This window comes from Oryctolagus cuniculus, chromosome 4, assembly GCF_964237555.1.
Source record: "Oryctolagus cuniculus chromosome 4, mOryCun1.1, whole genome shotgun sequence".
In the NCBI taxonomy this organism is placed as follows: domain Eukaryota; kingdom Metazoa; phylum Chordata; class Mammalia; order Lagomorpha; family Leporidae; genus Oryctolagus; species Oryctolagus cuniculus.
In genome coordinates, this window is record NC_091435.1 from 64,305,851 (window position 1) to 64,550,475 (window position 244,625).

The window sequence follows — 244,625 nt, forward strand, 5'->3', positions numbered from 1 at the left end:
AATGATTCAGCAATTTATAATGTTATTCTCAGTACATCATATCATTAACAAAATGTCCAATTTTCTATCATTAAAAAGAAACAGAAAGTAAACAACTGACAATCACAGTAATAGCTGATTCAGGCAAGAATCACCAATGGATGCAAAAAATAATCACCAATGGATGCAAAAAATAGTGTATAAAAGGTGGAAGACAAATAGCATATTTCCGGCATATGCCTAAAAGTTTTTACTATTTCCAAAGAGAAGAATAATGTCACACTGAAGAATTTATTTTGTATTACTACATGCAAATAAATACACTGATGTGTTGAGAGTCAGAGTTTTTCCATATAATTATTTAAAGCAAAACTTGTAATATTATTTCAGGGATTAGTTATCCATACAGATGCAACATACATATGAATTAGAAAGATAAAGGGATAAATGGATCTATATTGTTGCAAGGTTTCTACTTTTTTTTTAAAGATTTATTTATGTGAAAGTCAGAATTACACAGAGAGAGGAGAGGCAGAGAGAGAGAGAGAGAGAGAGAGAGTCTTTCATCCACTGGTTCACTCTCCAATTAGCCACAACGGCTGGAGCTGCACTGATCCGGAGCCAGGAGCCAGAAGCCAGGAGCAGTTCCTCCAGGTCTGCCACGTGGGTGCAGGTGCCCAAGGACTTGGGCCATCTTCTACTGCTTTCCCAGGCCAAAGCAGAGAGCTGGGTTGGAAGTGGAGCAGCCAGGTCTTGAACTGGTGCCCATATGGGATGCTGGCGCTTCAGGCCAGGGCGTTAACCCGCTGTGCCATAGCGACGGCCCCAGGTTTCTACATTTTTTAAGGTTTCTGCATCTTATGTTAAGTTGTACAGTAATAACTCTAAGAGGCTTGTGAAAGTATTTAAGTTGTAAAATGAGATTAAAAAAAAAAAAGACCTAACTATATGTTATAAAAAGTCATGCGTATTATATATAGACACACAGGTTAAAAGTAAATTGACAGAAAAAGATATACCAGGCCAATAAAAAATATAAAAAGAATGAAGCGGCTATAATACCATCAAATAGAATCTTCAGACAAAAATGATCAAACATAAAGAGAATATTTGACCATGAAGCTTTCAATGTTTTGTTAATAAAGTTTTATTCAAACTCATAAATATTTATGAATTATCTATGGCTGCTTTTATGCTACAGTTGCAAGGCTGAGTAATTGCAAGAGAGACTGTATGACTCAAAAAGCCTAAAATAACAATCCTAATTAACTAACAAATCTTTATGACATAAAAGTAAATGGGTCTAAGGTTCGCCGATGTGGTGTGGTGGGTTAAAGCCCTGGCCTGAAGTGCCAGCATCCCATATGGGAGGCAGTTCGAGTCCCGGCTGCTCCTCTTCCAATCCAAATCTGCTATGGCCTGGGAAAGCAGTAGAAGATGGCCCAAGTCCTTGGGCCCCTGCACCCAGGTGGGAGACCTGGAAGAAGCTCCTGGCTCCTAGCTTCGGATGGAAGACCTCTCTCTTTGTCTCTACCTCTCTCTGTAACTCTTTCAAATAATAAAATAAATCTTAAAAAAGTAAATGGGTCTAAAAGGACAAAATTTAAAATTTTACTCTATGTTACAGCATTGTTTCATTAAGTACTTTCTTTTGTAATCATGCTAAATTAATAGAAAGTTTAGTATAAATCTCAATCAGATAAATCTTAATTCTTTGTTCATGGCTAGTTTAAATAGCAAAAAGGAAATGTGTTAATGTATACCTTAGAGACAAACTCTTCCTAGCTAAATTTTAAGAGGATTTCGGCTTTCCTAATATAATGATTTACTTTCTATGTTTTATTTTTTTTTTCGTCCATTAGATACTGGGCATATATACATACAGATTACTTGTAAAACCCTGATGACGGAGGTAGCTTAAATTTGATTAAAGTGATTTTTTTTAAAAAAATATTTATTTATTGAAAGGCAAAGTTACAGAGAGACAGAAGGAGAGACACAGAGAGAAATCTTCCACCTGATGGTTCACTTCCAAAATGGTCACAATGACTAGGCTGGGCAAAGCTGAAGCCAGGAGCTTCCTCCAAGTCTCCCACGTGGGTATAGGGGCTCAAGGACTTGGGCCATCCTTTGCTGCCCTACCAGGAACATTAACAGGAAACTGGACCGGAAGTGGTGCAGCCAAGACTTGAATTAGTGTCTATATAGGATGCTGGCACTGAAGTTCATGGCTTTAACCCACTGCACCACAACAATGGCCCCAAAATGATTTTTTTTAAGAAGAATATTTACACACACAAGTTTTCTTAATCTAAGGTATGAAGAAGCAAAAAGAAAAAACTGTCCAGCACACTAAAGATATTAAGAAAACCACAAGGAACAATATGATAAGTAATACAAGGGATAAAAAGTGATGAAGGATTATTACTATTCTTTTTCAAAGTTAATGCATTGTTTTTCTCTTCAGAGAGAGAAAAAACAGGTTAAAATTGTGGTCATTATATAAAAAGCTACTACAAATATATATGGGATATCAAAGTCTCTGTTTATCCAGGGAGAGAAGCTCCAGAACTTCAGTACATTCCTGAAATTGAAAGTACTACCAAATTCTACATATGGCTATGGATTTTTTCTCTATCTATACATACCTATGAAGAGTTTAATTTATAAATTAGGTATAGTAACAGCTTAATTATATTTAGTAATGAAAAAGAACAATTGTGAAATATGTTGTTGTACAAGTTGTATAAAAGTAGTGTATTTCTCAAAATCTTAATGTACTACACTCACCATTCTTCTTGTGATAGTGTAAGATGATACTGAAGCACTTTAGGGCATCTCTGGCACATCCAAATTGCCAGCATCACTAGTTGTGCTTTGGGGTCATTATAATAAGGGATATTCGAACACAAGCAATGCCATACCACACCAGCTAATCTAACAACCAAGATGACTACAAAGTGATTAACAGGCAGATAATATCTACAGCACAAATAAGCTGGACAAAGTAGTGATTCATGTCACATGATAAATCAAGACAATGATACTTCATTACACTACTCAGAAATGTGTACAACTTAAAATTCATAAATTACTTATTTCAGAAACTTTCCACTAAATACTTTGACTGCAGTTAACCATGGGTATCTGAAACCATGAAAAGTGATACTATGGATAAAGTAAAACTATTGTTACTTATTTATATAGGTCTTAAAGAACAGGCAAATTGAGCTGGTTATATAAATGCATACTTCCAACAATGGATTAGATTTGCATTGTCCAGCAGCATGAACATTAATTATAATGTAAATTAAATAAAATGTAAAACTATATTCTTCAGTTACATGGCTCACATTTCAAATGCTCAACAGTCACATGTGCCTAATGGCAAGGGTATTTTTTTTCTCATTAAATTAACTTTTTTTGCTTCTACTCTACAAGGTCAGGCTAGGACAGATCATCTCATGGCTATGGTATTACCAGCACAGATACAGAACTCAGTCATCATCACAAAAACTAAAGATATAAATATTCTACAAACTATTGGTTACTTGAGAAAATAATATAATTAACACAATATCTAGCTTCCAGTTTTAGATATTATTTCTGATTACTAATCATTGCACCCTTTTAAATGAAGAACATTTACCATATATATTTTACTTCATTTTAAATGGAACAATAAAAATAATTTTAAACTGATGCCTCACTTCATGCTACTTTAGAGAAAAACTTCTCTAGTAGCATCATACTTTTTACTACTGCTAACTGCATTTTCAACTTATTATTTCAGACTTAAACTAAAAAAGTTTGTTTTAAAATATAAATAGTTATGTATCACAAAATGACATTTCAGTTAAAAACAGACTGCATATATGATAGTGGCACCATAGTCCTCTGGTCACCTAGAAAGTTGTGGCCACCTTAGCCTATGTTAGTATCTCTATGATGTTTGAACAAGGTTTTTTTTTTTTTTTTTTACAGAGAGGGAGACACACACACAATCTTTCATCCATTGGTTCACTCCCCTGATGGCCACCAACAGCCAGGGCTGGGCCAGGCCAAAACCAGGAGCCAGGAGCTTCCTGCATGTCTCCAACTTGGATGGCAGGGGCCCAAACACTTGAGCCATCTTCAGCTGCCCTTCCCAGGCCATTAGCAGGAGCTGGATCAGAAGCAGAGCAGCCAGGACTCAAATGGCACACCCAAATGGGATGCTGCCTTCACAGGCGGCAGCTTAATTCACTATGCTACAACACCAGCCCCTTTCATTTTTGTTTGTTCATTTTGATGATATTGTTTAGTAACACATTTCTCAGATACACTTCTCCTGTTGTTAAGCCACCCATGACAGCTATACAAATGAGAATAAATTCACAAGCAAAAGAAAAATAGAAACTAAGGGAAGAGTTCTAGAAAAATAATAATTGAGGTTAAGGATATTCTAACATAAGAAACAAAGTGTTAAGCAATAAAAGCCAGAAACACAAAATAAACCTTTCAAAAAGAAAATCTCTATTCAAAAGACCAAATAAAAACATGCATCAGATCAATTTTTTACTAAATTAATAATTAGATAATCATATCCTATTGCTTTGGAGTCACAAATTATCTTCCTTACCCACCCCTCTCCAACAGATAAATACAACAAAAATTCAAGGGATTACACATTCCAAAATGCAGTAATTTCTATATACTAAGATTCACAGTTTCTGGACTTATTTTTCCACCACTTAAACTGTGGATCATTGCTATCATGTGGGAGTGTTTGTTCAACTCCTCTTGCTGAAGTTTCACCAAAGATTCTTTCTCTTCTAAGCGACCTTCTAATTGGGCCTTCTGAACCTCTAGGGATGATGCCTAAGGAATTGGGGAGAGAGTAGAAAGAAAAATTGAGAGGAAAAATAACTCCGCATGTTTTCTTTTCAAAGACATTTTTAAGGTGTTTTAGCTTTTTATCTGTAAGAATCATTTCAAGCCATCACACATGTATATTCAGTTAATTAAATAAAATGGTAAGTATCAGACAATTAAACAGATTAATGTAAATTGGTCAGACACTTTCAACTTGTGTTTTTGGGTTTGGCTAGCAACTAAAATTTTGCAGAAACCACATACAACTACACAGAGTTAATAAGATAACTATATTAAAGCAGAATTTAAAAAGTTGTAAACATAGCATGGCATTACATTTCATGTCTCTTCTGTTATTCATACTCTGAAGTAATTCAGTCTTTTCAGAAAAAAATATTTTGTCAACTTACTTTCATTTGAATTGAAAGGCAGAGAGACAGCAAGGAAGAGAGAGAGACAGAGACCTTCCACTGGCTGGTTCATTCCATAAATGCCCACACAGGTGGGGTGAAAGCAGTTGAGCCATAACCTGCTGTCTCTTAGGGTACAAATTAGGAGGAAGCTAGAACTGCGAGTTGGAAAACCCAGACACTTTGATGAGGGATGCTGGTGTTCTGGGTGGTATCTTAACTGTGTATCAAGTTCCTGGCTTCAGTTTTTTAATCCTGGTCTGCCTTCATTCTCCTTATTATAACTGGTACGGAAAAAACCATTCATAGCTATCATTCAGACTATGCAAATATAACAAATGAGAACAGTGGATTTAGATTCAGAATATTGGTCCCCTGATTAGCTACCTGACCTTAGAAAATAATCTCAGATTCTGTTTCTTCATTTGTAAATTAAGATGTTAACATTTACATGAGAGTAATACAAAAAAAGCCTAAGGAAAATGGAATTAAACGATGTTTATTTTCATTACATAATGCTTATATCAGTGAAGAAAATTTGAAATCCATGTTTTTTCAGTATGCATTTTCATAATACACATTTTACATGAAATTTCAAAATACCCCTTATATTAATATTTTTTAAAGATGAATTTAAAAAGATTCAGAGTCCTTGGCAAATTATAAAGCCATGAACAAACATGAATCATTGCTATTACTATTATTCCCTAAAGAGAGATGAGGATGTACACCTACATATAACACCTACATTTGACAGCAAGAACTAGAAACTAAGGGGCTGGCATTGTGGCACAGCAGGATAATGCCACTGACTACAATGCCAACATCCTATATCAGAGTGCTGGTTTAAGTCCCAACGGCTCTGCTTCCGATCCAGGTCCATGGTAACCCAAATGGAAAAGCACTAAAAGATGGCCCAATTACTTGGGGTCCTGACACTCAAGTGGGAGATGTGGATAGAATTCCTGGCTACTAGCTTTAGCCTGGCCCAGCTCCAGCCATTGCTACCACTTAGGGGAGTGAACCAACTGATGGAAGATCTCTTTCTTTCTTTGCCCCTTGCTCTCTCTGTCATTCTGCCTTTCAAATTTTATGAAATAAATCATTAAAAAAAGAAAAAAAAAAAAAAACCTGAGTAATCTTTCTTATCTTTTTCACATAATTGAAAGCAGTAAACACTGACACCTAGTATATTTAAGGATTTTAGGAAATAGATGTTTTCACATTGTGATAAAGACTTATAATATCTTCTAAAAAATTGCTAAAGAACATTAATTTACCCAAATGCACTCTTTTCATACAATAAGACTCATTTTACTGAAAGTGAAAACTAAACAGATTCTTACCTTAATGCTCAATTCTTTTCTTATTTGTTCCGTTCTGCTTAATTCTTTTCTAAGGATATCAATGGCTTCTTCCTTATCCTCTCTTTCCTTTTGTAAGACTTTAATCTTTTCTTCTTGTAGTTTTGTTTTTTGAAGTAAATCTTAAAACAAACCAAACAGTCAGTTGTATGCTCAGAGGTCTCATACCGACTTTACCCTGAGAAGACTTCACAGCTATTTTAACAGCAAAAGAAAGCTAGGAAAATTAATAAGGAATCTCTTGTTGGAAATAAAAGCTTTATAATATTTTCTGGGTAAAAAATACCACACAACTCTTCCACTATATCAGAATCTTTCAGATAACACCCTATCTCTATGCCTTTCCTCTGCTCTCAATATAATATAAATTAAAAAGAAAGAGAACCCTCAGAGCTTAATGACTGAAAGGAAAAGGGAGAGTGACAACTGTGAAAAATCATATAGGGAGGTAACTGTACTTTACAGTGAGTAAGAACAAAATCTTTCAGTGGAAGATTTTAGATATTCCATTAAGAAGTCAGCAACTAAAAGTTACCTGGCACTGCCACCTGCTGTTCCGATCCTTAATTTTGCTTTTTATTTTAAAAGGAGAATCATTTCTCATATACCTTTGTGTTTCTAAAAATGTGCTGCGTTTTTCATTCGAACAATGTCACTAAACTGCTTTTCTGAACTATGACATCAAAAAAAGGGAAGTTTTTCAGGAAGTGATTTCAATTTTTAAAAATGGGAGAAATAGAAAATAATTAAAAAGTAAAAAATAGACAACTCATGCTTTTTCTCCAATATAAAGTATGTTAAAAATAGACAATAGATGAGGGTACTTCAAAAAGCTCACAGAAAAACAGAATTAAAACTTTATTTTGATGGAAAATAATCTTGAAATTTTGTTTTTTCATAATACACATTTCCCATGAACTTTTCAAAGACCTTGTATATTACATACGAAGCCACTTACTTGATAGTTTATACTCTCGGTCTACTAACTGGTTCTGTACTTCTTTTCTTTGTTCTTCTTTCTCTATTAGTTGCGTGATAGTCCTGAAGTTATTAAAAAAGAAAAAGAAAATATCAATGAACCACATCATTTGTGATTCTCATCCAAAAAATAAAGAGAAAAGTTATAAGAACACTAAATCCCTCTGAAGTCCAACAAACATATACTTTATATAAAAATGTTAATTGTTATCAAGAAAAACAATGCACTATATAGAAACAGAACAAATGTTTTTGAAAAATCTCATAAGTAGAATATAGAACTAGATTTTACTTTTCATTTTGTTGCTTGAGTGACTCATTCAATTTTTTCACAGTATCGATTTGCTTATTCAGAGAATCACATGTGATCTGTAAATCTTTATTTTTCTTCTCAACAGTTTCATTTCTGGAAAGACAAGGAGATGAGTTGGCATTTTCATGGAGGGAACATAAGAGAAAAGAAACTCAGTGTTTACTTTGTTATTAATTATTATCAAACTATAAAAACTGCATGTAAATTTAAGAAGAATGTTAGGAACCAGCAGGATATAAACTGTGAACTCTAAAACACAATAAAGTTGTTCTAGCTGACTAAGGAAGTTAAATTTATTATAAAATAGAATTCTGTGGGACATTAACCTCATATTTATGGATATGGAGCTTCATTTTATAGAGGATACTGTATTACACAATTTGGTATATATACATAGTTTAAGGATCTAAACTTCTCTGCCTGTTTAAAGCTCTTTTTTTAAAATTTTTTTTTATTTTTTATTTTTTAATTGTTTGACAGGCAGAGTGGACAGTGAGAGAGAGAGAGACAGAGAGAAAGGTCTTCCTTTTGCCTTTGGTTCACCCTCCAGTGGCTGCTGTGGCCGGTGCGCTGTGACCGGCGCACTGCACTGATCCGATGGCAGGAGCCAGGTACTTATCCTGGTCTCCCATGGGGTGCAGGGCCCAAGCACTTGGGCCATTCTCCACTGTACTCCCTGGCCACAGCAGAGAGCTGGCCTGGAAGAGGGGCAACCGGGACAGAATCCGGTGCCCCGACCAGGACTAGAACCCGGTGTGCTGACGCCGCAAGGCGGAGGATTAGCCTAGTGAGCTGAGGCGCCGGCCGTGTTTAAAGCTCTTAATCTCATAATTCTACTTATTTAATTTGCATTGTAAATACAGAAAGAATTTTTCAAAGATTTATTTATTTATTTATTTGAAAGGGTGAATTACAGAGGGGGGAAGAAACAAAAAGAAAGAGAGAACGCTCTCCCATCCACTGACACTCTCTCTAAATGGTCGCAATGGTCTAGGCTGGGCCAGGCTGAGGCCATAAGCCAGGAGATTCAACCAGGTTTCCCATATTGGTGCAGGGGCCCAAGCACTTTGGTCGTTTTCCATTGCCTTCACAAGAGAATCAGCAGGGAGCTAGATCAGAAGTGAACAGCTGGGACTTGAAGTGGTACCCTTTTGGGATGCTGAAGTCACAGGCAGTGGCTTCTCAACTATGCCACAATGCTATTCTCAGAAAGCATAGTTTTCTAAATTGATACTTTAATACTCAACTATCTTAATGATAAAATGTCATTTTTACTTCAGTAGGTACAATAATATGAAAAAGGAATTGGCCATGTATGACCAGCAAAAATTTTTTATTTATCCACAAAGAGTTTCTACAAATGTGAGTTTGAATACCTTTAGATAGTTCAGACCTCTCCCCAGGTGGCTAATTTATTGTTACCCACCTGGAAATTCATGGAGTTCTACTTGTTGGTCTCTAAATCACTAACTAGAACACAAGCAATTCCTAGAAACCTTGTTTCTCTTGGCCCACTGCCTATATTTTCTTAAGTCCTCTCTTCACCCCCTAAGTTCTTAACCCAACACTAATGGTGCCTATTATCAAGTAATACCAGATTTGGATTTTGAAAAAGTAGTTGTTAGAGAAAAATGCCCTGTTCAGAAAGTAACATCACAAATTTTCAAAATGCTACTAATTTCCTATTAGAATTGATAAAGTTAAAAATTTCTGCACTGTATGTTAATAGCAAGGAATTGGGGCCAGCGCCGTGGCTCACTTGGTTAATCCTCCACCTGTGGTGCCAGCATCCCATATGGGCGCCGGGTTCTAGTCCCTGTTGCTCCTCTTCCAGTCCAGGTCTCTGCTGTGGCCCGGGACGGCAGTGGAGGATGGCCCAAGTGCTTGGGCCCCTGCACCGGCATGGGAGACCAGGAAGAAGCACCTGGCTCCTGGCTTCGGGCTGGCCTAGGGCTGGCCGTGGTGGCCATTTGGGGAGTGAACCAACAGAAGGAAGACCTTTCTCTCTATCTCTCTCTCTCACTGTCTATAAATCTACCTGTCAAAATAAAAAAGGAAAAAAAAAGCAAAGAATAACCTTAAAATATAAATTAAAATAATACACAAGGTCCCCAGAGTGTTTTTGTTTTATTTTTAACTAGACTATATAAAAATGTATAATTATGGGTCAGTGTTGCGGCGCAGTGGTTTAAGCCTCCACCTGTGGCGCCAGCATTCCACATGGGTGCTGGATGGTGTCCCCAGATGCTCCTCTTCCAATCCAGCTCTCTGTTATGGCCTGAGAAAGCAGAAGATGGTTTAAGTGCTTGGGCCCCTGCCACCCACATGGGAGTGCGAGACCCAGAAGAAGCTCCTGGCCCCTGGCTTTGGATGGGCCCAGCTCTGGCTGTTGTGGTCATTTGGGGAGTAAAACAGCACATGGAAGACCTTTCTCTCTGTCTCTCCCTCTCTGGCTGTTAACGCCACCTCTCAAAGAAATAAATAACATCTTAAAAAAAAAAAAAAAAGGTAATATATAATTATTCCCAGTATTCCTTGTAATTCAGAGGTTTTTAAAACTGGCATCAAAGATAAAGAGTTTAATAAAAGGGGGAAAAATCAAACTTTGTTAGTAGGTATATAAATTGGTATAAACTTTTTCGATGGAAATACCTATCAAAATTTTAAATGCACATACTCTTTAACATAACTCACTTAAAATAACTTATTCCACACAGTCACATATGTAAGAGCTATATTCAACGAAATTGAGAGATGAGTTAAAACACATACATGAATTTTTGTGCTATTAGGCCGAATGATATAAAATTGCTAACAATCAACTACTTTTGATCTGTAGGAATGACTAATTCAGATGGTTCAAGGCAACACTAATCGTGACACTAAGTTCATTTAACAAAATTACTTATGGTGTACCAAACTATGTACACCCACCAGTGTTCTGGAACAAAGCAATTTTCAGTGATCAAATCAGAAAAATTTGGAGCCAATGTTGTAGTGTAGTGGGTTAAGCCAGCACCTGTGGCATGAGCATCCCATACAAGTGCCAGTTCGTGTACTGGATGAAGCACTTCTGATCCACCTCTTTGCTAATGTACCTGGAGAAACAGCATAAGATGGCCCAAATGCTTGGGTCCCTGCCACCCATATGGGGGATCTAGAGGAAGTTCCTGGTTTCTGGCTTTGGCCTGGCACAACCCTGGCCATTGTGGCCATTTGGGGAGTGAACCACTGGATGAAACATCTCTTTCTCTGTGTTTCTCCCTCTGTGAAGTCTGCCTTTCAAATAAATAAGTCAACTCTTAAACACTTGTCCTTGACAAAGGCTGTATCTTACATGACTGTTGACTACGATAAAATAAAGAAGTAAAGCCAAATGGAAAGAGAGATCTGCATCCTGTCACAATTTTGGTAATGAGTTTGGGTAAGCAATACTTCATTTCACTATGACTTAAGTTTCTCACTAATTACTTACCATTACCTTATACTATTATCAGAATACATAAAATGCTTACAAAAGCATTTCAGGGTCAAGGAGAAGAAATGCTGTGTGTTCATTCTAGATTTTAAGCTTAGTTTACCTCTGAAGCAATTCCATGTAGGATTTTGTCAATATTTCGTGTTCTTCAGCCACAGATTCTAGCTTCCTGTTGTGTTGAAAGAGATGCTCAATATCACTCTGGGCTCTCTCTGATTCAACCTGCTGTGATTTCAGCAACACATTAAGCTCTTCATTTTTCTTCTCAACTTCTCTCAACATACCAGCCAGTGTACGTGCCTTAAGAGGAAACACAACATGAGATTTTCTAACATTATTTAATAATATACTCAAGTTTCTACAACTTAAAAAATTCACCAAAAATCTAATAGACAGTATTCATTGGATTATGTAAAATTATATTAGCCATAGTAAGTATATATGACATATATGCACTTATTACGTAACCACTTCTAATAATTTAATATAGTTTGAGAACTCTTTATCCAAATGCGTAAGACTAGAAGTATTTTTGATTTTTGGAATATCTGTATATAGATGAGATATCTTGGAGATGAGATATGACTCAAAACATGAAATTCATTTATGCTTTATATATACTGTATACACAGAACCTGAAGATTATTTAATACATTATCAATTTTGTGTGAAAGTTTCATGATGTATAATGTTTTTACTTGAGACATGTGTTGGTGCTAATTTGGAGTATTTTAGATTTTCCAATTATGAATGATTAACTTGTCATTGTTCTAAAATACAGATGCTTATTCAAACATTTAATACAATCAGGGAACAAAACCTATATTTAACAAGTGATTTGAAAAATTAAAGGAACAGAATACACAGTTATTCTTAAGTGTTAAAATTTAACTGAAATGTGATCCCTGTTAAACATAAGAGTAGGAATAAGAGAGGGAAGAGATGTACAATTTGGGACATGCTCAAGCTGACTTGCCCCAAATGGTAGAGTTAGAAACATACCAGGGGACTCCAATTTAATCCCATCAAGGTGGCATGTACCAATGCCATCTCACTAGTCCAAGTGATCAATTTCAGTTCACAATTGATCATAATGAAAGGACTAAGAGTCAAAGGAAGCACATAAACAAGTCTAGTACCTGCTAATACTAACTGATAGAATAAATAAAGGGGAGAATGATCCAACATGGGAAGCGAGATACTCAGCAGACTCATAGAATGGTGGATGTCCTAACCAGCACTCTGGCCTCAGAATCAGCCCTAAAGGCATTCCGATCTGGCTGAAAAGCCCATGAGAGTATTTCAGGCATGGAAAGCCAAGACACTCTGGCAAAACAAACAAACAAACAAACAAAACCCTAAATGAAAGATCTCTGTGAGTGAGATCCCAGTGGAAAGAACAGGTCTTCAAAGAAGGAGGTACCTTTCTCTGAAGGGAGGAAGAGAACCTCCACTTTGAATATGACCTTGTCTAAACAAGATAAGAGTTGGTGAACTCAAAAGGCTTCCATAGCCTTGGAAACTCATGACTGGTGCATAGGGAGATTGCTGATGCCATAGACAGGAGTGTCAATTGGTAAAGTCAACAACAGGAGTCACTGTGTACTTACTCCTCATGTGGGATCTCTGTCCTTAATGTGCTGTACATTGAGACTTAATACTATAATGAGTACTCAAACAGTATATTTCGCTTTGTGTTTGTATGGGGGTGCAAACTGTTGAAATCTTTACTTAATGTATACTAAACTGATCTTCTGTAAAAAAAAAAAAAAAAAAGAAGAAATTATCAATTCCCAACTTGACTCTCACTGGGATTAAACATGACAATAGGTCTGATCTGATTTCATCATCATTTAAAAAATCATCTATTATTTTTCACTTTATGTTTGTGTGGGAGCAAACTGTTGAAATCTTTACTTAATGTATGCTAAACTGATCTTCTGTATATAAAGAGAATCGAAAATGAATCCTCATGTGAATGGAAGGGGAGAGGGAGTGGGAAGGGGGAGGGATGCGGGTGGGAGAGATGATATGGGGGGGAAGCCACTGTAGTCCATAAGCCGTACTTTGGAAATTTATATTCATTAAATAAAAGTTAAAAAAATTTAAAAAAAAATTAAAGGAACAGAAAAGTAACTGAAATGAGAAGTGGACTCTTTCCATTCCTTTAGTCTTAAAAATACTACTTATTTTAAAATGCCAGATGATAACATAAGCCCTTCTTTATTTTTATGACATAGATCATAAAGAAGTAATACTCAATTATTCAGTGTTACTTTTATGAGAAAATTTTCCAGTAACATACAAATAATATTAAATTCTCTAACAAAATGGGAGAAATGAGCAATTGATACAATATAAGACTATGCTATGAGAAAAGACAAGAAAAAATGATTTTAATTCCACTAATTTTCCTTCATGAACTTGATGACACATTCAACACACCACACAAGACAAACGAAACTATGTTAACATAAAAATAGCATAAAGAAACCTGGTTATATTCCTTTATATTTTGTAGAATACCTTTATTCCAAAAAGACTTAAAAGATATTTTGCCATTGATCATATCTTAATTCAAAAGTTGGACAACTTTTTTATGATTAATTGGCAACGAAAACAAGTTGTATAAATTCCATTTGTATTTGCTGGGAATTCATATTACTGCACTATATTCTCACCCATGAAGTGCACATTAGGTGTATGTGTGTGTGTGTGTGTGTGTGTATATATATATATATATGCCAAACATAGCTAGTACCATGTGCCAAGTATGTGCTAGGGTTTGTAGGTATCACAGGTGGAATGGAAGGTACTATGATTTTCACATGGTATAAGAAATGTTATAAAGGTGGAAATATCGAGGAAGGATTGCCAAACACAAGCAGGAAGAAGACTGTATTAGGTTTCTGGCAACTGGCGGTATTTAAAATCTGTAGTATTATGCAGAGTTAGGCAAACAAAGAGAGGGAAAGGTACCAAGATAGGAAAATACAAGGGCCTGGGAAGCCTCAGAAAATGCCAAATAATTTAAAGTGGTTGACAACAAAACATGTGCAGAAATGTCAGATATGGATTGAGGAACAGTTGGAATCCTAGTATTCCAAACTAAGGAATTTTAATGATATTCTGGAAACTGATGGCAGCGCCTATGAATAATACACATCACTGGATGGGCAGTATAATATTACTGCACCAGAGATCACTGCAGGTGAGAGAGGGAAGAACTAAATACAAAAGGCAGGTGACTCTGGCTGTAGCGTAGAGGGTAGTAAAGAAGAGGGCACCAGACTAAATGCAGGAAGACTAATTATAGGTTCTGCTATGAATCTCATGAAAAAGAAAACGGATGTTCCATAGCAAAGAGTGGCAGAAACAGAGACAAGGCAGAGCACAGTAATATTTAGAAGGTACAATCAACTAAACTTGGCAAATAATCATAGGAGATAAACTGTGTGATTTTCAGGTTTTTCATTCGGAAATTGTTTTTAAAGAGATTTATTTATTTATTTGAAAGTCGGAATTACAGAGAGAAAGAGAGAGGGAGAGAGGGAGAGAGTGACCTTCAATCTACTGGTTCACTCCCCAAAATAGCTGCAATGGTTAAAGCTGGGCCAGGATGAAGCCAGAAGCCAGGGGCTTCATCCGAGTCTCCCATGTAGGTGAAGGGGCCCAAGTGCTTGGGCCATTTCCTGTTGACTTCCCAGGCACATTAGCAGGGAGCTGGATCAGAAATGGAGGAGCCGAGACTTAAACCAGTGCCCATATGGGATGCCGGCACCGCAGATGGCAGTTTAATCTATTGAGTCACAGTACTGGCCCTAGGAAAATTTTTAAGACAGTACAATGATACACAAAAATAAGTTTCTAAAACAAGAACAGCGATTATTTCATTACCAAAGAGGCTGAGTTTGAAGTATCTGGTTTTTTTTTTTTATTTAAATAGAGCTAAACAGGAGGTGTTTAGGGTTCAGGAAAAAGATCTAAGCTCAACATATAAAATTGGGAACATGCAAATTTTGCCATGGTTGAAACCACGGAACATAGAAATAAATGAAAAGAGTTTGGAATATAACCCTGGGAACCCCCAGGTAGACTATAAATGATACAGGAAAAGCGTATTAAGAGGGAAAAAAAAAGAGATAATGATGTAATCAAAATTAAAACAGAATTACAAGATTTTGTACATTTTAATTCATTAATTAATTTGTCTTCTAATCAGTTGGTCTTTATATTTATATTGTACACACCTCTGTCTCAGCTTGAGTTCTTTGACAACGGTACTGAGCAATTAATCTATCAGCTTGTGCAAGGGCTAGAGCTTTTGCTTCCAAAAGATCTTGTAGCCTGCTTTCTTTGGACTATAAGAAAAAACACACACCATTAATTTTCCTTGCTTTATGAAAGCATCTATGATAGGTTGTCATTAAAATACACTTGTACTCACAGCTAATGTGGACAGTTTCATTTCATATACATCCATTATGTCAGATATTCTCACATCATTGATTTGATCCTTTACCTAGGTTTTAATAAAGTGAAAAATCAGAATACTTAAACACTTTACAAAATGATAAAATAAATATTGTGAAATCAAATCACTTAAAGTTTATAAGGAAATTAAAATAAAAAATGCTTTATCATTTGGGCCAAAAATATTTCATTAATCTGGCTACTGCAGAAGCATATCTGACTAAGATTTGGTAAGCTTACAATACTTTAAAAATAGTTCTTAAGCTGGGTGGGAAGAGGAATAGGGATTGAATAACTGTTAAAATGTTAGAATTCTGTGACTGTTGTTTCTTCATTTCTTTCTAAACTCTCTAGAATATTGTTATCTTTTTATTAAAAGGTTTCAACGATCAAGCTAGCATCTAAAGTTGTTAACATACTATAATCAGAGCTGACATTCAGTTGGTACATAACAGTCCCAATCTAGTTATAATTGCTATTTTCACTCACCACCACTCCAGACTGAAGTTTTTCTATTAATTCTTCAATGTTCAGACCAGGAACACTTTCTTTTAAAACGGGAGGAGTTACACACTTTACTGATGTTGGAAGGTTGTGATTGAATGACTGCGAAGGCATTCTTCTGGGTACATGTTCTGTTTCTTGTTGTCTATAAGCATTATTTGCTGCTATACTTTCTCCAAGTCTGAGTGGCAATCAAAAAGAAAAAGAAATAATTACATAAAAATGGAGCCAAGAAGAGAGTTGATGTAGAATAAGGAAATCTTTTAGAATGGATCTTTTTGGGCAAATAGAAGTTTTTAAATATTCTTAAAAATAACCTTTTGGGGAACCATGATGAAATGTGTTTTGGTGAAATATCCTAAATCTTCCAGAGGACCCTCTTTTTCTACTCTTTTTTTTTTTTTTTAAGAAATATTTATTTATTTACTTGAAAGGCAGAATTAGAGAGGGAGATACAGAGAAAGATCTTCCATCTGCTGATTCACTGGTGCTGGGCCAGTGAAGCCAGGAGCCTGGAACTCTGTTGGTCTCCCCATGTGGACGCTGCGGCCCAAGCACTTGGGTCATCTTCCACTGCTTTCACAAGTGCATTAGCCAGGAGTTGAATTGGAGACTATCTGGGGAGGTTGGCATCACAGGCAGTGGCTTAACATGTTGTACCATAATTATAGCACCTCAACTTTCTATTCTTTACAACTCCACCATTTGTTTGGAAACACTGCAGAACTGAATTGTGAGTGTGGATTATTTGCATTAACTATAAAATAATAGATATTGGTCAGAGCAATTTTCAAAAAAAATTTTGTTTGCTTGTTATTAAAATAAGTCAGTAACATTGCTTATCTTCAAGGAGTGTAGCTAGTTCAGCATTTGATTTTGGAACAATATGATTATATTACCTATTCAGTAATAAATTTTGAGAAAACAGATAAAAACAAGTACTACTTTCTATATTTAAAAGAATAAATCAAAGGTTGTTTATTATTTGTTACAGTTAATATTACTGGGCTGAATCTATTCAGATTGGATGCTATCAAATTGATTAAAACAGAAATCCCAGTTTTACATCTTTTACAATAAACAGACTTAAAATGTTAAAAAAGTAGATAGGCAAAGAGATATCAGTGTGGTTTTTTTTGGATGATGGTAATGATTTTTTTTTATTCAAGAAATAAGGAAGATTTTGCCTTACTACCTAATTTTAGTAGGGTGATGAGAGATGTAATAGGAAAAGGCACAACTTATATGCAAAGCAAAGGGTGCAGCAGGTGAGCTAAGTGTGATGATGTTGCAGTGGGCAAACACAGTAAGGCTTTAAGCAGGAGTGGGCAAAGTCAGGCCCTGTTATGCAGCCCACAAAATCATTTGGTCTGTCCCTATCAGGGCAACCTTAGGTGGGATTGGAATTCAGTTAATCTATATAACTGGGTAATTTTTTATTTACTTGACCAACCACTCAAGCCACCATCACTGTCTCTTGGAGTCTGTATTAGCAGTAAAGTGATGTCAGGAACCAAAGTCAGGTATCAAACCCAGGAACTCTTGCCTTGGGTCATGGGCATGCTAACCAGTATCTTAACTGCTAAGCTAAACATCCACAGGAGAGCATGGTGACATTACCTGGTGTTTAGCTATGTCTGTCTTCTTCCACTTTCCCTTTCACATTTAGTGCATTCTTACCAAACTGATTTACATTATGACCCTTTAAAAACTAGACTATCTTGTTGTTGCCTCAGTTCCTTTATAAAAACTGTTATGCCTTGTCCTGCAAAACACTTCCTATGAGATCTGCACAGGTCTGAATTCTTACCATTAAGACCAAGTTCTAATTCACCTCTTCAAACAGACCTTCACCAAAGCCCTAGTATAACACTAATATTAACCACCCCTCATCCACACAGTAATATATACAGTAGGAAACTTATTTTTCTTATCTCCCAACTAGAGTGCAAAGGTCATGACAGGAGACACTCTGCCTAATACACTGCAATATCTAATGCCAAGACAGTATGGCATACAGTCATAATAAGCCTTCATCACAGTTTATTAAGTGTCTAAGTAAAAGATAAATAAAAGGGGCCAGCGCTGTGGCATAGCAGGTAAAGCTGCTGCCTGCAGTGCTGGCATCCCATATGTGGGCCAGTTCGAGTCCCGAGTCCCAGCTGCTCCACTTCCAATCCAGCTCTCTGCTATGGCCTGGGAAAGTAGAAGATGGCCCAAGTCCTTGGGCCCCTGCACCCTCATGGAAGACCTGGAGGAAGCTTCTGGTTCCAGGCTTTGGATAAGTGCAGCTCCAACCATTGCTGCCAACTGGAGAATAAACCAGTGGAAGGAAGACCTCTTTCTCTCTGCCTTTCCTTCTCTGTAACTCTTTCAAATAAAGAAATAAGTCATCAAAATAAATAAATAAATAAATAAAACAAACAAGCATTCCACAAAAAAATCTAACTCACCCAACCATCCATCATAAATTCATTCATCTTATTAAATTTCCTAGATGTGAAATAGAAGCATAAAAAAAATTATAAGTGGACACCTAATAGGGTGCCTGAAGAAAAAATTTATCCATAACAAAAGTAAGACACGGAGGGTCAAATTCAAAATGGTAGGAAAACCTCCTGAACATAGGCAGAGAATGAGGAACAGTTACATTCAGTAAGGCTACAGCTTTCCCCTCTGAGGCTTTTGGGTTTTGTCTCATGTTAGATTAAAATAACTGAAGCAAACCACCATAAAACACAGCAGCTTCATTCACAGACTACTACTTCCCTGTAACTTGAGAAGGTTTCTATTTGTCTACTAAAAAGTATTATAAAGTAAAGTCAATTTTGAATATGTGGTCTCTATGTATTATATTCTCTATTTCTTCATTGATTTAGGACCATCTAAATTATTAATTCTGAACCATTAGATTGTTAAATCAGTTAATAGCATAAAGCAAAGGTTAGTAAACTTTCTTCCAGGACAAGATGATACATATAAGGATACTTAATTCTGCTGCTCTGTAAGCAATTTCAAAAGATAAGATTATTTTGGCAACAAATGTTGAAATCCATGCAGTTTTTTTCAGAATATGTATTTTCCATGACATTTTAAGACTCATGTGTAGAGATTTCAAAAAGTTTCTGCATCAAAATAAACTTATTTTTAAATTCCATTTTCCCTGCAAATTTTGAAGTACCTTTGTATTTTAGAATTGAGGATCTACATGGTCCCTGTTATAACATTATCCATTCAAGCTATTACAGCATAGAAGTTGCCATAGAAAGTACAAATGATGGAAAAACTAGAGGTGTGGCTTTGTTTCAATAAAACTATTTACAGAATAGGTGCCTATTCACTAGACTATTTGTTAACCCTTGAAATGTAGGAAATGTCTTAATTATTTACCAATTGCTTTAAATTATTCAAACTATTTTTACAAATTAATTTATGTAAACCACTTAGTTCTAAAACCTCATTAAAGCATAGCCTTACTTGGTATTTTGTCAACCATTGGCTTACCGTTAGTATTGGAAACTTATGGCCCAAATCTGGTCAATGACATTAATGCTTAGACTTTCAGTGAAACAACTGTGGAGGAAATGATTTTTCAGTGGAGTAACTAAACTGGTAACACGTAAGCTTAGAGTGTCCAGAGGCCGGCACCGCGGCTCACTAGGCTAATCCTCCGCCTTGTGGTGCTGGCACACCGGGTTCTAGTCCCGGTCGGGGCGCCGGATTCTGTCCCGGTTGCCCCCCTTTCAGGCCTGCTCTCTGCTGTGGCCAGGGAGTGCAGTGGAGGATGGCCCAGGTGCTTGGGCCCTGCACCCCATGGGAGACCAGGATAAGTACCTGGCTCCTGCCATCGGATCAGTGCAGTGCGCCGGCCACAGCGTGCTGGCCGCGGTGGCCATTGAAGGGTGAACCAACGGCAAAGGAAGACCTTTCTCTCTGTCTCTCTCTCTCACTGTGCACTCTGCCTGTGAAAAAAAAAAAAAAAAAAAAAAAAAAGAGTGTCCAGAGTCTGCAGCTGGCACTGCGGCATAGTAGGTTAAACTTCTGCCTGTGGTCCTGGCACCCCTTATGGGATCTGGTTTGAGTCCTGGCTGCTCTTCTTACAATCCAGCTCCCTGCTGATGGCCTGGGACAACAGAGGAAGATGGCTGAACTGCTTGTAACCCTGCACCCACGTGGAAGACCCGGATGAAGCACCTGGCTCCAGAATGGTTCAGCTCTGGCCACTGCAGCCATTTGGGGAGTGAACCAGCAGATGGAAGTCCTCTCTCTGTGTCTCACCCTTTCCCTGTCTGTAACTCTGCCTCTCAAATTTAAAAAAAAAAAAAGGTGTCCAGAACATGCTACATTAAAAATAGATGCAAAGAGACCAAGGAGGATAGTACCTATTTAACATACTTAACCACCTGGATCCAACTTTTCTCTGAATGAGTATACATCTGGTCTTTTCAGTTATAGAAATTAAAAAAAACAATTTTTAATCATTTAAAAAAGAACTGATTAACAATAAAAATCTTCGATTTAATTAGCTACTCTATCTCAGGATTACTAAAGAAACACGGCAGGGTATTCCAACAGCATGAGAGATACACTGCAAACAATTACAACTCACACTAAAGCAGGAAAATCTGGCAGTGGAGCAGCTTCCAACAATATTCTCAAGCCAGACTGTACTTGTTCTCTATTATCAGACGTTAAAGCAAAAGCCAAAGGAGTGATCAAACGTGAATCCTAAACAAATCAGAATTCAGAAAATAAGAAGCAGAAAGAATAAACAACATTGGATCTTTTGGAGCAAGGTGAGTAACCAGAACTATATCATAAAATAATTTTAGGCTAAATTTAAATTGTTTCTACGTGGTGTTTCAATGTATTGATGATATATTTTACCTTGTTACAGATATTTACACTGTCATGGATCAATGTGAGCAGCCTAAAAAAATCTTGAAAAGGTTTTGAATGCTTTCAATTGTCTATGAAAATGATGCCATAAATGTCTTGATTAATTTAGGATATCTATAATTGATGTATTCTATTGTACTTTTTCTGGTTATCATTTAAAAGAACAACTAAAAATGACTAATCATTTTCAAATTAATAAATGTCCTAAAATAAAAAGGAAAATTCAAATAAATTCAAACCAGATCTAATGATTGTAACAACACACTTGGCCGGCACCGCGGTCACTTGTCTAATCCTCTGCCTGCGGCGCCGGCACCCCGGATTCTAGTCCTGGTTGGGGTACCGGATTCTGTCCTGGTTGCTCCTCTTACAGTCCAGCTCTCTGCTGTGGCTCAGGAGTGCAGTGGAGGATGGCCCAAGTGCTTGGGCTCTGCACCCACATCGGAGACCAGGAGGAAGCACCTGGCTTCTGGCGCAGCGCACCAGCTGCAGTGCGCCGGTCATAGTGGCCATTTGGGGGGTGAACCAACGGAAAGGAAGACCTTTCTCTCTGTCTCTCTCTCTCACTGTCTAACTCTGCCTGTCAAAAAATAAAACAAAACAAAACAAAACAAAACACACTTAAGTACCTGAACTGTAGGTCCTTCATGTCAATATTTTACATTAGAACTGTAAGCCTTATCTACTATGAAAAAATCTCCTCAGAATTGACACAAATCAACTTGATTCAAATTTTTAAAAACATATTAGTGAAGACAAAAATTAAAATATAAATTCTTTTAAAATTAAAATGTTGAGTGCCTTGTAGATACTCAAGTATAATTCAATGGTACTGAACTATAAAATCAGGCCTTCACTTTCAATGAAAATGGTTCACAACCCCACTTATGGAGGGGAATTCAGTTTGTAGTCAAGGAAAATGAAGTTCAGACAGGTGAAATGACTTGTTCGTCTTCACTGACCAACAACTGAAAGAGTCAATATTTGGATTCAGTTTCTTAAACATGATTCTCTCACTGCCTACATGTGGCCTACATGTGGCCTAAGGTTTCAGTTTGGGTGTCTACCCTACGGATACATTCGCTAGAGCCAGCTATGTTATGTTACTGTAATAACTTAATTCACATATTGTTGTTAAATATAAGCCAGGTGTTGTAGATATCAGGGTAGACATTGTAAAGCAAAATGTTCAAGAGGCCATTGTTTTGGATTAGCCATCTGCACTGGGCCCCAGCAAGCCTGATCAAAGCAGAATGCAATCACTTGGGTTAAGTGTCACATAATCAAACTGAACTTTAAAATTAAGAAATGAAAACAAAAGATGTGATTTCAGTCAACCTGAGTCCCTGCAGTAAGGAAGTACCCTCTGTTTTAACCCTTTAAGCAAAGTAACTAAAACAGCCTATTATTTTTATTTCATTTCTGCTTTCTTTAGTCCTTTTCTGTCTATAAAGTCAACCTCCTCTGCTCAGCTCATTGGTACATATGTACATTACCTGATTCTAAAATAACAAATAAAAGAAAATTACATCTTTAAATTATATTAGTTATAATTTTTGTATTTTGACATCTAGAACTCTTATTCAGGTACTACAAATATTACAATAGAGAAGCCTTAGAATCAAAAGTAATTATGTTCAATTCCTGAGAAACTATATAAAATAACCATCCATTAAGACTACTATAATACTAAAGACAATCAACAACCTTAAACTTTATCATCATGGCCAATTCTAAGAGAAACGTCCTCTCAAGGTTAAAAATATTAAAACAGAAATATGTATCAGAAAGCACTTATGTATAAATAAACTTCAGTGTTTAAAGAATTTAAACTCACCTGAAGGATTTTATAAAAGCTTACTTCCATACCAGGAACCAACTGTTTAAGTTTGTTCATCAAATCAAGAGTTTTCAAAATTACATCAGCAGCAAGTTTACTTAAAAAAAAAAAAATCAGATTTAAATTAGGTAGCTTAAAAATTTCTTAGGGTTTTTGTCCATTTTTTTAAAGAGAATAAAAAACAACAACCTTTGTTTGTTAAAACTCAATAACACCTAAGTATTATTTCACTGCGAAGTAAAAATATCATAGAGATCAATATACTCATAATTTAAGACACAAAGAGAACTGGTACCAACAGTCTAATTCTCAGTAATTTTCCCCCTACTCTTAAATATCAACATTCTTCAACTTTCTGCTTCACTTTAGTGGTCTTGAAACATGACGCATTCAATTCTTAGCTTTGTCATTGAAAGATACAGGGTAACTTTAGGCAATGTGGAATACCAAAAACATAGGGAAGGATTACAAGGCCATGTTCTCTACTTGTAACTATAAAGGAATATACAGAAGAGATATTCCTTGTTCTCGAGCAGCAGAATAGTGGACATAATCACTGGCTAGCACTCAGTAGGTTTTCAATTAAGATTTATTTGATGGACTTTGTTAATAAGAGAGGCATAAAAGAATTACTTGTTACTTCCAGCAACAAATCTACCTTTACTATAATCACTAGCATGTTAAGAAAGAAAAATGGGCTTTATTATTAAGAAATCTTCTGCAGTGGGCTGATTTCTTTGTAATAAAACTATACCCATGGGGGCCATTGCTGTGGCACAGCAGGTTAAAGACCTGGCCTGAAGCACCAGCATCTCATATGGTCGCTGGTTCTAGCCCCGGCTGCTCCTCTTCTGACCCAGCTCTCTGCTATGGCCTGGGATAGCAGTAGAAGATGGCCTGACTCCTTACGCCCTTGCACCCACGTGGGAGATCCAGAAGAAGCTCCTGGCTTCAGATTGGCACAGCTCCGGCCGTTGTGGACATTTGGGGAGTGAACCAGCGGGTGAAAGACCTTTCTCTCTGTCTCTACCTCCCTCTGTAACTCTTTCAAATAAATAAAATAAATCTTTAAAAAAATATATATATATATGTTTTGCCATTCTTTTCATTTAAAAATGTAAACTTAAAAGAACAAAAAAATTTAATTAAAGCAGCTCTAGAAGAGGTATGTTCAGGACTCTTAGATAATCACAATAAATTAAAACATGGAGTAGGCATTCAGCTTGGAACACTCCACATCAGAGAGACTCGTTCCAGGGCTAGCTCCTTCACTTCTATAACAGTTTCCTGCTAAGGCACACCCTCAGAGGCAGCAGATGATGGCACAAATACTTAGGATACTACTGCCCATGTGGGAAACCCTAGTTGAATTCTTGGCTTCAGGCTTCGACATTTAAGAAGTGAATCAGCAGGTAGGATTTTTCTTTCAAAAATAGAAGACAAAATAAACCTAAACATTGAAAAATCACAACTATTAATACTTTATTTCAGAAGCAATCTATGAAAAATTAAATTACAATTTTTCATTTTTAAAATATTTGTCAGTTCTTTGCTATACCTTGAGTTAAGAGAACATATCCATGCATAATCTCTCCAAGATGAAAATCACATTTTTTAATTTTTACTGCCTTTGACCATTATGTCTTTTTGATTTCGTATACTCACCATAATTCAGAATCTGCAACCTTTGTTCCAAACCCCAAATCGATCTTGCCATATGTAAACTGTTGTTCTATCAAAGTGGTACACTTGATGGTAGTCAGAATTTTTGCAATATGCATTTTCAGAGTATCATCTCCACAAAGAGGTTAGGTTTTGTTAAGATACACAAACAAAAAATTTTCCAAATACTTTGTATAATAATTTGTAACATTCAAGATAACTTCATAAAAATTGGCTCATCACTGCAATCCAGTATTATTACTTTTATACTAGCTCAATGGTACATTAGAAAACCAGAGGTCAAAACATGTAAATGACTGGTAAGTGCCAAGAGTTGGACTGCCCTAAACATTCCTCATTCTAATGTAAAACAAAAAATGAATGTTTTTCCATTGAATGCTCATTTTTTCTGTTAACAGGTATGACAACAGTTCAATAACTGCCAAATTAAGGAATGTTATTTTCTCATATTTTATAAACCATAAATTAATTTATCTATTATTCAATGAGACAAGACCTCACTAAATTAATTACAACTATCTTTAAGGTCAAGCAAAGTAAATCACAGTCTCAATAGCAGTGATTCTCAACTTTGGCTGCATGTTAGAATCACCTAGGTAGTATACAAATGCATACATTTATGAAGGCTTTCATTTTTAAATGGCATGCACCACAAAAAAAATCCGACAAAAATATCAATAATTCTATCAGTACTTCTTTATCTAATATACACTTTCCCAAAGAACAACACAAATAATTATCCATGGACAGCAATTGGCATCAAAAGTGAAAGAAGGCACCAGATTTATAGCCTAACGGGTAAAGCTGCCACCTGCAATACTAGTATCCCATATTGGCACCTGTTTGTGTTCCAGCTGCTCTACTTCCAATCCAGCTCCCTGCTAATGGTCTGGGAATAGCAACAGAAGATATTCCAAGTGCTTTGGCCCTGACACTCATGTGGGAGACCTAGAAGCTCCTGGCTTCTGACTTCCACATTTTGTGGCCATCCAGGAGTAAATCAGAAAATGCAGGCTCTCTCTGCATCTCCCTTTCTCCCTAACTCTAAATAAATAAATAAATCTTTAAAACAAACAAACAAAAAGGGTAACAAGGAGTAAGGACCAATCATTTTAGAACATACCTCCAGATCTCAAACTGTGATAAAACCATTCAACCCAGGTTTAAAACATATTTCTTAAAATGTGCTTCAACTTAAAGTTTTACACAGAAAAACAAGAAAAATAAAGGCAATTTTGAAAAAGTTAAGATTTTTTTCTCTATAGTTTAAATTGTAGTTCAACAATTCTGAATACATGAGCATGAAAAGTAAAAAGAATTATAAATAAGGACAAAATGCAGTAAGCATGATCATGGGAAAAAAGTTTTTATAGTCTTCACGTTTATGATTGTAAAGGATATTTAATAAAACTTCAATGGCCTTGACCATCCTTTCACATTTTTTTCTTATTAAGGCCTCATCTAGATTTTGTTCTGTGAACTGAAGCTGATCAAGAATTGTTGGCAGCAGAAGGGTCACAAAATGGTCAGCCAAGGAACAGTTAGCAGAGTCTATGACATCCTGGAGAATCAACCATCATGCACAATTAAAAACAAGATGAAAGACAAAATGTAGAAATTATCATCATTAAGTTTAACACGCTCTTTAAATTTCTTATATTCACTTCAGTACTCTATTGGTTCAAGTCTCTTACTACAAATTATTTAAAATTCATCTTTTTAACCAGTTTTGAGAGATATGATGGTTTTTCTCAAAAGTAAGGTTTTACAAACAAGACATTTCTAATGGATAATGTGATTTAAAAAGTATTCTAAACTCAAAAGTATTTACTTTAAAAAAATCTTAAATCTTCAACATGTAAGAACATTAAATGATATTTGTTTTAATAGTCCCCAACCACAAATAATTTCCATTAAGAATCACATAAACTGATGTAAAATAAGATCATTAACAGTCAAGACCAAGATAAAATAATTTGTGCATAACAACTTTTAATGCATATATAAAGATACTTAGAAGGTAAGTTTATTTTGGTGCATAAAGACACAAGCTTACTAATCTGACAGAAAGGATGCAATGGGCTAACTTGAACAACACTATTGCTTAGGTTATACATGCAAAGACATAATATGCAATTTCCTTGAACTTGTTCAAGTATCCTCATACTTAATCATTACGCATATATTTGTGCATAGGATCTAATAATGAGGGGAAATACTTGGAAGGACACTGGGGTAGGCTGAATAAATATGAAGACAGGGAGAACAGCAGAGAATGGTAAACTGCCCTGGTAGAATTTATGAGAAAGTAAAAACTTTGGTCTGTATTCTAAGTGCCTAGCCACACTGGCTGGTAGTTGCAACTCCATTCAATTTTTGAATATAATATAAATATATTAATGTACTCAACAGCTAATAAAGGGAGTAGACAGAAACTATTGAGATGGAGAGACAATATGTGACTATTGCAAGTATACAATAACAAATCATAAGAATCTTGCCAATACCTCTACTTATATAGAAATGAGTTTTATAAGCTCTTTGGTGAAATAAGTAAAATATTAATAGATGTGACTGTCAGAAAATTCAGTAAGTGAGAAGGAATCTAGTTTGACTATTATTAATAAATGAGAAGTTTTAACAAAATGCATCAATACTTGGAAGTTTACTATGAATCTTTTTGAAACCAAATTAATGGAGAGTCATGAAAGCAAAAATTTGTTAACCAATCTATTACCTCAAATATTTCCTTGAACAATTCCAATGCTAAAACAGAACAGGTTTCTGATCCATCCAAAGGCTGGCTTAACCAACGAAGTAAAGCCACGTTAGGTTCTAAACATTTAGACCGGCTTCCCAGAATGGAGTTGCCAGATGGTGACTGTTCAAACATCATCTGAGTGAGCACATGGCGAAGCTGAGTCACTGAACAGAAGGCAAGAAGTAATTCTAAAACCTGTGCAATATAAAGTCTTCATTAAATGTCAACTTAAACTTCCATATACAAAGCAAGCATATGATGAAGCTGAAAATGCCATATTTTAAAAAATATACTCTAAGACAAAAATTAAAAGTAGCTTCCAAGTTTTCTTCCAGTTTTATTTTTTCAAATGTGTTGACTACTTTCCAGAAGGTTACAGAGAAATTTGTTAATGGTGCTTTCCTATGATAGGCATGAATGTGAGACTCACAGAGGTAAGGGTAAGTTCAACTAATGGATATTCCTTCTATAGTTCTTAATTAACAATACAAACATGTTTTCTTATTTAAAGTAACAAAAAAGAAATTAATATAATAAAATAAAAATTAAGAATACTTGCTATAACTCTAAGATTCGACAACCGCTATAAAGCATACTGTAGAATAAGATAAAGAAGTGGCTCCCCAAAGTCTACAGGAATAGGCAACCTGTTTTCTGCCAAGAGCCCCCTGGATTTTTATAATACACTTCAAGGGTCACACAAAATTATCAACTTAAAAAATTAGCCTGTTATACAGATTAACTGAATTTCAAGTCCCACCTAAGGTTGCCTTGGTAGGGCCAGACCAAATGATTTTAGCAGGGCCTGACTTTCCCCACTCCTCCTCAAAACCTTACTATGTTTGTACACTGCAACATCATCACATTTAGCTCACCCTTTACATTTGTATCTACAGTTTCTTTTATTTTTTAAAAGATTTATTATTTTATTTATTTGAAAGACAGTTACAGAAAGAGAGGAAGAAACACAAAAAGAGAGAGAGAGAGAGAGGTCTTCCATCCACTGGTTCACTCCCCAAATGGCCACAATGGCCAGAACTGAACTGATCGGAAGCCAGAACCAGGAGCTTCCTGTAGGTCTCCCACATGAGCGCAGGGGACCAAGGACTTGCGCCATCCTCTGCTGCTTTCCCAGGTACATTAGCAGATAGCTGGATAGGAAGTAGAGCAGCTAGGACTTGAACTGGTGCTCACAGGGGATGTGGGTGCTGGAGGCAGGGGCTTTAACCCACTGCACCATAGCACTGACCCTTACAGCTTGTCTTATACTGATATTTCTGCATTTGGTGTTGAGGTAGGGGTAAAGATTCATTTTTTCAAACATGGATATTCAACTGACCCAGTGTCACTGAAATGATATTTTTAAGACTCCGTTGTTATCAATCAGGAGACTATATACAATTTGCTTTGGAAGGTTTTTATTATTGTAAATTATACTAACTCTATACTTTATACTATATGATATTTGGTAGTGTAAGTGATCTAACTGTTCTTTTTCAGGATAGCCATGGACACTGGCATATCATAAATTCTGTGATCAGCTTTTCAATTTCTACATACCAACATTGATAAAAAAAAAACACTAAAACCTGCTGAGTTTTGATTGACTTCATTGGAAACTTTTTCAACCAATAAAGTCAGTATATTTGTACTTATTTACATCTTGAATTTCTCTCAATGTTTTCAGGGTGGAAGCCTTGCATATGTTCTGACAGCCATGTCCTCTAAGATTTTGATATTTTAAAATATCAGTATATAGTATCAATTAATTTTTTTCATTTTCTGTATTACCAGGATATGTTTATACATATCTATCCTTATAAACAATTTGCTAAATAAATTCATTTGGTTTTAATTATTTCTATAGATTTATCTAATTATCACAATAATGTAATGGGAATACTGGGTTTTATTTCTTCATTTCTAATTCCCATACTTGTCATTCATTTCTTTTGCCTCATTGGGCTGGTTAGGACCACCAAAACTATGCTGAACACAACTAGTGGGAAAAGACACTCTTTTCTTATTCCTAATTTAGAAGAAAACTTCCAATAATTTGATAGTAAGAATGCTGATGAGAACAAGCATTGACCCAGCAGGTAAGACTGCCCCATATCCTACATCTGAGTTCCTGGGTTCAATTCTCAGTTCTGGCTCCTGACTCCAGCTTCCTGCCAATACAGACCCTAGAAGGCAGCAGAAATGACACAAGTAATTGGGTATCTTCAATTTATTTGGGAGACCTGTACTGTGTCCTGAACTCCTGGCTTTGCCTAGGCCAGCCTCAGCCATTGTGGGCATTTGTGGAGTGAACAAGAGGATGGGACCTCTCCTCCTATTTTTACCTCTCAAAGAAAAAAATTAGAAAAAGAAAGATGATGCAGATTTTTGGTAGTTACTCTATCAGAGAACAGAAGTTTCTGCTTACTCCTAGTTTGCCAATCTTTACCATGAATTGGTACAAAATTTATCAACTGCTTACTTTGCCTTTAATGTGATGACAATCTGATTTTTCTGCTCTTTTATACTAATGTGAGAAATTAATTCTCAAACGGTAAACAACCCTTGCATTCTTAGGATAAACCTCATCTGGCAATGAAACATGACTGTTTTTATACATCATTGGGTTTGATTTCATAATATCTGGGCTTAATTTTTACAATTATGTTCATATAAGATATTGACTTTATTTTTGTTTAAAGATTTATTTTAATTATTTGAAAGACAGAGTTACAGAGAGAGGCAGAGACAGAGAGAGAGGTCTTCCATCCGCTGGTGCACCCCCCAGATGCCCACAATGGCCGGAACTGTGCTGATCCGAAGCTGGGAGCCAGGAGCTTCCTCCAGGTCTCCCACATGGGTGCAGGGGCTCAAGGACTTGGGCCATCCTCCACTGCTTTCCCAGGCCATAGCAGAGAGCTGGTTTGGAAGAGGAGCAGCCAGGACTAGGACGAGCGCCCATATGGGATGCCAGTGCTTCAGGCCAGGTTGTTAACCTGCTGCGACACAGCGCTGGCCCCTTGATATTACTTTTCATTTCTTATAGTGTACTTGACAGGTTTTGTTTCTGAGGTTACACTAGCCTTATAATCAGACATGCTTGTACAATATTGTATATGAAAAAAAAATTCAACTATTTTATTTCCCAAACCAACACTGTTTTGGCTTTCACTGCTTCCCCACTTCTATATATCATAATGAAGTATTTTTATGACTAACTTATCCATTGTCTTTTGGGTTTTCTGACACTTCTGGAATGCTTCTACTCCCTTGCCCTATCTGAACGCCTAAATTTCCTGCTACGTCAGTATCTTATTAGATTATTAGATTTTTCCCCCCTTCTTGTATGCCTTTTTATTCCAAAAAGCTTTATTGACACTTATATTACAAATTCCTAGTCATGCAGTCAAGATTTATTTAGATTTTATATAGATATTAGCTTTTGGTTGCATGGAAAAAGGCATTTTGGACATTCTGGGGTTCAAACAAATAGTATATATTATCAGAGTACTTCTAGTGAAATAAGTGAGTCCCAAAAGGACAAAAACTGTATGTTTTCTTGATCTGTGGTAACTAATAGAGCACCTAAAAGGCAATTTACAGAAGTGAAACTGACACTTGGAGATGTCATGACTTTGAACAGTCTCTGTCTCAACTGTGAAGGAACAGTTTTTTTCTTTTTTCATATTATTTGTTGAACTCTTAGTATAGGGTTTAATCTTACATGTATAAAGTGAATTGAAAACAGATCTTAGTGAAAAATAAGAATAGTAGTAAGAGAGAGAGAAGATAGAAGGGTGGGAATGCAGGAGGGAGGGCGGGTAGACCCGACTCCCAGGGTCTGTGTGGTGACTCCACGCCTCCTGCCCCCACCACACTCCTCCTCTCAGAAAGAATCCACTGCAACATTGTTGAGAAATCAACTGGGTAGGAAGAATCACTAAGTTCCTAAAGTTGTATTTATGAAATACACGAAGTTTGTACACCTTAAATTAAAGGTTTCTGGGGTGGAAAGTATTATCAAAGTAGTTCATCTGAAAAAAATACTGCAGAGGGACAATGGCAAGCAATAAACAAACAGAAAACACTGTTGTGCAACAAACATGGTACTATTTGAACTCCTCTATCATCTTCTGGATTAACTTTACAAATGATTAGCTCAAACCCATTCTAATGGTCATCTATAAAATCCTATAGGAGAGGGGCTGGTCTTGTGGCATAACGAGTAAAGCTGCTGCCTTTGATGCCTGCATCTCATTTGGGTGCCAGTTGGTGTACTGGCTGCTCTCCACTTCCAGTCCAGTTCCCCGTTAATGGCCTGGGAAAAGTAGCATAAGCTAGCCCAGGTGTCTGGGCCCCTGCCACCTATGCTGGAAACCTGGATGAAGCTCCTGGTTTCCTCCTGGTGCAGCCCTGGCCAATGCAGTCACCTGGGGAGTGAATCAGCAAATGGAAGTTCTCTGTAACTGTTTCAAATAAATAAATAAATCTTTAAAACAAGCAATCAACAAAACCTGTAAGACAAAATCTGTCCTGGAATACAAACCCTACTTCACACCAGACACAAGAATCCATTTTAACTGGTTATAGATCTATAAACCAAAGTTAGAATACTATGAAACTTTTAGATGAAACATTAAGTGTCCAATTTGTTGACTTTTGAGTAGGCCAAGAGTTCTTAAATGGAATTTAAAAAGCATTAATCATACTATTGGATTGATAACTAAGCTACATTAAAATTAAGACATCATTAAGTGAGTGAAAAAGCAACTTACAAGAAGAAAATATATATAGATTCCAAAATGGACTATGTATATGTGAGTGGTATATATAAATGAGCAAGGTGAATGACAAATTAAAAAATGACCAAGAAATGAATAAGTCCATAAACAAAGAATATATGAAAATGACTAATGAATATGTGCAAAGACATTACATTTTACTGATTATTAATGAAATACAAATCTAAAACATAATATAATACTACTCTGCAACTATCACAAGGCTAAAATAAAAAAGAATAACAAAATCTTCATACACTGGTATAACCAACTCCTTTGAAAAACTGTTTTACAGTGTCTTCTGAACATATGTAAACTCTGTGACAGGGCAATTTCAGTTCTAGGTAAAGAGCCAAGATAGGCCTCTCCATAAGCCCACAAAAAGACACATCAAACATGGTAATACAGGATTCTCCATAGTAGCCAAAATCCATCCAAAAAAGGACTAACTATATGAAACGCAACTTAAGCTTGCAACATACCATTGACCAAAAGTATCTAGACACAAAATATATATGATTTATTTACATAAATCCAAAACCAGAAAAAAAAGTGTCATTAGCAGTCAGTATGGTTGTTACCCTTGGTAAAGGTAAGGGGATAGGTAAGGGTAGGGACTGACTAAAAGGGAACATGTGGAAGGTTCTACATCAGTCATGTTCTACTTCCTGATTTGGACACTGGTTGCATGACTGTATAAGTTTGTAAAAATTCAGAGAGCTATGCACATAGATTTTTCTGTACATAATAATTTTTACAGTTTAAAACAAAATGTCATGCTTTTACCTACCTTTGAAGAAGAGTCAGGATCCTTCCCATTAAGAAGACTTAATACTTGATTAAGACATGAAGAAAAGTGTTCATACCTAGGTTTAAAAGTATATGAAAAACACTCATGTAATGCTTAGATAATAACTTAAAAAAACTGATACAGCAAAAAGAATTTATCTACAAGGTGAACACAAAATTTAAGAGTATTTTCTTTCATCTATTTTCCTATTTGGGCTTCTAATACAGAATACAGTCTTGATAAAGTTTAAATAGGTGGTCCTCAATCCAACCAAAGTTGAAAAGACATTTAACACACCTAACCTATTGAACACCAGTTTAAAAGTACAGTATACTATACAGTATCAGCTGTTTACCCATGATTTCGTGGCTGACCAGCAGCTGTGGTGGTTGAGAGTTATTATACCACCTATCTCTGGCCTAGGTAAAAATTAAAACTCAAAATTCAAAGTATAGTTGCTATTGAACACATATGGTTTTTGCACCAATGGAAAGTGAAAAACTATAACTTAAACCATTGTAAGTTGGGGACCATCAGTACTTAAAACTTGGAACCTATATCTTACCGCTATGATACATATGGATTGGTCCTTTCATTTGAAACAGATTGACTCATCTGGTATTAAAATATCAGAGAAATTTTAGGACCTCAATAGCTTTAAAAAAAAGATTGTGTTCAAATAAATATGCTAATAAATCATATGACCATTTATTTACATATAGCCTCTAAAATGGCCACACATGAAATTTGGCTTTATAGATTTAGAAGGGGCAGTAACCATTTTATACAACTCTAAGAGGTCCCACACCAGAGCAGTACCACTCATATTCTATTTGAGTACATTCTAGATTAGGGAAAATTATAACCTGTTGGGAAGCTCATGGTCTAAAAATGGAGGCAGGAAAAAGTAAGTAATATAAGGCGAAATAAAATATAATGCTATGATGGATGATGGATGCTTTAGAACAGAGGATGTGTATCAAGTCTAGACAAGGCATGACAGCCCTAATCAGGTGAGACTTCCAGGACTTGAGTTTTAAAAAGAATAAACAGGACATAAGGCATATAAATGAGAAAGCATTCCAGATTTCCAGAGGAAATACTATTGAAAAAACCGCAGTTCATATATGAAATGGCATCTCTAGCAAGTTGGAGTTTCTGTTTATTGGTTGAAGCGATTTGACAAAATAGGTTAAGAAAAGATCAGGAGGTCTCTGATAAAAATTTCGATAATCATTTTGAATGCAAACAGAGATCATATTTTTTAAAAAAGATTTACTTTTTTGAAAGAGAGAAAGAGATCTTCCATCTGCTGGTTCACTCCCCAAGTGGCCTCAATGGTCCCCTGGGAGGGGGCCTCCTGCAAGAGGCTGGATCCAGGAGCCAGGAGCCTGGAACTCCACTCTGGTCACCCACATGGATCACTGGGGCATTTTCCACTTCCTTTACAGATGAATTGGCAGGGATCTGGAACTGGCAGTCATATGGGATGCCAGCATTGTAGGCAGCGCTTAACTCGGTGTGCCATAAAGCAGGCCCCTGATACTATGGATTGTAAGAAGTGCATACAGTTGAAGGAAAAGTTGAAATTGGGCATACTTATAAATAAAAGGAAACGATCACTTAAGTGGAAAGTAATCAATAGGGGAAACTGAAGATAGGACAAAATGAGACTTAATGCACAGAACAGTAAGGTATGTTTATGAGTGAAACATGATAAAACTAAGAACTGGTAATAACATAGGTAAGTTTTTCTTTAGGCAGATTGGAAGAATCCAACTAGATGGGATTCCTTCATTTTTCTATATGTGAAACAAAGAAAAAGTTTATCATCTGTGTGATTAATGGCAAGAGGAAATAATAAAAGGCTGTAAGAGGCACTGTAGGAAATGGGAAAGAAAGGTGACTAAGAATAAAATAAAAGGTTTAATCCAGATAAAATTGTGTGGTTTTCTCAAGCTTTGACCAGGAACCTGTGCATTAGACTTTAGAACAAAATCAGGATTGGTAGTTTGCTAAATAGCACAGCAGAAAAAAAGAGGATTTGCTAGAAGTGATTCTGGGGTTTTAGGTTAGATAAAGAAAATAGATAATGAAACTAAGAGTTACACAATAAGTGATTAACTAGTCTTTTACTGATGCTAAATCAATTATCTTTCCATCTCCTTATTCTGTTTACTATGAAACAGTTAAAAATAAACACTATCTGGCAGCAAGAATGGATATGCAGAAGTGCTCCCTTTTCCATAGTTTTGCTTTCAATGGTTTCAGTTACCTTTGCTCAACTCTTGGCCAAAAATATTAAAAAGAAAATTCTAGAGACAAGCAGTTCATTCCTTTTAAATTGCACACTATTCTGAGTAACATAATGAAATCTTGTGCCATGCTACATCCTACTCTGTTCACTTGGGATATGAATCAAAGTACATATGCTGCCCACCCATAAATTCTTATTTAGCCACTTTGGTTACCACACTTTAACAGTATTCTGGCACTTGTGTTCAACACTTAGTTCACAAAATAGTTGCCCTATGCCCAACAGTGAGGGTGGCAACTAAGATATGCTAAAGAGAAGCGATAAAAATCTTCTTTTTTAAGTGGATAGGTGAAAGTTCACTACCTATAAAGGAAGGAAAAAAAAATCACATTCTGAGATTGCTAAGATATAGTAAGAACAAAACTACATGCGAAATTGTGAAGAAAAATTTGTGCCAGTTTTGCATTCACATCTTAAATTGCAAAAGGGGGTCGGCAATGTAGCATAGTGGGTAAAGATGCCACTTGCAATGCCAGCATCCCATTTGGGCACTAGTTCATGTTTCAGATGCTCCATTTCTGATTTTAGCTCCTGCTAGTGGCCTGGAAAAAGCAGGGGAAGATGGCCCAAACTCTCTGCTGCCTAAGTGGTAGACCTGGTTGAAACCCTTGGCTCCTAGCTTCCGCCTGGCTCAGCCCTGGCTGTTGCAGGCCCTGAGGAGTGAACCATTTCTTTCCCCTTCTTTTTCTGTAACTCTTTCAAATAAATAAATCATTGAAAAAAACATATTACAAAAGAAACGGCCATAGTGCATGACAAGCAATTAGTTAAACTGAAACAGTTATTGCATTTGTGGATGAGAGACATAAATTAAAGAAGTGCTCCAACTAAGAGCAACCTGTTAAAACAAAAAGCACTGAGCCTACAGGACAATTTCAAGGGATCACCTGAAATGAGTGATACAGACCTGCTTACTCCATGTATAGGGTTTGTATTACCTTGATGCAGGTATCCACTGGGGATCTTGGGACTTATCTCCAAAATATGAAGGAGGTTTTCGTACCTTAAGAGACTCTTTGTACCTCATGAGACTCTTAAAACATGATGAGGAGGCAAGTGAAGCAAGGGCACTTTGGAAGAAAAAGCTGTCTTATTTACTTCCATTTAAGAGAAGAAAAAGTGAAATGCTAATATGAGTGCTTCCTGGTTGGAAAAAATATTCTTATATGAATAATAATCAATTATGTCCTAGTACAAAAGTTTTTTTTTTTTTTTTAATTTACTTACTTTCTAGATGTCTGCATTCTGTGTTTCTTAAAGATTAAGGACTATGACATAATATCTTGACACTAATAAGACCTCATTTTCCTCCAGTGACTGACCATAGTAAGGGCTATATAAATGTTTTCTTAGACAGTAATCTAATTTTTGAAGTATTTCAACAATTTCCTAATTAAGGATCACAAAGGAGTTTAGGCAAGAGGAAAATCTAATTTACTTGGAAACCAGTTACCACTTGATTTCAAAATACAAATGATCAAATTACACTGACATAGAAAGGACATAAACACAGGATCTGATTTTACAACATAAAAGGAGCAGATACAAAAAAAAACCATCTCTTTTTTTATACAAAATATAAGACAAAGACACACTGACATGATGTTCCTGAAATAAAAATTCTTTAAAAACTTCATAGAAAATTAATAATGTAAAAAAATTATGCATGGGGGACCAGTGCTGTGGCGTAGCGGGTAAAACCACCGCCTGCAGTGTCGGCATCCCATATGGGTGCCCGTTCAAGTCCAGGCTGTTCCACTTCTGATCCAGCTCTCTGCTATCCCTTGGGAAAGCAGTGGAAGATGGCTCAAGTCTTTGAGCCCCTGCACTCACGTGAGAGACCAGGGAGAAGCTCCTGGCTTCACATTCGCACAGCTCCGGCCGTTGCAGCCACTTGAGGAGTGAACCAGAGGATGGAAGACCTCTCTCTCTCTGCCTCTCCTCTCTCTGTGCAACTCTGACTTTCAAATAAATCTTTAAAATAATTATGCATGCATTTTAAAACAATTTTGGGGCCGGCGCCCTGGCTCACTTGGTTAATCCTCTGCCCTCTGCCTACGACGCCGGCATCCCACATGGGCGTCGAGTTCTAGTCCTGGTTGTTCCTCTTCCAGTCCAGCTCACTGCTGTGGTCCATGAGGGCAGTGGAGTATGGCCCAAGTATGGCCGGAGCTGTGCACTTGCATGAGAGACGAGGAAAAAGCACCTGGCTCCTGGCTTCAGATCGGCGCAGTGCTAGCCATGGCAGCCATTTGGGGAGTGAATCAATGGAAGGAAGACCTTTCTCTCTGTCTCTCTCTCACTGTCTAAAACTCTACCTCTACCTGTCAACTAAATAAAAAAAATTAAAAAACAGTTTTGTGCAAAAATAAATATCTTTTAAATCTGTGTTCCTACCAACTTTCTTTAGTACTCCAATGTTCTGTCAAAGATTTGAAAACTTTTTTTAAAACGGATTAGTCAACATGCCTACATTTTCAAAAATGACATAATCCTACTGATCCAGACAAAAACTGAAATAACCACATGTACCCTTGTTTTACCTTTTACATTTCAGTTCAGGAAAGCAAAAAGAATGGATGTAAAGTAAATCAAAACATTTCAACTTAGTCTTAAATTTGGCCTACAATGAATGGAATCAGTAAAATCCAAAGTTACTATTACCTAAAATGCCATTGTATATGTCACAAACACATCACAGTTTAAAAAAAAAAAAAAAGGCTTAAAATTTACTCAAGTCAAGTCCTACCTGGTAAGATAATCAGCAATTTTGGGATTCTTAAGGAGATCCATCAGTAGGTCAACTGAATACTTTCTAGTCAGGGTACCATCACCGTTTATGAGAATATTAAATATTAGTTGAAAAGTCTGATGAATGTTTCGAGCATGGAATAGCTTCAAAATGAAATAGGAAAAGAATGTTATCCCAAAATTTTAAGTTGATCACACCAACAAATGCAAAAACCCTTAAAGACTTTTAAAATTTTAGAGACCATATACTTCAAAATTAACTCTATAAGTAGAAAAAAACATCATATTTACCTTTTCACCCACCTCTTCATTTAAAGTCAAACTGGACAATATTGAAAGTGCAAACACAACCACAGTTAAACTACTATGGGCCAAGAAGGATATAAGAGTTCGATAAAGTGATTTCACATTACTCTGAGAAATTAAAAAAAAAAAAATTAGAATGAAAAATTTTAAGTTTTATATTTCAGTTTACAAACTATATCTGGTACACAGTGGCTAAACTTATAATAATAAACATTATGACTTATTTCAGTAAGAAATGATTGACCCTGTTTTTCTAAAAAAATATATTTAAATAGCTGGGGCTAGGTCACAGTGAAGCTAGGAGCCAAGTACTCTATCCTGGTCTCCTATGTGGGTAGTAAGGGCCCAGGTACATAGCCATCATCTGTTTTCCCAGGTGCATTAGAAGGAAGTTGGATGAGAAGTGGCTTAAACCACCATGCCACAACTCCTGCCCATACACTACTTTTTATTAACTTAAATAGCTTTCAGCAGTACTTCTCTGTGTTCTACCTCTATATCCCCCTTGATCTATTAGAATTGACATCCTGATTCATGGCCAAGCAATTATTATTTTAAGCAGACAACACAAAGCAGAAATCCATCTCTCACTTATTTGTGCAACTTCACTAATTTTTTCCTGAAAATGCTCTTTGTTTATAATAATCTCTGAATTTACATTTATCTAGAATCTACATTTCTCCAACATTTATCTTTTAAAATTGACAATCACCAGCCAGCTCCACTCCCAAATCCAGCTTTCTGCTAACATAGACTCAGGGAGGCTGCAATGTTAGCTCAAGTGATTGGATCTATCACCTGCATAGGAGAACTGGATTGAGTTCAAACTTGCTCGTTTAGGGCCCTGGCTGTGGCAGGCATTTGAGGAGTCAGTAGATGTGAGTTTCCTTTCTCTTTCTACTTCTCACTCAAATAAAATGAAAACACTGGCCTTGTGGCTCAGTAGGTTAAGCTCAATACTATCATTCCACTTGAGCACCAGTTTGAGTCTTGTCTGCTCCACTTCCAATCCAGCTAACTACTAATTTGCTTGGGAAAGCAGTGGAAGATGGCCCAATTGCTTGGGCCCCAATCAACCATGTGGGAGACCAGGATGGAGTTCTATGCTCCTGGGTTTGGCCTGCCCAGATCTGGAAGAGCTGTCTCTTGCTCTCTCTGTAAGTGTCTTCCAAGTAATAATCTTAAAGAAAGAAATGATGAGGGACACTCATAATCACGTGAAAACCAAGAAAACAGTCAACAAATTAATAAAATTTCTTTTGCGTTACATTTTGGGGGTAGTAGTTAATGGTCACATTTGCTAATTACCATTCAGATTTAAGAGATTATTTGAGGGGTTAGCTGGGTTCTCTTGTATCATTAACACTAATAGATACAGGTACAATTTTGGTGAAGAGCAGTTTCTAACTGTGGAATTATTAATATTTACTCTTCATTTGTTTGCTAAATATGAACAGTTCTTTTCAATTTGGAAACTGAAAATATGTCTTTGTGTGCATAAATGTGTGCTATCATACTGATAGCTCTCTCTTCCTTCTCTACAAAACTTTCTGAAACACTCATAGCTCAAAATCAACACCACCTTTAAAGACCAGATCAGGTGCCAGCACTGTGGTACAGTGGGTTAAGCCACTGCTTGCAGAGTGCTGGCTCGAGTCCTGTCTGTTCCACTTGAGATCCAGCTCCCTGTTAATACGCCTGGGAAAACAGCAAAAGATGGCCCTGGTGCAGAGTGCTCAAATGATCAGCCATGAGGGAGGCCAGGAATTCTTGTCTCCTGGCTACAGCCTGGCCTATCCCTGGATGTTGCAGAAATTTGGTAGAAAACAAGCAAATGGAAGATCTATCTATGTCTTTTCCTTTCTCCCTGTTACTCTACCTGCAAAACAATCAATCTAAAATCAAAAAAAAACCAAAACCAGGTCAGAAAAATCTAGCACTTGGACAAACGAAATATTATTTAACACCAAACAAGTAATTCTGAATATTGTACAGAATGGGAGTTTTTCATAAAGTATCTTAAAGCAAACATGAAATTTCTTGTTGTAATATCTGAAAGTAGATTAAGTTCACTTAGGGGCCTTGACTTATCACAATGACTGGCAATTGACACCAGCACTTACTCAGGACCTTGCTGTGGAGGTACCACTGATTTTGTGGAAACACAATACTGAGGCATACGGGACTCCCAGTGTTATGTTTCCTTTCTATTGCCATGAAATAACTTAGCAATTCTTGTGTTACTCAATGTGACAAATATTGGGACACCATGGAGAGGGAAAATGTTTACAAATCAAGATTTGTATTAACCCTTAACTTAATCTTCAATACAACATATGTAAAAGCCACAATGCTTCAAAAAAGTGATATGTCAATCTGATTTTTCACTAGCTTGATGGATCACTTGAACAATATTTAAGAATTCTTATTAATTTTTTGAAAGAAATGGAGGGGTAGCATTTTCTTTAAGCATATAATCCACTACAAAACAAGAAATACTTAAAAAAACAACAAAAAAATTTCTTACCAAAGTCTTTATATGTGTTTGAACAGAAAGATTGTGCCGACAAAGATTTGCCAATAATCCTAGACAAGGCATTGTTAATTCATCTTCAGAAGACTGACTGTTATTTTATGTTTTAAAGAAAAATAATAAAAGCAAAGTATTAAATTCATTCTAAGTTAGTCAAAATGATACAGCAACGTACACATGTAAATTTTTACATGCAAAAAAAAAAAAACTAATGTGAAGACAGTTAACCTCAGAATAGTCCTATTCACTTTATGGTTTGAAACTAAATTACTCTATTGAACCACATCACAAAAATATGGAATTGTCAGTGGCCTAGTGCTATTTCATCTGTACTATTATCCTATCAAGATCTCACATAAAAGCAAAATGTTTATTTTCAACATATTTTTCCCAAACTTAACTCCTTTCATAAATTTTTTTGAAAATCAAAGCTGCTTTACATCTGATTTTGAAGTCATCTAAGAGGAATAAATAAGAATCACAGTCTCATTCAGTTAAAGTTAGAAAAGTATTCTTCAAGAAAAAGTGTGGGGTTGCAGTTGCGGCATAGGGTGTAGAGCTGCCATTTGCAAAGATGGCATCCCATATGTGTGCTGGTTCTAGTCCCAGCTGCTCCAATTCCAATTCAGCTCTCTGCTAACGTGCCTGGGAAAGCATCAGAAAACCACCTAAGTGCTTGGAACCCTGTACTTATGTGTGAGACTTGAACGAAGCTCCTGGCTCCTGGTTCTGCTCCAGCCATCATGGCCATCTGGGGAGTGAACCAGAAGATGGAACACCTCTAGCTCTAGCTCTCTGTCTCTCCCTCTTTCTCTGTAGCTCTCCTTTTCAAATAAATAAATACATCTTAAAAAATAAAAAAAGGTCAGCTATATGGTTTTAGTACAAAAATAACAGATTATGCAGTTAAATGTTTGGTTGTATACTCACATATGATCTATCAGGTACATAATTAATTCATCTATATTGGCACCAGAATGGAACATTTTGATGTTATATGTCAACCTCTGCAGAAGTTGAATACACTGAGAATAGGAAAACAATTATGAATATAAACATATAAAAACACACTGCCTTTTCACGAGAATGCACTGCCTTGCAAATTCTGAGTTCGATATCATTTTAGAGGCAGAGGATAGAGCAAAAGCTTTTTTGTTTTCCTTTAATGCAAACAATAATAGGACTACTAATAATCTTAGGGTCCACCTCCTGACTTATACATTCCTATAAATTTTATCTCAAATACAGTATCATCACCAATTATGTTCACTTGTCTTCAACTTGAATGTAGGTTGAAAGACATACCCATCATCAATCCCAAAATAACTTTTTACATTTTACCATGTAAAATTGCATGTCAGTTTAACTGGTGATGTACTCCTGTCTTTATAATTAATACCTCTTTAGATTAAATTAAATATAATCGAAATGAGAGCTTTGAATCTATACTAAATAAGACTTTCTCTATAGCTTTAATTTTTGTATGCTTCCACAACAGAATCACACTTGATGCTAATTCAAATTATTTTAATATGAATAGCTTACATCCTAAAATAGACATTTGTGTTTATAATGCAAAACATTTTTGCTTCTCTAGAAACATTTCAATAGCAGTGCATGTGTGTGCAACCAGCTCTTACTGGCAAGAACTGTGTCTAATCATGTGGTATTATTCCAGCAAATACATTCTAAGCAGTTTATAATAAATACCATCAATTTTTACCTGAGAATAAGAGAACACGTATTAAGAGAGAGCGTATTATAGGGGAACATATACCTGTAAAAACACAGAATCATTATGGCAAGTGCTACTCCGACAAACCACTCCTGCCAGCACATTATTCAGATTGTATGTATTTTGAAGACAGTCTCTGGTTTCATTGTCCACAGCTGTAGGTTAGAATAGTAAAAGATGTATCATTTTTTCATTTTAAAGATCTATTTATTCATTTATTTGAAAGTCAGAGTTACACAGAGAGAGAAGGAGAGCCAAAGAGAGAGAGAGGTCTTCTATCCACTGGTTCACTCCCCAATTGGCCGCAACGGCCAGAGATGCACCAATCTGAAGTCATGAGCCAGGAGATTCTTCTGGGTCTCCCATGTGGGTGCAGGAGCCCAAGGACTTGGGCCATCTTCTACTGCTTTCCCAGGCCATAGCAGAGAGCTGGATCAGAAGTGGGGCAGCCTGGACTGAACTGGTTCCCTTATTGGATGCCAGCCAGTACTGCAGGCGGCAGTCCATCCGCTACGCCACAGTGCTGGCCTCACAAGTATCATTTTTTGATAAGGTCTTCATGAAAAAAATAATCTATCATTAAAAAAATATGATATAACAATTTTATTCCCCAATACCATCTAACTTGGAGATTCATTTCAACACATGGAGTAAATATTAAAAAACTTCCTTTGTGTAGTTGTAGAAATTTGTTAATTAAAAGACTATCACTTGGGGCTGGCATTGTGGCATAGCAGGTAAAGCTGCTGCCTGCAATGCCAACATCCCTTATGGGCATCAGTTCAAGTCCTGGCTGTACTACTTCTGATCTAGCTCCCTGCTAATGTGTCTGAGAAAACAGAGGAAGATAGCTCAAGTGATTGGGCCCCTGCATGCTCCTGGCTCCTGATTCCGCCTGGCATAGCCCCAGCCGTTGCAGACAATTGTGAACAGGCAATGGAAAATCTCTGTCTCTCCCTCTCCCTATCTCCCTATCTCTTTCTGACTCTGACTTCCAAATTAAAAAAAAAAAAAATCTTCAAAAAAAATGACTATCACTTCAGTTTTTCAATAAACGTAAAATATTTTTAAAAAAGTATAGTAACTAAAAAACTATAGTTTAAATGTACAGAAATTATCACTTAAATTTTTTAAAAATATTTAAATGTTTAAAGTGACAGACACTCTCATTCAAATCATAAGTGCATGTTAGAAGTGGCAGTGCCTTTTCAGAAAGCAATTTAGTCATAGCTATCAAATTAAAAATGACCTTGAAAGTATAGGATTTCATCCAACAGAAATATACTCACATTAGAGCAAATCACATAGAAAGATTCATTGTACTATTGATTCTAACAGCAAAAACTTTAAAAAGTACACATGTTCATCATTAGGGGAATGGCTGAATAAATTGTAGTATCCTTTAATTATGGTACTTAGATGGCCATTAAAAAGAATACTAACATGGTGTTGGCATTGTGACACAGTGGGTTAAGCTACAGCCTCCAACAGGGGCACCGGTTTAAGTCTCAGCTGTTCCACTTCAGATCCAGTTCCCTAATAATGGCCTGGGAAAAGCAGCAGAAATGGCCCAAGTACTTGGGCCTCTACCTCCCATGTGGGAGACCTGGAAGAAGCTCTTGGCTCCTGCATTTGACCTGGCCCAGCCTGGGCTATTGTAGCCATATGGGGAGTGAACCAGTGATACAAGAACTGTCTCTCCCTCTCTCTAACTCTTTCAAATAAATAAATCTTTTAAAAATACTAACATGGAAATTAACACCTGGTGCTCTGCAACATCATTTGTGTTAAGAAACAACCAACTAAAAATCTAAAATGATTTGTTATAACACAGAAAGAGATCAGGGAAGAAACATATCAAATCATTAAAGATTTTATTCTCAAAGGTAGAACTGATGAGGGTTATTTTACTCTATATCTATACTGACTGATTCGATAGCCACTAAGCCAGATAAGGCTATTTAAGTTTAGAGCAATTAAAATGCATTCTAGGGGCCCAGCAGGTTAAGCTACCTGTAGTGCAAGCATCCCATATGGGTGAGTTTGAGTCTTGGCTGCTTCACTTCTGATCCAGCTCCCTGCTAATGAGTTAGCACCTGGGAAAGAGGCAGAGGATGGCCCAAGTGCTTGGGCCCTTGAACTCATGTGGGAGACCCAGAAGAAGCTCCTGGCTCCTGATTTTTGGTTGGCCTAGCTCTGGCTTTTGTGGCCATTTGGGGGAATGAACCTCTCTGGCTCTCTCTCTCTCTCTTTCTCTCTATAACTCTGTTTTTCAAATAACAAATCTTTAAAAAAAGTACTCTGTTAACAAAGAAAGTTCTACCAAACAATGCTACTCTTTATTAACAATGTTGTTATCACTAGTTTTTTTTTATATTGAGCATATATTGATTTTATAACCACACACAGAACAATCCTCCTACCCTCAAGTCAGGGGAAAGTGGACTATTAAATGAATATTTAAAAACTAAAAATATAGAGAAAAATAAAGAATACAACATTAGTATTTTAACTCTTAAATTCAATGTTTCCTTGATTGGGACCTATTACTGACTTTGAATGATATACTTAACACTGGAATTAAGTATATGTGCAAATATTTTGTTGGCATTTTTTAATGCACAAATAGGACAGCTCTTTCCGAAGTTCATTCTTTTCTGTAGACCACTGAAATTTTGATTTGCTTCAGAATCCTTGGTTCAATAATTAAGAAATATTACATTTAACATGCCCTTCTTTTAAGAGTTTCAAAGTATAAATTCTGAGAAGTTCTCCAATAAAACTTTTGAATGAAAATCATTACTAAATAACTAAATAACTAATAACTAAATCTGTACTTTAAAAAATATTGAATTTATATATCTTCTAAAAAAAAAGTACTAAATGCATTACCTAGTTGAGATAGCAAACTGATAATACTTAAGATCAGTGAAGCACTTATGTTTGGGTCTTCAAGGAGTTCTACAAGGCAACTTAGGCATTCACTTGGTAATATCTGATTTGATGTAAACAGTCGTGTGAGCTTCTGTCCGGAAATTACCTATAAAACAGTAATCCAAATGTGTTAGTTAAAAGTTGGTGCTATTGTGATTTGGATGTTGAATGTCCCCAGAGGTCCAAATGTTTATGGCTTGGTCACTAGGGTGGTTCTACCATGAGATGCAAAGGATGAGGGACAGTGAGATGTCCTTAACTCACAGGGGGCGTGCCCTCAGAAGGCAGTTCTCATTACAGTTGTACATTTAAGGCTTGTGTATGGTCCCACCCACTCTCTCTCTCTGTTGTGGTTTGAGATGTGACAGTTCACTCTTACATGAGTTCTCACCATATTTTGTCATCTGCTGCCCTCAGTAAATAACACTAATACTATAGGTGGCACTTTTCATCTGCTCCACTACAAATAAAAACTAAATTCTTCTAAAGTGTTAATACCACCTTCTTCCCAATTCAGAAAATTCACACATTGTTATCTCTGCCTAGAAGAGACCTACTTGTTCCCTAACTCGCTGAAGTAGTCATTTAGATCTTAATTCAAATTCATTGCTTCCAGAAGTTTTTCCTAAGCCTCAGCTCTTAGATCATCTAGGTTAAGTTTGCCTATTACATTATTGATTATAGTAGTATTTCTGAGTTAGCAAACTTCGACTATTTAGCAATATTTACCCTCCAGACTACATTAAACAAATGACAAAGTCATAAATCTGCACTCAAGCATATATGAATGAATTCCAAGTACATTCATTCCACTTACTTTGAGGGAAGAGAATGGAAAATGAAATCCAGAGTGGAACTATGAGATTGTTTCAGTTCCTTCCCAAATGTAACAAACGAGCTCAGAAATTAAGAGATTACAAGGAATAAAGAAATTTTTTTTCAAGTAGACAGAAAAGCAATAAGAAATTTAATTTTTAGTTATTCCATTTTTTTACTGTTTTCTTATAACCTATAAACTACATGCAGAGAAGGGTAGAGAAAAGAAAGGTTAAGGGAAGAGAAGCAGAAGATGGGAAGAAAGAACAGGAGAAAAGGAACGAAAGAGATGAGAAGGGAGGGGAGGGGAGAAGAGTAGCAGAGTTGAGATTCAAAAGCTAAAATGAGTTATCAGAAAGCATAATTTTCAAAATGCTCTACGAATGTATTCATTATTAAGTTTTTTTTCCATAAGCATGGAAAAACCCATTATTTACTTTGGAATTAGAGTAAATCTGCTCTAAAGACTGAATCTAAAAGATCAGTCCTAAGCTGGTTACCTTAGTATTCCTCTAACCTTTCCCTTCTGTATCCTTTTTTTTTTTTTTTAAAGATTTTATCAATTTTTTGGCAGGTAGAGTTACAGACAGTGAGAGAGAGACAGACAGATAGGTCTTCCTTCTGTTGATTCATTCCCCAAATGGTCACAATGGCTGGAGCTGCGCCGGTCCGAAGCCAGGAGCCAGGAGCCTCCTCCTGGTCTCCCACGCGGGTTCAGGGGCCCAAGCACTTGGGCCATCCTCCACTGGTATTCCAGGCCACAGGAGAGAACTGGACTGGAAGAGGAGCAACCGGGACTGGAACCAGTGCCCATATGGGATGCCAGCGCCGCAGGTGGAGGATTAACCCAGTGTGCCACAACGCTAGCCCCTGGTATCCTTCTTTCATTCCCTCATCCACATGCCAGTTTTCCTTCTAAAGTCTTGCTGAAAAAAAGTTTCCCATTCTGTTTTTTAAAGGAATACATGTCAACACTATTGTTAAATGAAAGCCTATAAGACAGGAAAAATAAATCCAAGTATGAAATATCTGGTAACAGATATTTTGAGCAATATTCTTTTTCCTATTTATAAATCTGGCCCTCCAGAAGATTCAGACATTTTCTACATGAAACATGCTTCTCCCCAGGATCGGACCTATGGCTCAGTAACATCCGAGCCAGCATTATGGTGTAACGGGTTAGCCACCACCTGCGATGCTGGCATCCTATATGGGTGCTGGCTGCTCCACTTCCAATACCGATCCCTGTTAATGTGCCTGGGAAAGCAGTAGAAGATGCCCCAGGTACTTGGGTCTTTGCCACCCACATGGGAGACAGAAGCTGCTGGCTCAGCCCTGGCTGTGGCGGCAATTTGAGGAGTGAACCAGCAGACCTCATGTCAGACCTGTTTTTTTTTTTTTTTTTTTAATATTTATTTATTTGAAAAGCAGAGTTAAAGAGAGTGAGAGACAGAGATAAAAGATCTTTTGGTAAAGAAAATAGATTATGATTACTAGTAAGGAATATACAGCCTCTGTGGGAAACAGAAAAGCAGTTTCTCAAAATTTAAAAATAGAACTACCATATTATCCAGCAATCCCACTACTGGACATACATCAAAGGAAAATGAAATCACTCTGTAGAACATTAACTTGCATTTCCATGTTTATGGAGCACTATTCACAGTAGTCAGGAAATGTCTTCCCATTGATGAATGAAAAAAAAATAAAGTGGTACATAAACACAACAGGACAACAGGATACTATTGCTCAGCCATTAAAAAAAGAATTGCTATCATTCCTAACAACAACTGGAACTGGAAGTCATTATGTTGAGTGAAATAAGGCAAACACAGAAAAGTATCGCATGATCTCACATAATTGGAGCCTAAATAAAGGTGATCTTATGTAAAAAATACAATGGTGGTTAACAGTGCCTGGGGAAAGACTAATTAATAGGCCACAAGGTACAGGTAGACAGCAGTAAGTAGTTCTGGAGTCCTACTTTCCAGAAGGGTGACTATAGATAATATACTGTACATGTCTCTATTAAAAAACTACAGATAGGATTTTGAATGTTTTCACTCTAAAGAAGTGCTAAATGTTTGAGGATATTATTATTTACTCTGCTTGAACACTGAACAATGAACACATGTACCAAAGTATTACATGGTACCCCATAGATATGTACAATTGTTATACGCCTGCTATAAAAAGTTTACATAACTTAAAGACACAGCTGAGGGTCATTTTAAAGTCCGAGTTCTTTTAACAAATTATCAAATCGTTAACTCCTTGCCACATCTGCCCCGAAAACAGCTGTATACACTGTGCGAGCTTGGCTGCAGTGTGAAAACGAAAACCGGGGAGCAAAGGAATATTAGACAAGCTCTGAGCTTTCTCCTTTTCCTAACCGAAACACAGCCAGCATCTCCAACGTTTTGCCCCATCTTTAACCTTCAGAAAGCTCACATTCCTCTCGTTTAAGCGAGCTGCACGCCAACAGTCGCCTTTAGCAGTACTAAGCGATACCTAGAAAGTACCGAGGGTCTTCTTTCCCAGGCTGGGGGCCCACTCCCAGAACACACGGTGAACTAAGGATTAGTAACCAGGGACGCCCCATTTCCCCCCCACCCCAAGGCGTCTCACCTCCAAGTGCCGCAAGAGCTGGGTAGCGTTCGCCTCTGACTTAACGGCTTTATACTGACCGATGGTCAGGAGCAAGGACTTCAAGCAGGCGGTAGAATCCATGGAGACAGGCCTTGGTCCTTGCAGCCTTGCAGAAGATCCACCACTACCCTGACAGCTCCCGGCTCCGGCGTTCGCCGCGCTTTATTTGATTTTCGGCACCGCCCACCCACCCTGTTCCCGGAAGCTTCCGGTTCCGGTCAGGCTCCGGAAGTGCCCAGCCACTCGCGGTTGATGGGCGTGGTGCGTGTGGCTAGAGGTGCTCTATGAATCTGTGAAGGGGCTTGGGAACCTCTCCCTCCTATCCCCTACTTGTCCAAGAGTCCGCGAGGTTTCAATGTGAGATCCCGTGAAGGCGAAAAATCTCGCGAGAAATGTGACTGTGGATCGATCTGTGGAGGGGCGGTTAAGCGCAAGGGGGTGTGCATCTGCGCCCGGAATGTCGTGAGCGATCTCGGTCTTGCTAATGGATGGCCGGTTTTTGCTTTTTGCGTCATCCTCTACCAGAGAAATGATCGCTGTCCTCTATCTAGACACGGTGAGGAACTCGGGAGGAGAAGAGTTTCGGTGACTTGGGTTTTGAGGCGGGCTGCAGAGGCCTCTGTGTCTCAGGCGTCCGTCCCTTCTGCCCAGGTGTGGTGGTTTCCTCGTACGTTCTTTGCGGCTGTGAGGCAAGTTAATCGCGCCCTCACGACGGTAATCTGGCTCTGGAGAAAGCCACCCCCGGGGGGGATTCCTGGGCCAGGTGATACTCCGAAGGTGTTCGCACTAGCGTCACTTTTGTAAGTTGAGGTGTTTTTCTGTTTGGCTTGATTGTTTGTTTATAAATGTCAGTGGCTACGAAATTGGCATTCTTTGCGGTTTTTATCAGCCATATTACGATGCATGTGTATCTGAATGAAAAGTCCGTATCTGGTTCTGCAGTTAAAGGGCTAATGACGAATAAAGCTTTAAAAACCGGGTTGTAGAAAATTGTGAGAATAGGCTACATGTCCCTTTAATTAAGTCGTTAATTAGAAATCGTGTTTTGTCAATTCAGAGGACTTTTTTTTGCTTGACAATTTTTTTTATGTATTGGTTTCTGATTCGAGAGATCATATAAATAGTTCTGTTTCTCACTGTGTGTGTGTATTATCTAGCCTGACTCATAATTGTACAATAAGCTTATACAGTCAGTATGGCACTGGAAAGAACAAAAAATTTACAGCTCGTGAAATCTGGGCAGGAATTCCTACAACTACTGACTTACCAGCTTACAAGAACTCTCTAGGCCTCAGGTTCTTAATTCTTAAAACTGATTGCAGAGATGTTTATCTTTCCAAGTTTTGTGAAGATTAGTATACATAGATACATAACATAGATCCTGGGACATCAGAGCTGATGAAAAGTAATCTTATTTTCAAGCTTTATGTAACCAGCTAATTTTATATGAAAGAAAACTTCATACCAAAGGCTTGATGTTCTTTCTCGCTTAAACCTTTCTTAAAGTTTATATCTTTCTAAGTTATCAGAGCAGCCAGTTCACTTGCATAGTTGGAGGAGGCTGAAGGTGCTTTGTCATTGGTGGTGGGGTATCCAAGTACATAAAAAAAGTGTCCTCCATTCTCTGGTTGATGGTCATCTCTACAGATGCCATGTTTCAAAATTCTCCTTTCATAATTATGGTCCAACAGTGGTAATGGCAATATAACATTTTTGAGTTGCTGAAAATATTCCACTTGGGAAGAATGTACTTAGGGGCAGCATATGCCATTCTTGTGGTTCCTAGCTACATTTATAAACAATATGATTTTAGCAGTGCTACCTTTAAATACCTGAATCTGCTGACAAATTTAGTATCTGGATGCATTTTCAACTAACTCCTAAACTTTCATATTCATTGCAAGTGCATTCCTAACATTGAAAACAAATGATTAATCCTGTAAGTTTGCTGGGTAAGTCCAGAAGTAACTGAATGGATTCTCAAAAAAACCTTAAAATCCTGCTTTTACTAAGATGCTGATTTTGCTTTAGGGATCATGTATTGGCAGGTTTATAACAAGGGGGCAATCAGTATACATTGTCAGATTTCTTGCTTCCTGGTTTAAGCTGCCAGATAGTACAAACAATATTTACATAGTGGCAAAGTGCTAAGATGCACATTGTTTTTGTTTTTTTTTGGGGGGGGCAGAGGGCAGGGCAGGAAATATCTTCAGCTTCTGATAACTTTTGCAAAGATTTTACAGTCATCATTCATCAGCCCTAGAGTTTACCCTAGGAACCAATATATTCTTTGGGACCCAATAATGTTTTGGCCTTTTATGTCTAGATATGCTGATTTTATGACCTTACCAGGAAGTTATACAAATTCAAAAAAACAAAGAACTGAATATGCCTCATTTTCAAATTCTGTCTTGAAATCCTAACTCTCGGTATAATGGTATCAGGATACGGACCTTGGAAAGTAAATCAGTTTATAAAGGTGATCCTCATGAGGGGGAAAATACAAAGGACCCTAGAAAGCTCTCAGCCTCCTCTGCCACATGCTGATAAGAAGTGAACATCCCAGAAGAGATCCTGCTGACTCTGCTGGCACCTTAATGTCAGATTTCCAGCCTCCAGAACTGTGAGAAAGATATTTCTGTTGTTTATACTTTGTTACAGCAGCCCCAGTAACTAAGATAACCCCTTATACCACTTCAAAATGATTGTCTATCAGAAATAATCCGATGAACCATAGTTACAATTTTGGTTCTAGGGAACTCCATCACAAAGTCTCTTGACATATTCCCAGAGGCATTTTGTTCATTTTTTTAAGTCTTGAAATGATCATAGCATCTAATATCTCCACTTACAGGAAGCTTTGGGATTCTTATGGTAAAACAAAAGAAGTGTTTACTAGTAGTGTCAAAGTTTGCTTGATAACATGTAGAAACTTCTAGTTCAATGTTGATGTTTAATTCTATGCTGATGTAAATTTAGCTTTTAAAAACAGCTATCGAGATGTTACCAAGTTTTATTTTCAAGGTTGTTATTGCAGCATTGTTTGCAGTAGCAAAAAAAAATTAAGAGGCAAATCTGGGCATAATAAAATTTATACAATGGCATATCCTATAGTTTAAATACTACGGTAAATATATATATGTGCTGATGTGAAAAGCTTAGTGCCATTTGTTTCATGTGTGATGTATGTGAGAAATAGCTTTTGTCCCATTTCTTATTATTTATTTGAGAGGTAGAGTTACAGATAGTGAGAAGGAGAGACAGAGAGAAAGGGCTTCCATCCGTTGGTTCATTCCCCAAATGGCCGCAATGGCTGGAGCTACACCGATCTGAAGCCAGGAGCCAGGTGCGTCTTCCCTGTCTCCCATGTAGGTGCAGGGGCCCATGGACGTGGGCCATTCTCTACTGCTTTCCCAGGTCACAGCCGAGAGCCGGATAAGAAATGGAGCAGCTGGGACTGGAACCGGCGCCATATGGGATGCTGGCACCCCAGACAGAGGATTAACCTACTGCGCCATGGCACCAGCCTCATCCCATTTCTTAAGTTTAGTTGTTACTCCTTTTCATACAGTTGCATTTCTTCATCATGTATAGAAATAGGGGATAATGAATGAATTTGTTCAAAACCTAAAGGTTAAATGATGCTGAGGAGGAGGAAGATGGTTTTGATAGGAACATTTATGTAATGTTTACTATGTGCAGGATACTATTCTATGCTGTGTTTTAAGCATTCTGTCTTCACAACAACCTTATAAATTAGATATCTCATTATCTCCAGTATTCAGATAAAGAAACAGACACAGAGAATGTTAATTTCACTTAAGGTCATAGAACTAGTGTGTATCACAGCAGGCCCATATACCTTTGCAGAGTGATTCCAGAGTTTTTATGCTGTTACCAACAGTACCATGCAGTCTTTCAACTTACTTTTGACAGTAATGTACAATTTAATACTTTATCCCTTTTAGTATTTTTTTGTTCTAGTTAATACTATTTATTGAACTCTGTAATTAACACACATTTATTCTTAGGTGTTGAATTTAACTGAAAAGTGATCCCTGTTAAATATAAGAGTGGAAATAAGAGAGGGAGGAGATGTACAATTTGGGACATGCTCAATCGGACTTGCCCCAAATGGTGGAGTTAGAAACATGCCAGGGGATTCCAATACAATCCCATCAAGGTGGCATGTACCAATGCCATCTCACTAGTCCAAGTGATCAATTTCAGTTCACAATTGATCACACTGATAGGTCTAAGAGTCAAAGGGATCACACAAACAAGACTAGTGTCTGCTAATACTAACTGATAGAATCAAAAAGGGAGAGAACGATGCAACATGGGAAGTGGGATACACAGCAGACTCATAGAATGGCAGATGTCCCAAACAGCACTTTTTAGGAGAGTTTTTTGAAATAGTTAAATAGGGAGCTATATGAATAAGTATATATACACTAATGGTACTCTAGTCAGCATTTTCAACATCCATTGATATTTGAAACTGTTTAATAATTCTTTATATCCCGTGTCTTCTATTTTATAGAGAAATAAAATTATAACATCTTGGGAGAAAGTGGCTACATGGTATTTTTAGACTGAAAGGAAACAAATTAGTGCTATCTAAATTGTGGTGGGCAGGCATTTTGCACAGCATTTGTGTGCCTGGGTTCAAGTCCCAGTGCCACTCCCAATTCCAGCTTTCTGCTGTTGTACACCCTGAGAGGCAGCCTGTGATGTTTCAAGTAGTTGGATCCCTCACATGAGAGATCTGGATTGAGTCCTTGGCTCCTGTCTTTGGACTGGTTCAGTCCTGGCTGGTGTAGGCATTTGAGGAATGAATTAGCAGAAGGGAGATCTGTTTCTCTCTCAAATTAATAATTATAATAAAATTTAAAGATTGTATTAAGCAGGAACTCATATACTTCTATAGGAAATAAATTAGTGCAAACCTTCTGGGAAACCATTTTGCAATATGCACCAAGTTGCTTAAATTATTTGTCTTTTCACCTGGGAATTCTGCTTCTGAGAATTTATTATAAGGAAATAATCATAAATATAGAAAAAGCCTTAGGAACACTAGAGTTTGTCATGGGAGTAATTATTTATAATGGAGAAGAAATGAAAATGTCTAATTATGTTGTAGCAGATTTCATGTACAGAGACATCAAGACCTCTTAGCAGGAAGTAGTCTTTTATTTATGCTGGCATAAGGCCTAAGCAGAATTTCTTACGCAGAAGCCTGACCCCTGAACAGAGGGGTATTTTCTTATATGTGGTTTTGGCCTTTTTGTTTCCCTCCTATGCTTACATGCTCACAAGCATACATTTGATTGGATGTTCTGATGTTACATAGTGGCCACTATAATTGATACAATACTGCACATGGGTACAGTTACTGATGCTGATTCTTTCACACACATACTGAGCTGCATACTCTCTGGCAAGGTTTAACACCATTGCTCTGTACTAGCAAGCAAAACCTGAAATGGTTACATATAAGCAGATTATAACTACAGTTGAAGCATTCACAGGCAAGCAGATAATGACCACATTTCATTTCCAGAGTAAGTTTCTTTTATCTGTCTGACCATGGAGCAGCCTCTACCACAACTTTAATCATGTTAGTTAGAAACAATTTTAATTAGAAGACAAAGGCCTCTACCATAATATGGAAGTAGTAAGGAGCCCTCACCCAGTTTTGTAGCAATTAACATTGCTTTACTACAAGGGTAAAATAACATGAAAGATGCTTTAACATACAGTGATGGAAAAAGTGGGATAGACTATTTCCTATTCAGTAAAATTAAAAATTGGTGAAATATACTTTTGTTTAGAGAAAAGTAGATTAGGTTATAGGCAGCGATTAGTTTTGGGTGGTAAAACTATGATATGTGCTTGCTTTATAGAAGTCTCAGCTTTTTTTAATGAACATGTACAATTTATATAGTTCAGAGAAACAGTTTAACTCTCCTGCCTTCTCATTAAAAATATTATTTTTCTTTCAGCTTTAAACAGCAGTGGTAAAAATCAATTTGCAAACACTGGATAAGACTTTTGTAAAGGAACATTGTCCAGCATGGATTCTGTACCAGAAGAATTTTTTGTGAGGTAAGGGATACGCGGCCAAATCCAACTGCATTTGTTATAACCCAAAGATAGGGCATTTGTCTTTTCCACATAACCTTGGGAAGCTACTGTTAATGAGATACTTCGAGACAATTTAGCAACTTTGATTAGTAGAGGATGTAGATGATGGGAACTCTAATTTTATAAAAGTTTTGTAGGGATCACATCCTGGCTAAAGAGCAAAGAATTGAAAATATGTCATACCTTGCTGTTCTTGGGCATTCTCATTTGTCACTTAAAAAGCCGTTACACAGAGTTATTATGTGAGAGACACTGTTTTTAATAAATTTTAACTCATATAAGCTTCAGAACAACTATGAAGTGAGTGCTCTTATTCTTGTTTTAAAAAGAACACCTTACTGAGTGGTTCATTTCGGCCCAGGCCAAAAGGGAGTCTGTTCCCTACAACCAAGGAAACTTCAATCTCTTCGTCTCTTCCATATAATACTAAAAATCAGGTCAATATTGGATATTTCTTTCCATTCTTATTATGACTCATGGCAAACAATGTGACATTTATTTTACAAGAATTTACTGACTCCTTGGTTATTAGGAAATAAAAACTAAGACAAAATATTCACACTCAGAACTTTATAAGGTGGTAAGGAGATGTATAAAATAATTACATCTTTAGACAAAATTAATAAATATTATATTAGATATACTGGGTTAAGGAGTAAACAATCATGAAATGGAGTGAGAGTTTACATTTGAGAAAACTTTGTATACTTTTCAAACCTTGAAAGCCTTTAACATACTATTATAGTATTTTTCATTCATTGATTACACATGGTGATTTATTTTGTTCTTTTTGAATGCAGCTTAGAAGTGAAGGAAAAGACAGCTAATAGGTTTATCTTTACCATGACACTTGAAGAGCAGTGAGAATCATATTGTGTAATGTTTGTATGTGTAAATCATCTTTTGTTGAAACTTTTACTGGAAGTTTGAAAATGCACTACATTATTGATCCATTCCAGTTTTCCCCAACAAAATCAGTTAGCATATGATAGTTGATTGTCAAAGAAATACATAAGTAAATTTTGATAATATCTGTATAGTTCTAAGTAAATTAATCAATATAAAATATCTTACCTCTTTATCATTGATATTGCAAGAATGAAGATCATGTAAATCATATATGATTCTAAATTATGATTCTTATGTTATGGCTTTATATGAAAGCAAAAAAAATTTTATAAATAATTTTTAAAATTCAGAATGTAACAGAATGTGAAATTTTCATATCGTAAGCCAATGTTGAAAGCAAAAAGTGTCATTATTCATAATTTCTATATATAATATTCTCCCTCAATTAAAAAATATGTTGGTAAACTAAACTATAAGTCTAGGAACCCAAAATGCAAAATAAAATGATCCATCTATCATAGATATTTTCCTAACCTTTATTATTTTCATATACCATGCACACACACACAAATAAAACATCAACCTTTTCAGAGACCTTTTTTCTTTACTTTGAAACAGTGCTTCTCTAAAAGAATAATTTTTCTCATTGTTTTGATTTATTAGTCTAAGATGCAAAGTATTTTTACATCAGTTTGCTATTTTTCTCTACCACCCCCCAGAAAAGGCATGGTGTGGTTTATTTTTTTTTATCATGAGTTCCTAAAGAGAGATGGCACCTACCATCATCATCAAGCTTTAAAACATATTGGTTAAACTTTAAAACTTTCAGGCAAAATTCAATTATTTGTTTATTTACTATTAGAATTTAGTTGTGTTCTTTGTGAGAAGATACACTGCATATACCTTTCTTTTTTCATTTTAAAATAGGGAACCTGCTGTGGAGGAACAGAGAAAGGAGGAACTTGAGAATAAAGTAGATAAGTCAACTGGTCAATTGGTAAGAGAAAATTTACTTTTTGTTAAATTTTAGTTAATCAATAATGAATAATTATGTAAGAGAATGTAATGCCAAATCTACTTGGTTTAATAATCTGTTAAAAATTTTTTTTTTTTAAAGATTGATTTATTTACTTGAAAGAGTTACACTCAGAAGGAGAGGCAGAGAGAGAGAGAAATGTCTTCTATCCGTTGGTTCACTTCTCAGTTGGCTGCAACGGCTGGTCCTGTGCCAATCCGAAGCCAGGAGCGGGAGCTTCTTCTGGGTCTCCCATGCAGGTGCAGGGTCCAAGGACTTGGGTCATCTTACACTGCTTTCCCAGGCCATAGCAGAGAGCTGGATCAGAATTGCAGCAGCTGGGACTTGAACTGGCTCCCATAGGGGATGCGAGTGCTGCAGGCAGGGGCTTTATCCCATAGAGAGAGAGAGAGGGAGAGATAGAGAGATATCTTCCATCTGCTGGTTCGCTCCACAAATGACCTCAATGGCTGGTGCTGGGCCAGGCTGAAGCCAGGAGGTTCTTCCGGGTCTCTCATGTGGATGACAGGGGCCCAAGCACATGGGCCATCTTTTCCTGTCTTCCCAGGCACACCACAGGGAGCTGAATTTGAAGTGGAGCCGGCATCACAGGCAGTGACTCAATCTATCATGCCAGAACACCAGCCCTGGCAATTCATTTTTAGGTTAATACCATATATCCTAGTATTTGGTCAAAGAAAGACAAAATATAGTTGTTTTATGTTTTTGTCAGTGCAATTTTTACCTTCCATGTAGTTTTATGTCATGCTGATGTCCATTATTAGTAATGTTTGCAAAGATTATCCTTAATTTGGGAGGAAAATATATAAATATAAAATAATGATAGTATTAACTTGCATGAGATCATCACTTACAAAAATGTAACTGAGGGCCGGCGCTGCGGCTCAATAGGCTAATCCTCCGCCTTGTGGTGCCGGCACACCAGGTTCTAGTCCTGGTCGGGGCGCCGGATTCTGTCCCGGTTGCCCCTCTTCCAGGCCAGCTCTCTGCTATGACCCGGGAGTGCAGTGGAGGTTGGCCCTGCACCCCATGGGAGACCAGGAGAAGCACCAGAGGGTTGTTCAGTTTAGCAAAGACAACAAAAAAAGGGATCAGTACTAGAAAAGACATTTCTAGATACAAAAATAGGGAATATAAAAAACAAGGAATGTGTGCATGCTGACCTGAATTTGATTTAGATGATAAATCAATTTTGTAAAAATGGATATAGTATTAAATATTTTGACAATATTTCCTGTTAAAAATTTTTATTCATGCTGTAATCTTACATGTGTATAAATTTGTTAATTATTATCAGATGATTCTGCCATGCCTTTTGACTGCAGAATTGGCCATTGGCTTGAAATATTTGTAGTGCTGAAAGTTGTTTTATTTTATGAGATTTTTTTAGTTACTTTATTAAAAATTTTTAAAATTTTATTTAAGGTACATACATATCATGTATTTCATGTATACATACATTGTATTTCGTAACATAGTAATACTTACCACCCTGCTCTCCTTCCTGCCCACACTCCCACCTTTTCTCCTCCTTCCTCTCTTGTTCCCTCTCTTCGTTTTTTACAATGAATAGCTTCATTTTACTTTATTTTTTCAAATCCTACACAAAAGTGACAAGAATAGTAAACACCTGTATACCCTGTACAGAGATATAGCAAACATATAACATTTTCTTCCATTTTTGATATAGTTTCATATATAAAGTACTATAAAATATAAGATGTATTTGTTATATATGGATGAGAATAGAAGAATATTAATTTCAAACTCAAACTCTAAAGGGGAAAGTGAACATAGATTGTCCTATAATGCTTCTAGTCACTTTTCTGTCACAGTCTACCTCATGCTTGGCATTTTAGTGGCTTAATTTCTATATGGATTCTGCAGTAGAAAGCTGTTACTTTTGATTTTTACAGGTCAAACAGCATAATTATAGCTTTAACAGGATATAGGAATTCAAACACTAAGGTCTAAAGGAAGGCTGTCATCCGTGTGTTCCCAGCCATCTACCCATTTCTATTGCCCACCTCTTCTTCACACTGATATTAATAGACAATCCAGCAAGAATTAAGTGTGTAATTGTCAACTAACCTTTAGTGATGCCTTTAGTAAGTCTATATAAATCAATTCTTGAAGTCTCAAGATTCTTACTTGTTGATTGACCCTTACTGAATTGAGTGACTGTTTTTGTTTACAATTTAAATTATTGCAACTCTGTTCATGTCAAATTTCTGTGTATTTAGTATTTTAAGCATTAGATGCATCTGTAAAAACACTCTTAAATAGCTTTAATATTATTATATATGGAGTAATCTCTGTAATGTAAGTTCCAGGAGAGCAGAGTGTCTTATTCTTACATGGATTTGTATGGTTCTGTCACAGTAATCTGCATATAAGAGGTACATTGTTCTTTTTTTCGTAAATGAGAATATGTATAATTGTGTGAATTTTTTATGAATAATGTCTTCTAGGACAAACAGGAAAAAGACATACCTTCTGAACTTGTCCATGTTAACCTACTAGTAGAAGTGAAGAAGCTATTAAATGCAATTAATAGTCTACCAAAAGGTGTAGTTCCTCATGTTAAGAAATTCTTGCAAGACGATTTTTCCTTCCAAACGATGCAGGTACATCTTAATGTTTTTTTCTGTGTCTTTGCCTTTTTTTTTAAACCCTGTAATTAATACAATGTAGTTATGGTCTCAAAATCTGCATCTTACTAAATAATGGTAGGGATGTGGGATTACATCTTGTAAGTTATTTTTTTTTTCTTTTTAAAGATTTATTTATTCATTTGAAAGGCAGAGTTACAGAGAAAGAGAGAGAGATATCGGTCTTTCATCTGCTGGCTCACTCCCCAAATGACCAAAACAGACAGGCCTATGCCAGGCTAAAGTCAGAACCAGGTGCTTTCTATAGGTGTCCCATGTAGATTCAGGGGCCCAAGCAGTTGGGTCAACATCTGCTGCTTTCCCAAGCTCATTAACAGGGACTTGGATCAGAAGTGGAGCAACCAGGACACAAACCTGCACCCATTTGGGATGCCAGCACTCCAGGCAGTGGGTTAACTTGCTCCTCCACAATGCCAGTCCTGCATCTTTTAAGATATTGACTGTAAGATATAATGTTTGTTCTAATACGAATAACCCATAATATACCACTCTGTAATGGGTGATTGCTTTGGATTTCTTTTGTTTTATATTTTGATTTACAAATATCTTTTTTTATAAAGCTTTATTTACTTAGTTATTTGAAAGGCAGAGTATCAGAGAGAGATCAGTTTTCCATCCTCTGGTTTACTCTCCAAATGGCTGCAACAGCTAAATTTCAGCTAGGCCAAGGCTAGGAGCTGGGAACTCCATCCTGGTCTCCCACATGGGATGTAGGGCACCAACTTCTTAGGCCGTCTTCTATGGCCTTTCCAGGTGTACTAGCATAAAGTTAGAACTGGCATTCTGATATGGGATGCTGACATCACAGGTGGCTTCTTAACCTGCTGCGCCAAAATGTCAGACCCTGCTTTTGTTTTCTAAAATTTTTAAATGTTGCTAACTATTTCAAAAATTTAAGACAAAGTGATATCCAAAACTTCTAGAATTATGAGTAAAACAAATATTCTAGAGAATACATTGTAGGTTTCCAACTTAAAAATAATTTTTCATCTGGTTCTGGATCAGCTCATCTCCAGCCATTGCAGCTGTGGTGAGTGAACCAGCGAATGGAAGACTTCTCTCCGTAACTCTGCCTTTCAAATAAATAAAATCTTTAAAAAAAGTTTTCAAAATAATTTGTGATAACTTTCAGAAAAGAATTTCAGAAAAGGAAACCATTCATTATGGGATTTTGTGATATTTAACTGGGAGGATGGTGCAGGAAACAGATATACCACAGGTGTCTTTAAAAGGCCACATTTGCTTTTTCTGTCAAAAAATATACCGTCAACTGTTTCCATGAAACAGATTAATGCTATTATAATTAACAATAAAGACAAACTCTGAAAATAACCATTGGACTTTATATAAAATTATAACCTTAACTAAGATGATTTACCACATTACAATTCTGGCTTGAAAGTGATAGAATAATATAAGCATTTCCCAAATATCTCTTGGAAATCACCTAGAAACAGAATGAAACAGAAATTGATAGGCTTCATATATAGAAATAATAGACAATTAGAAGGTAAAAATAGAAGAGTGTTTCTTACTTAATATAGCTAAAAACAATAGTGATGAACATTGTGTTGGATATACCATTTGTTAGACCAGAAACAAAAAATCTAACCAAATTAAAAAAAAATCCAAATCATGTGTACCTTTTCTGAACTCAGTGGAATAAAAATCAATGACAAGAAACTGGAGATTGAATAATGTGCTCCTGTTAAGGAAATTAAAAATTTCCTTGAGGGTTTTTTTTTTTTTTTTTTTTTGGTGCAGCAGTTAAGACACTGTTTGGAATGCCTGTATCTCATATTGAAGTACCTAGGTTTGAGTCCCAACTCTGCTTCCAATTCCAGCTTCTTCCTAAGGCACAAGGTGAGGCAGTATTTATACCTCATGTATTTGGATCTGTGCCACCTAAATGAAATACACAGATGGAATTCCAGCCTCCTGACCCTTCCTTGCTCCAGCTCCCGTTCTTTTGGGCATTTGAGTTGTGAACCAGTGGGTGAAAGATTCACTCTCTCTCTCCCTCTGTCTCTGGTTTTCAAATAAATTTTTTATTTATTTATTTATTTATTTTTTTTTTTGGACAGGCAGAGTGGATAGAGAGAGAGACAGAGAGAAAGGTCTTCCTTTGCCGTTGATTCGCCCTCCAATGGCCGCCACGGCTGGCGCATTGCGGTTGGCGCACCGCGCTGATCCGAAGGCAGGAGCCAGGTGCTTCTTCTGGTCTCCCATGGGGTGCAGGGCCCGAGCACTTGGGCCATCCTCCACTGCACTCCCGGGCCACAGCAGAGAGCTGGCCTGGAAGAGGGGCAACCAGGACAGAATCCGGCGCCCCGACCGGGACTAGAACCCGGTGTGCTGGCGCCGCAAGGCGGAGGATTAGCCTAGTGAGCCGCAATGCCGGCCTCAAATAAATTTTATAACAGCAATAATAATTTTAAATTCCTTGAAACTAAAAGGTAAATGGAAATGCAGCCTACAAAACTTAAGGGAGACAGCAAAAGCAATATTATGAGGGAAGCTTATAATAAATGCCTATTTAAAAAAAATGTCAAATAAACAACTTCATGAGGCATTTTGGTGCCATGGGTTAAGCTGCTGCCTGTGATGCCAGCATCTCATTTTAACACAGGTTTGAGTTCCAACTGTTCCACTTCTGATCCAGCTCCCTGCTAATGCTATTGGGAATAAAGCAGAAGATGATCCAAGTGCTTGTCCCCCTGCACCCATGTGAGAGACCTGGATGGAATTCCAGCCTTCTGGCTTTGACTTGGCACAGCCTTAGCCATTGCAGCCATTTAGGGAGTGAACCAGTGGTTGGAAGATGTCTGTTTCTGTGTCTTTTTCCTCTTCCCCTCTTCAACCCCCTGTAACTGCTTTTCAAATAAATAAATAAATAAATCTTAAAAAAATTATAAAACTCACAACTAGAAAAAGAACAAAACAAAACCAAGTTAAAAGAAAAGAAATAATAAATGAAAGTTAAAAGAATACAAAGATGGGAGGAGTTGGTCTTTTGAAAAGATAAAATCAGTAAACCATTAGATTAAGGAAAAAAGAAATAAGATTTAAATAAAATCAAGGTGAAAAGGGAGATACTACAATAGATATACCACAGGAATATAGAGGATCATTGGGGACTGTTATGAATTTTATGAGCAACTGTATGCCAACATACTGGAGAACCTAGAACAAATGAATATATTTCTGGATACCTATAACAAACTGAAATTGAACCATGAAGACATAGAAAACATGAACAGGCCAATGACCAGTAATAAAGTTCCAACAAGGAAAAGCTCATGACCAGATGGCTTCACTGCTGAATTCTACCAAACTTTTAAGTAAAAACTAGTACCAATTCTTCCCAAAACTTGAAAGGAAGGAAACTTCCAGACTTACTCTATGAACCAACATTACCTTCATTCCAAAACCAATGACACAACAAAGGAAACTGTAGACTAATTTCCCTGATGCTATGTAGATGCAAAAATTCTCAAGAAAGTACTACCATATTTATGCAACAAAACAAAAAAAAAATTCATTCATCATGATCAAGTGAGATTTATCCCAAGGAAAATGGGGTATTTCAACATAGGCAAATCAATAAGTAGAATCTATCACATAAGCAGAGTGAAGGATACAGATCATATGATCATCTCAACAGATACAGAAAAGATAAAACTTAACCATTCATGATTTAAAAAAAAAAAAAAAAAACCTTGAACAAACTAGGAATAGAAGGATCCCACCTCAACATAATAAAGGCTAAATATGAGTAAACTACACCCAGCATCATGTTGAGTGGGAAGGAGTTAAAAACATTCGTGCTGAGTTGTAAAACTAGAAAAGGGTGTCTGCTCTCACTGCTGTTATTCATAGCCAGAACTACTAGGCAAGGGAAAGAAGAAAAGGCATTCAAATAGGAAAGGAAGAAGTTGAATTATCCCTATTTGCTGATAACATGATTCATCTATAAAGAAACCTAAATGAAAGATCTCCACGAGTGAGATCCCAGTGGAAAGAATGGGTCATCAAAGAAGGAGGTACCTTTCTCTGAAGGGAGGAGAGAACTTCCACTTTGACCATGGCCTTGTCTAAATATGGTCAGAGTCAGTGAACTCAGGGGGCTTCCATAGCCTTGGCAGCTAATGACAAGAGCCTCGGGTGATTACTGATGCCATAAACAAGAGTGTCAATTTGTTAAGTCAACAACAGGAGTCACTGTGCACTTACTCCTCATGTAGGAGCTCTGTCCTTAGTGTGCTGTACATTGAGACTTAATGCTATAACTAGTACTCAAACAGTATTTTTCACTTTATGTTTCTGTGTGGGAGCAAACTGTTGAAATCTTTACTTAATGTATGCTAAACTGATCTTCTGTATATAAAGAGAATTGAAAATGAATCTTGATGTGAATGGAAGGGGAGAGGGAGTGGATAAGGGGAGGGTTGCAGGTTGGAGGGACGCTATGGGGGGGAAGCCATTGTAATTCATATTCTGTATTTTGGAATTTTATATTCATTAAATAATAGTTAAAAAAAAAAAAAGGCTTCCATAGCCTTGGCAACTCATGACAAGAGCCTAGGAAGATTACTGACACCATAAACAAGAATGTCAAATTGTTAAGCCAACAACAGGAGTCACTGTGCTCTTAACTCTCCACGTGGGATCTCTGTCCTTCATGTGTTGTCCAATGTGAATTAATGCTATAACTAGTACTCAAACAGTATTTTACACTTTGTGTTTCCGTGTGGGTGCAAACTGTTGAACTCTATACTTAGTATATACTAAATTGATCTTCTGTATATAAAGAGAATTGAAAATGAATCTTGATGTGAATGGATTGGGAGAGGGAGCGGGAGATGGCAGGGTTGCGGTTGGGAGGGAAGTTATTGGGCGGGGAGACCAATGTAATCCAAAAGCTGCACTTTGGAAATTTATAGTTGTTAAATAAAAGTTTAAAAAAAATATAAAAAATAAAAAAAAGAAACCTAAAAACTCCATTAAGAGGCTGTCAGAAGTAGACTAGTACCAGCTTTCCTACTTATTGTAGGTTCAAGAAGATTTTAATTATGTCACAGAATAGAGAATGAAATGGGATCATCACATTCCTCTCAAGGAATGGGTGTTGCCTTTTCTTTGGTTGGCAGGCCTAGGAATGCTTTGTAGTATTTTGAGAGACTAGCTATAAAGTACATCCGTTAGTCTATTTAAAAATATGTGTAAGAACAATGTCTCTAGATGGTATGGACTTTTACAGAGCATGGTTGTCTCAATTTTCCAAATTTCCTGCAGTGAGTATGTGTTATTTGTGTATAAATATATATATATATTTATATAAATATGTATATACATGTATATACATATTTATTTATTTATTTATATATATTTTAAAGATTTATTTACTTATTTGAAAGGCAGAGTTACAGAGAGGTAGAGGCAGAGAGAGGTCTTTCATCTGCTGGTTCACTCCCCAATTGGCCATAACGGCCGGAGCTGCGCCAATCCAACGCCACGAGCCAAGAGCTTCTTCCAGGTCTCCCATGCAGTCCAGGGGCTCAAGGACTTGGGCCATCTTCTACTGCTTTCCCAGGCCATAGCAGAGTGGAGTGGTGGATCAGAAGCGGGGCAGCTGGGACTCAAACTAGCACCTATTCAGGGTGCCAGCACTGCAGGCGGCGGCTTTACCCGCTACACCACAGCATCAGCCTGATAAATATATATATATTTCTAACTTAAAGAAATTTTCAATTCAATTATTTTCCACAGCGAGAAGTTGCAGCTAACAGCCAGAATGGGGAGGAAATTGTTCCTTCTTTAACTTTACGGTTCTTAATAACACAACTAGAAACAGCACTTAGGAACATTCAAGCTACTAATTACACAGTAAGTATTTTCCTTTTGAAAATTTGAAGTACTTGGACAACATTTTTTAATGAGAAAATAGTCAGTGTGTCCTTATTTTGAAGTGTAGGCCAATTTATATTTTCCTTTTGAGAAGGATGCATATAATTGTATTGCTTTCTTGTGTCTTGCACTTTCTTATGTGACTGCATCTCTGTAATGAGCCTAGTCTATTCAATCTTTCCATGCCACAAAATGATTCATTTTAAGTTAAGAAAAACTTGAAGAAATGGGCTTTCACAATTAAAAATTAGTTCATGGAAATTCATGAACTAGGAAAGAAATAAGTCAGATATAGGAAGACAAATACTAAATGATGCTGCTTATATGTGGAATCTTAAAATATTGAACTCATAGGCATAGTAGAATGGTAGTTGTTAGAGGCTGGAGGAAGCGGTGAGGAGATGTTGCTCAAGGGTTACAAAACTTCAGTTAGATAATAAGAGTAAGTCCAGGTGATCTGTTGTACAGTACAGAGGCTGTAGTTAATATATTCTCAAAATTGCTAATGTAGATTGTAAATTGTTCTCATCACCAAACATGACAAAAGGGTTAGGGGATACATATGTAAATTAGCTTGATTTAGTCATTCCACAGTGTATACATATTTCAAAACGTGATATATCTTACATATGTACAATTTTTGTCCATTAAAATGAAGAAACATATGGTTCATTCTTTTCCCCAGTTATTAATCAACTACTCTTTCTTCTAATATTTCTGTATGTGTAAAAATTGAAGTTTGTATTATAGGTAAAAGTGACAAAGTATATTTATGTATTTAAGATCAAATGGAAATAAATAGAACTGAGGAAAACTACATAAAAAATTAGAAACAATTATACTGGATAATAGAAAAGGAAAATCAGTTCTTTGCATAACTAGGATCAGTAAAGTAAACTAAGCTTTGCGTACATATACAAGATGAGTTAGGATTACCTTAAAAACAGATAACAGGGTGCCAAAAACATAGTCTAAAATACCAAATCCCATTTTTGCAACAATGTACAAGAAGATGGGGGAAACAAGTCTGTATTTAGGACTGTAGGGCCAGAATTTTAAAGGGTGACAGATGTCACTCTAAAGGAGGTTCTCAAGGAATTCAAAAGAGGAAACAAAGAAAAAAGGACTTGGTGTCTTGCAGTCCTGAAAACTTCTTAGATCTTGCAGACTGCTATTTCTCCCACTGACCAGATTGCCAGTAAATGAATAAATCAGTATAAAATCAACACTCACAACTTCTCATTGTTAACTTTCTCTGCTGAGGCATTACTTCGTAGATGCGTCTTTGAGTAGGAATTAAAGAGGTCTTTCTCTTAGAAGCATTGGAATTGGTATCACAATTGGTAGCATAACTGAAACTGTCATGATCAAAGCAGTCTGCTTACTCCAAATGGCTCTCCCTGTCCCTCAAGGCCATCAAGGAGAAGAAAGACAACCTTGTAGGAGATATCAGTGAGTTGGAGGTGTGTGGTTGGAAATAATATCTCTATACCCATTCCAGTACTTGGAATAATCTTACTAATGGGAACATGTATGGATAGATCTGTAGGTTAAAAATATACCTTTTGTATCTTTAAATTCCAGAGGTTTTGCTTTTGGTCAAAGTATGATATTGATTTAGGGTTCAGAGAATGTGGAAAGCATGAACAGAAGGGATGTGGAAATAGGATTGGGAAGGGGAGTTAGGAAATGGAAGAAAAAGAAAAAAGATACCCTTATAATCAGTCACATTAGCTTATGACCAATGGAGTCAGGGTTCTCCAGAGAAATAGAACCAATTTCTGTTTTATACATATACTGTTTTTATACATATGTACACATATAAATAGTTAAAGTATGTACAAACAGCCATCAAAGAGTTATTTGAAAATGCACATATTCTGCTAATTCCATTCTACAGACTTTTCAAAGTACCTTTGTGTGTCACATACATAATTTATTAGGAGGAATATGCACATATTGTCAGGATCTCCCCCCTCCGGGAACTGGCCAGGTTGCCACTGGCCAGGTTGCCACGAAGGAAGAGTCGAGGAGACTGAGGAAAGTCAAGCTAAACACACTTTATTGATATTCTAGGCGACTAGGGGGAGAGATCGCTCAAGCCAACTCTTGCAGGCCAAAGGTGCTGCGGACCAGGACCAGGACCAGGAGCTTTCCCCGTGGCACAAGGTGCTACAGACTGGGGAGAGAGGCTGAGCAACCTCTGCTTTCAGCGGCTGAGGGTCTACTTATATACAGTTTTTAAAGGTCAACCCCGCCCATGCGCTGACCTCCCAGGCTTCATAGTCATAGTAACGCCACCCTCCCAAGTCCTGTTGTCATAGTAGCGCGGTTACATAGTTTCGTTCCTTTGCCAGTGGATCCCTAGCACATATATAAACAATAAAGAATATATATGATTTATTTAGGGAATTAGTTTTTGTGATTATGGAGGCAAAGATATCCTGCGATTTGCCACCTGGAAACCTAGAAAATCTGGTGGTGCAATTTATACCAGTTCTGATGGCCAAATTACCAAGGGAGCCAGCAGTGAAAATACCAACTCAAGGGCAGGAGAGAATGAGAATAGATGTCCTAGCTCAAGTAAGTAAGGAGGAACAAAATGTCGTGAATTCTTCCATCTTCCTCTCATTCGTTCTTATCCCTCAGTGGATTGGTTGATGCTCATACACATTTGGTAGGGCAGTTTTTTTGACTGCACTGGTTTAAAGGCTGACTACCTGGAAACACTCTCACAGTCAAACTCAGATATAGTTGATCTGAAAATGTCTGTGGACAGTGAAGTTGACATATAAGATTAGCCATCATAAATAGCACGGATAGTATTTTTCTCTCCAGATAACTTTTTTTTTTTTTTTTTTTTTTTTTTGACAGGCAGAGTTAGTGAGAAAGAGAGACAGAGAGAAAGCTCTTCCTTCCATTGGTTCACCCACCAAATGGCCACTACGGCCGGTGCGTTGCACCAATCTGAAGCCTGGAGCCAGGTGCTTCCTCCTGTTCTCCCATGCAGGTGCAAGGCCCAAGCACTTGGGCCATCCTCCACTATCTTCCCGGGCCACAGCAAAGAGCTCTGCTGGAAGAGGAGCAACCAGGACAGAACCGGCGCCCCAACCAGGACTAGAACCTGGAGTGCCGGCACCACAGGCGGAGGATTAGCCTAGTGAGCCACGGCACCAGCCTCTACATAACTTTTTAGCTTTTTATTTTAAGGTTACTATAGATTCAAAGAGATTGCAACTATGCAATACAAAAATGCATTGGTCTCAGTGTTCCCTTCACCCAGTTTTCCCCGATAGTTACATCTTTTATAACAGTAGTGCATTATCAAAGATTGGTACAGTGGATTTTCAGTCAGGTTCTCTTAACACACCTCTTAAGTTCAGAAATTTGCTAGAAGGGTTGGACTTGGTATGTAGTTGTACTCTTGGTCTTGATTTATTAACAGTGACATACTAAAGATACACAGAATGTGGTAATGTGAGAAATAAGCCCACCTGAGACTACCTACCCACCGAAGAGTAGACTCACAAAGGAAGGAAGCAGAAAGCAAGGTATTTATTGGTACCCTGTATTGAGAGCAGTGACCAGCCAGTGGAAGCAGGTGCTACCTTCAGACATTCAGCTCATTGTAGCCCTACCATGCAGCGGTCCCTTTCCACATTTTCTCATTGAGAATTTTGGGAGGCAAAACCTAAACTCCACATGGTGCCTAAGGCAGGAAGAGGGAGGTGTAAAGCGGGGGTGTTGCTGGGCAGATCTAGGGCAGAGGAAGGGGAGTTATACTGAGGTATCATCAAGGCTCCAGAACTGAGATTGGGAGCACTGTGTAACAGACATCTGGTGGTTACAGAATTCCTGAAAGTTACAAAGGTAACAAGTGGCGCACTGTTTGCAAAGCAAACCCAGTAGTTCACCTACTTTGGTTTTGCAGCCCTCAATCCTGCATACCACTGAGGCCAAGTATCATGGTTGCGCTAAGGCTAAACTAATTCTTTTTTGAAAATACACCATGGTCATTTCTCACAATAAGGGGGCAAAACACCAGTAGGGTCTAAAGAATTCCATCTACAGGTTTTGTTAATCCCATAGAGTCATACAGAGTACATTCCCTTCCTTTTAGTCTCCAGCAATGAAAATGGAACATGTAGCAAACACTTTAAGTTTGCCCAGGGAAGCCCATTAGATACTCAGAACTCAGCATTTTTACTGAGGCTTGGTCAACTAAGTAGCTTCTGCCTAGAGTGTATCAAAATTCCAGACTCCCAGAAGAAACTCCTAGGCATTCAGCATAAATCACAATGTACAGTCTACACCCAGTGAACCACCCTTATTAAATCAGATCCCAGCCAGGTATCAACTTTGCAAGCAGACCTTTACAACGATAACAGTCTTGGCTATACTCACTTTATTATATACAATGGTATATAGTTCTATGCCTTTTATGAGAATGGTATACTTGTGTAACTACTGTCATAATCAAGATGAAAGAGCTGTTTTGTCACCACAAAATTCTCTTGTTGTTATATGTTATAGTATATGTATACTACGTTATAGCAACAGAGAGAAAAAGAATGAGATTTCCCATTCTCTGGTTTACTCACTAAATTGCTGCAAAAGCCAGATGAAGGCAAGACAGAAGCCAAGAGTCAGGAACTCCATCCTCTTTCCCTAACATGAGTGGAAGGTACCTAATTGTTGGGCCACCATCCTCTGCCTTCCCAATTGCATTAAAGGGAACTGAATCAGAAGTAGAGTCTCTGAGACTCAAACCAACACTGTGATATGGGATTCCAGCATCACAAGAAGTGGCTTAACCTATTGCACCAAAACTCCAGCCTCTTAAATATTCTTCATACCTAAAATATTATGTATAAGAAGAGAAAGAATTCGATTTTTGGAAAGTTGTAACAAATTTTTATTGCATATTTTTAACCTCATATTCTTTTTTCTGCTTCCTCTTTTGAATTATCAAATATTCTAAAGTGCTTTTTTTTTTTCTTTTTTTTATTTGAAAGGTATGGGGCAAGGGAGAGAGAGACAGAGACAGAGAGAGAAAGAGAAATTTTTCATTTACTTGTTCACTCTCTGAGTGCCTACAACAGCTAGGGCTCGGCCAAGCTAAAACCTGAAGAAGTCTTCTATGTCTCCGATATGTGTACCAGGGACCCAAGTACTTGAGCCATCACCTAAACTCTCTAAATTATTACTAGATGGTTAATAAATAAGTAGGTTAATTTCACTTTTAAGTAATGGCTAAATGGTTTTGGGATATGTAAGTTTGTTGAACTGAAAACTGACTTAATGATCAATTAACTTTTCTTTGTAGGCACGACAGATTAATATTGGCTATTATTTGACTTTACTCTTTTTATATGGAGTGTCACTCATTGAAAGAGGAAAGAAAGAGGTATGTAGCATGTTTTTGGATGTTTATTTTATTATTACTTTGAGAGAGAGCTCCTATTCAGTGGCTCATTCCCTAAATGCCTGTAATGGCTGGACTGGGCTGGGCTGGCATGGAAACTGAACTAAAACTCAACATAGGTCTATCCTTCTGGCTGGCAGCAATCTAATTACTTGAGCGATCACTGCTGCCTCCCAAAGTCTGCATTAGCAGGAAGCTGCAGTCAAGAACCAGAGGCAGAAATTAAACCCAGATACTCTGATGTAAGACAACAGGTGCATTTTTGGGCTGGGCTTGCCAGTGCTCTTGTGGTGAGCCTGCACAGGGCGGCAGAGCTGGGGCCTCCCAGGCTGCTTCCAGTTGTGTGCCTGCGGGCACTGCCCTGCTGCACTGAAGCTGGGGATGGCAGGGGAGGGGGCTCTCCTTGAGGAGTTTTCAATGTAGAATAAACTTTCAGTTTACTTTATACTCATATGATTAACCCTACACTAAGTAAAGAGTTCAACAAATAGTAAGAAAAAAGAAAACAAATATTTAAGTCTCTCCTGACTTAACAGGTTGTCCCCCTGCAGCAGATATACCTGCTACACCACAGTGCCAGCCCCCTTAGCTGGTGTTTTAACCACTAGACTAAATGCCCACTCCTGTTGTATCTATTATTTTCTCATTATAATCTTTATACATAACACTAAAACATTTTACCAAATAAAAATGTTGATTTTTAAAACTGTAAAACTTAAAGCCATTTTCTGTTATTTTTAAAATTTATTTAAGTTAAAGCAACAGATATCATTTCATTAGTTTCATTTAAAAATTTGTATCAATATGAAGAGAACAGATTTTATGCAGTCCATAGGTACAGTTCCAAGAAGACAGCCACACTTCACTCACCACCTGTCCCCCTCCTTGTCTTTTTCTCTCTCCCCTTTCTTCATCAGTTTTTGCAAAAACCTAATTTTAATCCACTGCATGCACAGAATTTGCCACTAAACATAATATTCAACAAGTAATAAATAGGAAAATCAAATTCCAGGATTATATGGTCAACTCAGAATACTAATAGAGGAAATTGTTCAGATTAAACTTCAAAAGGATTAGTGATATGAATAAATGACCAGATGGCCAGATCATTCTTAAAGCTGTCCTAATTTCTCTAGCTTGGGAAATAATTATTTATTGTAATGCTTTTCACATCAACCAAACCTAGTTTTTTTGTTGTTGTTGTTTATTTTTAACTTGTTTTAATTTAAGGTGCACAACTTTCATGGCATTCCTATATACACTTTTAGGAACATAGTGATATTTCCTACTATAACCTCCCTCCTGCCAATGCGCCCACCTTTTCCTCTTATTCCCTCCTTGGATGTTTACAATGATCTTTCAGTTTACTTTATATTCATAAAATTAACACCACACTAAGTAAAGAGTTCAACAAATAGAAAGAAGAAGAAAAAAAAAAACAAAACACTGTTCCTTAACAGTAGAGACAGGGGCTGAAAACAATCATTGAATATCAAAATGTGAATTTTATTTCTATGCATTACATTTTTGGTACTCTGTTCGTTACTACAGATCAGGAAAAACATACGACATTTGTCTTTTTGGGATTGGCTTATTTTACTAAGTATAATGGTTTCTAGTTGCATCCATTTTGTTGCAAAAGACAGGGTTTCATTCTCTTTTATTGATTAGTGTTATAAATAGTACTTATTTATTGATTAGTGTTCATTACATTACATTTATGGTACTCTATTAGTTTCTACAGATCAGGAAAAACATATGACATTTGTCTTTTTGGGATTGGCTTATTTTACTAAGTATAATAGTTTCTAGTTGCATCCATTTTGTTTCAAAAGACAGGATTTCATTCTTTTTTATGGATGAGTAGTGTTCCAAACTGTATATATACCACAATTTCATTATCCAGTCTTCAGTTGATGGACATCTGGGTTGATTCCATATCTTAGTGATTATGAATTGAGCTGCAGTAAACATGAAGGTACAAATAACTCTTTCATATGCTGATTTAATTTCATTTGGGTAAATTCCCAGTAGTAGGATGGCTGGGTCATATGGTAGGTCTATTTTCAGATTTTTGAGGTATCTCAATGCTGTCTTCAACAATGGCTGTACTAGTTTACATTCTCACCAACAGTGGATTAGGGTATATTTTTCCTCAAACCTCACCAACATTTTTGGCTGTTGATTTCTATATGAGAGTCATTCTTACTAGAGTGAGGTGAAATTTCGTTATGGTTTTGATTTGCATTTCCCGTATGGCTACTGATCCTGAGCATTTTTTCATGTGTCTCTTGGCCATTTGAATTTCCTCTTTTCAAAAATGTCTGTCCAAGTTCTTTGCTCATTTCTTAACTGGAATGCTTTGCTTTTGAGTTTCTTGAACTCTTTGTAGATTCTGGATGTTAATCCTTAATCAGTTGCATAGTTTACAAATATTTTCTCCCATTCTGTTGCTAAGTGTTTCCTTTGCAGAGCAGATGCTTTCTGGCTTGATGTAATCCTGTTTGTCTGTTTTTGCTTTGATTGCCTGTACTTCTGGGGTCTTTTCCAATAAGTCTGCCTATGCCAATCAAACCTTGTTTTATGTTACTACAGGATTATACAGAAGCTGAAAACAAATTTCTGGTGATGAAGATGGTGATCCAAGAAAATGAAATTTGTGAAAACTTTATGTCTTTAGTTTATTTTGGACGTGGTTTACTTCGATGTGCTCAGAAGCGGTAAGGATTTTCATTAATGGGTAAATCTTGTCAATTTTTAGCATTATGAAAAGGGAAAAAGTTTGTGCAGTAAACCAGAGATCATGACCATTTATGTTCTAGTAATTTTCTTCTTCATTTATTTTATAGATAATAGTTTTGTTAATATACTTGAGAGTAATTTTGTCAACATGAGAATATCAAACTTAATAGACCATGGCAGTATCGACCAATTTATTATTGACATTAGAAACCCAGTCCTTGGATTCTGACAGGCCTGGGTTCAGACACATTTTTTGCCACTTACCTTAGGGAACTTAATGCTGTTAAACCTTATTTTTCCCCCCTTGTCTCTAAAACAAAACTAATTATTCTGTATACCTCATAAAGAATCTTACAGGTAAAGAACACAGTGCCCAGAACTCAAAAAGGCTATACATAATAAAGAAACAATGATGTAATATCATCATTAACTTAGAAAAGTTTTTAAATGTGTAAATGATCTTATAAAGAGTTTCAAGGGTCAGGCCGGTGCCATGGCTCACTTGGCTAATCCTCTGCCTGCGGCACTGGCACCCCAGGTTCTAGTCCCGGTTGGGGCACCGTGTACTAGTCCTGGTTGCTCCTCTTCCAATCCAGCTCTCTGCTGTGGCCCAGGAGGGCAGCAGAGGATGGCCCAGGTGCTTGTGTCCCTGCACCCGCATGGGAGACTGGGAGGAAGTACCCGGCTCCTGGCTTTGGATCGGCGCAGCACCAACCATGGCGGTCATTAGGGGAGTGAACCAACGGAAGGAAGACCTTTCTCTCTGTTTCTCTCCCACTGTCTATAACTCTGTCTCTCTCTCTCTCTCTCTCTCTCACTGTCTAACTCTGCCTGGCAAAAAATTAAAAAAAAAAGTTTCAAGGGTCTAAATGTTGAGTTTAGGGAATATTTGGGTATTACATCTTTTAAGATAGTGAAGCTGGGGGCTGGCGCTGTGGTGCAGTAGGTTAAAAGTCCCAGCATGCATCACCAGCATCCCATATGGGCACCAGTTAGAGTCTCGGCTGCTCTACTTCCAATCCAAATCACTGTTAATGCACTTGGGAAAGCAGCAGAGGATGGCCCATGTCCTTGGGCTCCTGCATTGATAGGGAGAACCGAAAGCAGCTCTGGCTTCTAGCTTTGGATCAGCTCGCACCAGCTGTTGCAGCTATCTGGGGAGTGAACCAGTGGATGGAAAACCCCCTTCTCTGTCTGTCTCTACCTCTCACTGTAACTCTTTCAACTAAATAAATAAATCTTAAAAAAGAAAATGAAGCTGTACAGAGGAACCTATATGGATGATCTGTTTGCTTCTTAAATGGAGATCCTTTCTCACTAGTGTCATCATTCATTTATTTTAATTAGTAAGCATCTATCATATTCCAAATGTGTGTGGTTTGGGTATATGCTGCCCTTTATTTAGTTATTTATTTATTTTTATTTGTATGTATCTCATAAATACAACATTAGGAATACAGTAATTCTTCTCACAGTGCCCACTCTCCCACTTACTGCACCCCCCTCTTCCTCCTCCCTATCTATAGTCGAGAAAAAAAAAAGAAACAATGAAAGAGCAGAATAAAAGAACTATGAGAACTGTTCCTCAGCAGTCTAAACAGGGGCTGTTCTATGTCATTATTTCTTGATTTCACTTTTTTTTCCAACCTTCCTCTTTTTCAGTCCTCTCCCTTCTTTCCTTTTAGAAACTTAATTGTCTTTAAAGAATCCAATGATGGTACTTCTTTTGTGAGCTCTTAGACATAACTTATGAGACATAGTAATATCCTCCATTTAAAAAACTAAAAGGAAGTGATTCTTGAGAACAGGTTTTACTATTAAATTTCACAATACAACTTCATGGGAAGTTAGTGCACAGTGACTCTTGTTGTTTATTTAACAAATAACACTCCTATGTATGACATCAGTGATCGTCCAAGGCTGTGGCATGAGCTGCCTCAGTTATGGAAGCCCTTTGGATCCACTAGCTTGACATAAGCAAAAGTGGAAGTTCTCTTCTCCCAAGAAATGTACATACTTCTTTGGTGTCCACTTCTCTCCACTGGGGTCTCACATATAGAGGGTCTTTATATAGGGCATTTTTTGCCACAGTATCTTGGCTTTCCATGCCTGAAATACTCCCCCTGGACTTTCCAGCCAGACTAGAATGCCTTAATGGCTGATTCTGAGGTCAGACTGCTACTTAAAGCAATTGTCCTTCTATGCATCAGCTGTATGCTCTGCTTCCTATGTTGGAACCTTCACTCCTTTTTAATTCTATTATTGGTTTCAAGCACTTAGTCCTATTTATGTGATTACTTTAACACTTGATCCTATCTATATGGTCACTTCACCAATCTGTGTCTTAACTGGAGAGTTGAGACCATTTACATTCTGGGTGACTATTGTTCAGTAACAACTTTTAAGTAACATATTTCCATTAATAGGCCTATTTTTTACTTTGGGTTTCCTTTGTACTTTTACTGAGCAATTTTCTGACTTCACCTTCTTTTTTAGTGATGTTTTTGTTTCTGTGTTTCTGTGTCCACCACATCCTTGAGCATCTTTTGTAGGGGTGGTCGGGTAGTTACAAATTCTTTAAATGTCTGTTTGTTATAGAAGGTCTTTAGTTCAACTTCCTTCATAAATGAGAGCTTTGCAGGTTACAATATTCTGAGTTAACAGGTTTTTTTATTCTTAGGACTTGAAATATATCTTGCCATCCTGTCCTAGCCTGTAGGATTTCTGATAAGTCCACTGTAAGTCTAACTGGGATTCCTCTGAATGTGATCTGGCATTTCTCTCATGCACATTTTAGCATCTTCTTTATGTATTACTGTAAAGAGTTTTATTACAGTGTCTCATGGTGAAGATCTTTTTTGGTCATGTATATCGAGATTTCTGTATGCTTCATGTACTTGGATGTCTCTTTCTTTCTCCAAATTGGGGAAGTTTTCTGTTACTGTTTCATTAAAAAGGTCTTATAATCCTTCCTCTCTTTCCACACCTTCAGAAACTGCTAGGACCCATATGTTAGGTTGTTTGATGGTATCCTGTAGATCTCCAGCAGTGTTTTTTACTTTCTAATTTCTTCCTTTTTTTGGTCTGACTGTAAAATTTCCAGAAATTGTCTTCTCTCTGATATTCTTTCTTCTGCCTCATCTACTCTGTTGTTGAGTTTCCACTGCATTTTTTATTTGATGTATTGAATTCTTCATTTCTAGTGTTTCATTCTGATTTCTCATTAATATCTCAATTTCATGGGAAAATGTTCATTTAGTTCATGAATTTGCTTCTGATTGCTTCTAATAATCTGATGTTTAATTTTCTGAATTCTGTTTCTGGCATACTTTCAATCTCTTCATCTTCATCTTCTATTGAAGTGTTATAGTGTTCCTTTGCGGGGCTCATAGTGTCTTCCTTATTCTTAAGTTTTTTCCTTTGTTTGGTCTGGTTTCTTTTACCTTTGGCTTGTGTTTTTGTGGCTTAGTGGGACATCTGTACTTACAGTGAGTGTGTGCTGGGTGTAGCCTTGTTGCTGTGTTCAGTATTCCAGGGGGAGCAAGTATCCAAGATAAGGCCCCTGTGGGGCTTTGTAGCTCTCCTCTGGCTCTCTGGATGGAGGAGGGTGTTCACCTCTGTTGATGTGACCTGGCCTTCTCCTCACAGCTTCAGGATGCCCGGGTGTTAATTCCTAGTGTTTTTAGGACTAGTTCACATTGCTTAATGAACTTCACCTTTGATCTGTGAAGTCTTTCCTGTGAGCATGGTTCCCTCTGTTATGAGCTCCTAAACAACGTCTTTGGGTCGCAGGTGGGTGAATTAAGAACCTGCCTAATGGAGCCTGGCTTATTTCTCAATGGTGTTGGGAGGGTACAAGCTTTCAATAGGCAGGGGTTCCCTTTGCCATACAGCTTGCATGGAAGGGGAAGGAATTCTTCTGAAATGTTATGTCCCTTGCTATTTGGGTGGGCGGTGAGACAACACCCGCTATTGCTGGGCATGTGCAGGGGAGATGGGAGGCAGCCATCTGCCTGTATCCAGAAATAAAAAACAAACAAATGAGCAGAATGGCTTCTCCTGGCTGGCTGCCCTTCCCTTCAGGGTAAGGGGAGGTGGTGGGGATGTGTGCCACCTCTCTGTTCATTTATTATTTTATCACATGTGGAACCTCAAAAGCAGTTTGCCAATCACTGCCTCCTGCTGCTATCCACAGCTTCATGGGCCCGTGATTACCCTCTCACCTGGTCCAACTGGCCAGCATTCTCTTCTCTGGGCTCCAAGTCTCTGCTGTTTTTGTTTTTTTTTTTTTTTTTTTTGCGGGGGCGGGGGGCTATTTTGGTGCAGACCTGAACCATCTCTGCTGTTCTCTCTGGGTTTCCCACTGCAGATCTTCTATGGCTTTATTTCAGGCATGCAGTTTATCAACCCTTTTTAAATATTAATTTTGCTCTGCATGATTCAGACCATCCTGTCGCTATTCCACCATCTTGGAACTCCCCTGCTGTTTTACAAAATAAACATTTCCTCTCCTCATGTAACAGACATTGTAATGGCAGGTATACACCTTAACCTAATAATTAACCATGGAGTTTTCAATAAGAAATGTGGTAAAGAGCAATGAAGGAAAATACATTAAACAATGAAAGCCTTTACTGGAGCCCCAGTTTGGTTCTGGGAATCAGAAGTTTCCCTAAAGAAATGTTTGGCTGAGATCTGATGAATGAATTAAGGAAAGTTTACTTGAACACACTCTTACGAAGGATTACTGCTAGGCCAAACCATTGCAACCCTAAAAGTACCACCTGTGTTGTAGTTCCTGATTCTTTTAAGATATATTCCCTGTTCCCTGACATGTCAGTTTTACTAGGGTGTCCATGAGATTTCTCACTTCATGTTTAATAGGCAGGTCTTATTCACCAAGTATCATCAATATAGTGTTAATGTGATGTTTTTCAGAATGTTGAGATGATCAAAATCCATTCAGTTTATATTGTGACAAAACAGAAGAATTAACCTCGCCTGAGACAAGACAAAGAATGTGTGTTGTCCCTCCTTCAAATGTGCAAACTACTTTTTATTTTTAATTGTGGGCATTGGAAAGAATCCATTCTCCAGAGCATTGATACTGGGAATTCCAAATGTACAGTAGCGTCATTACTTTCATCCTTGCACTATGGAGAACAACCACCAGTTAGCTTCTCAAAGACACTGGTGACCTTCTTACTCCTTAGTTGCGAATGAATGAATGACTTAAGTGTCCTCTGAACCTTTCCAGAACATTATCTGGTACAGAACTCTACATTCTTATGTGGTAACCCTTGTCTGACATTCTCACCTTCATGACCCTTCTGAATCCTTTAATACTCTGGCAAAACATTTCCAGTATTTCTATTTCACTTTCAACAGACCATCATTGTATTCAGATTTCAAGAAGCCTCTTAGCAGCATGTCTGCACTGACTTCAGGAGTTCTTGGTGGGAAAGTGAATCTTGAATTACAGAAATGTTCCATCTCTAGTCTGTATGTGCCATTGGTTTTGTATTGTTGTGCTCCCTTCCTCTCACGTTCCTGCCAGTACACATGAATCATGCTCTCTAGTTTTAACGGTTAATATGCTTTCTCTTCTTAGGCTTCCCTCTTGGGCTTTCTTATACCTGTCTAGATATATTGATCTGCAGGCAATTAGTATAATAAGTAGAGGAAAATCATGAGGAGGAAAGGCATCATCTTTTGAGACATCTCCTGATATCATGATCTTTGAGTAAAGGGCAGCAACATTTCTCTATCAAGAAGAAGACTTTTGCCAGTCAGAAGGTTCTCAGGGAATATTGGGTATCAGTATTTCTAAGAAAATTACCTGAATATCTCCAATTCACATTCCAGAATCTTATCCTTTTCTATCAAAGTCTTGAATTTAGCCTGGCAGTTCTTTTGAGGTTTTGCTTTTGATATCCTTTGCAATTGTTCTATCATACAGACTTAGCTATCAGTGTCCTGAGCTGATAGTATTAGTCCTATCAAGGCCATATTTGTAAATTTTTCCACCTTACGATTAAATCTGGGCCTTATTTTCAGCACATACTATCTTCATGATTGTTGCCATAGAGGCCTTCTAGTTTTCACAGTGTGTCTGACTAGTAAACTCTCTAGTTTTAGTCACATTCATACTAACCTAATTAAAAATGCTTTGCAGATATAATGGAGGACTGCTAGAATTTCATAAAAGCTTACAAGAAATAGGAGATACAAATGACCATTGGTTTGACATAGATCCTACAGAAGATGAAGAATTACCTACGTCTTTTAAAGTAAGAAATTATTTAAGAATAACATTTCATCTGTTACTAATTAGAGTCATCTTTGTTAAAGTACAGTTCATATCATCTATGTTGTATTCTATAATAAGCACATTCTTTTATTGGGAATTAATTTTTATGTGAGAAACAACCTTGATATTGTTATTAAGCAGAATGTTAGTATAATTCGGAAGTAGACAGAAGTGAAGTTACAGTGTTAGCATTTTCAAATAACAAGAGGATCAATAGCTGTACTAATACAGTACTTTGCATGGTTGGAGTCAGATGTAATAGTTAACTTCTTAGGGGCCAATGCTGTGTTATGGTGAGTTGAGCAACTGCTTGTGATGCTGGCATCTCATATTGCAGTGTCCATTTGGGTCCTGGCTTCTCTGCTCCTTGCTAATGCCCCTGGGAAAGCAGCAGAAAGTGGCCCAAGTATGTGAAGCCCTACCACCCATGTGGGATACCCAGAGGGAGTTCCTAGCCCATGGCGTTGGCCTGGCCCAGCCTTGGCTCTTGTGGTATTTGAGAAGTGAACCAGCAAACGGAAGATTTCTCTTTCATTTTCTGTTTCTCTGCATTTCAAGTATATAACTCTTAAAAATTAAATGTTAAAAAAAGTTACCTCCTTTTTCTTCTAATTATAATTTCATTATTTTGTTGTAGAATTAAATAACAAAGTACTAAAGGTTTTGTTCACAAAAATTGAAGAATGAAGGGCTGGTGCTGTGGCATAGTAGGTTAAGCATCCGCCTGTGGCACCAGCAGCCCATATAGGTACTAGTTTAAGTCCTGGTTGCTCCACTTCCCATTCAACTCCCTGCAAATGGCCTGGGAAAACAGTAGAAGGTAGCTCAAGTTCTTGGGACCCTGCACCCATGAAGGAGACTTAGCAGAAGCTCCTGGATCCTGGCTTCAGATCAGCCCAGCTCTGGCCATTGCAGCCATTTGGGGAGTGAACCAGTAAATGGAAGACCTTTCTCTGTGTCTTTTCCCTCTCTCTGTCTGTAACTGTGCCTCTCAAGAAAATAAATTAATGTGTTTTTTTTAAATTGAAAAATGAAAGAATGCCCAAATGAAAAATAAAATTCAATCATATTTCTTCAAATAGAAAAATCATAATATTTATGTCATTCTAGGTACAAACACATACAAACACACATACACACACAAATTCTCTGTTAATTTTTGCCAAATTGTATGATATATACATTTATTTATTATCTGAAAATACATTGTATTTTAAATTTTCCAGTAATTAGATTATTATACGATAGAATTTTTGTGTACTCTGTATTACTATGCTTTAATTTCCTTAATCAGTTCCTGCTGTTGAGCATTTAATTTATCCTAAACATTACAGTTGCTTTATTTGTCATGATATTCCATTTGAATAAATTTCTAAAGGTAGAATTGTGAGACAAAATGTTCACACATTTCTAAAGTGTTGATATGTCACAATATTTCCTCTTAGAAAGTTTATATCAGTTTATATTCTTGATGTGAGTTTCTGTTTCTTCAAATATTCTGAGCATTCCTTACTTTTTAAGTTATTTTTACCTATTTCATAAACCAAATAAATGAGCCTTTTTATAATTTGTCTACTATGAAAATAGCTATACCAGATTTCTGTTGACTAATTTTGAATGACATATCTTTTTCCAAATGTTTACTTCATACTTTCCTGGAGCATCATATTTTTAGATGACTTGATGAACAAAAGCATTTTTAAAATAAAGAGAAACCTTTCCTAAAAATATAGAATTCACTCATCTAGGAAACTATAACAATTCAAAATTTGTATATACCTAGAAATATAGTCTCAAAATATTGGAACAAAATTGACAGAATTGAAAGGAAATTTTCTTGATTTATGTATGTGATGATTTCTTAGCTTTCTCTTTTTCTCCCTGAAAGACTTTTTCAGGTAGTTTGCATATGGGATTACGTCTCATTTTCTTATTTCTTTAATATTTTCAATGTTTTCTTTTTGTTCTACTTTCTGGGGTATTTTCTCTATTTAATCTTTTTGCATAGAGTTGATATTCTTGAAATAACCTGTAGAGGCTTATTACTTATTATTTATGTTCAGTATATTAACACTAATACTATTTGAAATCTTGTAATACTGTTCTTTTAAAAGATGTTAAGGACTTTGTCTGACCCCTGGCTTAGACCTGATAATGTATTTCACCTACATTTAAGTAGCATTTTAAAAGGAGAAATATATTTTGAGTCATAACTCTGGACATGAGAAACATATTTCTTTAATTTTGCCCATTATGATAGTGAGTGTTATATTGTACCTGTACAGTAGTTCTACTGCCAACTCAGCATCCTAGTGTCCAATTCCAACAAAGTCTCGCTTGAAACTCAAATGTTTTATGTCTGTTTCTCCAAGTAATTCTTAATGAGACCATGCCATGTGTTACATTATGGATTAATATGGTGAGTAGTTTCAAACATACAGTTTATAACATCATGTAAGAAATCCAGTATTTTCTGTGTTTGTATCATTCAGTCAGTGACACAGTATTTCTAATTTAGGGCTTTTATACATATCGTTTATTTTGAATGAGAGAAATAATATAATAATAATTAATGAGATTCTTTTTATTTTTAAAATCCAGGATCTCCTTGATAATTTTATCAAGACAACTGAAGGTAATATAATGAAGCATACCATTTGTAGTTATCTAGACTGTGAGCGATCCTGTGAAGCTGACATTTTAAAGAACACCAATTATAAGGTATTATAATATCAATAACCTGAATATTATTAAAAATATAAAATTATCGTTAAATTATTATAATATGCATCAAAATATTTTAAAAGTAATTACAAGGGTAGTGCAGTTGGGAAGTTTTTGATTGTCTATGAGAACGTAGATTGAAAATGAACAAGAATTATATTCTTAGTCAATAAAATAATTATTTTTGCTTAAGTTTTTTTTTTTAACACTTTTGCCTCTGAAGTTGTAACTTATCTCTACAGTTATACACTGAAGTGATCTAAAACAAAATTCTTAATTTCTGGTTAGGAATATTACAGATTAAAAATAGTAGCAATTTACTAAGGAGATAGACTATAATTTCTATGGAGTTATGTTACTAAATGAAGGATCTTTTAATCTCTTTGAGCCTTGATGGAGTGGGGAATAATGTAACCAGCTTTGATCTGAAGACCATAGTGCATCTGATAGGTTTCTCTGAATCTAATAGATAAAACTGAAATTACAAGATAGGATGGTAAGATAGCAACAATGCATATTATACTACATGAAGAAAGCATGATGTGTACAGCAAATAGTGTAGTTAACACAGAGATTGGGAAGTCATCTTGGTAAGATACAATGTGGTGTCAAGCAAGTTCAGTATTGGTTTAGATGACATGGTCATTTGGTCCTAAATTTCTCAGAATAGCTACAGGGTTTCAAACAAATGAATGGCATATAGGAGCAGGAAGTCCCAAGCACACAATTTAGAATTGTCAATGAAGCAGAATTCTTATTTAAAAGGAGCAGGGCTGTTGTTCCAAGGGAGGTCATGGGGAGAAGGACAAATAGCCTATGTCCTATGATAATACTGGAGCACAGCAAATCTGAGGTCTCATTGGTAACAGAGGGAACTCATGGAACAGTGGTGTGGAGTTGGGGCTGGAAGAAAACGGAGATGTAAAATGGAGATGAAGAGTAGTAGGCAGTGTGTTCCTTAACAAAAGTCATTCACTGGTTTTCAATATTTTGTTAGATATGCGTATAGAAAATATACTCACTTATTCAATTTACTGCCCTTTTTATTTTCCTGATTTTTCATCTCTAATGATGTGAACATAACTGTAAAGTTATGATCTCTATTGATAAATTTTGAATATTGTGTAAAACTTATCTAGTAATAGAAAAATTTTGAAAGTGACTTTAAGTGATATTTTCTATAGCTACATGAACTACTGTTTCATATCAATAATTGTATTTCCTTACAGGGTTTTTTTCAGTTAATGTGCAGTAAAAGTTGTTGTGTTTATTTTCATAAGATTTGTTGGAAAAAGTTCAAGAATTTAAAATATCCCGGAGAAAATGATCAGGTATATATATTTGCTTTTCCTTCTTAAAACCTTACTGTAGCATTTTTCCTCTACCCTTTCCTCTTTTTACCCTCTTCCTCTTCAGTTCTGCCTATTCACATATTTCCCCCCCCCCCTTTTTTTTTCTTTCTCAATCCTCTCTGATGGGGATTTTCCCACCATTCTTCATTCATTATTATCATTGACTAAATAGATCTTCTGGGAAATACTCTGCTAGTTTCTTTGCCTAGTAATTTCTGTCAATTTTCTTCCCTAATGCTCTAAAGAAAGGAAATCATGTAATAGATATTCACATGAAAGACACAGAATCAAAGAATATATAGAATTGTTTAATAAACATACAGAAAGGATAATTGTATAATTTTGAGGATAATTTCTATTTTGGTGGAAAACATGAATAAATTTTATACTTATCAAAGGGCATTTGGAATTATTATTTAGTTATGTTGTACATATAATAAGTTGAATTCTTTACCACAACAATTAGGTGAAACTCCAAAGCCCACTTTTAATTAACCACTCTTTAGTGAACTGATAAAACTAGGTTGGGTCTATAACTTTTATTTCTATAGTGTTTACATGATGTAAGCAATAGAGAATCCTTACAAAACAACTGTGTATCAGACAGAGTATTGGATATGGAATTGGAAGATCTAGGTTTAAGTCTATATTGAGTGACTTTTTTATTATATTAAATTGATAATTTAACATCTGAGACTAATTTTTCTAAAGTGAGGATAAAGTCTACTTCATAGGATTGTTGTGAGGATATGCAATTAAAACAAGTGAATTGTATTTGTAAACTGTAAAAATTATTGGATAAGGTGCTATTTTTTAAAGTTGTTTTTAAATCCTTTTTATTTCATTTGATTGCTGGGGAAATTAATATTGATCAGTTGTAGAAAGCCAAGTAAAAGAAAATTAAATAACTTTAACCAGAGTCATAGCAAGTGCAGGATGAGGAAAAGGACTCAATGTTTTAATTCTATCCTTTTCTCTGCCTCCTCATGTTATCATATAGAAATTCAGTATTCCTTTTTAGGCTCACGTAATTAGTATATTTTATTTGAAGTTGCTTTTCTTGGGACAGCAAAGATATTTTAGTTTGTAATATAGCTGTATGAAGATTTTGAAATAGAAACACTTGGATAAGAAAAATTAAACCATGTATTTTAAATAGGATATCCATTGGTATATGAAATGTATCATCTTTAAACAGCTACAACATTTAAAGACTTACATATTTATTTATTCTTCTCAGTTTACCATCTAACAACATTCGCTTCTAACTTTTTAATGTAATCAGATGTGCACGTCAGTGATTTCTTTTTTTGTTTTTACTGTTTTGCTATTACTAACTTTAGAGTTTTAGTGGGAAAAAATGTTTGAAGGAAGGATGTACAGGTGACATGGTAAGGATGCTGCTGTGTGATGTGCCTGGAATTGTTAAAATTTTGGTAAGTGTCTTATTTTTCTTGTTTTCCTTCATTAGAATAGTATTTTAGACTGGGAACAGATTTAGGTATCAAAACAGGATTCTCCCTGTTTTTTCTGATGATAGCTAAGCTCTCTACCCTTTCTGTTGCTATGATTTACCCAAAATAGTATGTAAATAGTCTCTAAGACCAAGAAATACTTAAAATAGAAAAAGAGATACACAGAGAAAAACAGAGACAAATGTGCCATGACTGTATCAGTGAGGAGAGTATCATAAACCAGGAAAGATACTTTATCTAGTTCTCTTCCACCTAGAGCTAAAAATAATTTTAAACTTCTGAATCTTTTTTTAGTCTGTAAATCTCTTCCTGAGAAAATATCTGTATAACATTACATGTTGTACCTGTTAGATAAAATGCATTCAGGTGAAAAATCTTGTTGAATTTTCAGTTTCTAACTAAAAAGGCAAATATTATGAATAGAATGTATCTTATTTCTTAGATATGTTTGTATTTCAAATTTGGGATTCAAATCCTATAATGAGTAAAATACTACTTTTTAATGTTAACTATAATTTCTTGTTTGATTAGGATTATTAATTGCTCACATTGTTACTTCTGTTATTCTATATTGTGGTTTCATTTTCTTTTTTTTTTCATTAAAAACATTAAAGAGTTTTGAAAATTGAACTACTTTACAGCTAATATTTTTCTGTCACTTGCAGTTTGAAGTTGTAAGAAAGGATGAATATATAACCATCGAAAATTTGGGAGCAAGGTCAGTTGGAAATAAAATACTCTTACTTTTTTTCTGAACAAGTATATATGTATGCATTTTTTAGTTGCTACTTTTTTTCTGTGTTTCCATTAATCGTTTGCTCCACTGAATTTTAAGGTAGAATTAAGTATGTAAAAATATCATATTTTGCTATTTGTCATCCATCTTTACTACTGTAGACATTTATCTTTTAAAGCAGGAAGGGAGAAATTATGTGGATATTTTTCCTTCAAGTGTGACAATAATCCTTTCCTGAAAACAAAACATATTTTTCTTGCTTTATTAAAGTTAGATTGTTATAATATAAACACTTTATCCCATCTTTCAAAACTCACCCAGGTCTCCAAGCTTGTCAGACAATTAGAATTTTTTCTGTTACTTAGAAGAGAAAACTGTCTCACAGAGTAATGTATATTTTTAGCCTAGAATTCATAGAGGTGAAAAGTGTTGGCCAGTTCTGCGGCTCAATAGGCTAATCCTCCGCCTGCGGTGCCAGCACCCTGGCTTCTAGTCCTGATCAGGGCGCTGGATTCTGTCCCGGTTACTCCTCTTCCAGTCCAGCTCTCTGCTATGGCCCGGGAGTGCAGTGGAGGATGGCCGAAGTCGTTGGGCCCTGCACCCACATGGGAGACCAAGAGAAACACCTGGCTCCTGGCTTTGGATCAGCGTGGTGCGCCGGCCACAGCGGTCATTGGGGGGTGAACCAATGGTGAAAGGAAGACCTTTCTCTCACTGTCCACTCTGCCTGTCAAAAAAAAAAGTATTGATATTGAAATCAGAACTTTCAATATAAAAAGTTATCCTAATTGACTGTCCTACTTTTTTATCTAAAATATAAATATCTAACATTTTTCAATCTATCTGAAACATTACAATGGTGTGTCTTAGGTAGAAGTTACAGAAAGGGAGAGACAGAGAGAGAGGTCTTCCATCTGCTGGTTCACTCCCCAAATGGCTGCAACCACCAAAGATGGGCCAATCTGAAGCCAGGAGCCAAGAGTTGGTGTCCCATGTGGGTGCAGGGACCCAAGCACTTGCACTATCTTCTACTGCTTTCTCAGGCCATGGCAGAGAGCTGGATTGAAGAGGAGCAGTAGGGACACAAACTGGCACCCATATGGAGTGCTGGTGCCACAGGCAGAGGCTTAGCCCACTATGCCACAGTGTTGGCCCCTCTATTTGTTTATTTTTCTCTTTTGGTTTCACTTATTTCCACTTAACGTGCTTATATCCCAAATCTTGACTAACTTTGATATTAATTTAACATAAAAATATTTTTCTGCTTGCAGCTATAAAAAGTTGATGTCTCTCAAAATAGCTGATACTGATATAAGACCGAAGATAAGCTTAAAATTTAATACAAAAGGTATTATTTTATTTTTATATGCCTCCTGTTGAAAAGTGTGTTAAAATTTTTATTTGCCCTGTAAACTATTCTGCCATTAACCAGCATGTTTTCACATGTGTTTTTTTATTTTTTTGTATCATTCACTGGGTTTGGGTTTATATAGCAAGGAGCACTTAGTGTAAGCTGGAGCGCTTACCAAGATCTGTGGATACTACACTCTCATATGGCCTTGGCTTTCTATAAAGAGGCATTGTGCGTCTTAGTATAGCTTTGACTGCACAATGAGATTCTTCCTCCAGTGGAGGTTTTCTACCAATACCTGCTCCCTTGTTGTATTCCCTCTTAGTAGATCACAAATATGAATGTGGCCTTACCTGAAAAGGATGAACATTTTGACTTGAGGGGCAACTCGTGTAAACTTAGGTGCCAGCTATTGTAAAAGTGTGCTTCTAAAAATACCCTGCCAGCCCTTTTATGCCATCCGTGTCCTATGGAAGAAGAGTTTAGTTGAAGTCCTTTTTCCTAAAGGGAACAGATGCCCCTAATCCCAGCTATCTCTTTATTTGACAACACAGAGAAATATCCCTGAATTACTTGCTTTTTAATTTTATTTGCTCTGTAAAGTGTAAGTCAAGTGTATCAAGCAAATATATTAATTTAAAAATCTCTTAAGACATAAAATCAGAAGGATGAAATAATAAAGATATACATTATGATAAACATACATTTTGCTATGCATACAAAAATGAAATACCATCATATACCGAATTCTTTACTTTCTAATTCACCTATTCTACTTTCCTCCTTTGGAAATTCTGTTAAGCTGGAAAAATAACAAATAATTCACTTTCATGCTTTATTCCATTTTGTTGATAAAATGCCTACTTATCAGTTTGTCCTTTGAAGAGATATAGGAGCATGAGGGGTATTAAATCAGTGTTTTTCTATCACTTTTTAGCCTTTTGGCTAAAATCAAATGTAGTGACTTTTGAAAAGTACACATGCCAGTTCATCAGGTCTGGAGAAGTGCTTAAGAGTCTGTATTTTTAATTGCTCCCAGGTGGATGCTGATGCTGGGTATCTGTCCACCATGGTCTGACTAGAAAGGCTTTATTTTTTGTTTTTGTTTTTGTTTTGTTTTGGACAGGCAGAGTGGACAGTGAGAGAGAGAGACAGAGAGAAAGGTCTTCCTTTGCCGTTGGTTCACCCTCCAAGAGCCGCTGCGGCCGGTGCTCCACGGCCAGCGCACCGCGCTGATCCGAAGGCAGGAGTCAGGTACTTATCCTGGTCTCCCATGCGGGTGCAGGGCCCAGGGACTTGGGCCATCCTCCACTGCACTCCCAGGCCACAGCAGAGAGCTGGCCTGGAAGAGGGGCAACCGGGACAGAATCCGGTGCCCCGACCGGGACTAGAACCTGGGGTGCCAGCGCCGCAGGTGGAGGATTAGCCTATTGAGTCACGGCGCCGCCCTAGAAAGGCTTTAGATAACTTTATATATCTTGATATAATTTGTGATATGTGATAGTCAATAGTGGTATGTTGTTATTTAAATTTAAACTAATTAAATGAAATAAAATATAGAACTCTGTTCCTTAGTAAGAAGCAACATTTCCAGTGTTCAAAGAATAGTGTACCATGCAACTATAAACTATTTTCATCATACAAGAATCTGTTGGTTAGTGATGATTAGGATAAAGTATGAGTATTGTTTAAAATTGGTAGTTAACAACTTTTAGAAATTTCAGAATTTTCACGTGTTAATACTCTGATGTTGTTTGGTTGCCAAAACTCAGTTACTTGAACAAAATCTTAAAGGCTTCTGTGATGGTTAGTCCTTGTGATTACTTCTGCTTGGTGACATTGTCTTTGCTTACTGACCTTGAATGTGACAAAGCACGTATTGTTCTTCGTTCTTTTGGAATAATTCTCATCCTACAGAAGCTTAGGATGTAATACAAGAGACCACATAGAAAAAGATCATTAATGTGGAATGTCTTGACTTCTCAAAATTCATTTTCAGATGAAATGCCAATCTTCAAACTTGATTATAGTTATTTCTACCATCTGCTTCATATAATTATTATTTCTGGTACTGACATTGTCCGGCAAATATTTGATGAGGCTATGCCACCCCCTCTATTGAGAAAAGAGCTGCTTATACACAAGAATGTACTGGAATCCTACTACAACCATCTTTGGACCAATCACCCTTTGGGTGGATCATGGCATCTACTTTATCCCCCAAACAAGGAGCTACCACAGTCCAAACAATTTGACTTATGCCTCCTATTAGCTCTCATAAAACATTTGAATGTATTCCCTGCACCCAAAAAAGGCTGGAATATGGAACCATCATCTTCTGATCTCTCTAAGTCTGCAGACATCCTGCGGCTGTGCAAATACAGGGATATCCTCCTTAGTGAGATTTTGATGAATGGTCTCACTGAGTCGCAGTTCAATTCAATTTGGAAAAAAGTTTCAGATATTCTTCTACGCCTTGGCATGAAGCAAGAGGATATTGACAAAGTGAAAGAGAATCCCATTGAGAATATCTCACTTGATTACCATCAGCTATCCATCTACCTGGGCATACCAGTACCAGAAATCATCCAGAGGATGTTATCCTGCTATCAACAAGGTACTAAGTAATTATTTACTTCAGCCAGTAAACCTTCACTGAGTATCTGCTCTATGCCAGGCACAGTGCAAAGGACAAGGAGTTTAAATGAGTGCTGGAGATTTTTCCAGAATACTATGGGAGATCCTAGTTTAAAGGAGTACAGAAAAGCTTTCTGAAGAATATAATATCTAAAGAACTTTTAAGGGACATGTGGAAGTTAGTCAAGTGGAAAAGATAAAGAAAAGGATGTGTCAAAGGCAAACAACAAAGGTTAGAAACAAAAATTTATTACAATGCAGGGAACTGAAAAAAATAGCTTTACTGAGGTTAAAATAGAAAAGAGTTTATAGAAAAAATACATTCAAGAGAATTTTTCTTGTCATATTGAGTTTATATATTAAGAAAGGAATTGAAGGTTTTTAATAGATGAGTTTCATCACTTCTATATAACTAAGGATGCCTAAAATCCTGAAATGAACTGTGTGATTTCAAGGATGCCCTTTTTAGATACAGTGGGTATATGTTTCTTTTCCTTTCTAGGAGGACCTAGAATTAATGATTAATTTAAAATTTTAGCAGCTAGCCGTTGACTGGATAATTTTAACAATCAGGCAGATATCTGCTTTCAACTGTGACCATTCCTGGATTTGTCTGTTGACATGAGAAAGACATCAAGACCTCCCCTCTGTATCCAAGGGACCACTTCTGAGCTCTCCTCTTAATAATGGTAATCCATGGCCCAACAGCTTCACTGAAACCCTTGCTGTGCTGGTCTGGATAACATTTCCTGGTCCCAGGTTACTAGTCGTATTGCCTAATGATCCACTGGTGGCCACAACTTCCCAAGTTTCTAGTAGTTATTGTCCTGGTCCAGATTTTCTTGAAAGATAATTGCTATTCCCCAGTCCTGGTGCTCTTGCTAATGCCTTTGGATGACTTTGTTTTCCTGCTTAATCTGTTGAGAATTCTTGTTTCTTAGTTTAAAACAATGCAATGTTGAGTTTGGTATTTTTAAAAATCAGGCAGTAACCCTTGATTTATAAATTAAGGTCTTTTATACATATTTATTCTCTTAAGATTTTAAATTGTGAAAACTCATGAGGATAAGGTAATGTTTGGAAAAGAGTTTTGAGCACTAACTCAATTCAAGGCTTTTCAAGCAGTTCTCATTAAGGTTATCTGAACAGCTTATTTGTCAAGTCTCTTTCAGAGAGTATTTCTTAGCATCTTATATCTCTTTCCTCAATTATTAGTTGCAGTTTTTATTTCTCTATCTGATTATTTGATTAACATCCATATCCCACTAAATCTTCATGAAGATTGTCCATTTCTTCACCATTCAATCTTCAGAGCAAACCTGATGCACATTGTACGTGTTCAAGAAATATTAATGAGCAAGGAGAGGCAGTGCTATTGATAAATCAGATTCCAAGAAAAAGGCTCAAATTTGCAGTGAGATTTGCTTCATAATTGACTATTAGTACTTTGTATAGCTTTTCACAATAAAATATAATTATTGCTTGATTTAAAGTGTGTTATGTTCTAGGATTTGACTATTATGAAGTATTGATTTTTGTTTACTTTCCTCTATCTACTTCTGAGTTTCTAACTTTTATAATCTAGAGATTGTACCTTGTCTAAACTGGTTTGATGAGCACAGCTGGTTATTTTTATAAGTACCTATAATATCAAATAATACAATTTTAAAATATTCTGGCTTTTTCTAATCCCAAACATTTGTTGGTTGCATTTGCAATTGTACATCTAAATTTTTTCTTTGTGTATCATAGGAATTGCTCTACAATCAATAACAGGCAGTCAACGTAAGTATATTTAAAAGCAAAATACCTAAGTGACCTTTAATTAGGAATTCCTATGGAACTTTTACTGGATCAATAGAGTATGATAAACTATACTTGATCTTAGCCAAAAGGCCGAGAAGCGATAAACTGTTAAAAAAGCTTCATGTAATGCTTCAGTCATACTGGTCATCTGAATCTAGGATGAGCCTTACTCTGCCTTGGTATTTGTGCTTGTTCCCCAGAGTTTATCTAAGGATGATGTTATTACAGCAGCCAAAAATGACTACCTATTCCTCCACCTGTTTGTATGTGTTTTTTAGCATATGTAAATGTTATGTGATAAACTATTGTTTATAGCTGCTACTTTTTTGCTAGGTGGTGAATTGCTATTTTAGTTTCCATTTTTGTGATTTTTTTTCATTCATAGTCTGCATTTTAAATTGTACTTAAGAAAACAACACAATGGGTTTGTTTATAGTTAAATGTTGGGCTGTCTGTGACCCATCAAAGTCCATAAATTTTGAGATTGAGTCTCTGGGGCAATAATGAGGGACATGGTATCAAAATAGAAGTCACATAATGTAGAGCTAAAGAAAGAAGAAAAAAGTAGATCTTTTAGCTTTTATTCTTCATATTTCAGGTTTATATCCTAAAATAATACTAGTTACAGTATTAATAGGGTCAATGTCAGGACACTCAAAAACTCAATATTTAAATCCTATTTAAGTTCCAGAATATCTAATAGCTAGAATTTATGTAAGACAACAGTAAGGTCTTACAGCATTTATATCCATACTAAGTGATTCCAAGATAGTGTATGTGTACTATTATTTTATAGTTGATAGCTCACTTTACATTTTCATCTAGAAATCAAAAGAAGTGTTCTATTTCTGGGACTTTTTTTTTAACAAACCTGACATTGATAAGAGACTAAAATGATGTGCATTCTGATTTTTGAATACTTTTTCTTTAATATTTAGGTATTGAAATAGAAGAGTTACAGAATGAGGAAGAAGAACTAAGTCCACCTCTTATGGAATACAATATAAATGTGAAATCACAGCCTGAAATACAGTTAGCAGAAATAAATAAAGATGGGGCCTCAATACTTAGTGAATCATCAACAGAATCCATTAAAGATCTTCAGGAAGTATAAGCTTTCATTAATATTTTATATTGTAGATATTATTATAAGCTTATGGGTTTTTTTGCATGTACTCTCCTTAAAGTATTATTTATCATAGTATTCATATAGAGCTGAATTGGTTTTTTTCCTCAGTATTTTCTTCCATAATCTTTCCCACCATTACCATTTATTTTGCCAGCATTACTGGACACTTAAACAGAGCTGTTATGCTGATTTTAAAAATGCATATTTATTTATTTGAAACGTAGAGCAGCAGAGGGAGAGAGAGGGAGATCTTCCATCTGCGGTTCACTCCCCAGATGACTGCAGCAGCTGTGCTATACTATGCTGAAGCCAAGAGCCAGGAAGTCCATCTGGGTCTCCCATGTAGATGTCAGGAACTCTAGTACTTAAGCCATCACCTGTTGATTCCCAGGAACATTAGCAGAGAGGTGGATCAGAAATGATCATCATCACTCCAGTATGGGATAGGAGTGTCCCAAGTGGCAGCAGTTTAACCTGCTATGCCGCAGTGCTGGACTTCATGAAAATTTTTAAATGTATTAATTCATCCAGATTAATGATCGTGGATATGAGATGGTAGTAGAAAGTATAGTTGGAAATAGAGAGAAAGCTAGAGAAAACTGGGGTATTTCAATATCATTTTCACAAAGATAGAATTAAAATTATACAAGGTGGAATCTCTGTATTTTTTTACAGATAACTAATAACTATTATTATATAGTCACTAAGTCATTCTTAGGCTAAATTTTCATCTTGTCCACATGAATATGCTACTTTTTAAAAATGCCTACCTCCCTTGTTACTCACATGCCCAGCATCTGAGAATCTGTAAGTTTAAAAAAAATAGTTTTTTATTTTTTATTTTTTTGAAAATCAGAGTGACTCAGGGCTGGCACCTGGTGTAGCGGGTAAAGCCGCCACCTGCAGTGCTGGCATCCCATATGGGCACCCTTTCGAGTCCCTGCTGCTCCATTTCCAGTTCAGCTCTCTACTATGGCCTGGGGAAGCAGTAGAAGATGGCCCAAATCCTTGGGCCCTTGCACCTAGGTGGGAGACCTGGAGGAAGCTCCTGGCTCCTGGCTTCAGATCGGCCCAGCTCCAGCTGTTGCAGCCAGTTGGGGAGTGAACTAGTGGATGGAAGACCTCTCTCTCTCTTTGGCTCTCCTTCTCTCTTTGTGTAACTCTGACTTTCAAGTAAATAAATAAATCTTAAAAAAAGAAAGAAAGAAAAGAAAATCAGAGCAACACAGTGAGACAGTGAGGTCTTTAACCCACTGTTTTGTTCCCCAACAACTAAGGCTGGGCCAGGCCAAAGCTAGAAGCCAAAAACCTCCTCAGGGTTTCCCACATGAGTGGCAAGGATCCAAGCACTGAGGTCATCGTCTACTGCCTCCTCGGTGCATCAGCAGGATTTTGTGTCAGAAACAGAGGTACCAGAACTCAAACCACACTCATGGGTTGCAGGCAACCCAAGCCCCAGCCTAATCTGCTGTGCCGCAATGCCCACCCTGAGTAGCCTTTTTGTTGATATTGTATTTTGTTCCATTACACTATGAGTTACTTTTCAAGAGAAGACAACTACGATTAAAATAAAAATAATTGAAATAAATGTAACTCAAATTCATAGAACCCATAGAATGTGGAAGAAATATGATATATAGTGTTTAAATACAAAAACCTTAAGTTAGAGGAAACATATTTTGCAAAATAACCTATTATGCAGTTTGAATTACGTATTAAATAAATGATTTATTTCTTACTTACTAGGTTAAGAGTAAACCAAAGAAAAAGAAAAAGACTAAGAATAAAAAGGTAAGAGGCTTATTAACTTATAATAGAGGGATATCTGATTATGATAGAATTTAATACTTGAATACATGATTAAGCTTTAAATTTGTCTAGGTGAAAATAAAGCACAATGAATCAATACTTTACTGAATATATAATTATAAAGAAGTCTACATATATTATATCCTAAGTGATTTAAGCACTAAGTCCTGAAATCATTATACATTTGAATATACAAGTAGACTAAACTAATCACTAGGAAATTTCATTAATTTCATCACTATCACGTTTAAAATGCCTACTCATCGTTTAAAAACCGCTTTTTGTCATGTTTTTACTATATGCTCAGACACATTTTTCAAAATTTTAAGTAATCTTGGTTTCTTTCTTTATATTTACGAGTATGCCAACAATGCAGTAAATTATATTAAAAATGATACAAATACATACTTTATTCATTGCCTCTTTTTTGATTTTTGCAAGTTCTAAAATGAAGAAGTCACTATCTGGAGCATAGTTTTTTTTATTGTTTAGAAGTTTATTTGAAAGTCAAAGGGGCCAGCGCCGCGGCTCAATAGGCTAATCCTCTGCCTGCGGCGCCGGCACACCGGGTTCTAGTCCCAGTCGGGGCGCCGGATTCTGTCCCGGTTGCCCCTCTTCCAGGCCAGCTCTCTGCTGTGGCCCGGGAGGGCAATGGAGGATGGCCCAAGTCCTTGGGCCCTGCACCCGCATGGGAGGCCAGGAGAAGCACCTGGTTCCTGGCTTCGGATCAGCGCGCGGCCGCGGCGGCCATTGGAGGGTGAACCAACGGCAAAGGAAGACCTTTCTCTCTGTCTCTCTCTCTCTCACTGTCCACTCTGCCTGTCAAAAAAAAAAAAAAAAAAAAAGAGACAGAGCTCCCATCTACTGGTTAACTCCCTAAATGTCAGTAATGGCTTAGGCTGGGCTGAGGCCTGAGCACAGAAGCAAGGGACACAATCTAAGGCTGCCATGGGGGTAGAAGGAATCCAATTATTTGAGCCATCACCACTACCTCTGAGTGGCTGTTTTGGTAGGAATCTGTAGTCAGGAGCTACATCCAGGAATCAAACCCAGGCACTTGGATATGAGACAGGAGCATCTTAACTGCTTAGCTACTCCCTTTCTTGTTTTAGCACAATGTCTCTTAATTGCTTGGAAAACTACAAGGTAAAGGCAGGAGTGTTTTTGTTTTTGTTTTTATCATGCATATAGCTAATCACTAAACTATAGAAATTTTGTGGTGGGAAAAATACTACTTTTCTGGCTTGAAACATATTGAAAATATACTCCATATATTATAAATGGTGAGAATATTTGCTCAATTACAAATTGGTGAGACATATAATATACACAGATGTTAATTCTAAATAAAGCTTGAGACAATGAAGATGAATTTACAAAATAGTTATTGCAGTCAGGAACAAAATAATTTATATTCCAGTCTGATAAATGAAATAACAATATCATTTTCATGTTATCATAGCCATCATTTATTATAACTTATTTAAATGTTGTTATAAACATTTAAAGACATGAGAAGGAAGTTTTTTTTTCTTTTTCTAGACAGTTCTTACCTGATAAAACAGCCTAGTTCATTTGTTTAGTGATTTTTAAATTTTTGTCAAACTATTGTTAAGTCCCAAGTCCAATACCACATGAGCTGGCCATGTAAATGACAGCTATCAAGCCACAAAGCAAAATTTCATGAGTATATATAATATGTCTCTCCTTTATTTCCAAAAAGTTAAAATATGATAATGCTCAAAATTTTAAAAAGAAAGCCCCATTGGTAGATAAAATTGAAATTAAACAGAAAACAACATGACTAGAAATGAATGTAAATACTTCTTGAAAATTCATAACTAGCAATATTAAAATTTTCCCATTGAATGTCAGCAGATATATAAGAACTTTTTATTTAATATCCTGAATTTTCCAATTTATTAAAAGAATTTGAAGTATAAGACCTAAAAATACTAAAGTGTATATATACAACTATCACATATTCAATATGTATCTTCATTTACACTTTAACTGAAGGTCCAAGGAATTGTCTAGTTGTAGTATAAGCAACCAGTTATAAAAAGTGAAGTTATACAAATTCTCTGATTATTAATTTCTCTTGAAAAATTGTAACATGCAGGAATTTGTTTTGTTATACAGAGTGATAGTTTCTTGCCTGAAGTTTTGTCTTCTGTTAATTATAACAGTACTACTGAAAAATACCTATTTGAATATAATGAAAAATAGACTTTGCACTATAACAAATAGAGAAGACAGTACAGATAACTTCTGACTATGTGCTATGTGTGTATTCCCTTTCTTCAAATAGCTAGCTTCTAATACATTCAAATTGTAGATAACTCTTTTGAGGGTTAGTTAGATCCCTCCATCTGCCACTCAGAGTGAAGGTGGGCAGACAAGTAGAAGGTCTTTGTGATGAAATCTTGGGAAAAAAAGAAACATGGCACAAAATAAATCTGCTCCTTCAAACTGGGTGGCCTTAAAACAGGAGAGAAGTTGTAGAGATGGGTAAATGGTAGACTAATACCTGCAATGACATAAAGTTGTAATAGGAAGAGCTAAAAAGGAGTTGAGAAATAATCAATTATGTTAGTTATGGTCATTATGAACAACTGAGGGTCTTCCTAATACCACGTGTTCATTCAGATATACTGGAACCAAGACAGGAGTCAATAATTCTGATTCATAGCATCAAGTTAGCACTAGGATTTTAGCAGAAAATCAGACAATGAAACACAACAGTTCTCTTAGTATACAGATAAGGACGGAAATGAAACTTGTCTATACAACATTGTACCTATGATGCAGAAGATCCTGAATGTTCTTATAAACAAGAACTCATAAAAATTGAGTCTAATTTTCCTTACATTTAGACTTTCAACAACTTTTACAGTTACCTTGTCCCTAGGTATATCAAGAGATACAAACTCAACATCACTACTCAGTTTGGTTTTCTGAACCTGATTTTCAATTTATGCTTCATGACTCAGTAGCGTATTAAAAAATCAGTTCAGTGGATCACAACACCACTTTAAAAAGGAAATGGAGTAAATAGGAATAAGAAATACCAGAGTCCATCACGTATAATGTGGTAAGGTTCATTTCATGAAACTTAGATTTTACTATTATAAATGAAGATATTATGTATACATAATTATACATTATACATTATGCATACAGCCTGATATAACATGTATTCATTTTGTTTGTGATCAGTTTGAGATATACTAACCTAAATGTGGTCATCTCATTATGTCATGATGACCTACTTGATATGTTACTAATTCTTGATGCTTTTTTTTTTTTTTTTCAGAATAAGGAATCAAAAGAAGAGCAAGTGTAAGTATTTGCTTATTTAATTTTTAATTTTTTCTTAGTATTTTTAAGGTGTGCTTTGCCAATGTAACATAGCTGTCCTTTGGGAAGTAGTATAACAGAAGAAAGTACAGTGTTTTTTTTTGGTTTTTTTTTGTTTTTTATTTGAGAGGTGGAGTTACAGAGATGGAAGAGATCTTCCATCCACTGGTTCTTTCCCCAAATAGCCCTGATGGCCAGAGCTGGGATGGTCTGAAGGCAAGAGCCAGGAGCTTCTTCTGGGTCTCCCACACAGGTGCAAGGGCCCAAGTACTTGGGCCTTCCTCTGCTGCTTTCCCAGGCAAATTAGCAGGGCGCTGGATCAGAAGTGGAGCAGCTGTGACTTGAACTAGTGTCCATATGGATACTGGAGTCACAGGCGGTGGCTTTAATTGCTGTGCCACAATGCTGGCCCCATTTTTTTGTCTTAATAAGTTGCTGCCTTTTATAGAAAGCAACAAAAATTGAATTATCATTTGTTTTAGAAGAATAGAATCTCTCACCACTATTCATTGAGATATCCAGTGCTAGCTACTTCATTTAAGGACTAACTTAAATTCAGCAGAAAATCTTTTAAAATATACTCTTCTTCATGATTGGCCAAGTCTAGACTAAATAAGACTTTAAAAGATATATCATTTGGGCTGGCACAGTGGCTTAGCAGGTATAGCCGCCACCCACAGTGCCAGCATCCCATTTGGGCACCAGTTCGAGTCCCTGCTGCTCCACTTCTGATCCAGCTCTCTGCTATGACCTGGGAAAGCAGTGGAAGATGAGCCAAGTCCTTGGGCCCCTACACCTGAATGGGAAGACCTGGAGGAAGCTCCTGGCTCCTGGCTTCAGATTGGCACAGTTCCAACCCTTAGGGCCAACTGGGGAGTGAACCAGAGGATGGAAGACCTCTTCCTTTCTCTCTCTCTCTCTGCCTCGCCTTCTCTCTTTGTGTAACTCTGACTTTCAAATAAATAAATAAATCTTTAAAAAAGTATATCATTGTTATGACCGAGTAACAACTTTTACAAAACAGTTTTAGTTTGTTTTTTGTAATTTAATGTGGAATTTTTTCTTTATTATAGTTGTTGACAGTCATTTTGAACCTTTAATGGAAATATATTAATGCCACAAGATCAGTTTGATAACCATATGATTGATGCCAATGTAGTATATAAGGATGGGGAGAGACACTAATGAAGAGATCATTATTCTCACCAAAGTTTGTTAACTTAATATTAGTAACTTTACAGAACTCTGAGGACATAATTACCTTTCAAATAGCAACAGAACATACTTTAATTTTAAAGTTATCACTTGTACTCAGTGTTTTCTTATTTTTAATGAGCATGATCCATTCAGTATGTAAAACAGCTCTTCACCATCCAAGATGTGTTTTTACTTTGGCAGTAGCAGGCCATTGGAGCAATAGTCTCATTCAGACTCCATCCAGATATCAGAATAATGTAATAAAGATACAACAATGTCATCAATTATTTAGTTTTATTTACTTATATTGTAGATCCCACTCTGAATATTGATCAGGTCACCCAGATAACTTTGTTTTTAAATTAGAGTTTTCAAATACACATAAAAGTAAAGAGAATAATACATATACAATAGCATTATATATACCAATCATCTTAATTCAGCAATTATTTCTTTTTCACACTTGTTTCATACTTCCTTTGATGTTTTATTATTTGTTTTATCCTGTCATTCCTCAGTTTGGTCCTCTTAGAAATACAGAACATTTTCTTTTATTATCCTGATGTTATTATACTTTAAAAATTTAGGAATAAGTGTGGAGAGCTTTCCAAAAACACAAGTTTACCTATATTTTTATAGTTGTAAGAGTACCTGGAAATACTTAACTTTTTAAAAAGTTATTCATGTAATTCAGAAAATTAAATGGGTTTGAGGAAAAGTGATCTATTTAAACAATTGATTTCACTGAATTTTCAAAAATGTTTGGATGATTCTGTAATACCTCAGTGAAACCCAGTTTATATAAATAGTAAAACTGTATATATAGTGCTTTATGAATTATGCTATAAACAATAGATGTCATTTGTCTCTAAATTTCAGTGACCTAAAAAAAGTAATAATATATTCGAGAGTTTCATTCACAATCACAATCAAGTCATCTATATTATGCGTTAAGTAAAAATACTATTTTTGCTATCACTCAGTGAAAGAGAAGAAATTAATAGTTATTGATTAGTAACCCAGCTAACAGACTAGTTAACATGCATTTCAAATTTACACAAAAGCATAAAATCAGTTAATTGCCACTCTATATGTAGTTTTTTCATTTTATTTTAGTGGTCCCTGTTAGTAGTTAAGTTATAGGAAACCATGTTTTATTTATTTTTTTTAAAGTACTATTAAGCAAAGAAACTTCTATTTTCTGCTTCATGGTACCATTTGCAACCCTCTAGAGGTACTTTGGACATAAACACGGAGATTGATTAAATCACACTACCTATCAAGGATGATGCTTTCAGGGAAAAATAATGTTTTAATGGAAAATAAAGTAGCAGATATGGAAGTAGTTGTCATTATTTTTCAAACTGTTGTTTCCCTAAGTAATATGTTAATAGTTATGATCTAGAAAATGAATTCAAGTCTCCTAATTCTTAAAAACTTTTGGAGGAACAGATTTAAATAGATACCTTGATTGAGTTCTCTCTCACATATGCTAATATTCTTAGTGAATTATCAAAAGAGAGTTGTAGTGTGAACACTGTTCAAACTTTCTGTGACCATGAATCTTTCCAATGGTGAACATCTCATGAGACCACTACAGTGCTAACTTAAGAAATAATAGCTTAGATGAAAGGCACTATACAGTTGTAAAAGGTTGTATTGATCATATCACCACTGTAGTTCATATATGATGGAAAAGGAAGAGCAGTTGAAGGAAGAACAAGAAAATCCACACCCAGTCAGTAGATTCATAAAAGATGATGGAAGTGATGTTCAAGAAGATTCTGCAACTGAAGAAAAGTTCTATAGCCTGGATGAATTGCATATTCTGGACATGATAGAGCAGGTAAGCATGACTGAAAAAGGTACAACCCTACCTTCCTTCTTCCAGAAACAGTTGTTACCTGATTTTCTATAGAATATTTTTAGTAGCATGACTCCTTGAGAAGCGAAGTGCTCTATGCTGTTTATGTGCAGAAAGAAAAAACAAGAAAGGAAATGAAAGAATGCATGAAGAAAAACAAAACTGGAAAAAAAGAATCCTAGGAGTTGGAAGTGCTTCCATTTTAGTCCTCAAACCATTTCCTATCCTTATCTAACGTGCAGTGTTGATTACAAATCCATACTTTTCCAAGAGTTTTTGAATACCACAGGAAAAAATACTGGCATATTCCATTGGATTAAATATCATGAAAAAGATAGCTTTGTGAAACAAAGCTGCTGTTATATTTTTTTAACTGAACCTGGTGTTATCATGAAACATCTACAGAAAAATATGCAACATTTTCTTTTTTATGTTCCTTTCATGATAGTAGTTACTGCTTCAAATGATGTGTGCAAACAGGCATGTGAAATGATTTAAGTGTTCAGTAGAGTACTTAATAGGACTAAGCAAAATAAGCTATTACCCACACATGAAAATTCATGATAATCTGATCTGTAGTCTAAATAAAATTATATATAGTATTTATGAATAGTCTAAATAAAATTATATATAGTATTTAGGAATAGTAACAGATACAGTTACTTTGGATGATTCCCTGGTTGTTAGTATAGCATTCATAAAATTATTGTACCATTTTTTTCTCTTCTTCAATTGAAATTTTATGTATATTTTAATAGAAACAACATAGTCATTGCTTTGGATATTACATTAAAGAGTTAAACAAACAGGTGACCTCTGGTTTTCATTCAGTGATTATGAGATCCCAGTGGAAAGAACAGGTCATCACAAAGGAGGTACCTTTCTCTGAAGGGAGGAAAGAACTTCCACTTTGACTATGACCTTGTCTAAATATGATAAGAGTCGGTGAACTCAAAAGGCTTCCATAGCTATGGCAGCTCATGACAAGAGCCTAGGGTGATTACTGATGCCATAAACAAGAGTGTCAATTTGTTAAGTCAACAACAGGAGTCACTGTGCACTTACTCCTCATGTAGGATCTCTGTCCTTAATGTGCTGTACATTGTGATTTAATGCTATAACTAGTACTCAAACAGTATTTTTCACTTTGTGTTGCTATGTGGGTACAAACTGTTGAAATCTTTATTTAATATATACTAAATTGATCTTCTGTATATAAAGAGAATTGAAAATCTTGATGTGAATGGAAGGGGAGAGGGAGCGGGAAAGGGGAGGGTTGCGGGTGGGAGGCAAGTTATGAGGCAGGGGAAGCCATTGTAATCCATAAGCTGTACTTTGGAAATTTATATTCATTAAATAAAAGTTAAAAAAATAGAAAACTTGAAAATAGAAACAAAATGTCATACACCGTTTGAACAATGTTTATTCATTTATTGAAAAGCCATTTAGCACTTGCATTGTTTCAAGACCAATGCTAAAGCCTGATCCCTGTTATCAAAATATATATAATCTGGTAAAGAAGCTAAACATTAAATTAAGATGAATGTGTGCTTTATTATTCCAGTGTGGTTTTTAAGTACTTGGGCTATTAAGACTGCATGAGTTAGAATTCAGGCTACTTCACTTATTGTCTTTCTTACTGAGCAAGTAACTAGTTTTATCATCTCTAAAATGAGTACAGTGAGTACCTAACTCCAATGGTTTTTGTTGATAGTAAAAGCGTTGCAAAGAAAATACTTTCAGGGGCCAGCACAGTGATGTAGCGGGTTAAGCCTCTGCCTGAAATACGGGCATCCCATATGGGTGCTGGTTCGAGATCTGGCTGCTCCACTTCCAATCCAGCTCTCTGCTGTGGCCTGGAAAGCAGTAGAAGATGGCCCAAGTCCTTGGGCCCCTGCACCCGTGTGGGAGACCCAGAAGTGGCTCCTGGCTCCTGGCTTCAGATCAGCACAGCTCCTGCTGTTGTGGCCAAATACGGAGTGAACCAGCAGATGGAAAACCTGTCTGTCTGTCTGTCTCTCTCTCTGCCTCTCCTTCTCTCTCTGTGTAACTCTCACTTTCAAATAAAATAAAGAAATCTTTAAAAACAGAAAACACTTTCAAAAATGGTAAGGATCCAGGTAGTATTAAGTAGTAGGTAGCCCCAGCAGCCAAGTCTGTTCAGTGCATGTTGTAATTGGGGGAAGGTGAGTTAATCTAAACTAATCAAAGAAGCAATGTTTTGGTTTTCACAGAAAGCACGAGTTAGATGGTAATTTTAAATCCACGTTAAAAACTAAAAGGTCAATGCTTCTTTTTGAGGAAAATAATATATGTATTCTCCATTTGCTCAATAGGGCTCAACTGGCAAGGTGTCTGCAGATTATGGAGAAACTGAAAAAGAAAGGCTTGCTCGTCAACATCAGCTTTACAAATTGCATTATCAATGTGAGGTTAGTATTTTTAAATCTGAGGAAAGTTAGAAGTATATCAAGTGTTCAAATTAATAGTATTTTATTTTTTTAAAACACAGTTCGTTTTCTTTGAAATTCTGGTGAATTGAACAGAATTAACTGATATTTCTATTGAACAGGATTACAAAAGACAGTTGAAAACAGTAACTTTTCGGTGGCAAGAAAACCAAATACAGATCAAAAAGAAAGACAAAATCATTGCATCTCTTAACCAACAAGTGGCCTTTGGAATCAATAAGGTTTCCAAGTAAGTGCCAATCTTTTGATAAGAAGGAAAATTCTGTTTGTTCCCTCTCTTCAGCAGAAAATCTCTATGTTACCACTAGGTGGCATTGTGACTGCATAATGGAAACTCCAACCACACTTAACACTTGCTTAAAAACCAACCACATTTTTTTGTTGCCAACTGGATTAAGTAAGCAGCTATTCATTCTATAAATCAGGCTTTTCATATATTGGCTGTACAGTTATGAAGATAATATAATTACATGAGAAAGATAATTAACTTTCAGATTGTAGTTCTAATTTGTAAAACTCTGACCAGTGATTCGCTGTTTTTTAAGTTTATGATGAGTGCATTCTCTAAAACACTTGGGAAATCAAGTAAGTACTTTTTTATGTTGGCCTTTCAGAGTATTTGTATTCTAAGTCTGAGAGATTGAAAAAAGAACAAATTCATGGAGATTCTGTCCATACCTATGGGTCTCTTTTCTACTGATAAATATTAAAATGCCTAAGATGAAAAAATCAGTTTTAAGATGGAAAAAAATTAGTTAATTGAATTATTCTTTTTGAGATGATCACTACCCCCAACTTGGACCTATATCAACTGAAATAGTAGCGTAATTTCTAACACATTATTTTAATAAATAGTGATGCCACAAGACTCCAGACTTCCATGAAGTCTAGTTTAAAATCCACTATAATTCATAGAATGTTAATATTTTTTACCAAACACTTTCATTGTTCCTAGTGGAATTAAAGATATCCTTCAAGTTAAGAAGTGAAAACATAAGAAAATTTGGAAAAACTTAACTGACTGCAGTAGTGTAAGAACCTGTACTTTAGGATTCAAGACTTTGTATTTTATCCTGGAAGATGATGACCAATCCAGAAATATGTCTTATAATATCCAAGATCAGAATAGCAATGCCATCAGTGAGGATGAGCTACCACTCCTTCACCATTTGAAGATAGCCCATCTTAACTCTGACATCTGGTCCATATACCCTTGTGTGCTTGTGACAACAGATAGACTTAAGGGGAACATTCAGTGTTGAATATTTATGAAACATTTATCAAGTACTTACTGTTTCAGAATAATTTAAGGAATAAGATAGAAGATACCAAGATATGTGAGACATTTATTGTGAGTTAACATAGCATATGGATTAATATGAGGATTAAAATTATACATAACAGAGGGTCTTCTAGTTCTGTCAAAAATGTAGTAGCTGTATTCATAAAAGCTGCTTCCTCTTACAACTCAAACACCTTGGATATGACACAACAAACAAGCAAATAATACTCCAAAAGGTAGAAGAAGACATCATACTGCTTAAAAACATTGGAACTTAAGAAATGAAAAGAGAATAAGTTACCCTGTTTCCTCCTATATATCCCAACAGGGATCTGTAGAAGCCCTGGTACTTCCATTAAGCAGAGAGAGGAGGGGAAGGAAAAAAAAAGAAAGAAAACACCTATTCCCTGTATCTAAAAGATTAAGAAAAGGAAAATATAATAATATAAAACATTTTTGACAATACTCATTTTACTACAGCCAAACACCAATAGTCTCCATATTACTACTCAGAAGTATCAATGCACTCTGATTCACCAATTCACAGAAGTTTATATAGCAGCAAGCCTGTTCCACTGCTAGGCTTGGGTCACCATACTGAATAGGCAGCTGCTCTCCCAGTCCTACGAGGTAGAAGGAGGTGGCATTCCATTTCCTCTGCCAGAATGTGCCAGTATCCACTATCAATGAGGCTTCACAAGGCAATGCAATCCGGTATTAGTTGATAGTAGGCTTCATCTCGGCCATCCCACACACACAACATGAGGAGCTAAGTCTCTGACCCTAGGACTAATTGGTATTGGCAGTTCATGTAACCCTCTCTCAGCTGATCCCATAAGAGCACAGCAGCAAGTCTCGGTTCTGCAGCAACAAAGCAATGTGGGGCAGCCCTTTGCTTTCTTCTTTTCTGGCATCAGCAGAGAGCTGATCTTATACTCCTCTTGGAGGCAAAAAGGCAGTATGAGTTGATGCCTCACTTACAGAGAAATGTGTCAGTATGCCGAGAGAGGAACTGAACTTCCATGCTTCTCATCTGTATTGAGGCAGTATGGGTCAGTCTCCACTTTTGCTGGGGTGGCACTGTTGGCTGTGCTCAGTGTGACAGTGAACATACATACCTGCTCTGCCCTTACATTAGACTTGAAAGAGGACTGACTGCTCGTTAAAACTACGAAGATGATGTTGAACTCAGAATCTCATGATATCCAAAACATTGGCTACAATAGAAAACACTCCTCACAGCAAGCTGCAGGAAAATCACAGCATGAATGAGACATGACTAACGATTGACAATTTTACAATGAATGAGATGTTAGAATTAACTGATGAAGTTTTTAAAGCAACAATCATAAAAATGCTTCAACAAAATTACATTTTTGAGAGAAATGAAAACCTAGAAAATATCAGTAAAGAAATAAAGTTATAATAAACAATGGAAGTTATAGAACTTACTAAAATTAAGAACTTACTGAGTTAAAAGCTTGCTGCATAGTCACTTAGTGGAAATGACAAAAGATTGAATCAGTGAATGTCAGATGAATAGAATTTAACCATTCTGAAAAACAAAGAAAAAATAGCTTGGAAAGAAAGTTTAAAAGAGAGATACATCTGGGACAATAGCAAAAGAACTAAAGTTCCTATTGTCAGAGTTCCAGAAAGAGAACAGAAAGAAAGGACTCAAGAAGTATTCAAGAAATGACCAAAAAGTTGCTGAATTTGATTAAATGCATAAATTTACAAATTCAAGAAGCTAAGTGAACCATATATGGTAAAAACCCAAAGAAATCCATAGTGACACAAATAAACTTCACAAAATCAAAGACAAAGAAACACTGGGAAAGGAGGCAGGCAAAAATAATACTTATGTGGGAATTCTAATTTGGATAACAGCAGATTTTTCATCTAAAACCATGGAAACCAAACGAAGTAGTGTATTATTCAGTTACTGAAAGAGAATAGAACCATATATCCTGTATCCGGAGAAAACATCTTCAAGGTATCAAGGGAAATAAGACAGTGTCAGACAAAGGAAAAGTATAACAATTTGTCTCTAGCAAATCTGCCCTTAATGAGTACCCATAGTAAGATCTCTAAACATAAAGGTATTGACAACAAAAGCTTGAAACTTCAGAAACTATCAGAATGAGTAAGAGAGGGATACATTTTAAGTCCATTCTGCATCTCACTAACTTCTTAAATAATATTTGATGATTGAAGTAAAAATTATGACTCATACAATGTGGAATTCAATGTATGCAGAGAAAATAACACTATATATTAAAATTGAAGGATAAAATTACCTAAATGAGAGTAGGGTTTCTGTAGAAAAAAAAGATCAATATCAGTGGATGGTAATGAATTAAGTACATGTATTTTATACCTATTGCAGCCACTAAGAAGGCTGCAAAAAGAGATATACTCAAAAACACAGTAAGTCAAGATCCAATATAAAAATGTTTAAATAACCCATAAGAAAGTAAGAAAATAATGAAATGGCAGACTTAAGCCTTAACATATCAATAACTACTTTAAGTGTGAATGTTATAAATACACTAGTAGGGGCCAGTGCCATGGCTCACGTGGTTAATCCTCCACCTGTGGCACCAGCATCCCATATAGGTGCTGGGTTCTAGTCCCAGTTGCTCCTCTTCCAGTCCAGCTCTCTGCTGTGGCCCGAGAAGGCAGTGGAGGATGGCCCAGGTGTTTGGGCCCCTGCACCCGCATGGGAGACCAGGAGGAAGCACCTGGCTCCTGGTTTCGGATTGGTGCAGCGCTGGGCATAACGCCCATTTAGGGGGTGAACCAATGGAAGGAAGACCTTTCTCTCTGTCTCTCTCTCACTGTCTAACTGTATCTGTCAAATAAATTAAAAAAAAATTTTTAATTAAAATAAATAAATAAACAAATAAATAAACTAGTAAAAACACAGTCTGGGGAGCCGGCGCCATGGCTCACTTGGCAAATCCTCTGCCTGTTGCACCGGCATCCCATATGGGCGCCAGGTTCTAGTCCCAGCTGCTCCTCTTCCAGTCAGCTCTCTGCTGTGGCCCGGGAAGGCAGTGGAGGATGGCCCAAGTGCTTGGGCCCCTGCACCCGCTTGGGAGACCAGGAGCAAGCCCCTGGCTCCTGGCTTCGGATGGGCATGGCTCCGGCCATAGGGGCCATTTGGGGGGTAAACCAACGGAAGACCTTTCTCTCTCTCACTGTCTAACTCTTTCTGTCAAATAATAAAACAAAACAAAAACAGTCTGACAAACAGAATTTAAAAACAAACCAAGAAAATGTGACCCAACAACACATTACTTACAAAAAACTCATTTTGAATTCAACAACATAGGTAGATTGAAAGTAAAAGTATAGATCAGGCATCTGGCCTTGTTGTAAAGATGTTCACATATCCTGTATTAATTTAAAAAACTAAAATAAAATAAAAGAACTTGCTCAGTGACAAAAAATATTTATTGATAATAACTGAAACATTGGCAAAACTATAGGTAAAAGTGACCTATTTTACATAAATTCTAATAAGCTTTTAATAAATGTCAAGATACTACTGTCCAATAAAATCCATATAATAAACTTGATGGCCAGCAAAATTGAGAACTTTAGATGTTTTATAAAAGAAAGCCCAATAATCAGACCCTCTTGACTATTACACAAGAAAAATAAAATAGAAGTTATGACTGCCTGAACATATAATGGTTCGTATCCTAGATGGATAGCACTGATTGTGCCTAGCTTATCCTCTATTATTTAATGATCCAATTTTTCTGAATTCTCTACTAGTTGTGATAACTCTTGTCACCCTCTTTAGGGGTAGACACTTTTCAACTCAGTGTATTTATTTCTGTATATCATAGTAGGGAAGCCAGTATTTCTTCACTTGAGAACACACCGCTTTTATAGTTACAGAGACTTGGTTTCTTTCCACTGCGTTGTTAGTCCAACCAAACATTGATTGTAAGTCTCTGTGGCTTCTAGGAAGCTTAAAGTAAGAGAAAGTAGTCTCTGAAACCTAATATTGAGCAGTCTAGCCATCCCTGAAGTCATTCTTTAAATATTTTAGCATGCCAATAATATATACTAACCAAGCTATTTAACGCAATAGTTTGGAGATATTAGAGACTTAAAGGAAATACACTTTTGCTAGAAATCTCTTCATGTTGAAGCTAATTAACAGGTTTATATAAAGACTTACTATGAAAAGAGATACAGTACTACAAGGATGAACATTAAAAAACTGGTATGTGAATATGTTAACCAAAAGGTATTACTTTGCATTTCTTTCAGTGGTTTCTTATGTGGTAATTTTTAAACTGATCAGTGTTATGTTTTCTGATTTATATAAAATTTTCATTCTTTTTTATGATTAGGTCATATAAGTGCCAAGTTACATGTAATATATTTTAATTAAAAATTTTTTTTGCATATAGCTTCATTGCTTCTGTATTCAAGATCTGATTTCTTTGATTATTACCTTTGTCTTTAATAATTTGCTTAACAGTATAATAGTTCTTTAAGGAATTGAAAGTTTTCAATTTCCCAGTAGACTTAGAAAATCAGGAGATGTCATCTCTGTTCTCTAGTGGGGAAAGTACAAAGAGCTAAAGATGTTTTTCTAAATTGTTGAGCTGAAAACATAATACTTCTCTCTAGCCTTCTTTCTTTTCTTTTGGAAGTCAGGAAATTAGACAACAGAGACCAACACCAGACATTTCAAAATGACCAGGTGTATGAATTCAGTTACTGTTTTCAGGCTCAAGCTTTGTGGCCTAAAATGTACATTCATAATTTTCTCCTTAGCTACTGATAGAGCTGTTCTGACTGTGTTACTGAGAAATACTTTCCAACATTTTATCACTTTCTTTGCTTAGATTACAGCGTCAAATCCACGCTAAAGATAATGAAATCAAGAACCTTAAAGAGCAACTTTCCTTAAAAAGGTACAAATTTAGCTGTTTCTTTGGTTGCTGTGGTCTTTGAAATTGTTTTCATCTCAACATATTCTCAGTTGTGTAGCCATGTAATTCATCACTCAAATCGAGGTACTCTTCAGCATAATGTCCAGCGAATTAATAATTCCATAAGGACAGTAGGTGTTTTGAGAAAGGTGCTTTGAGAAAAGTGGGAGGCATGGTACCCTTAACTCTGGAAACTGCTGAGACAGATTGAATTATCAAAATTAAACTCCCACAAGAAACTTTTGTTAAGGACTAGAACTTAGGAGTTCTTCTTTCTGATTTCAAAACTGCAGGGTATAACTGCTTTGTGAAAGTGGCTAAGTTTTATTCTGATTCACTTGTTTTTGCCTGTCAGTAAGTTTTTCTTATAACAGCTTATCTGAGATGTAATTAATATAGCATAAAATTCATTCTTTTAAAATGTGCAGCTCATGGCTTTTTAATATATTCACAGAAGTATATACCCATCACCACTATTTTTTTTCTAGAATATTTTTATCATTCCTCTAAATATTATATATCCATTTGAAGTCATTCTCTAATTTTATCTCCTTCAGCCTATGACAACAACTATTCTACTTTCTGTCTCTATTTGCTTGTACTGGACATTTCATGAAATGAAATCATTTTTAATGGATACATATTATCTCAGAGTTTGGATATACATTTTATCTTTAAATCAGTTGATGAATATTTTTGTCTTATCCCTGCTTTTTAAAAATGTGGCTACTAGAAAGAATGTTCTTATGAACAGTTAACTAGTTAACTTACATATAGTTCTGTTTTTTATGAACCTATTTCATGTGTCTTGGGTTTATACCAAAGAATAGAATTGCTGAACCATCAGTAAACTTTCTGTTCAGCATTTTGAGGAGTTGCCTAACTGTTTTCCAAGTGGTTGCATCATTTTACAGTCTAATTATATAGTGGTTCTGATTTCTCCATATTCTCACCAACACCTGTTAGATTGTCTGTTTTTATTTTATTATTGTATTATAAGTAAAGCGGTATACTATTTTGGTTATGATTTGCTTTTTATGAAAAATTATGTTGAGCATCTTTTCATATGCTTATTGGCCATTTGTGTCTCTTCTTGGGGAAATATCTCTTCAAATCCTTTCCTAATTTTAAGTTAATTTATCTCTTTATTCTGTTTTCAGAGTTTTTGGTGTGTTCTGGATGCAAATCTGTTATCAGATACATGATTTGCAGATTTTTTTTCATTCATTGGGTTCACTCTTGTTTTCCTAATGATGTCATTTACTTAGTAGTTTTAGTTTTAATAAAGTATTTTTTTCAAAATATTTAATGACCTAATCATCTCTCTTGTGTTAATATATCTGCTTGAATATTTTAGATTTTTTTTAAAAGATTTATTTATTTGAAAGCTGGAGTTATAGAGAGAGGGAGAGAGAGAGAGAGGGAGAGGGAGAGAGGTCTTCCATCTGCTGGTTCACTCCCCAAATGGTCACAACCGCTGGAGCTGAGCCACTCTGAAGCCAGGAGCCAAGAGTTTCTTCCTGGTCTCCAAGAGGGTACAGGGGCCCAAAGACTTGGGCCATCATCCACTGCTTTCCCTGATGCATTAGCATGGAGCTGGATTGGAAGTAGAGCAGCCTGGACTCAAACTAGCATTCATATGAGGTGCCAACGTTGCAGGCCAGGAACCTAACCCACTATACCATAGTGCCAACCCCTGGTTTCTTTCCTACAATAAAACTGTCCTTAATGGTATTTACAATGTATTATAACCAAGATTCTCATCAGTGTTTATCAGATCCTCAATAATCCAAGGATTTATAATATAACATTAAGGATGCTTTTAAGGTGGCCCCTATTATAATGTTGTATATTTAAGTAACTATTTTCATTGAAGACAGTTTCATTTGTACCCTCAAATTCCGGGACTCAATTCCTATCACAGGATGGTGACATTGGATAGGAAAAAATAAAACTATAGGTAGCTGTTTTCCATAGTTCTCTGTAGAAGCAATATCTTTACCGTTATCTTCTTTCTTCCCTCTCAAGCTCTAAAATTTCATTCTAAGGTGTTGAATGTGAGCATTGAAATAGTCAATAAAATAATTTAATGTAGTGACTCCACTTTATGACAAAAATAATAAAAACCCAGCTAAGTGCTATTGTTGAAATTATTAAAAGGGCTTAAAGAAATTTTATGTAAAATTTATTAGTCATGATAATAACCAACAATTATTTAGTACTTATATGCCAGATTCAAAATGCTTTATATGTATTATCTGAATGGATTTTCATAGCACATCTTTAAGGTAAGCAATAAAATTCTCTCCACTTTTATTTGCTGTCTTAATTTGGGCTGCTGTAACAAAATATCGTTGTCTTTGTGGTGTACAAATAACCTAAATTTATTTCTCACAATTATGAAGCCAGCGAAGTTCAAAATCAAGGTACTATAGATTCAGAGTCTGGTGAAAATCCATTTCCTCCTAGAGAGCTATTTACTCACTGAAGCCACACATGATGGAAGGGGCAAGGGAGCTCACTCAGACCTTGTTTATAAAGCAAGAATCCTGTTCTTGAGGTGCCCACCCTCATGAACTAATTACTCACCTCCCAAATGTACCTCTTCCTTAAACTTTGCCTTAGGGGTTGGAATTTTAACTTGGATTTTGAGGAATACAATTTCAGTCCATTTCACTTGACTAAGATTTTATATTAAAAAAAACATGTGGAGTTGGGCATGGCGCCATGGCTCACTTAATCCTTCTCCTGTGGCACCTGCATCCCATAGGGGCGCCGGGTTCTAGTCCCAGCTGCTCCTCTTCCAGTCAGCTCTCTGCTGTGGCCCGGGAAGGCAGTGGAGGATGACCCAAGTGATTGGGCCCCTGCACCCGCATGGGAGACCAGGAGGAAGCACCTGGCTCCTGGCTTCAGATTGGCACAGCGCTGGCTGTAGCGGCCATTTGGGGGGTCAACCAATGGAAAGAAGACCTTTCTCTCTGTCTCTCTCACTGTCTAACTCTGCCTGTCAAATAAATAAGTAAAAAAAAAAAAAAAATGTGGATCTGAGTTTCATTATTAGACAACTTGATTTTAAGTCCAAGCTTTTAATTATAACCCATATATTGATAACTTTAAAACTTATACATTCTGAAAAAAAAAAAGAAACACAGAAGAAAGCAGTGTTTTCTCTTTTTTTAAGTACTATATATGTTTTCTAAGCAATCATTTCTTACTCATTCTGTAGCTTGTACTTTCATCTTCCTGAACAAGATGAAAAAGACTGGCTGTCCTTGCTGTAGTGTTGCTAGCTCTTTAATGATCATGTTTGTTTCAGATCTCAGTGGGAAATTGAGAAACATAATCTGGAAAGCACAATGAAAACATACTTAAACAAACTGAATGCAGAAACTAGCAGAGCTTTAACAGCTGAGGTAAGGAAGAAGTTTTGGGGAGGGGGAGAGGGTATGAGAAGGAAGCTTACTCATGTACTAATATACTGAAGTATTGGGGAAAAATGTGGTTTTTTTTTCTTATTGAACAAAATAAGACATTTTAGGATTGGCCAGGAAAACAGCTCAAACTCTTGTGCTATTTTGTCATTTTGTGTATGAATACTTGTTTTAATATATTGTTGTTTTCTTCAATGACTCCAACAAGTTGGTCCATTGCAGTCTGTATAGCAAACATAGACATCTTGAGAAAATGCTTATGAAGTAAGTTCACTAAGGCAAACTTCTAGGAATAATATTTCACTGCTGCTGTAGTATCTCCTTTCTCTGCTCCTTCCTATATAGAGCTTCCAAAGATAAACACACATTATAAATCCTAATGTCAAAAACCAACTTACTTTCCAGACCCCCAGAAAGTCACCCAATTTCTTCTAAGTTAGCTTAGAACACCACGGCTAGGGTTTCTCAAAAGAAATGTGATTGTATGTGTGTATGTAATTTTTATTTATAGATTACCAAACTTGGTATACAGTAAGATTCACATTTTTGGAGAGCTCGCTGACATTAAAAGCATTACAAACCTTCCCACCTCTGTCATGGGTAAGCTGTATTCTCTAGCAGAGTACTTGGAATTCTGAAGTCAACAACCAAGAATTGATACCTGAACATTGGAGAATGGTGACGGGATCCTACTAGCTTTTAACAAAAGAAAAGGCTCAGATTATATTAAAATTAGTGTTTGTATACTGTCAGGAAATTTCTTTCTGCTCCTGTTATTAATTTTAGAAAGGAAGAACTTACTAACACCTTAATGCTATCCAAGAATATAATTTTTAGTGAATGCTGAGTGATTGATAATTTAAAAAAAGAAATCTAAATGACTGCATCAGTAATGATGTGGTAAGGATTCCTTCTTTGTGAGAACTGTTGTACTTGATGATCTCCAAGCTCACACTTGGATCAAAGTGTATGTTTCTATATGTTCTGATTGTTTTTTACTACCTCTTCAACAATGGAGGGGTAGAGGGAGAAGTTTATAAATATGTAATTATGTATTATATATATACTACTACTTGTTTTGAGTGTTCTCAAACTTGGCTGCATATTAGTTTACCTCAACATTTTGAAAAAGCTAAAATTCCCAGACTATATCCAGTATCAGTTAACTTAGAATATGTAGAACGAAGGCAATATTTCCAGTTTCTGAGATGATTCCAGTATATGTGCAAATATGAAAATTAATGTTCTAGAATATTTATGAACCCAGTAGCCATTGAATAACAAAATTACAGAATTGCATTGAACTAAAAAACATTTATAATGTATCCTGAATGGGCTGGTCTGAGTGCAGTGGTGTTTACAGCTAATATATCTTGAATGGTTAGGAAGTCAAGGTACTGTTTACCAAGATTGAAAAATACCTTAAAATTTACTTGTTGAGATGATTAAGAAGAGAATATTCATTTACAAGAAGGATACTTTCAACTTCTTTCTCTTTTTCTGAAAAATCTGTAGGTGTATTTCTTACAGTGTCGAAGAGATTTTGGTTTGCTTCATTTAGAGCAAACTGAAAAGGAGTGTCTCAGTCAGCTTGCCAGGGTAACTCACATGGCAGCGAGGTAAGCTTTCCCTCTTCCTTAGTATATCTTGAGTTGACAGATATTCACAAGTGTCTCCCAGGTAAACATAATCTGTTAGGTCTTTTTTTATATAATATTAGGAATCTTTGGAGTGAAGAAGTCGTTGTTTTTTTAAACTTCCAAAGTAAGTCATTGAGTTAATTTGATGCTCGTACTTTGTGGCTTAGCCAAAGCACCAAAAAAATCTACTGAGTACTGTAATAGCTGTAGATTATTCCCTTTATCCATAGTGAATAGATCAAAAGTCATAGAAATTTGAATGAATCCCACAAATTTACAAAACAAGGTAGATTCTAGCTGGAAAACTTTTATAATTGTTTTTCCCTTCTAGTTCTTGATTGTAATATCTTTGAAATACTTTTAGGAAAAAATAAGAATTAACATGAAATTCACTCTTTAAAAGTAGTTTCCTGCTATGCTATGAACAAGCAGTTTTCAAATGTTGAATAGATTGCCTGAAATTCTCCTTCCATTTATATTCTCAAATAATTAATTAAATTAGAATCTCTGGGCTCAAGAAATGATTTTTTTTTAATGGTGATGGTCATCATTGTTCTTTAATTCTAAAGAATCAGTATCCCTGATGTTTAGCAAGATTCCCAGGATATACTCAAAATATGCATTCAGATGAGGAAATACTGTTGTTAAGTGATCAGTCTATCTTTGCTGGCTACAGGGACAAAGGATATTGTATAATCTAGAATATCATGAAGACTTTATATAAAATGATATTAACGATAACTTATTCTGCTGTTTTAAAATTGTTATATTGGAAATACTCATGTGGGGGTGTTATAACAGCCACATGAAAGGAATATCTCTGAGATATTGTAGACACCAAAGATCCTGAAGTGATTCCTCCTTAGTTATGTCATTAAATCATTTGGTGGGCATTGGTTAAATGGAGCTGCTGTACTTGTACAATTTATGCACTATGCAAAGACAGCTGTTTCACTCATCCTCTTATGAAGGGAACCTCTTTGTAATTTGCCCTTCGAGAAATGCTTTTTCTAATTTACAAAGGAGCCAGATAGGCCAGTCGTGTCACAGAGACATCAGTGTTAATGTGGAGATAGTCCAAACCTGCTTCCAAGATGGGTAAACATTTTTGAGAATGTTGCTGCATCAGATGACTGAAGAAATTTCTCTGTTTAGCCTTCTTTGCTTTCCTACTACATTGGATTTATTCCTAGGCAAAGACTTTATAATTTGTTCTAAAACAAAATATTTCCAAGATAGATAAAAAAAAAAAAAAAAAAAAACTTGGTACATTGGAAGCATAAGTTATATTTGCTGTTGACAAAATTGTTACATATTACTAATTTTTATTTTTAATAGCAAGAGTTTCTGTGCATCTTTGTACTCATTTAAAATAATTGTTGGTGAGAGGAGATACTTTTATTGTTTTGTATTATTTACATATATGCCAGAGAATTTAATGGCAGTTTGTGGAAACTCAAGTGTTATATAAAAAGAAAGAGCTTTCTCTTGTGTCTCCTTTTCTACACCAGCAACCTAGAATCACTTCAATTAAAGGCTGCAGTAGATAGTTGGAATGCCATTGTAGCGGATGTTAGAAACAAGATTGCGTTCCTTAGGGTAAGTCCTGATGTACATTTAGAGTAAAATGGCAAAATATTATGGGTGGTGTATATATATATATATTTTTTTTTAATTTTATTTATTTATTTATTTGAGAAGCAGAGCTGAACCTATCCATAGCCAGGAACCAGGAGCTTCTTCCTGGTCTCCCACATGGTGTAGGAGCCCAAGCACTTGGGGCATTTTTCACTGCTTTCCCAGGCCGTAGCAAAGAGCTGGATCAGAAGAGAAGCATCCAGGACACAAACTAACACCCATATGGGATGCTGGCACTGTAGTCGGAGGGTTAGCCCAGTATACCACAGTGCTGGGCCCACCCCTGGTATATTTTTAAAGAAGACAACTCACATTAAAAGCAATTAGGAACAAACTTTAAGAAAGAACATTTCAGTTATCAAAGTTTATACTTTCAGTTTGAGATTGCTTTGAATACTGTTGTTGTAGATAATATCTAGACTCACGTGAAATATTTTGGATCCTTATTCCAAGAAACAATTAAACTCAAAAATTATGGCTCATGCCTAGTTTTCCTAGAATTACAAAACTAACTCTGCCTCAATCAAAAATAAATATTTTGGGGCCAGTGTTGTGGCTCAGAGTAAGCTGCAACTTGAGATGCTGGCATCCCATATGGGAGTATGGTTGGAGTCCTGGCTCCGCTGCTTCCAATCCAGCTTCCTACGGATGCACTTTGGAGGCATCAGGTACTTGGGTCTGGTCCCTGCCACTCATGTGGGAGACCCAGATGGAGTTTTCAGCTCCCAGCTGCAGCCTGGACTAGCCTGACTGTTGCAGCCCATTGGGAGTGAACCAGCAGGTAGAAGATCACTCTGTCTTCTCTGCCTTTCAAAGATAAGTAAATCTTAAAAAAAAAAAAAAAAAAAAAAAAAAAAAAAAAAACACTTAGCTTTGATTAAGGATGTATTTACAGAAATAAAAGGAAAATCAAGTTGGTCTATATTAGTTTTTAGTCTTTTTATGGAACTGTTCCATTATAAAAAATAATTATTAATAGAATTAAGGTCACCCTAAAGATTGTTTAAAGAGTTAACCCACTGAATATTTGTTAATTAATTTGGTTTAAAGTCTTTTATATTTATATATTAAAATTGGTATATAATGTTGATTATTTTGTGATTTCACAACACTACCAGCAGAAAAATAATGACTCAGTTGTGAAGAGCTACTTGAAAGCACTGCAGACTTGACCAGCTTTCTCCTTGTGGTTTCTGCTGTTTTTTTTCCAGAGTCTTATTCAGTCTGTAGTGATGCTTAGCACTACAGGTTTATTCAGGTTTTGGCCTCCAAAGATCTGTCCCTTATTTTCTATCCCTGTTTTCTTCCATGTACTTGTCCTCTATATGGAAATCTCTTAATATTTTTTGTAAGACTTTTTTTTAAGGCTCTTGTTGGGTGTTTAAAACAATAAGGTTAAGCAAAAATGGGGACAGTGCCAAAAAATGTTGAAAACATGTTGAGCTTCCAGGATTGTAGTGTTATTTTTAGCAAAATTGAAGATTTTAAAACATAGAGCTGGAGAAATTTAGGTAAATAGCTTTTTTTTTTTTTTTTTTGATAGGCAGAGTGGACAGTGAGAGAGAGAGACAGAGAGAAAGGTCTTCCTTTGCCGTTGGTTCACCCTCCAATGGCCGCCGCGGCCGGCGCGCTGCGACCTGCGCACCGCACTGATCCGATGGCAGGAGCCAGGTACTTATCCTGGTCTCCCATGGAGTGCAGGGCCCAAGTACTTGGGCCATCCTCCACTGCACTCCCTGGCCACAGCAGAGAGCTGGCCTGGAAGAGGGGCAACCGGGACAGAATCTGGCGCCCCGACCGGAACTAGAACCCGGTGTGCCGGTGCCGCAAGGCGGAGGATTAGCCTAGTGAGCCGCAGCACCGGCCAGGTACATAGCTTTTGAGATAAGCAAAATATGTGTGTTTAATAAGTATTCTCAAAAATTTTCCTTGGGTTTTTTTCTTTTTATGTGTGTGTGTGTGTCTGTATATGAAGAAATGCTTTGAGATTTTATTTCAGCTTGAGATATTCTTGACAAAAACTATTTATAGTATATTCAGAGTGTATAATGTGATGATTTGATTTATAAATACATTGTGAAATGATTTCTACAAATGAACACATCAGTTGCCTCACATAGTTACCATGCTTTGAGGGTTTTTTCTGTTTTTTTTTTTTTTAAAGTTTAAATCAGTTCATAATTGTACATATTTGTGGGGTAGAGTCCAGTAATTCAGTACATGTATAAAGTGTGCAATATTCAAATCAAGATAATTAGTATTTCCATCTTGTGTTTGGAGTCCATGAATTCTCTCTTTTAGTTCTTTGTCAAATATAGTAAATTAGAAACTCTAATCAGCCAACTGTGCTTTAGAACAGTGGAAGTTATTGTTCCTGTCTTACTGTATTTTAGTACCTGTTATCTAATACCCCTTTCTTGTGTTTCTAGTAATCACAATTCTACTCTCTTCTATAAAATCAGTGTTTTTTAACTTCCACATATAAGTAAAAATTTCTGTGCCAGGCTTATTTCACTTAGCATAAATCCTCCAGTTCTAGCTATTTTGCCACAAAAATAAAAACATACAGTGTTTTTCTTTCTGTGCCTGATATTTCATTTAACGTAATGTCTTCTGGTTTCATCCATTTGGCCATAGATGACCATCAAAAGCTGAAAATTATACAGACATTGAAAAATATTTGCAAGATTGTCAATGATGGGTCTGTGTTTCTTGTCAGTTAACACTTTTATAAAGATATTTACGTGTAAGGATAGTGATTTATATATTTCTTTTTTGTTTGGAACTTTTTATATTATTTCTAAAATATGTTGGGAATTGCTAGAAATTTTTATATTATTTCTAATTAATATAAAATATGTTGGGAATCACTACTCTGTATTATATTTTTCAAACTGCATTAAGTATTCTCATATACTGTTTCTTTAAACTTGAATGGGCTATAATACATTTCCTTTCCTTCTTCCAGACACAGTATAATGAACAAATCAACAAGGTAAAGCAAGGGTTTGCGCTGAGTACTTTGCCTCCAGTCCAGCTTCCTCCACCACCACCCAGTCCTGAGATTCTGGTAAGAAAGATGACATTTTTTTAAAAAATGACGATCTTTATTTTGATAAAAATAAATTCGGGCTCCAAAACTGAATATACAATATGGTTAATGTGTGTTCAGAATGAGGTAAACACATGTTGTGAATACTAGTAGCAAATTTTTCCACACCTACTAGTCACCAGATAATACAATTGGTTGGCTGGCTCAGCAGAAGCCAGTGCATTCTGTTGTATCCTGAAGTCTGAATGTTAGTGATTCATTTGTTATTATTCATCCTATCAATCTTACCTACATTACAAGATGTAACTAATGAATCTTCAGAATTCTTAATGTCCTCATATTACTATTGGATGACTGGAAATTCTCCACATAATCGTCCAGACAGCTGGACTTCACTCTTCCTCTTCTACCTTAGATGTTTTCCCTCCCATTTTATATATTAGTTTACCTTCAACAAAACATACAGCTCCTAGGAGCCTGTGGATCTTAATCAGATAAACTAATCTTTGTCCTATTTATATACTATTTATGCTACCTTTCTAGGAGACATAGTACTCTAACACAATAAATATATACAGCTTCTTAAAAGATCTCAAAGAAAGTACCATTTGATGATCATGTGTGCTATAATAAATCTGGTAGCAAGTAGAAAAGAAAGCTGTAAAATATTTGGGCTCAAATGGCTTGTAGAACTCTAAAAGTGTTATTTTTACTCATGTTTGAGTACAACAGTCAAAAATTATATTGAATTGATAATAGAACTAGTTACCTAGTGTGGTCATTGCACTGTACACATAAAATGTACACTTATTAACATGTTAATTAAAAATTTTAAAAATTAAAAAATTGAAGTTACATGAATTGTGTAGGATTATACTATTGGCTGGTGCTGCGGCTCAATAGGCTAATCCTCTGCCTGCGGCGCTATCACCCTGGGTTCTAGTCCCAGTCAGGGCGCCGGATTCTGTCCCGGTTGCCCCTCTTCCTGTCCAGCTCTCTGCTGTGGCCCGGGAGTGCAGTGGAGGATGGCCCAAGTCCTTGGGCCCTGCACCTGCATGGGAGACCAGGAGAAGCACTTGACTCCTGGCTTTGGATCAAAAAAAAAAAAAAAAAGGATTATACTATTTATTTCAGAATTTACAGCTAAAAGATTTTTGTCATATACAACATGAACTTTTGTTTAGATTGATAGTATTTCCTTTTAGATTGTTGGTCCAATTTGTTTCCATGGTAGCATACTTTTCTACACGTTGTTTTTCTAGGAAACCCCAAAGAGTCCCTACTGTTTTACCAGAAGAAACACATATTTTTTGAAGGATTTCTAAAGACCTTGTACCTTTTGTCCATATTCAAAATATCACCCATCAATATTCCCATAATTCTATATATAAAATGTTTGTAGAAGCTAGGTATAGGCCGGCACCATGGCTCACTAGGCTGATCCTCCATCTGTGGCGCCGGCACACCCGGTTCTACTCCCGGTCAGGGTGCCGATTCTGTCCCGGTTGCTCCTCTTCCAGTCCAGCTCTCTGCTGTGGCCCGGGAAGGCAGTGGAGGATGGCCCAAGTCCTTGGGCCCTGCACCCACATGGGAGACCAGGAGGAAGCACCTGGCTCCTGGCTTCGGATTGGCGCAGTGTGCCAGCCATAGCAGCCACTTCGGGGTGAACCAACGGAAAAAGGAAGACTTTTCTGTCTGGCTCTCTGGCTCTCTCGCTGTCTAACTCTGCCTGTCAAAAAAAAAAAAAAAAAAAAGAAGCTAGGTACACAAAGTTGTTCTCTAGATTTTCTTGTAAGCAGACCCTCATCAGCCTTGGCTGTTTGCTACCAGTGATACACTGAGAAACACAGTCAGACCTTGATTCCCTGACACTCCAAGCCTTTATCCCTTTGGATAAAGAGATGTGGCTTACCTGTTTAGTTAAGGGCTAAAACTGACAATGAGGCTCTGTGGCAGTTCATAAGCATGCCTTGCTAATAGTCTGAGTAGTACATGTGTATCTTTTATGCTTCCTAACAATAGTCACTGCTGTGCTTAGTCATGCATAACAATTGTGTTAAATTCTAAGCATCAGTGACCATTAAGCATCTGTAAAACAGTTTGAGAGAACAAATGCTTGAAATGTAACAGTGCTATTTGCTGTAAATTGAGGCAGTGTTGTGTAATTAAGTATAATAGGGAGGACTATGTGTGGAGCTGTAGTTGATCTTGGAAAAATCAGCCATTCTGAACTTTGATTTTCCCATGAATAAATTAGATGCCATACTAAATGATCTGATGACTAATGCCTTATCTATCTATGAGAGTCTAAGTGTTCTAAGGGCTGGTCACTAAAATATATAGTAATCTAACCTGAAAAGTCCAGTTAAAGTGAACTGTTCCCAGTTTAATCCAGTATTTTTTATATTTCATTATGTCTTGATATTGGGGCCCTGTCTGCTTAATCCTCAAAGTGTCAGGTAGTAGTGATTCTCAAAGAAAGCAGTACTATTGAGTTAGTGCCACCACTCATCCATTAATGTAAAAATTTTAGATTCTAAAAATTTGAAACATACATAAAAATAGTATAAGGGACCTTTGAGAACCCAAGAATGAGTCCCAACATTATGAACATTTTGTCAATCTTGTTTTCTCTTGTCTGCTTCTTCCTTTTAATTGGAATATTTTAAAGCAAATCCCAGTTATCATATAATTTCATAAATTTATACTTCAGGATATATCCTAAAAATTAGAAACTCTTGTTGGATATGATATCAACACTTGTTTCAACCTCAGAAAATTACATTTTTTAGTATCTAATTGTCCAGTTAGAATTATATTCCCCCAATTGTCTCAAAAATGTATTTCTCTTGTCTAGAAGGCAGTTTTTCTTTTACTGATATTAGCATTCTAATGCCACCCCAATCTATCCATTTTTAACTGCTCCATTGGCTTTGTACCTTCTTGTTTAGTGCAGTGTTGGCTTTTTTTTCTTATAATTTCAACAAATTGTTCTTTCACTCTTCCTTCTTTATGTTTTATGCCAATGCTAAGTCTAGCATTTGGTAGATGTTCAATAAATCTGTCCCGTTCTCTACTGCAGCCAACAAAGTATGTCTACCACTGATAACTATGAAGAGGGCTAGTTTTCCACAACCCCATCAAAGATAAAAAAACAGTCACAAGCATAACAACAATTTACTGTAGGAGAGTGTATACCTCAGGCCCATGCTTCTTCATCTTCCTGCTCTCCTGGGAGCTAAACATAACCTTGAGAAGCCATAAAATATAATGGAGAAAGTAGTATTTTCTTTGGATAATTTCATATTCTAATTCTAATTTCGGAGTAGCAGTATTAATCCACCAACCTAGACATTCACTAAGAATCTCCTTGCATCGTGCAGTGTTATTACAGTTGGGACAGAACCTTAAAGATCAACAAATCTAACACTCTCATGTTATAGATTAGGAACTTGGCATCCAGGGTTACACAGCGAGGTAGAAAGAAAGCAGGGTTAGAACCCCAATTGCTATAGCTGGCACGCCTGCATCACTGGCATCCTGTATGGGCATTGGTTCATATCCCGGCTGCCTCTATTGATCTAGCTCCCTGCTGACAGCCTGGGAAAGCAGTGGAAGATGGCCCAAGTGCTTGGGCCCCTGAACCCATGTGGGAGACCCGGAAGAAGCTCTTGACTTCTGGCTTTGAATGGGCCTAGCTCTGTCCCTGGCGGCCATTTGGGGAGTGAACTAGCAGATGGAAGATTTCTCTGTCTGTAACTATGCCTCTCAAATAAATAAATAAATCTTTTTAAAAAAAGAAAAAAAGAACCCAGTTGCCTTCTTTCTTTTACAGTGCTCTTTTTAATACCTCACTGCCCTTTTCTTTTTCAGATATTAATATATTTAATTAATATTCTTACATTTGAGGTACTTCAATAAGTTTGTGGAAAATGGAATTAAAAGATAAGTTTTTCTTGATACAGAAAAAAATTTGAAATCCATGCAACTTTTTCATGATGCACATTTTTTCACCTAATTTTTGAAGATCCTTTTTACTTTGTTTTTAATGTGGTTTGTATATAGAATTCAGATCATTGTTTTCCCCCATATATTGCTCTATGAATTTAAATCTTTGCCTGTATGAATATTTAAATGCTTGTATGAATATCTAAATATGTGTTAGTTTAGAATTTTTATTTTTTTTACCTTTTCTATTTTAGATGCAGCAATTCTTAGGAAGACCCCTTGTGAAAGACTCTTTCTTTAGACCCATATTTACTGTTCCTCAAATGCCTGCTGTTTGCCCTGGAGTTATCTCAGCAGCAGCCCCACCTAGAGCTCCTCTGGTAATGACAGCCTTTCTTTCTTTCTTTTTTTAATTTTTAATTACTTTTTAACAGATTCAGTATGCTTTGTAAATGCAATTCTAAGAACTTAATGATATTCCCTTCCTCCATCCCTCCTACCCTCTTTTCTTCTCCTTTTCTTTTTTTTTAGTTTTTGAGATAACATATTTTAAACTTACATTATGGTAGAAAAGGCTTCCTATGCTGTATAAGAAGCTGAACAAGTAAAAAGCAAAAGGACCCTAGTTTAGTGGGCTTATAGACAACAGCCATAAACAATAATTGAAGGTAAAAATGACCATTTCACCTGTATACAGTAAATATTAAAGTAATGACAGATCACTTAAACTTTAGTAGTATAACATTCTTAACCATTAGTTTCACTATATTTTATAAAACTGTATTTACAGCCTTTCTTGGTGGAATAGATATTAGCTAATTTATCATTAAAGTGGGCTTCATGAATATCTTATCTTTGTTCATTTATTTTCTATGATAATGATGCTGATGGTGATGTTGGTAAATGAATAAGTATTTCCTGTGAATCACTGAACTAAAGATAATACATATATTTAACTATTTCATTAACTGATATTAGCTTACTTCAGTTCTTACAGTTACAGTTTTGCTTCTGTAACAGGCAGCAATCTAAAATATTTAGATATTTTTAATAAATTATTTTAGTATGATTGTTGGATAGATTGAAAGGGAAAAAATCGAGTCACAAGAAACTAATTCATACCACAAAACTGAAAAAAAATTTTATTTACAAACACATGTACATGTATACTCACAGTAGGTCAGTGTTTCAGCTGTCTATAAACAGACAATATAAATAGCATCACAATGAAATACTTACCATAAACTTAGAAATCTTCCTAGCTACAAATAGCCAGATAAGATTCATCCAAACCTGAAGAAGAAATAAAGACATATAAAACCCCTAGAATTATTAGTAGTAGTCTTGGCTAAGGTAATTTTATTTTATTAAAAGCAAATTTTTTTTTTTAAAACAATGACATTAGGGGCAGCAGTTTGGTGCAGCGTGTTAAAGCCACACATCCATATGGGCTGTGGTTCCTGTCCCAGCTGCTCCACTTCTGAATAAGCTCCCTGCTAATATAATGGGAGAGCAGCGGAGAATGGCTCAAGTCCTTGGGCCCCCGCACCCACGTGGGAGACCCAGAAGAAGCTCCTGGCTCTGGTCTTCGGATCAGCCCAGCTCTGGCCATTGTGGCCATCTGGGGAGTGAGCCAGTGGATAGCAGACCTTTCTGTCTGTCCCTCTCTCTGTAACTCTGCTTCTCAAATAAATAAATAATGTCTTAAAAAGAATGATGTTAATTATAATTAACATTTTTTTTCTTTTTTTAAGATTTATTTATTTGAAAGAATGACAGAAAGGGAGACACAGGACAGAGATTCTAATATGTATTTTCCTATAAGTACATTCTAGGCAGTTGTTTATTTTTATTTGTTTTCTTTTTTAAGAATAGTACCTATACACTACTAATGGTTGCTTCTTGAAATATGTAGGGAAATGGACTCATATTCTAGAGGCTACTTGTACTCAAGCAAAGATGTATATAAACCTCAAAATGTTAAATAAGTACCATAACTTATCATTAAGAAACTATACTATTGCTCATCTAGTTTGCTTACACACGATTCTGTAAGAAACTATGATAAAATTTTATTGAAAACGTTAGAATACCTTATAATTCTAATGTAATTATTCTCATTTAAAAAAAACTTACAAGAAAAACTTAATATTGAGGCAAATCCAAACTTTTGGGCAGTGTTCTAATCCTTCTTTACTAGATTTTGTTCAAGTTATTTCAGTGATTGCTTGTACTTGTAATTTTTCATGTGTTAAAGTATTTGAAAATAACCCATAGAGCCTTTCATAGAGCCTTTGGCAAAAGATACCACACATATAATTATCTTAGAATTTTAATTGTTCTAAGAAGGAACTACCATAAAATATGTAGAAACTTCGTTGGATTCATGTCTCAGAGATTTCACTGTAAATTACACACCACCTTTGTCTACAACATTCTTGAGACATCGGACTGAGCAATTCTAATAGTTTTCCCATTTTTGTTTAGTTGTTTGAATTTCAGCTTAATTGTTTTCTAATTATAAAAGTATATATATCAATTAAAAATAATATAGAAATATACAAACAGAAAAGCAAAATTGCTCCTATACTTGAATCCCTTGGAAGTTCACCACTGTTCCCAGAGTGTTATATAACTTCTAAACTTTTTTCTGTGAGTATGAATATATATAAATAATACATAAATATCATCTAATATAAAACAAGTCATAACATATTCTACCACAGATTTTTTTAACTGAACGTGTTTCATGGACATCTCTCATACTTAAATATATAGGTCTATTGTTAGAAATTGGGTAAGATGTGCCGTAATTTATTTACTTTTTCACCTACTTGCAGTTTCCAGTTTTTCCCCTACAAAAAATATATATAGCGTTAAACATCCTGCATGTATTTTTGGTGCATATCTGTAATTACTGAAGCAAGCTCATATTATTATTAAAATAAGTTAAAATACTTGTAAACATTGAGCTAGTTAAGAAAAAATCCACGTCAGTCAAATTGTTGATGTGAGTGTAACTTCTTAATAATTGAGGCCGACGGATGATAACTCTGCTTCTTATAGATGACTGGCATAGCCTGGACTATGCCAGCACCTGTGGGAGAAAATGTGCTTCCTGGTGCAAGTCTGGGAAGTGATCCTTCTTCCGTGATGAATTGGGAGAGGCTTACAGACAGACTGAAAACTGCCTTTCCACAACAGACCAGGTACCATAGTTTTTTTATGTAGTGATGAGTACAGATCATTTTCTGTGGTTTCCATAGCCATACTTATGACAAGATCCTTCCATGTACATAAAACATGTGCAGATAGCACTATACCATGAGCCGGGTAAAGAAAATTAAGTTTACCAAGAACAGATAATGGTCAATAGAAATGTTAAGCTTCTTTACTAATGTTGTTCACTTTAAGTCATGAGAGAATAACCTTTTAAATTTAGATTTGTTAATTAACTGAAAGTACAACTAGTTGAAAACCTATCCAATTGTAGTGGCACTAGCTACAGTAATTATCTTAATAACCTATTTCCAAAGTGAATTTTAGGTTGCCTGTATGCTACATAAGCCCAAACACCATCAGGATTTACTTTCCTTAATTTTACTGAGGTTTCTTCTAATTCCTTTGTTAGAGAACACAGTTAAATGCAGAAAATTATGATTTTATAGTCTCACTTCAGCAGAAAGATGCTTAATTCTCCTTTTACACAAATGAAATTTCTTTTCACCTTATATCTTAAAGAAACACTTCTAGTTTACAGTGTTCTCATTTGAAGACCAAGATGTTTTTTAAAAATATATTCTATTGGTATTAGATATTTTTGAAAATTTCAGAATAGTGAATACATAACAAAATAGAACTATAATTATTATAAATAGATATGTATTAAATGATTAAGTCATGAAGTGAAATAATTATATAAAGCTGATGACATGATGTTTCATTTGAGAAACAATATTTCCTCCTGCCTTGTCTTACCAAAAATGTATATGTAGGCTTTGGCTCAGTGAACCTTGAGAACTAAACAAGAACATACTAAATAAAATAATGTGGGTTCTTTATCATATAAAGCCATGTCTTTTAAGCTTTTTCCTTTTCTGTTTAATTTTTGTTTTCTGTTCAAGTTTTATAAAAGTAAAACTATTAACACTGATAAAGAAGAATGAAACCAATACCATAGTTAAAACGCAGTATTTTAGTCTACATAAGTAAATATTTGAGCTATAAAGATATCACTGCATTAATAAGTAGATAAACTCAATATTCACATAGTGAGCTCTCAAATACAAAGTTAAACACTCTTTATAAAACAAAAGTATGTGCTAAACTTTGTCTTCCATGAACACATTAATACTATCAAATGTACACAATAAGGAGTTTTCATTTGATTTAAGATAAATGCAGATGGATCTGTGATCATGTTTTAAAATGTTTGTTTATTTGAGAGGCAAAGAGAGACAGAGAGAAAACAAAAGAGAGAGAGAGCTCCCAGCTGCTGGGATTCCTCAAATGCCCAAAAGGGTCAAGGAGCTGGGAACTCAATCCAGATCTCCCACCAAGGTGGTAGGAGCCCTATTACTTGAACCATCACCAATGTCTCCCAGGATCTGCATTAGTAGGAAGCTGAAGATGGGAGCCAGAGCCAGGTATCAAACCCAGGTATGCTGGTATGGGATTCAGGAATCTTAATCACTAGACAAAACACCTTTCCACGTGATCATGCTTTTAGATCGAAGATCTAAAGAGTCACATCTGTCAACCACAGTGATACAATAAGGTGTTACATCTCATTTGGAAGGCATATCCTCAAGGCAATAGGGAAAATTACTACTCTTCCCTTTATCCCTCGCAGAAAAGACCTTGCAGATTTCTTAAGAAGATTGAAGGATGCTCATGGGAAGTCCTTATCTGGATTAACATTTGATGAAATTGTTTACAAGATTTCCCAATTTATTGACCCAAAAAGATCTCAGGTAAGAACAAACAACAGCAGCAAAATAGAACAAATTGTATCTCCCTACCCTTATCTCTAGTAGTTAGATGTTTTAATTATCTCCATAACAATTTCAGAAAATCTTAACTTCTCATATTAAATCATCAATTAACAGTAAGTAATTAAACAAATTCAACTTGACAGATGATGCCAGAAATCGTTTTTGAAAGAGCTATCACTTGATTATTCTAGAATAAAATTGACACCCATGGAATTTACTCTGTGTTATTTTGAATGATCCCAAACAGAGACATTGTTTCTAATCTTCTGGAAAGAGTTATTTTAATTAAAAGAACATCTGTGGTTATTTTTGTCTGTACCTAGCTTTGAGTTATAAGTATTGCCAATATTTTGTTTCAAGATTTCTCATGAATCTTATTACTTGACCTTTTACTAAATCTTGTTATACCTGTTCTGTGCTATTTAGTTCTTACTACTTTAGAATAATTCTTTTAAAAAGTATAATTTTCTATTTTTCAGAGTCAAGGAAAATCAGTACCAAATGGTAATTGTGTTTCACCTAGCCATTCTCCATCACAATCTAACACTGCCCAGCCTCCAAAAGCAGCCTGGAGGCCTCTTAGTTCACAAGATTCTGCCACATGGGAAGGAGCCAATAACTTGGTGAGACTGAAATAATTGATTCTGTACACACTTAGAAATTGTTAAAATAAATAAATAAATAAATTTTAATTGTATAAATTTTCTCCAGGAGGCAGAGGAGGAGGAAGAAGAACCTTGTGTGATCTGTCATGAGAATCTGTCTCCAGAAAACCTTTCAGTTTTGCCTTGTGCTCACAAATTTCACTCTCAGGTAACTCTTTAAACTTGTTCTGTTAATGTTTTATCATTAATCAGCCAAGAGAGATCCGTACTGCATTACTTAAAATCACATACATATATCATTGCCATGTCATGTATTCCACTAGGATAATTCTGTAATTTTGTATACCACACAGAAATATTCATACCTTTTGCCTCTTTATATAGCCTGTGGCAGGCTTTCTTAGATCTCTATTTGCCATCCAGGAGAACAACATAAAGATAACATAAGATGGTACAAAGTAGACGGAATTCCCTTGAATAGAACTAGGAGACATGTTGGTTGGTATGGAATTTTACTGGCAGAACTAGCAGCAGTGCTATTTTACCTTGAAATAATATAAATTACACATAGGATCCTTTGTCTATATCTCATGATGGCTCTCTATCATTATGAAGCATGAGTTACCATAACAGTCTTCTGTGTTTGTAGGTTTGAGATTTGATTTTAGAAAAACATGAGACTGACCTAGGCTTTGTTGATTCTGTGCATTTGTGTAGATTATTTCTTGGTGTTGCTGGCTGTGCACATGTTAACTGATACAAAATTAATGGACTGAGTCTTGTATTGCAGAGATATAAATTGAAGGAGGAAAATGTAATCTACCCAAGAAAGTCTTCTCAGTAAAGTGAACAATAGCATGCTCCTTCAAGCCATAGTAGTAAAACATCATTTCAAAGATATACAATCACAGTAGAATTATATTTTACACATCATCTAATATGAAGAGATGTACAGAAAATGGCTAATCCCAAAATATCTCCAAGGAAAGATACTTAACCACCTGACTTTCCCATTTTGAAGTTTTAGAAGTTCTAGTCATTTAGAAAAAAATGATTTAACAAATTTTTATTGTATTCTTTGCCATTGGCCATTGAACAGAACACACATAATTCATTCAGTTAGTGAACCTTCCTTATAATACTTGATCATTTCTATTTTGACCTTGCTATCCATTATTCATACAGATAAAAATGATATGTGCTTGGAGAGTCAGTATTCAAGCCAATAGTTTAATAGGTAGTTCACAGCCAAAGATTGCTACTGTTTTCATAAAACAATCTGAGAACTATATTTTGGGATTTTTAACTTTAGAACACCACAAGTACTTCATGCCCGGTATTGGTATCTTTTGTGTCTGTAATTATAACTTTTTCTGAATTATAAGTAGGAACAATGTATAAGAAAATAAAGTAGAGAGAATATAACAAATTTCCTCAATCTCTTTACCAGAAAGGATTGCTAGTCTTCCTATAAATTGGGACTGAGGAAAGAATCTTTATAGAATAAAATGGCTGAAATATGTTTAGCAGCTACCAGCTATTTATAACCTCAGCAAACCACAGAGAGGTATCATATTTGTAGAAGTTATCATGGCGGGGCCGGCACTGGGGCACAGTGGGTTAACGCCCTGCCTTGAAGCACTGGCATCCCAAATGGGTGCCGGTTCGAGACTCAGCTGCTCAACTTCGATCCAGCTCTCTGCGATGGCCTGGAAAAGCAGTGCAAGAGGGCCCAAGTCCTTGGGCCCCAGCACCCGTGTGGGAGACCCGGAAGCTCCTGGCTCCTGGTTTATGATCAGCACAGCTTGCGGCCATTTGGGGAGTGACCATTGGATGGAAGACCTCTCTCTCATATTAACAATTATATTGATAATCTTGGTATAGAGTAACATCTGTCTGTTTTAGGCTAAATCTGAGAGACTGACATTAATCTTTTTTCTCCATAGTGCATTAGACCATGGCTGATGCAACAGGGAACATGCCCAACCTGCAGACTCCATGTTTTGCTACCAGAAGAATTCCCTGGTCATCCCAGCCGTCAGTTGCCCAAGATCTGATATAAGGCGGGTGACTATCAAAGGAAACTCAGTTTTATGATTCCAGAATTTAGTTCCACCTTTTATCGTGAACTTGTGTGAGTGTTGTGAAACAATATGCCCTTCCTTATTATACTAGAGAAATTAGCATCAAAGTGGCAGCCAAAGAGGACAGGACAAGTCTTCAGGACTTATGGACTGAACTGAGGGGGTTAAAGAAGATAAAATTTTAATGGTTACATTATATTTGCTCTTATCATAATAAGCTTTCTCTTCCAGTGTGAACATAATAACAGTATATTTCTTTTTTACTTTTTCTCTTCTTTTTCTACTCACCACTTTTCCTTAAGTAAATTACATCTTAATTTCATGAAATAATTATAAAAACGCAGAAAAAAGGAGAAGTAGGGAAATTCTAGATTTTATTATTCCTTTTAATTTTTAAAACCAGCTACAGCGAATATAATTATTTCACTTTGATCTCTGTCTTCCTCCTTCTTTTGTATCATTTAAAATATGTAATCTGAAGAGATTATGAACTCTTTGAAGAGTCTGGACAGTATGTTGGAGATGGATTATAATGGCTTGTGAGAGATGATTGTTAAAGTTTCAGAACTTTCTGAGCCACTTGTCAAATTGTTGGTACTTTGCGGTTTACCACAGTGGGAGTACGTATTTATACCATAGAAACTTATACATGATATAAAGACTTGGCTTCGCCCTCATAAGTTGGTTGTTCAACATTTACCAGCACACAGCTATACTACTTGGCCAAGTCTGATCCTTCTTAGTGTTTCCCAGTGTCTTACACAGTAGAAGCAGAAAAAAAAATTCTCAAAATCAGAAATGAGGAAGGAGTAAAAAAAAAAAAAAAAAAATGGGAGGGAGGAGTTAAAATGCCTATTGTGTTACTTTCTCAGTTGACAATTAAGATGTTATATTCTTTGTAAATATGCTCTTTGGAACTTAATCCTTTGCATTTTGGGAGAGTTTTGTTTTCCATTTTTAGAAGTATCTAACTTCACTTTCTTGTGCAAGGGGTAGGGGAGAGGTTTTGTATGTAGTTGCTGCTTGTGACAAAGAAGTAGCCACTGGAACTAAGTTATATATCTAAAGTTTGTCACTGAGAACTTTCATTCTTAGAAGTTTAAAATCTATTTTGAAAATAGTATTCTGTAAATGTTGTAAGTGTTGTACATGTGTTTAGTTTTAAAATTAAAAGAATGCGGAAGTACCTTGTGAAACAAATGTTCCTTGGTTCAAATTCAGTCTCAATTTCTTTATTTGGGAAAGAATAAATGTTTCCTGAATTAACACATATTTTATCTGTATTTTTCAGTGTAAATGTATTTTGAAGTTTCTTTAAATCTCTATTTAAAACCTCTATTTCTGTAATTATATGCTGAATATTTTCTTTCATGTGAACAGACTGGAAAATGTGAGGAGAACCATCCAAAAAAGATGGCCATCATCTAGACATGTAAAATGCCAGGAATGTCTCAGAATTGCAGAGTTCAGAACTTTAGTCATCATCTTGTCTAGCAACTTCAGTGTCATGGTCATTTAGCAAGTTGCCTTTTCGAATAAATATTTCTTAGTTCAAATTTACAACTGCAATTTCATTTTCATGTGAAAATTAATAAAGGTTTCTTAATTCAACAACTGTTTTTTCTGTGTTTTTCAGCTTCAGTATATCCTGAAACTACTTTAAATCTCTAATATAAATGTGTATTTTTGTTTCATTATACACTTATTTTGAAAGATGATAGGAAATTATTCAAAAGGAAGTCAATCACCGAGACTAAGAGTGCTAAGAATCATATCTTAGAATCACAGAAAGTGAACGCTTCTAGAAACCATGTAATCTACCCTCTCACTTTACAGGTATATCTTGCTTAATAGTATGTGTCTAGATAGTGGCTAAGCCATTCCTAGTAGTTTAAGATAATATGCCTCAGCCATAAATTCATGACTGTAAGATGTTATTGGCGCTGAACTGCCATTCTTAGATACAACAATGTGGGCCAGAAGGCAACAGCTGGTATGGTATACAGTAAGAATGTAGTATGGCAATAATGAAAGTTTTGTAGGTCCTCAGATAATTATACTCATATTTTCTTTTATGTATATATTTTAGTAATTAAGACAATTGTAGTGGTCATTCTACCTCAAACAGTGATGTAATCCACAGTACTCTACTTTGCCCAGAATTCCAGAGGGCTGCTAAAGTGGCAATATTTTCATAAAAACAATCTTGATGTATTCAGTAATATCACTACAGCTGATGTTACAGGAGATATGTTACAATGTTTTTTTAATATTGATTATTCATGTGTATAACATTTTACAACTTTCATTGGATGCTTGAAATGTGTTTAGTACCTCATTGATTCATTTCTAACTCTGAAGTAGGTACTGTACTTATATTTTACATATGAAACTGAGATTCAAGTAAGGGAAATAATTTGTCCAAAGTCATTGCAGCAATGTGGCATTCCTTTCTTTTAAAAGTATTTTTTTAAGATTTATTTATTCATTTTTAATTCAGAGTTACAGAGAGAGAAAGAGGAGAGAAAGAGATCTTTCATCTGCTGGTTTACTCCCCAAATGGCCACAGAGCCGGGGCTGTGCCAGGCTGAATCCAGGAGCCAGGAGCTTCTTCAGGTTTCCCGCATAGATACAGGGGCCAAAGGACTTGGCGGCTTTCCCAGGAATATTAGCAGAGACTGGATCAGAAGCAGAACAAGTGGAACTTGAACCAGTGCCAACATGGGCTACCAGCACTACACAAGATTTCTTAATCCTGCTATGCCACAGGGCTGGCCTCCAAAATTCTGCATTTTAATATTTGTATCTTTTTGTTTATTTAAATGACTTTATAATTTTTACATTCACTAAATAGGAATTCTGTGCCATTTTTTAAGAGGTAAGTTTATTTTGGTTTAATTTTTTAGATTTAAGTTTTTAACATTTTGCCATATTTGCTTCATATGTAAACATGTATGTGTGTATATATATATATGCACACATAAGTACTATTTTTTGAAAGCAGGGTGGATATATTATTTTAGTATATGATTTGTGACAAAGATCATAAAATGAGGAAAGAAGTGTTTAATTTTATATAAGGGTTTTTTTTTATAATTCAGAAAGACAACATTTATAAATATCTACATACTAAGTAATATGACATGCACACTTTTTTTAATATGTTAACTTCCACATGTAAGAAAAAATATGTTATTATTCTTCTGTGCCTGTCTTATTTCACTTTGCATAATGGTCTCCAGTTCCATCCATTGTGTTGGAAATGTCATGATCCTATTCCTTTTATGGGTAAGTAATATTCCATCATGTGTGTTTGACAGATTTTCATTGTTTTATCCACTGATGGACTTCTAGATTGTTGGCATGGCTTTGCTAGTGTGAATTGGACTGCTATAAAGGTGAGAGTGCATATCTCTCCTTTATATGCTGGTTTCACTTCCTTTGGATATATTCTCAGTACAGAATAGCTGGATCATGAATGATCCAGTTTTTTGAAGAACTTCCATACTATTTTGCATAATGATTGTGCTAATTAAGATTCCTACTGGATTAGGGCACCTGTTTCTATACAACCTCACATCATTTGTTATTTTTTGATGTTTGGATTAATGGCCTTTCTAACTGGGTAAAATGATTCCTCATTGTGTGTGGTTTTTTTTTTTTTAAGATTTATTTATTTATTTAAAAGAGTTACACAGAGAGAGAAGGAGAGGCAGAGAGAGAGAGAGAGAGAGAGAGAGAGGTCTTCCATCTGCTGGGTCACTCCCCAGTTGGCTGCAACTACACCATTCTGAAGCCAGGAGCTTCCTCCAGGTCTTCCCACATGGGCAGGGTCCTAAGTACTTGGGCCATCTTCTACTGCTTTCCCAGACCATAGCAGAGAGCTTGATTGGAAAGGAAACAGCCAGGTCTTGAACCGGTACCTGTATTGGATGCCAGGACTGCAGGCAGCGGCTTTACCCACTATGCAACAATGCTGGTCCCCTCATTGTGATTTTTAATATATATTTCCCTGATGTCTTGTGATCCTGAACATTTTTTCATGTTTTTGTTGTATTCCTTCCTTTGAGAAAAAAGTCTACTCATATACTTTGCCCATTTTTCTTTTTTTAATTAGTTAATTTGAAAAGAGAGAGAGAGATCACCTCCACCTGCTGGTTCACACCCGAAATGCCTGCAATGGAAAGCATTGGACCAGGCCAAAACCAGGAACCTAGAACTCCTTCCAAGTATTCTACATGGATGGCAGAGGCACAAGCACTTGTACCATTCTCTACTTCCCTCCTAGGCATATAAGCAGTAAGATGGATTGGAAGCAAAGTAGCCAGGATTCAAACGGCCATTCTGATAGAGGATGCTGACATTATAAGCAACAGCTTAACCTGCTGCACTGCAAGTCAGCCCCTTCTTTGCCCATTTCTTAGTTGGATTGTTTGTTTTATTGTTGTGTTTTTGAGCTCCTTATATATCTTGATATTAATCCTTTATAAGGCATGTGGTTTGCAAATATTTTCTGTATTTTGTGGGTTGTCTCTTCACTTGGCTAATTGTTTCCTTTGCTGTGCAGAAACTTCTTAACTTGATATAATCCAATTTATCTATTTTTGTTTTTATTGGCAGTGCCTTTTGGGGTCTTAAACAAAAAGTCTTTGCCTCAGCTAATGCCTTAACCATATCTCTACTATGTTTTCTCAAGTAGTTTAACAGTTTAAAGTCTTAAGTTTAAATCATTTACCCATTTTGAGTTAATTTTTGTACAGGGTGTACAATATGGGTCTTGTTTCAAACTCCTGCATGTGGACATCCAGTTTTCCTGACTCTGTTGGAAAGACTGTCCTTTCTCCAGGAAATGACTTTAGCTCATCTGTCAAAGATTAACTGCTTGTAGATGCATGGATTTAGTTCTGGGGTTTCATTCTATTCCAGTAGTCTAAATGTCTATTTTTATGTGCAGTGACAATAGATTTATAAAGAAGTAGACTAATACTATTTTATGTACTCTCCTCTCTCCAAGGATCTGCCAATTCCTAAGCTGTAATATGCGCCTGTCATAACAAAACCCAAGTGGATAAAAGTTGCTAAGGGACTATAAAGCTAAACAGATTTAGGCATTACCATGACTCTGTTAAGAAAATTGGAGTTAGGCATCACCATGATTCTGTAAAGAAAACTGAAGTTCAGGACTCATAAATAACCAGGTATTCCATTGAGATCTTGGAAATGTTAGAGGTGTGGAAAAACCAGAAATAGGCCAGGCTTGATTGGGTCAAGATTATTTATTGAATGGAAAATTCTTACTTCATCTTAAAATGGGGCTTCTGACCCATTTTCTGTCTTCTTTCCTGAGTGGAAAAATTATTTCTAATTCTGCCTACCTGCTAGAGAAAAGTGAGCACATGATAATAAAGCCGTGCTATTAAAACTGACGTGAAAGAATGATTTCATAATCAAATGGTATATACTTCTTATCCACATGTGAGATGATTTCATCAGCCTGGTCCTCCACTTGGTCAATAACATAATAAATGGGACATTTCCTCACCTGCCTTCTATGTGTTCTCATTCATAACCAAATCAAGAGGTGCAGTCTTACCACCCCAATAGCTGAATCCACTGCATAACTTAAAAACCTCTTAGTTTTGAATCCTAACTTTATTATATCCTGATATTCCAATTCTTATGATATATTTTTCTTCTAAGCATATTCTAATTGACTCATTGTTTCCATAGTGTTCATCATTTGCTCACTTAACCCAAAAAGGTAAAATTAATTGTTGAGTCATGAGTTAAGAATGGATATGATGCCACCTATGATTACTGCATCATTCACATATAAATAACAATATATATTTGGACATAACGTGCCATAATTGGGATGAACTAATTCTCAATTCTTTTTCACTCTTTGACAAAATGGGCCAATCAAAAGCAAACAGGACAAACACTGTGGCATAGCCAGTAAAGCTGCCGTCTGCATCACTGGCATCCCATATGGGTACTGGTTCAAGTCCCTGCTGCTCCATTCCAATCCATCTTTGCCTGGGAAAGCAGTGGAAGATAGCCCAAGTCCTTGGGCCCCTGCACCTACAACAGAGACCTGAATGACACACCTGGCTCCTGGCTTTTGGCTTGGCCCTGCCCTGACTGTTGCAGGCCATTTGGGGAGTGAACCGGCTACACTAATTTACATTCCCACCAAGAATGTATAATTGTTCCCCTTCCTGCACATCCTTGGCAGGATTTTGTGCTCTCTGACTTTTGGATTTTACCCATTCTGATAGGGGTGAAGTGATACCTCATTGTGGTTTTGATTTGCATTTCCCTGATGGCTAGTGATATTGAGCACTTTTTCATATATTTGTTGGTCATTTGTATTTATTCTTTTGGGAACTGTCTGTTGAGGTCCTTTGCCTATTTCTTGACTAAATGGATTTTGTTGTTGTTACTGAGTTTAAATTGCTGATATAATCAAGATATTAATACTTTGTCAGGTGTTTTGCAAATTCTGTTGGATGTCTCTTGACTCTATTTATCATTTCCTTTGCTGTGCTAAATCTTCTGAATTTGATATAGTGAGACCTGGGGAAGCTTCTGTCTCCATTCCACTGTGGCAAGCCCATGGCTGATAGTGCATAATCCCCAGTATAACCAAAACTTTTCCTGTGGGATCCAAAGTACCCTTTCTGTCCTGCAGTTTTGGGACTGCGACTATTAGAACTCTAAGAGTCACCCGAATGCATGCTATGTAAACTGGGGAAAATTCTACCAGCATTTTACTCCTTCAAGGACACACCTGCCAGTGAGCAATCCCCAGCATAACCTACGTTGTTTCCATGGGACCTACTTCACATCCTCAGTGCTGCACCTGGGGCTTTTTATGCTATAAACCCCAGAATCCTCACACCCAGCCACAAGGACATGGAGAAGATCCTCTCTACATCACACAGTTCTACACCCAAAGCTCTTGGTGGCACAACCCTCAGCATCACTCAGGCTTTCCTAGTGGACTTGATGACTTACGGTCTATGTCCCACAGCACCAGGCGAATGGCTTTTGCCATAACCCAAGTTTGATTGGCACCCAGCTCTGGGGTCTGAAGACAACACCTTGAGAAGCCTACATCCACTTCAAAGTCTTACTACTACATCCATGGACTGCTGCAGCCAAACAATTGCGGCATTCGTAGACAATGTTTACATTGATTACAGCTGAAGAAATCACTCAGACATTGTACCTCTGGACTCAGCTAGAGACAAAGCCAAAGCAACTATCAACTGACCACATTCCATCATTTAAAAAAAAAAAAAAACACCGATGAAAGCTACTCCATAAAGAAGGAACTTTCAGACCAGGTTTGGAGTTACAAACAGAGAAAAACATATGAAGAAGCAATGCAGTTTGACAGCTCCAAAAGAACACAGCATTCTTCAGAAGTAGATCCTGATTTGAAGTATATCTATGAAATATCTGGAAAAGACCTGAAAATAATGATCCCAAGAAAACTCAGTGAGATACAATAGAACACAGATAGGAAAACAATATATAAGATTTTTGACAGAGAAAATGTTTAAAAGAATCATAAATTTTGAAGCTGAAAACTTCAATCAGTGAAATAAAAAATACAAATGAGAACTTCTATAATAAAACAAATCAAACAGAAGAAAGAATTTCTGATCTTGAGGACAAGAATTTTGAAATAACATGGACAAATAAACAGAAAAGAAAAAGAATTATGAAAGCCTATGAGACATAGGATATAACAGTATATGAGTAAATATTCATACTATAGTAATACCTGAAGAAGAGACAGGAAAAGGTACCAAGAGCTTATTTATTGAAAGAGTAGTTCAAGATTCGCAAAGTATTAAAGAGTTATGGACATCCTGTTACAGGAAACTCAAAAGGGCCCAAACCAGATTCAACCAAGAAAGACCTTCACCAAGGCATATTATTGTTAAATTGTCAAAAGTTAAGGCTAAGGGGAGAATCCTAAAAAAAGTGAAAGAAAAAAATATTCATTACATTAAAGAAAACTCAACAGACTAATAGCAGATTTCTCAACAGAAGCCCCTCAGACCAGAAGAGTAAGGCTAATATATCCAAGGTCTTGAAGACAAAAAAAATTTCAACCAAAACTGCTATATCCAACAAGCTATCCTTTAGAAATGAAAGTGAAATAAAGTATTTCTGAGATAAGTAAAAACAGAGAATTCATTACCTCCAGACCAACTCTATAGGAAATCCTGAAGGGAGGTCCTGCATTAGAAGGAAAATGACCATAAAAATCATAATGGAAATATACTACAGTACAAAATTCACTAACAGAGCAGATACACAAAGAGAAAGTGAAGAGGATCCAAAGTTAGGACAGAAACTACCCAAACTCAAAGATAAATAATGAGAGGCAGAAACAAAGAGACTTAACAAAACAAACAGTAAGCACCAACAAAATGACAGGAATTAGTGCTTATCTATCAATACTAACCTTAAATGTAAATGGATCAAATTACCCAGTCAAAACATACAGGCTGGCTAAGTGGGTTTAAAAAAAAAAAAAAAACAAGCTCCAACTATGTGCTACCAACAAGAAACTCACTTCACAGGTAACAAAACACATAGACTGAGGTGGAGTTTTGAAAAATTTTAAGCTATGCAAATGGAAACCAAAACCAGGGAAGAGCAGCTATGCCCATATCATACACAAGACCATTATGTTTCGTGAAGTAAGCCAGACCCAAAAAAGATAGATATATGTTTTCTGTAGTTTGTGGTACCTAATATATAGAATACAAAATTAGTGAAATTGAAACATTGAAGTTTGATTACTGTTTATAGCCCTTTTATTTATTTATTTATTTACAGGCAGAGTGGACAGTGAGAGAGACATAGAGAAAGGTCTTCCTTTGCCGTTGGTTCACCCTCCAATGACCGCTGCAGCCGGCGCGCTGCAGCCAGCGCACTGCGCTGATCCGAAGGCAGGAGCCAGGTGCTTCTCCTGGTCTCCCATGGGGTGCAGGGCCCAAGCACTCCACTGCACTCCGGGCCATAGCAGAGAGCTGGCCTGGAAGAGGGGCAACCGGGACACAATCCGGCGCCCCAACTGGGACTAGAACCCAGTGTGCCGGCGCCACTAGGCGGAGGATTAGCCTATTGAGCTGCGACGCCGGCCTATAGCCCTTTTCTATATGCCTTTGGAATAGTAGTGGTCTTTCTTCTTCGTACTTTTTGAATTCTTTTAGTGGAGAATTAAACCTGTGATTGTTAATTAAATTGAAACTATGCTATCACAAAAAATTAAAAGAAAAAGGGAAGGAGGAGGGACAGAGGGAGAGTGGGAAGTATCATTATATGATTAAAATTGTATAAATGAGGCCAGCGCTATGGCTTAATAGGCTAATCCTCTGCTTGTGGTGCCAGCACCCTGGGTTCTAGTCCCAGTCGGGGCACCAGATTCTGTCCCAGTTGCTCCTCTTCCAGGCCAGCTCTCTGCTGTGGCCTGGGAGTGCAGTGGAGGATGGCCCAGATCCTTGGGCCCTGCACCCGCATGGGAGACCAGGAGAAGCACCTGGCTCCTGGCTTCGGGTCAGCATGGTGCACCAGCCACAGTGCACCAGCTGCAGCGGGCCACTTGGGGGTGAACCAACAGAAAAAGAAGACCTTTCTCTCTTGTGTCTCTCTCTCACTGTCCACTCTGCCTGTCAAAAAAAATTATATAAATGAATATATTTTCATTATATAAATTTTCAAAAGAAAAAATATAAAGGACATTACATTTGATGAGGATTGATTCAGAGAGATTACATTTATATGCACTCAACACAAGACTGCCCAGATACATAAAGCAAATTCTATTAGACATAAAGGGAAAGATTCCAATACAATATTAGTAGGAAATTTCAACACCTCCCTGACATTAGTGTACAGATGATACAAGCAGAAAAATTTTTCTTATTTTTTAAAGATTATTATTTTGAAAGGCAGAGATAGAGACAGAGAAAGATCTCCTATTCTCTAGTTGACTCCCCAAATGGACCCAATGGCCAGAGCTGGGCCAGGCCGAAGCCAGGAGACAGGAGCTTCTTCCATGTCTCCCACATGGGTGCAAGTACACAATAACTTCTCATCCATCCATGGAATGTTTTCCAGGATAGGCCATAAATTAGTGCACAAAACAAGTCTCAGTAAATTTAAAAAACTTGTATCATACCATGTATTTTCTCAAACTACACAGCACTAATACTAGAAATCTACAAGAAGAAAAACCAGAAAATTTATAAAATACATGGAAATGGAGCAACATGCTTCTGAATGACCAATGGATTATTGAAGAAATTAAAAAGGAAATCAATACATTGCTTGAAAACAGAATATATCAAAGTCTAGAATATAGCAAGAGCAGTGTTAAGAATGATGTTTATAACAGTGAGTAAACAGATTTTAAAAATAGAAACATTTCAAATAAATAATCTAACAATGCATTTCAAGAACTTAAGAAAACAAGAAGAAACCAAACCCAAACATAGCAGGAAGTAAGAAATAATAAGCATCAGAACAGAGAAGTTAAATTGGAACTTAAAAACAAAATAACAAAATTAAAAGCTGGACTTTTGAAAGGATAAGCAAAATAGACAATAAAGAAAATACATCCAACACAATTGGGGAACATATTTGCAAGATATTTGCCCAACAAAGGGTAGATACCCAGAACACATCAAGTACTAAAAGACTCAATTACAAAAATAATCTAATTAAGAAATGGGCACAGGACATGAACAGGCAGTTCTCAAAAGATGAACTACAAATGTCCAATGAATATATGAAAAAAACTCTCATTATCACTAATCAATAAGGAAATGCAGATCTAAATCATGGAGATATCTCATACCTGTTAAGAGTGGCTGTTATCAGAAAGCAGGTAACACATGCTGGTAAGAAGGTGGAGAAAGAGGAATCACTTATACACTGTTAGTTGAAATGTGAATTAGTACAGCCACTGCAGAAAACAGAATGGAAATTTCTTTTGAAATACTGGAAATGGAATCATTATATGACACAGCAATCTCACTACTGGGTATACATTCAAAAGACATAGCATTGTATTAGAGATTCCCGCTTCATCATGTTTATGGCAGTGCTGTTCATAATAGCCAATATATTAACCCAGGAGTCCATCATCAGCTGAACAGATAAAGAAAGTGTTACCTACTAGAATTATCTACTGGAATATTATTCAGTCATAAAAATATTAAATACTGTCTTTTGCAGCCAAATGGATGGAACTGAAGGACATCATTGTTGAATTAAATAAGGCAGACACAAAAAAGTAAATCCTTCATATTCTCCCTCAAGTGGAAGTTAAAAAAAAAACAAAACATAAAATCAATTTGAACCACAGAAAAACTGGTAGAGGCTCTGTCAGGGAGAGCAAAGATGGAGTTTGGATAATGTGTACAAAATCAGTTTGGATTAAAGGAATAAGTTATTAATATTATACAGCATAGAGAGGAGACTACATCCACAACAACTTAGTATATATTGTATAAACAAATAGAACAAATAAACTGTAAGCCTCCAATCATGAAGTAATGCCAAAGAAGGGGCAATGTTGATTACTCTGTTTTGATCAGAAGCTTTACATATATGTTTACATGTTACACTGTAACACAATCTGTATAATCAATATTAATAAAAATTTTAGAAGAGGGCAGGCTTTGTAACACAGTGGCTTAAGATGCTACTTATGGGGGCCAGCGCTGTGGTTCACTTGGTTAATCCTCTGCCTGCGGCGCCAGCATCCCATATGGGCACCAGGTTCTAGTCCCAGTTGCTCCTCTTCCAGTCCAGCTCTCTGCTGTGGCCCGGGAGGGCAGTGGAGGATGGGCCAAGTGCTTAGGCCCTTGGCACCCGCATAGGAGACCAGGAATAAGCACCTGGCTCCTGGCTTTGAATCAGTGCAGTGCCAGCCGTAGCAGCCATTTGGGGAGTGAACCAATGGAAGGAAGACCTTTTTCTCTGTCTCTCTCTCTCTCACTGTCTATAACTCTACCTGTCAAATAAATAATAATAAAAAATGCTACTTATGATGTCAGTATCTTATAACAGAATGCCACTCTTCTTCTAATCAAGTTTCCTGCTAATGTGCCTGGGAAGGCAGGGAAGTGGCTCAACTTCTTGGGCTAGTTCCATATGGAAGACTAGGATGGAGTTCCTGGCTCCTGACTAGCCTGGCCCACACAGCTGTTTCAGCAATTTGAAAAGTAAGCCAGTAGATAGTTGGGAGATAGATATTTCTCTCTCTCTCTCTCTCTCTTTCTCTCTTTCTCTCTTTCTCTCTCTCTTTTCCTGCCCCCTTGTGTGTGTGTGTGTGTCTTCCTCTCCCTCTCTTGCTTTGCCTTTCAAATAAACTTAAAAAAAATTCGAAAATTAAAAACTAAATAAATAGTACTTTGTCCTGAATAAAAATGAAAACTCAAAACATAAAAAATAGCAAGGTGCTGAAATACTAAGTATGGAGGCCATACTCAAAAGGAAATTTATAACTTTAAAGGCCTGTATTAGAAAGTGGAGGGAGCAAGGAAGGAAGGGAGGGATGGAGGAAGGGAAGGAAAGAATCAATCAATGATTTCAGCTTCTACCTTTAAAAAAAGTATAAAAAGAAGGGCACAGAGACCCAAAGAAAGAAAACAAAAATTAGAATGGAAATAAGTGAAAAGCAGAAGAGCAATGTAAAAGAGAAAACCCAATAAAAGCAGGAGGTGGTGGCTCTTTGAAAAGATCAATAAATTGATAAATCTATAGCCAAAATTATCAGGAAAAAGAGAAGAGACAGTTACTTATATCAATAACAAAGAGAGGTGACATTGCTACAGTTTTTTAACAACTAAAAAGAGGATATTTTGCATAATTTAATTAAATAAATCCAACACCTGAGATGAAACAGATTCCTGAAAGGCAGAAACTAACAAAGCTAACCTTAAAAAAATACATAACCTGAATAGCCCCAGATCTATATTGAATATTGTATTTATAAGTAAAAAACTTGCCCACAGAGAATTCCATTCCAGACCATTTCACTTTGGAAATCTACCAAGGAAGATATGATATGACTTCTAAACAATTCATGCTGAAAATTGAAGAGGAGGAAATCATTCTGAACTTATCCTACAGTGCTAAAATTACTGATACAAAGGCAATGAAGGATACTTTAGGAAATGAAAATTACAAACCAGTATCTCTCATAGAAGGATTTGCAAAATTCTCAACCTTTTTCTCTTTCCCTTTAAACAGATTTTATAAAGAAGTTTCAGATTCACAGGAATATTGAGTGGTACATACAGATAATGAATTACCCTTCTTTCCTATGTCTCCTGTCAGCACACATTTGCAGCTTCCCCCTATCAATATCCCCCACCAGAGTGGTACATTTGTCACAATGGTCGAGCTTATGTTGACAGATTGTTATCACCTGAAGTCTGTAGTTCACATTAAGTTCACTTTGGTGGTGTACATCCATTGGGTTTGGCAAATATATAATGACATATATGTGCCATTTTGTAAGATCATAACAATTCCACATCCCTAAAAACCTTGTGTGTTCTGCCTATTTGTTCTTCTCTCCCCTACCTCTAGTGACCACTAATCTTATTACTGTCCTTGTAATTTTACCTTTTCTGTAATGATATATAGTTGGGCTCACATGTTATGCAGCCTTGTCAGACTGGCTCCTTTCACTTTATAGTATATTTAAGGCTCCTTCTTATCTTTTCTATTCATTGATATTTCGTTTCTCTTTATTACTAAGCAGTATTCTATTGTCTGGGAGTACCAGACTTTATTCACATGCTAAAGGACATTTTGGTTGCTTCTATATTCTGGAATTATGAACAAACCTGCTATAAATATCTGCAGATTTTTGTGTGAAGGTAAGTTTTCAGTTCCTCTGGGAAAACATAAAGGAGTGAGATTGCTGGATCATTTGGTAAGAGTGTGTTTAATTCTGTGAAAAATTACCGAAGTGTCTTCCAAAGTGCCTGTAGCAATAATGAAAGGGAGTTCTTGTCACCCCATATCTTTGTCATGATTTGTTGTGGGCATTATTTGTATTTTAACTATTTTAATAAATGTATATTGGCATTTCCTTTTAATTTGCATTTTCCTAATGACATGATGTGCAGCTTCTTTTCATATATTTATTTGCAATCTGTATAACTTATTGCTATGTCTCTTCAGATACTATAACTATTTTTATTCAGGGTTTATGTTGAATTTTAAGAATCTTCGTATATTTCAGATAAACAGTCCTTAATCAAATATGTCTTCAGAATATATGTTATCTCTGTCTGTGACTTTTTTTCTCATTCTTTTGACATTATCTTTCACAGAGCACACACTTTAAAATTTAATGAAGTTAAATGCATCAATTATTTATTTAATGGATTGTGCTTTTGAGGTTGTGTCTTTAAAAGTCATCTCCACACCAAAGATCACCCAGAATTTCTCCCAAATTATCATCTAGGGTTTTCATATTTCGCATTTTAAATTTGGGTCTATGATATATTTTGAGGGTTTTTTTGTGAAGGATGTGTCTACATTTTTTTTTTTTTTTGGCATGGAGATGTCTAGTTATTCTAGTACCAGTTTTTTAAGACTTGAACATTTTAACAAATTGAATTCTAATGCATATATAAAAAGGATTGTGCCTCATAATCAAATGAGGCTTATACCAGGAATACAATGTTAAGTTAGTACTTTAAAATCTATCAGTATAATTTATTATATTAACAGTCTAAAAAATACCTTAACATATACAGAAAAAACATTTAGCAAATGTCTACATCAATTCTTGATAAAACACTCAACAAACTAGAAATGGAATAATTTACTCAATTTTCTAATGGTTATCAAATAAAAAAACTACAACTAACATTTAGTGATAAAAACTGAATTCTTTTTGACTATGTTCAGAAACAAGGCAAAGAGATATACTCAACCTTGTATTGAAAGTTTTAAGCAGTGAAATAAATTTAAAAAGAAATATAAGATATGAATTTGGGGAGGAGGATTTTTTTAGTTTTATTTACTTTTGACACAATTATATGTATTTATAGAGTACAATGTGGTTTTTTAAAGATTTACTCATTTGTTTGAGAGGCAGAGTTACAGACAGGGAGAGACAGAGAGAAAGTTCCTCCACCTGATGATTCCCTCCCCAAATAGCCGCAGTGGCCGCAGCTGGGCTGATCAGGAGCCAGGAACCTCCTCCAGGTCTCTCACGTGAGCACAGGGACCCAAGCACTCCGGCCATCCTCTGCCTACCTTACCAGGCCACAGCAGATGCTGGATTGGAAGAGAAGCAACTGGGACATGAACTGGTACTCATATGGGATGCTGGCACTGCATTGTGTCTTTCCTAACTGCTCATCTTCAACCATGCCCCTCTCCAGCCTCTGGTAACTACTGTTCTACTCTCAACATTTATGAAAAAAATTTTTTTAGATTCCACATATGAGTAAGATCATGCAGTAATTCTCTTTCTGTACCTAGTTTACTTCAACTAACAAAATTCTCTGCATTCATTCATGTTGTTGTAAGCATGGGGTTTCATAGCTTTTATGGCTGAATAATATTCCAGTCTGTATATGTACTACATATCCTTTGTCCTTCCATCTGTGATGAACATTTAGGTTGATTCTATATCTTAGACATTCTAAATGGTGATAAACATGTGAGTGTAGATGTGTCTTAAACATACCGTTATAATTTTCTTTGGATATATACCCAATGAGACATCATATGGTAGCTCTACTTTAAAATTTTTAAGGATATTAAATAATTTTGTGCCAATAATTTGCCAATTTTATGCCAACAATTTTGGCAATTTATATGAAATGCACATATTTTGTCAAAAACATGAAGTCAGAAAACTAACTCAGAAAGGGAAAAAATGAATAATACCATAAGTATTTAAAAAATTAATTTTTGAAATCTTCCCACAGAGATGACAGAAGGCCTAAACTGCTTCACCTGTGACATGTACTAAACATTTGAAGAAGAAATAATAACACCATAATATATTCTTTCAGGAAATAAGGGAAGATCATACTTTCCAACTTACTTTGGCAGACTAACTTTGATATCAAAACCAAATGACTAAAATAAAAAATTAGGGTCCAGAGCTGTGGTGTAGATGGTAAAGCTGCCCCCTGCAGTTCTGGCATCCCATGTGGGCGCTGGTACAAGTCCTGGCTGATCCACTTCTGATCCAGCTCTCTGCTATGGCCTGGGAAAGCAGTAGAAGATGGCCCAAGTCCTTGGAACCCTATACTCACATGGTAGACCTGGAGGAGGCTCCTGACTGCTGGCTTCAGATTGGCCCAGCTCCAACCATGCAGGCATTTGGGGAGTGAACCAGCAGATGAAAGTTTCTCTCTCTGTCTCTCTGTCTCTCTCTGTCTCCCTCTCTTTCTCTCTGCCTCTGCCTCTCTGTAACTCTGCCTTTCAAATAAATAAAAAAATATTTTTTTAAAAAATTACATAACTATGGCCTTGATTAATACAACTGAAAAAGTACTTAGAAAACTCAAATCCAGAAAAAAGTAAAAATAAAATGAGTCATTTGATTTTTCTTCTTTTGTGCATCTGCACTACTGTTGGGACTCATACTTTTGTGTGTTATCACAATTTTGTCTCTAACGTAGGACTCCCTCAAACGTTTATTGTAGGGCCAATCTGGTAGTCCTGAATTCCTTCATTTTTTGCTTATAATGGAAGATCCTTTATTTCTCCTTTATTTCTGAAGGATAGCCTTACTGAATATTCTAATCTTGGCTGGCAATTTTTCTTCAGTTCTTTGAATACTTCTTACCATTCTCTCCTGGACTGTAATGCTACTTCTGAGAAGTCTAATGGAGATTCCCATATAAATGATCTGAAACATTTCTCGTGCTGTTTTTAGAATTCCATTTGTGTTGTTTTCTTACAGATTGACAAATATGCCTCTTAGAGGACCCTTTTCAATCAAATCTATTAGAAGAACTTTGGATTTCTGGACCTGGATGTGCACATATTTCCCAAGGTTTGGAAATTAGCCACTGTATTTTATAAAAAAGATTATTGAATGCCTTCCTCCTTCTCTTCTCCTTCTGGAGCCCCAATCATGAGAATTCCTGCTTGCTAAATTTTGTCTCATACGTCTTGAAGGCTCTCTTCATTGTTTTTAATTTTCCTTTCTTTTTTGTCTGAATGGGTCATTTCGAAAAGTCAGAAGGGTTTTCTTCTGCTTACTCAATTCTATTGGTGAAGCTCTCAGCTGTATTTTCATTTCATCTATTGATTTCTTTTTTTTAAAACTTTTATTTAATGAATATAAATTTCCAAAGTACAGCTTATGGATTACAATGGCTTCCCCCCCATAACCTCCCTCCCACCCACAACCCTCCCCTTTCCCACTCCCTCTCCCCTTTCATTCACATCAAGATTTATTTTCGTTTCTCTTTATATACAGAAGATCAGTTTAGCATACATTAAGTAAAGATTTCAACAGTTTGCTCCCACACAGAAACATAAAGTGAAAAATACTGTTTGAGTACTAGTTATAGCATTAAATCTCAATGTACAGAACACTAAGGACAAAGATCCTACATGAGGAGTAAGTGCACAGTGACTCCTGTTGTTGACTTAACAATTTGACAGTCTTGTTTATGGCCTCAGTAATCACCCTAGGCTCTTGTCATGAGCTGCCAAGGCTATGATAGCCCCCTGAGTTCACTGACTCTGATCATATTTAGACAAGGCGATGGTCAAAGTGGAAGTTCTCTCCTCCCCTCAGAGAAAGGTACCTCCTTCTTTGATGACGCATTCTTTCCACTGGGATCTCACTCGCGGAGATCTTTCCTTTAGGTTTTTTTTTTTTTTTTCCCCAGAGTGTCTTGGCTTTCCATGCCTGAAATACTCTCATGGGCTTTTCAGTCTGATCTGCATGCCTTAAGGGCTGATTCTGAGGCCAGAGTGCTATTTAGGACATCTGCCATTCTATGGGTCTTCTGTGTATCTCACTTCCTATGTTGGATCGTTCTCTCCCTTTTTTATTCTATCAGCTAGTATTTGCAGACACTTCTTGTTTATGTGATCCCTTTGGTTCTTAGTCCTATCATTATGATCAATTGTGAACAGAAAGTGATCACTGGGACTAGTGAGATGGCATTGGTACATGCCACCTTGATGGGATTGAATTGGAATCCCCTGGTATGTTTCTAACTCTACCGTTTGAGGTAAGTCAGCTTGAGCATGTCCCGAATTGCACATCTCTTCCCTCTCTTATTCCCACTCTTATATTTAACAGCGATCACTTTTCAGTTAAGTTTCAGCACTTAAGAAGAATTGTGTATTGATTACAGTATTCAACCAAAAGTATTAAGTAGAACAAACAAAAAAAATACTAAGAGGGATAACATATTAAGTTGCTCATCAACAGTCAGGGTGAGGGCTGATCAAGTCACCGCTTCTCATAGTGTTCATTTCACTTTAACAGGTTTCCTTTTTGGTGCTCAGTTAGTTGTCACCTATCAAGGAGGACAAGTGGTATTTGTCCCTTTGGGATTGGCTTATTTCACTCAGCATAATGTTTTCCAAATTCCTAACAGGGATCACTTTTCATATAAAATTTAAACACCTAAGAATAATTGTGTGTCAATTACAGAGTTCAACCAATGTTACTAGAACAAAAAAAAATACTAAAATGGATAAAGTATTACATTGTACATCAACCGTCAGGACAAGAGCTGATCAAGTCACTGTTTCTCATAGTGTCCATTTCATTTCAACAGGTTTCCCTATTGGGGCACCACTGGGAACAGATGTTCAGCTGCTTCCCAGGACACTAGTTGTGCAGGGTATCAAGATTGCTTGGTGCATAAAGATCTTGGGAGTGGAGACTACGTGAGCTCTGCTATCTCTCCAGGGCAATGTAGAGGTTGTTGAAATGGGAACACATTATGCTGGGTTCTTTAGTTATAAATGTCTCAGATATTTGTGGCATGAGTGAGAACTGCCAGGGGCCTCTTGCTTAACCCTTCTCCACTGAGTAAAGTCCCTCTTGGATCAGGGTTAGTATTGAGAGATGGAGCTGCAGATGCTGTGTATTTACTTCCCTTTTTGTAAGGTCATTATGTGAGTCTATACTCACTTTTCTACCCCACCTAAACAGTTGGAGTCTTCACCTGTGCCATGCTGCCCACAGCTGGGAGACGTGTGCTAAAGGCCAGCTAGCAAATGTAGTTCAGCAGCTCAGACTACTGGTACTGGCCTGTGGGACAGGGGCCACAGGGCTCTCCTTGGCACTGAGTTTCATAGTGGTGGACCCAGTGCTAAGGCCTGGACTAAATTCTCTCTACTTTCCCCAAGCAGGAGTCATCTCTCCTCACATTGCTGCTTGGAGTTGAGGGAGAGGTAATACAGGTACTTTTCTTCTGACCTACTTCAATGTGTCCTTTCTTATTTTTTTTTTTTTTTACTAAAACTAGATACTATGGCTTCTCACCTGGATTCTCCCATTATTGTAAAGGTAGAGTGATGCTTGGACAGGTGTTCAAATTGGTGTCTCTGTGTTGAGACCATTGGTTTAGACTCTTACTTAGTTGCCATCTTGCTCTATTGCCAACACCCACTTTTTGAAAGGTAGAAGTAAAATCCTCTTTATCCATAGTTGGATTTATGGTTTTTGTAGAAAATCTGCAAATATACTATGTTTAGCAGGTATATGGATACTAGATCATTATATGAAAATCTGTATTTTATATAATAGCAATGAACAATCAGAAATTGAAATTAAAAAGCAGTATGCTTCAAATAGTATTAAAAATATATGAATTGTCTGACAATAAATATAAAAATAGTTGTATAATATCTATACACTAAAAACTACATTTTTTCCTTTGTTAATCAGTATATTAAGGAGACACTCATGCATTTCAAGAATTGCTTAAATTCTGATATCCAGATTTAAGCATGTGAACATTTATCACTTTTAAACATACAATTGAAGTTGTTTATTATAATTTACTGTCAACATTAAATTACAGTTGCTTTGGAGCATAAGACAAATGGTTCAAAGTAGGCCTGTATTTTTAATGAACACCTTCCTGTATTATACACATAAATTATTTTCCCACATAAAGATCTATTTAAGTTCTAAATTATACAGCTTTAGAAGTCACAACCTGGGACCTTATATGGGCCAAAGGGGGAAAAAATGTAACCATGGTTGGTTAACGTATTCCCATATATGTGTATGTATGTGTGTGTGGGGGGGGTGGAATGCAAATCTAGAAGTGCAACCCCTCAGGAAGCAGCATAATACAAAACATTATTTAAGAAGTAATTTCTCTTACTGGTACCACATGCTAATTATATATCATGTCATCTTCAAGTAAGATATGAGGCAACAGAATAATTACAGAAGCATCACAATGAATCCCATTTAATGCAAATAACTAGACAGGTCAGCACTTCTCCACAAGTTAACGTTTTTCTGCCTGAAAGTTAAATTTCATAAGCTACCAATTTTAGCTCCATAAGCTTAAAAGTTAATGGTCATACACTGAAGTCAATACATGCACCTAGCATTTTAGTCTAAGCTTGTCAATGTAGACAGCTGAAATCATCATATATAGAGGGCAAAGTTAGGACTTTCATATTTGCCTTTATTCTGCATATAACTTTTAAAACACTACAATAGTTGAACATTAAAACAAAAACAATAGCAAATAGTAAGCATATTATGGATATAGTCCTTCATTCATTCATCCTCTGCTGCATATAAAATCCAGCAGTGACTTCTATCTACTGGCTCCATTTAGACATTTACACTAATGACAGTCATCCTCTCCATACGCCTCTCGATTGCTGGGGTGTTGCCTTTCCTGATTTACATCAAAGTCTACCAGGTTCTACCTGACCCATTTCACCAGGCACTTCCGCTTCCTTCTTCCCAGCAAGTTTTTCCAATAAAGAGCATTTATCAGGAAAAAGAAAGTCATTCTCAGGGAGGTTACCTTAAATTCAGTGATTAGGTGATGCTTCTCATTCAGCACATTCTTGATATCTCCATGCTTGACACGGATGAAAGGTGACAACTATGGTTCAGTTGTTAAGAGTGGATATTGGCTTTTGGAAGCAACACATATAGCTTCAACCGATCGTGTCCATAATCATAAAAGGGTCTTTGACTAATAAAAACAGCATGGTCCGCCCAGATCCAATGCAATGGTAATACCTCCTGGTTCCAGTGCAGGTTCTTGGTCTCCTTCACCATAGAATGTTATCTTCTGGCCACCTTTCATGTCTTTGTCAATATGAACTTCAGGAATTTTCTTCTCTTGAACTATTTTTCTTCCATTGCTGTTTCTGCATCTACTTTCAGGACTGATCCATTCACCCATTCATGGTGGCCCTGCAAACAGACTGAATTTCCTGAACCATTCCAGGTCCTATCATGAATCCTTATTTGCATTTAAGGTACTCAGCAACTGAGACAGCTTTTTAATTCTCCTTTCTTACCACCTTGACCTTCTCATTGGTATCAAATTATATACTTTTGCAGAGCCAGTTCTCTTATAACACCATTATAAGTCTTCTAAGGTTACTGAGGGCTGATATACAGTTTTACTTCTCCATTCTTTCTCATCCTTCCTCGTCCTCCAAGAAACATTATTGAAGCTGTGCATGGGGGAATCAAAATCACTACCTGCTCTACCCTCGTTAATTGCTTGTTCTTTGTCATATAATTCCCTTTTCTTTGCATCAGAGAGAACTTCCTAAACTTGAAAAATCTGTTTAAGCTTGTGTCCTTCATTTGGATTCTTATCAGAGTGGTACTTCAAGGCTAGTTTCCTATAAGCCTTTTTCAATTCTTTTTAAGTGGCTTTGGGATTGACCACCAAAACATCATAGTAAGTGATTTCTTTAATCATTTTCTATAGCAAGTGAGTGGGCTGAGGCTGGTATGTGGCAGCGGGTGGGGCCTACTGTGCTCACACTATTTGTGAAGCTATACTAATCAAGACAGGTAGTATGTCTAGATGGAAAAATATATCAATGACTGGGGAATGAAAGTCCAGAAATGAATATGTGGATGATGTATTTTGGGCAATAGTGAAAGGAATTCAGTGGGTAAGTGTATTAACAATTGCTGGATCAATTGGATATGCATTTAAAATACATTTTGGTCTATATCTTGTACGTGAATTAGATGAGGATATTTCAAAAAATTCACAGAAAAAATGAAATTAAAAGATTAGTTCATTTTAGTGCAAAGAAACTTGAAATAGGCCGACGCCACGGCTCACTAGGCTAATCCTCCGCCTGTGGCGCCGGCACACCGGGTTCTAGTCCCATTTGGGACGCTGGATTCTGTCACAGTTGCTCCTCTTCCAGTCCCGCTCTCTGCTGTGGCCCGGGAAGGTAGTCCTTGGGCCCTGAACCCACATAGGAGACCAGGAGGAGGCACCTGTCTCCTGGCTTTGGATTGGCGCATAGCGGCCATTTGGGGGGTGAACCAATGGAAGGAAGACCTTTAGCTCTGTCTCTCTCTCTTACTGTCTAACTCTGCCTGTCAAAATAAATAAATAAATAAATAATAATAATAAATAAATAAACTTGAAATAAATGTACAGTTTTCTTCAAAGTGCACATCATATGCATGGATTTCATAAATTTTTTCTGCCAAAATTATCTTTTAATTTCATTTTCCTCAAACCTTAAGTCTTTTCATAGATCTGTAAATTTAAAGCTGTAAAAATTATAGAAGTTAGGTTAGGTTCTTCTTAGATACAATACCAAGAAATCCACAGAGAAATTAATAAATTGACTTCTTCTGAAATAAAAACACTGCTCTTCAAAGATAAGTCATGAACTAAGAGAAAATTTAGAAAATCAAATACATCACATTTATTCCATATGTATATAAAACACTCAAAATGTAATGATAGAAGAACAAACACCTCAATGGAAAATATGGGAGCCAATTTGAATAGACACTTCAACAAAGTTATATATATATTTCAAATAAGAACATGAAAAGACTCAACATCATTAGGGAAATGCAAATTAAAACTACAATGAGATTCTATAATACATTTATTAGAATGTCTAAAATTAAAAAGACTAACCATATCACACATGGGGCATATGGAATTCTCATATACTGCTTTTAGGAATACAAAAAGCCATGTTGGCAAACAATTCTAGAGTTTCTTAAAATGTTAAAAATATGCCATCCATATGACCCATCCATTCCATTCCTAAATATTACCCCAAAAGTAAAGAAAGCACATAACCATAAGTTAAGTTGTGACTTGAAATGCTTATGTCCCATGTGAGTCCTTTGGTTTAAGTCCTAGTTAAGTTTCCAATCCAGCTTCCTGCTAATGTGTCCTTGGGAGGTAGTAGGTTGTGGCTCAAGTATCTGGTTCCCTGTCAATCACATTGGGTGAGCCAGATTGAATTCCAACCTTTGGCCTGACTTGACTGTTGCAGGCATTTGGGAAGTGAAACAGCAGATAGATCTCTTTCCCTTTTTCTCTCTTTCTCCCTATCTATCTATCTATCTATCTATCTATTTGACTTCCAAATAAATAATTTTTGCATAGCTATAAAGCTACTAAAGGCTTATACATGAATGCTCATAGAAGAATTATAAGCTCAAATGGAAATAATCTGAATATCCCTTAATACGTAAACACATAAATACCAAAAGTATGAAATTTTGGTATATGCAGCATGTGGATGAATCTCAAAATCATTATATTTATCAAACAAATGCTAGGCAAAAAGGAATATATACTATATAATTCTAGAAAATGGACTTACCTATATTGACAGAGAAAATAGTGGTTGCCTGGAGATGAGGAGCATACAAGGAAGTAGAGGAAGGAGTTATTACAAAGAAGTGTACCAGTCCTTAAAAGACAAATACTATATATTCTCCTTGATCTGTGGTAACTAGTAGAGCACCTAAAAGGTAATCTATAGAAGTGAAATTGATACCTTGAGATGCCAGGACTTTGAACAGCCCTTCTCTTGACTATTGAGGAACTTTTTTTTTTTTTTTTTAGTACTATTTGTTTAACTCTGTAATTAATGTAGGGTTAAACTATGTGTATAAAGTTAATTGAAAATAGATCTTAGTAAAAAATAAGAACGGGTATAGGAGAGGAAGGAGGAAGAAGGGTGGGAGTGAGGGTGGGAGGGGAGGGTAGGATGGGAAGAATCACTATGTACCTAAATTTATATTTATGAAATACATGAAGTTTGTATGCCTTAAATAAAAGATTTCTGGGAAAAAATTAAAAAATACATTTTCCAAAATAAAAAAATAAATAAACCATCCTGCATCCCCGCAAAAAAATGCATATCATGAAGTAACTATGCATGAATTTCAAATTTGTTTGCATCAAAATAAACTTATCTTTGAATTAAAAAAAGTATGAAGAAACTTAGGAAGGAGGGGTAACAGGCATTCATAATCTTCATTGTGTTGATTTCAGGAGTATATACATATGCAACACTTAGCATATCATTTGCTTTAAGTAGATGTAGTTTATTGAATGTCAATAATACCCCCAATAAAGTTGTTTTAAAAATGAGCACTAAATTTCACATAGAAGGATGATCGCTATATCTTAAAGTTATATTACTCAAACAGAGCAAGGACACAAAGACAAATTCCTATCCAGGACTATCACCTGGTTGGTTTTGGTCTTTAAATTTCTACTAATTCTATTCTGAAGCAGCTTTGAGTGTGAATATTTCCCCACAGTCTGTTCTCATGATATTCACAAAATGATCCTGGAAAGAATAATCACCTTAATACTATCACTCCTGAAACTGCTGACATTTGAAAACACAAAACCAAAAAAACCCTAATATTTCCTGGGAGGCACAGAGAGGGGCATTTGTTCACATGGATGTGAGGGTAATATAATAGAACTTTGGCTTTGTCATTAAAGAACACCACTTAGAAGCTACATAATCTTGGGCAAAACACTACCTTTCTAAGTCTTAGTTTTCTCATTTTAAAAATACTTAACATTTCTTACTTGACAGTGTTGTCTTCAAATGTAACAGAATAACTGACATAAAGAAGGAACACAGTAGTAATACTTCTCTCCTTTTTGCTGTTGTTTAAAGTGTTTCCTTTAAGCCTCTGTGCAAATTCCCCTGTCAAGACTGCAGATGAAGCCTCAGGTAAAACCTGTAAAAGGGGTTCTAAGTTGATGAGTCTCAACTTTCGCTACACATTAGCTTCACCTGAGGAGACTGAGTTCTCAATCCCAGAGATTTTGATTTGAGTCAATGGCACAGCTTCTCAAAAGATGTTAATATGGAACCAAGGCTATGAAACACTGCTTTAATGCCACTCATATTTTACTGTACATTAAACCACTGGGGATCTTGTTAAAATTCAGATTCTGATTCAGCAGGTCTCAGTTGAGTACTGATACGTCCCCAGCTAATGCTGACACTGTCTGTCTTGAGTTGACATTGAGTAGAATACCTAAACCATAGGGAGCATCCGGATCACCTAAGGATCTTTTTGAGGCTGAGGATTCCTGGGTCCTGACCCTTAAATGGGAACCTAGCCCCTGAACTCCGTTGGTACACTAGGAGGGTGAGTCTGATACACTTCTTTTAGGGAGAAATATGGATCTAGCCTGACATTTTACATGGGTGGACATTGTATCCCCAAGAGACTGGGTGACCTTTTCCTCATGTAAGTTTCTCCCTTGGAAAGTTCATTAATGAACAAAATGAATTTTCAGTGGGAACATTTTCTGCTTTGTAGGTCCCAGTATTGACTGGGGATAGCAATCTGCAGAGTATCATATAATGGTTTCATTTGCACACAACTCAGAACCTGGTAGTAGAGCAGCCTGTGTGATAAATGGGGTCTCAGGTTCTACTTGAAGCATTATCACATCATATATCAGTTTTATGTCAAATGAACTGATGGTTTTATGGCCTTTCCATTCAATTTGATAGGCCCCTTGTCACAGGCTCTTTTTAATATGGCTAGAGGGCATTTTTGGTGGTGATGACAAAGTGATTTATAAAATCCAGTTCATGCATCAGCCACACATATGTAAATCAGAAACATTTCTTTCTGCAAAAAATTGTCATTGTCATCCTGTGATAAATAGGTGCATATTCAACGAGAGGAATTAAGACACAGATGTGAATACACATTTCTATATACCACTGGACCAAGCAATTAGCATATCACCAAGAACATAGTCCTGTTGGGCAGGAGACTCCCAGAGGACCCATTGGTTCAGTGCCAACTTGACCCTCAAGAGGGACAAGGTGGCTGGGTACTCAGTGACAATACAAGAGCATCAGCCTGGAGTGTGGAGAAGAAAGGGAGTGCTTAAAGAAAGGAAGTGCTTTTTCATCTCTATGTTCCAGAACTTTTACATCACTTATTCTTCACCTCATATAGTACCCAAAACTATCTGCAAGGTGGGAATTATTGTCCAAATTTTAACTAAAGAAATCTAATGTGAAGACACCGAAGACTTAAATGTAGGACAGTTTGACTCCAATGTTAATTTTCTTTCTGTCGAGGACAGCATAAGTGAATCATGTATCTGTGATGCTAGCTTTGCTGAGACCAGACTGAAGAGCTCAGAAACTGTAGCCATCATCTGCTTCCTGGGCCAAGCTTCGAGTCTATAGTGACGTGACATCACAAAGGCTACTACTGCAGTTGGAAAGGGTAAAGAGAAAAATTAAACAAAAACTCTCTTTCATTGACTTGGGAAATCAAAGTGTCAAATATTACTTTCTTACTAGTTTGTATGAAATAAAATCATGGGTAAGTTTTAAAACTTCCTCTATATGATTGGCAACAGAAATAGGATAAATCTGACAAAAAGATGATATTCTATGACCTACTGGCGTTTTGAATATGCCTGGAGTCAACTATGCTTTAAAAAATTACTCATTTCTAAATGTGATTCACCATTATGTAGGGATATACTATCTAAGCATTCTTAATTAAGATTCTAAGACTACTGACAATAATGTTCAAATACCAAATATTTTCTAAAATGTATGTTGTTTTTTTTTTGTTTTGTTTTTTTGTTTTTTTTTGTTTTGTTTTTTTGACAGGCAGAGTGGACAGTGAGAGAGAGAGACAGAAAGAAAGGTCTTCCTTTTGCCGTTGGTTCACGCTCCAGTGGCCGCCATGGCCGGCGCGCTGTGGCTGGCGCAAGGCGCTGATTCGAAGGCAGGAGCCAGGCGCTTCTCCTGGTCTCCCATGGGGTGCAGGGCCCAAGCACTTGGGCCATCCTCCACTGCACTCCCGGACCACAGCAGAGAGCTGGCCTGGAAGAGGAGCAACTGGGACAGAATCCGGCGACCTGACCAGGACTAAAACCCGGTGTGCCGGCGCCACAGGCGGAGGATTAGCTTAGTGAGCCACGGCGCCAGCCTAAAATGTATGTTTTTAAACTTCACATTAGCTATAGAGTTCTTTGTCATAGTGATTATGAGAGATAAATATAAGAAAAATCATGAAAGAAAATGGTTATAGGTAACTAATGCATGTTGTGGCTTCCTGTTTGCCTTCCTATAGTCCCATTGCAAGAAAAAAAAACAAAAACAAAAACAAAAAAAAAAACAAAACAAAAAGTCCAAGAGCAGGCAAACATTCCTTTGAAACAAAAGTTATAACAAGAATTAACATTTTCATAAGTAAGTAAAAAATCCTTTACAAATATTTAAAAAATGTTTTAACAGAGTAATTTAAGCCCAATGGTGGCATAAATCCCATTTTTATCCTTCTCTTCTAAACTTGAGCCCACTTGGTCACACATCCACCTAATTGATAAGAAAACAAGTATTCCTAATAATTGAAAGCCAACTATGTTAGAGACATAGTACCAATCACTTCACTTAAATTGTTTCTCATCTTTACTATAGCTCTTTTGTGGTTAAAAAAATTGTTTAATCAGTTGTAGAAAATTTTAGAAACAGATAAAAGAAAAAATAAATTTATAATCACCCCAAATGTTATCATCCAGAGACATCCAGATTAGCTTGCAAAAACAATTTCATGCTTATCTTTATTTTTAATAGCTTTCTGGTATTTTACCTTATTTATGCTTTAAATTTATTTAATTACTACTAGATATTTAGTTTTAGGTTCATATTTTTCTACTATTTTAAATATTGCTACAGGAACAGTCTTGTAAATATTTTGAGATCTTGTCCAATTTTTCCCTGAGGAGAAATTGCTAGAAATGAGATTATTGATTTGAAGCAAATATCTTTATTAAAGAACTTTTTAGAATCATGTAGTCAGGTTGTTATTATGGAAAATGTAAAATCAGTTCCAAACCCAGCAGCAATATGTGAAAGTGCCCATTTCCTTACATATTCACATTAGCACTGGATAAAACTTTTGTTTCAATCCTTAGCAATCTAATAAATGAAGGTGTTGTCTCATTTTAACTTGTATTTAAGTACAATGAGGCACATAGCCTATTGTCAAGGCAACTATTTTTTTCCATTTTATAGTCACTCCTATAACATCCCTGTATGTACCTCAGTGATAACAGAAATAATGGTGAATGAACTAGTATGAAACTCTGGATTCAATTCAGTGTAATTAAGCACCTTCCACATACTTAAGTTTTCAAAGCTTTTCTTCTCTACCAGACAATAAACTCCTAGAAGGAAGAGATTTTACTTTATTTTCAGAAAATCCTGTGTGTGTGTGTGAGAGAGAGAGAGAGAGAGAGAGATTCATATATATATATATATGCATATATATATTTATATAGAGAGATTCATATACTCAACTATGAATCTCTTAGAATACATCAAATATGAAAGAAAAATTGCCTTGCATGTAGCAGGGCAGCATTTGCTTCCTTAAGTTTTGCTCATGCTTTTTCCCCCTGTCTTTACTCTTCTATGGTAGAGGCCTGGAACTCAGGGGCTTTAAGTAACTTGTTCAAAAATAAAAAATGCTTAGTGGCAGAGCCAAGACTAGAACTTATGTCTTCTCTGTTCTTGTCACTCAATCACTAACTACAGTGTTGCCTAAAATCTGAACAGAAATATTTGCTTTTATATCTGAATTTGCTCTGATCTCATTTCACTTCCTGTCTTTGGTTGACTATAGTTCTCCAAGTAGATTTTTCAACACTCCAGAAAAGTGAGTTTAATTATGTTGATCTTTCTCTCCATAGTACATAACAGGGTATTGCTTCAGAAAGCAAACTGTCCAAAATGCATACTCTGGGGGGTTTTGTCTATAGCAACCACTCTGCTACAGAGCTTTCTCTTTCTAGAGTAAAACCACTCACAAATTGCTTTTTAGAATATCAAAACTCAGGCACATTTCTAGCTCTCTTGTTTTAGACTTTCTATACTTTTATTGACAGTTATAACACCTTTTTATTTGGAACATTAAGATTTTTTTTTGTTATGTGCTGTTATTTAATTTTGAATTTTAAAGTAAATTATTGTTATTCTTCCCTCTACTGAGGTGATTCTTTAACAATTACTAGGTGATTTAGAATATGCTCGATTTTGTCTGACCTTCATTTGATGTATTTTTTTCTCTTAACATCATTAGAAAATGTATTTCTTCTACAGGAGAAAGTGATTAAAAAGAATCACACCTCACTCTCTTCCAGCCACTAGCTAGATTGTTTAATATAAAATGAAAAAAAATTCTTAATCGATTTTAACAATTTCAATTTCCTCCTGACACTATAGAACCTACCTTTCAACCACTGCGGTATATTAAATTCTTGCAGGAGGAAAGATGGAGCTAAATAACATCAATGAATACTTTAAAAAATCCTCTACCCACAGTTTTGGTTTTTTTTTTTTCTGGAGAGAGAAAATGCTACTGCTTTAAAATCCACCCAAAGCCAGAAAAACAAACTATGACTAGAGAATTTGCTGTTAATGGTATTCTTATTTCCTGTCCAAATTATACTAGTGAGATTGTCACCAGACAGAATACATGGAATTGATTTAGAGTAGTCAGTGCTTCTTGAGCAGTAATGATTGTCAGTGTTAATTCTGGGATCTCTGCCATACATGGGGCTTTAGCAGATAAATAACACCATTATTCTTTAGCTTACATGCTCACATGTAAGTCTCACTCAAGGGGAGCTTAGATTTATAGATGATGTAATTTAGAATTCTAGGCCCATAAGTTAACGTTTCAGAAGTGTCTTCTTTATCTTTTAAGGGATGATAAATGGACAGATTCCTGGCACAGCTCCCCTTCTTCGTACTTGGTTTCTTTGCTTTTGATAAAGTCCTTATTCTGCCAGATTCACTACTGTTTTCAGTAGAAAAAGATGTGATTTGGTATAGAAGAGAAAGGAAAGATTAATGTCAATGACAGGGCAATATTTTTGAAATGTCATCACTGGTGAGATAAATAACACTATAAAGCACTTACTAGGTAGTAGGCTCTGAATTGGTATTTTATGAAATAATACTTAAAATATTTTAATTACATAAACAATTAAAGCTAATATTTCTGTGGCATTTTACATACACTCATCCACTAACCCATTTAATTTTTTTAACAGTCTATGTGATATTTGTTAGTACTATTCTTATTTTACATATGAGAAGACTGAAGCATAAAGAAATTATGCAATTCTCTTAAGCACATGAAAGAAGTAAGTGGCAAAACAGCACTGGAAGTTGGCCGACCTGCATCTAGAAGCTGTGCTTTAACTACCACTCTATCAAAGAACCAAGCTCTTATAGAGAGTGGAGATCCCACTTGATTACACTCCACATACGCATCTTTCCATCATATTTTCTGTGCAAATACATAAAATTTCTTACATTTTTGTTGTAGCTTGTCTGTGGGGAGCAACCCGGACTAGACTGAGTTACTGGAATTAAGACTTATTCTATGCATCTGCTCTCCCACAATATGGCGCTGGGAGAGGAGAAAACAGCTTCTACGCAGCTGCCTCCAGTTCAACCAATAAACTGTAGGACCTGCTCCTGATTGGAGAGCAGCGTACTCGGCGTGTGGGCAGCCGAGTTAGGATTGGCGGAGGAGGACTATAAAGGAGGAGAGAGACGGCATGCACCAGGAACATCTAAGGGGAACATCTGAGGGAACACCTGTGCAGCCCCCGAGAGAACCGGCCGGCGGTGTGCCGCTCCCCTGCGGAAGTGGGGAATGTGGCCAGGGGGAACTGCCCTTCCACGGAGGTGGAAGGGATAGTAGCCAACCCGGGAAGAACCAGCAGCAAACCCGGGGAGGGCCGAGCAGACAGAAAGAACAGCGCAGGGTTCAGTGTTGCTCCTCCACAAAGACGGGGAGCGACACTTGTCATTGTTAATTTCTCCCTCACATAAATATTCTCATGCTATACTCATACATAATTTATTGTTGAGTAAACTTCCTCGAGTTGTCTATTTTACCAGGGCTCATTTTTGGTCATTTAGTCACTTGGTTCTCCCTTGTTCATATTGGAAGATCTTCCGCTGTCTGTGTAGTAAAATAGAGAGTCACTGGAAAGTTCTATAGATGTTGAGTGTGCGGGACATTGTGGTTCTTGGACCAGTGGGCTTTACTGGAGGAGGACTTGTCCTGAGACAGTTCTGTGCTATGGGCTCAGCATGTTATCCATGACCATCTTCTGGATCCTGACTGCCAGGATTTAGATGTTGTTTGTCCCCCAGATGTTCATGTGCTGGGAGTTTGGTCCTTAGTGTTGTTCTGGGAGATGATGAGTCCTTTAAGAGGCAGAGACTAGTGAGAGATTTTTAGGTCAATTGCAGGTGTGCCCTCAGAAGAGATTATGGAAGCCCTGTGTTTCTCTGGCTTTCTGTTTTGTTCTTCCTCCTGTACACGCTGTCACCATTTCCATCGGCCATGAAATTACGCAGTCAAGGGGAGATCCTCCCAACAGCATGCACGATGCTATTTGGATGTTAAGCAGCCATAACTGTGAGCTAAATAAACGCTACTTTGTGAAGTTAGCCTACCTGAGGTACTCCACTATAGTAATAAAAATAGATGGACTGAGACAGTGACTTACCTGAACAGGTGCCCAAATGTTAGTGGTTATGGATCCTGTCTTCCTAAAAGGCAAAAATAATGCTAACACACTTAGATTTCTACATACAGGCAAAATATTGCTTTACTTTGTTCATATGAGTTGTAGGTATGGATAACTGCAACCGAATTTTTGTGACTTTGGGAATGTTATTACCTTTTTGAAAATATTTATTTATTTTACCTGAAAGACAGCATTACAGAGAGAGAGAGGGAGAGATAGGAGTGGGAAGGAGGGAAGAGAGAGAGAGAGAGAGAATATCTTTCATCCACTGGTTCACTCCACCAGAAGACCACAATGGGCAGGGCTGGGCTAATCCAAATCCAGGAGCCCAGAAATCTGAGCCTCCCTCAAGGGTGGAAAGGGCCCAAGCACTTGGGCATCTTCCACTGCCTTCCCAGGCTATCAGAAGGGAGATGACTCAAAAGGAGCAGCAGAGGCTCGAAGCAGTGCTCATATGGGATCCTGGCATCATAGGTAGAGGCTGAATCTGCTGCGTGGCCTCATGATATTTAACTTTTTTTAGGATTTATTTTTATTTATTTGATAGGCAGAGTTATACACACACATACATACACGTGCGCGCACACACACACACACACAGAGGGGGAGAGAGAGAGAGAGAATCCTCCATCTACTGGTTTACTCCCCAGATGGCATCAGCAGCCAGGAGCTTCTTCTGGATCTCCCACATGGGTGCAGGGACCCAAGCACTTGAGCCGTCTTCTACTGCTTTCCCAGGTGCATTAGTAGGGAGATGTCTGAGAAGTAGAGCAGTCAGGACTTCAACCAGCACCCATATGGGATGCTGGTTTCGCAGGCAGCATCTTTTTTTTTTTTGATTATTTTTTTTTATTTAGTAAATATAAATTTCCAAAGTACAGTTTATGGATTACAATGGCTCCCCCCCCCCATAATTTCCCTCCCACTCACACCCCTCCCATCTCACGCTCCCTCTCCCATTCCATTCACATCAAGATTCATTTTCAATTCTCTTTATATACAGAAGATCGATTCAGTATATATTAAGTAAAGATTTCATCAGTCTGCACCCACACAGAAACACAAAGTGTAAAATACTGTTTCAGTACTAGTTATAACATTACTTCACATTGGACAACACATTAAGGACAGATCCCACATGAGAAGTAAGTACACAGTGACTCCTGTTGTTGACTTAACAATTTGACACTCTTGTTTATGGCATCAGTAATCTCCCTAGGCTCTAGTCATGAGTTGCCAAGGCTATGGAAGCCTTTTGAGTTCGCCGACTTCGATCTTATTCCAACAGGGTCATAGTCAAAGTGGAAGTTCTCTCCTCCCTTCAGAGAAAGGTACCTCCTTCTTTGATGGCCCCGTTCTTTCCACTGGGATCTCACTCTCAGAGATCTTTAATTTAGGTCTTCTTTTTTTTTTTTTCAGAGTGTCTTGGCTTTCCATGTCGCAGGCAGCATCTTAACCCACTATGTCACAATGTCAGCCTCATGTTATTTAACTCTTAGAAACAATATTTATCTTATTTTAAAAATGGGAAATGCCCTCATAAAGCTGAAGTGAGAAATAATAACATTAATAATAATAGGAATAAAGCTAACATATTAAATTTCTCATATGTATGTGACATTTAAATCTCACAATAATCCCCTTAGTGTATTCTATGAAGAGTCTTCAGAAAATTACATGGAAATGCATATTATCAAAAACTATGAGTTGATTTCAAAATTTTTTATACCAAAATAAACTGATCATTCCATTTTTCCATGAACTTTTGAAGTACCCTCATATATTCAAGCAGACAAGAAACTGAAACTTACAGAGTTAATAACTTGCCCCAGATTACTTAACAATTAGTATAGCCTGTTAAATCTTGCATGAGAGCTCAGCACATCTAACTATGAAGTACAGAGCATCCCCTGTCCCTAGGGTCATAATGTATGCTGTATGCATTTGAGTTCATTTTGATCATCTGACATATATTTCTTTCAAGCCTGTTTATAAGCCCCCAATTATCTCTAATATGTAACTTTATTTTATTTCAGAAATAGCCAATGAGAAAAGATCCCTTGATCATTTTACAGGAAAATATCAGCTATGGTATAGCAATAGAATTCTGTCAACAAGCCCTAAGGCCAAAGACCTTGTGATATCACAGACAATTAAATCATAAAATAAAGTATTCATTAAAAAAAGCATTGAACTAGAGTCATATATACAAGCCAGTAACCACAGGAAATTTTATCAAGGCTTCAGCCAAGCCCAGTGCTTTTTGTTCACTGTCATTCTTTATTAATGCTAGATGCTTCCAATTATATTCCATGGTCACTCAAGTTGTTCTGATCTAAACACTCTAAATCAAGGTCTTGTCATTGAACTCAGAGTTGCCCAGGGGAGCGAGGTTTAATTTCCAGTTTCACAGTGGTATTTTTCCTGTTGGTTAGAGATCATTTAAGGTGTGAAGTGTATCCCAAACGGAGAAATTTTTGCAGAAGATTCAGTTTTCATGGAAAGGGCTAGATCTAGCTGTGATTCGAAACCAGGTGGTAGTCTCAGCTACCCATCTTAGGATCACAACAGAACTTTATCTTCATCAGTTATCTTTAAGCTAACCATTTTTCTAAGACAATTAGGCTTGAATTTAGTCTAAAATCCACCTGTAATGAACAAATTTATAGTTGAGAAAGAGATTTCAACACTGTTATTCTCTTATCAGTGAGGCTGGTACAGTTTTATGTTCTTTGGCACTTATTCCTGCAATACATAAAAGTAACTATATTAATTCTGTTATACACTTAAAAATAAGATTCAAGAAAATAACTGGCACTTATATTTTTTAAAGATTTATGTATTTATTTGAAAGTCAGAGTTCCACAGTGAGAGGAGAGGCAGAGAGAGAGAGAGGGAGGTCTTCTGTCTGCTGGTTCACTCCCCAGTTAGCAGCAATGGCTGGAGCTAGGCTGATCCGAAGCCAGGAGCCAGGAGCCAGGAGCTTCTTCTGGGTCTCCCACATGAGTGCAGGGTCCCAAGCACTTGGGCCATCCTCTACTGCTTTCCCAGGGCATAGTAGAGAGCTGGATTTGAAGTGCAGCAGCCAGGACTTGAACTGGCACCCATATGGGATGGTGGCACTGCAGGCGGCAGCTTTATCTGCTACGCCACAGTGCCAGCCCCTCCCTGGCACTTACACTTATTTTGCCCCAGTTTTTCAAGACTCATGGCAAACTGTCTAGTATGATTTCTAATAAATCAAGCGGTTTAAGATATTAGGTCAATGATCAGTACACATAGACATTTATAGATGTCTTTTTGCAAACACAGACTTTTATTTATTTTTTAAGAAAGCTTTTATTTAATGAATACAAATTTCATAGGTACAGCTTTAGGAATACAGTGGTTCTTCCCCCCATACCTACCCTCCCACGCCTACTCCCATCCCACCTCCTGCTCCCTCTCCCATCCCATTCTTCATTAAGATTCATTTTTAATTAACTTTTTATACAGAAGACCAACTCTACACTAAGATTTCCACAATTTGCAACCACACAGAAACACAAAGTATAAAGTACTGTTTGAAAACAAGTTTTAGAATTAATTCTCATAGTACAACTCATTAAGGACAGAGGTCCTACATGGGGAGTAAGTGCACAGTGACTCCTGTTGTTGATTTAATAATCAACACTCTTATTTATGATGTCAGTGATCACTCGAGGCTCTTGACATGAACTGCCAAGGCTATGGAAACCTTCTGAATCCACAAACTCTGTCAGTATTTAGACAAGGCCATAAGCAAAGTGGAAGTTCTCTCCTCCCTTCAGAGAAAAGTACATCCTTCTTTGATGGCCCCTTCTTTTCACTAGGGTAAAACAGAGATCTTTTATGAAGATCATTTTTTGCCACAGTGTCTTGGATTTCTATGCTTGAAATGCTCTCATCGGCTTTTCAGCCAGATCTGAGTGCCTTAAGGGCTGATTCTGAAGTCAGTGAAACACAGACATTTATAAATCAAACACATGATTTAGACATGTTTGAGCCCAAGTGATTTCTCAAGTTCACTTTAATGCTGTCCTCTGATCATGAGTTCTTTGTTTTACTTTGGCCAAGAGTGGTACCTACTTAATTCTACTTAGACATCGATAATTTATCTTAATCATCCCTCTGACATGGAAGGGCTTATGGATATAGTTAATAGTGATGCAGGTTATAAAAAGTCTAGTAGTTACAGCTTCTATATACATTGTGTCCTGACAAATCCTATATCTTTTTAGGTTAAGTAATTGTTTATATTCATTCTATTTTTTTTATTTATTTATTTTTTTTTTTATTTTTTGACAGGCAGAGTGGACAGTGAGAGAGAGAGACAGAGAGAAAGGTCTTCCTTTGCCGTTGGTTCACCCTCCAATGGCCGCCGCGGCCGGCGCGCTGCGGCCGGCGCACCGCGCTGATCCGATGGCAGGAGCCAGGAGCCAGGTGCTTTTCCTGGTCTCCCATGGGGTGCAGGGCCCAAGCACCTGGGCCATCCTCCACTGCACTCCCTGGCCACAGCAGAGGGCTGGCCTGGAAGAGGGGCAACCGGGACAGAATCCGGCGCCCCGACCGGGACTAGAACCCGGTGTGCCGGCGCCGCTAGGCGGAGGATTAGCCTAGTGAGCCGCGGCGCCGGCTATATTCATTCTAAATAGGAACAGTCCATCCTATGCCCTAACAGTCCACATCTGTTTTGGTCAGAATTACTAGTCTCTTGTTGGGATCCCAATCAGAGCATCATTTACAAGGTACTTGATACTGTCTTGTGGAAGGTCTTGATGTTCCTAGATCCATTTTTTTTGTAGTCGGTGATGTATAGGAGGTCATGTTCAGAGTTCCAATTCTGCTGATTACAGACTTCTCTCTCATCAGATTACATCTTTCAATTGTATCCCTTAAATATAAATTGATGATGTTTTAAATGTTCCCAATTCTTTCCTATTGAAGAACCAACACACTTTCTTGAGGCTAGAGTTCAAAATACCCATCAAGTGACTACACAGATAAGGGTCCAAATCCTTTCAAAGATATTTCATTACAGCTCAGTTGCGATTTATGTTTTTAATGTTTTGGAGCAACAAAAAGAAACTTTTGCTGTCATTTCTCTTTCCCAAATGGGCTAACTCATTAGGGGAAAAGCTGTATTAGTCTATGACTCTGCAACCCATGAATTTCCTAGTCAAGCATCTTTTAAGATACATTTTAGGGGGCCAGTGCTGTGGCTTAGTGGGTAAAACTGCCACCTGCTAGTGCTGGCATCCCATATCAGTGCAGGTTCAAGTCCCGGCTGCTCTACTTCCAATCCAGCTCTCTGGTATGGCCTGGTAAAGTAGTAGAAGATGGCCCAAGTCCTTGGGCTCCTGCACCTGTGTGGGAGACCCAGAAGAAGCTCCTGACTCCTGGCTTCAGAGAGGCCCAGCTCCAGCCAGATCGGAAGTGTAGCAGCTGGGACTTGAACCCGCGCCCATATAGGATGCTGGCATCGCAGGCAGTGACTTTACCTACTATGCCACAGTGCCGGCCCCACCCTACCCTTCGTGAGGTGAGCATAGACTTAGCTTCCATATGTCTCTACATTCTCCGTGAAAACTATTTCTAATCTGTCCCAATGCTGCCTAGCACATCCAGTCTCAAGCAATTCGTACTAAACGCACCTCAACTACTTCATTCCCTTCCTCCCACTACATACTCATTTTTTTCACATTTTCCATTTTCAGCTCCTCAGAATACTCTCCAGAAACTTGAGGCAGTAGATATAATCTGACCCCTCTCCCCCTGCTTCCCTCCAGGGCTTGACTTCATGGATGGCTGTGGAGTAGTTGACATAAAAAATTATATAGGATTTTTTTTCCATCTTAGGTTCCATCATCCTTCTCTTTATACGTACAATACCATTTGATGTGGCATAAGGTAGAGATGTGGATTTATTAGAAAACTCAGAGATTTCTAGATGTATCCATGTTAAACTAATGGTGGTATTTGAGTCAGGAAATACAAACAATTGAGGAAAGAATTTTTTCAGAATCCTCCAAATGTTATAACTGCTCATGCAACTAATCTGTATTGATCAGAAAAGTGTTGGCACTGATATTACCGTTTCCCTGTGGCTTCTTTCTCTGATGACCTTAGGTGAGAGCCAAGTCATACAGAATGATTCTTCTTCAATTTCCATTCCAGAGCCTAAAGTATTGAGTCCTGGTATTCTGGTCCCTATAAACAATTAACTTGACTTCTCCAGTGATTTGCCAAAAAGAAAAGTAACTCTAACCACTTATTATTTCAATAAAAGAAGAAATTTATTTCACCAAAAGACATTTATTACAAAACAAGTAACCTGGATCAGCTGAAGGTAGAACCCAGCAATAGCTAGTAAACTATCAGTAAGCTACCTCTTTTATGTTGCTGCTGCACAATTGTCATACTTATGACTTTTAACTCTAGAAAGTAAATTAGGGGGCTGGTGCCATGGCGCAGTAGGTTAATCCTCCACCTGTGGTTCCAGCATCCCATATGGGCACCGGTTCAAGTCCTGGCTGATCCACTTCTGATCCAGTCCTCTGCTATGGCCTGGGATAGCAGTAGAAGATGGCCCAAGTCCTTGGGCCCCTGCACCCACATGGGAGACAGGGAAGAAGCACCTGGCTCCTGGCTTTGGATTGGTGCAGCTCCAGCCATTGTGGCCATTTAGGGAGTGAAACAATGGATGGAAGACCTTTCTCTCTGTTTCTCCCTCTCACTGTCTGTAACTCTACCTCTCAAATAAATAAATAAAAATCTTTAAAAAAAAAGTAAAATTAGAAGATAGTTACAGACTAGAGTTGACACATCATTCTTTAGTTTGTGATACTCTGGAAATTCCCAGTAAAGCCCTAATAGACCTAATTTTATTGCGGATAATTCTTGCCAAACTGTGTATCTGCTCCTCAAAAAGCCTTCCAGGCACTTTCATGTTCTCCTTTTGAGCACATGAAGCTCAAATTCCTCTAATTGTTCCTCCAATTTTTCTATTTTTTATTTTTATTTTATTTTTATTTTTTATTTTTGACAGGCAGAGTGGACAGTGAGAGAGAGAGACAGAGAGAAAGGTCTTCCTTTGCCATTGGTTCACCCTCCAATGGCCACCGTGGCCGGTGCACTGTGGCCGGCGCACCACGCTGATCCGAAGTCAGGAGCCAGGTGCTTCTCCTGGTCTCCCATGGGGTGCAGGACCCAAGCACTTGGGCCATCCTCCACTGCACTCCCGGGCCACAGCAGAGAGCTGGCCTGGAAGAGGGGCAACCGGGACAGAATCCGGTGCCCCGACCGGGACTAGAACCTGGTGTGCCAGTGCCGCAGGCGGAGGATTAGCCTATTGAGCCACGGCACCGGCCCCTCCAATTTTTCTAATATGGAACACAGAGGCTAAAATCAGCTGTTGGCTGAATTGCCAAAGTAGGATAAGCATTGGATTGACTGCTACTCATATCGATTTATGATTATCAAAACAGTTTGGTGGTATTTGAATTTAAGGTTGTATGTGTAGGTCAAAAAATGACAGATGCTAGGAGCACAATATTTGGTTGTTCTTTTTTTCCCATTGATACATTATTATATCTTAATTCTGAGATGAGGGCATGTTTCTTATTAGAGAAACCCACATTCTGATGCAAAAGGCAGAGTAGGAAAGTTCTTTGAGACACTAGGAAATGCAGATATTCACATGTGTAGAATAAGTACATCAGGTTTTGAAAAGTTGCCTGAAGGGCCGGCGCCGTGGCTCACTTGGTTAATCCTCTGCCTGTGGCGCCGGCATCCCATATGGGTGCTGGGTTACAGTCCTGGCTGCCCCTCTTCCAGTCCAGCTCTCTGCTGTGGCCCGGGAGGGCAGTGGAGGATGGCTCAAATGCTTGGGCCCCAGCACCCGCATGGGAGACCAGGAAGAAGCACCTGGCTCCTGGCTTCAGGCCGGCCCAGTGCCGGCCATGGTAGCCATTTGAGGGGTGAACCAATGGAAGGAAGACCTTTCTCTCTGTCTCTGTCTCTCTCTCACTGTCTATAACTCTACCTGTCAAATTAAAAAAAAAAAAAAAAAAAAGAAAGAAAAAAAAAGTTGCCGGAAAGTATCCCTATATTTTGGCTTTATGTTTTGAGGCTTTGTTTGCTGTATACAAATTGAGTATCTCCCTGGTAAGATAGTCTTTTTATCACTTTGCAATATCCCTTTATCTCTCCCTCTCTCTCATTAAAGGCAGGATTACAGAGAGAGGCATAAAGAGGGACAGAGAGAGACACATAGAGAAAGCAATCCTTCATCCACTGGTTCACTCCCTAAATGGCTGACAGAGAAAGAGAGAGTACTCAATCTTTTTTTTTTTTTTTTTTTTAAGATTTATATTTATTTGAAAGACAGACTTACAGAGAGGCAGAGGCAGAGAGAGAAAGATCAAGAGAGAGGTCTTCCATCTGCTGGCTCACTCCCCAGAAGAACACAAAGGCTGGAGCTGCGCCAGCCTGAAGCCAGGAGCCAGGAGCTTCTTCCAGGTCTCCTGCACAGGTGCAGGGGCCCAAGGTCTTGGGCCATCTACTGCTTTCCCCGGCCATAGCACAGAGCTGGATTGGAAGAGGAGCAGCTAGGACTCAAACCGGTGCACATATAGGATGCTGGAACTGTAGGCGGCAGCCTTTCCCGCTGTGCCACAGTGCTGGCCCCAAGAAAGCAAACTTTCATCCACTGGTTCACTCCCCACATGGCTACAATGGCCAGGAACTCAAAGCTTCTGAATCCCTCACATGGGTGCAGGGATCCAAACACTTGGGCCATCCTCCCCTGCTTTCCCAGGTATATTCCTTTTGTCTGTTGTAATTTGTTTTTGCTTTGACATCTAATTTATCTGATATCAATAAAGCCACTCCTTTTAAAAAATAACATTTATGTAATACATTGTTATCCACTCTTTTGTATTAAACCTGACTCTGTCATTGAATTTGAAATAAGTTTTTTATAATGAGTATATAGTTGTGTTGTGTTTCTCATCCACTCTGCCAGTCTTTGCCTTTTAATTGGTGTATTCAGACCACTGACATCTGACAAAATTATTCACATAAACTTTTTGGTTTCTAATATCATTATTTGTTCTTTGTGTTTTTCCTATGCATTTTGTTCCTTAGTTTTTCTTTTCTTGCTTTCCTGCTGGTTTAACATTTTTTAGTATTCCATTTTCTTATTTAACGTGTGCTTTAGAGTATATTACCTTCTTGATTTTTGACTGGTTGTTCAATATGTATATATATATATGTAAGTATATATTTTCTCATATCATTTATAGGGTACTTAAGAGTGCATGAAATTTTAAAAAGTGCATGACAAAATAAATTTGTTAGTCGGCGCCGCGGCTCACTAGGCTAATCCTCCGCCTTGTGGCGCCGGCACACTGGGTTCTAGTCCCGGTCGGGGCGCCGGATTCTGTCCCGGTTGCCCCTCTTCCGGGCCAGCTCTCTGCTGTGGCCAGGGAGTGCAGTGGAGGATGGCCCAAGTGCTTGGGCCCTGCACCCCATGGGAGACCAGGATAAGTACTTGGCTCCTGCCTTCGGATCAGCTTCGGCCGCAGCGGCCATTGGAGGGTAAACCAACGGCAAAGGAAGACCTTTCTCTCTGTCTCTCTCACTGTCCTCTCTGCCTGTCAATAAATAAATAAATAAATAAATAAATAAAATTTGTTGCAAAAAATTTAAAATTTGTCATGTATAATTTTTTTCATAGCATGCATTTTCATGAATTTTTTTGGAGATCCCTTATATGCATGGATTTTAAAACTTTACACCAAAGTCAGTATTTTAAAATCTCATTTTCCATGAACTTTTAAAAAAATTCTAGTGTGTGATTATAATTTGTCATCCTTTTCTGATATCAGTATTTTGTGACTTCAACTGTAGTATGGAAAGCTTGCTTCTCTTAGGTCCCTTAATTATCTTACTTTTAAAATATTTTCAGGGGCCAGTGCCATGGTGCAGTAGGTTAATCCTCTGCCTGCAACACTGGCATCCCATATGGGTGCCGGTTCTAGTCCCGGCTGCTTCTCTCCCAATCCAGCTCTCTGCTATGGCCTGGGATAGCAGTAGAAGATTCCCAAGTCCTTGAGCCCCTGCACCCAGGGAGATAGGGAAGAAGCACCTGGCTCCTGGCTTTGGATCAGTGCAGCTCCAGCCATTGCGATCATTTGGGGAGTGAACCAATGGAAGGAAGACCTTTCTCTCTGTTTCTCCCTCTCACTGTCTGTAACTCTACCTCTCAAATAAATAAATAAAATCTTTTAAAAATATTATTTTCATAAGTATCAGATTCTGTTATAGTTTTGTTTACTCATCATATGTGACTTATAAGCTACATGAAGAAGTCACTATTTCTGCTTTTCCCACTGTTTTTCTTCTTCCTGCTGCTTCAAGATTCCTTTTTTTTCTTATTTCTATTTTGCTTGAAGAACTTTCTGTGACCATTAATCCCAGGGTAGGTCTAATAGGGACAAAATCTTTCAGTGTCCTTTATTTGAGAGTGTCTTTACTTCCCCTTCGTTCCAGAAGAATGTTTCCTCCAGATATGGAAGTTTCAGCTGACACTTCTTTTCATTCGGCACTTAAATAATGTGCTACTTCTTTGTGATCTCTGCTGTTTTTGACAAGAAATCCTATGTCATTCACACAGCATTTCCCTGTTTGTGATGTGTTATCTATTCGTGGCTGCTTTAAAGATTTGTTCTTTGATTTAGATATCAAAAGCTAGTGTTAATGTATCTTGTCAAGCATTTCTTTAAGTTTTTACCAAGTAGGGTTCACTCAGTACATTAGAGAAAGTGCTTCTGTCATCCCCAAATTCATTTGTCCAAATCTTAACCCCTAAGGTGAAAACTTCAGTCACACAAGAAAATACTTAGATAATTTAGCCATTCTGATGAGATTTCAGACAAAAAATGAAGAACATGGTATGGACATTGGAGGAATATGATCATTGTTATAAAAATGGCAAACAACTTACAAAATTGTGTTTGTGTCCTAATGTTTTGTGTAAGGTAGAACTTTTAGGTAATGAAATTGGATATTTGGCTGTGGAAGTATCTAAGCAAGGTAGCAACAAAGATTTTCTCTAGGTTTAAGGATTTGAACTAACTGAAGACTTATAACTTTTTCTTTTCTATTTTTTCCTACTATGCTTGGAATATCTGTCCTGTGCCTGTTCCACCATTGTATTTCAAAGCACACACTTTTATTTTATAGGATCATGTAAAGAGAAAATTGCCTTAGGATGAATTGTGCATTGAGTCTCACTCATACTTGATTTAAGTGAGAGTTTGGAATTTAGACTTTTGAATTCATGAAGGAATGAGTTAAGACTATTTTGGGGCTATTAGGATATAATGAATGCGTTTTGCTTATAAGAAAGTCATAAATGTGGGGGTTTTGGGCTAGAATGCAATGGAATCAATGTTTATGTCCTCTCTAAACTATTTTCTTTCTCCTCTCCTTTTGGAATGAAATAACCCAAAAGTCAAATATTTCCTTAGTGTTTCATAGGTGTTTGAAGCCCCTTTTCCCCTCAAGTCTGTTTTCTCTCTATCATTCAGGTTGGATAAATTCTATTGATCTGGTCTCAAGTTCACTGACTATCCTCTGTTCATTCCAGTATTAACTCCATCCAATAAGGGCTTTCAAATTTTTTTTTCAGTTACTATACTTGTCAGTTCTACAGTTTCCATTTAGTTTTTTACAGCATAATTATTTACTGAAATTTTCTCTTTTTTCAGTTTTCTAAAGGCAATTGGCAAATGTTTGTTGCATTTTTATAACAGTTGCTTATTTTATTTTAATTATTCAAATAATTCCAACATCTGATTCATCTTGATGTTGGTGTTAGTTGATTGTTTTTCTTTTTAAGTTGTTATTTTCTGACAGGTCATTATGTTATGACACACAGTCTTATTTAAATCTTCTATTCTAGCAGGTAGTTAATCTGTAGATTTAATAGGCAGGTCCTGTTTTGTTTTTGTAGGCTGCAGTTCCAATGAAAATTTAACTTTCGGAGATTTATCTGATGGAGCTAAAGCTCTCACTGGTTAGCTTCGGGTTTTTATTGAGGGGTTAAAGGGAGTTTCTCCATGTTGGGCCATTTTGTGCTTATAAGCATAGGTTGACAGCTTTGTGGACTGGACATTTGTGGCAGGAATTCTTTCTTGGCTTCCTGATGTCTTTTGGTAGAGCAGGGAGTCGTAGGTGTGGTGGGGGAAAAAAAGAGTTACTATTTTGGTCACCTATGGGCTCCCAAGTTACATACCTGGTTGGTGCTGCTGAGCATATGTGGTACTTTAAAGGGACAACTGTTCATTCCAGGGAGGAAATGAGTCTACCTGTGACACCTTCAATTGCTTGGTAGGGATTGGGAAATTCTGGACCAGGATGACTTCTTGAGTTGGACTTTTGGTTGCTTCTTGCATTGTTGTCATGGTTAATAGTGTACTTATCAGGGAAGAACAGAATGAAACATGTCTATACCCTATTATCCAAAAAAGAAATATTACATATAGTTATCCCTTGCCAGGGCATTCCTTTTATCTCTCTTATACTTTTCTCATGTAGTCTTTCCCTTTATCTTCACTCCACAATGCTTTAGCAAAAATAACTCCATTGCGTATGGATTTACACAGTAGTTCTTTAACTTATGTTTGTAATTATTAAAATGTATAAATGGTATTTGAAGAAAAAGTACTGCAGTTGGGCAGTTGTCACATAATTTACTGAAAATTATTCCAAAAAATCCTTATCTTTTTTTTCACATAAGAAGTAAATATTTAAGTTTCCAAAAATGAATGTATTTTGCCACAAAAGTTTATCATGAACAAAGATGGCTTATATTGCCTATTGTGGCACAGATTGAGAATGTTTTGATTCATTATATGACAAGAAATATTTAAACAATAGCAATTAGGCCACTGTTCTTATGTCTATTTGGAGAAAATTAGCTCCCTACATCTAAAATAACACAATTATAAGTAAAGAATCTGCGATGAGCTGATATTGGATCAAAGTCAGGGACACATGGTGAAAGAGGGGAAGGTAAAACAACTCCATAAAAGATTTGAGAACAGGGCTGGTGCTGTGGTGTAGCACTTAATGCCACAACCTGTGAAGTTGGCATCCCATGTGGGCACTCTTGTATGTCCTGGCTGCTCCACTTCCAGTCATGCCTCCCTGCTGATCGCCTGGGAAAGCAGTGGAAGATGGCTGAAGTGTTTGGACTCCTGCCATACAAATGGGAGTCCCAGGTGAAGTTCCTTGCTCCTGGCTTTGGCTTGGCCTTCTGCTGGCCGTGGTGACCGATTGAGGAGTAAACCAGCAGATGCAAAATTTTTTTTCTGTCTGTCTGTCTGTCTCTCTCTCTCTCTCTCCTCCTCCTCCTCCTCCTCCTCCTCCTTCTCCTCCCTCCCTTCCTCACTCCCTCCCTAACTCTTTCAAAATAAATAAATAATTATTCAAAGATAATTTTAAAAGGGTTTAATAACAGATAAGATGCCAGAACTGTCATGTAGCCACTCTCATCCAACAACCACCCTCTTGTAAATTATGTCCTCTGAGTCAAACCTACTCTTCTGTTCTCCTCAGCACAACAAAGACAGATATATGAGCAGTGTAAACTTTGTCTAGGAGGTGACAACTCAGATGCCTAAAGCCCACCATTACAAAGAGAATCTCCCAAACAGTATCTGCTTGATTTTTTTTTATGGCAGAATAGAAACATGGAGCATTAGCTATTGGTAAGACTCGAAGCTTAGATTTTGGATTTCTTTATAAAAGAAAGATGTTCTAATTTAGTTCCTGTTTCCTCATTCAGAAAATCCTGATTTTGAGGGCCAGCATTGGGGTGTTGTGGATTGTGCCACCACCTGCAATCCTGGGAACCCATATAAGCACCAGTTCACATTCTGGCTCCTCCACTTCTGATCCATCTCCGTTTTAATGCACCTATGAAAGCAGTGGAGGATGAGCTAAGTACTTGGGCCCTTGCCACCCATGTGGGAGACCCCAATGGAATTCCTAGCTCTTGCCGTGGGTCTGACCAAGCCCCAAACATCTCAGCCATTTGGGGAGTGAACCTGCAGATGGAAGACCTCTCTGTCTCTCCCTCTCTCTGTCACTCTACCTTTCAAATAAATAAGACAAAATTTGAAAAAAAAATGAAAGATTTTATTTATTTATTTATTAAATACTAAAGCATGGTAGCATGTGATTCAAATCAGGTGTTTTTTTTTTTAAAGATTTATTTGTTTATTTGAAAGATAGAGTTACACAGAGAGAGGAGAGGTGGGGGTGTGGTCCTCCATCCGCTGGTTCACTCTCCAGATGCCCACAATGGCCAGAGCTGCACCAATCCAAAGCCAGGAGCCAGGAGCTTCTTCCAGGTCTCTCATGCAGGTGCAAGGGGCCCAAGGACTTAGACTATCTTCTACTGCTTTCCCAGGCCATTGCAGAGAGCTGGATCTGAAGTGGAGCAGCCAGGTCTCGAACCGGCACCCACATGGCATGCCAGTGCTTCAGGGCACGGCATTAACCCACTGCGCCACAGCACTGGCCCCAAAAGATTTTCTACTTTAGTTCAAATTTTCTTATTCAGAAAATCATGATTTGGGAAGCCAGCATTGTGGTTTAGTGGGTTAGGCCTCCACCTTCGAAGTCAATATCCCATATGGGTGATGGTTTTAGTCCTAGCTGCTTTACTTCTGATCCTGCTCCATGACGATGTGTTTTGGAAGGCAGCAGAAGATAGCTTAAGTGCTTGGGTTGCTGCCACTCATATGGGAGACTTAGGTGGAGTCCCAGGCTCATGGCTTTGGCCTGGCCCAGTCCCTGCCATTGCAGGCATTTAAGGAGTGAACCAGAGAATGAAAGTTCTCCCTTTCTCTCTCTGTCTCCTCCTCTCTGTACGTCTACCTTTCAAATAAGTCTTAAAAAATTGAACATCCTGATTTTAGACACTGTTTTCACTCTGGAGATTAAAAAGGTCAGGTCTCCAGCTTTCATGTAAGGCATAGCTCCTTTGATTCAATGACTAGGAAAAATACGGAAAAACTAGCAACTACCTATCACTGGGAACAAAAAAATATTGGTTAGATTTTTTAAAAAATCTGTTACAGTAAATCTTTTTAGTATCTTCATAAATTATGTGTGTGTGTCTCGTACAATTTAAATAGCTATTATTATGATTATTAGAGCTATTTGGCTCTATTTACTCTTTTTTTAAAAAAAGAAAATTTATTTATTTATTTGAAAGGCAGAGTTACAGAGAGGCAGAGGTATACATATAGAGAGAGGTCTTCCATCCATCCACTGGCTCATTCCCCAGATAGCCACAATGGCTGGAGCTGCGCCGATCCAAAGCCAGAAGCCAAGAACTTCTTCCGGGTCTCCTACATGAGTGCAGGGACCCAAGGATTTTGGGCAGTTTTGGACCTGCTTTCCCACGCCATAACAGGGAGCTGGATCAGAAATGGAGCAGCCAAGACTTGAACCAGTGCCCATATGGGATGCCGGCAATGCAGGTGGCAGCTTTACCTTCTAAGCCACAGTGCCAGCCCCTCTATTTACTCTTAAAAGTAATGATTCTAGTTAGAGGAGACCATACCCAAAGTAGTTTACCAAAGTGTGCTTTTTTTTTTCTGCAAGTGTGAAATTTTACATAATCAATAACTGTGAGTTATTGACTGCAGAATAAACTGGCCATTTATAACCTCTAATATTTATTGCTAAGATGAATTATGAATGTAATGAAGAATGCAGGCACTGAGTCCCTACTCTGTGAAACCTGCTACTTATCTGTCCTATTCCTTTCAACTATTTGACAATGACATGTCACACATTTTTCCTCTCAGGATTTTTCATAGTTACTGAATCCCCAGATCTCTCTCTATGTATCTATATTTATCTATATCTATATCTATATTTTTATCTATCTAAATGAATCTCCACTCCTAATTCTTATGAATGCTGCTTGTAACCTAAATCGAAGTAAAATGGTAGGGCCAGCGCCATGGCCCAGTAGGTTAATCCTCCGCCTGCAGCACCAGCATCCCATATGGGCGCTGCTTCTAGTCCTGACTGCTCCTCTTCCAATCCAGCTCTCTGCTGTGGCCTGGGAAAGCTGTAGAATATGGCCCAAGTTCTTGGGCCCTTGCATCTGCGTGGGAAGATCGGGAAGAAGCTCCTGACTCCTGGCTCCTGGCTTCAGATCGGCGCAGCTCCGGCAGTTGTGGCCATTTGGGGAGTAAACCAACGGAAGGAAGACCTTTCTCTCTGTCTCCCTCTCACTCTGTAACTCTACCTATCAAATAAATAAATAAAAACATTTTAAAAAAAGAGAGAGAACATCCTTATTAAAAAAAAAGAAGTAAAATGGTAAGGGAGAGTACCGATATTTCCACAAAGCTGTTCTAAACATTTCTTCCCATATGGACAATTAGAAGGACATTTTTCATTCGTGCTTGAATTAACCAATGAATCACTATCTGGAGGATATTTTGAGTGGTAGATTTTCAGTTCCTCAGAAGCCACAAAACTGTCCCAAAGGAGAAGGATATTTGAACTATGGGTGTGTCACGTTTTATAGGTCTATATAATAACTACATCACTTTCTTGTGCATGCTCTGGCTATCAGAAGGAAGAGCCTCCGCATGTCTGTGCAGCTGCAGCAAAGTGGGGACCATTCGGGAAGACACTAATGAGGCCCTTGTTTTTAGCTGTCACATACACTGTTTGTGAGGTATTAGTGTTATTTTGATTAATAAATCCCATTACTTGGATGAGAGGTTTTTTTTTTTCCTTCCAGAAATGTCAAAGCACGTGTTCTATATAGGAAAGAGTGTGTTAGTACTAAAATATAGACATCATCCCTGGGTATATGGAGTGCAGATAGAAGAGACAGAAACTCCTGTGAGGCCCTAAATAGATGGAAAAGTCAACAGCAAGATCATTCAGTTTGATGGGATCTACCACAGCTCCATTTCGTCAAGCATTCTTGTCTTTTCTGTCTCAAATACTACCATTAGATTAATTTGGAAAGCAAAGGTGACCAGAAATCCAAGTCTTCTGATTCAATACATACTCCCATAGAAAGGGTCCCATTTTGAGCCTTATCAGTCAGTATTGCCATAGGGAGAGCAATAGAAAATAAGGTAGAAAAATTACCAGGTCAAAGTTTACAGTAGTCACTCCATCATCTCTTGAGTTTAGCCTTAGAGGCAGAAGGGTGTAGGAGGTAGAGAAACAATTGTCTCTCCTAGTCAGATCTCCCTGAGAGGGCACGAACACATACAGGAGGATGCTAGAGATGGGAATGACGTGAGGATATGTTTGCTGGGGGTCAGGAGGGAAGGCCAGAAAGACAGGGATGAGGAGGCTGAAGACAACCTAAGACTGGGGTGTGCTCCATGGGTTTTATACAGAAGGTTAGTATAAGTGAGTCTTAGGGCATTTACGAATTATGGAAAATCCCAAAGGAATATATTTGTGCACTCTCATTGGCATATAGTTGGCAAGACCAGCATAGACAAGCATCAGATTCCATAGAGGAGGGACTAAGTATGTGCACACTTAATTACATGCTCATTTCAAGTAAGCAGTATGTACAAAAGGTTTAAGGTAAATAAGATAAGGTGTCTAAAGTGTTAGCATTTTTTATTTTGCTAAGACCAGGCCACAGTGTTGACTGAGAAATGGGGCCATCTATCTCACATCCTAGTATAGGGTTTCTCAACTATTGACATTTTGTGCAGGATAATTATTTTTTGTAGGGGTCACTCATGTGCATTCCAGGATGTTTCCTAGGACAACCACTAGATGCCAGTATTACCCTCCCTGTGCCAAGTGTGACAACCAAAAATGTTTCTGGACGCTTCCAAATTCCATGGTTGAGAACCTCTATTCTGGTATAAAAAGAAGGTAAGCCACAGAGCAACATGTGAGGCATATCTGGGGTTTATCCAGTATTTAAGAACTAAACACACATTTTGACTTCAATTTAATTTTCTTCCTGTCTCCTTTCTTGAATGCTCAGCATCTCCAACTTCATCCCATAAATAACAAATTAGCAAAGATTGATGAATAATGTATAGCTTTCTCAAAATTGTCCTTTGTTCTTTTTGTGGTCTGGTATTTTAAGGACTTGTGTGGTAAAAATAAAGTAGTTGTCAGCCTACATTTGGGAAATTTTTTTCTGCTACAGAATGTTGCTGCCATTTTTCTCTCCAAAAGACAAAAATTCTGAACAGTAATTGTGAATATGTTCTGATTTAAAGAGTATCATGAATTAAATAACAACAACAATAAAAACTGCTGGGCCACCACGATCAGGTCAATAGTAAAGAACATCTGAACTATAGGTCATTAGACATCTAGTTTTCAAAACAAGGAAGCCAACTCCTGTCTCAAAGACTAAGAACTTTCAGAGAAAAGAAGTTGTGAGGATCAAGAGCTCTACTGTGACAATTGTGATGAGTTTGAAGGCAGTAAGAATAGGAAGGGAGTGGGGAGGCAAAAGCACTATAAAAGCCAAATTCTGATCCCACCAGGTCTACTGCATTGATGTTACTTACCACTGCTCCGCTAGACTGAGAATCTGAAAGCCAACCATACTCTTCTGGTTCTTCCAAGGAGAGACATGATAGCAGCCTTGGCTCTAGAGCCGAGAATCATGATCTAAGCAACTATACAAACATTCCAATTTAGAGGGTAAACATGCCTACATTTGTGAGAATTTCATTCCATGGAGAAGCGAATACCAAATGACCACAGGTCCAGTGACTATTATCTTTCCTTTCATTGTTAAGTTCCCGGTGTGGAATTGAAGTAAATTGTGCATGAATCAAGGTTGATCAAATATGTGGTTCTGTAACAGTGTGTGATTCATGCCTTTCTAGAGTCATTGAGAACCACTTCACCAGGGATAAATGATTGTGGATTACAAGGGATGGGCTGAGTGCCGTTGTATACTCAGAGTTTGAGCAAGTGATGGTTCATTTGTGCTGGATGCCAGAAGTAGCAGAGTGAAGATTTTTCCAAGTGCTTTGGGAAGCTGTAAACATAGTCAGCTCATGCCTGACCCTGGCCCATGCCACCCTAGAGAGGCCCTACACTTGAGGACTAGTCCTGGATACACCAGAACGCCACAGGAAGAATTATCACTTACCTGTGTCATCTGGCACCTTCTATTCAGTTGGACATCTTCAAGAGCAGAAGACTGTTCTGTTCTTTCCCGAGTGCTTCACAACAGATGCAGAGGTAAACACAGTCAGAGGGCTCGCCTTTTACATTAGCAGAGAGTCCAATTTAACTAACTCTTGGGAAAATTACTCAAATCCCATAAAAATGGAACTGCATAGTAGGTATAGTCAAGATAACTTGACCCTGAAATAGTAATATTTAAACACTGAGCTTTGCTAAAAGGATCTGTGATCAGCTGGCAGCTATATTTTACCCATATCCTATGATTTATACTTCATTGTATATTGACCATGCCTTTTACTTTCTGATGCTTTGGCATCTTGGAGCTATGCTGACCCTATAAAGACTACTTTTCTCAAGGTTAGTTAATTCTTAGAGATAGCTAACAATTCAGTTTCCAAGTCTTTTATATGCAAAACAACCAATCCAGATCCCATAAATGTATCTACCTTCCTCCTTGAGCAGTCACACTCTAGGCCTCCCTCTACCTGTCCTAATGGCAGGTCCAGGCGTCAGACAACTTGGAATATTCTCTATGCCCAGGTCATCAGGTACAGAAGTGGATTCAACATTATGAGCTGAGTGTTTTTCAACATTCTGGAGAGAAGGTGAAAAACAACTCCTAGATCCAGAGGGGAGGGGTAGGAAAGGAGTGGAGAAGGTAGAAGTCAGTGATGTAGGTTGCAAAGAAGGAAAACAGCAATATTGGTAGGCCAGAATCACACTGTATAACTTCTAGAAACACACATGTCAGGGAAGATAGTTGTGTATTGGACCTTACCAGACAGGGTTAGGAAAGGCCTACCAAGTTTAGGAGGGCTGGGACATTTATACCCTTGTATCACATTGTAAGGGCATTCTCTCCCCTCTCCCAGCGTAAGCACTCAACTACATGGTATCTAAGATAGCTAGGGAGTGTCAAGTCTTCAGAAGGGGCCGGGAACAATCACCGTGTGTGTGCTGCTGCCTTTGATCTGGTTCACAGCTTAGGGAAGTCTTCTTGCCTTTTTATTTCTCCCATATCCTTTCTTCTTGTAAGCTCCAAAAGCCTGGGAGCTAACCTGCAGAGAACTGCCAAGTTTGATGACATCTTCATTGTGGGCCTTTTGTTCATTCCTTCCACAGGAAAAGGTGTGGTCTAAGTGATATGATATCACCCTTTACTAATTCTGTCCATGGGAATGTAATGAAATATCCCAGTTGGCAGAGACAGAGTCTAGAATTAGAATGGAGGCTTTATGAAGGTAGTGATATTTATCTATTTTGGGCCACCACTGTATTCCAATGCATGTAGTAGATAGAACTTAATAAATATTTGTTAAATGAATAAGAAGATTAAGAAGAAAGTTGATTTAGGCAATTCCAGAGTTTATTCAGTGGTGCAATAATTTACCAAATCTGTTTCCTTTTTCTGTGTCACCATGTTTATTGTTTTGCCTCAAAATCGCAAGTTGGTTGAATTTACTCTATGGACACAAAATAGCTGCTACAGTTCTGGACATCATATCCACACACCAACAGCCCAAGAAAGAAGGGTCATGAACAATACTGAGTCTCTGTTTTCTATTCAGGAAGCAAATTCTTTCTCAGAGGGCCCAGTAGACTTCTCCTATGTCTTCTTGGCCTGGTTTTTGGTGACCTGCCACCCCATACAACCTCATCCAGCACATAGGTGTCTATGAAAAGGAAGACTAAGAGGAGCTGAAGCACAATTATTGGTATAAACATTAAGTTACTTTCAGAACAGGGCACAACACTACCTTGAGTGAAATCAGGACTCTGTTAACACCACAAAGGGTGGTGGTGGAGTTGGAGGGGGAGTGAGACTATTAGTAAGACGACAAGCACCTATGTCAGCCAGAGCTGTGCAGTCTGACTTCTGGTTCTGCTGGGGGTATCCTCCTTTGCTTCTATTTCCACCCTGTGGCTCTGATGTGGGGGACGCTGAATCCGGAGAGGCCTAGAGGAAACTTCCTGAGCCTGCCTCGAATTTGAAAACCTGACTTTAAGTTTCAAATCCCTGGTAGCAAACACCGCAGCCCCAGGGCACTTTAGCCTAAGTATCCTTAAGGTGGTATAATAGGAGTGGCTAGGACCCTTTTGCATCATTGCACCCCACCCCTTGCCTGCATCAGCTCATCCCTCTGTACCATCCGCTCTGTACCTCAGCTATATATACACCTCCCTTTTACAATAAAGTGAGACCCTGCTTTGACTGGGCTCCACACTGTGCCTGATTGTCCCCCGGGTTTGGGGAAGGCTGAGTGGCGGGTGGCGCACTTTCCCCTCCTTGGTCAAGGCAAGCTGCGGGCAGCCTGCCTAATTCTCAGGCGGTGGTGAGGAACAGTCACCGCACTCTTCTTTTTCAGAGGTGTCCTTTGATGAACAATTATTTCTCCTACAAACACCTTGAGAATGGACCATAGAGATCCCCATTAAAACAACGTCTGTTTCTCAATGACAAGGATTGGGGTAAAGAAAAAGAGAAAGTGAAAGAGAGCTGACTCAGATTAGTAGACAGACTCATTTGTTCATTAGAGCTTAACTCCATGGGCCAGTTACTAAACACTGAGAATTCAGTGTTGTACAAATTAGACCAGGTCTTATCTTTCATGGGTCACATGTTTAAATGCAGAAGATGCTTGATATTTTAATAAACAGATAAATACATATTTTGAAGTCAAGACTAAGAGAAGCATTATTTTTAAAAAGACGAGAGTTAATGGGAAACTATATGAAAAAATACTGAAAAATTATTTTCTATGTTTGAGCCATGTAACTATTTGGGATACACAGAGGTGCAAGGGTGACTATAACTTAGAGGAACACCAAGAATACAGATGTGGTCAGTGTGAAGTGAACAAGGATAAGAAATGAGGTAAGCAGAGAGAAAGGCTGTGGCCAGAGAAGGTAGCATTTTGTTGGCCATGACAAATACTTGGGATTTTTTTGTGTGTAAGGAAAGTCACTAGAGTGATTTGTATATAAAAATGACATGGTCTGTTTTATACTAAAAGGCTAACTCCAACTGTCATACATAGTACCACTGAACTATTATTACAATTATTAAACATTTATAACAAATGTTGATAAGTAATTAATAATCACAAAAATATATTTTTAAAAATGTGTTTCTCAAATGAGAGGTGGGGCTGTTCCCCTTCCCAGGTAATTTACATACCAATGAATAAATAAAACTTATTATATTCTGATTTTTTTCATAGTTGTCAGTTTTGAAATACCTACTTACTATAATTAAGTAGACAGGAAGGGAAATTTTTGTTGTAGTAATGGTCAATTTGAATTATTTTTGAGTTGTCAATCACATATCTTGATTTTTTTAAATTTACTTTATTTATTTGAAAGAGTTACAGAGAGAGGTAGAGCCAGAGAAAGAGAGAGAGAGGTCTTCCATCCGCTGATTCACTCCCAAAATGACTGCAATGGCCAGAGCTGAGCTGATCCGAAGCCAGGAGCTAGGAGCTTCTTCTAGGTCTCCCACGTGGGTGCAAGGTTCCAAGGAGTAGGCCATCATCTACTTCTTACCCAGGCCATAGCAGAGAGCTGGATTGGAGGTGGAACAGCCAAGGATTGATCCAGCACCCATATGGGATGCCAGCTCTGCAGGCTGGGGCTTTAACCCACTGCGCCAAGCTGCTGGCCCTTTCCTTGACTATTTTTTTTTTTTTTGGACAGGCAGAGTGGACAGTGAGAGAGAGAGAGAGAGAGAGAGAGACAGAGAGAAAGGTCATCCTTTTGCCGTTAGTTCACTCTCCAATGGCAGCCACGGCTGGCGCACTGCGACCGGTGTACCGCGCTGATCCGAAGGCAGGAGCCAGGTGCTTCTGGTCTCCCATGCCAGTGCAGGGCCCAAGCACTTGGGCCATCCTCCACTGCCTTCCCGGGCCACAGCAGAGAGCTGGCCTGGAAGAGGGCAACAGGAAAGAATCCAGCGCCCCGACTGGGACTAGAACCCGGTGTGCTAGATGGAGGATTAGCTTAGTGAGCCGCGGCGCCGGCCCCTTTCCTTGACTATTAAAATCATTTTTGATGATCTGTCAGCTTTATCAGTTTCATCTGGCTATGTCTTCCTTTAGTATTGTGTAGGACCAACACTGGAAGTCTCTCAACTTATAAGAGACTAGTTATTCAGTCACAGGATCATTCACACACTCAACATTGGCACCAGCATTTTCATCATTCCTTGGGTTGGCATTCAACATAATTTTATACCCCAGGCTGAAGCAGCATGGTAAGAGTCAATGACAGGTGAAGGCTGAGATTTTCTTTGTTGTGTGATCTTTCTACTTTTTACTTGTTGAATATTATGACTAGTGGTGCACTAAACCTGTAATTATGAATTAAATCAAAAATATGTTATTGCAAAAATTAAAGAAAAATAAAGGAAGGAAGGAGGGGGCTTGAGGGAGGAAAGGAAGTATGGTTATCTTCTCAGAATTACATACAACCACGGACAGATTACATAGAACTTTATAAGTCAATATAAAGTCTATGGGGCTTACTATAAATTGGACAGGAAATCATTGGAGCATATGTTCAAAGGAGTGACGTGAGATGTTTTATGCTTTAAAAAGCTACCTGTGGCCACCGTGGAAGAGCCTGTGGGGGAGAAAATGGATGAACAGGAAACCAGGCAGCAAGCAGTTAGTTACAGAGTTCTACATGTCAGATTGCAATCAGGTAAGGAGTGAGAATTGCATGGATTTCAATTGTATGTAGAAGGCTGAGCATGCCTTGGGTTTACTGATGAATAGAAGGTACAAGAAAAAGAAGAGAAAGAAATATGTTTTTGTTCTTAATTTATGTGGAGTGAAGTTGTTTACTGGTATCTATTATCTATCTATCATCTATCTTTTGACTAAGCAGATCCACTTCAATAAATTATACCTAAATAATCAGATACATGCACAAATATTTATATTATAGTTGAAAATGTTTCACTTTTTCTCCTTTTAAAAGACATCTGTGGTAGGTGGAGGCAAGCTGGCTGTAATCAGCCCTCCAGTCCTTGCACACACGCCCTTCTGACTTTGCTGCACTACAGATAAAGATACAGCGTCTGAGCTCTGAATGTGTTCTAGTTTGTGGTTCACTTTCACCAATGTTTATAGCAGAAGTAAAGTTGTGCAACTTTTTTTTTTTTTTGAGATTTATTTATTTACTTGAAAGAATTACACAGAGAGAGAAGAGGCAGAGAGAGAGAGAGAGAGGTCTTCCATCTGCTGATTCATTCCCCAATTGGCCGCAACGGCCAGAGCTGTGCCAATCTGAAGCCAGGAGTTTCTTCTGGGTCTCCCACACGGGTGCAGGGACCCAAGGACTTGGGCCATCTTCCACTGCTTTCTCAGGCCATAGCAGAAAACTGGAATGGAATTGAAGCAGCCTGGACTTGACCCAGCACCCATATGGGATGCCAGCATTGCAGGCGGTGGCTTTATTATGCCACAGTGCCGGCCCCAAGTTGTACAACTTTTGAGACGAGATAATAAGTATTGTTGCTGTCAAGCCACCATATAAGGAAACCAGCCTAGATTAATGGAGGATCAGAGGCTAGAGGACTAAGGCCCTTCCAATAGCTAGAAACAATTGCTAGATGTATCAGTGAAGGCATGATGGGCCTTCCATGGCCAGACAACTCTTCAGCTGAATGTACCCACATGGGAGTGTTGGTGAGACCAGCAGAGGAATCTTATCAACCCACAGAATCATGGGATATAATAAATCAATATTTTTAAAAACTAAGTTTGGGCATGGTATATTATTCAGAAATAACTAACTGATACAGCAATATAACACTACTTTTAAAAGAAAGTCAAGTGTTGACGCTGTGGCGTAGTGGGTAAAGCTGCTGCCTACAGCACAGGCATCCCCTGTGGGCACCGGTCCAGGTCCTGGCTGCTCCACTTTCGATCCTGCTATGGCCTGGGAGGGCAGTGGAAGGTGGCCCAGGACCTTGGACCCCTGCACCCATGTGGGAGACCTGGAGGAAGCTCCTGGCTCCTGTCTTCGAATCTGTGCAGCTCCAGCCATTGGGGCTGTCTGGAAAGTGAGCCAGCGGACAGAAGATCTCTCTCTCTCTCTCTCTCTCTCTCTCTCTCTCTCTCTCTCTCTCTCTGCCTCTGCCTCTCTGTGGCTCTGCCTTTCAAATAAATAAATAAATCTTTAAAAAAAGAAAACCAGAAGCTGAATATTGCTGTCAAACTAACTTTAAAGGATTTTGAGATTATCATGTCAGAAGTTTAATGGTTATAGTACAGTTTATGTTTTCTTTTTTTAAAAAAAGATTTGTTTCATTTATTATTTGAAAGTTAGAGTTACACAGATAGAAGGAGAAGCAGAGTGAGAGGTCTTCCATCCGATGGTCCACTCCCCAGTTGGCCGCAACAGCCAGAGCTGTGCCAATCCGAAGCCAGGAGCTTCTTCTGGGTCTCCCACACCGGTGTGGGGGCCCAAGGACTTGGGCCATCAACCACTGCTTTCTCAGGCCATAGCAGAGAGCTGGTTAGGAAGTGCAGCAGCCAGGTCTTGAACTGGCACCCATATGGGATGCCAGCGCTTCAGGCCAGGGCTTTAACCCGCTGCGCCACAGCACCGGCCCTGAGTTTATGTTTTCAAAGAACAACTGGTGAAAACAGACTGCAGTAGTCAGTAAAGGGTCAGCACATAGATGACAAGTGTGTTTTTAATTTTTAAAAAATTATTTTCATTTTACTTTAGAGAGAGAGATTGGGGGGATGGAGAGAGAAAGAGTGAGAGAGAGAAAGAGAGATATCTTTCATCTGCTAGCTTTCTCTCCAAATGCCTGCAAGGATGGGACTGAGCCAGGCCAAATCAAGAGTCTACAGTTCAACCCAGGTCTCCCCTATGGGTAGCAGAGACCAAAGTACTTGAGCCATTGTGTGCTGCCTCCCAGGTCTGCATTAGTAGGAAACTGGATTGAAACCAGAGTAGCTTAAACTCAAAACAGGCATTGTGGTTTGGGGGATACAGGCACCCTAAGCAGCATATTAATTGCTGCATGAAATGCTGGCCCCAAAAGTATGTTTTTAAATGCATGCAACTATTCCAAAGTGAAAGAACGTAACATTTCCAAAGTTTCTCCAGATGGCTCAATGTTGAACCCCATCTTGTTCTCAGCAAATTTCCTGGATCCACCATTCCGTTAGTGCTGTGAGAAGCAGTCCTTGTCAGCATTCCCAAACCTTTTCAGATATTTCTTACCCAGTGGGGCCTCCTGAGAGAGAGGAAAAGGAGAGATCCCTACTGTTTTGAAAATATTCTCAAAAACTTTCTTTCTTGCCCCGAGAAATAAAAATTTTCTCTGGAATATTAGGCAGAAAAAATACAGAGGTCTCTGTTAACCCTCTCCTCTGAAGTACGTATGGTGAAATTTCCAAGAAACCTTGCTAATTCTCTGCTCCCTAATGATCCGTGTATCATTATAGGATTGCAAACTTGATCATGAGGCCCTGTGAGTGTGCGCTTCAGCTGTCATCCTAAAGTCAATTTCAGAGTGTTAGAACTAGCAAGGCCTTTGGAGATTATCCAACTGTACTTTCTCACTTATAAACAACCAACAATGTGGGTTTTTTTAATTAATTAATTTATTTGAAAGGCAGAGTTACAGAGAGGCAGAGAGAGAGAGAGGTCTTCCATCCACTGCGCCAATCAAAACCTGGGAGCCAGGAGCTTCTACCAGGTCTCTCGCACTGGTGCAGGGGCCCAAGGTCTTGGGCCATTTTCTACTGCTTTCCCAGGCCACCACAGAGAACTGGATTGGAAGTGGAGCAGCGTGGATGCCCATATGGGATAGCAGGCAACGGCATTACCGGCCACAGTGCTGGCCCTAACCATTGTGGTTTAATCTATGATCATTGTGATCACAAATAAACAGTCTTGTAGGCATAGAGCTGAGAGTAGAACCCAAGTCTCTGTGTTCCACAGCTTTGTAATTTGCATGATATCTTACTTATATAAGCCCAAAATAAATATAGAAGGTGGGATCAGATATTATCTTCGCAAATTTTAGGTACATTCATATAACAATGGATCATTGACCACACAAAAAGTGAAGTCAGGTATATTATATAGCCAAAAACTGATGCAATGTCATGAATGTAAAAATACAATAAATAGCAAAGCAATTGCTTTCCCTGGATACAAAACTGTGTGAGAATACTGGTGAATGGACATTGCACAGATTCAGTTTCACAGATTCTTTTCCAAATAGCTGTTTTTAAACCAGATGTCTAGTGATAGATGTTGAGTCTCTCCTCTCCTACTGAGTAATTGTTATTTATTATAAAACTAAACAGGAGCATGCAGAGTTTTGGGAAAAGAATCTGACAACTGCTAGTTTCAATATTCAATTTTTCACAGCTCATCTCCCCAGAGACACTCCTTATGGATGATACATTCACTGACATCTTCCTCTGCAATCAGTCTCCATTGTTGTTATTTTGTCTCCTTGACGCCAAGCTTTGGCTAAGTGCTCTGAGCTTTTTCTGAAGCTTCAAAGCTGTGTTCACAAATAGAAAGACTATGATTTATTGTCCCAAGCACAAACCTGGGAGTTGCGCCCATAGATTGGCATCTAGGAGATAGTTCTACCAATAGGGCCCCCTCCCTTTTCCTATTGACATTTCTCTATGAAATTAAGAATTTCTGGCACAAAATCTAGGTATGAATTTAAATCACTGGCCTTTATTGAAGCTTTCTGGAACCAACTAAGTCACTGGTGATGTGAGCTCAGCACTCCTTATTGGCATTAAATTTGAAAAAAGCTCCATGATGTGAACCTTCCTTAATCTTGACAATCTTTCTTTTCTGTTGATTCTCTGAATTCTCATTGACCTCATATTCTATACAAGAAAAAACAATAGGTTTGATTACATAAATTTTGCAACAGCTCAAAATGTTTTGGAAACTGTCACTCTGTTGGCAAGGACTTGGTCAACTGCTCTTTATGCAGTCTGACATAGAAGTTTTCTGCTAGGATTGGAGATCTGGGTGATATGTGGTTCAACAACTGAAAAAACTAGAAGTTAACTGTAACCCTTCTTTCCAAGAGCTTTTCCATGAAGGTCAAGTTCCAAGCATGACCCCCTGGACTGGGAGTCAGAACCCAGGAAGTCAGGAGTTGATCAGACCCTGGGAAAAAGCACCTAAAGAAGAAAGATTAGGACATAGGAAGAATGTCTAATATTTTAAAATTTGCAGATTTTGATGAAAGAGTTTGACCTGCATGATATTTGAGAAAAGTTAAATGTACTGTTCACATTTAACCATAACTAATTTCACATTCAAATTGTTATAGTTCTTCAGTCTAGGCCAGGGAGGACTGTCATATATGGAGCCTTTCTTCCAAGCATTTAACTCAACCAAGATAAAACGCTTATTCCAGATTTGAATTACTTGGTACTCATTTTTCATTTTATATTCTGTTTTTCTAGATAAAGGACAAAGGGTTACACATTATCCTTTCCTTTTGTTTTCTTCCTAAGGGATTTCATTAGTTATACCAGGGACTAGTACTTGAGGAACAGAAAATTCTATTTGACATTTTTGATGTAGCTGCTATCTGTGTCATGAATTGTTGCACAACAAAAACTTCCTCAAATTTAGATATTTGGGCCCATTCTTGAGGGTGAGATAATGTTTGAAAGCCTACATTCAAATTTAAGGTCATCATTTGAAGAAACAAAAACAGGTTTTCCTGGGATTTTTTTAGCAATTACTATTTAACACCCTTCACATTTTCAGAATAGTTGTCATAATTTTCAATATAAATTGAAATAACTTTTTATAGTTATTTAGCTAAACAAATATTGAATGACATTAACTTAAGGGCCAGGCATTGGGCCATCAATAAAATGTTAACACTGTCCTTATGAATATTATTATATAGTTAGAGTGAAAAGGATTAGTATTTAATGATGAGTCACAGAAACAACTACATATTTATCATTTGTTAAGGTCTATGATGAAAAAGTGGAGCAGAGTTTCCCCTATGGAAATGACCTTGATGTGGCATGAAGATGAATACAACTTAGCCTGCTGTAGGCCCAGAGCAAGAAGCAGCCCATCTCCAACAGAAACTTCCATTAGAAAATAGCCAAGTTGGGTAGGAGAGAAAACATTTCACTTATATTTAACTCATTTGGTTAAGAAATTATTAAGGAGCTTTATCCAAGATGGCTTCATAGTGAAAAGCTGCACTAAGCTCAGCCACAGACAGATACTAGAAAAACAAAGGAAGGCCTCCATTCCCAGGGTACTTATTGAGAGAATTTTTCAGTAGAGAACAGACAGAATGGAACATACTCCATGGAGCAGTGAGGAGAGAAGACAGACACACCACCACCAATTTCTCTAACATCTACCTGTCTGGCTCTGGGCTGGGAAGTTGTATCTTCCCAGGAGAAGGTGAGAGGAGCCTGCCACAGCTCCCAACACTACTGGCTTTGACTGAGGGAGAATTCCATGGTCCCTACAGGCTTTGAGTCTGCCCTGATAAGATGGTGGGTATCTGGGCAACTACTTTGCTCTGTGAAGTGAGATCAGGTTGTCTTCCTCCCAATAAAATGCCAAGATAAATCTGCTGAGGTAGAGCTGCAGCTGAACTGTGTCCTGAACTGGGGAACAGCTGACAGTTCCAATGATGCCAGAGGCCGCAGGAATTAAGACAGCTTCCAGGGTAGAGAGAGGTTCCCCTGTACCCTGTTACTCTGAGAGTTTTGGGCATATGCCACAGAGCTAAGAGGGGTCATGAGTTACAGTTGGGTTACTGTACATCTGCTCAGTCTGGCTAGAAATTCAGAGTTGAATGCACATTGGAGACAGATCTTGTGAAGGTTTGGAGATGCACTGCAGAGTGAGTTCGTACTCTGTATGGTGCATTTGCCTGGGTGGCTTGGGTGTGCAGGCACTGTGAGCTCACTCTAAGTTGTGAATAAGCTTGGAAGTCACCATGTGAATTCATCATGGCACACAGAAGAGTTGGAACTATAAACACAATAGCCAACCCCAACATCCTCTCCCTGCATTGAGTGTAGCCGAAGTGCTCCACCACACCCAACTTGGGTGTCAATCTAGACTCTTGCCCCACCCACAAACAGTGGCCATAGCTGCTTGGCTCCACCCAAAACACACTACTAGAACTAAACATCAGGCAGTCCACCAAACTCAAGAGGTGCATTTCCAAGGAATACAACCTTCAATCAAAAGATTCCCAAATGAATAAAAATCAATGTAGAAACACACACACACACACACACACAAACCATGAATAATGAGGCCATGTCTCCTCCAACAGAACCAAAATAATTAATATTGTACTGTGAAGATGGGGAGAGGGATTAAATGCCTGAAAGAGAATTCAAAAGAATGATTGTAAGGTTACCCAAAAACACAGAGGAAACAGTTAAATGAAATTAGGAATTACGTGCATGATGTGGACAAAAATTTCAGCAAAGAGATAGAGGTATTGAAGAAAAACCGAGCAGAAATATTAGAAATGTCAGTTTTCTAGACAGCTCTCTAGTAAGCTATTTTCTCTTCCCTACTTTGTTAAAATTTTCCCAATTTATGGGATGACTCAATGTGTGCTTATATTTAAGGTTTTATTTCCAATATTTGAGATGAATTAAGGGACATAGATTTTGTGTTCTGTTGAAGTAATCTATTGTGTCCTCTTAATGTCTGTTAAGTTCTGATTGTTTAAAAACAGCTGAGTTTTTAAAAAGAGTTATGGTTTGTTTGAATATATACTCATTCTAAAGCACTTGAGTTATTACTTTGTAACAGTGATCAAATCTGGTCTATATTTTGTCATGATGCTAAGAGATCCTGTTTCTACCAGATAGTTTAAAACCTTTTTGCAATCTTTGGCAGCCATTCAAAAAATCAAACTTTCAAATTCTTTGGACTTTGATATTTCCAGTTGGGTCCCTGGAAATATCAAAGGATATATCTCTCATCTTGTAGAGATACCAACTAATAAGGCTATTTGGATTATATTAAATGCACAGTCAAGATGTAAAATGGTGCTAAATTTTAAGTTATGATATTGTAAAATGCTACTGATACAAATGTCCAAATATTAGAAAAGACTGATGATTTTGTTGTGTTTTCTTATTTTTATTTTTTGACAGGCAGAGTTAGACAGTGAGAGAGACAGAGAGACAGAGAGAAAGGACTTCCTTTTTCCGTTGGTTCATCCCCCAAGTGACCACTATGGCCGGCGCGTTGCGGCCAGCCACAGTGCCAATCCGAAGCCAGGAGCCAGGTGCTTCCTCCTGGTCTCCCATGCAGGTGCAAGGCCCAAGGACGTGGGCCATCCTCCACTGCCTTCCCAGGCCACAGCAGAGAGTGGGACTGGAAGAGGAGCAACCGGGACAGAATCCGGTGCCCCAACCGGGACTAGTGTGCTGGCACCGCAGGCGGAAGATTAGCCTAGTGAGGCGCGGCACCGGCCTTTGTTGTGTTGTTAACAGACATGATAGTTATCTTAATGAGAAAGACCCAGAGGCCTAAAAAAGACAAATGTTTTATAAAATCCTACAGGTGCTTTCAAAAATACTGTGTGGAGTAAGCAAGTGCCTCTTCTTGTTGGTTAATGAGTTTCTAAATTTAAACATGGCTATTTAAAGTCTTTTGTCATCCACAGTTTTGTATTTTCCAAACACTGAAAATCAGATTTACTGCTCATGGAAGTTAAAAATAAATATTCAAGAATTCAAACAAAAAATACAATGGAAAGTCTTAATAACAGACTAGATGAGGCAGAAGAATGAATAAGAAATCGAGAAGAGTTCTTTGGAAATAACTGATCAAAAACAGAGAGAGAGAGAAAAAAAAATGGAAAGACTGAATAAAGTGCTTGAGATCCTTGGAATACCAGCAAGCAAAAAAATACATGAATTAGGAGTTAAGAAAGTATAGAGGCTGGTGCCGCTGTTCAATAGGCTAATCCTCTGCCTGCAGCGCCGGCAACCCAGATTCTGTCCCGGTTGTCCCTCTTCCAGTCCAGTTCTCTGTTGTGGCCCTGGAGTGCAGTGGAGGATGGCCCAAGTCCTTGGGCCCTGCACCTGCATGGGAGACCAGGAGAAGCACCTGGCTCCTGGCTTCAGATTGGCGCTGTGTGCTGGCCATAGCGGCCATTGGAGGGTGAACCAACGGTAAAGGAAGACCTTTCTCTCTGTCTCTCTCTCTCACTGTCCACTCTGCCTGTCCAAAAAAAGAAAGGAAAAAAAAAAGATAGTATAGAAAAAAACCAAAAACAATGGCTTAGAAAACCTATTCAGTGAAACAGTGGCAGAAAGTTTCCCCAATTTGAAGAAACTTGTAAACATCCAAATGTAGGAAACATGTAGAACCCCAAATAGACATGATGAAAAAAGATCCTCATCCTGAGACAATGTAGTCCAACTTTGAAAAGTGAAACATGAAGAGACCATCCTAAACTTTGCAAAATAGAAACGCCAGATCACCTTTAAAGGAACGCCTATCAGACTGACAGCAGAATTTTCAACAGAAACCATAAAGACTGCAAGAAAACAGAAAGTAATAATCCACAATCTTTTTTTTTAAGATTTAGCTATTATTTGAAAGTCAGAGTTACACACAGAGAGGCAGAGAGAGACAGAGAGAGAGAAGTCTTCCATCCGCTGGTTCACTCCCCAATTGGCCGCGACAGCCGGAGCTGTGCCTATCCGAAGCCAGGAGCCAGGAGCTTCCTTCGGGTCCCCCACATGGGTGCAGGGGCCCAAGGACTTGGACCATCCTCCACTGCTATCCCAGGCCACAGCAGAGAGCTGGATTGGAAGAGGAAGAGCTGGGACTAGAACTGGCGCCCATATAGGATGCTGGCGCTTCAGGCCAGGGCGTTAACCCGCTGCGCCACAGCACCGGCCCCAATAATCCAAATTCTAAAAGAAAAAAGAACTGCCAACCCAGAATACTTTACCAGGCAAGGCTCTCATTCATAAATGAAGGAGATATAAAGACTTTTTAAGATAAGGAAAAATTAAAAGAGTTTGTCACCATCAGGCTGGCCTTACATATAATTAAGTATGTATTTCACACAGAAATAAAGAAACTTAGCATATGTAAGAATGTGAAGACAGAAGATCTCCTATAAAAGAACAAAGGAGATTCAAAACAAACTGTAGGAATACTTATGAAAAAATGACAGGACCATTTTATAATTTAATTCATTTAATTATAATTTAATTCAATTTATAGTTTATAATTCATAATTTAATTTAATTATAATTAATAATTAATTAATAATAATGTTATTATTCATTTAATAATAAACCTGAATGTAAATGGATTAAATTATCCAATCAAAAGACACAAACTGACTGACTTGATTAAAAATAAAACCCAACCTTGACTTGATTAAAAATAAAACCCAAGCCGAGTATAAGAAACACATCACCAATAAAGATATACACAGACTGAAATTATGTTATACAGTATAGTACTGGAAGTTTTAGCCAGAGCTATCAGGCAAGAAAATGAATCCAAGGGATACAAATTGGAAAGCTGGAAGTCAAATATCCCTGTTTTCAGATGACATGATTCTTTATATACAAAACCAAAAGACTCCACTAAGATTACTTGGATTCATAAGAGAATTTGGCAAAGTTGCATCATATAAAATCAATAGAGTTTGTAGAGAAGCCCTGATGAATTGTATTCCTTGTAAGAGAAAATCTTACATTCTCAAGGTTACCATGCTCTTAAATATGCGTATTTCTATTCTTGGGCAATAGTTTGACATTGAGGATCTCCTGCAGGAACTCTGAAGTCTCTCATAACTTTGAATAAATTGGAGATTTACAAGGAGGTTGGGAGATAGTGAAGCAAAGGAGGTGTATCCCATTTTTTTATTCCACACATCTTTCCAATTTTTCTATATACTCTTTTCTCTGATAAATTTTACTTATGGTGGACGTGGAAGCATAGTTAGTTAAGCTGTAGCTTGGGAAACTCATATTTGAGCACCAGTTCAAACACTAGCGATAAGCTTTGGGTACACTGCTTCAGACCCAGTTTGCTACTGATGCATCCTGGGAGACAACAGATGATGGCTCAAATTCCTGGGCCACTTCCACCTACTTGGAAGATAGCAATTGAGTCTGAGACTCTTGTCTTTGGCATGACCCAGCTCTGGCTGTTGCAGGCATGTGGCGAATGAGCCAGCAGATGGAAGGCTTCTCTGTCTCTGTCTGTCTGCCACTCTGCCTTCCAAGTAGATGAAAATAAATAATAAACATTAAAAACAAAAAAATCTTTTCACTCGCAGTATATCAGATTCACACACACACAAATGTCCTCTTCAAGGAAAGCCTCACATTTCCCTCACTGTCCTTCAATCTCACAATCACTTTTGATTCTGTTTCAGAATGCAACAACACTTCCCACTCTCCTAGCCATGAAATAAGAGGTTACTTTCTTTTCAAGATCTTGTTGTCTTCTTCTTTAAAAATGGGCAAATAGTGGTTCAAGGTCTATGATGAAGATTAAATTCCCTAAATGTACAAAATTATCATGGCATATTGTGCACAACATTTAGTAAGTATTAATTATTATTTTATCTATTCCTAAATAATATCATTACATTATCATTCTCTTCTGAGTCAAATTTCAATAATCCTGGTTAATAGGCTGTTGGGGTTGAATTACCTTATTTTGAAGTTGAAAACATGAACTGTTTTGCAATGTCAAAGTGGTTCATTTGGTTGGAAGATGAAGCCTCAAAAATTTATCTTATCCTTGTATACTTCTTTTTTTTAAAGATTTATTTATTTATTTGAAACATTACACAGAGAAAGGAGAGGCAGATATATATATATATATATATATAGAGAGAGAGAGAGAGAGAGAGAGAGAAAGAGAGAGAGAGGTCTTCCATCTGCTGATTCATTCCCCAGTTGGCCGCAATAGCCAGAGCTAAGCCGATCCAAAGCAGGGAGCCAGGAGCTTCTTCTGGGTCTCCCACGTGGGTGCAGGGGCAAGGACTTGGGCCATCTTCTATTGCTTTCCCAGGCCATAGCAGAGAGCTGGATCAGAAGTGGAGCAGCTGAGACTTGAACTGGTGCCCATATGGGATGCCAGCACTGTAGGCAGCAGCTTTACCCTATATGCCACAGCACCGACCCCTTATCCTCGTATACTTCTAAGACTGAGAGAGTTAATAAATACTCAACTCCAAACACATCATTTCACACTTTCTATTTCCAGAAAGTGTTGCTAAATTGCATTGTTCTTTTTTTTTTTAATACATGTATTATAAAGAACAGGAGTGTCTAATTACATCTTTAATTCTGAACTCTTCAATCTATGCTTGTATATTGCTTAATTTGGATTTTTAATAAGAAACTTCCTTATGTCATGTTGGAAATCACAAATATCAAGCTGATTGATTGTTAGTTTTTCTTGTGTTGCTCTTGGCCTACCTTAAAAATTAACTTTTTGTTGTATGTGTCAGGACTCCCTTCATAACACCAGGCTTTCTTCAATTAGTTTTGTGCTTCTCCACTTCTCTCAGCTAAGTGTTTTTCTTAATATGTAGAGATTCCTCAGAGTCATTAAGAAGGACAGCAGACAAATGCAGGAGAAGGGAAATATTTATAAGGTTATTTGCTCTCCTTCTCAGTCTGTTTCCAGGTTTTGAATTTGCACATTGATTTTGGGCCTGTATTTAGTTCCATTCTTGGTCTTGACTCTAAGTCATAAGTATCATCTGTTTCTATTTATCAATAGCATTATTCAACCTACTGTATAGTTTCTAGGGCTGCTGTAGCAAGACAATATGGCTTAAATAACATAAATGTTTTATCTCATAGTTATTCAGGCTGGAATTTGGAAATCAAAGAGTTGCAAGGTTGATGTCTTTCACGACCTCTCTCCTTGGCTTGTACATGGCTGCCTTTTCCTGTCTTCACATGGGTCCCCTTTGTGTGATGTCTGTGTCTAACCTAGTCTTACATCACACAAGTCATATCTAACTAGGACCCACCCTTATACCCTATTTGACATTAGTAACCTGTTTAAAGATCCTATCTTCAAATACAATCAGATTCTGAGGTACTGGGAGTTAGGGCTTCAACATGTGAATTTTGAGATGACAAAATTCAGCTTGTAACACCATTGTTGGGAGCAGGCTGAAGAAAATGTGCTTCTATTAAAAATTAATAGTTACTATATATTAGATAGGAATCTGAATAAGCAACTCAATGTGCATATCTGAATGGAAAGTATTTTAAGGTATTGTGATAAATTTTGAATGAGACACTTCAATGCAAATATATAAAGGGTTGTTTCGAATGCAGCAGGATAGCTGAAAAGCAGGCAATTTAGATGTCAAAAGGAGAACACTACTTGGGATGGGAAAATAAACAAAAAGAATGGTTCATTTGTTGATATAAGCACTCTTTCACTGCTATTTCAATCCTTAGAAAACAAAATATGGTAATGAAGAATATGTATTGAATAATTAAAATCCTTTTGTTTTACCCAGGGATACACTTGTTCCAATATAAAGGTACTGCCAAAGAGAAGGTGGTGAAAGGAAGCTGTCTTCTGCAAGTCATGTCCTGAACAAGATTCCTGATAAGTTTCAAATTGTCTCACATCCTTTCAAATATAGGGAAGCCTTTTTGTTTTGCTTTATTAAGAGGAATAGACCTTAGCAAGTTATCTGAATATGAAATTCAATGTCTGTCTCCTTTCCTAGAAAAATATTTTGAAAACTCTTTCCCTGAGTGGGATACCACCATCTTTGCATCTCTCACTCAGGCAAACTGCACACAACCATCCTGAAAATTACTATTAAAACATTAGAAACTTTTTGGCAAAGGAGGTATCTCAAAGCTTCAAACCAGCCTACTTACTGATATTATGTTCTAGTAAAATTTTTTACCTTAGCTGGAACTCACTCAACACACATTTACCAAAATATGTGTGTTATAATTTAGCTTTTCATAGAAGATCTTGATATTATGATTCTGAAAATTCTCTCCACCACTCACCCTAAAAATTAAGGTTTATTGTTTTTCATTATAAACATGCAAGATTTCCATATCATGTAGCTGAAGTTGAGTTTGTCCAAAACAGTGTATGGTTACTATTTCATGTTGTAGCTAGAGCAGCACTTTTTAATAGAAGTGAGCCAACCTTGAGTGTCTCATTCTTTAGGTAATGAAACATTTGCTGATCCTAGTTAGATGTGGGAAATGTGTCTAAATACTAGAGATACAATGACAAACAAGATATAGCCACTACCATCAAGGAATATGTGAGCTAATTGGCACATGTGTCCATACAACAGAATACTTAACATTGAGTTTCAAGTTATATCATTGGCTACAGGGAGCTGGAATGGTACTGGACACAAATTGGTAGCCAGAACAAGAACAAGTGCCCACATAGGATGCTGGCATCACCAGCTACAGCTTTCCCCACTGTGTCACAATACCAAACCCAGGGGCTGATATTTCAAATGGTTCAATAATAATAATAATAATAATCATGTAAGGGATTTTGAAAACAGTTAAACCAATTGATTTAACAGCAATTTATGTACCTATTCTTCTTTCTCTCTGCTCTTTCATACTTTTCCTTTTGTCTACTGTCCTTTCCTGCCTTCTCTGTCTACTCATTTTTAAATCCAGCCTCAGATGCCAGTTTCTCAGTGATGCCTTATCCCTAACAGGATTAATCACATCATCTTATATCTTATATATGCCTGTGTCCTAGACTTATTTCATTGGGTTTTCTTTCTTTCTTTTTTTTAATTTCTTTGACAAGTAGAGTTTAGACAGTGAGATAGAGAGAGAGAGAAAGGTCTTCTTTCTGTTGGTTCACTCCCCAAATGGCCGCTATGGCCGGCGCTACGCTGATCCGAAGCCAGGAGCCAGGTGCCTCCTCCTGGTCTCCCATGTGGGTTCAGGGGCCCAAGCACTTGGGCCATCCTCCACTGCCCTCCCAGGCCACATCAGAGAGCTGGCCTGGAAGAGGGGCAACCGGGACTAGAACCAGGTGCCCATTTAGGATGCCGGCGCCGCAAGGCAAGAGGATTAACCAGTGAGTCATGGCGCCGGCCCTCATTGGGTTTTCAATTGCCATTGGTTATTTCCATGTCCAGTTTCTAGTAGATGACAAGAGCAACAGTCATCTTCCTATCTTTATATCGCCAGTATTTAGCATATTATATGGCAGCTGTGGGTACTCAGAGGAGAGTCAGCTGGGCTCAGCCGCACTGCTTCCCCAAAGAAATGGAGGAGACAGTGGCCTGGTGGTACTTGTGTTAAGCTGAGATTCTGCCCTTCCACCGGAGCACCTGGAAGCTAGGATGTATGTGAGGAGTGCTGGTTTCAGGTAGCACCCTGGTTTAGTCATTGTGAATAAGAAGGGAGATTACACCTCTCTTCTGATGCTCCATGTTAGTGGAGCACCTCCACTTAACTTTCTGATCTCTCTGTTTTTTTATGGCAGAGATAGATTGGAATTTTTCACAAGGATTTTTACCAAGAAATTAATATAAAACAGAAGGAAAATGAACAGGAAAGTATGATAACAAAAGGCAGCTAAATACATGTTTTAATTCATTAGTTCATTTAAGAACTACTCACAGAATAGTTCTATAGAACTATTTGCGACAATGATTTATTCTTAAGATTTCTCTGGGAAGGCTGTTCAGGCAAGTCACCTCAATTCTGGGTCTTAGATGATTGCCAGCTGAAAGAGAAAGGGATACATCATGCTGTTTTTTTGTTTTTGTTTTTTTTTTTTTTTTTCACATAGAGGGATACAGCAGCACAAAGGCACAAAATGGCATGGTGTATCTAATGCAATAGTAAGGGATTTGGCACTTTGGTGTGGTGAGCGTGAAGCAAGCTGCGGAGGAAGGGGGAGGGAAGCCAATTTATCAGGACACAGCTAAATCACATCTCGTGAAGAGTAGGTCTTTTATCATTTTTCACTCTTATTTAACTGAAGTACAGAGCACAAATTTTTATTTTATTTTATTTTATTTTTGACAGGCAGAGTGGACAATGAGACAGAGAGAGACAGAGAGAAAGGTCTTCCTTTGCCGTTGGTTCATCCTCCAATGGCTGCCACGGCTGGCGCACCGCGCTGATCCAAAGGCAGGAGGCAGGTGCTTCCTCCTGGTCTCCCATGGGGTGCAGGGCCCAAGGACTTGGGCCACCCTCCACTGCACTCCCTGGCCACAGCAGAGAGCTGGCTTGAAAGAGGAGCAACCGGGACAGAATCTGGCGCCCCCACAGGGACTAGAACCCAGTGTGCCGGCGCTGCAAGGTGGAGGATTAGCCTATTGAGCCGCGGCGCCGGCCACAAATTTTTATTTTGTAAGACATGAAAGAATTATGATAACTTCTCCATAAACTTTTCAACATATGTTTGAGCACTTGAAGGATCTTTAATGATTTTTTGTCACATACACAGACAAGAAAAATAATCAGACAAGGATCTTTTCTACATTAACTAAGACTTCTAAACACAATTCCAGGTTACGTGTAGTAAGTGATTGCAAAATTTGGCACTGTTGTATTATTGGTGTTTAATATGAGCTATTAGTACTTTAAGTCAGTACAAAAATTTACCATGGCTCTGGGGAAAGATTAAGCAAACAGCATTAGTTTATTAGGCTGGAGATTGTCCAAGAAAAGAATGAGGAAACTAGTATATTTTATTTCTCAGTGATTCTGTGCTTTCCTTTAAAAAATAGCTTTTAAACTTCTGCAATGATTTATTTTTAAAATGTCCTCACTTAGAACTCAGTGTCTGTCAGTTTTGTTCACATAAAAAGTAGTATCTTTTTTTGTTGCTTTGTTTTAAGAACATTTATTAAAACACAGCCACACCGAGGATATCAGAGCGGCAGAAAGGAAGGTGGGGTGAAATAAGCTAAGCTGTGTAAAAGGTCCAAAGTAAGAGCCACAGTGCTGATATTTCATTTATTCTAATAGAGAATAATGTATGCCTGATAACCTAGTGATATTCATAAGCATAATAGTTAATAACATTTTTAGAAAGCACATAATTGTAACATTCAAATAAGGCAGTATAGAAAGTATTATAAAGAATGATGTTTGTTATAATCCTTTTTAAAAGCGTTGGTCCTTTTGGAAAAATCAACAATGAATTTTAAAAAATCATAAGAAAAGGAAAGTAAGATCCCCCCCTCCCCAAAATGTAAGAACCACTTGCAGATATTTACACTTTTTAAATTTTTATTATTATTATTATTTTGACAGGCAGAGTGGACAGTGAGAGAGAGAGAGCGACAGAGAGAAAGGTCTTCCTTTTGCCGTTGGTTCACCCTCCAATGGCCGCTGCGGCTGGTGCGCTGTGGCCGGTGCATCGCGCTGATCAGAAGCCAGGAGCCAGGTGCTTCTCCTGGTCTCCCATGTGGGTGCAGGGCCCAAGGACTTGGGCCATCCTCCACTGCACTCCCTGGCTACAGCAGAGAGCTGGCCTGGAAGAGGGACAACCAGGACAGAATCCGGTGCCCGGACCGGGACTAGAACCTGGTGTGCTGGCGCCACAAGGTGGAGGATTAGCCTAGTGAGCTGTGGCGCCATGGCGCAGGCCCGGACATTTACATTTTAAATGTGTAGAATACAATGGACCAGATTTGCAAAGGCAGTTAATGCCAGTTTTTACAAAGGCTTATTTCATTTCATTTAGCACCAAGTAAAATACAGAGTATCCCATGGAAGATATAATTGGGTTTTCCTCAGCTTCTCGTATTATCCATTTCTTTTCCCAGGCCACAGTCCACACATGTGCATCCTTGTTGTCCCAGTGAGGAGTCTAAAATGGTTAAGTTTTACAGTGGCTGCTCAGATGACATCAGCAGAGATTTTTTTCCACTCTTAAGATTTGGTGGCTGTGAATGCCAGGAGATTTCTTTGATCAGGAATACAAAGTTATTTTCCTGGTCCATTTTAATATATCATGTAATTCATTTGATGGCTGTGCCTGCTTACTAATTATGAAGGCTACTTGAGTCAAGAGAACATTCTCCAAGCCTGCCTGACCTATTTCCAGAGGATAAAGTACCCCTGCTTTACTTGGGAACATGGGTTTCTTCTTGTTCTTTTTCACTGTAACTTGTTATCTATCAAGGCAGATCACACATTTGGGTCAAAAAGAGAGAGGACATAGATTTCTTTAACAAATTTCTTAACCTGAGTAATAGTTGAAAATGTAAAACTTTATTACATTTTCCATTGAAAACTGATTCAACCTTGGTGCTTATCCAAGAACTGATGATGTCAAATTTCTGACAGAAATCATACCTCAAGACACATATATTTTCAAAAGAAAACATCATATTAAAGTACTATTTTCCCTTATGGTAGCTGACAAATATTTATGGCAAATTGGAAATTCTGAGTAAACGGAAGATATCCTTACCAACAACGTAGATACAGCATATGTGGCTAACTTGTAAGTTTCTTAATGTAAAGGCATCAGTGACTTTGCATCTTGTAGCAGATCTGTAGTTCCAGTTGCTTTTTTTCCCTATAATTTAATAGAATGTCTCACAAAACCATGTCCCCTGGTGCTAGAAATGTTTAAACTTTCCCAGAAAACTGAAAATCTTATAAACCACTTGTCTACCAAACAAAATGATTGCTATCAATGGCTTTCAAATTTTTGCTTTCCCCAGGTTTTCAAAAGATTAGCCATCCTTTGTTCTTGAATAACCTATAAAAGATAACTGGATAGAACATATTAGAGGGTCATAAAAGATGGATCTCTTCTATTCGATCATTTGGCACATCCTCAGTAGTATACCAGAAAAAAACAGTAGACATAAGACACAATTTCCAAAGAATTCACACGTGCTGAGCGCTAGGCAGAGGGGTTTCTGAAGGTGAGCTCGCGCAGCTCCTGCTCTCTTCCTGGTGATGTGTGTTTCTCCTTACGGAGTGACAGAGGCCTTCTTGTGTGTTTCTGGAATCTTTGTAGGAAAGCATATACGCTGGGCCAGATCTTACTGGTTTCTGTTCCAGAGAACGTTTCCAACATCCCTTTTTCTGGTAATATTGCAGGACCAGCACCCTTTGAGCCTCGTATGCCTTCAGTCTCTTGATGGCTGTCTGGCTTGTCGTCCTCACGCTGAACGAAAGGCTCTCTGGTCAGGTCATCAATGCCCACAGTTTTGGGAGGGTTGAACTCAATCTTGTAGACACGGCCACTGGCTAGGTAAATCCAGCGAGCAGTAAGGCGTTGCTTAATGACATAAAAGGGCACATTCAGGTTAATCATGGTGTCTATCTGATAAGCTTTGTTCAGGGCTTCTGCCTGTGGGAGTGTCCTTGGAAAACCATCCAATAGCCAGCTGTGCTCCATGAGATTTTTCAGCTCATGAAGGGCACGCGGAGTCATGACATCATCTGGAATGAGCTTCCCTTGATCAATCAAAGTCTTGGCTGGCACACCACTTTCTGTGCCTAGCAGCATGTTCTGTCGTAGCAGGTCCCCGCTGGAGAGGTGCTTCAGCTCTAAATGCTTGATGATACACGATAACACGGTGTCCTTGCTGGAGCCGGGGGCTCCCATGATCACCGCACACAACAGCCGAGTGGATGCCCCCATGGACACCGACCAGCCCCAGCCGTGCGGGCACCAGAGCTTCGGCCTGGCCTGCGTGCTTTAAAAGTCTATCTTCCTGATACATTTTTTCAACTCTATACATGATGTGTATTTAAAAGGGGAAGTTTGAAACTAAGATTTAAATCAATGAAAATAAGTGAAATGACAGAAATTCAGACCAAACCGAAAGTTTTCGGGTTGGAGACGGACAGGACACTCTGAGATTGCCTGCAGTCTGTTAATGTGGTGTATCACATTAATTGTTTTGCGCACATTGAACCATCCCTGCATACCAGGGATAAATCCCACTTGGTCGTGGTGGATGATCTTTCTGATGTGTTGTTGCATTCTATTGGCCAGAATTTTATTGAGGAGTTTTGCATCTATGTTCATCAGGGATATTGGTCTGTAATTCTCTTTCAGTGCTGCATCTTTCTCTGGCTTAGGAATTAAGGTGATGCTGGCTTCACAGAAAGAATTTGGGAGGATTCTCTCTTTTTCGATTGTTCTGAATAGTTTGAGAAGAATTGGAGTTAGTTCTTCTTTAAATGTCTGGTAGAATTCAGCAGTGAATCCATCTGGTCCTGGGCATTTCTTTGTTGGGAGGGCCTTTATTACTGTTTCAATTTCTGTCTCAGTTATGGGTCTATTCAATAAATGGTGCTGGGAAAATTGGATTTCCATGTGCAGAATCGTGAAGCAAGACCCCTACCTTTCACCTTACACAAAAATTCACTCAACATGGATTAAAGACTTAAATCTATGACCCGACACCATCAAATTACTAGAGAGCATTGGAGAAACCCTTCAAGATATAGGTACTGGCAAAGACTTCTTGGAAAAGACCCCAGAAGCACAGGCAGTCAAAGACAAAATTAACATTTGGGATTGCATCAAAATGAGAAGTTTCTGTGCTTCAAAAGATACAGTCAGGAAAGTGAAGAGGCAACTGACAAAATGGGAAAAAATATTTGCAAACTATGCAACTGATAAAGGGTTGATAACCAGAATCTACAAAGAAATCAAGAAACTCCACAACATCAAAACAAACAACCCAGTTAAGAGATGGGCCAAGGAACTCAATAGACATTTTTCAAAAGAGGAAATCCAAATGGCCAACAGACACATGAAAAAATGTTCAAGATCACTAGCAATCAGGGAAATGCAAATCAAAACCTCACCCCGGTTAGAATGGCTCACATTTAGAAATCTACCAACAACAGATGCTGGAGAGGATGTGGGGCAAAAGGGACGCTAACCCACTATTGGTGGGAATGCAAACTGGTTAAGCCACTATGGAAGTCAGTCTGGAGATTCCTCAGAAACCTGAATATAACCCTACCATTCAACCCAGCCATCCCACTCCTTGGAATTTACCCAAAGGAAATTACATTGGCAAACAAACAAGCTGTCTGCACATTAATGTTTATTGCAGTTCAATTTACAATAGCTAAGCCTTGGAACCAACCCAAATGCCCATCAACAGTAGACTGGATAAAGAAATTATGGGACATGTACTCTATAGAATACTATACAGCAGTCAAAAACAATGAAACCCGGTCATTTGCAACAAGATGGAGGAATCTGGAAAACATCATGCTGAGTGAATTAAGCCAGTCCCAAAGGGACAATATCATATGTTCTCCCTGATTGGCGACAACTAACTGAGCACCAAAGGAGAAACCTGTTGAAGTGAAATGGACACTATGAGAAACAGTGACTTGATCAGCTCTTGTCCTGACGGTTGATGTACAATGTAATACTTTATCCATTTTAGTATTTTTTTTTGTTCTAGTACTATTGGCTGAACTCTGTAATTAACACACAATTATTCTTAGGTGTTTAAATTTTAACTGAAAAGTGATCCCTGTTAAATAACAGTGGGAATAAGAGAGGGAGGAGATGTACAATTTGGGACATGCTCAATTGGACTTGCCCCAGATGGTGGAATTAGAAACGTGCCAGGGGATTCCAATACAATCCCATCAAGGTGGCATGTACCAATGCCATCTCACTAATCCAGGTTGTCAACTTCAGTTCACAATTGATCACACTGATAGGTCTAAGAGTCAAAGGGGTCACACAAACAAGACTAGTGTCTGCTAATACTAACTGATAGACTCAAAAATACTAGCTGATAGAATAAAAAAGGGAGAGAACGATCCAACATGGGAAGTGGGATACACAACAGACTCATAGAATGGCAAATGTCATAAGCAGCACTCTGGCCTCAGAATCAGCCATTAAGGCATTCAGATCTGGCTGAAGAGCCCATGAGAGTATTTTAGGCATGGAAAGCCAAGACACTTTGGGAAAAAAAAAAGAAGACCTAAATGAAAGATCTCTGCAAGTGAGATCCCAATGGAAAGAACAGGTCATCAAAGAAGGAGGTACCTTTCTCTGAAGGGCGGAGAGAACTTCCACTTTGACTATGACCTTGTCTAAATAAGATCAAAGTCGGCGAACCCAAAAGGCTTCCATAGCCTTGGCAAATCATGACTAGAGCCTAGGGAGATTACTGATGCCATAAACAAGAGTGTCAAATTGTTAAGTCAACAACAGGAGTCACTGTGTACTTACTTCTCATGTGGGATCTGTCCTTAATGTGTTGTCCAATGTGAAGTAATGCTATAACTAGTACTGAAACAGTATTTTACACTTTGTGTTTCTGTGTGGGTGCAAACTGATGAAATCTTTGCTTAATATATACTGAATCAATCTTATGTATATAAAGATAATTGAAAATGGATCTTGATGTGAATGGGATGGGAGAGGGAGCGGGAGATGGGAGGGGTGCGAGTGGGAGGGAAATTATGTGGGGGGAAGCCAATGTAACCCATAAACTGTACTTTGGAAATTTATATTTAAAAAAAATTAAGAAAAAAAAAGATATTGCCTGCAGTGAATCTGATCAGGAAGAAACTGAGGAGCCTACACTCAAATGCAAACAATGCAACAGAAACCGTTTATCTCAATAACAGAAGGGATTTATATTCTTATATTAAAACATTAATTTAATTCCTGGGAAATGCAAAAGAAATAAAATGCAATTCTTGTGTGAAAAAGCCTGAGCAATGATTGAATGAACTAATCACTCATGAGATGACATTTAAAAATCAATCAGGTGTAAACCACTCCAATCCTAGAGCCTATCTAGTCTGGTTTGACAGAAAAAAGGCAATTCAAACATCTAATGATTTAATCAGGTGCTCAAAGGGACCACTTATATGTTATGGTAATAATAAGCATACATTCATATATGTATCATACTGTGATAAGAAAACAACTTGAGATTTACCTTCTTAATGAATTTTTAAGTGCACAATGCAGTATTAACCATAGGCACAATGTTTATCAGCAGATCTTTGAACTTATTCATTTTGTATAACTGAAACTTGGTGACTATTGAGCATCAATCCCACGTTTCTCCCTACCTTAACCCCTGGAAACCACCATTCTACCCATTGTTTCTACGAGTTTGACTATTTTAAATACTCTGTGTTTGTCCTTGTGTGACTAACATTTCAATTAGCATAATGTCCTCTAGGTTCATCCATGTTGTCACAAATTGCATAATTTCTTTTTTAAATGACTAAATAATACTCCATTGCACCATTTCTTTATCATTTCACCAATGGACAGTTGGATTGTTTCCCATTTGCCTTGACTACCATGAATAACACTGAAATAAATATGTGAGTACAGAAATCTCTTTGCAATATTAAATTCCTTTGAATATATACCAGGTATTGAGATTTCTTGACCATTTTTTTTACTAACAATTTAAAATTTTTGAAGAACTATCATACTCTTCCATAGTATATTATCACTTTACTTTCTCACCAATAGCGTACAAGAGTTCCCTTCCTCCACACCCTCATCAATATCTTTGTGTTTTGTGTTTTGAATTATAGTCATCCTGATAGGTGTGAGATGATATTTCAATGTGGTTTAGATTTGCATTTCCCTGCTGATTAGTAGTGAATATCTTTTCATATACCTGTTGGCCATTTATGTCTTCTTGGATGTGCTTTTCTCATTTTAAAATTGGGTTGTTTATTTTATTCCTATTGACTTGTAAGTATTCCTTGTAATATTTTGTTTATTACTACCATATCAGGTATATGATTTACAAATATATTCTCCTACTCTGTAGATTCTTTCACTCTGTTGACTGTTTCCTTTTCTGTGCAGAATTTTTAGCTTCATGCAGTCTCAGTTATCTGATTTTGATTTGTTGCTTCTGCTTTTTTGTGTCATATCCAAGAAGTCATTGCAGAGCCCAATATCATATAGATTTCTGCCTGTGTTTTCTTCTAGGAGTTTTACAGTTCAGTGTATTATGTTTCAAAATTTAATCCATTTTGAGTTTTTGCATATGGTATATAAAAATGTCTGATTTCTTTTACATATACCATTTGTTGAAAAAACTGTCCTTTCCCGATTGTGTACTCTTGTCCATGTTATCAAAGACCAGTTGATCATTTATGGCTGGGTTTACTTCTGGACTCCATTTTGTTCCATTGGTCTGCATATCTTTTTATGCCAGTACTATTTTGTTTTAATTAATATAAATTTGATATATTTTTAAATTATTTTAATTTTATTTGACAGGCAGGTAGACAGAGATCTTCTAGGTGCTGGTTCACTCCCCTGACGTCTGCAACAGCCAACACTAGTTGAAGCTGAAACAAATAGACAGAAGCACGTTAGCCAGAACTTAAGAGTAACTGCTGCACAAAATGCCCATCCTTCAAATATATTGGTTTTTTTGTTTTATTTTGTTTTGTTTTTTATTGGACAGGTAGAGTTATAGACAGTGAGAGAGAGAGAGAGAGAGAGAGAGGTTCACTTCCCAAATGGCCGCCATGGCTGGCACTGTGCTAACCTGAAGCCAGGAGCCAGGTGCTTCTTCCTGGTCTCCCATGCAGGTGCAGGGGCCCAAGCACCTAGGCCATCCCCCACTGCCCTTCTGGGCCACAGCAGAGAGCTGGACTGGAAGAGGAGCAACCGGGACTAGAACCACAGTGTTCTATGGACATTCATATGGACTAGAACCACCATATGGGATGCCGGTGCCGCAGGGGGAGGATTAACCAAGTGAGCCATGGCACCGGCCCCCAAATATATTGTTAATCAGAATATGTGGTACCTCCAGCCTTGTTCTTCTCTCTTAACATTGTTTTGGCTATTTGTGGTCCTTTGTGGTTGGCTTCTTATAATTTTGGAATTTTTTTTGGTAAAAAATGCCATTGAGATTTTGATAGGGATTGCACTGATTCTGTAGATCACTTTCAGTATTGACATCTTAATAGTATTAAATCTTCCAACCTGTGAACATGGGCTGTTTTTCCATTTATATGTGTTGTCTTTAATTTCTTAGATCAATGATTTTATAGTTTTCAGGCTTTCACCAAACTTAGTTAAGCACTTTATTCTTTTTGATACTATAATAAATGAGCTGGTTTTCATTTTTTGGAAAGTTCATTATTAGCGTATAGAAACTCAATTGATTTTTAAGTGTTGATTTTAGATCCTGCAACCTTATTGAATTCACTTATTCTAATAGATGTTTCTGTGAAGTCATTAGTTTTTCTGTATAAAAGATCATGTCATCTGCAAAGTTAATTTTGCTTCTTTCTTTCAGAAGTTGATTCATTTTTATTTCCTGTTATGCCTAATTGGTATGACCAGGACTCTGCATTATGTCAAACAGAAGGGATTTTAGAAAAAAAAAAGAAAGAAAAACTTTGAATTTCTCACCATTGATTATAATGTTATCAGTGGGCTTTTCATGTAAGGCTTTTACAGTATTCAGATAAATCACTCACTTTGTTGGGAGATTTTTCTGGAAAAGTGTTTAATTTTTTCAAACACTTTTTCTGCATCTATTAAGATGACTATGCTATTTTTATATTTCAGTATGTTAATACAGTGTGTCACATTAATTGATTTGTATATGTTGAAACATTGTTGCATCCCAGGGGTAAATCATACTTGACAAAGGGATATGACCTTTTAAAAAACTGTTAAGCTGGGATTGGTGCTGTGGCATAGCAGGTGAGGTTGCTGTGGCCTGGGAAGGCAGTAGAAAATGGTTCAAGTCCTTGGGCCCCTGCACCCTACATGGCTCCTGGCTTCAGATTGGCCCAGCTCTGACCATTGCTGCCATTTGGTGGAATGAACTGGTAGATGGAAGACCTCTCCCTCTCTCTGCCTCTGCCTCTCTGTAATTCTCTCAAATAGATAAATAAATCTTTAAGAAAAATAGTTGCACAGAGTTACACAGAGAGAGAAGTTTTAATAATGGAGAAAACAGATTATTGGGGACTCTTGGTTCATTCTATAGGGTTGATATAAAAAATGAATACTGCCATTTGTCATTTTTCTTGGAATAAAAAACTCCATTAAAAATATTTCTTTGAATAATTAAAAAGGAATGATCAATGGGTTAGAAAATAGCAACTCTGTTCATATATCATGTGGCACAGTGAACTTAAGTTTTTGGTAAAAATGTACAAACTCAAATGTCCAAATGGTTTAGTGCCTGAACACTTTGTTCTTCAGAATCCTGGACATCACATCATAGTGATTTTCATAATCTTACTCATAAACAATGATATAATACTGTCATAATGATATAATACTGTCACAAACACTTTTTATGAATCCAGTTTCTTAAGTTGAGATCAATCAAAGAAAGTAACTACCTAAACCAGTGTTATCTTTCTTTAATTTATAAACATTCTATGCAAGAGTTGATGTATTGAATAAAATAGCATTTTTACCATTAAACCAGAAATTACACAGGCAAATATTTTGTATTCCACTCACTCTTGTAATTTGTATTATAAAACTAATGTAAATGTATTATATAGTATGCACTGTATCATTAATAATCTGAAAGAAATTAGAAGGAGGCTTTTAACTTTTGTTTCAAGGCCTCAGGGAGTATAAAACTAGTCCACTTAATTCTTACTTTCATATTTTGGCCTTTTCAGATTTTACATCATCATAATTAAACTTTTAGTATGATAAAATTTCAAATAACAAATATAAGTCAGAAACATTTTGTAAAAGCTTCCTACCTAAATTAAATATACTTAAATCAGCACTTTGCAGATATGAAAAAATGGAATTTTTAAAATAAAGTAAAAATAAAGCAGGAATATGCAGAATGATATTTGACTAAACTCAGCACAGAAGTCAAAGAAAAAGATAAGAATACTTAGAAATAGAGGCCAAGTTATGTTATGGTCAAGGGAGACAATATTCAATTGAAAATACAAGTCATTGAAGAAGATAGCCCAAGTCCTTGGGCCCCTGCACCTGCATGGGAGACCAGGAAGAAACTCCTGGCTCCTGGCTTCAGATCAGTGCAGCTCTGGCTGTTGCTGCCGTTTGGGGAGTGAACCAGTGGATGGAAGACCTCTGCCTCTCTGTAACTCTTCCTTTCAAATAAATAGATAAATCAGAAAGAAAGAAAAAAGAAAGAAAAAGAAAGAAAGAAAGAGAGAGAGAGAGAGAGAGAGAGAAAGAAAGAAAGAAAGAAAGAAAGAAAGAAAGAAAGAAAGAGAGAGAAAGAAATGGAGGAAGGAAGGAAGAGAGAAAGAAATGGAGGAAGGAAGGAAGAGAGAAAGAGAGAAAGAGAGAGAGGAAGAAAAAAAGAAAAGAAAAGTCGGCCATCCTTTCAAAGACCAAATAATCGCAATGTTATGAAAATTGTTCCCAAGTATAGAAAGGAAGTAAATGCTTCTAAATTATTTTCATGAAATCAGTGGAATTCTGATTCCTTGATTTAATATTTGATAATACACAGTACAAACTTCATGAACTTAACCCATAAATTAACACTATTTGCCAACACAAATTGAATATTGATGCAAAATTAGAAAATATTAAAAAATTCACTAGCACATTAATAAGTAGCATATTATGACAAAATAGGATTTATTGCCACAATATAAAGATCATTAAATATTACAGAATTCATTAAAATTGACACAATAATAAATTAATGAAAAAAATCATGAGTATTTCCACATTGAGAAAAGTCTTGAAAACCTTAAAAATTCATTTTCCAAGAAGCACTTAATAAAATGTGAATTTAGATTACTTTTTTATGTAAAAAAGCATACAATTTGGAATTTAATAATTTTATTTAATAGGTAAACTCTAGAAGAGTTTTCCAATAAGATAAGGATGATGGCCACAATTTCCTTCACTATTTAGCAGTATATTGAGGACTTGTAATGGGTGATACCAAGTTTCTTAATATGAATGATTACATGGGTAACGATTTTATAATCATTCCCTAAATAGTGCATATATACTTTCTATACTCCTTTGAATAAGTCTTTCACAGTAACAAGGTAAAAAAATGCATAAGGAAACCAAACATACATACATTTAAGAAAGCTATTTGATGTAATTTATGTTCATTTGTACATTTAGGATTTGTGGCTCATGAAAACACAACCAGACATTTTCAGCAAAATGGAAGAAGTAACGGTTTCAAAATTCGCAGGATGCTATATAAAATGGTTCTAAGGATGCTATATAAAATGATTTTATGGCATTTTTATTGCTAGTGATAAAAAATTTAAATGAATAGCTGTTGGTATATTGTCAAGAAGAAAAGCACAAATATTTTTGAGATTCTAGTATGAAACTTTTGTCTGCAAAAGAGAATCTATGACAGGTAAATGTAGGCTTCTGCTTTGACATTTAAAGAAAAAATTCCCTTACAGCTGTGTTAGGAGTGGAAGAGTAATCATTGTGAAATGCACCTGTCTAGAGCTTTCCCACAACAGTCCCACTTCTCTTTAGGGAAGGTTCTTTTCAAAGCCTTGTTCTAGCGCTCTGGCAGAAAGGTGCTTCTCTTACAGTGGCCCCAACTGGTCTTCCTGCCTCATCAAAGGTGAGGGGGAGAAAATATACACAAAGAATCACTTGTGAGTCACAGATCCGAGACACAGGCTCATTAAAATGCTAAGATTTAATTAAAAATTGAATAATTTTCTCTGTCATTCACTGGTACCCACAGGGTTCTAGTAAAAGAGGAGTGGATCACAACTTAAGGATCTGCAAGACACACTCTGAAGAAAAGTGCTCAGCCAAAGTGATAATGACATACAAAACTAAGGCCAATAAACTTGAAGCCTCTTTCACTTACAGTAAATATTAAACAAAACCCAACATCTAATCATGTGAATGTTAGTGTAAATCTTCATCCTAAAATCCTAGTGAGCTGAATTGCTATTACCTAATACAGCATATTTGGTTTTCAATAAGGAATGACTAAAAGCAAGAAAAAGCTATCTGAAAAGTCAATTCATCAAACTAGTTTTAGATATGACTCAGATGTCAAAATTAATGGACATAAAATTTAAAATAACTATGCGTATGGTAAGGGCTCTAATTAAAAAAGTAGACAATAAGAAAGAATAAATAATACAATAGTGAGATGAAAGTTCAATGAAACTTTGACCCAGAATTAATAGAAAAGTTTATGAATACTTGATCTGGTTGAAGAATCAGTTTATTTGAAAACAGGTCAATAGAAAATTCCCAAACTTAAAAGGAAAAAAAAATGAAGAACATGGAACACAACATCCAAGAATTCTAACACAATTTCAAATGATGTCACATATTGAATATTTTTCATTTTTATCCTTTAATTCTATTTAACGATGAATTTTTGGAAGTTCCCTCCTATAGATCATAGGAGTATCAGAAGAGGAAAAATAAACAAATAGAATAAATATTTGAATGAATATCACAGAGAATTTTCAAATTAATAACAGACAATAAGCCATGGGTACAGGAAACCTAGTGAGCACAAGGCATAATAATTAACATTAAAAAGAACACACAACCATTTCATATTTAAGTTGCAGAAAATTGAAGTAAGAATCTCTCACAGGAAGCACACGTTTAGTCACTGAAGAACGAGGATGAGCCAGCAGATTCTTGCAAAATAGACCGCAAGCCAGAAGAGAGTGCAAAGAAATATTTAAAGTGTTGAAAGAGAAAAAAAAAAAAAAACCTACCAAGTGAGAATTTTGTATTCAGTAAAATTTTTCTTCAATAGTGAAAGATAAATGACTTTCTTAGATAACTACAAATGCTGTCAACATCTTCTCTGTCAGAAATATTAAAAACTTTTTCCAGCAGAAAGAAAATGATAGTGGTCATGGCACTGATGAAAGAATACACACATGAATAAATGAAAAAAATGAGAGGTAAATAATAGATTTATAAAGATACAGTCAACTAATCCTTGACGAAAGAGCAAATACAATTCAATGGAAAAAGTTTAGTCTTTTCAACAAATGGTACTGGCAGACTTAATGTCAAATATAAATCACTGAACCTAGACAGAAAACTTACCCATTTTGCAAAATTTAATTTAAAATAGATCATAGAACTAATGTAAAATGTAAAGCAATAAAAATTCTTGAAGAAAAAATAGGAGAAAATCTACATCACCATGTGTTTGGTGATAAGTTTTCTTTTTTTTTTTTTTTTTCCAAATACTTATTTCAGAGACAGAGTGACAGAGAAAGTGGAGAGAAAAAGAGAAAGAGATCTTCCATCCATCGGTTCAATCCTCAAATGACTACAATGGCTGGGGCTGGGCCAGGTGTCCTGAAAAAACAAATCTATAGATTGTAAATAGGTCAGTGTTTTTTAGGAGTTTGGACATGAGGAGAGGAGTTGAAACACAAAAGACTTTATAGCATGATAGAACATTTCTGTGTGATACTCAAAGGATGAACACAAAATATTAAACCTCAAAGCTATAGAATTTCAAAGCAACTCAAGTATACTTTTGTAGGCGTTTTTTTTTTTTTTCACTTTCTTTTTTTGAGGTGAACAAATTTCATGCTTTTCCTATATGCAGGTGTAAGAGCAAAGTGGTACTTCCTACCCTACCCTCTCTCCAGCCCACACTCCCACCCTGCCTCCTCCTTCCTTTCTTATTTTTTTCTTTTGATTTTTACAATGATCTACTTTCAGTTTATTTTACACTCATGTGATTAACTCTGCAATAAGTAAAGAATTCAACAAACAGAAGAAGAAAAATAAATGTCCCTCAACAGTAGAGATAAGGGTTGTAAATAATCATTGAATTTCAAAATGTCAATTTCACTTATATACGTAACACTTTTTGTTCTCTATTAGTTACCACAGATCAGGCAAAACATAGAGTATTTATCTTTTTGGAACTGGCATATTTCACTAAGTATAAGGATCATTTATGGCATCTGAGCATTCCATTATAGAAATCAGAATGTGACAAAATAATTTAATGTGTTACAAATGTATGAAACCAATTCACTGAAGATAAGAGAATAAGATAACTTTGAAAATGAGTAGTGTATCAAAAAACACTACATAGAAAGTGTATTCTAATTGATAATGTTGTTTCCTTTAGGAATATAAGTTAAGAATTCCTAAATGTCTATGCAAATATATAATTCCTGGGTCACTTATTGATCAGGATACATTCTGAGAAATGCATTGTATATGATTTAGTTGTTATGTGAACATCATAGAATGTGTTTAACATAAATCAAGATGGTATAGCCTACCTTTTTTTTAAAATTTACTTTTTTATTTTTTGACAGGCAGAGTTAGACAGAGAGAGAGACAGAGAGAAAGGTCTTCCCTCCGTTGGTTCACTCCCCAAATGGCCGCTATGGCCGGCGCGCTGCACCAATCCAAAGCCAGAAGCCAAGTGCTTCTCCTGGCCTCCCATGCCAGTGCAGGGCCCAAGCACTTGGGCCATCTTCCACTGCCTTCCTGGGCCACAGCAGAGAGCTGGACTGGAAGAGGAGCAACTGGGACAGAATCCGGTGCCCCGACCGGGACTAGAACCCAGTGTGCCGGCACTGCAGATGGAGGATTAGCCAAGTGAGCTATGGCGCCAACTGGTATAGCCTACCTTACAACACATCTAGGTTGTTTGGTACTTATTAATAGAGTATACTGGATTGCTCCAAAAGCCATGATAAACAAAACACAAGACTAAATCAAACATGTGCCAAAATGATGGAATCAAGAATATGTAGTAAATACAGGATTTATGAAATGTGGCATACTGTTTACAGTAATTTTTTTTGTTTTTAAGAAGAGTATACACCAAAGTAATAAAAAGTATACTATAGTAGATATTTAAAATAAAAGTCATTTATTATCATTATCAAGTATTATGCACTGTACATAATTTCATGTGTTTTACTTGTTTATGACTGGCAATAATCTCACTGACTGATAGGGATTTTTCAACCTCATTGTAAAACTATGGGAACAACCCCGTATATGCAGTCCATCATTGACCAAACTGCCATATGCACTGTAATTGAACAATTAAGTTAATGGATGGTGAAAGGTAAAAGTCAGTTTTCTCCCTGTTGATGTGATAATTTACAGATAGGCAAGGGGCAGGAAGCTAAAATGATACATGTGGTAAGGGATTAGTATTGGAGAAATGAACCTTAACCCATTGGTAGCTGAACAAAAACACAGATGGATACATACAGAAATACTTATAGATATATGTATACATGGATTAGTATATGCAAAGATATTTCCTTGAAATGTCAGTTGGCAAAGCCCAGAAACAACAACATCTCAATAGCAAAAGGCATAACCAACAACCCAATCTTGATTTTTACTACCATTCTCCAGTCAAAAGAATCAAGGATCCTTGGAGAAATGACTAAGTCAGGGCTGATGAATTAAATACATAAGAGTTACTGAGAATATTGTAGCTTCAGAAAATAAGAATGTGCTCACAACAAATAAGTAAACAAATAACACCATAACCCTAATGATGTCAAAGAGACACAAGAGGCACCTAACAGGAAGAGCTGCAAATGGCCATAACTAAAACAATTCAGTAACAAAATGCAGTAGCATTGGATGCTGACCTAAAGTTTAAATATCTGAGTTCATACTGATATAAATAAATAGTTAAGTGAATGAATGAATGAATCAGGGAAAATGAAAAAATACTTTGTGTGGAACAATTCAAATAATTTATGCAGATACTCTGCCATTAAGGTGGAGCATAACTCCCTGCTCCTAAAGCATGTGCTGTTTGTAGTGACTTTTCCCATTTAGTCCAATGGAGAAATGGAGAAAAATAGGAGTGGATTTTCAGTAGAAAAAATTGACAAACAGTACTCAAGCCAGGGGGTCAATACAGATTGGTTATGCGGAGAGTATGCAACTTTGATATGTTGTGATGAGAATGCCACTTTACCTCTGTAGTCTTATTCCCTAAAACGTATTACTCCACTCTAGTCAAGGAAATACATCAGTGAAATCTCAGTTGAGGCGTGTTTTTCAAAATTCTGTAGCAGAACTTGTCAAAATTAGCAAGATAATCAAATACAGGGAAAATATGAAAAACGATCAAAACAAGCAGAAGCTTCAGGAGATGTGACTGTTGTCATGTGGTACTCCGGATGGGAACCTGGTGAGGTAAACCTGGGGAAAACTGAGGAAATTGAGAGACTACATTTTTAAAGTACATGTAAAAATGCAGTTCTTCACAGTATTTAAGGTATCACGATGTAGATATGACTGTTGCGGCATACCAATTTCATTTAATACTAATTCTCTTCAGTTACTAAACACATGTTGAACATTTCCTATGTTCTTGAAACTCAGGCATTCTAGAAAACCACACAGACACACACACACAAAATCTCATAATAATCTTGACCCCCAAGAAGTTTACATAACACAGTTAAAAGAAATTTTTGCAATTTCTATTACGTTTACCCATGCCTACAAATCCACAATTACTTTTCATGCCAATAGAGTCAATCAGTTAAACCCTTTCCTTATGGGCTTTTGCTGGGCAATGAATTTGTGTGTTTTACTTATAAAGGGGAAGCAACATTGATTTCTTATTAACTACAATCAGTGAGATAAGCTATAACACTGCTTCCAAATTTTAAAAAACATTTCTGAATTTCCTTACCTGACTAAACCTGGTTCCTCATTTTTCTTTTGGACATAATTAATTCAATGTTCAAATACATGGCAGTTCAAGAAAGAACTATGAAATGCTAACGCTTATACCTTGTCATCATTCTCAAAGTGATTTATTAGCTTCTTCTTTTGCCTGGGAGGTTTTAAATGATTCAATTTGGCATGTTTTTGGTATCAAATTAGGAACTGGGTTTCTGAGCAAAATGATATCCCTATTCTGTGACCTTCCACCCAGTTTTGTTTTATTTATAAAAGAGCAAAACTGAGCATATTATACAATCATTAACTACTAGTAATGTGTTTTGGTATTTCTAACTCAAAGTCTTCACTGATATAAGAACAATGGCAAATAAAAACAATATGTACAAAATGTGTATAAATACTCACTAGATCAATTTAACAACGGAAGACTTTCAAGTGTAAAAGGGAAGTAGGCAAAAGATTCTCTATAAAAATTTAATTCTCTCCATAGTGAGAATAGTTACAAATTGAAAGGGTTTGTACGAATGAATGCAAAGCAGTACAATAAGAGCAACAACAAAAAAAACTGTACCTATGACACACGCTCCTTCCTTTTTGTCCTAGAAATTTAGTTACTTAAAAATATTCACTTTTTAAGAAACTTGATAACTGCAGTTTCCATGGAAATGATACCAGTTAAGACTCAGTTGTGGGAGGAGGAGGAGTGTTAGGGATACAATGGTGGTTTACCACAGGAAATCTATCCTGCAGTTTGTAGCAGGCAGCTGTGTCTTTTAACACCAAAATTACTTGAGTCCATCTTTCAACACTGCCATTGCAAATTAACTCATAACTACGGAGACTTCACAAAGTTCATAGAAAATTTAAATTAAGAAAAAAAGATGCATGATTTTATTTATTCTTTTTTTTTCCCAGCAACATGAACTTATCTTCTAATTCCATTTCCATGAACTTTCTGAAGAACTCTCATAAGATGAACAAAAAGTTTTGGAAACTGATTGTATTACTGGTGTGTGTTCAGCAGTGTGGAACTCCAGTGGACTCTGGTAACACCCTTGCAAGTGAATTTGTTGCATTCAATGTCGATCAAACAATCTTTTCTCAAACTGAACCTGCTATTAGTTCCACAAATACTTTAGAGAATGCTATGTGAAAGTCTCTGAGTTTAGCAGTTTGAGCTGGGACAAAGATAAGTAAGACCCTGCAAGCTTGGCTGTAGAACTAAACTAATTGACTAAATGGTTTGCAATGGAAAATAAGAAAAATGGTCACACCTGTAAGATAGAAAGGTTACACCTTTACTCTTCCTCCGTGTTTGTATGATGCTCTATTCTTAGCTCTCAAGTGATATTTTGCCCAACTTTACAAATATCTGATGATCACCTTGTATAAAGCTCTTCATAATAGAGCAACATTCGAATCTCCTATCACTGGGGCCAACATTGTGGTGCATTATTTGATTTTTGGATAATAGCCATTCTAACTGGAGTGAGATGATACTTGTTGTGATTGGTATTTGCATTTCCCTGATGGCTAGTGATCCTGAGCATTTGTTCAAGTGCCTGTTGACCATTTGTATTTCTTCCTTTGACAAATACATATTTATAACCATTGCTTATTTCTTAACTGCAGTGTTTGTTTTGTTGTTGTTGAGTTTCTTGAGCTATTTCTATATTCTGGATATTAATCCTTTGTCAGATGTATACTTTGTAAATATTATCACTAATTCTGTCAGTTATCTCTTCACTTTGTTAATTGTTTCCTTTGCTGCTTGGAAGTTACCTTGTATCTTTTTGCTTTTATTGCCAGTGCTTCTGGGGTCCTACCCATGAAGTCTTTGCTTAGTCCAATGTCTTGCAGCATTACCCCATGTCTTCCTTTAGTAATTTGATGGTTTCAGATCTAAAATTTAGATCCCCAATCCATTTTGATTTGATTTGTCTTTGGGGCATAAAGTATAGGTTTTTTTTTTTTTTTTTCAAATATTTTCTCAACACCATTTGATGAAGAGACTGTCTTTTCTCTAGGGAAGTATGTTAGCTCATTTGGCAAAGATTAGTTGGTTGTACATACAAGGGTTAATTTCTGGTGCTTATATTCTCTTTTGTGGATCTTCATGTCTATTTTTATGCCAGTACCAAGCTGTTTTAATTAAAATTGCCTTGTAGTATGTATTCAAGTCTCGTATTATGATGTTTGTGGCTTCATTTTTGTTGTTTATGATTGCTTTGGCTATTCAGGGTTTTTTCTGTTTTCATATAAATTGTAGAATTGTTTCTTTCTAGTTCTGTAAAGAATGTCCTTGCAATTTTGATTGTGATCACATTGAAACTATAAATTGTTTTGGGTAGTGCAGATACCTCAATGATATTAATTCTTTAAATCCATGAACATAGAAGAATTTTCTCCAATTTTTGTGTCTCATTTCTTTCATAATTTTTATAATTTTTACTATAGAGATATTTCACATCTTTGGTTAATCTTACACGAAAGTATTTAAATTTTTTGGATATTGTAAATAGGATTGATCTTATAAATCCTTTCTCACCAGAACATTGTTGGTATAGAAGAATACTACTGATTTGTGTGTGTTGGTTCTATATTCTGCAATTATGCCATATTCTCTTACAAGTTCTAAAAATCTCTTGAGTATTTTGATTCCCTTGTGTTTGGGTAATGTCATGCACAAAAAGGGAAAATTTGACTTTCTCCTTCTCAATTTGTAGTCCTTTGATTTATTTTCCCTGCCTAATTGCTCTGGCTAAACCTTCCAAACTATATTGAATAGTAATGATAGTGACCATACTTGTCTGGTCCTGGATTTATTGGTAATGCTTCCAGCTTTCTCCCATCTACTATAATGCTGACTGTGGGTTTGTCATCTATTGAATTGACAATTGATTTTATACTCAGTTTTTAAAATATTTTAAACATGAAAGGATGTTGTGTTTTATCAAATGCTTCCTTTGCATAATCATTGATTTTATCCTCCATTTTTATGTGATGTAGCATGTTTATTGATTTGCATATATTGAACCATTCCTGCATCCCTGCATCCTTATTCCCACTCTTATATTTAACAGAGATCACTTTTCAGTTAAATATAAACACCTAAGAATAATTGTGTGTTAATTACAGAGTTCAACCAATACTATTAAGTAGGACAAAAAATACTAAAAGGGATAAAGTATTAAGTTGTTCATCAACAGGACAAGGGCTGATCAAGTCACTGTTTCTCATAGTGTCCATTTCACTTCAACAGGTTTCCTTTTTGGTGCTTGGTTAGTTGTCACCGATCAGGGAGAACATATGATATTTGTCCCTTTGGGACTGGCTTAATTCACTCAGCATGATGTTTTCCAGATTCCTCTATTTTGTTGTGGAGTTTCTTCATCTCTTTGTAGATTCTTTGTAGTTTGCAAATATTTTTTTCCCATTCTGTTGGTTGCCTCTTCACTTTCCTGACTGCTTATTTTGCCATACAGAAACTTCTCAATTTGATGCAATCCTAAATGTTAATTTTGGCTTTGACTGCCTGTGCTTCTGGGGTCCTTTCCAAGAAGTCTTTACTGGTGCCAATATCTTGCAGGGTTTCTCCAGTGTTCTCTAATAATTTGATGGTGTTGGGTCATAGATTTAGGTCTTTAATCCTTGTTGAGTGGATTTTTGTGTAAGGTGTAAGGTAGGGGTCTTACTTCATGCTTCTGCATGTGGAAATCCAGTTTTTCCAGCACCATTTGTTGAATAGACTGTCCTTGCTCCAGGAATTGGTTTTAGATCCTTGATCACATATCAGTTGGCTGTAGATGTTTGGGTTGATTTCTGGTGTTTCAGTTCTGTTCCATTGGTCTATCCATCTGTTTCTGCACCAGTACCATGCTGTTTTGATAACAACTGCCCCGTAGTATGTCCTGAAATCTGGTATTGTGATACATTTCCAATTTTTTTATGTAGACACTTATTTCTTCTTAACACTGATTTTGCTCAACCCATAAGTTTTGGTATGATGTTTTCAGTTCTGTTAGTTTCAAGGAAATTTTTAATTTCCCTTTTGATTTCCTCTGTGATCCTCTGTTCATACAGGTTTGTAAAATTTAGTTTTTGTTGTTGTTGTTAGTTTCTAATTCCATTCCATTGCTGTCAGAAAAGATACATGATATGATTTCAATATTTTTTAAATTTGTCAAGACTTGATTTATGGTCCAGTGTAGTCTATCTTAGAGACTCTTCCATGCATTGATGAAAAGGATATGTGGCCGGCGCTGCGGCTCAATAGGCTAATCCTCCGCCTTGCGGCGCCGGCACACCGGGTTCTAGTCCCGATTGGGGCGCCGGATTCTGTCCCGGTTGCCCCTCTTCCAGGCCAGCTCTCTGCTGTGGCCAGGGAGTGCAGTGGAGGATGGCCCAGGTGCTTGGGCCCTGCACCCCATGGGAGACCAGGAGAAGCACCTGGCTCCTGCCATTGGATCAGCGCGATGCGCTGGCTGCAGCGCGCCAGCCGCGGCGGCCATTGGAGGGTGAACCAACGGCAAAGGAAGACCTTTCTCTCTGTCTCTCACTGTCCACTCTGCCTGTCCAAAAAAAAAAAAAAAAAAAAAAAAAACAATCTCTGGAAAAAAAAAAAAAAGAAAAGGATATGTATTATGCTGCTGTGAGATGAAATGTTCTATCAGTATCTATTAGGTCCATTTGGAGTATTGTGTAGATTAGCTGTGTTGTTTAATTCTTGTATTGGAGCTATGTCTTTTTTCGTTCTATTAGTATTTGTTTCATGAGACTGGGGGTCCTTGCATTGGGTGCATATATATTTACAACAATCACATCTTCTTATTGAATTGATCCTTTTATCATTATATAATGACCTATATATATTTTTAACACTTTTTGTCTTAATGTCTATTTTGTCTGATATGAGTATAGCTTTTCTTGCTTGCTTTTTATTACCAATTTCATGGAATATCTTTTTCCATCCTTTCACTTTCAGTCTGTTTCTGTCCTTATTGATGAAGTGTGTTCTTTTTTTTTTTTCACTCATTCAAGCAGTCTTTATTTTTTAATTGGAGGATTTAATCCATTTACATTCATGATTATGTTTGATAAGTAACTTAGTCTTGGCATTTTACCATAAACATTCCTATTTTGTGTTTTGAGACTCCTTATTCTTTTGCTAGGAGGTTTTCAGCCTTCATATTCTTTGATGATGCTGGCTGTCTTTCTCTATTTCTATGTTTATTACATCCTTAGGCATCATTTTTGTGGCTGGTACTTTCAATTTTTGCTTGTCTTGAAAAGCCTTTATTTTACTCTCATGTATGAATAAGAGATTTGCTGGGTAAAGTATACTGGGTTGACAGTTTTTTTTCTTTTGAAAAACTTGGACAGTATGTCTCTGTTCTTTCCTGGCCTTTAGTGTTTCTTTTGAGAAATCTGCTGTTAATCTAATGAAAATTCCTTTAAAAGAGATCTGCCATTTCTGTCTTGCAAATTTTAGGATATTCCCTTTTTGTTTCACTTTTGAAAGTTTGACTAAAATGTGTCATGGTGAAAATATTTTCTGATCATATCTATTCAGAGTTCCATGAACTTTCTACATTTGGATGTGCTCATCTTTCTCCAAATTGTGGAGATTTTTCTGCCATTATTTCATTTGAATAGGTTTTCTAAGACATTATTTTTTCCATTCCTTCAATTATTATTAAGATGCATATATTTGGTAGTCTTATAGTATCTCATGTATCCTGCTCACTCTCTCCATTCTTTCTAATTTTTTTGTCTGTTTATTTCAAATGACCTTCCTCCTGGATCAGATATTCTTTTTTGCCTTATGTAGTCTGTTGTTCAGGCTTTCTACTGTATTTTTATTTGATTTATTGAGTACTTAATTCTAATGTTTCTATTTGCTTCTTTTCAATATCTTGCCAACTCCTGATTTTTAATTTTACTTAACTTTATATTTGAGTAACTTTAAAATTATTATTTTGGATTCTTTTTCAGGCATTTCATTTTTCTCCCTTTCTTCACAACCCTATTTTAATGTATTATTGTGTTATTTGGGGGGAATTATATTGCCTTAATTGTTCATATTTCTTGTGTTTCTATGTTGATTTTTGCATTTCTGGGTGATGTCTTGATTCTATCACTTCTAGAGGATTATTTTTGTTTACTGAGTACTTTATTTCTGGAGATGTTGGTTTGATAAATGATAGAGCACTTTATCATTACTCCCCATTAGATTTTGTAGTGTAGGTTCCTTTTGCTGTTGTTCATGATAGACATAGTAGGGATATGGGCTGTTCCTTTGTTTCTGGTGGTCATGGAGATTCTTGTTACACCGGTCTTCAGTTGTCTCTTGAAAAATGGACTCTTCTGATGAGCATCTCAGGTTTTGGAAGCAGGCCTTCTTGGTATTCTTAGATGTCTGGCACAAAAATTCCCAGCTGGTATCCAAGTCAGCCAATGGAGTTGGAATATCAGTGCTGGCTCTAGGAGCTGGGTAGAGTCAGCAGCTCCCAGCTGTTGCCCAGATCCAGAGCTCCAAGTGCTGCACTAATGCTGGGTGGAGGACGTGTTTACTGTTATCCTCTCATGCATTCCAGGATGTTTTGAAGGGAAGTCATTGTATTTCCTGTGGGAAAGTTATATTGGAAATTAAACTAAATTAGTATCATTCAAGAACACTGACTATAAATTGACACATTGTTAAATCAACAAGTATTTTGTGAGCAGTCGCTTTGCAGGTTTGGGGAAGCAATGCTGGAGAATATAGTCAAAGACCTGACTTATTGGAGCACAGAATCTTATGGAGGAAAATAGAGAAAACAACAAAAATTTAAGCAAGAATATTTCCATTTTAGTATGCTATCCAGAAGAGTGGACTATGGGGACTGGAGTGTACCCAGGGAAATTGTACTCTACTTAAGAGTGATAAAGGGGCAGGCGCCGCGGCTCACTAGGCTAATCCTCCGCCTTGCGGCGCCGGCACACTGGGTTTTAGTCCCTGTCGGGGCGCCGGATTCTGTCCCGGTTGCCCCTCTTCCAGGCCAGCTCTCTGCTGTGGCCAGGGAGTGCAGTGGAGGATGGCCCAAGTGCTTGGGCCCTGCACCCTATGGGAGACCAGGAGAAGCATCTGGCTCCTGGCTCCTGCCTTCGGATAGGCGCGGTGCGCTGGCCTCAGCATGTTGGCTGCGGTGGCCATTGGAGGGTGAACCAACAGCAAAAGGAAGACCTCTCTCTCTCTCTCTCTCACTGTCCACTCTGCCTATAAAAAAAAAAAAAAAGAGTTATAAAGGGGGCTGGCACTGCAACTCACTCGGCTAATCCTCCGCTGCGGCACCGGCACACCGGGTTCTAGTCCCAATTGGGGCACCGGATTCTGTCCCGGTTGCCCCTCTTCCAGGCCAGCTCTCTGCTGTGGCCCGGGAGTGCAGTGGAGGATGGCCCAGGTGCTTGGGCCCTGCACCCCATGGGAGACCAGGAGGAAGCACCTGGCTCCTGGCTTCGGATCACCATCCCTGTTACCAGAGGTTACTGCTTACCCGTATACAAATAAAGGAAGGAAACAAGTAGAGAACAGGTGTTTGACGTAGTGGATAAGATAACAGTTTCAAAGACTCAGATTCCATATTGGAGCGCCTGGATTTGAGTTCCAGCTCTGGATCCCAAGTCCAGCTTTCGGCTAATGCATGCCCTGGGAGGCAGCAGGTGATGGCTCAAGTAGGTGAAGCCCTGACACTCACATAGGAGACCCAGACTGAACTCCCAGCTCCCGGCTTCAGTTGGGATTTTGTTGCAGCCATTTGAGGAATGAACCAGAAGATGGGAGCGCGCTCTTTCTCCCTCAATAGAGGATCCAGTTCTTTGTTTGAAGGAATTTGGAAAGTAATATGGACTAAGTAGCAGGTTTCAGTATTAATGCAGATAGATTTTATCAAATTTGGTCATTATCTCCATAGGCTGTGTGCATGATACCCAATAATGGGTTATGCTATCTTTTAATGTCATGGGGCTTTAGTGTTTAATCTTTGAAGCAGGGGCTCTAACATTCTGACCATGGATATGGACAAAAACCCCAGAATTCTGCACAAATGGTCAATCCAAAACAAAAATAAGGCAATTTGGTGGAAAGTTCAGTCAACTAGCATGGTGCTTTACAAATGAGACAATTTGCCAATGGAGTGACTCTTCCTTTAGAGTTCAGAGATCTCTTTTGGCTCCATACACACTAAAGACCCAGAATAACCAAAGCAATCCTGAGGAAAAGAAAATCAAGTTGGAGGCATCATAATATCAGACTTCAAAGCATATTACAAAGCTATAGTAATTAAACCAGCATGGCATTGGCATTAAGAACACACAGAGAGACCAATGAAACAGAATATAGATCAGAAAAATTAATCCATATATCTGCAACTGATTTTTGATAAAGATGCCAGAAATATAACCCTTGAGAAATGAAAGTCCTCAGTAAATGATATTCATTAACCAGATATCCACATGCAGAAGATTTAACCTGAACCCTGCTATAATTAGCTTTAAAAATCAACATAAAAGGGAACAAAGATTTAAATGTAAGACTTGAAGCAATAACATTATTAGATGGAGATATAGGGGAAACACAGTAAGGTATTGACCCAAGAATGATTTTTTTAAAGATAAGTTTACCCAAATCACAGGAAAAAAGCACAAATTAGATTATTTCAAACCAAGAAACTTCTGTACAGCAAGAACAACAACAACAACAAATCAACAGAATGAAGAGACAAGTTCAAGAATGTGGGAAAATATTTGCAAACTACGTATCTGAGAGATGATTGATATGCAGAATTTACAAAAGTCTGAAAACAATAACACAACCAATGTAGTTATGAAAGCTCCATGACATTAAAAGATAGCATAACCCAGTTATTGGGTATCATGCACACAGCCTATGGAGATAATGACCAAAGGGAGAACAGAGATTTAACCAAGCAACTAAGATGCTGGTTAAAATGTACACATTCCATATCTGAGCACTCGTATTTGATACCCAACTCTGGCTCCTGACCCCAGCTTTCTGATAATGTAGACCCTGGGTGGCAGCCTTAATGGCTTATTTAGTTGGGTTCCTGTGACTCACATAGGGGCACTGTATTGATTTTCTGGCTTCCAGTGTTGGCGTGACCCAGACCTGGCCGTTTGTGGAGATTTTGAAGAGGGGAGTGAACCCATGGGTAAGAGTCTCTCTCTGTCTTTCTCTGTCTCTCTCTCTCCTTACCATACATTTTGCTGCAAATGATGAAATTTCATTGTTTTCATGCCTGAATAATTTCCATTGTATTTATATACCACATTTTCTTTATCCATTCATCTGTTGATGGCCATCTTGGTTGATTCTATATCTTGGCTATTGTGAATAGTGCTGCCAGCATGTGTTACTTTTTGTCTTTTTGATAATATCCATTCTAACTGGGGTGAGACAATATCTCATTGTGGTTTTGGTTTGTATTTCCTTGATAGTGGCATTGAGTATCTTAAAATATATTTGGTGGTCATTTCTATATCTTTTTGGACTGTCAGAAGTAAAATCATATGTATAAACATATAAATGTCTATAAGCCATCCTGTATCATGTTTTAGAATAATAGCTGTCTAAAAAACTATAAGTAAAAATGGGCTATTTTAAAAGAAATGGGCAAAAAAGTGAAGCAAGGCTAGTGTCCAGTCATTCACCTAGAATCACTTTGGAAGGAGTATATCAAAGCTCCTCTCAGCAGATTACGAAATATGTAGATGCCAGGCTAAGAAGCTATCGAATCAAATGCTACACAGGACTTCGGTTAGTGGCAAAACATAACACCTACTTCTTCAGCTTTGGAAGCTGCATACCTCTACCTTGTGACTCTGCGTCTGCTCTGTCAGAAAGCAAGTTGGCGTAGCAGTGAAAGGAGACTGATTGCAAGTAGATAAAAATAGCTAGTATAGAGAAACAGGATGTTAGTTGTGACCAGCAAACAATGCTGCAAATGTGCTGCTGCACATATTTCTCTCTTGGGCTTTGACCACATCCTAAAGCAGAGCTCAACATGACAATATTTCAGAGCTAGTTTACTTGCTTGAGTAATTTCATCATAGGCATAGAAAAAAAAAGTAACCAATTGCACTGTTTTTTACTTAATTCAGCTTAAACTGTGTGGGGACCCTGCTGCAGAAAGCAATCACAGAAGTAAGGAAAAGTTAATGACCTCTGGATTAGAATGCACATTAAATGTTTCCCTATCAACTTCTTATTAGATGAAACTTTGTTATTCATTCTTGTAAAGCATATTTTAAAAACATGTTTTCGATGCATCAACTTTATCTAAGCAGGTTTATTTATGGCAGAACATCTTAGTGGTAATCATTAAAACCACTAATGCTAACAAGCAATATGAAACGTTAGAGGAAGGACTAGTATTTGATATTTTTAAACTTGTTGAAAATGCATCACAACTTGGTAATTATATGCACATTGCACATACAATCTATATATTTTAACACAATCCTCAATACAGTTATTATTCCATTTTATAACTACAGGGTTAGTTTGAATTATGCTTTCCTGTAAGTAACAGAACATTCAAATTTATTTACTTAAACATTATGAATTATATTTCTTAAAAAGCTAGAGACTTGGAGGTTGGTTTATGACTTTATTCAGTATCTAAGCAACAAACAAAAAATTCAGAAATTCTCTTGACATTTCCCTCTTGGTTGCAAAGTGGCTGCCACAGCTACGAGTACCATAGCTGTGTTGATGAAAGGAGAGGGAATTGGGAGAGGTGAGGATGTCTGTTACATCCATTTCTTTTAATAAAAAAAGCAAAATATTTTGCAGAATCCCTGTAGCTAACATTTCTTTGTATCTTATATAGAATCAAACCACATGACCACATCTGACTACTACCAAAGGATGGAATGATAGAGAGACTCAAGAAAATCGAATAGGATTCTTATATGGGTTTAGACATTCATTTTTCTTCGGGTGGGCTGGGAACATCATTGTTTCAAACAAATTATACCTCAGGGTGAAGTTCAATCTTGACCAGGCAGCTAGGTAACTGGTATGCAGACTATTACAAAAGAAATTTGGTATACATAATTCTTTTTCAAATTGTGGTGCTGTCTATAAGCCCTTTCAGGAAGGAATAACAGATTACCCACCCGCTGGGAGGGTTGCTGGAGGACAGGCCTCAAACTCTCAGCTTCTATCAGACATTGCCTCAACTGAAGAGGGCCACTGATCAACACCATGCTTTCTTTCCAAGATCACATTCATCACCATGGGCCTGTGACAGCCTCCCAACATGTATCCTTTCACTCTCCTGCCCTCTCCACTTCTATCCTCATTGCTACTCTGGACAACAGAACAGCTCGAACCATCATCTCTGCAGAGCTGGGGTCAGCCGAAGCTTCCCTCTGCCCAGTCCTGCTTTCCTTTTTGCTGCCACGTGTATTAACTCCAACAGCGCTCCTCACCAAGATGCCTGCACGCTAATGACGATCTCAGGGTCTCCTTTCTGGAGAAACCAACTGACGACAAAAATGAAAGAGGAAGTTAAATGTATTGAAAATATGCTCATTTCTTTATCTTATTTTTAAACTTTATTTGGGATTTTGAAGTATTTTTAAATTAGGGTTACTAAAGTTAGAATATAATTTTTAAAGATCATGACATGCCAATGAAGTTCTGTGTCCTTTGAACTTGGGCCTGTGTAATAAATGTTTGCCATCTGTGCCAAGTGTTCATTTGCCCTATTTTGCAAATTTTTGATTTTGTTATAAAAATTATTCTTTAGGAAATAGCTCTATTTCTCTGAACATAAATTATAACTCAGTAGAACATTACAAAAAAGTTAAAGTTTAAATAAGAAATAAAAAAAAAATAATATTACCACATACCTGTTAACTTCAGAGTGATGTCTGCCCAGACTTTTAAAATTAGTTAGCAGTTGTTTCTTTGGGCAGTGGAACCTGAGGAGGTCAGCCATATTCAATGTTACTGGCAATAGTAACAGGAATCTACTTCAGGCAGATTTGTATAGAAGAGAATCTGGCCAAGGAGTACAAACAGGAACAAGCAGCACATACAGGAACGAGCAGCACGCCTCGTTGTTGAGACTTAGTACTAACTGCTGGTTTTGAGCAGCAACTGCCCTCTTCAAACTGGGATGAGTTCTACTCACTCAGGACAACAAGGTGACAATTAGGAGTGAAAGTTTAGAGGAATCCAGAGCTGATGGTCCGTGGAGACGAGACGTCTGCACAGTTTCAGCTTCATTTCTGATGGTTGTGCAGTTTTGTACATGACGCCTCTGTGCTGCTGTTGCGTATGCTGAACTCTTTTGTGTATTTTAAATCTAAATAAACTTGGAGCTGAGTGAACAAAGCCAGGAGCCAGGAGCTTCCTCCTGGTCTTCCCACGTGTGTGTGCAGGGGCCCAAGGACTTGGGCCATCTTCTACTGCTTTCTCAGGCCATAGCAGAGACCTGGATCAGAAGTGGAGCTGCTGAGACTTGAATTGGCGCCCTTAGGGGATGCCAGCACTGCAGGGGGCATCTTTACCCACTATGCCACAGTGCCGGCCACTCTAGCATCCTCATCTTGGGCCAGATCTGAGGGGAAATGCTTTCAGTTTTACCCATTTAGTGTGATATTGGTGGTGAGTCTGTCATATGTAGCCTTTATGATTTTGTAGTATGTTCATTGTATACTTAATTTGTTGGAGGTTTTTGTCAAAAATATAGATTAACTCTTATCAAATGATTTCTCTGTTTCTATTGAGATGATCATTGATTTTTATTTTTCATTCTGTCGATGTGATTGGTGACATTTATTGATTTATGAATGTTGAATCCCCAGGCATCTTTGGGAAAAGTCTCACTTGGCCTTGAAGTATGATCTTTTTGAGTAGACTTGGATTTGGTTTGCTGATATTTTGATGAGAAATTTTGCATGTATATTCATCGAGAATGTTGGTCTGTATTTTATTTTGGTATTGTCTGGTTTTGCTATCAGAGTAATGTTGGCATCATAAGAAGATTTTGTCATAGTTCCACCCTTTTTGGTAATTTGAAATAATTTGAAAAATATTGCATTTAGTCCCTTTTTAAATGTTTTGTAAAATTCTCTTATAAAGTCATCAGGTCCTGAACTTAAACCATATGATTATCTCAATAAAAATATGCTGCAGAGAAAGCATTTGATAAAATACAACACCATTTTATGATGAACAAATCTAAGCAAATTGTATTCCTCAACACAATTAAGACTCTATTACAAACCCATGGCCAGCATCATATTCAATGAGATAATTTATCCATTTACATTTAAGGTCAGAATTGATAGATAAGGTTTTACTATTGCCATTTTGATATTTTATTTCTAGTTTATTATTGTTTATTTTCTCCTCCTTCTCTTACAATGCTCCTTTGTAGTTATATTTCTTAATTGTATTGATTCTTTGCATAGTATTTTTAGTAAATATATTATGAATTTTCGCTTTGTAGTTAGCATAAGGCTTAGAAAAAGAGATTCTGGTTATAATAACCTATTTTAAAAACATAAATGTGACACTGATCATAAAGTTAGAAAAAGAAATTCAAAAGAAAAAGATAAGTAATACTACTAAAAACTCTCCACTTGCACTGTATTCTTCCTCACATTTTGAATTTTTGTGTTCCATGTTACATATTTCTATGTTATTTATCTTAACATATTAATGTAGAAATTATTATTTTTGAGTTTTTATTATTCATACTAAATATCTGAATGGTCTATGTACCATGTTTACAACATTAGAACATTCTGAATTAGTCTACGTGGTTTCTTTTACTGTGAATTTTATAGTGTATGTGTCTTACTATTGTCTCTTGCAATTTAAGAAATTCTCTTTGGTCTTCCTTACAGTATAAATCTGATTGGGATAACGTTTCTCATTTTTTGTTTGCCTGGATGTGTCTTCACCCTTCATCATACCTAAAGGGTGCAGTATTCTTGCTGTCATTTCTCCTCTTTCAGCACGATGGAACTCGTTGCACACTGCCATGACCTACATAATTGCTACTGAGAAGCGTTCAGCGAGGTGAACTGGGAATCCTCTGTACCATTTATTTTCTACTCCAATACTGAGATTCCTTTCTCTATCTCTTTATAACATAATTTAAGGCACTTTGTAATTACACATCTCATCCCTTAGTAACCGTATGAGGTAGGTACTTTTTATCGTTTTCATTTTACAGATGAGGAAGCAGGTACTAAGCAGTCAAGTGGTCTGTTCAAGGTCACACGACCAGCAAGTGGGCTTGAAGCATGGCTCAAGCTGTTGACAGGATTTCTTCGCAGAGCCCAACTGTTTGGCCTTCAGTTTCCTTCAGGGAGATGTTCCTTTACCCCTCGTGTCTGAACAGCCGTCTCCTCAGCAAACCCTCACTTCCAGTGTGACTCTTGTGTTTCAGTGCTGGCACCGCTTACTCCTTGGCTGTTAAACAATTTCCTGAAATAGCACATGTAGGCTCCCATTCCCCTAGGAACTGGATACTCCTGGTCAATTTTTTGTTCCTAACCCTACATCTAGCTGCCTCTCTCTCTCTCTCCCCCCATCTCCTGCCACTTCAAAATTTAGATTTAGATACCTAATCTCCATAACTAGGTTGTTGGGTCCACCCTGTGTTTCCATAGCCCACCTTGAACACTGCCACCTAACACCACTATAACCACTTACACTTGACTTTCCAAACCTACATCCCCAATCTAAGAAAAATGGCCACAATAGTCACATTCTCTCATAAGATCTCAAAAAGCATTTTCTTCAAGCCTTAGCTATTCTTTATCTTTAAACTTGGAGAGCTCAATTATAATATATTCATTTGAATCTGACCTCTGATCTCTGACATTATTATATCTGAATAGTTGTATCTTTCTCCAACTTTAGTGAGTTTTCTGTTATTATCTCTTTAGATGTGCTTTCCATACCTTTGACATTGTGAAGACCCACTTGAACCCTCCGTAACCCACACATTGACTGTTTTCACTCTGTCCCAGAGTTTTTGTCAGCTCTCTTCATTCCTCTTGATTCTTTTTCCTTTTTTCTCCTCTAATTGTGCATTCTCTGATAGAGCATGTTTGGCTTCACTTTCTCTCTTTTGTTTGTTCTATTCTGCTTCTTGTGCCCTCTACTGCACTTCCTCCCAATATTTAAAATCAGTTTTTAATGGGAGGACACCTAAAATCCTTAATTTAAATCAATCCTTAATTTATAAGTGAAAGCTTTAAACTCATACACACTGTTCATACCTATAGTTCAAGTTTGAAAATGTATATTTGCAACCAAAATGTATCTGAAGTATTTGTGAAGAATGCATAATCTCCAAAAATTATGAAAATGTTGCTGCTACTCATACATTTCTAAATACATATTTGTTACTTCTGTGTAGTGAGAGAAGTTCATTTTCAAAACAGATAAAATTCAGTCTTTAGGTGTGAATGGTATGACTTACAGTCCTTTCTAAAAAAAAAAAAAAAATTCTTAGTCAGTTGGAATCCTTAGCATGCAAAAACTTCAAAAAGAGGATCTATGAACGAATTGGGTTGTCATAGCATCCAGTTCAGCCAGAGCTGGAAATGCCACTGGATTATCCTCATCAGGAGCAGAAGCGCTTGACTGTCAGTCCTGCTGCAACAGTCCGGATGTCCACCACACCCATATTTCCTCACCTTCCTCTGTGGCCTGGGTGGCCTGGGTCTCCAAAATTGATACACAACCATTGACTTCTGTAAGTAATGGTACATAACTGAATCTTCAGCATACGCCTATCCATTCTTCCATTGCCCATCAGCACTTTCATTTGGTTTTTGAAGATTCGATTCTACTTTTGCCTGGTCTATATTTTGAATTGTCTTGCACTCATCCAAAATCATCTCTTTTGGACCCTTTTCCTTTTCCACTTTATTCTCCTTTTTTTCAGTGTCTGCCAATGGATGTTCTTCACCTTCAGGTGTTTCCTTGGTTACATTTGATTGATCCAAGTCAGTTAATTCATCTTGGACAGTTCCCAGTTGGGAGATCTGCTACCTCCATGTTTGTCCCCAAGCTTCATACCAGATCTATCACTTCCACTGCACCTATCAATTTCACATTTGCCACTCAACTGAAATTTTAGTTTTGCTTAGTGTAACTCAGTTGAAAGAATTGTGCTTGATTTTTAAAAAAATTACTTCCATTTCTGTCAAGTCTATTAAGGTCTTTTATAGTATCAAATTGTTACTCTATGTTCTCTAGAAGTTTATTGCTTCCTTTAAACAGATATTTTAAATTATTCATCTGAACACTTGAAAATGTCAATTTCTAGATGATTATATTATTAGTTTATTATTTGAAAGAGAGAGAGAGAGAGAGAGAGAGAGTCTTCCATCTGTGTTCATACCCCAAATAGTTGTTCTGACCAGTGCTTAGTCGGGTTGAAGCCAGGAGCCAGGAACTCCATCCAAGTCTCCCATGTGGGTGGAAGGGGCCCAAGCACTTGGATCACCCTCTGCTGCTTTCCCAGGCCTTTAGTTACCTGGCTAAGGAGGGTTCAAAGACATGGTCTTCATTATGGGCCTTAGGACAAGAAGACTTTTTTCCCTTTCCCTCTACCAAATGGGAGGTCTCTTCATGCTGTGGTACTTGGAGCTTGGGGAGGGGTGATGCAGCAGCTCTCACCTTCCTACTTCCTGAATGCATCTCACCTCTGAATTAGACGAGGCCCTCTGGTCTATCTTCTGGGTCCCTGGATTCTGGTGCCTGTGATTTGGTATGTGAATAATCGTTCATGTTGGTGTCTCTGTGGAGAAATGATCACAAGAACTCCTTACTCGGCTGCTATCTAATTCTGCTTCTCTGTTTTATTTTTCTGAAGCTCATTGTTTTGGGAAAATATGTTTTGTTATTATTGTTGTTTGTGCCTTTGTTTTAGTAACTGGCTTGGACTTAAAAACTACCTGAATTCTGTTTTGCATAGTGTGAAACCAATGATGTTTTTACTGTTTTATAAAAATGCGATGTCTTAAACTTGCTTCCTTGGCTTCAGCCTTATGTTTACATAGTTTATTCATCAGTTTGGGCAGACATTTCAATTCCCTAAGTTTTCCTCATCCACTTCCTACCAAGCTATATGTGGACTGAGAAAAATATTCAAAGTTTCAGCTGGGTCTCAGATCTACCTTGGCTGCCAGTTTTTCATTGTCTTCTTGTCTCCCTCATAGCATGTGTAGTTTATCAGACAGGTGGGACATATGGAGAGCTTATCTCAGCCCTCCTATGCCCCTTACCACTAAATTTATGTCTAGTGGGCCATGTATCCCAAACCAGAAAAGCAACTTACGAGTAGCAAAATTTTAGTTTCTCCTCATTTTGTCTGATTAAGACTTTCATCCACGAATGTATGGGCTTTCATGTGTCAGCCCTGCCATACTCCAAATCAAGTATGCTATCTTACCAAGCAACGACTGGTAAAGGAAAAGGCAGGAAGATGGTAGCAACCCAGATCAGGAGGCCATGGGCCACTGTATTCTTGAAATGGTAGTAATTTTTCATGAGTAAACATTTCTCAGTGTATTGTTTGCCTTAGCTAAATTTTGAGATAGTTGTTTCAGACATGTCCCCTTGGTTTATATATATATATATATATATATATATATATATTTCTGAACAGAATTCTATGACATTTTAATTCTACCATTACCAGAAGGCCCTCTTCATTTTACTTCCAAAAATCCATATGTATGATTTTAATACATCATATAATAAGATTCAATGACTATTTCCTTAGCATAATATAGCACTACCTTTTATACCTAACTATTGTCTCTATAGTTACATCTTTTGGATATCAAGATTTGTTTTTAAAAGGCAGAATGATACAAATAGAACCAGAGAAAGAGGGGGACAGCGAGAGATCTTCCATCTGCTTGGTCACTCATTTCCCACAAAGTTGCAACACCCAGGGCAGCAGGGACCTAAGTCCTTGGGCCGTCATCCACTGCATTCACAGGCATTGGATCAAAAGCAGAGCAGCGGGGACTCAAACTGGCACTCTGATATATGATGCTGCCGTTTATTGCAAGCACCATCTCAACCTGCTGCACCAGCACACCAGCCCTTATATTTAAATCTGTACCTCGGTATATACCCATACCTAACTTGTATCATAAGCCCAACACCATTGTTTCTGTTGTTGAAACTCTAGAAACATTCCCAGTAGTAAGGGCCAATACCTTTCAATGAGTAAATACTTACTATTTTTTAAATTCTGTTAAAAATAGAATTGAGAAAAGATTAAGAGATCTATTTTGGGGTCAATTTTGATAATTTATATTTTCCTAATAAATTACATCTTTTAACTAGGTTTTACAATGTTTGCCCAGAGGTAAACAAAGTACTCATAATCTTGTCAATTTCCTTTATAGGTTATTTTCCCATTCTCATTTCTTATTTTGTACATTTTTCCTTTCATTGTGTTAATTATATTTAGATAGCCAGTAATTTATATTTCAATGTTGGAGTCCTAAAAAACTACCTCCTTAAGGTAGGGAACTTTATTTGGTTTTATAATTCATTAATTATCTTTTTCAATTAACATAGCTCATATGTTAATTCTTCTTAGATTTATTTTGTAGATATGTTACTAATTTATTGAATTGAGTATTCAGTTCACTAATTCAATTGTTTTAAGTTTATTAATGATGCAAAGTTATACATTTTCTTCTGAGCCCTAGTCACACTGCCACACATAAGACTGACAGCACAAAGAAGTCCTGTGTGTCCTTTACCCTGTTTTCTCCTTGCTGCTCTCTACATTGTTTGCTGTTTGCCTTCAGTGCACGCACTTGGAAGCTGTTTGTACATTGAAGAGATTGTACCCCTTTAGCTTGATATTCTTGTGTGCATTTTCAGAAACAAAGGACCTTTTCCCTATAACAACAATACTATTATCAAAATCCAACATTTTCACAATACTATTATGTACATGACTGTCTTTTAGAATTTTAGTATTGTACCATTAATGTATCAGACATTACCTTTGCCTTAGCCCAGGACACAATGCAAGATCATGCTTTGTACTTACAAGTCTCCTGAATTACTTTAATCTTCATTTCTTTGTCATTCTTGACCTTGATGTTTTTGAGGCATATGAGTTAATTATTTTTGCAGTATGCCTCTCAGTTGGGAATGTCTGAAACTTCATGGTTGATTAAAGTTTATAGTTTTTAGAATAACGCTAGAAAACATATTTCTTAATTTTTGATTTTTTTCATTGCTAGCTTAAAGAATAAAATTGACACTTTTGTAGATTAATCTTATATTCTGGAATCTTGATACACTTGGTAATTAGTCCTAGCAGGTATTTTTGTAGGTTCCCTAGAATGTCAGCTGCAAGCCAGTCTTACTTGTTTCTAATCCACATATACTTAATGTATTTTTCTTATCCTTTTGCCTGGGCTAGAGTTTCTAATACAGTATTGAATTAAAGTGGTGAGAGTGAATAACCTTGCTTTATGCATATTTCAGGAGGAAAAATTCAGTATTTCACAATTAAGAAAGATGTGACTTGTAAGTTTTTCATGTGTGCTCTTAATTATATTGAAGAAGTTTCTTTTTATTACTAGTTTCCCCGGGTTGTTTGTTCTTTTTTTGTTAAAGCAAGGAATGGGAAATAGGATTTTGCAAAATCACTTTTCACCTCTATTAAATGATTATGTGTTTTTTTTGTTGTTGTTGTAGAATGCCAATCTGGTGCTTTACACTATTAATTGATTTTCTAACATTAAACCATCTTTTTATTCCTGGAATAAACTCCATCCATGCTCTGCTACCCTTTCAATATATTGCTGAAATAGACTTGTCAAAGTTTGGTAAAAATTTTATCTACATATTAATGAGTAAAGATTTTCCTTTAGTTTACTTTCTTCTTACTAACATCAACATCTAGTATTTATATCCTTCCTTTCATCATCTTTAACCATTTTTAAAGTACATTTTGTTCTTACTTTTGTTCTAAGTACAACCAGCTTAATATTATTTAGGACATCAAGTATTTTAGAGTTGAGAAGTTGCCCTGAGTAAACTAATAGTAAAATCTCAAATTGCCCTGTTTTCTCTTTTGCACTCTGGAAGGTGAGTGTGTTCATAATTACCAAGTCTGTATCTGACAAAACAGGTAGTACCTATCTGAAAGTAAGTTCATTCTCTGCACCCACACTTCCATGTTGATCCCTCCATGTTCATTCTCTCTTAATCACCTCTTTGGGTAGTTGCAGACTTACTTCTGTGGGCTATATCGAGTTTCATCTGTAAAGAAAATGGGTGGGAGATTAGAAAGCAAAAAGACAGTAAATTGTTTTTTTTTTTTTTCCACAGTTCCCTTCTTGTCTGGTCATAGCATGACAATACTGTGGATTTCTTAGTTGCTGCTTTGTTTCTGGAAGTCACAGCTCCTTTTAAGAGGCCCCCTCTTACAACTACTATCTTGCTGGGGTGTAGTCACTGAAACTCCTTTAATATTTTAAAGCCTAAAGGTGGTCATCAGCTCCCCCAGTTGTTAATCCACAAGGGCTTCACTTTCCCTTGGACTTCCTGTTAGCCCTGCTTGTATTTTTGTGAATACTCCATTCATTTAGCTCAAGCAATCAACCACCCATTATGACTGTCAGCATCTGTTTCCAGCTGATTTTATCACTTCTTGGTGTATGTTCCCAGCCCCTAATTTCTCCAACCACAATTTACCTTTTCCTAGAAGTAGTATAGAACCAAACTTCTTATTCTGAACAAAATTCAATCTACTCCCATTTTACTTGTTTCCACTAGAATGATTCGCTCTATTCTGAACATGTTGACTTGTTACCTGTCCTAGAGTATTTGCATTTTAAGTGCTCATACCATTATAATCTCATGAAAAGCATCTTGAATGATGACAATTAAAATTTAGTGGCAAAATTAATGTTATCACAGTGTGGATAAAACAGTCCAGGCTTTGAATGTGGGAAGAGGCCTCAGAAAGAAAAAGTTGATTGACTAGTATTTCTTTAAAAAAAAAATAGCAGCCACGAAATATGCTTTAAAAGTAAAGATATTACTCTTATGCAATATACTTTTAAATACTGCATCATATAGGCACTTCTTGAAAAGAGAAATTACATATTAGCTGACTAAAGCTATGGAAGTCTTACTATAAATAAGCTTTTACTTTGTTTGAATCAGTTGTGTTTCAAATAAATTCAAAATTTCTCAAATGCTTTAGCTTTGCTAGTAGCGCTCCCTCTAAGACATCATACAGAAAAGGGGGGAAATCATTGTCCTCTAGAAATCTTGGATACTTATCATACATAGGAAAATAATCTGTGTGAGTTTTTGTCATTAGACAATTGTTCAACTATTTCTGAATTTTTATTATATACTCTTTTATTTCAGGTTTTTATTTACGAACAAATCTGGTTCTCAAAGCCACAATAAATATATTAAATAGACCCCAAAATTTTATGCTCAATTCATGTACTGTTCTATTGCCTTTATTTTTTTTCTTTTCCATCTAAATAATTGTTTCTTGTAGGATCTTAAAGCCTAATCTCAAAAAAATTATGAATCATATAGCTAATCAGATATAATTATAAATCCATCACTAATTCTGAATAATTTCACATTCTAAAGCGGCATAGTTAGAATAACAGGAGATCCGTCACTTCCTTTGTCTCCTAAAACTGTTTGATTACTTTATACTAGCTTTGGTGTAACTAAAGGATGATTCACATGAGCCAAGAAAAATTATACCAAGTGATAAATCAGATCATCTGTTTCTGTAAAACAAAGGTATTCTACACAGAATTTAAAAACTGAAGCATCTTTTATTCATATAAAAGTATTGCGTGTCATTGTAAAAAACTAAAGCAATAGATAAACACATTTTTAAATATAGTGATATACCCCTCAGGTGTGTATATCTATATATCTGTAGACATAAATATATGCCTATGCACGCATTTGCACGTGGAAATCTGAATACTCAGACAACTGTATATGGATAGCTGTATCTATCAGAACAGACAGACTACACACATATACATATAAATAAAGGCACTCTAGTGATACATATGGACTATAAAAATAAGAGATAATCCTAGAAAGGCGGTTTGAAAAAGTGGGCTTCATTCTACACTCTATGATCCATTTTTCTAAGTGTGGACCTCTGAATGACAGCCTCCATTTTGATATGTTTTTTGCATACTTTTTTCAATGAAAAACTCAATTATCTTGTTTTTAAAACTCTCATTTCTTGACAGGTGCTCATCAAAGCTTCCTCCTCAAATTTTCAACAACATTTATAATAACTTCAAGCTTGTCAAGACATTTCTGCTTAGTCTAGCTATGTTTTAAGCTTCGTTCTGATCGCACATTTCATTAAAAATACCACAGAAGTTTCACATTTATTTATTATTTGAACAGGGCTCATAAAGCCATCCTTCAAATCACTGAATGTACCCATTAATATATTTCATAACAAACGTGGATTGATAGGCTCTCCTATATTCTTATAATGTTTCTAAGAGTTCAGGCATATGCATCTAATGAAAAATCATTTGTATATTTTTCTAGCAGATGTCAAACATCTGTGGGGCTTGTGGGGCCCACAAGCATGGGCTTTCTGTGTCACCTTGGACAGCTTGTAACATCTCTCATATGCACGGACTTCAAACATTCTTTGTACCATCTCCACAACCTCTTTGAAGTTCCCCTGTACATTCAGAAAGTTATGTATTATTAATATATTTTTTAAATATTTATGTGAAAGAGTTACAGAGAGAGGCAGAGACAGAGAGAGACAGAGAGAGGTCCTCCATCTGCTGATTCACTCCCCAGCTGGTTATATCGGCTGGAGCCAGGAGTTTCTTCCCGGTCTCCCATGTGGGTGCAGGGACCCAAGGACTTGGTCCCTTCTCTACTGCATTAGCGGGGAGGAAAGCAAAGAATCAGAAAGTTCTGTCCTAGAATTAAGCAGACAACACAGGAATGGAGTCTGCTGCAGTGCAGCATCCCAGATAGCCAGGTAGGTTTGGACACCTGAGACATTAGTTCAGGAACAGAGGGCCCACTCAAGGCTGAGCATCCATCTAAAAGGGTAGCTGGAAAGGGGGATACACACCCCCATATCAAGAGGAACTGCCTAGGTTACGTAAGCAAGTCCTTGGAACATGGGAAAATTAGATGCCCACTTATGTCAACGAGCACATTGGAGAGAGAAGAGGTCTCAGGACTGGAAATGGAGGTGCAAGCATCCCTTTGTTAGAACAAAAGCATTGCAGATGATGGGGAAAGAAAGAAAGAAGATACTCCCATCCTGACCTGTAAAATGCACTGAGAAACAGTAGTTAGCTTTGAGGGAAGAAAAAGTCAAACTCAGCAAGAATGACACAGGCAAAATTGCAGAAATGCTGTAATTATTCCAGGAAGGGTATCTCTCAGAAAAGTGCAACAGGAAGAGAGACCCAAAGCAAACACCTGATGATGTCTAGGTGTTCTCTGTCTCAAGTCTGTGACTCTGGATACATAAATCTGCAGAAATCTGAGGAAGGCAAGGGTGGAGGAGCTTGGAAGTGACCCCAAAGCAGTGTATCCTGTTTTGGGTCAATACAGGCTGATAGCATGAGGATGCTCCAAAAAGTTTGTGGAGGTGCTGGCACTGTGGCACAGCCGGTTAACACCTGGCCTGAAGCGCCGGCATCCCACATGGGTACCGGTTCTAGTCCCGGCTGCTCCTCTTCCAATCCAGCTCTCT

General features: G+C 37.2%; 2 protein-coding genes and 3 pseudogenes across 19 annotated transcripts; 1 reads left to right on the forward strand and 4 right to left on the reverse strand.

Moving 5' to 3' along the window:
* Nucleotides 1-256: 256 nt before the first annotated feature.
* On the reverse strand, nucleotides 257-49,387 carry CIP2A (cellular inhibitor of PP2A). The gene is made up of 21 exons (XM_002716717.5): nucleotides 49,128-49,387; nucleotides 45,642-45,789; nucleotides 42,792-42,904; nucleotides 41,945-42,039; nucleotides 41,009-41,105; nucleotides 38,467-38,589; nucleotides 38,174-38,319; nucleotides 33,108-33,183; nucleotides 27,513-27,731; nucleotides 26,177-26,336; nucleotides 24,758-24,899; nucleotides 23,090-23,189; nucleotides 20,963-21,081; nucleotides 16,339-16,534; nucleotides 15,824-15,898; nucleotides 15,627-15,737; nucleotides 11,480-11,676; nucleotides 7,878-7,991; nucleotides 7,566-7,648; nucleotides 6,590-6,729; nucleotides 257-4,839 (listed from the first exon to the last, which is right to left on the reverse strand). The coding sequence occupies exons 1-21, from the start codon at nucleotides 49,227-49,229 to the stop codon at nucleotides 4,669-4,671; spliced, it is 2,727 nt and encodes a 908-aa protein (XP_002716763.1). The 5' UTR covers nucleotides 49,230-49,387; the 3' UTR covers nucleotides 257-4,668.
* A 177-nt stretch (nucleotides 49,388-49,564) lies between these two features.
* DZIP3 (DAZ interacting zinc finger protein 3) lies at nucleotides 49,565-225,409 on the forward strand. Of its 18 annotated transcripts, none has more exons than XR_007908893.2 (40): nucleotides 49,565-49,704; nucleotides 55,154-55,256; nucleotides 57,072-57,141; nucleotides 59,652-59,807; nucleotides 65,622-65,738; nucleotides 71,086-71,166; nucleotides 73,780-73,904; nucleotides 80,102-80,216; nucleotides 82,838-82,957; nucleotides 84,190-84,291; nucleotides 85,656-85,748; nucleotides 86,453-86,505; nucleotides 87,795-87,871; nucleotides 89,874-90,491; nucleotides 92,264-92,296; nucleotides 93,256-93,425; nucleotides 95,193-95,237; nucleotides 98,572-98,597; nucleotides 101,493-101,658; nucleotides 104,013-104,108; nucleotides 104,249-104,376; nucleotides 110,304-110,372; nucleotides 113,707-113,803; nucleotides 115,337-115,440; nucleotides 116,973-117,060; nucleotides 120,068-120,169; nucleotides 124,354-124,479; nucleotides 127,166-127,308; nucleotides 128,952-129,072; nucleotides 129,573-129,716; nucleotides 129,805-129,906; nucleotides 131,645-131,832; nucleotides 133,419-133,618; nucleotides 134,283-134,660; nucleotides 158,407-158,552; nucleotides 158,948-159,276; nucleotides 181,722-181,869; nucleotides 187,746-187,851; nucleotides 198,584-198,753; nucleotides 200,702-225,409. XR_007908893.2 is itself a non-coding variant. In XM_008266983.4 (32 exons), exons 2-32 carry the CDS (start codon nucleotides 55,225-55,227, stop codon nucleotides 131,753-131,755), a joined length of 3,630 nt encoding a protein of 1,209 aa, XP_008265205.1. In that variant the 5' UTR covers nucleotides 49,565-49,704; nucleotides 55,154-55,224; the 3' UTR covers nucleotides 131,756-133,393. The 18 variants fall into 18 exon arrangements, 8 of the variants coding, with proteins under 8 accessions (XP_008265205.1, XP_008265208.1, XP_051675025.1 ...); XR_011388348.1 differs by having other exon boundaries at nucleotides 158,952-159,276; XR_007908895.2 differs by lacking the exon at nucleotides 134,283-134,660 and adding an exon at nucleotides 148,764-148,856 and having other exon boundaries at nucleotides 156,968-158,552.
* Nucleotides 92,292-92,419, reverse strand: LOC127483021 (U2 spliceosomal RNA; annotated as a pseudogene).
* On the reverse strand, nucleotides 152,647-153,750 carry LOC100353944 (dnaJ homolog subfamily A member 1 pseudogene; annotated as a pseudogene).
* Nucleotides 206,138-206,814, reverse strand: LOC100353548 (GTP:AMP phosphotransferase AK3, mitochondrial pseudogene; annotated as a pseudogene).
* Nucleotides 225,410-244,625: the final 19,216 nt, after the last annotated feature.

Excerpts from the sequence above, each read along its gene's own strand:
- CIP2A (XM_002716717.5), bottom strand. The coding sequence starts at position 49,229 with ATGGATTCTACCGCCTGCTTGAAGTCCTTGCTCCTGACCATCGGTCAG. Across the intron at positions 41,106-41,944 it reads ATGTACCTGATAGATCATAT|TCAGTCTTCTGAAGATGAAT; the intron begins GTGAGTATACAA and ends ATAAAATAACAG. Across the intron at positions 7,992-11,479 it reads TACATGGAATTGCTTCAGAG|AAATGAAACTGTTGAGAAGA; the intron begins GTAAACTAAGCT and ends TTGTCTTTCCAG.
- DZIP3 (XM_008266983.4), top strand. The coding sequence starts at position 55,225 with ATGGATTCTGTACCAGAAGAATTTTTTGTGAG. Across the intron at positions 87,872-89,873 it reads CTTAAAATTTAATACAAAAG|ATGAAATGCCAATCTTCAAA; the intron begins GTATTATTTTAT and ends ATTCATTTTCAG. Across the intron at positions 104,377-110,303 it reads GGAATCAATAAGGTTTCCAA|ATTACAGCGTCAAATCCACG; the intron begins GTAAGTGCCAAT and ends TTCTTTGCTTAG.